General features: G+C 39.8%; 2 protein-coding genes across 9 annotated transcripts; both read right to left on the reverse strand.

The window, feature by feature from the left end:
- Positions 1–4,498: 4,498 nt before the first annotated feature.
- Positions 4,499–60,784, reverse strand: LOC124777015 (thialysine N-epsilon-acetyltransferase-like). Of its 3 annotated transcripts, none has more exons than XM_047252265.1 (6): positions 60,630–60,784; positions 48,852–48,987; positions 44,139–44,190; positions 18,549–18,671; positions 17,763–17,929; positions 4,499–5,233 (listed from the first exon to the last, which is right to left on the reverse strand). In XM_047252265.1, exons 2-6 carry the CDS (start codon positions 48,915–48,917, stop codon positions 5,045–5,047), a joined length of 597 nt encoding a protein of 198 aa, XP_047108221.1. In that variant the 5' UTR covers positions 48,918–48,987; positions 60,630–60,784; the 3' UTR covers positions 4,499–5,044. The 3 variants fall into 3 exon arrangements, with proteins under 3 accessions (XP_047108221.1, XP_047108222.1, XP_047108223.1); XM_047252266.1 differs by lacking the exon at positions 60,630–60,784 and adding an exon at positions 60,025–60,132; XM_047252267.1 differs by lacking the exon at positions 60,630–60,784 and adding an exon at positions 57,559–57,581.
- A 44,081-nt stretch (positions 60,785–104,865) lies between these two features.
- LOC124774975 (thialysine N-epsilon-acetyltransferase-like) lies at positions 104,866–242,202 on the reverse strand. Of its 6 annotated transcripts, none has more exons than XM_047249713.1 (6): positions 242,083–242,202; positions 204,888–205,093; positions 189,864–189,915; positions 174,879–174,983; positions 135,311–135,483; positions 104,866–105,383 (listed from the first exon to the last, which is right to left on the reverse strand). In XM_047249713.1, the coding sequence occupies exons 2-6, from the start codon at positions 204,951–204,953 to the stop codon at positions 105,177–105,179; spliced, it is 603 nt and encodes a 200-aa protein (XP_047105669.1). In that variant the 5' UTR covers positions 204,954–205,093; positions 242,083–242,202; the 3' UTR covers positions 104,866–105,176. The 6 variants fall into 6 exon arrangements, with proteins under 6 accessions (XP_047105669.1, XP_047105671.1, XP_047105668.1 ...); XM_047249715.1 differs by lacking the exon at positions 242,083–242,202 and adding an exon at positions 241,395–241,416; XM_047249712.1 differs by lacking the exon at positions 242,083–242,202 and adding an exon at positions 240,827–241,056.
- Positions 242,203–243,793: the final 1,591 nt, after the last annotated feature.

Here is a 243,793-nt window from a genome sequence, read left to right on the forward strand (position 1 = left end):
GACCAAGATGAGGAAATGCTGTCTAGAATGGCAGGTTTTTACTATATTTGGTTGGCTTCATGATGGTGTGTGCTCTCCACAGATTTGAATAAAATTTAGGTGATCTCTCTGTATAGAAAGTAGTGCATTATTTGAATTGTTCATTTACATAATACTTAAAAGTTAGAGAACCTTAACAAATAAAATCCATAACCTTGATTATAACATTTGGTGCAGCAGAATACAAAATGTGTTAGCAGTTTCCACCCTACACCATATTTTTACCCAGAAACCAACAGTCTCCTGTGAAGAAAATGTTAGATGAGAAAGCAAGCAATTTAAGTTGGGTGAGGATAAAATAAAAAATATAGTCACCTGGTGTATCAAAACTCACTATTAGGCACCAGCAAATGTCTATGAACCACATGCACCTGTTTCAGGAGAAGAAAAATTATCATACTGGATGGGATCACAAACTTTGTCCAAACCTGAGGCCCAAGCTGCCGATATAACATTTTTGCATGTGACTTTTTGCAATTCCACCCCCCACATCTCCGCTTTCCACAGATACTGATGGTGGTACATACATCTGAGACGCATAACTGTTTCTGTGGTTTGATGTGAAACGTCAGAAGCTGTCATGCGTTGAAGTTATTTATGTTGGTAGCTTTCACAACACGCTACACATGGAGTTGAAGACCAATTTACTTGGAACTGTATCACGAGACCTAGGTGTGCTTGTTCACACAAAGGTCATCATAATTGTCTGATTGATTAGTATAAATAACCTACCTGCACACCAGCAGATGGAGGCAGCAGGACTCTGAGGCTCTCCATCCTTTTAGTCAGTTGTCATGAGTTTGAGGCATAACAGTTGACACATTAGTGATTAAAAAGCAATCTAAATAAGTATAGGTATAAATTAATGTAAAAAGATTATATCCTGCATGATATTAAGTAAATCATTAATTTTGCTTTTTCTAGAATTAAAAAAAGAAAAAAATCTGACAGTTCTCTTATGCAAGGTTAGCACATAAGGTCACCCTCAAAAAAGTTCACATTGTAGTTGATCTGCCTCACTGTTAAGACGGTATCACAAAATCCATATAAATATGGCTTTTTCTGATAGTCTCTCTCTCGCTGTGTTCTCATAGGGTTACTTAAATGCCAGAAACCTTGTATGTTGTGCTTTCTGGGTTTGGAAAGTAATGCATTCCATATATCAGTCACAATAAATGTTGTCGTGTGGAACATGTCAACTGTGCAAGCATGGAATACATATTTAAACAAAAAAATTATATAGCTGCATGCTGGCCATTTAAAGATCTTTTTCTATACAAATGACAAATTGTTTCTATTCAAGGAATTCCTTTACAGTACAGGAATTGTTACAGATAAAAACTTCTGTCAAGTATTTTGTTTCCATGGACAGATTGTCAGTGAGTTTTATAGCTCCAAATTTCACCCCTTTACTGTCCCAAATTTAGATTCATTAAAGGGTAATCAGGATATTTTTTTTTCTTCTAGTGTTGTACGAGGGTGGTTTGAAAAGTTCTCAGAACAGAATAGGAAAAAAGTACTTACATCACTGAAACTTTTTGTTTTAATTTTTCAATGTAGTCTCCTTGTAGACTAATGCACTTGGTCCATCGGTCTTCCAAAGCTTTGATCTCATCTCAAAAATGAGTTTCCTCTAGGCCTGCAAAATAGTTGTGAACTCCATCTATCAATTCTTCGTTTGAAGTGAATCTTCATCCAAAAAAAAAAAAAAAAATCAGTTTTGGGAAGAGATGGAAGTCTGACAGAGCCGTATCAGGTGAATAAGGTGGGTGTGGCAACAATTCATACCTTAGTTCGTATAATTCTGCCATGGCGACGGTACATGTGTGTGGGAGTGTATTGTCTTGATGGAAGATAACTTTCTTCCTTGATAAACCTGGCCTTTTTTCGCATATCTTCTGTTGCTATTTGTACAGGAGGTTAGCAAAGGATTCTCCAGTAATTGTTTGCCCAGTGGAGAGATAATCTACAATCAGAATTCCCTTCGCACCCCAGAACACTGGTACTATGACCTTCCCCACCGAAGGAATTGTCTTTGCTTCCTTTAGTGGCGGAGAATCAGCATGTTTCCACTGCTTTCACTGTTGTTTTGTCTCTGGGTATAGTAGTGCACCCAAGTTTCATCTGTGGTCACAAACCAGTGGAAAAAATCTTGTTCATTTCTCCTAAAGTGGAACCAACGTTGTTCTGATACGTCCAGTCTCCAGCGTTTTTGATCCAGTGTCAAAAGTCATGGCACACATCTTGCAGATAATTTTTTCATTTCTAATTCGTCAGTTAAAATGTGATATACCCTTTCAGATGACATCTGGCAAGCGTGAGCAATTTCACGCACTTTCAACTGACGAACCTCAATGACCATTTTGTGCACTTTCGCAATGATTTCTAGAGTAGTGACATATCTTGGCTGACCACTGTGCCGATCATCATCTAAGCTCTCCTGACCAAATTTAAATTCATTTGTCCACTTGGCAACAGTTTAATATGAAGGAGCAGAGACCCCTAGTGTATTCTGGAAATCAGCATGAATGTCCTTTGTTCTCATACCTTTCTTTATGAGGTACTTAATAACTTCTAGAATCTCTATTTATTTATTTATTTTCCATCTTCGCAAGTCACTACTCAGGAACGACAACAGACCCACATCACCGCCACAGCTCTCTTCCAAGAGAACTGATGTGGCACATGTTTACAGGCCATCGAATATCACGTGAAGAACTCATTGCACTAGCACTGACCTCTCGTGGTGATTCTGAGAACTTTTCAAACCACCCTTGTACTTGCAAATAGCTCTGTTACTTTCAAACTCAGATGAGTTGTTGGTAACAAATTTCATAAGTGAACAAATGTACTGAGGTGCTGTGGTTGTTATTCCTAGCTATTTAAAGAGCTGGCCTGCAAAATGTGTATATATGAACACCGCATGCACAATTCTAATTACTTTGTTTTGTACATTGAATACTTTTTGCCTGACTGAGGAGTTATCCTAGCATATTGTCCTCTACGACATATGAAAACTAGCTGAACCTAAATGTTTTAGCAAATCTGCTATCTTTTTGTTTTTCCAGTTTAAGTTTTCATCAGTAATCACACCTAATATCTTCGAATGTTCCTCCTTGATTGTTATTTCTTAGTGGTACACTAGGTTAATTGGGGATGAGATGCTGTTGACAGTACAAAACTGGATGAGTCGTGTATTCTCGAATTCTAAAGATGGACCATTTTGTGCAAAAACAGTAACTTTCGCAAAAACATCATTTCACTGTTTTGTCTGTTGATGCTACTTCGTTCAGCTTCACGACAATGTTTGTATCATTTGCAAACACATTTAATTAAGCCTCCTGATTCAAATAAAATTGTAAAACATTAACAAAGGGTGAGAATAGTAGTGTGCCAGTGATTAAACCCTGTGGGACTCCCATTGTAGTTCCCTCCCCCCACCACCACTATCCTTTTGTATTATTCTAACAGCATAAGGTAAATTTCTGCATTCTGTTTAATAAATAAGGACTAAAATAAGGTATATTCTGAACTACATATTCTGTAAAAAAAACTTGATTTCTTTATAAGAATATTATGATTGACAAAATAAAATGCCTTCAATAATTTGGAGATCCCATTCAGTATATTTCATCATTTAAAGATTGTATTATATGCTCAGTAAATGTTTAATAGCTGTTGCAGTGGAGCGGCCCATTTGGGATCCTGTCTGTGACTGGGTAAGTACCCCTTTACTAAACAGGTTGGTAACAACCCTGGAGTACATCGCCTTCCCAAAAGTTTTTGAAAATGATGCAACAAGTGGCACTGGGCAGTAGTGATTGACGTATCTTAATCTCTGGGAAAACGGCCTAAATTAATGATGCATTACATAAATGACTAAGAATGTTACATGTTATAGTGACAAATTTATTTATTTTGAGATATTCTCTACCCCCTTACAAACTTTTACTTTTTAGAGCAATGATCTTGCTTACTTCAGATGGCAATATGAGATTAATTTTATTTCACTAAATATCCTCTCTGCACTTCTTCAATGTACTGTTATATTTCTCACCTGTTTGTAACAAAACATTTGTAGAAGTGTCAGTTTGATAATCATGTTTAAAGAATAAAAATTCTTTATTCCAGGTAATCTTATTTGTTAAATTTTAATCTCTCCTCTACATAAACCCATTAATGGCAAAGAAAGAAGTTCTGGTTTTTACATCTGGGAAGAAAAAAATATTGTAGTGATCAGGCCTACAAAGTTTTCTGGACATCAAGCAAATACTGTATCATAAAGACATTAGTTTCCTGATATGTTCAGTTACTTCATAAAAAATTTTATGTATGTACTTTGCTTAAAACAAAGACTGCACAATGCTCTCTAAACTGCTTCTTCAGTAACAGCAGATTTTGGCACAAAACAAGACGGGGAACTGTGAGGGCAATGCCTTCAGTATATTAAACATGTAACTTCATTTGTTCCAACTTTTCCTATTTAAAAGAATTTACTTTATTTCACTATTTGTATACATGAATAGTAATATACAAGTGATAAAATAACAAAACATCTTTCAGTATTTCCCATTTCTTGAACCTCCAATTTATGCACTATATTTTGCACACATATCACATGTTGTAGTTATAAGATATTTTCTTAGAACAGCTAATATGTAAAGTATCACAGCAAAACAAATAAGAGCAGTATCAAAAACACACAAGTCTCAAACACTGGTACACTTCACTTCATAGTGACAGTTCTCACGTATGATGAATTATAATATTTTATCATCTACTCACTAGAATCATTACAATCACAGTTTATCTAAAATTCTGACTTACACAGATTTCTATTTGCAATGACTGATAAGGCTACAAGCATAAAACTTGTAAAACAATTTGCCTCTAGTTATAGTGAGTCACTGCAAATGTTCTTAAAAGAAATATACAAAAAATAAAGCTGATTTATCAGCTAGTGCAAACTGCATAGGAAAAACGCAGCATACTGCCACACAAAAAGTTAGTCCTCTGTTTCTCCCTTATCCTTCTTATAAGCTAATTTTTCCATTGAATCTTTGTTGAGCCGGAAATAGTGCCAACCTTGTTCAGAAGTAAGGTCAACTGCACCTTTTCGTTTGTAAAAATCTTGTGCTGGATTCCAATTAAGAACAACGAAGTCCATTCGGCTGCATCCTGTTTCACATGCTTTCTGAAATGTACATCAAAATTTATAAGAATATTAACACTTCCAACAAAATTAAATTTGATGTGGTGATTATTGTTATGGGAAATTAAGAAAAAGATTCAAAGAAATATGATAGCAACAGTAACTTTACACACATGCTGAAAATTATAAAACGGTAGTTGGTGAATGTGAGCAAAAGTAAAAGCACAAAAACATACTTCAAGGGCCTGAGCAAAAAATGTATACAGGGTGTTACAAAAAGGTACGGCCAAACTTTCAGGAAACATTCCTCACACACAAATAAAGAAAGATGTTATGTGGACATGTGTCCAGAAACGCTTAATTTCCATGTTAGAGCTCATTTTAGTTTCGTCCACCTACGCTCAATGGAGCACGTTGTCATGATTTCATACAGGATACTCTACCTGTGCTGCTAGAACATGTGCTTTTACAAGTACGACACAACATGCAGTTCATGCGCCATGGAGCTCCTGCACATTTCAGTCGAAGTGTTTGTACGCTTCTCAACAACAGATTCGGAGACCAATGGATTGGTAGAGGCGGACCAATTCCATGGCCTCCACACGCTCTCCTGACCTCAACCCTCTTGACTTTCATTTATGGGGGCATTTGAAAGCTCTTGTCTACGGTACCAAATGTAGAGACTCTTCGTGCTCGTATTGTGGACGGCTGTGATACAATACGCCATTCTCCAGGGCTGCATCAGCGCATCAGGGATTCCATGCGACGGAGGGTGGATGCATGTATCCTCACTAACGGAGGACATTTTGAACATTTCCTGTAACAAAGTGTTTGAAGTCACGCTGGTATGTTCTGTTGCTGTGTGTTTTCATTCCATGATTAATGTGATTTGAAGAGAAGTAATAAAATGAGCTCTAACATGGAAAGTAAGTGTTTCCGGACACATGTCCACATAACATATTTTCTTTCTTTGTGTGTGAGGAATGTTTCCTGAAAGTTTGGCCGTATCTTTTTGTAACACCCTGTATAAACACACATGTTGATGCCTTTGAATTGTCTGAAACTGTTTTATGGAGCTGTCACCTTCTCTTATTTGTTTGCTTTACACTGATGTGAAACAAAAAATTTTTTCTGGTGACCTAGAAAATAAGTGTTGCACAACACTGTAAAAAGTTTGCTCTTCAAAATGACAAAGTATTTGTACTTTCACTGACTGGCTCTTTAAAAATTTCTTCTTTCTTCCAGTGGCCAGTCCCATGTTTGCTAAACATCCTAAGTAATAAATAATTTAGAAAAGTAGACAACCCACCAAACTGTAGAAGCATTAAATGTCAACAGACACACAAAAAGGAATGAAAATACCTATAGCTTTCAGCTGAATCTCTTAATGAGCTACAGTTTGCACACCTGCCTGCACCCCCCCCCCCCCCCCCCCCTCTCTCTCTCTCTCTCTCTCTCTCTCTCTCTCTCTCTCTCTCTCTCTCTCTCTCTCTCCCCCCCCCCCCCCCTCTCTCTCTCTCTCTCTCTCTCTCTCTCTCTCTCACACACACACACACACACACACACACACACACACACTTGCATTGTGCCAGCTGAGCAAAAAAAAAAAAGTGGATTGCAGTTCAACATGTAGATGGGTGAGGAGTGTGTTGGGTGAGGTGGATACAAGGAGAGAAGAAGTCCTCATAGCTGGATGTCGGTGACTGAGAACACCTGTGAATGAGGGTCTGATATTGGGAATATTTATCAGAGTCTGCTGGCCAATACCTTTTCAATATCAGCAGCCTCACCCCAAAAAAGCAACAGGTCGTAGTAGCTGGGTGTCGCCATTGGCTGGCAAATGACTTCATTTGTTCTGCTCATGTTGCTCAGTCATTTCCTGAAGAAACCTAGCCACAGCTGTAATACTGCCCAGTTTCACTCTTCAGAGATGCTGGCTAGCATCTTCCAATTTGTCAGCTTCCTGAATGAGCACTCTTGAGCTCTAATAGGTCTTCTTGCTTGACAGTATGTGGTCACCACAATGACGGCACCTCTCTCCCTATGATGTCATTTTGTTGCGTTGATGCCCAATGGTTCATTGCCTCAGACTACTAGGGCACTGCTCAATACTCTGCCTTTCTATGGTTTTTTGCATTACCAGGGAAGATGTCTTACTTTTCACACAGCTAATCCAAATATATTATTTTGTGGTGCAACAGCTGTGCAGAAATTGCAATGGAGCTAGTATACGACATGGCTGCTTTCACAGGTGACCCTCCTCCTGATAGGATAAGTCTGTGACAGGACTAGAGTAGTATGTGCAGGGTGGGTGGGTCGGGCAGGTCATGTGTCTTCACCCCTATGGAAAAGGATGTAACTGTATAAGCAATGGAATACCACTTTAGGAGCAGTGGGTGGCTTCACCCCTATGGAAAAGGATGTTACTGGGTAAGCAATGGGATACCACTTTAGAAGTGGTGGGTGGATGTCCCTTATTTTTGGGACTTATGATAGGTAGTCAAAGCCCTGGTGAAGGACTTGGCTCGGTCGCTACAGTCTGGGATGATGATGATGATGATGATGATGATGATGATGATGATGATGGTGTCCCATTGCCCCATTCCAGCTGGTTCTTGGGAGTATTAGGGGTGTATGAGGATACGGCGCATGAAATTTGTTTGCGGAGTAGGTCTGGGGGATAGTGCCTGTCTGTGAAGGCCTCTGTGGAATCTTCAGCGTACTGGGCATGGGAATTCTTGTCACTGTAGATACACCATCCACAAGTGGCCAGGCTATAAGGAAACAATTTTGCTTCCCTTTAATTTTCCCTTTCACCTTACCTCTCACATTACACAATTTTATACAAGTTTGTATTAGCTTTGCTTTCATACACATCTCATTAATGAACTTTTGTGTATTTGATCAAATAAGCAATATACTAAACCAAAAGAAGACAGGCAATTTTTTACATAGCAAGTAGTGGATAAGTTAATACACAAAAACACACGAGCATTCATAATAACTACACATGCACAGTGAATGGAGGACGATAGGAGGAGAAAGAGAGAGAATAATTTATTAGAGAACAGAAAACCAATAAAATGAAAGAAAAAACTTGTCACATTGTCAAACAGAATAGTTGTCTGGTCTAAACCACCCTGCTACAAATTATGTCTTTAATGTTTAAAGAAATTAACAAAATGGAAATGCAAGACAATACAAGCTCAAGTTAGTAAAAAGAAAACACGGAGTACACACACTCAAACTTGCAAGTAGGAAGCATCTGTTTTTACTGAGCATGTGTTTGTAAGTCCCTTACTGATACTAATATACTTGCATACACTGACAGTGAGTGAAAATTGCAACACCAAGAAGGAGTTGTGCAACATAAATGGAAGTTGGCAGACATGTTTCTATATCTGAACAATTATGTCTATTCATATTTCATGGCAGCCGCATATGAGGGTTGCTAGTAGCATCACTATAAGGATGTAAATCAAGTTTGCTTGAAACACACGCTGTAACCATAGTGAGCATTAGTTACCTTTGAGACTGAACGAGGTGAGTTGATGTAATTCATGAATGCCTTTAAGGTGACAAATCAACACCTCACTAAGTTTCAACGAGGTTATGTAATAGGGCTACAAGATGCTGGATGTTCCTTCTGCAATACTGCAAAAAGACTTGGCAGGAATGTAGTCACTGTACATGATTGCTGGCAGCAATGGTCATGAGAATGGATGGCCACAAGAAGACCAGACTCCAGCTGACGATCTACCAAGAGGGAAAATCATTGTGTTTGGTGTATGGCTCTGGTGCATCAATGCATCTGCAGCAGCAATGTGAATCACAGTTGGCCCATACAACAAACCGTTACAAATCGGTTACTTCAAGGACAGCTCTGAGCGAGATGCCATGTAGCGTGCATTCCACTGACTCCAAACCACTGCCATTTGTGACTTCACTGGTATCAAGCGAGAGCTTATTGAAGGGCAGCATGGAGGTCTGTTGTATTTTCTGGTGAAAGCTTATTCTGCCTCAGTGCCAGTGATGGCTGTGTGTTGGTTAGGAGGAGGCCAGTTGAGGGCATGTAAGTAATCTGCTGCGTGATCGACACGCTGGATGGTCTGGGGTGCTATTTCGTATGACAGCAGGAGCACTCTTGTAGTTATCCCATGCACCCTGACAGCAAATTTGTATGTCAGCTTGATGAATCGATCCATGTTGTGCTGCAGTTCATGAACAGCATTCCAGTGGTATTTTCCAAGAGGACAAAACTTGCCCACGCACTGTTGCTGTAACCCAACATCCTGTACAGAGTGTCAACATGTTGCCTCAGCCTGCTCAATCACCAGATCTGTCTCCAACCAAGCACATAAGGGACATCATCAGACTATAGCTCCAGTGTCATCCACAAACAGCATTAACCATCTCTGCATTGACCAACCAAGTACAACACGCATGGAACTCCATCCCACAAACTGACATCCAGAACCTGTACAACACAATGCATGGATGTTACCATGCTTGCACTCAACATTCTGATGGTTAGACTGGTTATTAATGTACCAGTATTTCACATTTGCAATGGCTTATCTCACACTTACATTAACCTTTGAGTTTGACATGTAAATCTCTTAAATATGTTACCTAACAAATGTATTCCTGAAATTTCATTACTCTACATTACTTTTTTTGTGTTGTGAATTTTTTTTTCCATCAGTGTATATACAGTCTTAAAAGTAATAATGCACATGAGGTAGTACTCTTTCATCATCATCATCATCATCATCATCATCATCATCATCATTTAAGACTGATTATGCCTTTCAGCGTTCAGTCTGGAGCATAGCCCCCCTTATACAGTTACTCCATGATCCCCTATTCAGTGCTAACATTGGTGCCTCTTCTGATGTTAAACCTATTACTTCAAAATCATTCTTAACCGAATCCAGGTACCGTCTCCTCGGTCTGCCCTGACTCCTCCTACCCTCTACTGCTGAATCCATGAGTCTCTTGGGTAACCTTGTTTCTCCGATGCGTGTAACATGACCCCACCATCTAAGCCTGTTCGCCCTGACTGCTACATCTATAGAGTTCATTCCCAGTTTTTCTTTGAGTTCCTCATTGTGGACACCCTCCTGCCATTGTTCCCATCTACTAGTACCTGCAATCATCCTAGCTACTTTCATATCTGTAACCTCAACCTTGTTGATAAGGTAACCTGAATCCACCTAGCTTTCGCTCCCATACAACAGAGTTGGTCAAAAGATTGAACGGTGCACAGATAACTTAGTCTTGGTACTGACTTCCTTCTTGCAGAAGAGAGTAGATCGTAGCTGAGTGCTCACTGCATTAGCTTTGCTACACCTCGCTTCCAGTTCTTTCACTATGTTGCCATCCTGTGACAATATGCATCCTAAGTACTTGAAACCTTTCACCTGTTCTAACTTTGTTCCTCCTATTTGGCACTCAATCCATTTATATTTCTTTCCCACTGACATTACTTTCGTTTTGGAGATGCTAATCTTCATACCATAGTCCTTACATTTATGATCTAGCTCTGAAATATTACTTTGCAAACTTTCAATCGAATCTGCCATCACAACTAAGTCATCTGCATATGCAAGACTGCTTATTTTGTGTTCACATATCTTAATCTCACCCAGTCAGTCTATTGTTTTCAACATATGATCCATAAATATTATGAACAACAGTGGAGACAGGTTGCAGTCTTGTCTTACCCCTGAAACTACTCTGAACCATGAACTCAATTTACCGTCAACTCTAACTGCTGCCTGACTATCCATGTAAAGACCTTTAATTGCTTGCAAAAGTTTGCCTCCTATTCCATAATCTTGTAGAACAGACAATAACTTCCTCCTAGGAGCCCGGTCATATGCCTTTTCTAGATCTATAAAGCATAGATACAATTCCCTGTTCCACTCATAACACTTCTCCATTATTTGCCGTAAGCTAAAGATCTGGTCCTGACAACCTCTAAGAGGCCTAAACCCACACTGATTTTCATCCAATTGGTCCTCAACTAATACTCGCATTTTCCTTTCAACAATACCTAAGAAGATTTTACCCACAACGCTGATTAAAGAGATACCTCTGTAGTTGTTACAATCTTTTCTGTTTCCATGTTTAAAGGTTGGTGTGATTACTGCTTTTGTCCAGTCTGATGGAACCTGTCCCAACTCCCAGGCCATTTCAATTACCCTGTGTAGCCATTTAAGACCTGACATTCCACTGTATTTGATGAGTTCCGACTTAATTTCATCCACCCCAGCCGCTTTATTGCACTGCAATCTATTGACCATTTTTTCCACTTCCTCAAATGTGATCCTATTTTCATCATCATTCCTATCCCATTCTACCTCGAAATCTGAAACATTACTGATCGCATTTTCACCTACATTGAGCAACTCTTCAAAATATTCCCTCCATCTGCCCAAGGCATCCACAGGATTCACCAGCAGTTTTCCTGACCTGTCCAAAATACTTGTCATTTCCTTCTTACCTCCCTTTCGAAGACTGCTAATTACACTCCAGAATGGTTTTCCAGCAGCTTGACCCATAGTCTCCAACCTGTTTCCAAAGTCTTCCCACGATTTCTTCTTGGATGCTGCAATTATCTGTTTGGCTTTGTTTCTTTCTTCAACATAACTTTCTCTGTCTACCTGGGTTCTGGTATGTAGCCATTTTTGATACGCCTTCTTTTTCCTTTTACAGGCTGCCTTGACTGTATCATTCCACCAAGCTGTATGCTTCATCCTACTTTTACACACTACTGTTCCAAGACATTCTTTAGCCACTTCTAGTACTGTGTCCCTGTACCTTGTCCATTCCTTTCCCAATGACTGTAATTGACTACATTCAACTAACTGGTACCTTTCTGAGATCGCTGTTATGTACTTGTGCCTGATTTCCTTATCCTGAAGTTTCTCCACTCTTATCCTCCTACATATGGACCTGACCTCCTGCACTTTCGGCCTCACAATCCCAATTTCACTGCAGATTAAATAATGATCAGTGTCATCAAAGAATCCCCTGAATACATGTGTGTCCCTCACAGCCTTCCTGAATTCCTGATCTGTTGTTATATAGTCAATGACAGATCTGGTTCCCCTGCCTTCCCAAGTATACCGGTGAATGTTCTTATGTTTAAAAAAGGAGTTTGTGATTACTAAGCCCATACTGGCACAGAAATCCAAGAGTTGTTTCCCGTACTCTTTCAACAGACTTAAAAAGTTATGCCAACTTCTGACACTGTGTGTGTGGCTGCTGTGGCTATTTTCATTCCCCATGGCGTTGCTCTTACACACACTTTTCCCTGTCTTCAAACACACACATTTCTATTATTCTTTTTTGTGGATGATAATATGGCCACACTGACTGAAACCTTCCTCGTTGGGCATCAGGTCATCTAGTACTCCCAGCCAGTACCTTGTTCTTTATTTCCAACTTCACAGAAGTTCTACTTCTTACTTAGCAAGACAAGTAGGCCTGGAAGAAAGGATATTGTGGAGAAATAGTTTAGCCAAAGTCTAGCGGACTGGTTCCAGTTTGGAAAGGAGGAGATAAGTACCAGCAGAAGCGAAACTATGAGCGCAGGATTTGATTTGCCCTGGGTAGCTCAGGTGTAAGAGCAATGCTTACGAAAGAAAGTTCTGGACCGGTACCCAGTTTTAATCTGCCTAGCTGTTTCCTAATACGAGTATATGAGCTACTAGGGTGACTGGCAATTGTCTGATACATGCAAGTCCACACAGAGCAAGTTAGCTATATGGAAGAGTTAGCAATGTGTCAGATTTACAACTGCAACAGAAATGGGAAACTAACATTTTGACACTGAGCCTTTTTTTCCACTAAGGTGAAAGCAGAAAAGCTACAGTATCTTGAGTGCATTGTTGATGACATGCAAACATTTATATTATTGTGATTTGCCTTTACTGTAGTAGCAGCAATGAAGTTATAGAAAAAAGAAGTACTTTTTGTGTTTGATTGCTAAATGAATTAAAACTGGCTAAAACAGTAAAGAAAAAAAGAGTGAAAAAAGTAATCATCTATGATCTACCCTTTTCATTTACATAAAAACAAATAACTGCCATTAATGAGAAAAGGAAAATTGATGGGGAAAACGTGAAACAGGAATATATTATAATGTAGAGTTACAGAAAAGTTTAGCTCAAATATAAAAGAAGGTAGCCAGGACATGTTAGAATGACTGCATAGCAATTATTTCCATTTGTTAAGACTGGCTGAAATGGACAAATGCGAGGCACCAAGTCTTCCATTACCAAATTTTCCCCCCCAAAAATAGATACTTATGACAAGGTGAGAGAAATACCTACAGTTATAGAGTTGAAGGTTCTTCACAAGCCAATTCAAGAGGAAAAGTATGACTAATAGAATCATCTGGAAAAAACTCCAGTTTTAGAAACTTAATAAGATCAATTCAGCAAAAGTGGCATTAAAGAAGACTTAAAGTGTCATGACAGACAAATGTAAGAGCAACAGAATACCGATTGGAATAGCTGAGAATCTGATAACTGTTATGTTGGAAACTGTAGTTTTCAAGACAGAAATAAAAAGTGAAATAAGGCCAACTATTTAAAACTGACAAGTCAAGACCTCATCAAAATGCATACAGGGGAATCAATTATGATCATGGGATAATTAGTAATATGCAGGCATCAGGTTCCAGAATTATACTTCACACTCTTTTATTTATGTTGAGAGGCTTTGGTAAGATATGTTTAAGGATAATTTAAGAAAATATTAGTGCAAATACTTGATGGTTTGTACATTGTTTGATTAATGACTGAAACAAACTTGCAGGTAGCAAATTATTTAAATTAATCAATTTCTCTGCTCAATAGTCATTGATTAAAGAAAATAATTAAAAGTTCAAACTTTTTTATACATATGAGTAATTTGTTAAGGAAGGTTTTTTTTTTAAAATTAATTTAGTAACCGGTCTTCCAATTGGTTCAATGCACCTCACCATGATCTCCTCTCTTTTGCCAATATTCTTCTCAGAGTAACACCTACACGCAATATCTTCAATTATTTGTTCTATGTATTCTAATATCTGCCTGTCCCTACAATTTTTATACCTTTACCACTCATGTCTTCCTACATATCGTATCACACTATTGCTTCTTCTAGTTAGTGTTTTCTACATATTACTTTTCTCACAGAGTCTATGGAGGACCTCTTTGTTTCACATCTTGTCAATCATTTTGATTCTCTTCATTTCCAGTTCTCCCACAGTCCACGATTCACTTCAATTCTACACTGTACTGCACGAATTCATAATCAGAAGTATCTTTGTCAAATTAAGACCCATGTTTGACACTAGTACACTTCTTTTAGTGAAGAATACCCCCCACCCCCCCCCCCCCCGGCCCTGCCCCCCCCTCTCTTTTCTTCCCCCCCTCTGTGTGTGTGTGTGTGTGTGTGTGTGTGTGTGTGTGTGTGTATACATGAGCAATAGTCTGCTACTTATATCCTCCTTGCTTTGTACATCTTGTGTTATTTTACTTCCAAGCTGGCAGATTTCCTTTACCATGGCATGCTCTTCAATTTTCTCACTTATCTCACTTCTATTGCTCCATAATGCCTTTGTCTTTCTGTGCATCACTCTCAATCCATATTCTGCACAATTCCATTAAATAGATTATATACTGTAAATGGATAGATAAAAAATATACTCACTAAGCACCAGCAGAAGAAGAAACACACAAAAAAAGGTTTTGCATATGCAAGCTTTTGGAGACAGTGGCTATTTCTTCTGGCAGAAGGGCTGAAGGAGAAGGAAGAGGGGTGAAGGAAAAGGACTGGAGAGATTTAGGAAAAGGAGTAGAGTTCCACAGTCACCCAGAATCTTGCGTCAGGGGAGATTTATCAGATGGTATCAGAAGAAAAGACATTGTTGGGGCTGCACCAGACGAGGTTTGAAAGCCTGAGAACTTAAAGGTGGAAGACAGGGTAATATGCAAGACAGATTACTGCTAAAACATCATGCATGAGTTAATGAGAGAGAAAAGCTAAGTGCATTGTATGTATTTGAGGTGGGAGGGGGAAGGCGACAAATAGACAGGTCAAAAAATGAAAGATGCAGAAAGCTAAAAAGGTGTAGTTACTGCGAAGAAATGCTGTGACACAAGAAATTAACATAAATTAAGGTCATGTGGGCAGTGAGAACCAAGGACATGTTGTAGCATTACTTCCCACCTGTGGAGTTCTGAGAAACTGGTGTCTGGGGGAAGAAGTCAGATGGCATGTGTGGTGAAACAGTCACCAAGGTCACAACTGTCATGTTGTACAGTATACTTTGTGCTGCCGGTATACACCACCTCCCTGGCCCATTTATCCTAACTGGTAACTTAGTGGTAGTCATGCTGATGTAAAAGGCCGAACACTCTTTACATAACAGCTGATATATGGCGCGTGTCATTTCACAGGTGGCTCTCCCTTTAATAGTATATGTTTTGCCAGTTACATACCTGGTATAGGTACTGACAGGAAGGTACAAAGGGCAAGTCTTGCAGCAGGGATGGTCACAGGGATAGGAGCCACAGAGTAGGGAGATGGGTGCAGGAGCAGCACACCGTCAGAAAAGGAAATTGCGGAGTTTGGGAGGGCGACAAAATACTATTCCAAGGGTGGTGGACAAAACCTCAGACAGAATGGATGTCTTTTCAGAGCATGATTTTAAGAAGTCATAGCTTTGCCAAAGTAGCTGATTAATACATTCAACACCAGGATAATAATTAATGACAAATAGTGTATTCTGAAGTTGTTTTTTGGAGGGATCAGTAGTACCAGGGTTGGATGTGATAGCCCATGAAATCTGCTTTTGAACTAGGCTGATGAAGTAATTAGACCCAGAGAAGGCTGAGGTGAGAATGGTGGTGCATTGCTGTAAACAGTCTGCAGCCAAACAAATATGTTTGGCTCAAATTCCAAGCTGTATGGGAGGTAATGCTTGATATGGAAAGGATGGTAACTGTCAAAATGTAAATACTGTTGTTTGTTAGTAGATTTAAAGTGAACAGAAGTGTGTAGCTGACCTTCAGTGAGGATGAGATCAACGTCTACGAAAGTAGCATGGGATTTGGAATAGGATCATGCGAAATTTAAAAGGGAGAATGTATTTAGAGATTCCAGGAATTTTAACAGGTCTGCCTCCCATGAGTTCATATGGCACAGAGCCGGCCAGGATGGCCGAGCGGTTCTAGGCGCTTCAGTCTGGAACCACGCAACCGCTACGGTCGCAGGTTCAAATCCTGCCTTGGTCATGGATGTGTGTGATGTCCTTAGGTTAGTCAGGTTTAAGTAGTTCTAAGTTCTAGGGGACTGATGACCTTAGAAGTTAAGTCCCATAGTGCTCAGAGCCATTTGAATCATATGACACAGATGTCAACAAGTGCCAAAAATTGATTATTTTCTATGTTATATGAAATAGATCATGTAGCACTTTTCCATTTTTCTATACAATAGCAATTTCATCTGCAAATCTTATTACTGGATTTTAATGCCACTTCTTGATTTTTTTAATTTCCTTCATTGTTCTTCAATATACAGAATGACTACTAGAGAAGAGAGACAATCATCATTTTATGGCCTAATTATCTGAACACTTCACTCTTGGCCTTTCAAGGTTATGAGTCCCTCTTGATTCTTGTACATGTAGTATATCACCTGTCTTTCTTTGCTACACATACCAACGTTTCTGAGAATTTCAAACACCTTGCACCATTTTAAGTTGTTGAACAAATTTTGTAGGTTGACAGATCCCACAAAAAACTCTTGAATTTTCTTAAGTCTTACATCTATTATCAAGTGTATCATCAGAACTGCCTCTCTGCTGCTTTTATATTTCCTACAGCCCAGCTTATCATTGTCTAAGAGAGCTTCAGTTTTCTTATCCCTTCTTCCGTGTACCATTCAGGTCAACAACCTGAATACATGAGCTGTCAAGCGGAGTGTGCAGTAGTTCTCACTTTTGTCTGCCTTAGCTATCTGTGGGATAGAGCAGATAATTTTTCTCTGAAAACTTGATGGCATATCTCCAGAGTCTTTTTCAGTTACCAGTCCTACAATGATTTTAGAAATTCTGCTAGAAAGTTATCTAACCCTTCTGCCTCCTGACATTTCATCTTCTATCAAGCTATCGGACAGTTCTTCCTCTCTTTGTAGGTACCCCCAATGTACTCTTTCAATCCGTCTACTCTCTCCTCAAACAAAGGTGTCCATTAAATGAAAATACAGACAGTTAAAAAAAATCACACCATTAGATCCCTTCACTGTGTACTATTACTTCTGAAGTGTAGTCACCTCAGAAAAAATACTGTGTGTGTGTGGGGGGGGGGGGGGGGGGGGGGGGGCCAAAATCATTGTCACCATATGCAGTCCCACTGCGGAGTGAGAAATCTCTATTGGTGATCTCACACAACCAACAGAGCCTCTTCTCTAGAGCTATGTTTAAAAAAGTTTAATGAAAAAAATGTTCATCTCAACACAATGTATGTTATAAATAAAATATTATATTCTGAGAACATTAAAAGCTACTCACCGTAACCACTTTATCAAAAAGTGCAGAACCAAGCCCAACACTCCTATAATCTGGTGTTACATAGAGATCTTCTAGGAACATTGATTTACCATTCCAAGTAGAGTATCCATAAAAGTATATTGCATATGCGATCAGTTGGCGAGTTTTGGTTACAGCATCTTCTAATCCTTAAAGCATAAAATGTAGGATATGTTAACAAACATTAAGATGAAAGAGTTACTAGAGTATTTATAATTAACTGCATTTTTCTTTATGTACTTTATACAAGTAACAACTTTTCTGATGTAGAGATTCTTTTCTCATTGATTGCAGTAAGATGACATGTTGCATTGCAGACAAGACACAACAAAAAGAGTTACACATTTAGCTTAGCCTTTTCCTGAAAGGAAACACACACATTCACAGAAGCAAGCATACCTCACGCACACATGACCGCCCAGCGTACCTCATGCACGTGTGACCGCTACGTCTGGCCAGAGACAGCAGTCATGTGTGAAGGAGGTGTGCTTGCTTGTGTGAATGTGTGTGTTCCCTATCCGAAAAATGCTTTGGCTGAAAGCTCAGTTGTAACAGTACTTTTGTTGTGTCTGTCTGCAACTCAATGGATCATCTGTATCACGCATAACAATCTATCCTCTCGTAACAGTCTATCCTTTCCGTAATATTGTTGATATTTCAACCCAGACTTTGAGTTGTTTTGTTATAATAATGGTAAATCTCCAAAATTATTAGCATACAAAAATGAACTATTAAGTCTTTAAAAATTGGCAGTATTATAATACTAACCAAAAGCTCCTCTCTTTTCTTCTTTGTCTGGAACAACAGCATCTTCTTCTGGTCCTGCAGCAACTTCTGCCACATAACAGTGGAAGAACGGGTGTCTGGAATCAAATCCGTCTTCTTCAAGTGCTAAACATTTAAAAAGAAGATCGTTACCAAGATCTTGTAATTGCTTCCAAGTATAGCTCATTTAAAAAAGACCACAAGTTTCATTGTGTAAATATACATCTACATACATACTCTACCTGTACTGAGTATGGTAGAAAATACTTTGTTCTAAGGCTCATCATCCCCTTTCCTGTTCTATTCGCAAATGGAACGAGTGTAAAATGATTGCCTGTATGTGTCTATAAAAGGCCTGATCCCATTATTTTGTTGTTACAGTTCTTACACAAGATGAACATTAGATGCAGCTTAGAATCATTCTGCAGCCTGTTGCAAATACTGGCTCTGTAAACTTCTTCACAAGTGTTTCACAACAAAGACAGTCATCTTTCTGCCAAGGTTTTGAATTTGCGTTCATTTCTGTAAATTCTCATGTGGCTAAACTAACCAGTAACATCAGCAGCACACTTCGATTTGCATCAATGCTTCCCTTTACTCTGACTTGGTAAGCATCCACTACAGCAGTACTCAAGAATGAGTCGCATAAGTAATCTGTATGTAATTCTGCTTTATAGGTGAGCTGCATTTTCTCAGAACTCTTCCAATCCAACCGTACTCAACTATTTGTCTTTCTTACAGCTGACCTAATGTGCTCACTTGATTTCAAGTCATTCTGCAATTTTCCATCTTGATAATTAATGACAGTCAGGCAACATATCATTAACACTGTGTTCACACATTCCAGTAATATTTCCCCTACCTACTTGCATGTCCTTACATTGATATACATTTCAAGCAAGTTGCCATTGATTGCACAAAATATAAATTCTGTCAAGGTCATCCTGCATCCCCTACAGTCACTCAATGACAAGACTTTTCCCTACACAGCAGCTTCGTCAGTGAACAGTCTCAGATCTATGACCACCTTATACAACAGATCATTTATGTACATGGAGAACAGAGGTGGTTCTGTCACATTGCAATGGAGTGCTCCTGTGATTACCTTTGTCGTTGATGAAAACTCACCATCAGAGACAACATACTGTTTGTATTACTGAAAAAGTTTTCATGCCAGTCACATATTTGAGAATCTATTTCCTACACATGGATCTACGTTGACTGTCTGCAGTGTGGTACAGCGTTTTACACTTTCTGGAATCTAAAAATATACAATTTACCCATTGGCCTATATATCCATGATGTGAATGATATTGTAACAGACAAGAAAGAGGTGCATTTTCCATGATTGATGCTTTCTAAGTCCATGCTGATTTATGAACAGAAGCTTTTCTCTCTCTAGGAATTATGGGACACAATGGAAAAAGAAACCTCTCTCAAAAGTAGTTTTAACATTTTTTGGTGTAAATTGATAGATTCAGTAGTGTTTGGCTTCCAGGTCTCACAACTATTTCAGTTATAATGAACTTCTGTTATCTGAAAGCTAGCTGTGATTTTCTAAATGGATAAAGCAATCTTGTGTCTATGGACAGACAAATCTGGAGTTGTGCCGTTTGGGGCTTTATCAATGTAATGACTGCTTGAATGGTTCACAGGCATTGCATCAGATACTCTAGTGTAAGCTGCACAACGGGACAGCTACGTGTCAACTTCTGTCAGTGAGCACCTGAAGATGACGAGCAGCTGTCTTTTGTAAATATTTTGCACTTTACACAAAACTACGACTTCTGCCCTACCCCCCCCCCCCCCCACCCCACCCACTGTCTCATGTATTCATGTACTACAATGCCCTGCATGCTCCCTAACTTTTAGTCAAAACTGTTTGTCTCTAGTACCAGCAGATATTATGTTAACACAGGAGAACTGCTAAGCTTTTTTTTTTTAATATACCTTTCATGGCAGGTAACTACAATGTTCACAACAGGTGAATTTCTAATTAACATCATACAGATGGAAATAATATGCTACTCACAAAAATTGCCTTAATTAGCATTTTTTCTGAAGTATCAAATCTAGTGTCATACAGTGGTATCCAGCATACTCGCTACAACTTGCGAGCACCATAATACACTATTTTACAAAATATTTTTGTGCTCCCATAGTTAGTAATGCTCAACCATGATATTATTGGACTTGGCAGTTATTGGAAACGTGGTGAAGTTACAATGATGAATAAGAAAAGCGCATTGCTGGACTTTCCAATTTGTTGCGCTTATACTATCAACCCTGATTACACATTGACCCAAGATAAGCTGACCAAAGTGCCCTAACTCCCCTATGCAATAATATTGTGGTCGAGTAATTTGTTACTACATAACATAAACCATCTGTTGGAATAATGTGTGTCTTATTTTTGTCCCATATGGTAAGATGTTTTTTGTGATTTTTTCACAGAGATTCAAACTGAGTTGCTTTTATGTTGCCATTTTTTATTTTTGAAGAGGACAGAGAAGTTATTTTTTAATTTGGATCAGATTATGTTAAACCTGCTTGCAAATGATTTTTTAAGTAATGGTACACAAAACTCTGTTCCTTAACAATGAAACTGTTACCTGGAGAGCTGCCGTTTTATGTGCTGATGTAACAGAGTTTCATCTTAACTACAAAATAGATGTGCTTGCTTCTACTAACTTAAATGATGAAATGACAAGTGCAAATATAAATACAAATGAATGCTACACATTTAGTGCACTGCAGGCTGAAAATACTATTTTCTTCTTCACAAATACTGGTTTTTACTTTCATTTTGGTGATTTGGTTACACTCATAGCCAGACGAGGACATGTTCCACCTTCCTGCCTCAAAAGTTAACAGTTTTCTCTTAAGTTAGGAGGAATATGAGGTGGCTGATTTGAGCAGTGCTGTCCTCACTTGGATCAATGGCAGTTTAGTGCTGTGAGATTCATCTCTCATGAAAGTCATAACACTGTGGACATTATAGATTTCACACAGTCTCTCAAGTTCCTTTGCTAATGTGCAGATTTCAGAACAAGTTAATTACTACTCAGAATGTGTGCACAAATTTTTTTCATAAAATAATATTTTGTTAGTCCTTGGATCTCATCATGACGCTCTTTATTCTCTGACCATTGAAGGCCTCTTGTAGCAAAAGTAGAGTGGCTGACAACAGAGGGTGGACACCGACTAACTGTGCAGCCACTGCACCTACCAACAGATGTTGACTGCTGCGCTGCTTTCCACAACCCTCAAAGTTTATAGAATTCATTGTTTTAATACACGGAAACATAACCACCTCTCTTTGGCTTTGTTTCATCCATTTATGCTTGGACTAAGTATTCTTTAAGAACATGCTCTTAAATAAATTGAGAGTTTAAAGCAAGCCAAGTTTTGTCACCTCACTTACACTTAAGTAAGAGAATTCTTGCTGCTGAAAAATTTAACAGAGGTCAATGTGACTGACTTGTTACATCATGTTATGTGAATGTCTCTAAATTAAAGGTAGAACACCAATAATGAATAACATTACAAATTGGGTGGAGAAACAAAACAGCTGCTAAAACAACTAACTGTAAACTTGAGGAGCTTTCCTCATTCAAAAGGAGGTGATTCCATGTCAAGCAGTATCGGGGTCTCCATTCAACCATCTCAAATTTTGTTTAAATCTTCTATGCTGGTTTGCTATGTGAGCAGCAGAGGTATCTAAATTTTTAGACCACATATTTTAAAAATTATTTATGGCAACCTTTTAAGTGAAGGGATGACAAAAATGTTGCAGTGACATTTCAAAACTTTTGGCCAAGTTTGAACTGCTCTATTTCAAAGAAAAATTGTGGCATAGCTGCAAAACTGGGGAAGACAGTTGAACATTTTGCAGTGTACACATTCTGTAAGTTTTATGCCATTTGAGCCATTATTTTTACTCCAAGCAAACTCAAAGTGATCAATAAATTTTACTTTGACAAAATTTCTCCCATGTATAAGTACCTCGTTCTCTTTATGTACATTGTTTAGGAAGCTTTCCTTTTGTGATTTTACTAGCTTGTCAATAAAACCTGTAATTTTTATCACTAATAAATTTTATGCATCCCAAAAGGCTTTTGAGATGTTTCAATGGACAGTTCAAAAAAGTTCATGTTTGATCCCCGATCAACATATCACGAATATACGTATGACTTGTGAAACATCACTGGTTCAGCAGTACTTTTCTCAGATGCAGTCATTATAAAAACTGATAGCTTTGGAAATATAGAAAGACCCAAACATAACCTGGGAGTCTATGCTAAGTATCCAAAAGCCTTGGGAACTTACTGAAGAAACTTATACAAAGCTTGGCAACAGTTATTAAGGACCCATTAGGGAACTTGAAATAAGTCTGTAACCCATGACTTAACTTGACTTGTTATTGGATTTAGCACCTTACAATAAGGATATCAACTTTCTTTACTAACTGGTAGTGTCAATATCCACCATGGACCTAAGCAAGATTTGAATTTCATTATGACTCATAAATACTTAAAAATTCCTATGTTTTATGATACCTCAAAATAATGATCTGCTTGAGAGAGTTACTGGATAATTGTAAGACATTTGAGCAAAAGCAAATATGGAAATTTCAAATTTTGTAGAAAGAAGAATGGTCTTTCAAATAACAATTAACACATGTATGCACCAGGCATACTTTTCACGAAACAAGAGTTTAAAAGTCACTTTTTTTTCCCCTCCAGCAAATTATTGTTTGGTCAACTTCAGCCCAACAATCTCAAAACCTATAAGCCCACAATTAATACTACTTGCAGGTTTTATAACAAGCTACTAGACAACAAAGTCACAAAAGGAGAACTTCCTACTTAAACTTGGGAGAAGCTTTGTAACAACAAAATTTACTGATGTCTTTGGAGTGCCACTTGGAGCAAAAATACAGGATCAAACACTTAAAACTTACAGAATGCACACAAGGCAAACTTTCAACCATTTTACCAAGTTTTCAGCTTTAATCATAATTATCCATAGAAATAAACTACTTCAAACGTGACCAAAACTTTTCGAATATCAGAATGACATTTTATCACCCTTGACAATGTTCCTACTCACAAAATACTAGTTTTGGGGCTACATACCTCCCTTTCACTGGCTGTTTAGTAAACCTACAAACAAACTGTGAACAAAATGTATGAGTCAAGTGGAGAACATCACTAAACCTAGACTACTTGACGTGGAATGACCAGATATAGTTGCAAGCAACAAATCATCAAAACCTTATGTGTGTAGTTACTGCTGCCATGCAATAAATTATAAAGAGAAGGCATGTACTGAATTTTGTCTAGTGACACTAATCTCAATATTAACAATATAAAAATGAAATTGCTTGTTATACTATTCATGAGAGTAACACTGCTAAGTGGGTAAATTAGCAGGTAATAATTATACACTATTGGTGTAGTTAAATGAAAAAAGTGTGAAAAGAACTACTGAAAAATATGTTAGAATAAATATTAAAAGTTCCCACCACGAACCTACTACAGTGTCGTAGCAGGCGGAGAGGTGATACTCCGACGTGGCGCGTCCCAGGTGGCAGATAGGGGGGTCCTCACCGGCTTGCCGGCGGACTTGAGCGAAATAAAATAGCTCTCGCAGACCAAACACACAACATCAAGAAATCCATTAGTGTCTGTTCTGGTATCCAGCGACTAGTGGTCTGCGTCTGTTTACCTAGTTGGTGCGGCAGTGAAATATGGCTTGATCTCAACAATCAAGTCTGCAATTACCGTGATCTTGTTGAAGGTCACCACAACCAACTTCAACTTGAAGTAATCATGATGGAACAAATGGAAAGAAATCCGCTACCCCAGGCCCCAGTCAACGGACTGGACTTTCCTGGTCATCGGATTCTGGGGGACCAGGAACATCATGAGGAGAAGAGTCGGAGCTTCTCAAAACCTATTCGCAAGCACTACCTTGGCACTCTCAATGCAAACACTCTGTTCAAACTTGGAAAACTAAAACAACTGACAGACATGCTAGATAAATTTCACATCAAAATTCTTGCCATCCAAGAGACGCGCTTCGTAGATGAAAACCATTTCGACACAGAACATTACAGGATTTACAAAGGTAAACTTGCTGTCATAAGAGGAACACCATTATTGAGGAACACCATTATTGTTTGGTACAGGGTTTGCAGTACACAAATCAGTCATGGATAACATCATAGACTTCAATTCAATATCAGAACGTATCTCGACACTGTCCTTCAAATCAGGTAATAAAGCATACACAATTATCAACGCACATGCACCTACAAATGACCATAACAGAAAGAAGCCACAAGAAATTGAAGACTTCTGGGAAGACATGGAGGAAGTAACTAACAACGTACCAGAAAGACATGCGAAAATTGTAATGGGTGATTTCAATGGTAAGGAGAGAAAATTCAGAGAAATAACAGGCCCATACTCAGCACATATTCGCACGAACAGAAATGGGGAACACCTCATAAAATATTGTCAAAACTTTAACCTCAAAATCATGTCAACACAATTTCAAAAACCAAGACGAAAACTTACAACATGGAAAGCACCCAACACAGTGTGGGGAGAATTTCAGATTGATCATGTGGCCATATCCAAGAAAAATTCGCGGGAAATTCTAAATGTCAGAACACGTAAAGGAGTCTTTGAGTCTGATCATTATTTGCTACAAGTTAAGATTAGGCCAATCCCAAGACTGAAACATACAGCGCAAAACAAAATAGTCAAACCTGATCCGGAATACTTGAAGATAAACAGGGATAAAATCGTTGAAGAAATTAATAGGCACTCAATAGACACATGGACAGATCTGACGAAGGCAGTTCAGAAGACTATGTGCTGGGGACAACCACCTAGAAAACGCAAACATAGGTGGTGGAACGCAAAGTGTGATGAAGCCATTGAGAGAAGAAAGCAAGCATGGGACAAGTTCAGTAGCTACAGAAATTCAGAAACATGGAAAGAATTTCACGAAGTTCAGAAACTAGCATCGAAGGAAATCAGAAGGGAAAAACGAGCATATGACAATAACAGACTAAAAGAAATTGAGGAAGATTTCAAAAGAAATAACACAAGAAATTTTTACAGAACTTTCAAAGAAAATATTAAGGGCTATCAACCCCCTAGCCTCTGCTTCCGAAGAACAGATGGATCCCTGGAAACAAACACAAAAGAAAACTGTAAAATTCTCAAACATTACTTTGATAAACTTCTTAATTGCAAAAAACCTACAGGAAAATTAACATTCCAAAAGACCACATCTAATGCCGATTCTGATCCACCCACAATAGAAGAGATAGAGGAAATCATAAAACAAATGAAAAATAACAGAGCTGCCGGAGAAGATGGTATTATCGCCGAGATCTGGAAACTCCAAGATGAAAACATCACCAAAAAAATCCATAAGATTATCTCCGAAATTTGGATGACAGAGAAAGTGCCAGAGGAATGGAAATGTGCATTGATCCATCCGTTACATAAAAAGGGTGATAAGTCAGATCCAAACAATTACAGAGGCATTTCGCTAGTACCAGTTACATACAAAATTTTCTCTAAGGTGCTATTAAACAGACTAGAACCACAAGCAGATCTGCAAATTGGGGAATACCAGGCAGGCTTCAGAAAAGGGAGATCATGCATCGAACAGATCTGGAACTTGAGAACACTTTTGAAAGTCAGACAGGCAAGAAACACTGTAGTAACCTTTGTGGACTTTAAAAAAGCATATGATTCCATAGACAGACAGACACTCTTTGACGTACTGGAAGAATATGGTATCGACAGAAAAACCAGGGCACTTATACAACAGACGCTTACAGACACTACCTCCAAGATTAAGTTCATGGGAGAAATTTTGGAACCCTTCCACATACACACAGGTGTCCGACAAGGAGACGGGCTCTCACCAATCCTGTTCAACATGGTGTTAGACAAAATTATCAAGCAGTGGGAGGAACAAGTTAAAGGAATACAGCTGGGAAGAACACGTGAAACCAAAACAATCATAAAATGTCTGGCATTTGCAGATGATATAGCCATACTCAGCAATAATACACAGGAGGCAAAGGAAGCACTGGAATGCTTGCATGAAATAGCTGCCAAAACAGGTCTGCAGGTATCTTACGAGAAGACACAATATATGGAACGACAGACCAACAATGTACACACCATGCATACGGTATATGGATCCGTAGAAAGAGTCGAAAAATTTAAGTATTTAGGGGAGTACATACAAATGGGAGGATCAAACAAGGCGGCTAACATGGAACGAACGAAGAAACTCCAGAAGGCATACAAACTCACATGGTCACATTATAATAAGAAAAGCATATCGAGGCAGGCCAAACTTAGGCACTACAAAACAGTTGTATTACCAGAAGCATTGTACGCGTCAGAAACAACCACAATTGGAGCATCAGGCATCATAGACACAGAAAAAATAGAACGCAAAATTCTCAGAAAAATATTTGGACCAATTCACAGAGATGGCATATGGATGAAGCGACCCACCAAAGAGCTGTACCAGCACACTGACAGACTAACAGACGCGATCAGAAAACGCAGATTAACTTTCTATGGGCACATACAGAGAATGGACAACAACCGACTTACAAAGAAAATTTTTGATGTAGTAAACAGCTCAAGCAAGAAAACAAATTGGTATCATGAAATAGACGAAGACTTAAGGCAGATAGGGATCAACAGGCAAATGATAGGAGACAGAAAATACTTCAGAAACAAAGTTAGGAGTGCAAAATTTATTGTAAAGGAGAGAAAGAAGAAAGGAACATTATGGACAGAGCAAAGGAAACAGGAGCACAGCCAAAGGATGAAGAGATTTTGGGAAGAGAAGAGGAAGAAAGGAAAGAAGTGAAAATTGTGTCATCATGTGATTTTCGAGTTCAAACACTGTCCATAAGGGCAACAATGAAATGAATGAATGAATGAATGAATTAAAAGTTCCCAATTACATCTATGCCATACAAACACAACATTTACACACTGCGTCAGTCTGAAACTACAGTTCATTGAACTATTTCAAAATTCCTTTTTAATCACAAATACACAGAACACCACCAAAATAAATGCAACTGAGAAATGGTGCCAAGATGTGCTTCATAAGTTAGGTTTGGGTTCTCATTTGTCACACCCCATTAGAATCTATATCTGTTTATCATCCACTATTGGAAGTCCTCAATCTTGTTGCAATACATGATTACAATGTTTTGCCTGGGATTTTGTCATCATCTCAGCAATTATCCATTTTGGTGGACAGGTTCTCACGTTATTTCACAGGATTCTATATTTTTTTGTAAAGTTATTCTTAGTGTCTGTCTGTTTCTGTTTTGTGCATTCTTAAATGCCACTTGTTTTAAATAAAGGTTAATGGCACTTTTCTTGGCAAAAAATAGGTGCGTAATCTATGAGTGTGACAGGCTTCAAAGAGTAACCATCTTGCACTGACCTGACTATAGGTTCGTTGTTTCTTTTGACTACACCATTTTGTTCTAGCTCACACAAAACTATTGTCTGATGATTAATCCCTTATCTATTTCGAAAATTTGACACATCTTCATTGAGATATATTTGCCAATTGTCTGTGCGCAGTAACAAATGTTCTACCTCATTTGTCTTTTAACCAAGTTTTTCAAATCTGCGATTTTCTGAGTCATCTGACTTTTACTTTGGGTAGTGTACAAAAACACTTTCCTTGAAAAATTGTCACTTAGGGCAAGGAAAGTCACTAAAGACTGCTATTTAACTGTGGTCATACAACATGCCTGCCATTTTAATTCAGTCACTTAGGGCAAGGAAAGTCACTAAAGACTGCTATTTAGCTGTGGTCATACAACATACCTGCCATTTTAATTCAGTCTGGAGATCTATATATGTCCACACAGTTCTTTTTCACAGGTGGACTGTCATTATTAACCACAACTTGAGAGTTCACCACTGGTGTAACACCATTTTCTTGACATGATAGCTATGTCCTAAATCACTTGAATCTACATATCATTATGCTGCCAGATCAAGTCTGGTGTTATAGTGTTCTGCCAGGCATTTGTATGTATTACAATTATAGCATCTTGGAACTTTTATTTCATGTTATGTTGTTCTTTTGGCTCCTTTTATTGTCTGCACAGATTGTAGATGAATGACAAAGTATTTCATTCTTTACCTCCTGTAGCAGCTCCACATTTCTACTATCAGAATGTTTGAATTTCCTAAAATCATGGTCATCCATCTGCAGTCATCTGAAAGGCCCACCAGCAGGATACAACAACCCTTCTTCTTTCCTTTTAAATTCAACTGCATTTCACTCTTGAGACATAAAGATAATTTTAGATACATAATCTTCTACGGATGAACATATTTCTAGATATGGTGTTAGGAGATTTATTATCCACCCAAAAAATAGATCAGAATCTTCAGGTACCTCTCTCAGTTTGTCTCAGGTCTACTATGCTGTGTTTGTTTCTTGTGAATGCACATAAATTGATAGCTGCACAGATAAGAGTTATTATGGACTTGGCTGTACATGCTTTCATTGCATCTGGAATTGGGACAGACACATATATACATAGCTGCTCATGTTCTAAACATATCTTGATGCCAAATAGGCAAATACAGTAATTTTTTCTGTTCATTATTATCTCTACAGGTGGCAGAAAATTTGAATGTTGGAACGCCACTGTATCAACGTTCTGTGTTTCATGTAACTTCAAAATGTATCACTATTTCGACTTTATAACCTGTTAGCAGAGATGTTTACACACTAGGTTGGTTTTAAAACATGATTTATTAAACCTGTGAAATTTTCATATTTAATAACCTTTACACAGGACAACTAAAATGTGTCTTGTAAAATAGACAAATTTAGACAAAGCATGCTGAAAAGTGTGTGGCATCAATAGATACATTTTAACAACACCCCAAAGGTTGTTATTTGTAGGTTAGGTATGGATTCTCATTTCTTAAGAAAATTATTCTGTACACACTCCACTGCAGGGTGAAATTTCATTCTGGAAACATCCACCAGGTGGCTAAACCATGTCTCAGCAATATCCTTGCTTCCCGGAGTGCTACTCCACAAGTTTTGCAGGAGAACTTCTGTAAAGTTTGGAAGGTATAGGAGATGAAGTACTCATGGAAGTAAAGTTGTGAGGATGGGTCGTGAGTCATGCTAGGGTAGCGCATTTGGTAGAGCACTTGCCTGCAAAAGGCAAAGGTCATGAATTCGAGTCTTGGTCTGACACATAGTTTCAATCTGCCAGGAAGTTTCCTGACATACTATTGAAGGTGGTTGAAATAAACAGAATAACATCATTATGGTGGGATCAGGTCTCTTGGCAGCCCATCACCATATGTTTTAAATGGATGAAAGATGTGGAGAATTTACCATCCCTGCCGTCAGACATTATCGATAGCAGTTTGGAGGTACTAAAGCTGACCACTGTCAAGCACTACTACAGGTGGGGCCAACAGCAGCTCAGTGCTGTCAGTGACCTTGGGCCGGTCTTGTTTGATTATGCTGCCTGAGCTCAGTTAAAACACATCTATCTTCTATTTGTATAGTAACCTGGTTTTGGATATTGACATTCTAGTTTACATTCTTGGTGTTTATGTAGTGTTCCACTCATGACAAACTTGGCTTTGTTCACAGATTACACATTCATGTCAGGTGCGGACACTTCAGTGGTGACAAGTACTATGCTATCGTTTCTGGCGACACGTTCACAACCAGTGCCAGCGTGATGGACCACAAGTTTAAGGAACTTTGGCAGTAACTCCATGAGCAATCATTTACAGATCAGTCAGTGGGCAAGGCAATGCCCCCACTGCCACTCACTCCCTTAACAAGTCTCCGGAGAGCTGTAAAGTCTACCTCCGACATTTTGACTTTCATTGTCTTGTTTATAACATTTCCAGTGAGTAGCAAATCACTCTGTTTCAAGTTAACATTCTTACAAACTGGTGCGGAAATTTCAACCATTCTTGGACGCTAGTGATTTTTCTTTCAGTGATCTTTATGCTCTGTTAACCGAATACTGATCAGCAGATTGACCACATTGCAGCTAGTCTTCTGTTTAATAAGTGTCATAAACAACACGGACAGTTGTACACAGCTTGGACTGCCAACATGCAGTGTCTCACTCACAAATGCAACTTCAAATGTCAGAACTGTAAGTTTTCTACAGAGAACCGTTGATTTGAGATGTGATTGTTTGCCTTGCCCAACAGGGAGGTCACAGATAAAGCTTTGGTGAAGTCCAATCATAGTCTTGGTGATGTGTTTAAAATAGCTAAATCTTTCAAGTTAGTTTTAGCAGCTCAGTGTGCTTTTACAAAGGACATTCAGGTCTACCAAGCTTTTAATCGCTGTCACACGTAACAGTCACCTGATGATTCCAGATCATCATCCTATAAAACCACCTCTAAGTCTCACCCGAGTTCATGGGCATCCGGATTGCCAACGTCTCTACTCCCTCCAGAGTATCAGATGACCCTTCTTGTAAGGTTAATTGGGCAGATCAGAAACACCCTCCCTCCTTGACATCGAGGCATACGTCACTCACATTGAAGAAACTTCATTCCTGCCCTGACTTGGGTAGTGGGCATACCAGAAACCGATGCCTGCACTATGCAGCAAACAGCTGTGGTTGCCTGGCAATCATGTGTCAACAAGTGGTCTGCCGGTTGCATGGTCATCCACGGGATGAAAACAACACAGCAGTCCATACCATCACAGATACAAAGCAGATAGCTTTTCTACCATTACTGAGAAGCTCACACTGCTTTTGACAATGTGCGACCATCTTTTCGAATCCCAGCTGGATAATGGTGCTGCAATGTCTTTAATCAAGGAAGATACATATAGCCCGCTCTGTTCACCTATACTGCAGCAGGCCTGGCGACATGTCCTGTCCTACTGCTGCAGGGCTACTCCTTTCCTGAGAATGCGAAAACTGTCTCTAGTAACTAAGTACAAAAACACTGAACACATCCTAACCTTCTTAGTTGTATGCTCCTCTACCACAGCTAACATCTTTGGCTTACGCACCTTTACCAGTTTTTAATTCACTGTGAAGGATCAAGTTAATTTAGTGCTAGACACAGTGCTGTTTTCTGATCTGGACGCACTGTGCACATCCTTTAATATGACCTTCAAACCTACTCTTGGGTGTATGTGTAATTTTATGGCTCAAATTTTCCTAAGGACTTCTACAGTGTCCAAGATTTGCTGCACTCACTTGCTTCCATTTGTGGTAACTGAAGCTGTTCAGACCAAACTTACATGGCTTCATTTCCCACCAGTCAATTGGTAATGCCAAACACATAGACACAATCATAGAGGCATTAGCCACAACTAATCCTGTTTTTCAAGGAGTTCCTTGCGGAGTGGGGGAGTGGCCATGTATGTAAAAATAATAATAATAATAATAATAATAAAATTTGAATGTTGTGCAGGGGCAGTTGAATTTAGTGAAACTAAACTTCTAATTGTTGCTGTTTATAGGCCCCTTAACTCTGACTTCCGAGCATTTCTGTTCAAGCTAGAAAGGGTTCTTCGTTCATTTTATAGGAAGTACCAGAAATCAGTTTCATGTGGTGACTTCAATATTAATTTTGAATACAATTGTCAAGAAAAAGGGTGTTGGTAGGTCTCCTAAACTAATAAGATCTGATGCAGACTTTGTTTTTTCAAACTAGAGTGCAGGGGAACAGTAGCACAGGCACAGACAATATTTTTATTCATTCTTCATTACCAGATGGGTATTCTGTTAGTAAAAAGGTGAATGGCCTTTCAGACTGTGATGCATAAATTTTAACACTAAATGGCTTTTGCATTGAATCAAATGTCACATATAATTACAAACAATGTAGGAAAGCTAAGCTAATCCAACAGCAATACAGAGTTTTTTAAACGTCGTTAAGGAACAAGATTGGCAGGATGTTTATAGTGCCGACAACATAGATGACAAATATACTGCTTTCCTTAACACATTTATCATGCACTTTGAGAATTGGTTTCTATTAGAATGTTCTAAACAGGGTACTATCAGTAACAGGCAGCCTGGGTGGCTGACTAGTGGGATAAGGATATAATGTAAAACAAAATGGGAATTACATAGAAATGTTAAAGTAGTCACAATCAAGATGCAGTAGCCCATTACAAAGAGTACTGTAAGGTGCTTAAAAATGTTTCAGGAAGGCAAAGAGTAGGTGGTACACAAGCAGAATAGCTAATTCACAGGATTAAATTAAAACCATACGGTCAGTTGTGAAGGAAGTGTCTGGTCAGCAGCACAAGGTCAACAACAAAGTCAGTTTGTAGTAAAAATATTTCTGTTATTGATAAGTCAGATATATGCACAGTATTTAACAATCACTTTCTGAGCATTGCTGGTGAATTAAATAAAAACTTATTTTCTACAGGGAATCATATAACTCTCTTGCAAAATGCCTTTCTAAGACTGATGCCTAAAATACTGCTCTGTGATAATGACAAGGGGCAGACTGAGTCAATAATTAAATCACTGAAGACTAAGGACTCTCACAGATATGATGGAGTGCCTAACAGAATATTAAAGTACTGTGCTGCACTTGTTAGCCCTGTACTTAGCCATAGTTGTAATTTTTCCTGTAAGAATGATCAGTTTCCTGAACGATTAAAGTACTCGGTAGTAAAGGCGCTTTATAAAAAGGGAGAAGGGGATAATGTAGACAATTTTAGACCTATTTCTATACCATCAGTGTTTGCTAAAGTTATTGAAAAAGCTGCGTATGTAAGGTTATCATATTATATCACATAATTTGCTATCAAATATACAGTTTGGCTCTAGAAGATGTTTAAAAACTAAAAATGTTATATTCTCTTTTCTCTGCTAGGTATTGGATGGATTAAACAAAAGGTTTCGAAAGCTAGGCATATTTTTTGATTTAACTAAGGCGTTGATCACAAAATATTGCTCCAGAAGTTGAACCATTACAGAATTCGGGGAGTAGCTCACAATTGGTTCAAATTTTACTTTAGAAACAGACAGCAAAATGTCATTATTCACAGTGTTAAGAATGGCTGTGATGTGGGGTGTGAGTGGGGTACGGTCAAATGGGGGTGCCCCAGGGATCAGTGTTGGGGCTAATCCTGTTCCTTATTTATATAAATGATATGCCCTCTAGTATTATGGGTAATTCTAAAATGTTTCTGTTTGCTGATGGCACTAGCTTGGTAGTGAAGGATGTTGAGTAAAACGTTGGCTCTGTTTCAAATAGTGCAATTCATGACATAAGTTCATGGATTGTAGAAAATAAACTAATGCTAAATCATAGTAAGACTCAGTTTTTACAGTTTCTAACACACAGTTCAACAAAACCCAAAGTTTTAATTTCACAGAATGGGCATATGATTAGTGAAACTGAACAGTTCAAGTTTCTAGGTGTTCATATAGATAGCAAACTGTCATGGAAAGCCCACTTTCAGGATCTTGTTCAGACTTAATGCTGACATTTTTACTATATTAACAGTATCTTAAGTAAGTGATCGTTCAACATGAAAACTATTCTACTTTGCTTATTTTCATTTGCTTATGTAGTATGATATTATATTTTGAGGTAACTCTTCCCATTCTAAAAGCATATTTTTGGCTCAGAAACAAGCAGTTCAGGCAATAAGTGGTGTAAGTTTGCGAACCTCTTGTCTACCCCTGTTCACTAGTATGGGTATTTTGACATTGCCCTCTCAATATATTTGTTTTTCACTGGCATTTCTTGTGAGCAATGTTAGCTTATTTCCAAGAATTAGCAACTTTCACTCAGTTTATCTTCTTCAGTAGCACTACAGCCCTCGGTGAGCCTTGGCTTCTTCAACAATCTTCCTCCATGCTCTTTTCCACCCCCAGACTCCCATACTGGTGATATCCGTTATTACCCTGTCAATCCATCTTCTTCTAAGTCTCCCTTTTCGCCTAGCTGAATGGATCACACCTTCCACTTCTTTTGTTTCTTTGTTTTTTTTGGAATTCTATTCTCTGCCATTCTCTCCAAGTGTCCTAGCCACCGTATTCACTATGACTTCACAAATTTTTCTATGTCCCTGCCTTGTATTAACTCTTGTAATTCGGCATTGTAGCGTATTCTCCAGCCTTCTTCCTCCCTTATTGGCCCATAGATTTTACATAGTATTATCCACTCAATGATTCTTAGTGCATTTTTATTGTGTTCTGTTCCATACCTCTGACCAGTATGTGATAACTGGGTGGACTAGGGAATTATATATTAGCAGCTTTGTTTTTCTTGTAACAAGGCTATTTTTGAAAAGTTGCATACTTGCAAAGTAAGCTCTGTTTCCTGCTCGTATTCTTTCCATTATAGCCTTTCCAATACTGCTATCATTTGTTATTAGGGCTCCCCAAGTAGTTAAAAGAGGACACTCCTTTGAAGCATTTCCCACTGATGTTTAGGTTTTTAGGGGTTCTTCTGGCCTCAGATTGTGACATTACCATATATTTTGTTTTCTTTTCATTTACTATGATGCCAATTTTTAAGGCTTCTGTTTCCATTGCCCGGTATGTTTCTAAGAGTGTATTGGTATTTCTTCCTACTATTGCAATGTCATCAGCGTATGCACATATCTGGCTAGTTTTCATAAATATGGTGCCTCTTTTGTTGATTTTATTTACTACACTATGCAGGGCTATATTGAATAGGACAGTGGAGAGACTATCACCTTGCTTCATACCTTTATTAAAGTCAAAGCTTTCACTTGTTCTGCTAAGGACCTTTACTTTTGCTCTTGTCTCTGTCATTGTCATTCTGATTAGTCTTATTAGTTTAGCACATATACCAACTTATTTCAGTACTCTGTATAGTTCTTGCCGATTTATGCTGTCAAAGGCTTGTTTGAAGTCAATGGATAGGAAATGCAGATCTATATCATATTCATAGAACTTTTCCAACATTTGTCTTAACACACATATTTGATCAGTTGTTCCTCTGTCTGGTCGAAAGCCACACTGATATTCCCCTAGTATGCCTTCTGCACACTTCTGTATCCTTTCGTTTAATATACTTGTGAAAATCTTATAAGTTTTGCTCAGGAGTGTTATACCTCTATAATTTTCACATGCTGTTCTGTCCCCTTTCTTATAAATGGGGATTATTATTCCAATTTTCCAATTATCTGGCATAGTTTCTGTTTCCCATATATATGATATTAATGTGTGCAGTTCCTTTATTACAGCCTCACCACCAGTTTTTATTAATTCAGCAATTATGCTGTCTTCCCCAGGGGCTTGATTGTTTTTGACTTGTGCACAGCTTGGGAGACCTCTTGTAGTGTTGGCTTTCTTGCCTCATTGATTTCATTGTCTACTTCCAGCTCCACTCTTTCCTCCTGTGCGGCTGTCTCTTCATCTTCTAGGACTCAGTTAATATTCAGCAGAAATCCAATCTGCATTTGAATAGAAGTTTCTTAACTCTTGTAAGAAAGGTGTGCAGTATACTGCTGCATCCATTTTCAATAAGCTACCATAAGAATTCGAAAATCTTAATGGTAATCCACGTGCTTTCAAATCAAAACTGAAGAGTTTCCTCATGGGTCACTCCTAGTCTGTTGAGGAGTTCCTTGAAAAATTAAGCTGATTCTTATGTTGTACTGTTGAGTGCCTTTACTTAAACTTATGGCTTGACTTTTTTGGGTTGAAAAACATTTTGTTTTATCTGTTATTACTTTTATGATGTAATTTCACATAATGACACATTCCATTACCTTGGAGATTAGCTCCTCAATTTGGTTGTACAGAACTTGATGTGTAAATAAATAAATAAATAAAACTAAGGAAAGTCGGGCAGTACAGGCAACACGAGTTCTTACATTATCTTGTTGAAAGGTAATGTCACAGAAAACCCCAAAGCCAGGGCACAGTTATTGGTTTTAACACACCAGAAATGGAAGAGCTGCTGTCCAAATTACTAGCTGTATGAATAAGAGGCAATCACTGTATAGCAAATTGTACTCAACACTATCACGCTAAGTGCTGCACTCATGTGATGATGACAAAAGAAATCTGGCAATATTATTTCTCCTCAGAGCCTCCACACATAGATGATAATGTACGCTGCTCAGGGGTGCTTAGATACTGCATGACCCTCATGAACCTATGGATTCCATATTTGCATCACATTTTGGAATTTTGATCAACAAGAGCAGCAATAATGAGAGAAGAGAAACCACAGCTTTGGTAGGCCATGATCTGGTCACTGATGAATTCTGACATGCTTGTACACATTTCTCATTTTCACACAAGGCATAATATCACAAACAAACACTCATTTCTGAATGACAAACCCACTGCACAATTTTTCCCCATATATAGAATGTAGATACGAGTTACTTCTACTTTGTGCAGCTATTGCTGAAATACTGATCATTTGCACATCCAAGTACATAGCACACTACATGTCATTCACCATTCTATACACACAGTCTTTACAGTGTTGCAATTTTAATGACCAGAAGTATACAAAGAGACATAATGGCTGGCTAGACATCTTCAAGAGCAGAAATTCCAGTACTGCGAATTCAGACATATATAGTAAAAATCTACTCCTACTTTTGTACCAACTAGTTTATTTCTTCAGGCTTTGAAGAGTGGGGGGGGGGGGGGGGGAGGCTAGGTTGGGAAGGTTAAAAAGGAGGGTCAACTCACTCAGTAATACTAGTGGACACACAGTGAAGAGGGAGACCGGCCATAGTTTTTCACTTTTATGTGTGTATCAGCACCAGTGGAATTTTGCCTCCTGACCAGTCATTATGACTCATAATTTTATAATTTTGTCAACTAAATTTTCTTTTTGATAAATTACTTCAATACATGTTTGTTAAACATACACCATATTCCATGTCCATTACTTTAAGTAACATGTATGCTGATTGAAATAACTTTCCTTCAAGTTCTATACGCTCCATTTTGAATACAACTATTACATTTCAAATGGGGACTCACTTGATAAATCAATCTTCTATACATTGATGAATGAAAAGATATTTCAGCTTCAACTAAAATGTTTTATTTTATTGATAACTAATTTTATGATCCATGACCATTGTTTCAGGTGACTTTTCTAAGCACAGCCTATCAAATTTTGATCTGTTTACATTCAGTAAAAAGTGTTACTGCCAATCTATAGAGAACATGTCTTAAATGCAAGTAAATTAGCCCATCAAAGTACTGCAAATTCGAATAAAAGTGCTTTTCTGGATGTATATGGAAATTTATTATTCACATTGATACCAAGGAACCAAGTTACAGCAACCACTGTTTAAAGTGAAAAGAGAATTCTCATAAACTTGCATGCACAGTATTTGCTTGGGCAATATCCTTACATTTATCCAGAAAAGACCAAGTTACAACAGAGTCAAGAGTTTCTTGACCTTATGGAGAAGAATAAACTGAAAAGTGGGAAATACATAAAGAGCATGGTAAAAGTTTTTAATTTGGTTCGGAATGGACAGTAGTATCAATAAATTTTACATGTCACAAAATCATGTTTTACACAAGTCACTCTGGTAAAGATTGCAAACTTCAATGTGCATGATTTCTACAAAGTATAGATGAGGAAAAAAAAAAAAAAAAAAAAAGGCATGGACATTAGGATGTAGAGCTTGCTGTAGCTCTTTCGTCTCACAGACAAAAACAAAATGTTTTGATTTCACATTCTCTTGCACTTCCAAACTGTGTGTGTAGACTAAAGAAACACAATTAATGAAGCACATGAGATGTATGTCCTCAATTATATGAGACAAGAAGAGTTAATGATTCAGAAACCTGTTTCAATATAAGTGGCATCACACAAGGATGGCGGAATGTTACAAACTAATTTGTCTAAAGCTCCACTTCTATTGGGAGTTTCAAAATTAAAATCAGAGGTTTTAAGGCTTTTTATCATAGGAATTCTTCCAATCCACTGTGGCATGAGTCAACAAACCAGTGTTTAGTAGTATTAGTTCAAAAACAGTCTTGGTTGCAGTTTTAGCTTTTTTATATATCAGATACACGTTTCACCTTATTTAGGCATCTTCAGGCTGATCTTAATTTGGTATTTCTTAGGATGATCCTTTAGACAGTGTAGCTAAAGGGCATCGTCATGTACATCAGACCAACATCGCCTTCGTTAACCTCAGTAAATACTTTCTAGATGGACGTGAGTGACTCCAATACCCGTGTAACGCGTACATGTTCACAGAAGCAAATTATAGATATTCTATAATTGGCTCTTATGAGCGTGTACACATTATGCAGGTCTTGGAGTCACTCGCGTCCATCTAGAAAATATTTAAGGAGGTTAACGAAGGTGATGTTGGCCTGATGTTCTTATTTCAAGGGTCCTTGTCTTTTACACAGAAATTCCCATGAAACTATTTTGCAGCCCATATTTAAGGGTAACCTCACCTATTGTAGCAAACAAAATCCTCCTTAGATTTACAACTCTTCCACATATCAGTAAGAAACACAAACTGAGGTGACAATGTTTGGCAGAGGATTCTACAAATATCTGAGTATTACTTCGTCAAAACAAGCCTGCCTTTAATGTCATTCTCTACTTTTCAATATGATAAAAAGGCAGTAATAAAATTAATTAATTTGTTAACATCTGGGGCAGGAATAGAGTATAAAATCACAAATTTTTTTCTGTAATAGTATATGTAGCAGCATTCCATTAGAGACAGGTTTAGCTTCCCTGTGTATCTCTCCTTGCAGCTGACACTTACATAACATGATAAAATAAATAAAACATGAAAATCAACAAATATTTTATTACATCTGCCTTTCATAAGTTAATTGGCAGTGTTATGTGTCAAACTGCAGATATTCCATTTTGATGGAGAAATCAAATTTGTCTGAATTGCGCATACAACATAAATAATGAACAAACATAAATAATCAACAGTACACAGACTCTACTTCGTGTTGTTGTACAAAGTACTAAAGAATCCTAAATTCACATTGCACAGTGAAAAGCAAAAGCAGTTTCATACACACATCAAAATTTAAAATGATCAATAGCAATATTTTACATATTTGGCTTCCAAAATCCTGAAACACAATGTTTCAGAATAAAAAATCTTCACAATGTTAATTACAGACTATATGAAAACAATCTGTCATTATCACAATGCAATTCATGCATGTAAGATGACAGCTCAAAATTGACTAGTAAATTAATTATACTGCTGGTTCATGCCCAAAGAAAATCCAAAATGGTTTGGACAGAATTTTCACTTGGTGTAATGAATGGCAGCTTTCTCAAAATTTTGACAAACAGAAGATAATGGCTACAAAAAAGATGAAGAAAAAAGTAACTGCCAATTACACAGATGTAAACTTCTGAAATGTGTCACAATTTTTAAATATTTATGGTTAATACTACAGATCAGTACAAGATAGGACAGATGTGTAAAATCCATAGTAGGAAAGATGAATGGAAGACTTAGATTTATTGAAAGAGTTCTGGGGTAGTGTACTGCATATACAAAGAAAACCACCTACAGGACAAAAATAGGATCTATTCTAGAGTACTGCTTCAGCATTTGAAGTCCTTATCAATCAGACATCAAACAAGTTCAAAAATGGGATGCTAAGATCATGGTGGATCAGACAGCTCATATACAACTATAACATTTTGAATTTAAATGTAAATGTCTGGAAAAAAGGCAATGTTGTTCCACAAAAGACTGATGGTTAAATTTAGAGGACCGGCATTTGAGAAGACTGACAGCTCTGCAGCCTTCATCACATACCTTGCATAGGGATCTTGAAAGTAAGATGAGAGAGATTATGGTGCAGAAAGTAAGATAAAAGAGATTATGGTGCACTGCTATGGATTGCAGTCAGTGACTTTTTCTTCATTCAATATGTAAATGGAATACGAAAGAAAATGGTAATATTAGTATGAAATACTCTCTGCCACACATTGTACCGTGGTTTGTAGAGTAGAAAAAGGAATTCTGCTATTCTGCTTTGAAGTCTCTCAGTTGAGAGACTGTTAATGAAATTAAGACGTAATTCAAGAGCAGAATTGATGGTCATTAACTGCCAGTAACTCTTCTTACCCAGAAAAGTAGGTAATTTCCATTATTGATTAATCTACAAATCAACTATTTTCTCTGTTTTTTATCATTTCTAAATATTTCAAATTACAGCAATAAAATACAACCCAAATACATTTTTCAACAAATTTGCACCATGTATAAGTTAGTCTACAGACTGCTTCTATACCTGTATTTTGTTTTATCAGCAACGGTACCTAATGGTTACTGTCAAGTGCAGTTGCTCTTAAAAATAGCAGTCCATACGAGAAAATCAGTCATATCTTTACCTGTGGTTTTTTGTACTTTAGGTACTGGGGCTATGCACCGCTCTGTTTAAAAAAGAATAGCTTATGTAGTCACAGAATCAAGCAGCATATCTGTTTTTATGCTATGCAGCTAATTTGCTGCAAATAATAAACAGTAGCTGTGATCCTGCAGTCAAATAGTCTATGCACTGGCTAGAATTTTGAATTAATAAAATATACACAAATACAAAATAATTTTCAAATGAATAATTCAATAACAAAGGTTCTATTCCAATATCTGTAATTGATGTAGGTGACAAAGAATTAAGTTGAATAATATTTATTCAAGAAACGACATCTTAAATAAATGGGAAGGGGTCCTACGATAATCAGTTAAAATACAGACTGAAAATACCCTTATCAAATGCAGTAAAGTTACTTTGTGAGCATTAAGAACGGTAGCGAAATACCCAAATTAAATAGTAATCAAACACCCATGAAAACTAATGTCATATCATGATCACAATACATTAAACATTCACCAGCTCAAAACAGTTCAAAGTTCAACATGAAGATTCACAGATTAGCACACACAATACGAAGAGTTACTTATACTCTGTCTATTATCAGTTCCGTAAACCAAGTGGCAAAAATTAGTCTACTCTGGAGCACATTCTGATCCCTTGAAATATAAAGTCCTTTCAAAACTTAGAGTATTGTAGTGGCTCTCACCACCCAGAAACAATCACCTATACGACTCAACCGTGCACGTTACTCTGTTTGGGTCTGCCTTCTTTCAGCACTTGACACAAATTGTCTAGAACCTCTCCCTTGAGCTCTTCACTCATGAAGTCCCAGTCTCCACTTGACTCCCATAGTGTTCCACCACTGTCCAATTCCCATTGGCTGAAGGCCATCCCCACCACAATATATCATTCTTACACACTACAAACATGATCTGACTTATTTTGACCACTTTCTCACACTAAAATAATATATCATAACAACATTTAAACAAAAGAAATATTATAAACATTTGATTATATTCAGATCATTTGCAATAAGTATAAGTAACAGTTGGTTCATAAATAAATAAACCAGCATTCTTGCACAAGTGCTCTTACATTAAATAACGACAGATTGTCGCTAAAAATTGCTTAAACAATTATTTATGCTTGCTTGACAGAATCGTCTTCTGGCACTGTTTTCAACTGTGGTGACCATTAACACATGCAACCGACCACTTTTAAATTAGCATGCTTGACCACTTTTAAATTAGCACGCTTTCTTAAATATCATTTGCAATCAACATTTAAATAAAGTTACTGGCAAAATAGTAACCTGTTTACTAAATAAAAACCCAAGTGTAATAATATTTGAGGTACTGATGCGGTGTTCATTTGTTGTGTAAAGGTGGAGAATATGGTGTTCCGATAAACATTTGCATAATGAAAGAGATATAAAAGACATTGTAAATCAATAAATAAAACAGATACAAATATACAGAATTTAGGAACGATAGCTACAGTGCAATCCTATCATCTGAGATAACGTTTCTTGAAATCACATGAAGTGATTAAAAGTTGTTAAGTCAGAGGGTCATTGTGAAAATGCGTATTCACTGTGAGATATTAACTTCTGTCATTTTCAAGATACTGAGACATTATTGTGTCACTGGATGCGCCTCTTTTTTTTCTGAGATCGCAAATGTACTCAAATTTGCATTAATATTTCATATTGAATTTCAAAGAGTTGTAACTTGGTCATCTTTCAAATTGTCTTACACACCACCATTTCCAAGAGCACATTCTGCACAAAGGCAATGCGAGCATCATCTGTCCAAATTCCTATCTCTGGGATTTACCCGTTTCCGGCAACACACTCACTGTCTCTGCACCGGAGCCCGCCCGGGGCAGTCACCTAACTGGAAGTTGGAACTGCCGCAGCACACCCTGAGCCCAAGAGCCTGCTAGTGTTCAGCCAAACAACAAATTCATCTTACCTTGTACCAATTCTAGGTGGCTGATTAGCTCACATAAATATGCGCAACATTATGTTACATATCCAATGAGCTCTTTCTTTTTTAATCATTATTATGTCTGTCAGGGTAGTAGGAAGAAGCTTTAGAATTTTATGTACCATCAACAAGGTTATGATAGATGAAACAAAAGCCCAGAGTGAACAACAGGGGTGGAGAAGGATATCAGCAGCGTTCTTTTCAAAGGAACTACTTTAGCATTCACCCTTACTGACTTCGAAAACCACCAAAAACTTAAACCTGGATTGCCAAATGGTTGTTTGACCCACACTTGCCCCAAATGCAAATCTAGTGTGCTAACCATTGTGCCACTTTATTCGATCATATTTCTATAAACGGACATACGACGCTCATACTGGTGATAAAACTACAAGTCAAAAATAAGTTCCAAAACCGGTCAATATTCAAAGCAACAAACTTTTCACCAAAACAGTTCTAACTATGAAACTTTCTTACAGATTAAAACTGTGTTTGGACCGAGACTTGAACTCAGGACCTTTGCCTTCTGCGGGCATGTGCTCTACTGAGAGAGCTACCCAAACATGACTCACGACCTGTCCTTACAGCTTACTTCTGCCAGTACCTCATCTCTTAACTTCCACGCGGAACACAGTATTAATCTGCCAGGAAGTTTTATACCGGTGCACTCTGCTGCAAAGTGGAAAATCATTCTGGAGTTATAACTGTAATTAATTTGCACACACTTACTATCTCAGCCAGCACAAACATTCTTTCATTGTAATCCACCACCAAATTGGAGACCAACAATAAAGATACAGAAACACCGACTGTATTAAAAGTCAGTTACCACTGATGGTAACTGCATGTTCAGATACAACCACACACTTTTACCCTGAGAAATGGATTTCCTGCAAAACATCAGCAGACGCTCTCAAATGCTGAAATTGTTCTTAAGCTGTTTGCTTAACTGGAGCATGTTCAAAAATCTATGCAAGGATGACGACAACAATAATAATAATAATAATAATAATAATAATAATAATAATAATAATAACAGTATAGGTTTCTGCTGTCTCATCTCAAATATTCTGTTTCACTTACTTTGTAAACGTACATGTACTGACATAACTCCCTAAAAATGCAAATGTAAATAAAAACAGTTTTGGTATAAAAAGATTATCTTCTGTGCTTTATTGCCAGTATACTAACCATCAACAGTTATGTGTACATTGTCCGGCATCTTTTCAAAATCTGCAAGTTCCTGAAAAAAGAATTGCAACTACTTTATACACAATCTTGACAGACATAACTTTTACCTCATTATGAATACACATGTACATCCAGAATTAAGGAAAATAATACATTTAGTAACACTAAATGAACATCCAGGAGTTACACGGAAACTAAATAAAAGAAAATAAGTCTACTTTACATCTGAATGTAAGTTAGCAGTTTGAAAATTAGCACTGTCATTTTCAATGACTGGGAGTCACTACTTTTTATGGCAATCAATTCTGCTTAGAAGAAACTGTATTCCCACCAGGGAGTTAAAAAATTTGTTTAGTTTTCCTGTGTATAGCAGTTTGGTAAAGGAACTATTGCCAGCAATGTTAATTTGAGCCTCGGAAATAATACCTTCTGAACATTTGCAAAAATCACAATAACAGCAGAAGAATTTGAAAAATACCAATAAGTCACTACAGTAAAACAGAGGACACTGTGAAAAGTGAATGACCACAGAGTGGATGTAAGTTACGTCTCAAAAAGCTAACTAACTGCTGTGTGCCACATGTCAGTAAACTCAGCACACAGAGGAGTGTGATCAGTTGATTGAAAAATTTTAGAGAACTCATCGCTATTGAAATGATGAATTTTCATTAAAACAGCAACCAGCAAGTAATGAGTTTTCAAAACACACATCATCAAAAGGGAAACAGAAATGGAAAGCAAGAATTATTATTTTGAGCCATTTCTTGGTGAGTGCAACTCACTTGTGAACATTCCATTTGAACATGAACATTTACATGAATGAGCAGACTCAGTTCACCTCTTTTGGACAATGTCACAACCTCTACATAGAAGAACCGCCTTGGTGCCTCCATTCATAAATGGATAATAACACAAATTCCCATTCCTGTGCACACAGCTCTACTCCAGTGTATGTTTGTCCTAATCAATGCTGTAGAATACAAATGTAAATGTGTCAAAAGTGTCAACTGAGATGCATTGATAGTTTACACCAAGAATTGATAGAATATGAAGTTGTTGTCCTTATCTTTGCTTGGTTGTCATCTTTGGGACCAATTGTGTACTAGAAAATGGGCTCCTAACCCAAAATCTAGGTACAATAATAATAATGTTTGTGAAACAAGGCAGAAAAGTGTTTCACTTACTCAGTACAGTAATTTTTTGTACTAATTTTAAAAATTTTATAGGCATGCTGCTGCCTTGGGAGAGTACAATGGAAATTATTTATTTGCAAAGAAGCTAATTTACTTAAAATTACTTCATGATACTAATAGCATTACCTCAGTTAATGCGGCCCACTCACAAACAATTTCTACTTCAACTAAGAAGTATTACTAATACATCAAATGAACTACAATGTATTATGATTGTTATAACTAACAACTGCTCATGTTAGTACTTCTGTCTTTTACAGATAAACAAATGGACAAAGAAATATGTAATAACTTAAGCAATAAGAATTATCATGGTAATAAACATCCAATAAAAGCCCAAGAGTTGTTCAGATTAACAGGTGGTGAAGCTCTGTGTGCCACATTTTCCACATAGCTCATTCAGTTTCCACTTATCTTCTGCTAATGACTATATCAAATTTTATTATTCAAATGAGTTCATCTCCTGATTTGTCTGCTACAATCAACTTTTTTTCAAGTGCTTAGTCATTTCCCCATGATGAATTAAAGGGCACAGTACCAATCTTATTTTAAAGTTACATATATTACAAATATAACAATTCTGGTTTTTATCATAAATGGCATGGTATGATGCTGAACTGTATAGAACATTAAGTTGTAAAATTATTCTATGCTGTATAATAAGATAATATCCAAACAATGGAGCATACTGTATCACTATTGTATGTAAATTATGTATTGATTTTTGTTTAGACATTGCATACTGGGCCTACTGATAACCTTGTTCCTGCAAAGCATTTTAATAATCTGGTAATCCATGTAAATATGGCATTTCAGTTACAATATTCCTTAGGTAAGGTGTCTTCTGAATATCCTGTAGTTATATAAGCCCAAAATGCATATTAATAATCAAACAATGTAAATTATTTTTAATGTTCAGAAGTAAATGAACTCTAGTCTGCTCAGCAGAAAGGGAAACACCAGGTGCCTCTACCATCACTACCAACACCAACTACATCTGTACATCAGTATTACTGAATTGTCCCTGTATGCTTGTGACACTGATTTCTTGCTCTACTGGCCATTCATTCCATGTATCTTCACTTGTTCTGGCCACACTTTTATCATCGATATATTGGCTAGCCATTGTTGCTGGCCTATTTTGTGATTCAGATGTGCTTGTGTTACTATGATGGGTACACTGCAATATACACTACTGGCCATTAAAATTGCTACACCAAGAAGAAATGCAGATGATAAAAGGGTATTCATTGGACAAATAACTTATACGAGAACTGACATGTGATTACATTTTCCCGCAATTTGGGTGCATAGATCCTGAGAAATCAGTACCCAGAACAACCACCTCTGGCCGTAATAACAGCCTTGATATGCCTGGGCATTGAGTCAAACAGAGCTTGGATGGCGTGTACAGGTACAGCTGCCCATGCAGCTTCAACACAATACCACAGTTCATCAAGAGTAGTGACTGGCATATTGTGACGAGCCAGTTGTTTGGCCACCATTGACCAGACATTTTCAATTGGTGAGAGATCTGGAGAATGTGCTGGCCAGGGCAGCAGTCAAACATTTTCTGTATACAGAAAGGCCTGTACAGGACCTGCAACATGCGGTCATGCATTATCCTGCTGAAATGTAGGGTTTCGCACGGATCGAATGAAGGGTAGAGCCACGGGTCATAACACATCGTCCACTGTTCAAAGTGCCGTCAATGCGAACAAGAGGTGACCGAGACGTGTAACCAATGGCACCCCATACCATCATCATGCCGGGTGATACGCCAGTATGGCGATGATGAATACACACTTCCAATGTGCGTTCACCACGATGTCGCCAAACACGGATACGACCATCATGATGCTGTTAACAGAACCTGGATTCATCCAAAAAAATGATGTTTTGCCGTTCGTGCACCCAGATACGTCATTGAGTACACCATTGCAGGCGCTCCTGTCTGTGATGCAGCGTCAACGCTAACCGCAGCCATGGTCTCCGAGCTGATAGTCCATGCTGCTGTAAACGTCGTCGAACTGTTCGTGCAGATGGTTGTTGTCTGTTGACTCAGGGATCCAGATGTGGCTGCACGATCCATTACAGCCATGCGGATAAGATGCCTGTCACCTCAACTGCTAGTGATACGAGGCTGTTGGGGTCCAGCACGGCGTTCCGTATTACCCTCCTGAACCCACCGATTCCATATTCTGCTAACAGTCATTGGATCTCGACAAACGCGAGCAGCAATGTCGCGATTCGATAAACCGCAATCGTGATAGGCTACAATTCGACCTTTATCAAAGCCGGAAAATGATGGTACGCATTTCTCCTCCTTACACGAGGCATCACAACAACGTTTCACCAGGCAACACTGGTGAACTGCTGTTTGTGTAAGAGAAATTGGTTGGAAACTTTCCTCCTGTCAGCACGTTGTAGGTGTCGCCAGCAGCACCAACCTTGTGTGAATGCTCTGAAAAGCTAATCATTTAAATATCACAGCATCTTCTTCCGGGCAGTTAAATTTCGCGTCTGTAGCACGTCATCTTCATGGTGTAGCAATATTAAAGGCCAGTAGTGTAACATCTTCTGTGGTTATCAAGATGGACAAATAAAAAATTTATCCATTTGTAATTACAGATATCAGCCATGTTGCAGGTAGATTTCGCAACTGTGACATCACTGTGTGTCAAGCTGCATAAGTTACTAATAGCCCTGACAACAAGTGAAAAATTGTTCCTGTTTGTGCACAGTGGCTCTTCTCAGTTACCTAGGATCAGGAAGTAAGAGGAGAGTCTAAACAGAAGAGACTTTACTTATCTTCCCATATAGTACATGTCAAATGACATGCAGTACAACACCCTCACCCTTCCCAAAAATCATGCTCTGAGGTGATGTGAAATAATTTCCACCCATTTTTTCATAACATGAACTAGAAATGGTGAGAAAACGTAATGTTTTGGTATAGTACCAATGAGACAGGTGAAGATTCATGTTAATCAACATGCACCACATATACAATCAAAATAATATAGATGAAAATAATAAAAATTTTCTTCAGTAAAAACTATTCTAATTTATAACAATTTTTTGTGCTTTTGTAAAGTAATTACATGTTTCTGAAGAGTGATGATGATGATGATGATGATGATAGTAATAATAATAATAATAATAATAATAATTATAATAACAATAACAATAATTCACAGTACTTTATTAATGCTTTTCACTCTAAAAAGAAATAACTGTTATTGTCCTGGGGTCGTAAAGGATTTGAAACATCTTATTAATCACTTAATATTTTCTTTCATTCTGCAGTGGAAAATGCAGTTTTGAAACTCCCTGGCAGATTAAAACTACATGCAGGCAAGATTCCTGGTTTAACTTCAAGTATGGGACATAGCTTTAAACTATTAGAAAGCATCACTTAAAATTTTACTCCATCATGTTTTACAGATTTTGTACGAGAAAATAACACATATTCTCACTAACTGAAACCAGGTAACTATTTAGTTCATTGCATAACTACCTTAATTAGTCGTTTTATTTCACTGCAGTCCTCCTTCCTTGCTTCTCTGATGATTATACCTTCCATGGTGTTTTGTCTGGACGGCCTTGTTGTGCAAATGCTGCTGGTTACATTAAATGGAGTTTCCCCGTATTACCTGCCATGAGTAAGTAGGTTGTTCAGTTTCTACATTTGACTGACAACAAAAAGTTCACCACCAATATTTATCTGCTAGAATTGTAACAACGAAATATAAACTACAGGAAATAAAAAAATTATATAAAGGGAACAGCAACCCAAGTCACTCCATAATGCTATGGACAATGCATCTCAGACAATCAATACACAATTGACAACACATGCACTATGGTCCTTGCAACCCAATCAGCTACTGGATCTTGATATTTCAACAGGATACTACCAATCCTAACTCTCAAGCACAGTACTATCGTCTATGTCATTGTCATCAGTGATACGCCACATTGGAAACTTAATAAACAAGAGCATAAACTTCAAACAAAAGTGAGAATACTTCCATGGTAACAACGGTATTTTAATACTCTGACAGAACTAGGTTTGGCAACAATATATCAGATACAGTTTTTCTCTAGTAACTTCAGATACCAACAAATGGCTAAGGGGCTATATACAAGAGTTATCAAATCCAACTGTGGTGGAACTGTGCACTGTGTCATGTATATATAGTTTTTGATACTTGAACTGCACTGAGTGAAACTATGATATTAGCAAACACTGGACATGCTGAGCAGTGGGAAAAATTCCAGGCTAAGGCACAGAAAGTGTTTGGTGATTTCCAACAATAGGCTCATCAACTAATACCGTTAGTGACATTTTGAGCCCAGGGTGCACACCGTTTTTCTTGGCATCTTGAGTTCATAATTATGAATCAGTATAAGTTATTACACTTCAAATCACTGGCACTTTACGTAAGCTCAGTAGTTCATAGTAGATGATATCTACACTGCCTTAGAAAAGAAAGATATTTATCTACAGTGAGCAGGCCACTTGGGAAACACAAAACACACATATATAACAACTGCACTGCATGAGCAAGAAAGATTGACTTCGTATATACCACTGCTCTCCAGCTACAGTCGGTGCGTGAAACACCGCTAAAACAATAACAAAAAAATGTGTGTGCATACAATACATACCTACATTTAGACCATTTTGAAATTTTTAACTATGCAGCCATAACATGATCAAGGGAAAAAGTAACGAACCATCCAACAGAAACAGTCACAAAATATATGTATCAAGCACTTTAACACCACAGTTACCCATGGCAGCTGACATCATCAAATAATGATCCATCGGAAGAGAGCAGACTGCAAGAAATTTTGGTAAATTTTGAAAGCTGTCGTGATGAGTAGGGCACCTTATATTTGCTTGATTATCCAAGAAGGTGTTTAGGCACCTTCCAAACACCAACTTTAGGGTCACAGCTTAAGATAATATAAGAAACTATCAAGATTGAAGTGAGGCATACTTGGGAAATAATACATTGGGTACATCCATACTCTTTCCTGAATGAACAGAGAGCTGCTGTAGAAATTTAAAAAAATGCTAATGCACTTTATATTACATGTGGTAAACGAAGCTGGAATGTATTTGTGCCATTTACATGTATGTACCCAAGTTAACAGATCTCTAAGATTCCCCCCTCCTAACAAAAATTGCTTTTTGTTGACATCATCCATACTAAACTACACTGGGACAACAGGGAAACCTACATACTTGGTGCCCCAATGTGGTGAATGTACTGGTTTTGACCATATGATATGAGCATTTAAAAAACAGTAATCAAGTTGCTGTAGGCAAGATGGCATAGGAAACATACTTTGACTGCATTATGCATGGCGACATCAGAGACACATTAGAAGCTGAACACAGTCAATGTGATTATGGACTTGGAATTGAATGTTGCCCATAGTGTCACCTCCCAGTTGCAGAACAGATTCCATTAGAGAAAAAACAATCGTTCAGCAACATTACAAGTAGGATCAACTACTTGCTACAATCCAGAGGCAAGATAGTTATCTTGCCTTGCCTCTGAATCACTGTCAGAGTACGTATTTTTTGCTTCAAGAGTTTGCTCTGTTATACTTGGTGACCCACCAGAAGCATTTCCCACTCACAAACATACCAGCAGTCTTGGTACACATGGTGCCTTGCCTAAAGTGAATGGCCAATCATGTTCACGGATTAGTCTTGGTTCAGGCAATATTGGGGTGGTCCTACACGAGTGTTCTTGTCGGTGGGCAGCATCATGTTAGAAGTACATATGCCATTGTTTGTGTTTTTAGTTGCATTATGACCACTGCAGTCTGTAGGGGTAAAATCCTGCAACAATATGTGGCCTTCCTCATGATGCACATGGACCTAGATTCTACGAGCACCTTGAACAAGATGATATCATACATCTACAATCACCAGCTTGCTTGACAGAGTTATTAAACATGTATGGAAAGTTCTTGGCTGAATAACTGCAACAGACTGTTATTGGTCTAAAGCCAACCTTTCAGTGCTCACATTATCGTTGTGTGTCATGTTTTCCTCTTCTCTTCCCTGCATACATAGAATATCCTTTAACAGGAGTTTTTGATACTGGTCTACAATGCCATTAAAAAACCACCACAGTGTTTTCAGATCATCTTCTTAATCTACAAACGTCAGGGGAAAATTACAACACAGCTCATATTCCACAAATGTGAAGCATACAATAATTAAATCACCTAGCAAGAACAGAAGTTGAGAAAATCTTTACAGTTTCACAATGCAAGCTAAGTAGAAGCATCATCACCAACAGGATGAAAAAATCAATACACTACATATCCATGTGATGATCTTATGTGAAGATTTATACTAGTTTAGCCAGCATGGTAACCAGAAAAGCTCTTGAAATGATACTCCAGGTAATGTTTAGTAATACAATGATAGTCCAGTTCTTCTCAGAATAATAAATGTGAGCACTATTTGTCACACACATCATATGAAATTTCACAATGCCATATTTGAGGAGCAGACGAGCACTCAGTGGGCATCAACAGCCTGCAATGGTCTGACAGCAACAGCTGATTAATGATCAATGAACCTAAATACAGAGGACTCAAAAGCATCTTTAAGATCTAGGTGCTGTAACAAGGGACATCATTAGTTTTCTGAGCAAACAGCAACACTATTATTGATGACCATTACTTAACTTTACCACAGTCTTTATGACACTAAGTAATAAAGCAAGCAAAAACGTTCTGTAACACAAAAAAACTACTTGTTCTTTTTACTGTTACCTGCCCCTAATGTTTGAGCACAACAAAGCTCACAAGTGTCAGTAATAACACAAAAATCATTCATATTTACTCAAAATTTCACACTCACATCACAATATTTATTGGATTATATTCTCAGAATGCATTCCTTTTTAGGTTGAATATAGGAACCACCAATGAGAATAAATCTTTGTGCACTGGGAAAGATTGCACATCACTTCATACTTGATATTATCAATGCCAAGTACATCTGACAGAGCTGATCCACTTCCATGAACTTTCAATAAAATGGAAAGCACAAAAAATGTTCAAATAAGCAAGCTGATTTTGGAACTACTTGGCTTCACACCTAGAAAGTACTTAGCATCAGAATAAGGTAATGAGCTGCACCCAAAATTCATTACAACATAGCAACTGGTAGAGGGGGATTACAAATGCTCACAACACCTGTAATTTATATCTGCATCTATGCTCTGCAAAGCACTGTGAGGTGCATGGCAGAGGGCATGCCTCACTGTACCAGTTATTAGGTTTCCTTACTGTTCCATTCATGTACAGTGCTTGGGAACAATGATTGTTTGAATGTGTCTGTACATGCAGTAATTATTCTAATCTTATTCTCACAATCCCTGTGTGAGTAATGATACAACTTCTGATTACATGGCACCACTGCCAAAAGAATAGCTCTGAAAGACAATACGTGATATTCATTTTGTGGGTCGACCGAAGCGTCCGATCCCACCCGTCGGCATTGACCCGTGACGTAAGGCTGTTGTGTGTGACGTCACGACGGCGTGGAATTTAGTTTGTGAGAGTGGCGTGTTTGTAGGTGTCGATTTGATGCGATCGATGGTGCTCTCTGGTGGTGTGTTAGGTGATGTTCTTGGTTTAGTTTGCGAGTGTGGCGTCGTGTGTGAATTTTGGTAAATTGCTTTATTTGTGTCTTTGGTAGGTATGGATATGACTGACAGGGTCAACAGTTTTCGGTTGTCTGCTATGATGGGGGACAGTGCGTTGTCTCTAATAAAGTTTCTTCAACTATTCGGATTTTGGGATGAAGTGAAGTGTTCAGTATGTCGTGAAGAAATGAGGTTTACTTAAAGTTCCGGCGTCTCGGACCAGGGACGGCTGTATGTGGAGATTTAAGGATAACAGGTCAAGGGAAGTGTTCGAGCCCAATTTATGGGATCGGGATCTTCTGTTGAGCTATATAGGTCAAGGGAAGTGTCAGATTCCAGATGATATTGTGTTTGGTGGTATTTGGGGAGTATTGTGATGGTTTTTTTCGTCGTTTTGCGCGATTTTGAATGGGGGTGGGTGTCTAAATTAGTTTATATTTAGTTTGTCCCCACCCAAAAACCCCCTATTTCCCGCGCTTGTCCCGTTAGTGTCATTAGGCTTTTTGTGGAACGTGTGTGTGTTTTTCGCTGTATTTTCGTCCTCATAATGTGTACGTAACGACTTTATATGCGCCATATTGGAATCGTGGTTTATGGTTGTTTCCGCCATATTTGTGACATCATGGGTCAAAGCAGACGGGCGGGATCGGACGCTTCTGTGTTTCCCATTTTGTATGGTGTGACATCACTAAGGAAATAATGTGTAACACTACGCAAATAATTGTAGAACACAAATGTGGAATATTTTGGAAATATATCTCAGAAAACTGGTGAAGAAATTTAACTGTGATCTGCCATGTACTACTTGTCTAGAAATATGACATACACACACAATTACACAATCTTTAGGTTTCAGTTGAACTAAATGTATGCTGTCCTCAACAGAAAAGTAGTTATGAACTATAAAGTGTTCCACTAGATGTGTTTTTAGTGGGGGTGGTACATCCTTGCCTTCAACTGACCCTTTAGCTGACTGTCTCTGCCATTTATGGGGATCTACATTTTTAGATGAACCCTGAAACATACTGAGATTTGAATTTTTGCCACACAGATCAGGGCCAGAGGTGAAAGAAGCTGTAAGTGACTGAAAAAATTCTGTAACTGACTGAGAATTAAATCTCAAATCTTTAGATTTGTAGTCCGACACTCACCAAGCCGTACATCCAATTTAACTGCAAAATAGCAACTGAACAACTGACGTCAACTTTGATTGAATGAAAAATTGTAATACACATGACAGCTTGTAAAAAACTACTTTCAATCCCCCATAAATGAGTTAGACAGGAGCATTAACATAATGTGAGACAGGATGAGATTTCCTATGTAACAGAGGATAGATTATATAAAATACAATGAAAATATGACAATTTAAATTTCATTTATATATACTATATATACATTTATATATACTATTACTTATAATAGTATATATAGTATACTTAGAATAGTATATATATATATATATATAAACAAGAACTTAAACAAGGAAGTATTCCATCTCATGCACTTTTTAATGTTGTGATGGAGGGAATGAGTAGGACAGTTACAGATACAGTAAAAGAAAAAAATGATGATTTTTGCAGATGATATGGTAATATGGGCTGATAAAGAGGTAGCTGTACAGTTACAGCTTGCATGGAAGGAAATAATGAAAACATATGGATTAAAAATAAATAAACATAAGAGTGAAGTAATTGTATTTAGAAGAGACAAAGGGATCAATGGGAATATTACTTTGAAAGGAGAACACCTCAAAGTGATAGACAGTTTCACTTATTTAGGGAGTGAAATATCTTGTTATGGAAGAATAACCAAAGAAATTAATAGGAGGTTACAGAAGGGAGGCAATTTCTACCAAACAATAAAACACCTGATTTTGAATAAGGAAGTTTCATAAAAAGCAAAACTCTTTATGTATAAGAGTTCTTACTTCCCTGTTGTCACCTATGGAGAAGAAACATGGACAATGACAGAATGGGATGGGAGCAGACTGCAAGCAGGGGAAATGAAATTTCTCAGAGCAGTTAACAGAAAAACAAGAATGGGCTGGGTATGGAATGGAGATATGAGAAAGGACATTAAACAGATGAGGTGACTTACCGAACAAAAGCGCTGGCAGGTCGATAGACACACAAACAAACACAAATATACACACAAAATTCAAGCTTTCGCAACAAACTGTTGCCTCATCAGGAAAGAGGGAAGGAGAGGGGAAGACGAAAGGAAGTGGGTTTTAAGGGAGAGGGTAAGGAGTCATTCCAATCCCGGGAGCGGAAAGACTTACCTTAGGGGGAAAAAAGGACAGGTATACACTCGCACACATCCATCCACACATACAGACACAAGCAGACATATTTAAAGTCTTTAAATATGTCTGCTTGTGTCTGTATGTGTGGATGGATATGTGCGTGTGTGCGAGTGTATACCTGTCCTTTTTTCCCCCTAAGGTAAGTCTTTCCGCTCCCGGGATTGGAATGACTCCTTACCCTCTCCCTTAAAACCCACTTCCTTTCGTCTTCCCCTCTCCTTCCCTCTTTCCTGATGAGGCAACAGTTTGTTGCGAAAGCTTGAATTTTGTGTGTATGTTTGTGTTTGTTTGTGTGTCTATCGACCTGCCAGCGCTTTTGTTCGGTAAGTCACCTCATCTTTGTTTTTATATATAATTTTTCCCACGTGGAATGTTTCCTTCCATTATATATATATATATATATATATATATATATATATATATATAAATTTTTTTTAAGATGATACGGGCATGTTAAGAGGATGCGTGGGCAGAGACTTCCCAAAATTATGGAAGAACTAAAGATGGATGGAAAAAGACCTAAAGAGCCCCCAAGAACATGGTGCAAAACGGGAGAGAGAATATCTGTGAAAAGGAGAGGTGCGACCTGGCAGCAAGTGGAGGAAGAAAAGTGGTGGGAGGACTGAGACAAATGGAGAGGACTCGTCAGCACCCAGACCCAGCAGTAGCTGGAGCGGGATCCGGATACATAAATACTATTACTTGCTATAAAACAACAGTAAAATGAGTTGAACTAAATGGTACAAGTTATACGGTGCTTCCCCTCTTCAATTTTTTGTAGTTGATGTATAATATATGTACGTTATATGCACAATAAATACTCATCAGGGATTTGTCTATCATGTATTACAGAATTTCATAATTTAGCTTCAAGTTTTAGATATTTATAATGAAAGTATGTTACCTGTGGAGATAAACAAATTGTCACTTTCCAGATAAACATAGAACTCAGGCTACATAACAGATCAATCTATCGTAACCAAATTTCTTGTACGGAGGGGCAGGCATTATCATGTCTGAACGAAGAAAATATTAAGGGGGAAAAAAGAGGACAGAAAAAAAATCTCTCAAAAACAAAGTATCACAGTACACAAAACTGTGAATTATGGAATCTGCTCGGCTAGAAGTCTTTATCAAACTGTTCTGTTTTGAAACAGTCAATCCTCACCTACAGATATTTTCCTTTGCAATTTAAACACATTATACAGAGGAAAAACAAATTATATAAGCTATTTTCACAATGATCATAACTTATTGTAACTGACTCTGGACCAGGTCAATGATTGTGCTCAGTGTGCAAGTTTTCAGTTCCTCCCTGCAGAAGTCACAAAATGGCTCTGAGCACTATGGGACTCAACCTCTGAGGTCATCAGTCCCCTAGAACTTAGAACTAATTAAAACTAACTAACCCAAGGACATCACACACATCCATGCCCGAGGCAGGATTCAAACCTGCGACCGTAGCGGTCTCGCGGTTCCAGACTGTAGCGCCTAGAACCACTCGGCCACTCCGGCCGGCTGCAGAAGTCATACATACATTCAGTATATGACAAACCCTCATGACCTCACCTGTATATAGGTTAGCCTTCAAGAGCTAAATCTAAACTGAAACAGTTTTCATTTGTAGTGAATTCAGCAAGTATTAAGCCACCCATACAATTAAACTAATGTCACTTATCACGAGTTCACTGTAAACTATTTATTTTGCACTGAATGAGATAGAGATAACTTTATCTGGAAACACTGACATTTGATAGGAATTAATTTGCATTAGATTTTGCCTATGAGTACGTGAATTCATACGCTATGCAAGCACACAGTTGCCAAATGAAATGTTGCATCCAAACTGAACAAATTTATCCACGTGTTAGAATTTAATATTTTTCCATTTGCACAGAGTATGCTAACCGCATTATGTTTCTAGAACATAATAAAATGGTAAATGCAAGAACCGCCTGCAAAGGATACAGTGTCCATTAGGAATAACATACAGATAAACCACCCCAGGTTACATATTAATTGATGTATTACTATTTTAGGTAGTAAGACACTTTGTGTTGATAACTGTGCCTACAGAGTTTTAAACATTTAACATTTTGCCATCATCAAGGCAGTACAGTTACTTATAGTGCATTTTGTACTTTTATGCAGCGTCATGTATTTTGTCCATGTTTTTCATTTTTGCAGTAGTGTTTCTATTTACAAAATTTCTCTTTTAATTATTTACTTACTGTGCATGTTGCTCTCACAATGTGTATGATGTGTTTTGTTACTCCTTTTCCAATCATGTACTGACAAGGTGGCTCCTTCAGTCTTAATTTACTGGAGATGCATTCAGGACTGGAGTGTATTCCTTGTCAGCCACCCTGGCTTGGATTTTCCATGGTTTCCCCTTGTAGCTAAAGTAGATGCTGGGATGGTTCCTCTGTTTAGCCCATGGTCAATTTCCTGCCCTATCCCCACCTTATCCTATCCTATTTTGTAAATGTTTTATATGTATACATTATTTCTGTATGTTTCTGATGTATTCAATATTGTACCAAATGGTCCAAGGACCAATAAATAAATAAAATGAATACCTGAAGATGTTCACGTCTGATGAGCAAAACTGGTAATAAAACAAATACGTCATTTGGGAGTACTGCCATTAAGGTTCAGCTAAATTGATATACCTGAAGAAATCAGCTTGGCTCGTATACTAACAGAAAACAATTGGGAAGCTGGTTTAATTGTTGGTTGGACTGAATTAAAACAAAGTATCTGCAACAGTCAAGCTGGAGGAGGGAGAATGTTTGACACAGTAGGGCAACGACGTTTGTGATGGATGTATTTAATGCTAATTATGTGTTTATTGTGGATCTGTGAACCATGAAGATACCACCCACAAAACTTGTTTAATCTGTGGTTTCTTCTCTCTTTCCGCTGTCATATTTGTATCACGAACAGTTTGCAGCTCATTATTAATAATTATGAATTTGAATCTCACCTGTTACTCTCTAGTGCATTACATGAGATTTTGTACAATCCTGGTTCTCCCCACAACAAATAAATCTTTACACAGTCCACCTCTTCTGTGTTTCCTGCCACTTTTGCAGGTCTCCCAAATTAATGATTCATAACAGTTTGTTTTCTTTCTTCCTTCCTACCTTCAGGTCCTAGCTAATTTTCAATTTTCCACTTCCTGAAGCTGATACCCAAGTAGGCCTATTTGTACTTTTTTCTGAATATTGTAACCATTCTTTATTTTTGACACTTTTATTCTAAACATGCCACAAGCAGGGATACATCATACTATCACTGTTACAACTGTAAGTGAGCTGCATGTAGCAACTGCAGATATGTTTGCATGTTAAAAGTGTAAACTGTTGTGTTAAATTGGTTATAATCCTAAAGTAAACACCAATCAAATGCAGTTCTTGCCCTGATATCAGGTTTTTAATGAATTTCAGTACAGAGATTTTGCAGAAGTACTATAAATGAGTATACAATAAGTATGCTAGTCCCACTGTTGTATATCCATTCTGTCTCACCAGTGAGCCACAGAATATCTATCCACTTAACAGGTCACCTGAATATTAACTATATTTCTTCTTGTGTCTATTTTGGTTTTTGGGATGCTGTAGGTGGTGACAGGCTGATCTGTAGCATACCCCAAGGTCAAAGTTATGTTGGATGGTGACACTTTGGTTATGAATAGATGCAGCTAACAAAAGTGAATATGAAATCTTAAATATGGTGATTTATTAATCTGAAGGTTGTTTGACAACTAGGTTATGCTGAAACGTGACACTTTCATTGAAAGTTAACGAAGTGGTATCTAACACTTCACTTTAAACAATTTGGAAACTACCATACTGAAAAGAGAGAGAGGTCCAACAAAATCTAAAACCAAAGTTATAAAAATGCAAGAAATGTAGAATGAACAGACTCAAAATGGCATAAAACTCAGCTGATAACTAAACAAGCACAAATATAAGGAAAAGGAACAGACAAGATGGAACAATAAACATCACACTCACACACTACAGATTCTGAAATACGATAACAAACGTATTCACAGAATATTACTTGAGTTATAATATCTACAATGCTCCAGCTGACAATACCCAAAACATAAAAATCTACGAAATTGGGCATCTGTCCCCAAAATACTTGCAAATGGCTGCCTCTATGTTTTAATGTACAAATCTCTAGACAGCAGCACTCCCAAAGACCTTTCAGTTTATGATATTTATTTTGCAACCACAGTCATTCAACAAATATATACTGTCTTCCTGTATGAATGGTCCTTAAATTACCACTACTCATTTATGATTCTTGCTTCTAATATGAGGTTTACAAATAATCCTGCATTGTTCTCTAGACAAATAATAACAATTAAAAATTGGTTCTAAATTCTCATGAAGTACAAAACCTGAAGTCGGTTTGAATACTACATTAATTAATTACGCACGATCCTGTAGGAGGTTTTATGTCATTGCCTTCCTCTGAACTGACGTAACCAACCATTTAAGGAATGTGAGGCTTATCGTGGAAGCTGATCCCAGTACAACTCTGCATACCTCATGTCTGCAATAAACTTGAAAAAGTTCCAATCTACGACCATGTACGTCACATTATGCTGTCATTAAGGACTTGTCACGAACGTGATAATTTACTGCCAACTGAAGTGCATATTTTTCAAACAGTCCTTTTACCAGATGTAATCTGCAAATTGGAACATCAATCTTTAAACTCCTGTCAGAAAATAGCAGTCATTAGCGATGGAGGTACTGTTTCTGTGACACCATCCATGTATTGAAAAGATTCCATGCTTGTATACTCCAAAGGGTTTCAATGTCACAACACCCATATTACGAAATTTTCCCGTGGTTTTCACTGTCATCCTCACTGTTAATGGTGAAACGCGTACCCTCATTTAATAATAGTCTATGGTAGGAATTATCATTGCGACGACTTTTTCTTACAAATACATTTTCGTCCCAGGCACATCTCTTAAGGCTGTATAACGGAATGATAATCTAAATATGACACAATGTTTCATACGTATCACAAACGAACGAGAAATTCAACTTTCAGGATATAAGCGGTATATACTCGGCGTTAGAAACTGCTGCTTCTTAAATAGGTAGTCGCTTAAGATTAGGTTGGCTATCAAAACAAGACTTAACAGTGCAGGCATCACACCTCCTATAGTTAATCAGTTTCTTTTTTTTCCCCTCAAGTTTATGAAACAGCAATCTCAGTGCTGAAAAAGTTTAAGAAGGAATTACAAATAAGACTCAAGAAGCATTTAAAGTACCGAATTTTCGCGATGATATATGATACTTTCATTCTGCGTAAAACAGTTGATTTCTTTTCGCCGGGCTGCCACGTTTGGTTGGTTTTGTTTACATACTACATACAAATTTCGGTAGCGACCTATCTCACAAACTATCTTCCGTTCATCAACGATCTTATAGCACATTGGTGACAAAGATATTAGAAACAAATGTAAGATGTTCCAACTTTCTCTAGAGAAAGCTCTTTACTTCAATAAATTCATAACTAAATTTACTTATCAGAAATAACGTGCAGCACTAATAATAATCATTAATGATTAATACGCACTATCAACGTGTATTGCACAGGACTCCAAACTTCAACATTTTCTTTTGTGAAGACCAATCACACTGGCCGTCACGTCACGGCACCATCACGTCAGTATGCATTTTCACTCACTACGCTATGTCACCTTACAAGTTAGATTTTGACTGATATTACCTTGATTAACAGTTCTTTGTCTTCCATTAGCCATGACTGGACAGACAGCGTCAATTTTACAGTAACATTACCACATTAAAATTAATAAAAAGATGTCAGTTTAACGTATAATGCTATAGCCAGATCTATAGAGCATATATTTAAGAACTAGAGAACAATATACTTTACAATAATAAGACACTCACGTAGTAAAATAGCTCCTGTTTTAATTGACACTGAGTTGCAGTTTAGGTAAGAACAGTACTATCACCAGAGAAGTACTCAGGCGATCAGACCAATTCACACTGGCCGTCCCGTCAAAATAGTCTGCAACGCAGTTCAAAAGGTGGCATACACACTGCCCGTCCCGTCACGGCATTATCAAGGTATCTTGAGAAAAAAGTAATGCTGACTGACTTCAACCAAAATATAAATTGTAGGTACCTCTTCCTCAAGCTCCTCGTATAATGTGTGAAATTCCCCTTCTGTGCTATGTAACGACATTTTTTGGCCCACGCGATTTCTTTGTGTTGTTTTGTATTTCTGTTTTCCTTCAGTAATATACAAGTTACGCCTGAAAACCATTTTAGTCCAATAAATGTCATTTTCATACAAATGAGGACACCCGCGCATACAAATTATTGCGTTGTGTCTGTGCATTCCGCGGGTAAAAACAGTTGAAAATAAACTTGCGAAGATCAGACTTCCCGCTAATAGAACAGTATAGAACAGCAATGCGAGTTGAGATCCTGAGACGAACTGACTTGACGTGCCGTGACGTTAGGGACAATGTGGACTGGCGTTTCTTCTATACTGTACAACGGTTGTTCTTTTAGTATACACAAAATTTTAGTCCTAAATTGAAGGATGACTGAATATCGATAGATTATTAAATTATTTTAGAACCACCATTTGGAAGCTGTTTTGCGACTTAGTAAATTGAAATCTTGGCATGTCTATACTGCCTTTACAGGGAGTGCTGTGTTGATGAACTTCATTTCTCTTTCTATAGGTTTCATGATGGTAGTAGAAATCAGCAGTTTCCAGTTCAATTTTTTAAAGAAAACTCCTTCGCTCATTTCTTACGCTCAGCCGTTTCTCATCAAAAAATCTTCATAGAAACTACTAATTTCTACTATTATCGTCCAAATTTCAAGTCTAACTCACTCATTTTTATTAAAAACGCTAATTTTATTATTAAATACATAGAAAATTAAGAGGAATGAATTTTTAACTATGTTCACTAATTATAAAAATCACCTTTTTTTATTAAAAAGTGAAAGTAAGAAATTAGAGCAAAACGATTTTTATATGTTCTACAACTTACCTAAATTTTTCAATCGATTTTAACAATTCAAAATGCAAACATAATCTATCAAAAATTCTCATTTAAAATCCTGTGCTGTGCGTTGTACTTCAAATTATTTTTACCATACATTACTACACTCCTGGAAATTGAAATAAGAACACCGTGAATTCATTGTCCCAGGAAGGGGAAACTTTATTGACACATTCCTGGGGTCAGATACATCACATGATCACACTGACAGAACCACAGGCACATAGACACAGGCAACAGAGCCCGCATCTCGTGGTCGTGCGGTAGCGTTCTCGCTTCCCACGCCCGAGTTCCCGGGTTCGATTCCCGGCGGGGTCAGGGATTTTCTCTGCCTCGTGATGGCTGGGTGTTGTGTGCTGTCCTTAGGTTAGTTAGGTTTAAGTAGTTCTAAGTTCTAGGGGACTGATGACCATAGATGTTAAGTCCCATAGTGCTCGGAGCCATTTGAACAGGCAACAGAGCATGCACAATGTCGGCACTAGTACAGTGTATATCCATCTATCGCAGCAATGCAGGCTGCTATTCTCCCATGGAGACGATTGTAGAGATGCTGGATGTAGTCCTGTGGAACGGCTTGCCATGCCATTTCCACCTGGCGCCTCAATTGGACCAGCGTTCGTGCTGGACGTGCAGACCGCGTGAGACAACGCTTCATCCAGTCCCAAACATGCTCAATGGGGGACAGATCCGGAGATCTTGCTGGCCAGGGTAGTTGACTTACACCTTCTAGAGCACGTTGGGTGGCACGGGATACATGCGGACGTGCACTGTCCTGTTGGAACAGCAAGTTCCCTTGCCGGTCTAGGAATGGTAGAACGATGGGTTCGATGACGGTTTGGATGTACCGTGCACTGTTCAGTGTCCCCTCGACGATCACCAGTGGTGTACGGCCAGTATAGGAGATCGCTCCCCACACCATGATGCCGGGTGTTGGCCCTGTGTGCCTCGGTCGTATGCAGTCCTGATTGTGGCGCTCACCTGCACGGCGCCAAACACGCATACGACCATCATTGGCACCAAGGCAGAAGCGACTCTCATCGCTGAAGACGACACGTCTCCATTCGTCCCTCCATTCACGCCTGTCGCGACACCACTGGAGGCGGGCTGCACGATGTTGGGGCGTGAGCGGAAGACGGCCTAACGGTGTGCGGGACCGTAGCCCAGCTTCATGGAGACGGTTGCGAATGGTCCTCGCCGATACCCCAGGAGCAACAGTGTCCCTAATTTGCTGGGAAGTGGCGGTGCGGTCCCCTACGGCACTGCGTAGGATCCTACGGTCTTGGCGTGCATCCGTGCGTCGCTGCGGTCCGGTCCCAGGTCGACGGGTACGTGCACCTTCCGCCGACCACTGGCGACAACATCGATGTACTGTGGAGACCTCACGCCCCACGTGTTGAGCAATTCGGCGGTACGTCCACCCGGCCTCCCGCATGCCCACTATACGCCCTCGCTCGAAGTCCGTCAACTGCACATACGGTTCACGTCCACGCTGTCGCGGCATGCTACCAGTGTTAAAGACTGCGATGGAGCTCCGTATGCCACGGCAAACTGGCTGACACTGACGGCGGCGGTGCACAAATGCTGCGCAGCTAGCGCCATTCGACGGCCAACACCGCGGTTCCTGGTGTGTCCGCTGTGCCGTGCGTGTGATCATTGCTTGTACAGCCCTCTCGCAGTGTCCGGAGCAAGTATGGTGGGTCTGACACACCGGTGTCAATGTGTTCTTTTTTCCATTTCCAGGAGTGTATATACACAAGTCTTTTATCATTAAAAGTTGCACAAACTTCCATAGTTGTCTTCAGACTTGAAAAAATATTTTTTCTATGAGTCACGTTAATCACATAGATACGATAGTTCGGTATGAAATTATGTGGAGTTTTGTCAATGTCTGCTTTGAGTAGCGTCAATCGTTTAAAAACGAGAAATGCATCGTAAGGTTCAGAAAACTATTTGGAAGGTTAATATTCCTTGTTTGCTCTGAGATAATTTCGTTTCTTAAATTGATCAGATATATAAATACTGTAACTTAACGTGATACAATAATGAACAGGCAGGTAATTAATTATTTTTATGATCTATATGAAATGTAACAAACACTAAATATTTCATATCAAATGCTGTAGAGTTATAGAAATGTGTAATATCTAACTCAGAACTACACTCCTGGAAATTGAAATAAGAACACCGTGAATTCATTGTCCCAGGAAGGGGAAACTTTATTGACACATTCCTGGGGTCAGATACATCACATGATCACACTGACAGAACCACAGGCACATAGACACAGGCAACAGAGCATGCACAATGGCGGCACTAGTACAGTGTATATCCACCTTTCGCAGCAATGCAGGCTGCTATTCTCCCATGGAGACGATTGTAGAGATGCTGGATGTAGTCCTGTGGAACGGCTTGCCATGCCATTTCCACCTGGCGCCCCAGTTGGACCAGCGTTCGTGCTGGACGTGCAGACCACGTGAGACGACGCTTCATCCAGTCCCAAACATGCTCAATGGGGGACAGATCCGGAGATCTTGCTGGCCAGGGTAGTTGACTTACACCTTCTAGAGCACGTTGGGTGGCACGGGATACATGCGGACGTGCATTGTCCTGTTGGAACAGCAAGTTCCCTTGCCGGTCTAGGAATGGTAGAACGATGGGTTCGATGATGGTTTGGATGTACCGTGCACTATTCAGTGCCCCCTCGACGATCACCAGTGGTGTACGGCCAGTGTAGGAAATCGCTCCCCACACCATGATGCCAGGTGTTGGCCCTGTGTGCCTCAGTCGTATGCAGTCCTGATTGTGGCGCTCACCTGCACGGCGCCAAACACGCATACGACCATCGGTGGCACCAAGGCAGAAGCGACTCTCATCGCTGAAGACGACACGTCTCCATTCGTCCCTCCATTCACGCCTGTCGCGACACCACTGGAGGCGGGCTGCACGATGTTGGGGCGTGAGCGGAAGACGGCCTAACGGTGTGCGGGACCGTAGCCCAGCTTCATGGAGACGGTTGCGAATGGTCCTCGCCGATACCCCAGGAGCAACAGTGTCCCTAATTTGCTGGGAAGTGGCGGTGCGGTCCCCTACGGCACTGCGTAGGATCCTACGGTCTTGGCGTGCATCCGTGCGTCGCTGCGGTCCGGTCCCAGGTCGACGGGCACGTGCACCTTCCGCCGACCACTGGCGACAACATCGATGTACTGTGGAGACCTCACGCCCCACGTGTTGAGCAATTCGGTGGTACGTCCACCCGGCCTCCCGCATGCCCACTATACGCCCTCGCTCAAAGTCCGTCAACTGCACATACGGTTCACGTCCACGCTGTCGCGGCATGCTACCAGTGTTAAAGACTGCGATGGAGCTCCGTATGCCACGGCAAACTGGCTGACACTGACGGCGGCGGTGCACAAATGCTGCGCAGCTAGCGCCATTCGACGGCCAACACCGCGGATCCTGGTGTGTCCGCTGTGCCGTGCGTGTAATCATTGCTTGTACAGCCCTCTCACAGTGTCCGGAGCAAGTATGGTGGGTCTGACACACCGGTGTCAATGTGTTCTTTTTTCCATTTCCAGGAGTGTATTTTATACATTGAAGGATTAGTTCGCTAAAACAGAGTGGGAGTGTGGAATAATATGTTATACAAATAAGTAATAATAATAATGATTATAAACTATCCAACAGTCCACATAACATCTTCACTTTATGTTTTTTTCCTTCTTTTTTCCTTTCTAGAAATACTTATCCCCAAGCTATGCATAGCACAATACTAACACCCCTTCCTCTTTCTGAGCTCAACATCTCACTCATTGTGGAGGGATGATAACTCAGCTTTTCAGGATAGCAAATGGGAAGTTGCAGTACAGAAAATGGCCCAGAGATCACCAGTGTGTGTGTGTGTGTGTGTGTTAAATACATGTGTATACGAATTAGCTTATTTTAAATTGATCTAAACTTGTAATTACTTTGACATGTCCTATACCCTTGTAAAATGAGATCTACAGATGAATAAAGCTACTACTACTACTACTACTACTACTACTACTACTACTACTACTACAATCAGAGTTTTATTAGCCACTGCAGCTTCACAAGATATGGAAATTACGCAGTTTGATGTTAAGACTGCATTGCTGAATGGGGATTTGAAAGAAGAAGTTTACTTGGAGCACTCAAAAGGTTTTGTTGTAGAAGGCTCAAATAATGTTTGCATACTGAAGAAGACTCTGTATGGACTCAGACAATCACCACATTGTTGGAATCAAAAATTTGTACAGTTTTTGACAATGTTTGGGTTTGTGCAACTGTATGCAGACAAATGTGTTTTCCATGCCTTAACAGGTGACACTGATGTTTACCTGGCAGTTTATATGGATGATGGTTTGCTTATTTGTAAGTCTCCGAAAACACTGGAAAATGTTTTGATGGCACTGAGGTCAATGTTTGAAATTACTGTGGGCAGTGGAAAATACTTCTGTGAATTGTAAATTGAACATAGCCCTTCCACAAAGGAAACCTGTGTAGGCAATCAAATATACACCAACTGTTTACTTCAGAAGTTCAACATGTATGATCGAAAACCCAACTCCACTCCTTTGATGTTGGGACAATGTTGCACAGTGGACAGTCTCCTGCAAACCAACATGAGGTAAAGGAGATGTAAAGCAAACCTTGGCAGCAGGCAGCTTAATATTTGCAACATCTGTCTCACGGCCAGACATCACGTTTGCTGTGAGCACGGTGAGTAGGTTTTTGTACAATCCAGGTCTCAATCATTCGCATGCTGTTAAAAGGATTACGAAGTTTGACCCCCTGTGTTAATGTATCTGGTCCCCAGTTTGCCCATTATCCTCCTCACATAGTGGATGTCCCATGTAAAATATTGGGAGACTTTGGTGGTATACATATCCGTCTTGGCCTTAGAAATGTGCGTGAAGATTAGTATATAATACAGCCGAGCTATAAGTTGTAAAATTGTAATATCCATAAACTGGAACAATTGCTGCAATCACTGTGAAGTCGAGCGATAATGTTTAAAATAAATAGGTAACCAGTTGTAATCAATCTTTAACATACGTTAAAAATCACAAAGAAGTCAAGTTGAGGGAATTAATTTAAAATAAAATATATAGAATTCAGGGACCCACACATCAGCGTGTGAGCCCTCCAGCCCCTTGCGTAGTATCGTACAGAAAGGGCACGCTCTCTAGGTAGTGCTCTCAAGCTCCCCTCCCCAGGAATCTGTTGCACAATTTTCAAACAGGGCTTGACGACATCTACTTTCATCTGTCGTCCCTAGGCAAGGAGGTTAGATGGGAAGCTTTCACCTGTCGACCCTGCTCGGATAGATTATTTAATCGCCGAATTCTAGGCACTTCTGTAAAATGGCCAGATAAAATAATTATCCTTCTTGTTTCAGGAACTGGTGTAGATTAGCATAATTAATCATTTTATTTTCAGGAACTGTTCTATGTTGCTTTGTTGAAGATTGATCAGCATTGTTTTGCTCATACTCAGCGTTGTCCGAAACGAGTGTGTAGAGATATTCAATACTGTTGATTTTTATTTGTCATTGATTTTGTGAAAGTTGTAGGGGAGATATTGGAGAGGTAGAGCAAGTTTTGGCTGCTAATTTTGTGGTTGCTATAGGGTAATGAGCGTAATAGCTAGGTCACGGCCAAAGAGTAATGCGAACATTGAGGCGGAAAATTTAGTCGAGTTACGTGATGTAGGCGAACAGGAAATGGCTGCCAGTGGCGACTTTCCCTCCCTGAGCGTAGGTCGTTGTCCCAACGCTAGCAGCGATCCAGTTTGTGCTGGGGTGGGTGGACAATGGCCTCAGAGGGGTCGGTCGAGTTTTCCGTTTGGCGAAGCCGCTGCCAAAGAGCACGAGACAGGGGGACGCGCCTCCCCAGGCTCAGAAGCAACAAATCGTGATGTTCCAAGTGAGGCTCATGTCAGTGATGTGCCAGTTTGGATGAGCGTTCTTCTGAAGGAAATAGGACAGAGGTTTGAAGAGACAGATAAGAAGTCTAGCCAGAGGTTTGAAGAAATAGGACAGAGGTCTGAAGAGACATGCAAGTGGTTTGACGATTTGAGGGAATAACATAATAGGCAATTTCAGGAACAAAAAATTAGAATAGATTCACTACAAGAAAGGGTCGAGGGGAATAAAAGGAGAGTTAACGAAAGATTCGAGTGAACGAACGAATAGAAGGCGTGATTGCAGAGGGCGTTGTAACGACGACTAGTGTCGAAAAGAAAATAAACGAATTTGGTAAGCGACTAGATGCGCTACAGGCGCATAATGTAGTAAAAGATAGTGAGGAAGTGCACTCGTTAATGAGTTTCCGTCAGGCACAAGAAGATATAAATCCCCAGAACAGGGAGGCGATAGCAAAACTGTTGAGATACGAGACGGCGCAGCGAAATGAAGAGGGAATTTCGGTGAATGCCGACGATTCAACGGGCGCGCATAGGCGACGCCGCACTGAATCGGAGGAGATAAAAGGATTGGGGGAGAGTCTTTGCCAAATGAGAGAGCCAGCAGCAGGCCCCACCGTGGGAGCCCGTTCACGAGAAGTCGATCAAGATGAGGAGGAATGCCGCAGGCACGTTGTGTCAGTACTAAATTATTCGGTATATCCTGACTCGAATAATCCACAACACCTGCGTGTGTTGTTGGGGAAATTTCAAGATACGATGCCGACTTTGTGGGGTGATAAAATGAAGATACGCTTTGTATGCACTCACCTTCGTGACGAAGAAAGTGCCAAAATGCAAATAGCGATAAGAGACTGTGTGACGTATCAAGATTTTTACAAAGCTTTTCTGCATGAGTTCTGGTCGAAGAGCATACAGGATAGGATAAAATTGAACATTGGACCTGATGGGATACCAGTTCGATTTTACACAAAGTACACGAAGGAACTTGCCCCCATTCTTGCGGCGGTGTACCGTAGGTCTCTAGAAGAGCATAGCGTTCCAAACGATTGGAAAAGGGCACGGGTCATCCCCGTTTTCAAGAAGGGACGTCGAACAGATGTGCAGAACTATAGACCTATATCTCTAACGTCTATCAGTTGTAGAATTTTGGAACACGTATTATGTTCGAGTATAATGACTTTTCTGGAGACCAGAAATCTACTCTGTAGGAATCAGCATGGGTTTCGAAAAAGACAATCGTGTGAAACCCAGCTCGCGCTATTCGTCCACGAGACTCATAGGGCCATAGACAAGGGTTCCCAGGTAGATGCCCTGCTTCTTGACTTCTGCAAGGCGTTCGATACAGTTCCCCACAGTCGTTTAATGAACAAAGTAAGAGCATATGGACTATCAGACCAATTGTGTGATAGGATTGAGTAGTTCCTAGATAACAGAACGCAGCATGTCATTCTCAATGGAGAGAAGTCTTCCGATGTAAGAGTGATTTCAGGTGTGCCGCAGGGGAGTGTCGTAGGACTGTTGCTATTCACAATATACATAAATGACCTTGTGGATGACATCGGAAGTTCACTGAGGCTTTTGCAGGTGATGCTGTGGTATATCGAGAGGTTGTAGCAATGGAAAATTGTACTGAAATGCAGGAGGATCTGCAGCGAACTGACGCATGGTGCAGGGAATGGTATTTGAATCTCAATGTAGACAAGTGTAATGTGCTGCGAATACACAGAAAGAAAGATCCCACATCATTTAGCTACAATATAGCAGGTCAGCAACTGGAAGCAGTTAATTCCATAAATTATCTGGGAGTACGCATTAGGAGTGATTTAAAATGGAATGATCATATAAAGTTGATCATCGGTAAAGCAGATGCCAGACAGATTCATTGGAAGAATCCTAAGGAAATGCAATCCGAAAACAAAGGAAGTAGGTTACAGCACGCTTGTTCGCCCACTGCTTGAATACTGCTCAGAAGTGTGGTATCTGTACCAGACAGGGTTGATAGGAGAGATAGAGAAGATCCAACAGAGAGCAGAGCGCTTCGTTACAGGATCATTTAGTAATCGCGAAAGGATTACAGAGATGATAGATAAACTCCAGTGGAAGACTGTGCAGGAGAGACGCTCAGTAGCTCGGTACGGGAATTTGTTGAAGTTTCGAGAACATACCTTCACTGAGGAGTCAAGTAGTATATTGCTCCCTCCTACGTATATCTCGCGAAGAGACCATGAGGATAAAATCAGAGAGATTAGAGCCCACACAGAGGCATCCCGACAATCTTTTCCACGAACAATACGAGCCTGGAATAGAAGGGAGAACCGATAGAGGTACTGAAGGTACCCTCCGCCACACACCGTCAGGTGGCTTGCGAAGTATGGATGTAGATGTAGATGTAGAAGCAGTTATAGAACCGGGTGTTAGTTCCTGTAACAGCCCGATTTTATGCATCCCCAAGAAGAATGGCTCAGTAAGGCTAGTCCTTGATTCACGCCAAATAGATACTATCATCGACACTGAAATGGATAGGCCTGAGACACTAGATGAGCTGTTGCAGAAGTTTCATGGCGTATCCATTCTCAGCTCCCTTGACACGAAGTCGAGTACTGGCATGTTGAGTTGGACGAATCCTGTAGAAAATATACGGCGTTCTTGTGGTGTGGGAGATGTTATGTTTTGCGGAAACTCCCATTCGGACTCAATGTGTCTTCTGCCGCATTTATCCGGGCGTTAGGTACAGTGTTTCCTGAGTCGTTGCGGCGTAGGATTACACTTTACATGGACGATACACTCATCGCGGAGAAGACGTGGTACGTCCATAATGAATTCCTGAATCAAGTTTTACAGGCTTTCGGACGATGTGGGGTGACAATAAATTTACAGAAATCCGAATTAGGACGACGAGAGATCAATTTTCTTGGACACATAGTAACCACTGACGGGATTTGCCCAGACACGGAAAAACTGCAGGTAATCAAAGAGTATCCAGTCCCTAAGAGTAAGAGACAGGTGTGGGCGTGTCTTGGGATCATTAATTTCTATAAAAGATTTATCAAAATTAAAGGAATCTCGACACCTTGTTTGTGTGCCTTGGCGGGAAAAAACACGGTATGGAAGTGGAGTGATGCTGCGCAACGGGAATTTGAAAGTTTGAAAGATGCGCTGATGTCATCTCCTCTGCTTGTGCATCCGGATTTGTCCAAACCCTTTTGTATGGCCACAGATAGCTCCTGGGCGGGCTTAAGTGTTGTTCTATTCCAGGAATGGGAAGAGAATGATGGTGTGGTGATAAAGCCCGTTGCCTTCTCGAGCCCTGTGCTCAATAAGGCGGAGCAAAACTACGCCGTGACCGAACTAGAGGCGTTAGCGATGGTCTGGGGGTTTCACAAATTCAGTTATTACTTGTTTGGCCGTGTCACAAAGGTATATACAGACCATAGCGCACTACAATTCCTGATGGCAGCAAAACTTACTCACCAGCGATTGATTAGATGGGCGCTATTTCTGCCCGGAATTTAAATTTGAGGTCCACTACGTGCCTGGGATACAGAACATAGTGGCAGATGCACTGCCTCTAGGTCTGATTGGACTCACAGTACAGAGGGATACCGATCATAACGAAAATGTATACGACCTGTTTTACATGAAAGGTGTGCCGTTTGAAGGGTACGTTTGTGATGCTTTGTCTAGAATAGGTAGGGAACAAGACAAGGACGAGAATTGGCGGGTGATCACGGCTAAGTTGAGTGACCCGGCCGAAAATCGGCTTCGACGTTTTTACCTGGTAAGAGGCGGCATCTTGTTCTATCGAAAGAATCCGAATCAGCATCAGTGGTTAGTGTGCATAACGGATGACCTGGTCAACAAGTTAATTTGGTATTGCCACTTGAATTATGGGCATTTTGGAGCGCGCAAGTGCAGTAGGAAGTTGGGAGAGTCGGTATACTTTATTAGTATGGAGCGGAGGGTAGCGAGGGTGCTCCGTACTTGTAAAGTATGTCAGAGGGCCAAATCCTATACTGTATCCCGTCGTGCCCCACTATACCCCATAGTTCCCGCGCCCCTACGAAACCATGTGGACGGGTGGAAAGAAATGTGTCAGGCTTCATAATACGTATTTATATGTGACATGTATTATGCATTTCTTGTACGTGAATGTGAATCTGCACATGAACTTTCCTAAACCTAATCACACCTTTCCGTAAAGTGTGGCCAAATCTTATCTGGGAAGTAGTTCTGTAGAATAGTGTTGCCAACCCCACTCCTGGGTATGGGATCAGAGAGACATCACAGGTAGGTAAGAGTCAAAGACGTTCCAGTGTCACAAGATTTGGGGTGGAGAGGTTGCTCACAGCCAAGTGGTTCGACCATCCCCTCCACCAGGACCCAGGAAGGCCTCTGGGTGCCTGCCATATTCGAGGAGTGTTACAGAAGACGGGTAAGTGAGCAGACGTGCCCTCAGTGGGTCTGTCTCAATGTTCATACATGGAAGATAGGTATTTGAGTATTTGTACTAATTCTTTTATTTCCAGCTTCGGATTGTGTAAGGAAATGAATGTTCTCGTTTAATTTCGGAAATTTGACCCCCTGTGTTAATGTAACTGGTCCCCAGTTTGCCTGTTATCCTCCTCATATAGTGGATGTCCCATGTAAAATATTGGGACACTTTGGTGGTATTCATGTGGCCAACGCAATTCCATCTTGCCCATAGAAATGTGCGTGCAGATTAGTATATAATATACCCAAGCTATAAGTTGCAAAATTGTAATATCTGTAAACTGGAACAGTTGCTGCAATCGCCTTTAAGTCGAGTGATAATGTTTAAAGTAAATAGGTAACCAATTGTCATCAATCTTTAACAAGAATTTTACGAAAACATAATATTAAAAGTGTTTTTACGCCGGTGGCCAAGACTGGAGCCCTTCTTGGCTCAGTTAAAAATAATTTGGGCTTGAGGAGGCCTGGGGTTTATTAAATTCCGTGTCACTGTGGAAAGAAGTATATTGGTCAAACTATTTGAACTATTCAGGACCGGTGCGTGGAACATCATCAAACACTCGGTTGTTCCAGCCTGAGAAGTCGGCGGTGGCGGAAGATTGCCTTAACGAAGGACACAGGATGATGTATGATCTCTCCTGCTTCTCGCTATTGGGAATGTGTTCTTAAAGAATCCATTGAAATTAGATTATCCAGTAATATTATTAACAGGGATAAAGGTTTTCCTCTAAGTAACATATGAAATCCGATTTTGTCCGACATTAAACAACAATGGTCTTGTTTTCGATCATTGGATTCTTCCAACTAGTGCTGTTGCGATTTATCGTTTCTGCCGTCTTCTCCCACCGGCACGCTGCGTGTCTACTTGCCGCCTGGAGATGCTGCCTATCATCTCACGCACGTGCAGTGCTCTCTTCATGGTGTGTAAAGGTTTTCGTCATTGTGGCTGGAATTCAGTTCCGGCGAGGTAATGCACTAGCATTAACTCACCTGGAGATGACGGCCAGCTGGTCCGCCGAAATATTGTGTCAGGACGACGACGTGAGATGGCTGCAAACCCGTGAAGAATATCAGAAGTTATTACGCCGGGAAAGTCTACGAAATCAAGAACAACTTGAGCATGAACTGTGTAACATATACGCTGATGAGAAAAAAATACTTATCTCTAAGAATCCTCTTAAAGTACATTGTCAACAATGATTTAAACTCTGTTTATGAAGGAACAACGAAGTTCCTGCTTTTGATTTTGACCCTACCCGCAATTATCGCAAGCATAGAACGAAGCATGAGTACTCTTACACGAGTGAAGAATTATTTAAGGAATTCAATGTCCAACACCCAGCTGTCGTGTTTGAGCACATTAGCAATAGAAAAGACACTACTTGGAGAGCTATCTAGTGATCAGATCTTTGTAGACCGAGTTATACACTTATTCGTGTAAAGAAAAGACAGGCGCATTGTACTTGTGTACAAGAAAATATAATGCTTCTTCTCTTGCTGCTGGAGTTCTACGAATTTGTCGTCCTTTCTTGAACAAGTTAGTTATTATCATTATTAATATTATTATTATTAGTGGCGGTGGTAGTGGTAGTAGTAGTAGTTGTTGTTTTATTTGATGTATTTTGTTTCATTTGTTTAAATTATTGTTTACCGTACAATTTTGTCTCCCTATAATAGCTGTAGAGTCTCCCCAACCTTTACAACCACGCTACACTACTGACAATAGGCGACACACACACACACACACACACATGACTGCAGGCTGAGGCAACTGAAACCACACTGCGAGTAGTGTGTTTTCAGTTGCCTGAGACTCCAGTCGTGTGTCAGCTGCTTTTGCCTGAGTGTGCGTCGGTGTGTGTGTCTGTCATCTATTATTGATAAAGGCCTTGATGGCCAAAAGCTTTATTTGTGACAGTGTTTTTGTTGTGCCTGCCTGTGACTCAGCACCTCCGATATATGGTGAGTAGCAACTTTCCTATTCATTATATAGTTAAAACAGGCAACTATCTACTCTTAGGACTTTACAGGCCTTTCTGACTGTAATCCACATTTTCTAATTACCAGAAACGAACAAAAATAATTATTGGAGAAGTACTTATTGCTACTTTTAAAAAAGCTGAATCACTTGCCTTATAATAGCATAGAAAAAAGGTGTAATTTACCATACCATCAATTGAGAAACTAGGTCTTCAGTCACAACGAAAATTTACATTCTTACGCTCCTGAAATTTTAAAGTGTATTACAAACCTTTGTCCAAATTCCTCATCACTACAAACTTCTCAGAGTCCTCATCACTACAAACTTCTCAGAGGATGATGTGGCTAATGGTATATGGAAGAAGTGTGATAAAACAAGCTTTACTGCACAAGTAAACAAATACACCATTTACTCAAAACGCCATATAGTTGCCGAATATATAGAAAAATATATTCATCAATTTCAATATTTTTTTTTTAGATTAATGTATTTGTATTTCTACCATGTGCAGGTACAATTCTAAAAAAATATTCAGCAATTGTGTAGCTCTTTGTCTGCCATGCTTCTGCAGTGACATTGTGGTGCCACATAATGACATTGTGGTGCCTCATAATAGGTTCCCATAAATGTATTTCTTGCTGGCAAAGTTTCAATCATTAAAGGATTTGCATGTTTCCTGAGACAGTGTATTTTCAAATATCCATGTGGTTGTACAAGCTCTAAATAAACTTAGGTTCTAAAATGATGACCAAATCAAACAAGATTGGTCGATGTAATGGTATTGCCCATAATGCCATTTGATATTTGGGTTCTCAAACAATGACTAAAGCACACAATATTGGCACAGATGTGTGGTCTATGTAATGGTATTAGCCACAATGTCTTTGGATGTTTGGTCGAATTATAGATGTTTTAAAATATTGTTTCATTTCTCAGCACTTTGCCACACAAAATTAATCAAGAACATATATTTTGAAGTTTGCTTTGGTCATTAATAAACTTTATCATTGTTAGTTCCTTATTTTTGATAGTATACTCTGACTTGTTTATCATATATGTCATCTCTTACCTCACTTTCGCTGCTTGGTAAAGGCTTTTGAACTCTCGTGTTCAAATGTGTGTGAATTCCTAAGGGACCAAACTGCTTAGGTCATCAGTCCCTAGACTTACACACTACTTAAACTGACTTATGCTAAGAACGACACACACATCTATGCCTGAGGGAGGACTCAAACCTCCGGCGGGAGGCGCTGCGCAGTCCGTGACATGACGCCTCAAATCGCGTGGCCACTCCACACGACGAACTCTCATGACATGATGTGCAATGTGAACACACTTTGATGTGAGAGTGCCGTGATGTGATGGTCTGTTGATGTCTAGTGTGAATTTTCCTTCATGTGGTTGTCAGTAGGGATACAGATAGCTCGCTTAATTGTTCAGTTGACGCTACCCAATACGTGTTAAGTAGAAATATCGATAACACAGCAATAAAAGGGGTTTTTGTATTGCTCGTTTCATAAGGTACAATTCATTTTTATTTATGCAGAAGGATTTTTGTTGACAGTACGATACTACATGTCCTTCAGCTAGCATTCGTCGATGGCAATGGTTATTTACATAAGAGGAAAGCCACAAGAACCCCCCCCCCCCCAACTTCTTCCACACGCGATGTGCTCGATCGAGATGTGAAGCGCATTGAAATGAGTTTGCACGCAGGCCACAGAAGTCCTCTTGTCATACCAAGCAACAGTAAATAGACATACCATATATATCTATCTGTTGTGTTTTGCAACAATGATTGTGTTTCAAACTAAACAGGTTTCAGCTGGTACCAGCCCATCATGACTGTGATGAACAACAATTATGGAGTTTTGTGAACTCATCCAGGATTTAAAGGTGGATGATGAAAATTTACTTACACATTTATTATTGAGAGATTAATGTACATTCTCCTTAAATGGAGAAATTAACCACCACAACAAAAGAATATGGGAAACACAGCAGTGACATATTATAGTTGAGCATGTGTGTGGGAGAGAGACTCTTGAAATATTTATATATTTTTACAGTGCTTCCAAAGAAAACATTTTTGGGCGATCTTATTTATTTTTTATTTATTTATTTATATTTTTTGCATGTAGACCATCAAGCTGATGTCTTTTGCAAACGTCATACATAGGTTGAGCAGATTACTATAGATAGCACTTACATGCCTTAATGGTACATACGTCTGTCTTAGTATTCTAATTATATTACATGTTACAAGAGAGGACAAGTAGAATATAAACATTTATTTACTAAGAAGGCTTCCTTTGGAATGGCTTTGGTTCACAAGTTTTCAAAGCTTGTCGTAGCTTGTTGAACTGTATCCGCCCATTAATATAAGGACTATTGTCAATTATTTTTAATTTTGTCCCCTGTCTCAAGAGGTTCCCCTTATTTTATTTGGTACCATAATTATGTGTATCACTGCAATTATTTAGTTTGTTTTTACTACTCAGAAAAATGTAATAGGTTTATACAAATGCAAGGAATATACTGTAAGATATTTATGTTGGGCAAAGTTTTCAAGCAGGACTCTCTGGACTTTATTCCATGCATTAGCCGAATGGCTCTTTTCTGTAACACTAATATTCTGTTCAGGTGCAGGTCTGCTGCACAACCCCACAGTTCAATACCAGAATTAAGAAATGGATAAACTGTTCCATAGTAGACAATTTTTAGTTTTTGTATTGGCATTATTTTTGCCAACTGGCTTATGAGGTACAGGCTACTGTTGATTTCCTCAAACAGAAGTAATGTTGTTTACCCAATGGAGATTTTTGTCAAGGTGGAAACCAAGACATTTAATGTTATCTGTTTCTGCTGATGTAATACCACAAATATTTTTTATTTCGCCGTCATGAGAACCAGTTGTTTTAAATGTTAGTAGCTGAGATTTATTGATGTTGGTGTTACGGCCCTGATGCAGAAAATAGGTCGTTACTTCCGTCACACCCTTAGTTGCAACTGAGTATAATGTCTCCAAGTCTTTTTTTTTATGAAATAAGAGGGGGGTGTCATCAGCAAAGGTTACTAAATGTGAGTTGAAGGGTTGTGTCATGTCATTGACATAAACCAAGAAGAGAAAGGGACCAAGGATCGACCCCTACGGAACCCCCTGGATTACTATATCTCTAGAATATTGGAAATCTATTACCCTGTTATCTATTTTACATGAACGTTTAGTACATTGTTTGCGATTCGTCAAGTATGTGGTCAGTAATTGCACAGACTGATGCTGTAAGCCTTCAATTTCTTAATGAGCAACCCATGGTTGACTGAGATGAAGACTTTGGAAAGATCTATGGAAAGATGATCTACGGAAAGAAGAATATGACAGCAGTCATCATACCACGATGTAGGAGAGTGTACACTTTATGGAGAAATTCAGCAACTGCAGTAGTTGTGCATCGACCTTTCCTAAAGCCATGCTGTGTTTCTGTTAGTAATTCCTCCTTTGTAAAAATAAGCAGAAACTGTGAAAGGATAGCCATGTAAAAAACCTTACTAAAGGTAGGGATCAATGACATTGGACGGTAGTCTGAAACCTCGTTTTTACTCCCCTTTTTATGCACAGGTTTAACAATGCTTATTTTTTAACTACTGGGGTAAGTGCTTTCTGTAATAGTACAGTTTATGAGGTACATTAGTTGTTTAACTATTACTTTTATGCTTTTTTAACTAGTAAACACAACATATCATCCCATCCAGCGGAGTACTTGTTCTCTAATGTGAGAATTATCTTTCTGATTTCATTTTCTTTAACCAAATTTAATCCAAAACTCACTACTTGGGGGGGTTTGCTTTAGTATCTCTTGGTACATTTCTAAAGTGTTTGTAAGATTTCCTTTTGGTGATATGAAATGTTTATGATAAAGGTTACACAGTGTTTTGGGTTTTTGATAATATTACTATCCTGTATAATGCATAAGGGTTTACTGTCCGTAGTTGTGAAGATTTTTCGATAATTATTGATCAGTTTCCATGACGTCTTGCTTAAATTTGTAGATTAACAGATTTCATTACTGTGGACTTGTTTTCTAATGTTTGAAACTTCTCTTTAAAGGTTTTCTCTGCTGTGTTGTATTTTTGTTTGAAAATGTACAGTCTTGTTGACTTGTACAGGACATCCAGCTCATGGATATCAGAAAACTCAACCCATTTGTTATCTGATCCTTCCACATGGTAGATTTGAACACTTCTCTTCAGCTAGTTTAATTTTCAGAGAGTTGATATCACTATTGGTCATAATTGTTTCTTTTAAACTTTTTTGGTATTATTTAAGGAGCTGTTTCTCTAATTTCTATCTGTTGTGCAAGGTGGTCTGAGTAATGAAAGTCTATGTTACTAAACTTAGCAGTGTCTTCAGCAGTTTTTTTTAATTATTGCATAATCTATTCTGGTAGAACCAGAATCTGAGACTCTGGTGTGCATGGTAACTATATTTCTAACATTGTATGAAGTTAATACATATACAAGTTTCATGTTATCAATGCTGTTGGAGTTTGCATCAATGTTAAGATGTCCAAGAATAGTAAGATCATTGGGACTAGTTTGCCTAATTACAGTACTGAAGCTGTTGAAAAAATGGATTGCATCTGCACAAGGTGGTCTGTGTATCCTATTATTTTATGTTTTATTGCACTGACTTCATGCTCTTTTATTCAAATTGAAATACCACTTACTTCTAATATCCCCTTTTCACTGTATTGCTCAATAAATGTAAGTTTCTTACACATAATATGTTCTCTCACAGAGCTTGCCACACCTCCACCCTTATGCTATTTCTTACACTAACTGTTTACCAGTACATAAACATCTAGTTTATAACAGTTAATTTCGTTACATTTTAGGTCATGTTCAGTTAATACTAACACTTGTGGTGAATGTTCATTTACAAATATCTGTGGTACAGTGAGTTTCTTCCTAAGGTACTGCACATTCAGGTGTATCATCCTAAGTGATGCCTGGATTTCTTGTCTGTTCACATCTCTGTGGGTGTTGTTGTTTTCCATGAAAGTGGAACCAAGGTTACCTTCGCTGTTGTACTTATCTTCTACATGTGTGATTACTCTGAGTGCACAGGGTTAACATACCTCTAGTTTGCCTGGTTGATCACTGTTGTAATGGTCCTTTTCTCTAAAAAAGCTTCAGGATTATAACCTAGTGCTATTGGTTCCTTCTTGTTGGTGACTGGGACAAAGAGAACTTTTATTTCATTACCTAACCTTAATATTTCCTTACTGTTCAAGTGTAGTCCATGCTGGGTGTGTTCATCTTGGCTCATTTTGCTAACGTTTATTAATTTCATATTGATAAATTTTTCACAAAGTTTTTGTAACACTGAATTATGAGTTTCTATTTGTATTTTGACACAAGACCACTCTGGAAGGTCATATCGTACTGGTACGTTTGTTACGATAACATTGGTGTGGTGTAATTGTGGCAATAACTTTCTGTAACTTCTCAGAGCTGACTTGCTTTTAATTCTGTTTACATCATTGGCACAGTGCCGGACACATAGGGTACATAGGGGGGGGGGGGGGGGGCGCGCAGCGGCCCCCCCCCCCTCCTTTCCTTGTGGGGTCATCTGCATTGCCACCTGCGCCATCCCCACCAGTCAGCCCGCACGCTATTCGTACTTTTCGTCGGTCGACGACTGAATCGAGTTATCGAGTAGTTGTAGTTTCCAGGTTTGTAGTTTCCTACGTAGCATGCGTGTCCGCGTCATCGTATTTTATCCGTTTCTGTCTGGCACATAGATAGCTAACACATGCCTACGAGAAAAGTGGTGGCCATTCTACTGATCTCGATATGATATTCTGTCTGGCATTTATTCGAGAAGAGTTGCGAATCTTCTACTGTTTTCTTGTACAGAGAACCTTTTTTTTTTTTTGTTTGTTTATTTGGCCTTTGAGGGTGTACTCAATTTAGCCATCGGACAGAGAACCTTCGATATGTCGATATGTAGCCTTAGAAATACGGACTGTTCTCCAAATAAGAAGCTAGTTTACGTTCAGAGGCAGAAATATTAAGACTGGAGAGTGGATAAGTAAAAAATTGTAGTTGTAGCAAGTGCAAGTGTGAAGACCAGTCAAAAGTGAGAGTTATCAGTTGACTGTGAAGTATTAAGAGTTATTCATAGTAATTTCTCAGTAAAAATGTTGTTACAAGACTCATAACAATATCTTTACTAATAACATAACTATAGTTTCCCATAGTAATATGAGTTAGGTATGGGAAGCTATTGATGAGTGTATCTCTGGTAATAGTGGCTTTCGAGTAAATTCTTAAAAACGCATTGTTACTATATAGACCCTCTATCAAAAGCACTAGAAAGGAACGGAATCGACAATAAAAGTTACACACACATAAATTGTCAGATGACATCATCATTGGAAACTCGCCATATTATACGTAGTAAGGTACGTATTGGCTTGTCACTTTCACAGTAGGTGCTTGTTCACACTCCCTAAAAGTCTTTAAGTGAACATTCTGGCAGTGAATGTTCTCGAAACAACCGAGCCTCATAAATTAGGGAAGCTGAGTCGCTGCAAGGTAGTCAGTTTGAAAGCTACAATCGTCATAATAACTTGGAAGTGATGAGAAGTGTACAACTGCCATTATTGGCTATTACCATGAATTTTAGACAGTGCTGTGCTTAATGATATAAGAAATACGTGGAGTGTGACCATGTGTATTTTAGTGTTAAGTGTACTAGTGTTGCATTTTTCAGTGCGTATAAAATGTTTATTCGAGAATAATTGGCTTCTAATTTGCCTATGTCATAACAATATAATAAAATGGATCGTTATGTAATAAGTAAACGAAAAGTAAAACATCTGAAGATACGGGTCACCATTCATTTGCTAAGAGATCACCAGCTGTACAGGCAGAGCCCAGCCAGCACTTCGTCGAAATGTCTACAACAAAGTTCATCGACTGATTCCTTTAATCCCACAGATATTGGCAATTATTTGGATATATTAGCGTCAGGAAATATTAGTGACGATATAAAACACAGGCTTCTTATAGCTCCAAGGAAACATGAAAAAGGTTATATCTTTCCTACTTTGGAGCACAACAAGAGGGGACAGGTTGAATGCAGAAAAGTGCACGATAATCACTTTGAACAGTATCGATAGCTGGTGTTCTCACAAGTTAAAAAGGGACTTCTTTGTATTAACTGTTCAATTTTTGTGAGTAATAAAATGGTTGGAGGAAAGAAATCCATTATCGCCAAGAAACTTGTGACTGAACCATTAACAAAATTTGCCAAAGTTACTGGTAAAGATGCTGACCTTGAGGCCCACTTTCGGCTCAAGTTTTGGCGACACGAGACAACCGCGAACTTGAGATAAGAAATCAATTGTCAAGACAGAGAATGGAAAGCATTAGGGAAAACAGAGACTGTCTTATACCTATAAAAAACAAAACAATCATATTTCATGGAAAGCAAAATATTCCTCCGTGGGGGCGTAGAGATGATGGGAATTTATTAGAAAACGAAAATGAAAGTATAGTGAGTAACGAGGGAAACTTTAGAGCTCTTCTAAGATTTAGAATTGACGCTGGGGACTTGCAGCTAAAACATCAGTTTGAGACCACTGAAGCGAACGTGACTTACCTAAGTAAAACACTGTGTAACGAACTTATTTCGTGCTGTGAAACAGTGATGTTATCGAAAATACTGGAGGAAACAAAGATTCACGTTATTACAGCTTAACCTTCGATGAGACTATGGAAATAGCGCACATCGCCCCGCTGCAAGACATGGTGATGGTGATGGCAAATTACACGAAAGAGTTTTGGGTCTCGTTGACATCCATAAAGACAATGTTGTAGTGGAAACATTGACAACGAACTTCAAGAGAGTCGAGACGAAGTGTGTAGCGTTACTGGTGAAGTATTAGTTACAGAGAACGGAAAGCCTTTCTCTATCCCTGGCGAACTGTGTAGGTATAGGCTGTGATGGTTACTCAGTTAATTTGTCAGAATTGAAAGGAGCTGTGGCTGCAATAGAAAAGAAAGCTATCAACGTGGAAGTAGCACTGTGTCGAAGTCATCAGCTCAACCTCGCTGTCTCTCGCAGTTGCAAAGTTACAAGTGTGACACAAAAACTTGGTACTATTGAAGAAGTAGTGTCGTTCTTTACAGTGTCTAACAAGCGGTCACCTAAAACACTCGCTACAGTCTTATTGTCAAACGAGATGGGTTGAGCGACATGATACTGTAATTCTATTCGCAGCTGATCTCGGAACAGTTTACAAAGTTCTTAAACAAAAACAGAGTTGTAAGAATAGAACAACAGTTGCCAAAGCCAATATTCTCCTTTGAGTCCTCTCTAATTGTGAGTTTATTATCACTCTGTTTACACTGAGTGACATTATGAGCATAATATATCCAGTCAGCAAAATCTTACAAGACCCTGACTTGGACGTCGCGATGACACAAGCAAAATTAGATTCGACACTCAAAGCGTAGGACAGCTTGAGAGCTAACGCCGATAGCACTTTGCTCGTATTGTTGAAGAGGCGAAGGCAGCTATGGAAGAGTTAGAAGTGCAGATGAGTGTTCCTCGTCCAAAGGCATACAAAGACACAGGGAAAACTGCGATCATAATGATTGTGCTATGACATATTGGGAAAGAACTATTTTTATTCCAACACTGGACCATGTTACGACTGACATGAGAGAACGTTTTGCCGATGAAAATATTTATCATTTAAAATTCAACATACTTCCATACTTCTGCCCTCACAACTACTGAAACATGACGGTAATTATCTAGCACATAAATTGAATCAGTACTTAACTGAACTACTGTTCTTTGAAGAAGAATCGCTCTTTGTGATTAAAAAGAGACAAATGGGAGAGATTCATCAACACAAGCAAACGAACATAAACGCACTTAATCACAGTGAATCTGATATGGAAGCATTGTCTGTTTGTCCTAGATCTGATTATCTTATTTTGCACACACGCAGCTAACGCCATCTTTGAATCTCCTTTTTTTTCTGCTTAGCCCCCCCCTCCCCCTCCTGAAAGACTGGTTAATAGAGGTGGGCCAAACGGTTATTCTGGAGTAACCATTATCACAGTTCTAGTTATTCTCTGATAACCGTTATTGTTAACGATTATTAATAACTGCCAAGTTATTTTTCGCTAGCGAATACCGAATACTCCGAGAGTTAAATAACGACATAGTTGGAATCCATCAGTTTAGTTATCAGTATAACTGCGAGTAGTGTGAAATGGCAGGAATATCGTATGAATCGTGTCATAACCTTAGCTTATTAACTCCGGGTACATTTTAGTTGATGTTAGAGCGATTATTAGTGTTTAATATTGTATGTTTGTAGGTTATTGGTCGCTATTAGAAATATTATCTTCGCAGCTGCATCAGAAAGTACGCGGACTTCGCCACAGCACTGTTTAAGTAAAATGTTAACAACGTGCGTTTTTAAGTATGAAGTAATATGTAAACTGAGTACTGTAGGTTAAATTCAAAGCTTAATTCCTTGTGCTGCTCATAATACAATAAAGCGTACAGCCTTGTAATACAACAAAAAATCTATGTAATGTGACAGATTCCTTTACTCCTGTGCTGTAAAAGATAATCCTATTGGGGAAAGTGTGAGTACGCTAATCCAAGTTTTATGTGAGATTTGGAAACTGCTCGATTTCTCCAGCTACAGCATGTTTATAACGTATGAAGACATGCAGATCGAAAAGGTTGACAGTGTTACATTTCTGGGACTACAAATCGATAATAAATTCAGTTGGGAAGGGCATACCACATTTTTTCACTCTATTATTTCATAAGGGAGCATATTCTGTGGTAACTCGTCAAACGTAGCAAAAGTTTTTTGCATGTAAAAGTGTGTAATAAAAATCGTTTGTGGTATAAATTCAAGAACATTATGTAGGAACCTGTGTCAAGGAACTTTGTATTCTAACCACTGCTTCCTAGTATATTTATTCCTTAATGAAATTTGTTACAAGTATTTCCAACCAATAGCTCAATACATAATATCAGTACCATACTAGAAATAGGAACAGCAGTCTACATAAAGAGCTAAAATCACTTACCTTGGTCCAAAAGGGGTCCAATATTCAGGAACATGCATTTCCAATAAACTGCCAGCAAGTCAGCAACCATTAAAAACTTGGCTTCAGATAAAGCACGGTTTACAGTGTGTTTGAAAGACTTTTTGATACAGAAGTATCCGATTCTACCCGTCATCAATATGCCGGAAATGGCTATTTTAAGTGTGTCCGTGACATCACTACACACACACACACATGGCAACAAACACGAAGATACATATAAATAATACAATAACATCAACCACCAAAAATACAATCAAACCAATGGGACAACTGCGGGAAGTTGGGGGTTTTAGGGTGAGGACAAGCTAGTAAAAAAAACACACCATGATCCCAAAACACAAAATGAAGAACAAAAAGAAAAAAAATACAGCATTCTGTTACACCAACAAAAATCTGCAGGAATCCCTTGAACACTATAGGTCAACCATAGGTGACCAGACTAAAACACCAATACCCACAACTAAAAGCGCGAAAATTGGAATCGGACATTTCCCTTGACCTACATAGGTAAACCTCAGATGACGATAGCAAAACATCAACACGTACAACTATGAAAATGGGAATCGGTCATTTCCGGTGACCTATATAGGTACACCACAGCTACTGATGCCAAAAAACCAACACCTACAACTGCAAAAAATAAAACCACAATCCCAAAGTCCACAAATCAATCATCCCTACATAAATTAAATCACATTCAATACTCCATAAATACACAAAACATCACAGCTAAAAAAAAAAAAATAATAATTATCACCAGCAAATTCCGGAACTGCAAACTAGATCGGCCAGCCCCCCCCCCCCCCCACACACACACAAACCAACTCATAAACACCGTGCCGTAATGACATTCACACACAACAACACCTTTTTACGTCGAAGCAGACGGGTGGAATAGGACGCTTCCATTGACCCCTCCTTCTACTCTCTAGATGAATATCGTAACAGAGACTGATAGACCAGCTTAGGTAAAAATTCTGCTATATTTCAGTTTTGACAGCACTTGATTGCAACAGTCAAGATCGGGTATTCTGTGTATGATAAATTTATTAAAAGTGCGTAACTGTGTTTTATTCTGACAGTGTATCAATTCTGTATATATTAGCAGTTACTGTAATATATTCACATATTTTGGCAATCTCCTGACAAATGATGAGGATAATAATTATTATATTCAACTGTATTATGTTATTCTTCCTGACATGTTATTTGTCATTCGCGATGGCCAACGGCTATTTCCGAAGAAGTACGTAAATATTTGTTCGCTCCAGTAACTATCATCTCTGAAATATCACCGGGGTCTAAGCAAGACCACCTACAATACATCAGACTACAACACAGAAACCAAGATGGCGGCAGTCTTAGGCTAAGTATTTCAGCACTACCCTAATACGAATTATTTACAAACTTCATAAATGGAAAGTAGATTCTAAATTGCGTAAGAAATGTTGTATTGTTATGTATTTTTCTATATTCAAATTTAAATAAAAAGTTGTCACTAAAGCCACAAATTACGTAATAAGTACTATGACGAAGTAAAATTTGGAGATGCAACTCAAAATCAAATCCAAGCAACAACTACACAACACATGTAAATGGCATATTTGGACACTAATAATAATTTGCAAAATAGAAGCTACGTAGCAATAATAAATGAAGTGTGTAACTAAAGCTCAAAATTGTATTAAACAATACGCAGTTAATTCTAGTCACTGTAATTACGTAATATCCTAGAAATGGTTTGATTTTGAGTACATGTTGGATTTATTTGCTGCTCAGCTTGGCCACTTTGCGTTTTGTTATTTTTGCTGCAATGACTTCATGAGTTCCTCTTTGTTGTTTGACTAGTGTTCGAGCAATTTCCTTTGAAACACACCTTTCATTCAACATTTTTGTGTAATTATTAATAAAAATATTTGAAAGCACTTTAATACTTTTCTTGATTATTGTCTTTAAAGGAATGCCACATTTGCACACATCACTGAGGTTACTAATGGCATTTTCACACAATTCAGTTCCTAAGGCAAGTACTGAATCTCTTTGATTTTCTAGTTTGAGAAATTCTTGTTCATATGTGCTGCTAATCAGAACTTGAAAAAGTTTATATGTATTATAACACAAGGAAATCATTATAGAAGAATGACACTTCAATCTCCCACGATTCAGTTGGTTGAAATAGGAAAGGAGTTCTTTGGTTTCACACTGCAACAAAATTTCATCCTCTGTCTGTAACATTTCGTCACAGCCTGAACATTTTCCACCTTTTTGCAGCTTTTCAAGCACTGTTTTACTGGTGTAGCTAGCAATACAAACCAAGACCTTCAAATCTTCATCCATCATGGGAATGTTTGCTAGTTCCTCTAGAGCAGGTTCTAATTTATCTAAATTTTCATACGTTTGGTGTTTTATGCTGTAATTTATTTTTGCTGCAAAATCATTTAATGTAAATTCACCATGGTTAGTAGAGCTGAGCTTTAGTAGACTTATTACTTTGAGTTTCCTCTCAGATTACAAGATTTGCTCAACTGAAACATTATATGTGCAGCCACTTAGCCGTCTATAAGCTCCAAATCTTGCTTCTAAAGCATCAGTGTGTAATTTTGCTGTAAGTATGTAGGACCAGTTGTAGGTGTTAAAAATGTATCTGCATAACTGAACTGTTGTTGCAAGTGTGTAAGAGAAAGCAGTATATGTTTCATTGGTTAATTTTCCATGAGTAGGCAATGCATGCCAGATATCAAGATATGTTTTCAAATTTTCAAGAAACACAAGTTTGGAGTCAGTAGGCCCAGTGATTGGGCTAGAATTATCATCTGATGTGTATTTGCCTTTCATGGGATGCTGTACATTAGAAACTGTCCACCATTTATGATTTCTGATGCACTTAAGCAAGTGCACACTGTCAAACAGAAGAAAGAGAAATCTGGATGGAGCGACTGGATTCGTAATACACGGCTGTAAAGTGCCACCACACATAAGCTGATAGATTTTCCTATCAGTGCTATGGTTATCTGTTACCAGGCATATAACATCATACCGAATCTCATGCATTAACTTTAACACATCAATTATCATTTTCAGTAGTGTATCATAATAAACATTTTTTACAGGAAAGAGAGCTATTACTACTTTATAATCAGAACGTAAAGATGATGCCATCAAAACCGCATTGTACTTTCTGTTGTTGTATCTGAAGTATTCTCAGCAACACCAAGTATCTTTCCTGCCTTATAAGACAATTCTGAGTTAACATTAACTTCATCTAAAATCACTGAAATTACCTTGCCACTTTCCTGAAGAAATTTATTTTTTCCCCCTCAAAAAAGCTACCTGTGACGGACCAATACAAGGTTTATTTGGACCCATTTTGCATAGAAACTGCCTTAAATAGACAGGATGAGGTAATGTTAACACATTTGTTTTTCTCAGGTGATGGTAGGCACCAGGAAATGAAAAGCAAATGGTTGCTGCCCACATCAAAAGGTCAGGAGAATATCTACCTACTTTGCTTTGTTATTGCAAGTTGTAATTGCTCCAAAACAAATTCTATTTTAAGTGTTATTTCAGCGTCAAAATCACTACCAGCTTTCGGTGCTTGTTTGAGAACATTGACTAAAATTATAAGCTTCTCAATGGTGCCAGTAGAGTTATCTGTGAAACCATATAGGTGACCCACCAGATTGTCAGATTTCGTCCACTTGTCACATTTCAAGTTCTCTTAATCCCCAGACTTAATATCCATTTCAAGGTTTCTGTAGGCAAACACATATTTTTGTGAAACACTCTTACTTCCAAGGAACTTGATATCTTGAAGCATACTGAAACTAATGGCACATCACTGACTGAATCATCCTTTAATTTAATGAAAGATACGTAGTCATCCTTTACTAAAATTTTAAATGGACAAACATTCCTTTTCTGCACTTCGCTCTGAAAATGCTGAAAGTCAGGTATATTGTCATTTTCGCACCACTTACTGAAACTACATTCATCACATTCCAGTAGCTGTTGAACACGATCTTCAGGATTCTTCCTTTCCTTAGGAACTGGTACTGTGTGATAAGAAGGTTGATTAGGAAAGATGGTTGGAATTGTATCATTTGTTAGTTTTGGTATTTTTCGTGGCACATGTATTGGTTCACTATTTTCCACAGGAAAAATGTCTACCCTAACATCGTTCATTGCAAAATTATCTCGATGAATTAGTTTAATCCATTTGTTCCTCAATGCTGTTTCTTTGGGAAACTTAAATGTTGAGATATCGTCTGTTTTGCCGTAATTGGATTTACATCCTGGTACACAACAGCTACGACCCATCGCAAGAACAGTTTACACTTGAAATTATGCCGAACTTACTACAGAATCTAGAAAATAAATACTAGCGTAGCACTTGTGACGACATTCACAGCATATAGCACAAATAACAGCTAGTAATAAATGCTTCCGCTTCTCTTGAACTTCATGTATACAATGCTATGCTACACACACACGATATGGAAACACAAGCACGCTGGATTGTTTCCCCCACGATTGGCGCCATATTGTCAACTATCGATATCTGCCTTATGGTCTGATTTATTGTAGGTAGTCTGGAGTCACTGTGTCAGGAACACAGACACACAGTTATTCCGTTACCAACTTCCAGGTTACCTGGTAGCCCGATAACTGCCAGAGAGCGAGAACTGCGATCTCATAACGATAACTGCCAGAGGAAAATACGGATCTCTGACAGTTATTTCCATAGTCGCTCGAATTCCTTATGGTACCTCTCTTTATACTACCCGTCCAAGTAAAATTGTCATATGAGGCGGTGGCTTAAGGGAACGATCGTACTTGTTAATGCCTGTATTGCAGCACCTATCAGCCACCGCTCGGACATTAACTTTATTTAATTGTTTGTGCTAATAGTAACGAAGACGCACGATATAGTACACAGTTCTTATCAACAGATGGCGCGCAGTCTCACAGTTATTCCCATGGCCTATAGAACGCCTACCAAATGGTCTACCCTCTCCCGAGTTTCTAGCCAGAACTCCGAAGAGTTGACGGGAAAGCGTAGTACGATCTTCGGTCAACAATGCCGCGAGGCACTGTTGACATTAGACAGTTATTGAAATAACTGCCTGTATGAGAGGAACGGTTATCGCAGTAACCGTTACTTCTCAGTAACCTGTTATTTCTATCAGTTACGTTATTTTTTGCCATCTCTATTGGTATTACACTATCAAATTTCTTTGTCAAAGATTTGATCAAAAATGTGATCCAATATTCCGTCCAATCTATTTAATATTCCGTCCAATACATTTGACAAAGATCTTTGACGTAAGCGCTACAAGGGGTATTACACTGTCATCAAATTTTTCGTCAAAGTTCAAGATGGTTGACAATAACTTGTTATTAACCGCAGCAGTTCTACATACTCCAATTGCATTGTGTACACATGCGGAAAAGAAGTGGGGGGGGGGGGGGAAATGGAACCATACATACGAGGTTGACAGGCTTAAAAGTCTGGGATTACAACTTGATAATAAATTCAGTTGGGAGGTGCACACCACAGAACTGCAGAAAGGCCTTAACAAATCTGTATTTGCAATTCGAGTGTTAGGAGACTTAGGCAACATAAAAATGAAAAAGATTGCATACTTTCATTCCATAATGTCATATGGGATAATATTTTGGGGTAAATCTGGAAGTCAAAGAAAAGTTTTCGAGGTCCAAAAGCGTGTAATACGTATTATTTGTGGAGTAAATTCACGGACCTCCTGCAGAAACCTCTTCAAAGAACTGGGTATACTAACTACTGCCTCTCAGTATATTTACTTCTTAATGAAATTAGTCGTAAATAATATCTCTTTTTCCAACAAACAACTCACTTCATACATACAATACCAGAAACAAAAATGATCTGCACAAGGACTTAAAAGCACTTACTTTAGTTCAAAAAGGGGTCCACTACTCAGGAATACTCATCTTCAATAATTTGACAGGAAACATAAAAAATTTAGTTAGAAATAAAGATCAGTTTAAAAGGAGCCTGAAAGACTTACTTCTGGCCAACTCCTTCTACTCCATTGGCGAAATTTTTAATAGAAACAAATGATGTATTTATTCATACTGTTAGTATTGTTATTTCAGCTTTAAAAAAATCGACATGTTCCACATCCACGAGGATCTCCTCAGCACGGATCTATGGAACGAAAAACTAATATAATCTGGTTGAAGCCGTGGGTTTTACGACGACACGATAAAAGCATTCAACAAAACTTGTTACGTGAGCTTACAGTGGAAGATGTCAAGTCGTACATCAGTTACTTAAGAATGGATGAGCATACATTTCTGTATGTGCTCAATGAAGTGTATCCTCATATCACAAAGCACAATATTCACTTAAGAACTGCTACATCTTCAGAAGACAGGCTCACTATAACACTCCGATTCCTTGCTACAGGAGAGGGTTATGTTAGGTTAGGTTAGGTCTCCAATCTTCTTAATCTATTTTTGTATTCAGGGTGCCTCACGTTGTAAAGCGCCTCATCAGCTTCAGACATCTCTATTAATTTTGTAGTTGTCGGCACACACCAATTGTATTTACCGGCAATGGTTATAAAAACACAACAGACGACAGAACGCTGCAGCGATGCTAGCGCTCCATGCGGTAACATGTCACATTGCAGTGATTGCAGTGAACAGAAGACAAGCGGTTTCTTTGATCAAATGTACAGCGAGGCCCAAGATTTGATCAAATATTGGACGACATTTGACAAAGTCCCTATTGCACTATCAAATATCTTTGACAAAGATTTTGGACAAAGAAATTTGATAGTGTAATACCGGCCTAGACCAGCTCACCCTGGCTGTCACGTCACCTCATGTCCTGTCCTGTCAAAACATTCTGCAATGAATTTCAAATGACAGCATCCGTACTGGCCGTCCTGTCCTGTAACGTCAAGATTCTGAGGAAGAAAGTTTTCCTGTCTGGCGTCTTCTGTCCATTGTTAATCAAGGCACTCCCAAGCTCATTATCTTCTAATGCACGTTTGCCCACAACTCTCCAAATTTCGTTTCATTGTGGTGTTTGTGGTTAATAGAAGTTGTTTCTTGTTAGTTATTTATTATAAATTGTTTCGTTTCATCATATAAAATTTATAAAAAATGACGAAAAAATTATTTAATCAGTGAGCAGCAGTCTGGATTGTGCGAGATGAGCGTACTCAGTTACTACCCTCAACTTAATTTTTATATATATCATGCTGTTATGGTATTTAATATTTTACAATGAAATGCATTGCGGTATGGTTCCAACATGAAGTGAAAAAAGTGCTGTGGGCAGAATCAGATTGATTAGTTGGTGGAATTTATTTGTATGTTGTCGGACATTTGTAGCATTTCATGAAGACGTGGACTGAAACCTTCTAACACTGCAAGTTGTTTCTTTAAATATGAGTTTATGGCATACGGCAGGCTTATTTATTGTTAGGCAGCTCTCTGGCTTGTATGTGCAACAGTTTTGCAAGCGTCGGTGATTAATATTTATGTAGTTTCGCTAGCTAACTCCAGTATAGATAAGGCAACTGAACTCTTAAAAGCCAAACAGAAGACGTAAACAAAACCTATAAATCTTGAAGGGTAAGATATTGAGGGAGATATGACTATCACACAAAAAGTTGTCGTAGATCAGCAACTAAAATTAACCTTAAACATATGAGTTTTGCATGGGATGTGATGGCAGCATATAACACAGTTTCTTTTATTAATTTATCTACACCTATTCTCTGCAACCACCGTAAGACGCATGGCAGAGGATACGTTCCAGTGTACATGTTATTGGTGTTTCTTCCTGTTCCATTCACATATGGAGTGTGAGGATAATGATTGTTTGAATGCCTCCGTGCTTGCAGTAATTGTTGTTGTTGTTGTTGTTGTGGTCTTCAGTCCTGAAACTGGTTTGATGCAGCTCTCCATGCTACTCTATCCTGTGCAAGCTTCTTCATCTCCCAGTACCTACTGCAGCCTACATCCTTCTGAATCTGCTTAGTGTATTCATCTCTTGGTCTCCCTCTACGATTTTTACCCTCCACGCTGCCCTCCAATACTAAATTAGTGATCCCTCGATGTCTCAGAAAATGTCCTACCAACCGATCCCTTCTTCTAGTCAAGTTGTGCCACAAGCTCCTCTTCTCCCCAATTATATTCAAAACCTCCTCATTAGTTATGTGATCTACTCATCTAATCTTCAGCATTCTTCTGTAGCACCACATTTCGAAAGCTTCTATTCTCTTCTTGTCTAAACTATTTATCGTCCATGTTTCACATCCATACATGGCTACACTCCATACAAATACTTTCAGAAACGACTTCCTGACACTTAAATCTATACTCGATGTTAACAAATTTCTCTTCTTCAGAAACGCTTTCCTTGCCATTGCCAGTCTACATTTTATATCCTCTCTACTTCGACCATCATCAGTTATTTTGCTCCCCAAATAGCAAAACTCCTTTACTACTTTAAGTGTCTCATTTCCTAATCTAATACCCTCAGCATCTCCCGACTTAATTCAACTACATTCCATTATCCTCGTTTTGCTTTTGTTGATGTTCATCTTGTACCCTCCTTTCAAGACACTGTCCATTCCGTTTAGCTGCTCTTCCAAGTCCTTTGCTGTCTCTGACAGAATTACAATGTCATTGGCGAACCTCAAAGTTTTTATTTCTTCTCCACGGATTTTAATACCTACTCCGAACTTTTCTTTTGTTTCCTTTATTGCTTGCTCAATATACAGATTGAATAACATCGGGGAGAGGCTACAACCCTGTCTCACTCCCTTCCCAACCACTGCTTCCCTTTCATACCCCGAGACTCTTATAACTGCCATCTGCTTTCTGTACAAATTGTAAATAGCCTTTTGCTCCCTGTATTTTACCCCTGCCACCTTCAGAGTTTGAAAGAGAGTATTCCAATCAACATTGTCAAAAGCTTTCTCTAAGTCTACAAATGCTAGAAATGTAGGTTTGCCTTTCCTTAATCATTCTTCTAATATAAGTCGTAGGGTCAGTATTGCCTCACGTGTTCCAACATTTCTACGGAATCCAAACTGATCTTCCCTGAGGTCGGCTTCTATCAGTTTTTCCAATCGTCTGTAAAGAATTCGCGTTAGTATTTTGCCGCTGTGACTTAGTAAACTTATAGTTCGGTAATTTTCACATCTGTCAACACCTCCTTTCTTAGGGATTGGAATTATTATATTCTTCTTGAAGTCTGAGGGTATTTCGCCTGTCTCATACATCTTGCTCACCAGATGGTAGAGTTTTGTCAAGACTGGCTCTCCCAAGGCTGTCAGTAGTTCTAATGGAATGTTGTCTACTCCTGGGGCCTTGTTTCGACTCAGGTCTTTCAGTGCTCTGTCAAACTCTTCACGCAGTATTGTATCTCCCATTTCATCTTCATCTACATTCTCTTCCATTTCCGTAATATTGTCCTCAAGTACGTCGCCCTTGTATAGACTCTCTGTATACTCCTTCCACCTTTCTGCTTTCCCTTCTTTGCTTAGAACTGGGTTTCCATCAAAGCTCTTGATATTCTTGCAAGTGGTTCTCCTTTCTCTAAAGGTCTCTTTAATTTTCCTGTAAGCAGTATCTATCTTGACAAGCCTCTGCATCCTTCCATTTGTCCTCTAGCCATCCCTGCTTAGCCATTTTGCACTTCCTGTCGATCTCATTTTTGAGACGTTTGTATTCCTTTTTGCCTGCTTCATTTACTGCATTTTTATATTTTCTCCTTTCATCAATTAAATTCAATATTTCTTCTGTTATCCAAGGGTTTCTACTAGCCCCCGTCTTTTTACCTATTTGATCCTCTGCTGCCTTCACTATTGCATCCCTCAAAGCTACCCATTCTTCTTCTACAGTATTTCTTTCCCCCATTCCCGTCAATTGTTCCCTTATGCTCGCCCTACAGTAATTATTCTAATGTTATCCTCATGATCCCTGTGTGAGTGATTCGTAGGGAGCTGTAATATATCTCTAGAGTAATCATTTAAAGCTGGTTCTTGGAACTTTGTTAATAGTCTTTCTTGGAATAATTTATGTCTGCCTTCAAGTGTATTTCAGTTCAGTTCCTTCAGTCTCTCTGTAACACTCTTCCACAGATTAAACAAACCAGTGACCATTTGTGCTGCTCTTCTCCGTGTATGTTCAGTATCCCCTGTTAGTCCTACCTGGTATGGGTCCCACACACTTGAGCAGTATTTCCAACTGGTCGCACAAGTGATTGGGAAGCAATTTCATTTGAAGACTGGTTGAATCTCCCAGTAGTCTGCAGTTAAGCCGAAGTTTATACCTACTTTAAGCACAGGGGAACTTGTGTGATCATTCCATTTCATATCCCTACAAAGTTTTACACCCAGATATTTGTATGAGTTGGCTGATTCCAACAGTGACTCATTGATATTGCAGTCATAGAATACTACCCTTTTTTTCATTTTTTTTTTGTGAAGCGGGTGCTCCCGGTGTATGGGGGAACTTGGACTTTATGTGTCTACTGGTTCTTGTGAAAACAGCTGGTGCAGGCAAGAGTTGTTCCTGCTCTGCGACTGTTGCTTTTGCTTCCTCTTATGGTGCTGAGGGTTCGGCAAAGCTTTCTGCAAAAGCATTGGTTGCCACATTGGGGAATGACGTTGTTGGTTAAGTAAGGAGTCTACCCTGATTGGTGTACAGGTTTGATTTGCCCTTTGAGATTGTCTCTTGCCCATCACCCTTTTCAATTTTGAAATTGTGACTTCCTCTTGTGATTACCCTGTAGTGTCCAGAGTAAGGTCAGATGAGTGGTAGATGCACCATATCATCTCTGGGCCACATGTGGCTCATTTTTCCAGGTCTCTGTGCATGAATACCCCCCCCCCCCCTCCCTCCCTCCCTCCCTCTCCCTCTCTCCCCCCCCAGGGGGTCCACAACTCTTTTGTGGATACGTGCGTGGCGAGCACGGGGCCCCGAGCCATTGCAGCCTTCTTTCTCTCCCGGGCTGCATTTCCTTTCCCTTCCCCTCCTTTCCCCTCCATATCCCTTTCCCCTCGCCCTCTCCTCTCCCTCTATTGGTGTCCTTGCTTATGTTGGCCCCTGCTATCCTCCTGGTTCTGTTGGTTTTACACTCCGGCTTTGTTGCGTAATCATCTCCTCCTTTTGGCATTCCTTGGTCCCCCTCTGGGGTTTGACCTCCATTCCAAAATTTCTCTTCCGTAGTGTGAGCCATTTGGGGAAGAGCACCTTACCTAGTGTCTCCGACGTGTGCCCTCCTAGTACATTCCACCTTTTCTTTTACGTCGTTGTCTGATGCTAGGGTGCATAGCCAGCACGGTAGCCAGCCCGTGTGGTGGGGTCGCTATGTACCCTTTTGGTTGAGCCCCCTGAACACACAGGGATCACACTTCTGATACCTGAGCTGTGACCTCCTCATGCATGCCTTGGAGTGGTTGCTCGTCATCCTGGAGCATCGGAACTCCCGGCAATGGCCGCCGTGCCAGACGGCCCTTGCTGTGGCTGGGTGGCGCCCGTGAGGAGAGCCCCTGATCGGAGTGGGTGGTATCAGGGCGGACGCTATGCAGATGAAACGCATACGGGTCCAAAAATCTGGCCGCTCTTCTGCGGCCGTCTCTCTGCGTGGTACTGATTCCTCAAGTGCTTCTTCTCTTGCCCCTTCGGCCTTCCCTTCCGTGGCTACCCCCTGGGAGGAGGGTCAGGCCCGTCGTCTAGGGGCAAAACCTTTCCCCCGTTATCTAGTTTGCACCAGGACTGATGGAGATACTTTCACCAGTGTCAAACCTTTATTCTTTGTGGAACACATTGAAGACAAGTTCGGCGAAGTGGACTCCCTGAGCAAGATGCGGTCGGGTTCGTTGCTGATAAAAACTGCTTCGGCTGCCCAATCTGCGGCCCTTCGTGCCTGTACCCATCTTGGCACAATTCCCGTGTCCATTACCCCTCACCAGTCTCTAAATATGGTACAAGGTGTGATTTTTCACAGAGACCTCATCCTTCAAACTGATGAGGAACTTCGGGACAATCTCGGACGGCGGGGTGTTCATTTTGTTCGGCGTGTTCAGAAGGGTCCTAAAGATAATCGTATTGATACTGGTGCCTTTATCCTGGCCTTTGAAGGGGATACCCTTCCTGAGAAAGTTAAGATTATGGTCTATCGCTGTGATGTGAAGCCGTACATCCCACCTCCTATGCGGTGTTTTAAGTGCTTGCGTTTTGGCCACATGTCTTCTCGCTGTTCTCAGGACCCTCTCTGTGGTGACTGTGGACGTCCACTCCATGAGGGGAGTCCCTGTGTTCCCCCTCCTGTATGTGTAAATTGTCATGGTAGTCATTCTCCACGTTCAGCAGATTGCCCAGTCTATAAGAAAGAAAAAAAGATACAGGAGTATAAGTCCCTTGATCGTTTAAGCTACACAGAGGCCCGTAAGAAATATGCACGATTGCACCCTGTGTCCATGACATCTAGTTACGCCTTGGTTACATCTTCATCCCTTCCTCCCCCTTCCTTACCCCCATCCCGGACCCGTCTCCTTCCCCCCTCCCCTGCGGCTCCCACACCTTCTCCTCTGGGCGCTGCTCCCCCTCCCCAGCCGGAGAAGTGTCCCACTCCTTCGGCGTCTGCCGGTCAAGGGCGCCTCTCCCGGGATGCCCCTTCCCGGCACCTTCCAGGTCAAAGGTCTGCTGCAGCGCGGCGACCGCGAGAGCCGCGGTCTATCGGCCCCCAGGTCGCCCGGTCTCTTTCTGTTCCTGATCTTGCTGCAGCTGGCTCCATTATGCCACACAGCCCTCCTCGATCTCAGCCTGAAAAGAAGAAGAAACATAAGTCCCGGGACAAAGAGCCTCTGGTGTCATCGGAGGTCCCTTCCCCGACTTCACAACCGGATTCTGACCTGTCGTTTATGGATGTCGCCCCCTCCTTGTCGGTGACGGGTGGGGACCCGGCGGTATGACTGGATTTAGCATTTCTCCAATGGAACTGTAATGGATACTATTGTCACCTTCCAGAATTAAAATCCCTTCTTTCGTCCTACTCTGCAGCTTGTGTGGTTCTCCAGGAATCTCGTTTTACTGATGCTCACTCACCGACCCTCCATGGGTTCCGTGTTTTCTGTCGAAATCGGGTCGGACCCTTGCGGGCTTCTGGTGGCGTTTGTACGTTGGTCCGTACAGACATTGCTAGCACGTGGATTCCTCTCCAAACTACATTGGAAGCGGTTGCTGTTAGGGTCCACTTAGACTCTGCAGTCACAGTTTGCAATCTTTATCTCCCTCCTGACAGGACTCTTACACCTGCTGCCTTAACCACCCTTCTTCAGCAACTTCCTCCTCCCTTCCTCCTCCTTGGGGTTTTTAATGCTCATCATCCTTTGTGGGGCAGTGCCTTTCCATCTAGACGAGGTCTTCTTATAGACCAATTTATTGCAGACCACGACCTGTGCCTTCTTAATGATGGCTCCCCTACTCATTTCAGTGCTGGTCATGGTACCTTTTCTGCCATTGATCTTTCTCTTTCTTCTCCCTCTCTCCTCCCTTCATTACACTGGTCGCCACACGACGACCTTTGTGATAGTGACCATTTCCCGTTGATTATCACGCTCCCTTCCGCTCCCCGATGGAGAGGTTACCTCGTTGGTCTTTCCACCGCGCCGATTGGCCTCTATATACTGCACAGGTCGAGTTTTCTCCCTCTTTGTCGGGTTGTATTGATGACGTCCTACGTGACGTGTCTGACGCGATTGTTCGCGCTGCTAACCTTGCTGTCCCGCGCTCATCTGGACAATTTCGTCGTCGGCAAGTCCCGTGGTGGAGTACGGCCATTGCCATTGCCATCCGTGATCGCCGTCGAGCTTTGCAACACTTTAAGAGGCACCCATCTGTAGCCAGCCTTTCTACCTTTAAGCGCCTTCTCGCTAAAGCCCGTTATTTAATCAAACAGAGCAAGCGGATATGTTGGGAACGATTCGTTTCTTCCCTTGGTTCCACTGTCCCTCTGTCACGGGTATGGGCTACACTTCGCTCTCTCCAAGGTTGCCATCGGCAGTCCACCCTCCCAGGCCTTCACCTCCCAGATGGCATTTGTAGGACCCATTAGTTCTCGCAGAACATCTTGCGACCCATTTTGCAGTGGCATCAGCGTCGGCCTCCTATCCAGCTGCTTTCCTTCATCAAAAACAGCAGGCTGAAGCTGTCACCTTATGTTTCACCACTTGTGAGTCAGAATCTTACAACGAACCTTTCACTGAATGGGAATTTCTTTCTGCTCTATCTTCTTCTCACGATACGGCCCCTGGCCCAGATTCCATTCATAACCAGCTGCTTCAACATCTCAGTGCTCCACAACGGCACCATCTTCTTCGGGTGTTTAACCGTATCTGGCTCCAGGGTGACTTCCCTTCTCAGTGGAGGGATAGCATTGTGGTTCCTGTCCTTAAGCCTGGTCAGAACCCCCTATCTGTTGACAGCTATCGGCCAATTAGTTTGACCAATGTTGGTTGTAAGTTACTTGAACGGCTGGTAGCCCGTCGGCTCACTTGGGTCCTCGAATCTCGGGATCTATTGTCCCCTTACCAGTGTGGCTTTCGAGAGGGACGATCTCCAATCGATCATTTACTTCGCTTGGAATCCGCAGTTCGGCAGGCTTTTTCCCAGCGCCGCCATTTGGTTGCAGTGTTTTTTGACCTTCGCAAGGCCTATGACACGGCCTGGCGCCATCACATTTTACTAACCCTTCATCAGTGGGGTCTTCGGGGCCCACTCCCGATTTTTATCCGCCAGTTCCTGATCCATCGGTCATTCAGAGTTCGAGTTGGTACTGCTTTTAGTTCTCCACGGACCCAGGAGACGGGCATCCCACAGGGTTCTGTCTTGAGTGTCCTTCTTTTCCTCATTGCTATCGATGGACTTGTGGCCTCTGTCGGTCCCTTGGTCGCCCCTGCCCTGTATGTGGATGATTTCTGCATTTGGGTTAGTTCCTCCTCAATGCCATCTGCAGAACGGCAGCTCCAGGTGGCTATACGGCGTGCCTCTGCATGGACCCTCTCACACGGGTTTCAATTCTCTCCTTTAAAATCGCGGGTGGTCCACCTCTGTCGCTGTACTACGGTCCACCCTGATCCAGAGCTCTATCTCGCTGCACAAAGATTGCCTGTGGTTCCACAGTTTCGTTTCCTAGGTCTTCTTTTCGACAACAAGCTCACTTGGCTGCCCCATATCAGACTCCTGAAGGTAGGATGTTTCCGTAAACTCAATGTCCTTCGCTTCCTTGCCCACTCCTCTTGGGGTGCGGACCGTTCCCTCCTCCTCCGTCTTTATCGTGCTTTAGTTCTGTCACGTTTGGACTATGGTTGTCAAGTTTATGGTTCAGCTGCTCCTTCCACGCTGCACGTGCTGGATCCGGTCCACCATTGTGGTATCCGTTTGGCCACCGGTGCCTTCCCTACTAGCCCTGTTGATAGTCTCCTGGTTGAAGCTGGGATCCCCCCCCCTTTCTGTTCGGCGGTCCCAGCTTCTGGTGTCTTATGCCCTTACTATCCGTTCTTCTCCCGTTCATCCTTCCTATTCTATCCTATTCCCAGACCATGGACGTCGCCCGCCTGACTCCCGCCCTCGGGCGGGTTTACCGGTTGGACTGCGCCTTGCGTCTCTTAACCGTGATTTTCGGCTTCCTTCTTTGTCCTGTCTTCCTCGCTCCCTCCCCTCCACCCCTCCTTGGTTAGTTCCTCGGCCTCGAATTCGGATGGATCTCCGCCGCGGTCCGAAAGATTCCATCCCCCCGGTGGTGTTCCGTTCCTTTTTCCGCCAAATTTTATGGGAGTTTCGGGATGCTGTTGTTTTTTACACTGATGGCTCTAAATCTGCTGATCATGTTGGGTATGCCTTCACGTCCTTTGTTGGAACGGAAAATCATCTACTGCCACCCTGATGTGGGGTGTTTACTGCGGAATTGATGGCAATTTCCCGGGCCCTTACCTTTATTAAACAATCCCAACACAACCGCGTTTTGTTATGTACGGACTCGATGAGTGGCCTTCTTGCTATTGACCGGTGTTTTTCGCGCCATCCCTTGGTCTCTGCCATCCATGACCATCTCGCTGATCTTCACCGTGCTGCTTGTTCCATTGACTTCCTATGGGTCCCGGGCCATGTGGGTATCCCGGGTAATGAGCTCGCTGATCGTTTGGCTGGGGGAGCAGTTACTTACCCCCCGTTTTCTGTCACCCCTCCTGCAGCGGATTTACGGCTTCACATCAAATCCCACTTTGCACAGTCATGGGCCAATTCTTGGGAGGCTACTCCACTGTCTAATAAACTTCGTGCCATTAAGGTGAATCCAGGCCCATGGCGTTCTTCCTTTCGCCTCTCCCGCAAGGACTCGACCACACTGTGTCGTCTCCGCATTGGCCATACCAGGCTGACCCATGGTTTCCTTTTGCGTGATGAGCCACCCCCGCTATGTGGTTGTGGAGCCTTCCAGTCAGTGGCCCACATTTTGGTTGAATGCCCCCTTCTTTTGGCTCTGCGTGCTAAGTACAGACTCCCCCACACTTTACCTTTGATGTTGGCTGACGATTCCCGGATGGTCTCTCTGGTTCTAGGTTTCCTCCGGGAGAGTGGTTTTTATTCTCAGTTTTAAAGTTTTTAATCTCCCTCTGGTGTTGGGGCAGGGCGGTGAGTGTTTGGGCGTCTCCCACTGTAGGCAGTGTTCAGAGATTCCCGATTCACCTCCCTGACCGGAATCCTCTTTTCTTTCCCTTTTACTCTGTTTTTACCCCTTCTTTTTAAGGCTTGGTTAGTTTTTCTATTCCCATACGTACTTTCTGCATTATAGCAGTTGTACCTTTTAAGTCACAGGTGGTCTTGGCTATGCTGCTTCAGCATAGTGTTGGGTTCGTTCTCTTGCCAACTTCCCTCATTTGTTTTTACTATTGACAACGTGACTGCCCTTTTACGTTTCCCCTTTTTCCGTTTTATTGTTCTGACTTTTCTGAGATGTCCCGTTAGCAGAATGGAGTCTATTTGAAACAAGGGACTGATGACCTTGCTGTTTGGTCCCTTTAACCTCAAACAACCAACCAACCATCTCTCTCTCTCTCTCTCTCTCTCTCTCTCTCTCTCTCTCTCTAGTTGCCGTCTCTGACAGGATTGGTTGGATGAATGTTCGTCATTCTGAAGCTGAGCTGCTTTGTAAAATGCATGCATAGCTCAGGGAGAACTGGCTGTACAGATGCTGGCATGAGTAGTTCTCCTGGAATTGTGCAGGAATACATTGTATGTCCTCCTTCACTATTGTCCTTAAAGTGAGTAGGACTAGAGGCAGTACTGCAGATGATGTTGATGAGTTTCACTTAAGTCGGTTTAGAGCATACAATGAAACTCTTCTACTGTACCATTGCTGGCTGAATGGTAGCTTGTAGTGTGGAGGTGTTTGGAGTCACACAGTGTAGTAAAAGTTCACTAAAAAGTTGGCTTTCAAATTGCCTGATTGCTGGTTTCTTTCTAGTATGAAATGGAGGACACACATCTTATCCAGAGTAACAAATTCATGGTAAACTCAATTTAATTTTCTTTAAAATTGGCCAAACACTAGTTTTAAAGTCAAAATGAGACAGTGTTGCTGGTTAGTACTTATCTCCAGGGAATGAAATTGTAAGTACTGGCAACAGACACGTTTTCTACTTTTGAATGTGTCTGTTTACAGTACTTGCAAAGTCACCTGCTGAAGGTAAGTATGGCCACCCATTCAGTCTCTCAGTAATTTTGCAGTTTCTTATGTGCATTTTCCTTTTGATAAGAACATTAGTTTTCACATTTGCTTTTGGTCAGGAAGCAACAAATGAGGTGCTCATGTTGCACACAGTCTTCATAAAGTTAATTCTTTATGTGAAACATATTTTACTAATTATTTTGATATGTCTATGGCATATGCTGGTTCATTCACCTTTAACTGTTGACAGTACATTGGTATACTGCACACATTCTCAATATTTTCTGCTGTGCAGTGAGAGCTACACATGAACCATCTTAAAGAGTCATGTAACTGCACTGAACACAGCTGCCTATTTCATTATTATCGTCACTTCCAAACACCAGTTATCCAGGTTGGGTTGGGGTTGGTTTTGGGGGAGGAGACCAGACAGCGAAGTCATCGGTCTCACCAGATTAGGGAAGGACGGGGAAGGAAGTCTGCCGTGCCCTTTCAAAGGAACCATCGCGGCATTTGCCTGGAGGGATTTAGGGAAATCACTGAAAACCTAAATCAGGATGGCCGGATGCGGGATTGAACCGTCGTCCTCCCGAATGCGAGTCCAGTGTGCTAACCACTGCGCCACGTCGCTCGGTCAGTTATCCAGGTGTACTGAAAATATGTTTCTGTCACTACAATTTTTGATCCATGGCATCTTCACAGTTCTAGCTTCCTTTATCTGACTCTAATTTCACTGCCTTTAAATAACATTTCTCTGACTCTTATACAGTGAAGAGCTTTCTTGATGTTATATAAGGGGCATTCAAAAAGAAATGAGCCAGAGTCTGGAAAGCACAAACCGGTGACCGAGGGTAATATTGTGGCATGTGTAACGAGGTGTGGTTCCGACTGGAGTGTGGAAGTTCACAGGCCATTGACAGAGGGCACATGTGCACGTCACATGAATATACGGAGCTAGCAGCAACATGTATCAACCATCCAATGCTGCCAGTCACGTTGCAAACAGTGACATGGAGGCGTCAAAAGAGGAGCAAAGAGGTGTTCATTTTCTGACAGCTGAAGGAGTAGGCGGAACAGACATTCATCAATGAATGTCACAAGTGTACGGCAAACACTGCATGACCCTTGCAAGGGTTAGGCATGGCACAAGCGCTTCAGGGAAGGACAGGTGTCATTAGCTGGTGATGCATGGTCTGGAGCACCACACTGCACTACCGATGACATCGTCCAGCTGGTGGATGCACTCATTACCCAGGACTGTTGAGTGACAGTGAAAGCCAAAGTCCCCTTAGAAAGGTTCTGAGGGGCAAACGATTCACCTCGGACAACAACGTCCAGCTGTATGTGTGGCACTGGTGAACATTGCAGCCCTGGGAATTTTATGAGATAGCCATTCACACCTTGTGTCACAGTGTGACAAGTGTCTCAACAGCCAGGGACAATACTTCTAACATACAGGTACTGGTTTCTGTCATTATGCCTCCAGCTCATTTCTTTTTGAACCCCCTTATACTTTTCTCAGTTCTCTTCAGGTAACCATACAACTTCAGTCTGTCCATCCCTGTAATACCAGTAAAGGGCATTTTGGTGTCAGCTTCATTTTCATTTATTTGACTTTTGACCTTGTCTTTCTTAGACATCTAATTTATGATTCTGATGAATATCATTTTTGTAGCCTGTAGTTGTCTTTTACCCTTACGTAAGAGGGTATGAGTTCCACTTGCTAGATCAGAATTGGTGCAGAGTAAGTATGGAATACAGCTGATTTAGCTTTGTTTGCTCAGTTCTTAGCAGCTGAATATGAAGGAGCAAGACTCTTGCCATGGTCACAGGAAAGTGTGTTTGGATGTCTGCGTGCTGGCATGTGTGCATTTGTGTACTACTGCTGGGAAAAGAGCTAGCTCGAAAGCTAGTGTGAATGCTGTTTTATGTTATGTGTTACTGTGCTCCCTGCATTGATCCACTATGGGTGAGTGGTTACCTTTCCCTTATTTTATGTATTCCTCCATCCAAGAATCTCCACTAATAAATTATTATTTATTACTGTGAATTCTCTGTGGATGCTTGGTCAAACTTTATTATGTGCAAAAAAACTTTTTTTGCCACCAAGTCACATAACTAAATAATTATAGAAACAAAGGGCCAGATAGCTTTTTTACTGATTATTTATTCAATATTTTGATCAAGTAAATTCTTATTTAGCATTGTCGTATAATACCTCAGTGTTAACATTAATAAAAGTACTTTACAACAATCCAACAAGACTAATGGAACACAATTGAACAGACAGAGTATTTCATAAAAATATTTTTTCTTTGTAAGTTACTTTAAGAAAGTAAATAACATGCAGAATTACAAAATACCTTTCTTTACTTTTTAATAACAGTCCTGATTTTCATCCACGCTGAAAATTAATCACTTAAGAAACCAATAAGAACAGCTACTAATAACAGTGACTTCACAAATTAACAGATTTTGTGTCCACTAGTGTATGTTTGTACTTGTAGGCAAGCAGGTGCTCCATAGCATCTCTGTCAATACTGTAGTAATTGAAGTTTTTCTCAGAAGTGATGTCAGTTGCACCTTTTCGTTTGTAAAATATTTGAGCTGGATTCCAATTGAGTACAACAAGGTCCATTTGAACACATCCAGTCTCAATTCCTTTCTGAAAGGGAAAAAATTGTTTCATAACTGGATGACATTTTTCAACTAATTTAGAGATACCTCTCTTCAGGCTTTCCTAGTGTATATTTTCAGTATACATCTCTTGGGCCTGCTGCCAGATCAAGTTTTTTGTATTACACAGTATTCCTTCATGGTAACTGCTCAACATTGTCAGGCGATGTGAAGTAGTAACTGCATACGGTAAAAGAAGACCACCACCTGACAGTGCTGAGAAGAAATATCATGGGATCCATAAAATGTGATGCACTGGCTGATCCAAGAGACATATATTTATTTATAAATCTTGGGATTTTGTAAAACACAAGATAAATAGAAACAGTAAAATGAAAAGGCTATGTGACCATCAGCAGTACTTAGAATTTTGCTGCCTGAATGTACGGAAACAACAGTTTGTGAAAAATAAATGAAAACTTAGTGCACTTTTCTAAGTTAAAAAGAAGAAAGTTCACTCTTAATCCACTCTTAATTCACTCTTAATGTGGAACATTTTATTCATAGTAAATGACAATAAGACATGAATAAGACATAAAAGCAAACTATTTCCTGTATAGAAATAAATAACAGAAATTTGACAGGGTTAATGCGAAAGCTAACTTCAAAAATTTTGGTTGTTGCACATAACAGAAATAAATATCTGTGAAACTACCATGACACAAGAAAAAACTGATGAGAGTATTCTTCTTTAAAATCAGAAGTAATGAAAATATTTTAACGAATTTTCAAAAGATGGAACATTTTTCAGTTAGACATATGCTGAAAGTATGGCACACATTATCAGTCATACTTTAGGTGTGTAATGTAACTTTCTGGAATCTGGAGATTTGATGCTTGTTAGTGTCCTATGTGTAGCTGTATACAATAGAATAAGTCTACAAATGTCTATCAATATAGCTTTATTTCTTTTTCATTGTAGTGAGACACATAGTATATCTGTGTTTATGCTGCAACTTATGCTGCTACATGAGTGGCAGCTGGAAGAATTTCATTACAAAAGCAACATCTTACTTTAAGGCTGAAACTTTTACATCAGTAGAATATGATACTTAACAAACAAAAATGAAAAAGAGTAAACACTCTCCTGAAGACAACTGATCCTCATCAGAAGACAACTCATCTACAAATCTACATCCACAAACATACCACAAAGGCACCATATGGTGCTTGGCAGAGGGTACCCTGTATCACTACTAGTTGTTTCCCTTCCTGTTCCACTTGCAAATAAACTGAATGAAAAATGACTGTTTACATGCCTCTGTATGAACCCTATTCTCTCTACTCTTATCTCCAAGGTCCCAATAGGAAATGCACATTGGTCAGTAGTAGAATAATTTTGCAGTCAGCCTCAAATGCCACTTCTCTAAATTTTCACAATAGTGTTCCTTGAAAAAAATGTCACCTTCCATCCAGTGATTCCCATTTGAGTTCCTGAAGCATAATACTTGCAGGTTGCTCCAACCTAACGATAACAAATCTAGTAGTCTGTCTCTGAATTGCTTCAATGTTTTCCTTTAATCCGACATGGTGTGGATCCAAAATACCCAAACATTAGTCAAAAATGGCTCACACTACTGCCCTATATGTGGTCTCCTTCATAGATAGAGCACACTTCCCTAAAATTGTCCCAGTAAACCAAAGTTGACCATTCAGTTTCATTCTGTTACTGTTGATTCCATCAGTAGATTAGCCTATACCAGGAATGGCCTTTGCCTCAATAGGAAAGGAAAGGAAAAAGTGGCTGGGCTAATATCAGAAAATTTAAGGGGAGGGGGATGGCACTGTCATGAGTATAACAGTGATTACTGGCATCAGAGAAGCATAATTTTTAAGGTAAGACGGACAGAAAGAAACTAAGTTTTTAAGAGAGCTTAGGATTGAAGCAGACTTTCAGCTTGAGAAAGATTCCAAACAACTTAATTCTGGCATAGTGCCATCAGCACAAACAACTGTTGGTTACATATTTTCAGCAATCAGTAGAAATTTCCACCCAGTTTTATCTCAAACAATGTGAAATGCCACCTATCTTCATTGCATCAAAATATTTGATGACTAAGAAGTAAAATCAATGAACTAGTTATCTGCATGTATGATTCTGAGTCATCAAATCCAGTTGACATAAGCTGCATTTCCGAACATCATGTGACCATTGGTAGAGTTGTGTTAAGTGTTACAGGATTTAGGTTAGCATCTTATTTTTGTTGAGCAGAAACAGAGAAAGGAGGAGTTGCCACATTCATAAGGAACTGTCATAAATTTAAGAGTACAGACTGTACAGTTTCATAACAAACCCCTTACAAAGTGTATGCTGAGCACTGTAATCTGTTCATAAATCACCTTGATGCTTTACTGGTCCATTTAATAGCAAAAGAAAAATGAAATAGTTAATATACTTATAGAAGGGTCTAATGAACAAAATTATATTACAAAACCAGTAGTCAATAGTCTCTCAGGCCATGACATGGAGTTCATTTTGTAAAATGTTAGTAATGACCAGGATATAAAATCTACTAAATCTGAATGCAAGAGGATAGCCAGTAAGCCAAACAGTGATTATTTTACGACACTCCTGAAAGACATAAACCGGAGTGATGTATACAGTGCTCATGGCATGAATGAAAAATACAACATATTATTAATAAAGTCATTACCTTATTCGAACACTGTTATCCCCAAATCTAAACCAGATTAGACCAATGTCTACAAAAAAGCTATTACTCAAGGAATATAGATATCTTTAAACTGAAAAGGAAACTGATGTTTATGCTCTAGCTCATTACAAGACACACTGCAAACTATTAAAGCCAATAAAACAGACATGAAATAAAATGCATTACAAAAAAATAGATAATCCATCAGATAACAAAATAAAGACAATATGGGATATAGTGAAGGAGGAGACTGGTACAATCAGAAATATTATGTAAAAATCAACACCTATTTCCTTCAGGCACTGTTTATAATGTATATGTTTTACAGATTTTTTGTTGATATCAGGTAATGCAGCACACTTTCTAAACAAATTAGAAGTATTTTGAATATTTTTAACCAGCTTAGGGTTATTAAAAAAACTACAAAGAAATTGATGCAATTTTTTTCCCAAAATTCTTCCTCAAATTGAGGTACCATTTAATCCAATGTTATACATTTTAAGGATACCAAATTTTTCTCAGATATGCATGACATGATGGCTGAGGTACCAGACCTACGTAATTCCACATATTATGTATATTATAAGGATAAAAAAAATATCATGTCTTAAATTTTAGTTTTTATTATTTTTTTCCTAATGTCAATGTTATTTTTCCTACAGTTAAGTTGATTCTGCAATAAAGCTTGGATCTACTACATAAGTATGGACTATTGCAAGTTACAGAAAAAAATTAGAGCAATGCTTTATAAACTTTAGGAAATATTTGTACCTGAATTCTGAAAAATACAACTTATGGGAAATTGTGAATGAAGATATGAGTCCAATTAAACTGTGCCTCAGAACATTCCTGAAGCATAGTCTTCATCTTCAAGCTTCCTCTTGGCATTCCTTTTAGCACTTCTTGCTTCTTTAGTAGCTTTAAGAGCAAATTTTACGGCTTCATGCACCTGTTGTCTGTCACATGCAAGCAATTGATCTTCCATATTAGAGCCACATTTTATGTCTAAATTTCTCAGGACTTCCAACCTTCCTATCACTCCATCATTGAAACATATCACTGCATCTATTACACCAACTTTCAATGTATTTAGTCCAACAAAAACATTCTTGGGCAATCTTTCCCATATGCAATGGTTGAAACTTTCATTTGTAATCTGAGTGCCCCCATGAAGACATTAACTAAGAAAAACAGGGTCACTCAAGTCTCTAAAAATTGGTTTTATTTCATTCATAACAGACTCAGGAAGAGAATGCTTATGATGGTATATTTGACCACTTCCTTTTGCTTTTTGGTAACCACACCAAGAATCTGCTCCTTTAGGGCAAAGTCAGTGAACAGGGTAATCATCTGTGGAGAACTTATGAAAGTAGGTGGCCCATACAGCTTTTCTCATTGCTGTAACATCATTCAGAGGTGCAGTTCGTCTAATGGCCAGTCCATAATAACTCTGAAGAAGGTCTATTTCAGTTTCTGTCAATCTGCCTTGGCCAGACAGTGATTTTCCATCAGATAGCAACTTTCCTTTCATTTCTCTTCGTAGCTTCCTCAATCTAGCACCCATCCTCTTTTGCACATGTCCACAACACTCCAGTTTTGTTACTAAGGTGTCACCATAAACATTGAACTCATTAATTTTATTGAAAACTTTCAATTCCCCATCGCCTAGGTACCTCTAAAATATGTTTAGATCTCCGTCACACTCCATACCTCCATTGTAACCATCATAATTCTTAGAACACTGATGTTCAGTGTTGCCATGGCAGGTGTGGCAGTACTTTTCCATTCTCCAGAGAAGTAGCACTTACAACACCATTCAAGGAATGATGTCCTCAACGTTGCCATGTCCCATCAAGTGCAACAGCAATGTCCCTGGTTCCGCTAATATTTACAGTTTCTTCTACTGCACGTTTCATAGATGCTTTAGACACAACCATCAAGGTACCTAAAAGTATATTTATGTTCTTGTCGAGCCTACTGGGAGAAGGAGGAAGGTCCATCAAACCACAAAATGTTTGAGCAGCCTTTTCCTATTGCACGCACTGTATCCAATAACTTCAAATTCACATCATATGAATTATGCACAATGTTCAAAGTCATTTTCGAGGTAGATTTATTGCAGGATCTACACAGAACAACAAAATTTGATGGCAAACCCTTCCTGCCACTTTGTTGTTCAGTTACTTCCTGACAGCCTACACCATCACATTGTTTACATTTCGCCACCTCCTTTGTCATAGAAGATAAGATGCCCACATAAACAACAACAAATCCACTACAGACAGGGTAATTTCAAAGAATGTTTGCCTATCAAAGCCGCGGGCTCCAAACGATAGATATCCAACGTGTGAATGTAAATCAATCAGGTGAATGTGGTGGTGGGTGTTACGATAAATTATTTGTGAGTTGCTAGGGAGACCCAGACGATTTACAATGGTAGTGAGTGTCTGGTGTTGTTGACGTTTCTTCGCCCGATTGGCTCATGTGAAAGAATCTAATTCTGTGCTTATGCAATGTAGAAAATTGATTGACTTTTTGTTGCAAATATGACTAATACTGGATGACAAAACGAGGGACTGTGTATAAAACTTCGTAAGAACAGTTCTGATACTGAAATACCATTACAATTTCATTGTGGAAAGCCAGGAAGAATACATAGTTTGACTATTCCAAATTATCCATCCAGACCAGCGTAATTCTTCTATCTAGCTGGATTAGAGACTACACCCTGGAAGCAACAGCATAGGAAACTGACTTATCTACTAATACCATGTGCAACTATTTCGGGTTTTGCAGATAAGTGTGTTATGTAATAGTGACGAATGACAGTGTACCTACCGGTGGACCAAGGAAAGTTGTTCAAGTGGACGAATCACACATAGCAAGAAGGAAAAACCAGAGAGGACAACCTTCAAAGAATGGAATCAAAGTTATTTGTGTATTTTGTGGTATAGAATGAGAGTTCCGGAAGTGTTTTGTTGTGAGAGTGTTGTCCAGAGACAAGATAACTGTAATCAGTTTGACAAAGCACTTTATACTTCCCGGTAGTAATATCATTACAGACGCCTTACAGTCCTACAAGACACTGAAAGCAGAAGGATTCAACCACGAGTTCGTCAACCACTCTGCAGAGTTCGTGTCTTCACACGATCCCAGTGTGCACATACAGAACATCAAGCAGCTGTGGAAATCTGTGAAATCTTCCATTAAAAGAGAAGGGTGTCCAGGAGAAAGAGATGAACTCTACTTGTTTCAGTACCTCTATTTCCATAACTTGCAGTTGCAAGGAAAAGTTAACGCATGTGACACTCTATCCGTATTTTTATTTTGCGTGATATTGGTAGAGTTTACCCAGGTTACGGCAGAAAGGGAATGTTTCCCATACCATAAACATCAAATGAACTTTCTCATGATGACAACATCATCGATGAGTGAGGTAAGTCATTTCATTTGTAATGACAAGTATTTTAGCAATGGTATTCTTTTGTCATTGCTGTAGTGACCACTACGAACATGCTCATAACGCCGACCACCACAGTTGCATGATCGATTTACAATTTCATGTTTGATATCTATTGTTTGGAACCTGCGGCTTTCATAGGCAAACATTCTTAGACATTACCACAAACAGCATCATTGTTAACACAAAAATTTGAATCACCAGGAGGTGCGCCATGTGGGAGTTTCTTCTCTGAAGAACTGGTACATAGGTTACTTTCAACAGTGTGGCTTGCTTTGTTTGTGAGCTGGTTACCATGGAATTTCCTTTTATTGAATTTCTTGATGCATGGAATACCTTGTATTTATTGCACACTAAAGAATATGTACTTTCACAAATATATGTAGCACTTGGGCAACAAACATTCAGTAACATGTGAACAAATTGCTTCAGCGAAACAAAAGTAAATACTAGCAAAGATAATTATTTACAGACACCAGAAACCGGCTCTGTTACCAACATATATGATGTATTGCCTGTATAGTCACTGGAAACAGAAAGTACATAGTTCTTTTTGAAATAATACCGGTTTCTGTAACAGAAATAAAAGGGGGGGGGGTGGCATACATGACCATAACTTTAAAATTTGGTATACATAGGTCATTTTTCATTTGAAACTCTGTAATGTATGTATCAATGTAAGACTGTTGTTGTTGTTGTGGTCTTCAGTCCTGAGACTGGTTTGATGCAGCTCTCCATGCTACTCTATCCTGCGCAAGCTTCTTCATCTCCCAGTACCTACTGCAACCTACATCCTTCTGAATCTGCTTAGTGTATTCATCTCTTGGTCTCCCTCTACAATTTTTACCCTCCACGCTGCCCTCCAATCCTAAATTTGTGATCCCTTGATGCCTCAAAACATGTCCTACCAACCGATCCCTTCTCCTAGTCAAGTTGTGCCACAAACTTCTCCCCAATCCTATTCAACACCTCCTCGTTAGTTATGTGATCTACCCATCTAATCTTCAGCATTCTTCTGTAGCACCACATTTCGAAAGCTTCTATTCTCTTCTTGTTCAAACTAGTTATCGTCCATGTTTCACTTCCATACATGGCTACACTCCATACAAATACTTTCAGAAACGACTTCCTGACACTTAAATCTATACTCGACGTTAACAAATTTCTCTTCTGCAGAAACGATTTCCTTGCCATTGCCAGTCTACATTTTATATCCTCTCTACTTTGACCATCATCAGTTATTTTACTTCCTAAATAGCAAAACTCCTTTACTACTTTAAGTGTCTCGTTTCCTAATTTCATTCCCTCAGCATCACCCGATTTAATTTGACTACATTCCATTATCCTCGTTTTGCTTTTGTTGATGTTCATCTTATATCCTCCTTTCAAGACACTGTCCATTCCGTTCAACTGCTCTTCCAAGTCCTTTGCTGTCTCTGACAGAATTACAATGTCATTGGCGAACCTCAAAGTTTTTACTTCTTCTCCATGAATTTTAATACCTACTCCAAATTTTTCTTTTTGTTTCCTTTACTGCTTGCTCAATATACAGATTGAATAACATCGGGGAGAGGCTACAACCCTGTCTCACTCCTTTCCCAACCACTGCTTCCCTTTCATGCCCCTCGACTCTTATAACTGCCACCTGGTTTCTGTACAAATTGTAAATAGCCTTTCGCTCCCTGTATTTTACCCCTGCCACCTTCAGAATTTGAAAGAGAGTATTCCAGTTAACATTGTCAAAAGCTTTCTCTAAGTCTACAAATGCTAGAAACGTAGGTTTGCCTTTTCTTAATCTTTCTTCTAAGATAAGTCGTAAGGTTAGTATTCGCTCACGTGTTCCAACATTTCTACGGAATCCAAACTGATCTTCCCCGAGGTCCGTTTCTACCAGTTTTTCCATTCGTCTGTAAAGAATTCGCGTTAGTATTTTGCAGCCATGACTTATTAAACTGATAGTTCGGTAATTTTCACATCTGTCAACACCTGCATTCTTTGGGATTGGAATTATTATATTCTTCTTGAAGTCTGAGGGTATTTCGCCTGTCTCATACATCTTGCTCACCAGATGGTAGAGTTTTGTCATAACTGACTCTCCCAAGGCCATCAGTAGTTCTAATGGAATGTTGTCTACTCCTGGGGCCTTGTTTCGACTCAGGTCTTTCAGTGCTCTGTCAAACTCTTCACGCAGTATCTTATCTCCCATTTCGTCTTCATCTACATCCTCTTCCATTTCCATAATATTGTCCTCAAGTACATCGCCCTTGTATAAACCCTCTATATACTCCTTCCACCTTTCTGCCTTCCCTTCTTTGCTTAGAACTGGGTTGCCATCTGAGCTCTTGATATTCATACAAGTGGTTCTCTTCTCTCCAAAGGTCTCTTTAATTTTCCTGTAGGCAGTATCTATAGAGTTTAATAAAGTCATAAAATAATTTCAATTTTTCCACCATTTATACATACCCTGTATCCTTAAGAGTAAATGGCACATTAGTAACTGGTGTGTGCATTGTTGCAAAACTTTTTGGCAAGATTTTCATAGCTGTTATTGAAAGGATGCAGTTGTCAGGTTCAGTGGATGTTGCCATGGAATATTTCAGACCATCCATTATAAATAACTGCAGTAATATGAATATGTTCCTCACTGCGCCAGTAGAGGTAATGTCCACCATAAAATCTTTAAATCAGGAAATTCTTGTGGTTATGATAAAATGTCAATGAGGTTAATTAAAGATTGTGCTAATGAGTTCAGTGACATTTTAATTTATCTGAATAACCAGTCATTTATCAGTGGAACATTTCTTGAGTAGTTGAAATATGCTGAAATTAAGCCATTGTTTATTAAAGGACATTTGTATCATCTGCAAACAAAACAAATTTAGCATCTGGCAATGTAACAGGCAAAAGGTCATTAATGTACACAAGAAAAAGCAACAGACCCAAGATGGAACCTTGAGGAACACCACATGTAATTAATTCTCAATCGGATGAATACTGACTGCTTACTGCACAGGTTTTTTGCAATGACACTCTTTGTTTCCTGCTTGTTAGAAAACACTTGAACCATTTCACCAGTGACACCATAATATTGTAATTTACTTAACAGAATGATGTGATTCACGCAGTCATAGGCTTTTGACAGCTCACAGCAGCCTCTAATTTGTTATCTAATGATTTAAATAAATTCCCACTGTATGTGCAAATAGCTTTCTGTATATCAGAACCCTTAAGGAACTCAAACTGTGACTTGGACAATATAATATTTGCAGTCACTTGCTTGAGCAGATGCTTGAACTCAACCTTTCAAATATTTTTGAAAAAGTTGGCAAAACTGAAATTGATCAATAGTTTGACAGTATCTCTTTACTACTGTTCTTGCAAAGAGGCTTAACTTCAGTATATTTTAGCAGTCTGGAAATGTTTGGCTGATAAGAGACTGATGACAAAAATAAGTTAAGATAGAACTCAACTCGCATTAGCGCTCTTTCATTAAGTTCAGTAAAATGTTATCATAACCACAAGAATACTTAAATTTTAAGTATTTTGGGATGGATGCTACTTCTTTGGGACACATGAGTGTCATTTCCATTTTACTGAAGTTATTTGTAAAGACTGGTCTCAGATACTCCATTGCACTGTTTACTGAATCTGGTAACCCCAAACTGTCACTAACAGAAACATAGTACTTGTTTAAGAGGTTTGAAACACTACATGCACTTGTTACCAATGTCTCATATATTTTTATTGCCATCTATTACTCTTCCTTTGGACCCCATCTGTCTCTGTCTTCACTATAAGCCATACAGTTTTTATTCTGTTGCCTGGTGTTATTATCTTTTTCTTATAATAAGCTGCTTAGACTTCTGTATTACTTGCTTCAATATTTTTCAGTATTCTTTGTAATGCATTACAATGCTAACATCAGTGCTGTTCCTAGACAGTACATGCTCTTGTTACCAATATCTCATTTTTTTTTATTGCTATCTGTTCCTTTTTGGCTCCATTTGCCTCTGTCTTCACTATATCCCACATAGATTTTATTTTGTTGCCTGACGTAATTATCTTTTTCAGATAATAAGGCTGTTTAGATTTCTGGATTACTTGATTCAATGTTTTGCAGCATTCTTTGCAATGCAGTACAATGCTAACATCAGAGCTGTTCCTAGATAGTTGACACAGTCTCCTTTTTATCCCACATGATACCCTTGTTTCTTTTATAATCCATGGTTATTTTCATAGTGAGAGTGAGTCAGCACTGCTCTGCATGTATAAATGCCTGAGTCGGTGGTAGATGGCACAGCGGAGGCCGTGCCAGAAGTGCAAGCTCCCTACAAGCAGCTCTACTGGCTGCCCAGTGCTGATAAGGGCACCCAGGTGACAGATGAGACGCTGGCAGCCTGACGAGACACACATCCATTGGATCCAGAGCAGCAGCAACCAGTGCCAATGGTGGGGGTGGGACGATGTACAGCACAGGCACCAGAGCAAAAGGCCAGAACACACAGAGACACAAGCATGCCCGAGGACATGGAGCCACACAAAAAAACCATTAAATTTCTGAAGAGCATAGACTATGGCAAGAGCCTCTTTTTCCACCCGAGAGTAATGCAGCTGGGCCAGAGTGAGAGATTTAGAGAGAAAAATAATAGGTTGTCCAGAGCCATCGGCATATTGATGAGCTAGGACCAAGCTGAGGCCATACTGTGAGGTGTCAGTCGCCAAAATTATGTACTGATCTGGAGAGAACGTAGCTAAACAAGGGGCTGAGAGTAGTTTGGATTTCAACATTTGAAAGCATTTTTGCAATTTGAGCTCCAGCAAAAAGGTACATTCTTGCGTAACAAGACATGCAACAGGTGGGTGGTGGGTCAATGTGGCCACCCCTGGCAGGAATTTATGGTAGCAGGCTACCTTCCTCAGGAAGGCCTGAAGCTCCTTTGCGGACGAGGGGCAAGGCATAGATGTAACAGTGGAGATGTGATCTGGCAGAGGGTGAACCACATCCTGTGAGATCTTGAATCCCTAATAAACAATAGAAGGTTGGAAAAACTGAGGTTTCGTGAGGTTATACTATAAGCCTGTGGACCGTAAGACAGAAAACAAAGTGCACAAATTTTTCAAGGTCTTGACCATGGAGAAGCCTGTGACAACAATATCATCAAGGTAATTAATACAATGCGGGACAGGCATAGCCAATTGCCCTACAAATTGTTGGAAAATTGTAGGGGAGGGGTGATAGCATCATCAAAAGGAAGATGTAAATATTGATTGAGACCAAAAGGAGTATTCAGAACCAGAACTCACTGAGACTCTTCACCCACATGAACCTGCTGTTATGCTTCAGACAAGTCAAGTTTAGAAAAGCACTGGCCGCCCAATATTTTCACCAACAGTTCTTTCTGGGATGGGAGAACGCATCCATGACTGGCTGCGCATTAACAGCAGTACTGAAGTTGCCACAGAGGTGGAGTTTCCCTGATGGATTCCAAACTACAACCACCAGAGATGACCATTCACTAGCCATAACAGGTATCACTCTTAGAGATTGTAGTCTATTTGATTCTTTCACTTGATCTTTTAGGATGCACACGAAAAAAATGAGGTTGAGCATGGATTTCAAAGAAGTATGAGCAGGAAAACTTGTAGTACACACTATACCTTCCAGAAACAAGTCCAAAAACTCCTCACACAATGTTTCCAATTGAGGATATGATACCTGATTGGACCCAAGGTGAACTGCGTCAATGACAGAAAATCCAAATGCCTGAAATGCATGCATCCCAAACAAGTTCTCAGTGTTGGCATCAGCAACCACAAAAGATGTAATGGAATGAACCACTGACTTGTAAGAGGCAGATGCTGTAAACTGCCCCGACAGTACACTGTTCTGTTTGTTATAATTGACCAGCTTCTGCATCACTTGTCAACAGCAGTGAGCCTAAACTCACAGAGGTTTGAGAATTTGATAACATCACTGCAGCATATGTGTTGACCTATGGCCAGAGCATTTGGAAAAAACCACTTAACTTGATAAACAGCTGGGAGAAGTCACACGCGCTGGAGTCATACAGTTTACGTCCATGTGCACGGGATTGCATTCACAATTCACACCTCTCTCTCATTAGTTGACTTACATGATGGGTCTAGCCAATCCTCTTCTCTGGTTAATCAGCTATGTTAATGTCCCAAAAGCTTTTTCTCCGAAGACTATCGCTGCTTATAGGAATTTAAAAGACTCTATTTTTGAAATAATTGGGTACATGTAGAAAACTTTCAGTTCCATCATGGTATATTTTCACTTCAACAGGAAACCACTTTACAATTTCTTGCATAAAATTTAAACTCTGTTAAGCCAACTGAGTCATCAAACATTAGACTCTATTAATGTACATTTATATTATGGTTGGTTTAATAACCACCACAAATTATTAACATGTCTCGCCTCTAGCGAGTCCCATATATGAAATAAGTAAAAGTTTCTATTCAATCCATGCTTCATCTGTCTCTTTAACAATTATCACAGTACCATAAACCACGGAATATTACACAAACACTCCTTGTCCTTTTAATACAGCTTCCAAGGCGCGGCCAGCAAACAATTGTCGGTACCGCTCGTCTGACACAGCTCCTGTCCTCCCATGACAAACGTCAATCCTGCACACACAGACATGTGTTGTGCAGTAAATACGCTCTCTCACACTTATCTTTAAAACATGCGTGTTCGAGGTGGCAGAAGGTTGAGTGGTTCCAGAAATACGTGGAAATTCTTGAATCATTACATATCCCCCTCCTTAGATCGAATACGCAATATTTTATACATAATCAGTATGTACATTAATATCATACCTAATGACAATCTACGTTTTAAAAGTATTCATCTACTACATAAGTTTATACACATAATTTTTTGTTTAAAATCCTTGTACTCCATAGAGCAGGCTTCCAATTTTTGTCTTTCCACTGATTCTTTACTCTACTTTGTTTTTTAGAATGTAAACCTCTACTTATGATATCATTCCACATTACTCTTACTTATGAACAATGAGGACTCTCTCTTCAGCTCCAATTATAAATTCCAGGTGCCATGGACACTTAAATATTTCATCCTTTATTCTAATTTTTGTACTATTTTTTTATCAGTACTGACTAGTATCATTATTTATCGCCGTCGGCAATCTGGAGGGACTCTGGGAAAAATGAACGTGTCCTTTCCGACATTCATAAAACCTAATAACGCTAGTGGTACCTATACCTTACATATGGGTTGACCCTGAGTGCACTTCCTCCTTCTGTTTTGTTAGGCATGCCCCTTTTAATTCCTATTCTCCTATGGTACAGGTCAATCCCCTTCTTGGTGCCCCTGTCAGCACAGTATAGGTCAGCCTTTCTTAGGTCTGCCTATCTGCCTTTTATATGCGATAAATGCTCGGTGGACACCCCCCTCCCCCCCTCCCCCTTATTCTTCCAACTGGTTCATCTTTATGTACACTCACTTAGTAATACTTCATTTCACACACTAGAGTCCTCCTTTACTCATCGACTTCTATGTTGTCCGCCCCCGGTAGCTGAGTGGTCAGCGTGACAGAATGTCAGTCCTAAGGGTCCGGGTTTGATTCCCGGCTGTGTCGGAGATTTTCTCTGCACAGGGACTGGGTGTTGTGTTGTCCTGATCATCATCATTTCATCCCCATTGACGCGCAAGTTGCCGAAGTGGCGTCAAATCGAAAGACTTGCACCAGGCGAACGGTCTACCCGATGGGAGGCCCTAGTCACATGACATTATTATTATTATCAACTTCTACGTTTCTAGCATGCACCATGCCTACATACATTATTCAATATACTTTACTTACGCTATAAGAGTCCCACTATCCTACCAGTCCTTGTTAGGCTAACCTTCTTTGACGCTTTCTTCTCTGGCTTATGTCGCCTTTCCTTGCTCACACATCCTTCTTATGCATACTTGATGTGAAATCATTCTAGTCTTATATACTTATGCAATTATCATAGTTCTTATACAATTATGCACATATGTGATGTGGAATCACCATTGTCCATATATGTTTTGTAAATAGGCAATGTAGAACCATTACAGTGTATGACAATGTGTGCATATTTCCCTAAAGTGTTCCTATATAACCATGTGCGCAATGTAGAACCATCACAGTAAATGACAATGTGTGCATCCATTCCTGATGTACACATTCCTTTCCCCCTACAATGCTTGACGGTTCTCTCCTTTTTGATGTGTAACTTCATTGTCTGTGTACTCATTTTTCTTCGTGTGTGTGTGTGTGTGTAAGTGCGTTTCTGTAGCCTGTTTCTTCAGCCTACTTATATGAAATAAGTTGTAGGTTATTGGAAACCATGGAAATTAGGAAGGACTTCCACGATAGAAGTAGCTGAATATGGAAAGAGGGAAAGATAGATAGGTACTCAAATGAGAATTAAGAAAGGAAAAAGTAGAAATGGTTGCTAAGATCGAAGAAGTGAAAGAAGATAGCCCCAAAGACAGGAAATCCTTCCCACCCCCTTCCCCAAGATCCCTACCTCGCCGGTACTTGAGTGAGAAGCCGGAGTAGGTACGGCGTTAAATTGTCTCCTACAGAATGGACATTCTCACCTTCACCCTTGAGATCCCTGAAGAAAATCTTAGCAACCCCCTATGGAGTGGCAAATGGTGAAGAATCAGTTACACTTGTTTGTGAGGGTTGTTTGAAAGGTGTGGTGTGTGTTCTGTGTTGGCCATGATTTATATGTTGGTGTAAATCATGTTTTAATCTACAACACCCACCCCTTCCAAAATTGATACAAATCCTCCCATCTACATTACATCTCATAAAAGGTAAAAAATATTCTGTATTAAATATCAAATTATGTATCATATTATCATCGGCATTTAATTATTTGCACAGTATTATATCTCGTGTTAACTTAATATTTTTTTCATTTTATCAAAATGAATATGCTCCAAAAAGTATAAATTTTAACTTGCACTTGAACATATTACCATCAGTATGAAACTAGTAATCTCATGAATTCTGGAATTATTTTAAAAGTTATGTGCTAGCTATGGTTCTTCCTATCTACCCAGAAACATGTGGCAAAATAAGGGTTTACCAGACAGCTTTCAAGAAATTTATTGTTAGAGTCCTTATAACGACATCTCATATTGATAGAACATACTCAGTTAATGACATTGATTCCATTTCGACCTCTACACACCAGTTTGCAAGGCAACCTGGAGAAGAGATTACCTTCAAAGAACAGCTTAGGCAAAAATAAGACCTAACTATATGTGGATGGCAGGAGAGACTGGCTGGCAAGGCAAAAATAAGACCTAACTATATGTGGAGAGTGGGAGAGACTGGCTGGCTGGGCAAAAATAAGACCTAACTATATGTGGAGAGCAGGAGAGACTGGCTGGCTAGGCAGATTTAATCTATCTTACCTCAGGGGTAATGTGCACACCCATCTCCATCTCATGTCACCACCTAACAAGTCAAAATAAGTTGGGAGAACATGGGACGAGTCATGAAGACAAGCAGGGGCACCCCTGGAATAACCGAGGACAATGCTATAAAATTTCCTAGTGGGCACAACTCTCTACTCTCTAACCCTGAAGATGACTTAATCCAAATACTTAGCGGGCACAATCCTCTAACAACTGAGGACGACTCATTCACATACCAGGGGCAGTTTTGGGTGACTTAATCACAGTTCCTTGCTAGTATGTTTCTCTATTAAACTGTAATTGGGGGATAATAGGATAGTGTAAGAAGTAGGGGGAATTCAATGGAGGAAAATTTTATGACAGAAGAAACACCGAAAACAACTAGGGATCCAACTGTAACGACGACGACGTTGTACTAATGTGCATATAAATAATATTTTTTTTCCATCTGATTTTCGTTAAACTTGAGTAATTGATGTTCTGATTTCATTTGTTTTCTTGTTTTATGTCGTGTTAGGAAAAACTGTAAACGAGTTTCAATGTGAATATTAATGTTTATGTCAAATGTCAAGCAATATTGTAACAGAATTGAAATTGTTGAAACTGTTGTAAGATGTTTAAAATTGTAACTGTGCATCTGGTCCATACGTAGGCAATGTATTAGGATATGTAGAATGCAAAACCTCGGGTGAATACCCTGTCTGTAAGGGAGTGGTAAAAGGTGGATGGCAGGCGAGCGCGGGAAAATGCGCACGGGCGCTGCACGGCACAACGGGCTCAGCAGTAGTAGTTGGAGTTTGGCATTGGTCTGAGCAACATGTTCTGGAGCGAGGAGGCTCTCCTGAAGACGTAGTTTTCATTGAGCCTCGGGTATGCCGTTCCAGCGCCTATACAGCATGGCAAAATTCCATAGGCACTAAATGGAAAAGTATTGCGACGCTATGAAGAAATAAAGTGCCGATACGTAAAGAGCCATAGCTGTGGTTTTATGTGTGCTTTGTGCCTCGCCATCTCGCCGCCTGGCAACCGCCGCATTGATACAAACGGGTTGAAACTTTTAGTACTGTATTCGTATGGACCAGTGTTACTTTTGTTCCATACTGTTCAATAACAACTTAAATTTTATCAGAACTTTCCTATCATTTAATTATCCTCACAACTAACCTAGACAGGGTCCTTTCCAAATGTTGTGCAAGCCGAGTGTCCCGAGATGAAAAATTAAAGTTTGTGTTAATAATAATTACCTGCAGACCTAGCTATGTTAGAATGGTGTTTAAAGAACTGTTTTGTTAATGAACCAGTAAATGAATAACGAAGGTCTGACAAAGTTGGAAGATAGCTTTAATATTGAATTAGTAATGAAGTTTAATTATTTCGAGACAGATAAAAAGGTATTTAAATAAGCAGGTAATAAGATAAAAAGAGTAGTAACTCATATACTGGAAATCTTGAGCGCATTATGAATTCAGTAATCAAATTTTTTTTATTACAGTGATCATAACAGTTTCAGGGTCCACCCCCCCCCCCCCCCCTTTTTATTCATTTGAATTCTGAAGTGTTTTAAACTGATTTGACCAGCAAAGTTAAAGTCAATATAAAAGCCAAGATTTATCAGTGTTTTATCTTTATCAAAATTGACATTGTATGTGTGACTCGAAAGTGCTATTTCTAGGGTAACCTATGCCCGATTTTAATCAGATCAATAGGCAGTACGAAGTTTTGTAGTATACATTATAGTGTAGTGTTATGTATTTATGGTTTTTTCCATATCAGTACAGAACGTGAAACTATCAGTTCAGTAGATTTTCTGGTTCTAAAATTCTACTATATTATGCAGTGTTACTACTTGTTGCTTTGCATGAATATCTGCCAACTAGTACAGGGAAGAAACTCAGTTAATGCCTAATTAGGCTGGCGACCGTATTGTTAACAACTGGTAGCTCTTCTGTGTTGCTTTTTGTCCGTCCTGACATGTAGTTGTATTTCAGACTTATTTGACGTATCATTGTTATTACAGAGTGGGTGTAAGTCTGATTTGCCTCCATTCAGGTACACGCGGTCAATATCTATACAAAAATCCTGTCTCGTAAGGTAAACCCCCCTCACTTACCATCATACAGGCTTTAAAGAGTATTGTTTTTTTTTTTTTTTTTTAGGGCGCAAAACGTCTATGGTCATTAGCGCCCAGTAAAGAGTATTGTGTGCCCCACGCCCGCGTTACACAACGGTCATCACTCCGCCCGTTAACACAGAATGTTAACGACCCTGGGAGAACAGACGACTCCATCCGGATTCCATGGATCAGATATTAACTTCACTTGAGCAAGCACAGACCAAAACTTCTCATTAAACTTCTTCTGGAAGTCTGCCCAAGACGAACAGTTTTCAATGTTTACTGTACCCCACTCTGAGGCTTCTCCTAAAAGATACCCAGTCACAAATTCAATCTTTTTTTTAATCTTCCCAAATCTCGGGCAAGGCTTAATTGAACCTTTTCAAAAAATGAGTAGGGTGTACTTCCCCATCTGGCTTAAACTTAGGAAACTGCCTAGATAACCCTGAATTTGATCGCCATTGTAAATCTGTCATTACTTCAAGACTTAATACTATGTTAGGAGAAATCACCCTATTTTCCACTTTGTCCTGTATAAGTTTGAATTCTTTCCATAGTTCATCCACATTTCTCTTAGTGTTACTAAGTTCGGAAGACAAAATCGGAGACACGCTGTCGGAGGTTACTGTAGCGGCAACTTTTCTGTCTACCATCTCTTCTACCTGTTCCTCCAGATAACTGATATTTATTATGTCTGAAGTGGCTAGTTTCTCTTTAAATTTCTTTCCACATTATTAACTCAAGTGTTAACACCTGCAATTTGTGATTGGACTAGAGGAATTAGTTGCCCTGCTTCTCAACACTTTCCTTTAAAGTGTGTAATCTTTGTTTTACAGCATCAAATGTAACATCATATACACTCTGAAATGATCCTAATTTTTCGCTAAATTCAGACTCTACACAATTACATTTATCTTCAGCATCGAATTCTAACTTCTTTGTTAAATCTTGGAATTGGTTACTTTGTGTCTGATTAAAGTCAGTGAACAGCTGATTGACGTGACTATTTAAAGAACTAGTTAATTCACTTTTCAAATCTATTTTAAAATTTTCCGTTTTAGTGGTTAAAATGTCATATTCAGTTTTTAAATTTCCCATGCCTTCACACAACTGGCTAAATTCCTTATTTTGTTTATCTACTTTTGCACTTAACAATCCTAAAGTTTTGTTCTGAACGTCCAATTTATTATTTATTTGAGTATTCACTGTGTCTATTTCTCTACTTAAATTAGCACTCTGTGCATCAAGCTTTTCACTTAGAGATGCTGAATCTGCCTTCTGGTCATCCAACTTAGCATTCAACTGAGTATTTACTGACGTTTCCCTACTCACTTTAATAGCCGTGGCTGGTTCTGAAGTTTCTGCTAGTTGCTGTTCTTGATCCATAACTTTACACATTTTAGATCTTGTGAGCATTTAAAAAAATTCTACTCTACTTATAATAACTACAATATTACAGTCTAATTCAACAGTTCCTTCAACTTTATTCTCAAACAATTACTGTTTTACGCTCACCCAGCGTAGAGTTCTAGCTGCGTTGGTGAGCAGATATGTATTCAGCACCGGTGAACAGCACTGGTGACGGCGGCATTGAACGTTGCTTTCAGTGTCATTGTCGGTGAGTGGATGTGGAGTCAACACCAGTGAGCTGCACTGGCGCCGGCGTCGTCAGATGTAAGGCTGGTTACTGCTTCGGCATCAGTTGCGATGTGTGTGAGAGCTGTGTATTCTCCACACCGAATCTTCTTAGTCGAAGTGTTCTTAGTGTAACTGTGCTTAGTCTAAAATGTTGAGGTCTATTCTCCATTTCTTTGATGTTATTACTTTCTTAAGTCTCTTACTGTGATGCACCCACAAATTTCTTCCATTTGGTTTCTTGGAGTCAATACAATTACTCGAAACAGTTCTCTTATCTTCTTATGCCTGGTTGCTATGGCAACTTGAAAAATCTTCTTCCCGTTTCCATCTTAAAATTCCCATTTTCTTATAGTCCTGTCACGGTCACCACGTTCTAATGTTTTGACAACAGGAGGAGCGGTGTGAAACTGGACTGAATTCACAATTCACACCTCTCTCTCATCAGCTGACTTAAGTGATGTGCCTAGTTGATCCCCTTCTCTGGATAGTCAGCTACAGCGATCTCCCAGAAGCTTCTTCTCCAAAGACTATCGCTTCTTATAAGAATTTAAAAGACTCTACTTTTGTAATAATTGGGTACACGTAGAAAACTTTCAGTTCAATCAGTGTATATTTTCACTTCAACAGGAAACCACTTTACCATTTCTTGTATGAGCATTTAAACTCTGTTAAGCCAACTGAGTCATCAATCATTAGACTCTATTAATGTACATTTATATCATGGTTGGTTTAATAACCACCACAAATTATTAACATGTCTCACCTCTAGCGAGTCCCATACACGAAATAAATAAAAGTCTCTATTCAGTCCATGCTTCATCTGTCTCTTTAACAATTATTACAGTACCATAAACCACAGAATATTACACAAACACTCCTTGTCCTTTTAATACAGCTTCCAAGGTGCGACCGGCAAACACTTGTCGGTGCCGCTCGTCTGATGCAGCTCCTCTCCTCCCATGACAAACGTCAATCCTGCACACACAGACATGTGTTGTGCAGTAAATAGGCTCTCTCACCCACCAGTATATGCCAACAATACTGTGACAAACAAATAGAAGTGTTAAATTATTGTGATTACAGCTCTATATACACTCAACTGGGAACAGGATACCACAGAACTACCAAAGCACCTAAACAATTCTCTATTTGCACAATGAATGTTGGCAGACATAAGTGATATAAAAATAAAAAGATTAGCATATTATGCTTACTTTCATTCCATAATGTCACACAGTATTATTTTTTGGGGGTAACACATCAAGACCAGCTAAAGTTTTCTGGGTTCAAAAATGTACGATAAGAATTATACAATGGAAACTCCAGGTTGGAATATCCAAAATTTAAGGAAAAGATAGATTGCTACTTACTGTAAAGATGACACATTAAGATGCAGAGACACAAAACTAAAAGACATTTACACATTAGCTTCTGTCCACAGCCATTGTCAGAAAAAGAAACACACACACACATTCATTAACACAAACAAGTACATCCCCCCCCCCCCCCGCCACACACACACACAACTCCCATCTCCTGCAGCTTGGACGAGAATGCAACTGTCACGTAGAATGGAAGCGGCAATCTGGAGGGGGCAGGAAAAGGGAAGTGATAGCAGTGTATGGGTGGGAGCAGAGAAGAGCACTGTCTGGTGGAATGTGGAGGGACTAGACTGCCAATAGGTGCAAATGTTGGGAGGCTGTAGGCCAGGAAGGTGGGGAGGGTGGGGGGGGGGGGGGGGCGGAGGTGCCGAAAAAGGAGAGGAGCAGAGAGTCGACCTAATCCCTACCTCTCCCAGTTCATACCACTAGCCAACTGTGATCCTCCTCCTCTGCCACCTAACCACCCACTGGTCAACTTCCAGGAATTCCTTACCTCCAACCAGGCCTCCTTCCCTAGGTCCCTTCCTCAGAACACCAAACTTTCAGCAGAGGAAAGAGAAGTCATTCACAACCTCAAAACAAATCCTGACCTAATCACATTACCTGCAGGCAAAAGGTACAGCACTGTTTTTATTAATTGCAGTAACTACTTGGTGGAGGGCCTCTGCCAAATATCTGACTCCTCCACTGATAAACTCTGCCAGAGTGATCCCATCTCACAAATCCAACATGAATGCCAGTCCCTGCTGAAAGCCTTAGGCCTTTCCCAGATCCTCTCCCCTGAATCCATTTCCCTCCACATCCCTATGACATCCCACACACCCACCTACATGCTTCACACAATCCACAAACCGAGCAATTCTGGATGCCCAATTGTGCCTGATTATTTTACCCCAAAGAAAGAATTCTGACCCTCACTGATCTACATCTCCAACTAATTGCCCATAATCTAGGCTTCCACATCAAAGGTACCAACCACTACTTTCACCAACTCTGCACCATTCCCACCCTTTTACCCCCTGGATCCCTACTCATCATTGTTGATGCCACCTCCCTATAGAAGAACATTCCTCATGCCCACAGTCTTACTGCCATAGTACACTACCTTTCCTAATGTCATTCAGACTCCAAATCTGCTACCTCATTCCTCATGCACCTTAATTACTTCATCTTAACTCACAACTACTTCCACTCTGAAGGAAGGATATGCAAGCAAGTCTGCAACACAGGGGGGAAAAAGAAACAGGACATTCGCATGGCACCCTCCTATACCAACCTGTTTATGGGTCACCTAAATGAGACTTTAATTGTTTCCCAAAATGCCAAACCATTAGTCTGGTTTGGATTCATTGATGATATCTTCAAGATCTCCACCACACTGTCAGGTGGCTTGAGGAGTATGGATGTAGATGTAGATCTAGACTCAGGGGCAAGACACCATTCTTCATTACTTCATTACCTCAACACCTTCTCTCCCTCAGTCCAATGTGCCACATCCTGGACATAGACCTCCTCCTCCCTGATGGCTCCAACCACACCTCTGTCCACATTAAACCCACCAACCACCAATAGTAGCTGCATTTCAACAACTGTACACCCTTCCACACAAGAAAATCCTTCCCATGCAGCCTGGTCACCTGCAGATGGCATATCTGCAGTGACAAGAACTCCCTTGCCCAGTATGTTGAGGATTTCACCAATGTCTTCACAGACAAGCATTATCCCCCAGACATAGTCTGCAAACAGATCTCCTGTGCCATTTCTCTTCACACCCCCAATCCTCTCACCATGCCCAAGAACCAGCCACAAAGGAGTGCCCTTTCATACCACTCCAGATTGGAACAACTGATCCACATCCTTTTCAAGGGCTCTGATTAGCTATCATAATGCCCTGAAATGATGGACATCCTACCCAATATCATTTCCACCCCTCCCAATGTGGTGTTCCATCTCCCACCCAACCCCCACAATATCCTAGTCCATCCCTGTCACTCCCAATACCAAATCCTTGCCACAAGAATCACATCCCTGTGGCAAACCCAGGTTGACGACCTGCCCAGTCCACCCACTCAGCACTTCTTATTCCATTCCTGTCAAGGCTTAACTTGCCCCATCAGTGGCTGGTCCACCTGTGAAAGCAGCTGTGTCACGTAACAGCTCTGCTCCTATCATTGCACAGCTTTTTATATTGATATGACTACCAACCAGCTGTCCAACAGGATGAATGGCCACTGACAAATTGTGGCCAAGAGCAAGGAAGACCACCCTATGGCACAACTTGCAGCTGAACATGACATGTTTGATTTCAATGGTTGTTTTACTAGCTGAGCCATCTGGATACTCCCCACCACCAGCTTTTCTGAAATGCCCAAATGGCACTTATCCTTACAATGCATTCTCCAATCCCGAAATTATTCTGGCCTGAACTTAACAATAACATACTGTCCCCACACCCTCCACACAACATTTTCCATCCCCTCTGTCCTACCATCTCCTCCCTCTTCTTGTCTCCCACCCTCTTTGTGTGCCACCCTCTGCCAAAGCACCCACCCATCTTACTCTCTCCTCTCCTTTTTCACTCCTTGCTGCCTTGCCACCCTTCCCCACCTCCCTGTCCCACAACAGCACTTTTCACTCTCCCCAATTATACATTGATATCCCTTATCCTTCACTGCCCCCTCCAGATTGTTGCTTCCAATCTATGTGACAGTTTCATTCTGGTTTGAGCTGCCAGAGATGGCAGTCATATGTGCACGAGTTGTGCTTGCTTGTGTGAATGAATGTGCGGGGGGGGGGGGGGGGGGGGGGGGGGTATATGTGTGTGTGTGTGTTGTTAAAAAGAATTACCTGTGGTGAGAACTCGATAACATCCTGAAGAGGGCTGTTTAGGGAAATGGTGATACGAAATACTGATTCCCAATACATTTTTTTTCTTAATGAAATTTGTCATTGAAATGTATCTCATTTTCAAATCAAGAGTTCAGTTCATGGAAAAAATACTAAAAAACAAGAATTATCGGCACAAAACTTTAAAGTCACATATCCATTATTCAGGAAAGCACATTTTCCATAACTTGCCAGCAGCCATAAAAACCTTCTACTAATAAAGTTCAGTTTATAAGGAGCCAAATTCTAGTCCAGTGATTAATTTCTTAGTTGAACCAACTGATGTGTATATGTTACTAATAATACAAAACAAATTGAGTATTAGTTCAACGCCACTTCTGTACAATTTCAGTGCAGTAATGCATCCCTGTAAATAAGTGTTGTACAATGATTCTTCTATTTTAAGATGTGTGCCTACAACAGCCTATAATTTTCACTATGCCCCAGTGTACTGAAAATCTGCATGTACAGTGACAAGCTATTCATTACCTTTTAAATAAAATATCTTTTAAGATTTTTTTGACTTATTTCATATCCACAAGGATAATTTCTCTTTGTATCTGTGGAAGGTACAGCGTGCAAATAAATATGAAGAGATCAAAAATAAATTACAGCAATGTGGTGTACATTTGTACATAATTAAGCATAAATTTGTCAAATTCACTAACAGCTGGAGGACAATCAACAGCAAGAGACTGAAAGAAGATCGAGACTTAGTACCAAATTAGTGAAGTTACATATTTTATACATTTCTCTAGAATCTTCATATTAAAGCAGAGGTTCCAGTTACCTAAAGCACATTTGAGAGAAATATAACAAAATTCTTCACTGTTTCATCAAAAAAACTTTGCACAAAAAATTCAATATTAAAATAATTTTGCAAGGACGAATTGAAGCATTAATAGACTCAAAACAAATACACTCAGTAAGGTAAATAATAATAGCACTAGTAAGACAGTTGATGGTAAATTCAAATCACTGACCACTAAATTTAATGAGCTCTTGCTAATGTTAGCTGAAAGCATGAGAACAAAAAATGGTCTGTTGAGTTACAAAGAAAAGCTTTACTTACTCCACCAGAAACATCTGTTTTTCCTAATCAATTGTAAAAGAGATCACAAATGCACATAGGCCACTTAAAAGCAGTAATTCTGGTTATGATGGCATTTCAACGGTAGTACTAATATTTCGTGCTGATTTGGTAACATCGTCCTTGTTTTACTCTTGTAATTGGTCAATGAGTCAAGATGAATTTTCTGAAAGATATAAATGTGCAAGAAACGGTATATAATTATAACGTACTCCAAGGTTCAATGGCTGACCCACACCTATTCTTGATTTACGTAAATTATACCTCGGAAACTTAAGGACTCTTCAAAAATTGTGATGTTTGCTGAGGACACTAGTATTCTGACAGGGACTGCAAACACATTCCAACCAGACAAAGACATGAGAATAATTTTAACAAGCTTACAACTGCCCCACAGCAAACAGGTTAATCTTTAATCTTATAAAGACTCATAGTATCAGTATCAAATTTCAGGCAAATAAAAATTACTTACAGGGCCCAAACACAGAGATAAACAGACACACATAAGATCAAAGTCCTTGTGTGATGTTTCAAGGCATCCAGATGGATAACTAGCTGAAGTGGCACCAGAATGTTAATAAGCTACCCAAAAAACTAAGTTATGCTTGATTTTGTACTTAGAATTCTGTCTCTTTGTGTTGCCCTGCAGACAGGAGTGCTAGCATACTTTTTTCACTCAGTACTGTTCTATGGAATTATGTTCTGAAGGAATGCAAAAAATAATTAATTGTGTAGAAGTGCGCAGAAAGATTATTACTTAAAGTTGACAACTGAACACCTTGCAGTAGCCTCTCCAGGGACTTTGGGATCCATACACTTACATGACGCAAGTTTTATCTCATACTTAACAGTAAGAGTGAATATAGGATGAATTCTGAAATTCATAATGACAGCACTAGAAGTAAAGTAATTTCCATAGGGGCTGTGTCTTTTAATATAACATATCAGTTTGGGGAAAGTGACGTTTTACTCAACATCTGCCTTACAGACAAATGATGATTGCGACATTGGAAAGTATTTGTTTGATTAGTTAAGTAATTTAGAATCACATACTGTTCAGAAATTTGTTTCATATTGTGCATATACACTGGCCCAGATGGATGCAAAGCATCTTCAAGGTGGGATGATGACTGCAGTTTTACTATGTGTTCCTGTACTTGCTGGTTGAGCAGTTGCTCTGTGCTATGACATCCTCACATAGAGAAGCAAGGTGCACCACGGAACAGCACATACAGTGACAATGGGAGTGACGTCACAGAGGGGAGATGACGCTTAATATTTAGAGGGTAATTTATGCATATCATACAGATTCAAAACAATGGCAGATTGATGTATTCCTGTGAATTGCATATGCTGTGTTAATATATTGTAACTGATGGATCAATATAATCATATTTGAAAAAGGACTTACTATTATTGGAGAAACTGAAGGTATATTAATAGTTTACAGTTTTCAGTTCAGGAGAAGTTGAAAAAGTGAAGAAGTGCACATTAAAGAAGAACTACACAGTTTGTCTGAACAAAATTTCAGACCAACGGTGATCATAATCTAAACACACTGCTGCCTCACACAAGTTAAAAGCACTTTATTGACACTACTTATGGTTTACAATGGAGTTAGACAGTCTGGTGTAAAGCTCTGTAGCAGGCTGCCTGTACACATTGAGATGGAAGTCCCCAGTATTACAAAACAAAGTAAAAGAGTATCTTGTTAGCTGTTCCTACAGTTTATCAGAATATTTGGACTCCTAGGCATAAATTTGTTTGAATAATAATGTTCATATTAAATAGGTTTTTAATTTTTCCTGTATATAAACAGTTGATAGTAGTCTCTAGAAGTAATTACCTTAATTATCAGTGTTAGTAAATCAGCAATACCTATAATATCTTTTTACTACACTTCAGAGAAGCAGTCTATAGTGGCCACTTCTGCCTGCTAACATATACCTTGATTTTTTCAACATACATGCATGTCTACTTCATGATGAGATTCACTGAACACACTGTATGGATGACTGAATCTAATGCTTTCAATAACATCTTGCCTATTTTTACAGTTATTTTGCATACTGTGAAGCAGAATTTTAAACAAACACACAATTATTTCATATCTCATTACTAAATCATTATGTCAAGGCAATGTGACACTCAAGAAGTACTCAACAACAGTAAAACAACCAATTCAATCCAATTTATTGCCTGTAACACCTAATTTTACATGCATGTGCATTTTCAACTAAGCATAAAGTTTTAAAATTACATTTTTTTTTTAGTTTACATTATTTCTTATTACATTTTAGTTCATGATAAATTCCAGTTATATGGGTATTTTTGGATAAGCCACTGCTTGACTCTCTTTTTAAAAGTATCCCCTGTCAATATATTTACTTCATTTGGTAACAAGTTATTAAAAACAGCTCCTTTGACATAGGGGCTTTTTGCTGTTAAATTTAATCTTCTGTTAGCCATATAAAAATCTTTTCTATGCCTTGTTTCATAGTTGTGAATATCCATGTTTCTTTTTGTGATCTTACTGTCTTGTTTTGCTAGCATTATAGTTTCTAGTATATACATAGCATAAACTGTGAGAATAGTGTGTCTAATGAATAGGGGTTTGCAAAAAGTTCCTGGTTTTACTTTGGCTATGATCCTCAAGGCTCACTTCTGGAGTATGAAAACACTTTTCATATTAGTTTGGCATGTCCCACCCCACAGTACTATTACATAAGAAAAGAAAGGATACACTAATCCATAATATACAGTCCTTAGGGTTTAAGAATTAAGATATGGTGATAATCTTCTTACTACATATAGACTGGGTGTTATTTGTTTACAGAGATAATCAGCTTGCTGCTTCCATTAAAGTCGATCATCTGTGCATAAACCCAAGAATTTACAATCTGTAAATGTTTTTGGTAGAATTTCATCAATCACAGTATTTTGTCTGTTTGGACCACTGGATTTAAAATCAATAATATTAGTTTTTCTATGTTTACATTTGGGTTCTCTCTTTCAAAGTGAGCTCTTGCTTTTTCAATAAAGTTATGTATCTCTTCCACTAGGCTGGGCTCACTGTCTGCATAGCAGACACCAGATGTATCACCTGCATACATATAGATCAACTGCTTATTGTCAAGAGAACTTGGGAAATCATTTACATAGTATACAAATAGGACTGGACCTAAAATAGAGCTCTGAGGAACACCAAAATGCATATTTCTTATACTTGACCTTCTCCTCGCCAGTATTTCTCCATTAGAGTATATAATCTCCGTGCACTGTTGTCTACCCTTTAAATATGTTTCTAGCAGTTGCATGAGTTTTCCAGTGACACCACTCTTCACAATTTTTGATAAGAGCACATCATGATGTACTCTATCAAAAGCCCTTGAGAGGTCAAGGAATGCACCTGCTGCTTGGGATTTTTCATTTATTTTTTCAAGCACATTATGGACAAATTGTACAGCTGCTGATGTGGTACTTCAACCTCTTCTGAAACCATGCTGGAAATCACTTAATATGTCAGCATTGTTGTAATTTTCCAAACTGTTTTTTAATATTATTTTCTCTATCAGTTTGCTGAAGGTTTTTGTGTATTGGTTTCACTACAGATAGATTCAGCTCGTCAGGGAACACACTGTCTTTGAGAACACAGTTTATTAGATGAACTAGTGGTTTCATTAGTTCATGTTTACATTTTTTCAACAGATAAGGAGAAATTTCATCTAATCCTGTTGATTTTTTGTTTCTGAGGTTACCAATAAGCTGCAGAATGTCATATGTGCTTACTGCAGGTAGTGTTCTGTAGTTCTATTTGTTACAGGACTCAAATAAGTGCCGTATATCCTGTTTCATAGAGACATCTTTTCAGTGGCATCTATGAAGCAATTATTAACAATATTGCTGACTAGAAGAGGACCAGAGATATCTTCATTATTCACAGTTAATTGTACATTATTAACTTTAGTTTCTGTTTCATTGCTTCTGATTTTATTTACAAACGACCAGTAAGTCTTTGAAATGTTATCTGAATCTTGTATCAGTTGGCTGATTCTTTCTTATTTGATTCTCCTGACTTCCTTGCGGTACTTATATTTGTACTACTTGTAGAGTTCTTTAATTAACTCTGAGTTAGTCAGTCTGTGTAAGCTATACATGTTTTCCATTTTTTCTTTCAGATCTTTTGTTTTAAAATCTAGTGGCGCAGGTTATGATTTTGAAGGCTGATTTTTCTGGATACTCACTTTTCTTAATGGCATGGCTCTATTTAAGTGCTCAGTAATAATTTCTGTGAACATGTTACATTTGTTGTTGACCCAAATGGTAGTTATAACTGATTCTCATGTTTCCTGGCTTAAACTGTTTCTTAGTGTAGCAATGGTGTTTGCAGATATATATTTGCCTCTGCATGTACTTTTTTTTGTTTGAATTTGGTATTCCTTTTTAACACTAGTGTTTGGCCTAAATGATCTGAGAGGTGACTATTTATTATGTCTGTTGCGATGATGTGGTCATAATTTGTGTTAACATGATCAATTGAACTACTATGTGTGTTAGCTATTTTGGTGGGTACTGGTCCAAGAAGATTTTTAGCCCCATAAGACAGGATACAATCTGTCAAATGTTTGCTTTCGTGACCTTCATGTAAAGTGTTGATGTTCAGATCTCCCAGTATGACAGGATTTACACTTCTACAGCCTGACATTAATTTACTTAAGACTCCATCAAGTGATTTCAGAAAAGCATCAGAGTTTCCACAGGGGGATCTATATACACCTATGACATAGAAAGGAAAAGTGCAAAATGTAATTTTAAGATTTGCAATTTCGAAATCTTTGTCAACACAGCATGTTGTCTTATACAGAAACCACATGGCACAAGGTGTCAACAACAGTAAAGCATGTTGCATTAAATTGAAGTCAAATAAAACAAGGTATATGTAAGTTATGACAAAGACCTGGTAGTTGTCTATTATGCCAACTTGTCTTGTTCACATGGAATATGAAAGTTTTGATATTCTTTTGGAATTAATCTTAAGCTTCTTGTGGTGTAACCAACTGCATTTTATGGTAAATTTTTCACATAAAGCAATAATATTAAATTAAACATTAATATTAAAAATTCATTAAGTCCAATGTATATAGTATACTTATTTACTTGGGCTGCTGAAACAATGGTTTGTTTTTCCAGGCTGATTTAATACCCAAGCACACAAATAACAGTATGGATAAAACCTTACCTTTGCCACCTTATCAAAAAGAGCTGAACCAAGCTTTGATCCCCTGTACTCAGGTGTAACATAAATATCCTCTAAGTAAATTGTACGTCCCCTTTGAGAGGAATAGGAAAAGAAATACAAAGCATGTCCAATAAGCTTTGCACAGCTGTCTCCCATTTTCAATACATCTGAAACTGTTAAAACATTGCAATCTTCTTTATGTTACATCCCACTAAATTAAGTGAACATAATTATTTCCTTAATGAGTTCAAGATGCATAAATCATAATTACTGATAACATTAAATCAGCATCAGGGTGCCTACACTAAATACAAACATCATCTGCTGAAATAAGTAGATTCTTATATTACCTTACAACAGCAGACATACTAAATTAAGTCTGAAGATGAGATAAAAAAAAACACAATTCTTATTACCATGAACATCAGGACTGGTTAGAGAAGAGAAAATAAGGTGATCTTCACTGTAAAATAACTTATACCTGTGTTTCGACCCCACATAATCTGGAAGAGGTATACTACACTTACAGAAATTTCTCTACTGATGTCCCCATCCAACAAGAGACTGAAGATCGGTAAAAGAATGCATTATTCTGTTACCTTTTCTCAAAATTGGTGACAGATGTTTAAATAATGATGAGCAATATACTTACATATATTATCCTAGTACGTAATATCTCAGAGCATTCCCAGCATAAACAATTTGTTCATATCGTAGTCTTAGCAACAGTTTATGGCATGTCTGTCCCTTATGCGAATCTCTTACTGTTATGTATTCTACAGATATATTTGGAGATGTGAATATGTAGCAGAATTAATCACAACACAGACTGAACAATCTGAAAATGTGTCCTGGATATGTAAAAGCTACCTGTGATGGGGTAACTGAACTAATCTTGTAATATAGCATTATGTTTGGTCAGGCAGATGTACAGGAAAGTAGCAGAAACAAGAGATGATGCAAATAATATTACAATTATCATGAAGAAAAGACATGACAGAATGTTTCCTCCATTTATTAGTATCACATTTATAACTAATATCAACAACGTTATCCAGAGTTAAAGATACACCTTGCGAGTAGTCTACAGAAGATTATAAAATTTAAAAAAAAATTATTAAATAATGGATTGTTACAACAGGAGCAGGAGAGTTATTCTGGATAATATGAGTAGATAAAAAAATAATGTTTCCTTTTCTTTAATGGAAAACATACTCCAAAGTTCCACAGTCGATAATATGAACACCTTATCCTCTTTCTGAGCTCATCATTGGCCTCATTATGGAGGGATACTGACTCAATTCTTCAGGCAAGCAAATAGGAAGCTGCAGTACACAAAGTGGAAACCAAACATTGCTGCCATGGTCTTGATGCCAAACGTTAGTGGGCGTAATGGTACATCATGACATAAAGCATGTATACTGTGTGCAGTGATAAATATTGATAAAGATAGCACCAGGGTCTTACAGTCTTAAGTACCTTCTTTGAAAAACAGTATTGCACACTAGGGATAAACTGAATTAGGTTGCACTGTTTTTAAACAGAGAAGCCTTGTATTCAGAAAGACGGAAATTTAAATCTCCATCTGGCCAACAAGATTTATGTTTTCTTTGATTTCCTTAAATTACTTCAGGCAAATGGCTCCTACCATAATGCCACAGGCAACTATTTGATCCATCTTTGTCAAAGAAGATCAGTAATAATGTAAAGCCTGTATGTTTCTTTTTTTTCTTCCTTAAACTGTAATATCATGACATGTCCAATATTGTTGAACTTTGGTCAACAGACGAATGAAAATACTACCACTAATGAAAGAGAAATGTTTTATTTGGGTTTCAGTGAAGTATATATAGTGAAAAATAACAGTGGAAATGTAACAGACTGAGATCATATCATAAGGTGGATATGTCAGTATTTACACTTGGTGCGTAGATATTTACTTTCTGAACTGGAATATACACTCACAGTTTATTGAGGATCCAGTTATTATGCCACTGGAAAAGAAGCTGTGGCGGAACTTAGTCAAATTGTGGAAGAGATGTGAAAATATGTAATTAGAAACTGGAAAAAGAAAGTTGATAGGAAAGCAGTGTCAGTGTGTTACTCCTTCTACAAATTCTAGATCAGGGCCGGCCAAATGCTGCACAGTGTGCAGACGTGCGAAAGTGCTGCACATGTGCGCATGTGTGCGACAGCGACATCTGTTATTCGACATGTGTCCTAAATGAACGGCAGCGGCTCCACTTCCCTGTTTATGTGGTACAAGCAAGAGCGCAACATATCCAGTCTCATTTACCCCTGGTGACCGTAACATTAACAGAGCAATACTGATAAATGGCAAGTACTGTGAAAAAGCAAAGGATGGGAGATCTATGTTCTCAGTCATTTAAAAATGACTGGGAACTGCAATTCTTTTTTGTAGCCATTGGTGAAAACTCACAGTGTTTGCTGTACCGCCGAATAATAGGCGTCCAGCTTAAGTTTTCAATTGAAAGACATTACAATACATATCACAAAGACGAGTGTAGTGTACTCAACAGTGAAGAACGGCAAGCAAAATTAAATGTCCTTCAGAAAATGGATGAGACACATCAACTCGATTTTACTGTACGTCAAAGTAACTGATACTTCTTGAACTCTTAGTTTCTTGCGTTACATTTATGTCTATTTTACTGTACGCTGTACAATGTACTGTTTTCAATTTTCCAGAATGACAACCGCACTAAATCTTCACTGCGAGCAAGTTTTAAAATCGCATTAAGAATTGCACAATCTGGGAAACCCATTTCCGAAGGGGAGTTTGTGAAAGGGTGTCTGATTGATGCTGCAGAACTTGTGTGTCCCATGAACATTAGCAGGTTCCAAGAAATCAGTCGATCCAAACAAACAGTGACAAGACGTATCAGTGCTATGGGTGGCGATCTGCACAGGCAGCTAATAAATAAGGCTAAATACTTTGTCGCTTTCTCTGTTGCGCTCGATGAAGCAACAGATCTTACAGTTACAGCCCAGGTTGTGATATACATACGAGGTGTCGATAACGCATTTTGTGTAACAGAGGAGTGACATCTGTGAGTAGAAACATGCACTACATGAACGCTGATGGCTGCGGCGTGCACGCTGTGACCCGGAAGTTGCACATGTGCAAGAGCACCGCACGCGTGCAGAATTTCTGGCCGGCCCTGTTCTAGATTAACCAAAAGCACTACATGAAATGAAATGCCATGAATCATGACTTTAACATTTCATTTATATATGACCATTAACTTTTAGTAATTTCTATTATTTAAATCTGGTAGCCATAGTTCATTCCACAAACAGCATTCTATGATAATGATTTACTGACTATTAGACTTTGTGCTCTGAATTTTTTCCCCTTGAATATTTTCTTTAATAAGTTGTGTGAATTTTTAGTGTTCAGCAATTGCAGACATTTTTATTCAATAATGTTAAGTAGCATTATTTTTTAGCTGATTTCCTATTAATATTGCCCATTATATTTTGTACCTATTCAGGATGGTATATTACTCTTCTCAAACTCTTCACTGCCATTACATTCTAACTTTTTCATCATAGCTTCTTAACATTTTTCACATCCACAGTTGAAACTGGATCATACAAATAACAAATGTAGTTACTTTCTTACATCTGTGCTGTTATTACTTCTGAAGTGGATGGTGTCAGAATGTGGCATGTTAGAACTCGGCGAGAACTTTCCGAATGATTTATTTGTTTCCACTACAGTGCTTCGTTCACCTCGGTCGACATCACAAGGCCCTGCATTGATGAGGTAGCACCCCGGCAGTCTGTGAACACAATGCTGTGTTGAGCCGGCCTTGTACACCAGCTGCAGAGTTCCGATTATGTAAGGATGGCTGCACCAGCAGCCGACTCAGCGACCTCTGTCCTCGTTTCCGCACTGCTCCGCCGGGAGCTGTAGGCTGGCCCTGCTGCTGCTTCTTCCTTGGCTGGCATAGCTGGGAATGTGGCGGCAATGACTGCCCATGATCCAGCATCCGAATCTGTGGCCCTCGCCACAAAAGTCTCCGGCGTGTGTCGGGAGCCGAGATGACTGCCCGCGGTAGCAAGCCAAAGTAGCCTGTCCTTGCTGGCTGCAGACCCCGCGTCGGCCTCAGAGGGGTGAACCAACGACCCGCTGTAGACTGGGACACTGTCGCCCCATCTGTTCTGCCGGTGGTGCGACACGCCCCGCCGTCCAGGAGAGCTACCACACTTGAATGAATCTCATCAGAAAACAACACCTATTTATACTCGGCTGCACGGCTCTGTTTCGCTAACACATTGCTTTGAGTCACATATGCCCCACACCCCGGTTGCACCAGTGGGCCCCTTCTGCCTATAGCTCGTGCCTTGTGAACTGCTGCGTTTACTTTTTTCAGTGGTTCGACAGCCCTGTGGCCCCCATTCCACTTCGCAATCGCTGGTCAGCGTAACTTACTGCAATCTGGCCCACACCTGGCTTTAACTTGTGCTCAGAATATCACACACAACTAACTTTCCGTGGTGCCACTACATTATGACCCTCTTCGGAAAGACACGGTCCCCGGGTCATCCTTTAACTAACTCTTAAACTTGTTTGGATTGGCACTTATGACATACTTACTTACTAGTAGAAAACTTAAATGTGGTCTAGTGCCCTCTTAAAACCATGACATGAAACAAAGTGTAAAAATTCTTAACTGGATGACCACTGCTTGATCAACCACTTACGTACTCGTCTCGCACCCTCGGTATCCAATCCACTGGGACTTCGACTATTCTTGGTTCCCTCTTGGAATTAGTCTCTGCCTGATCATAAAGAAAACAACACATAACAAAGTTAAGGCTGTGATGGCACCTGGCACAGAGGTGCTCAAAATGATCATGCTCCCTGTGCTCCCTGCTGCCGTTGGAAAAGCAGCTGCCAGCAGAAAGTCGTATACTCCTAGCTCACTTATTTGTTACATAGTTTAATTCTTAATTTCTTTGCGTGTTTTTGGTACTTACATTGTTTAATTCATAAATTTCAGGCGTATTATAGTATTTGAGAGTTGTAGCATCGCATTTTAGTACCTGAATAGTGTAAAATCATGTAGTCTCCTTCCGCCACCGAGCAGTGTGTCAGCAGTGCGCAAGTAGCAGCATTACTGCATTTTCTAGGCAATCTTGTATTTTAATAACCATTTAAATTTTGTATCGATTTGTTTGTGCTCTCTGTAGATTAGTTCAGACGTTCTTTGCACAACAGTTTTTAGCATGGATAGGGACTGCAACTGCTGTGTTCGGATGCAGGCTGAGTTGGCATCCCTTCGCTCCCAGCTTCAGGCAGTGTTGGCTTCGGTCACACAGCTTGAGCCTGTTGCCAATGGGCATCACTGTGAGGGTCCGGATGGGGGTTTGTCGGGGATGGCCAGCTCGTCCCACGCATCCCCCGATCGGACTACGACTGTGGCTGCCCGGGATACTGCCCACATTGAGGCTGATCCCTCACCTGTGGTAGAGTGGGAGGTCGTCTCGAGGAGTGGCAGGGGGCGAAAGACATTCCAGAGGGCTGAACGGAAGGCCTCTCCAGTTTGTCTGATGAACCGGTTTCAGGCTCTGTCTCAGGCTGATACTGATCTTCGGCCGGACATGGCTGCTTGTCCTGTTCCAGAGGTTGCCCCTCAGTCTGCAAGATCCGGGCGGTCGCAGAGGGTGGACTTACTGGTAGTTGGGAGCTCCAACGTCAGGCGCGTAATGGGGCCCCTTAGGGATATGGCAGCAAGAGAGGAGAAGAAAACCAATGTGCACTCCGTGTGCATACCGGGGGGAGTCATTCCAGATGTGGAAAGGGTCCTTCCAGATGCCATGAAGGGTACAGGGTGCACCCATCTGCAGGTGGTCACTCACGTCGGCACCAATGATGTGTGTTACTACGGATCGGAGGAAATCCTCTCTGGCTTCCAGCGGCTATCTGATTTGGTGAAGACTGCCAGTCTCGCTAGCGGGATCAAAGCAGAGCTCACCATCTGCAGCATCGTCGACAGGACTGACTGCGGACCTTTGGTACAGAGCCGAGTGGAGGGTCTGAATCAGAGGCTGAGACGGTTCTGCGACCGTGTGGGCTGCAGATTCCTCGACTTGCGTCATAGGGTGGTGGGGTTTTGGGTTCCGCTGTATAGGTCAGGAGTCCATTACCCGCAGCAAGTGGCTACACGGGTAGCAGAGGTTATGTGGCGTGGACTGGGCGGTTTTTTAGGTTAGATGGCCTCAGGCAAGTACAGAAAGGGCAACAGCCTCAAAGGTGCGAGGCAAAGTCAGGACATGCAGGGACCAAGCAGCAATTGGTATTGTAATTGTAAACTGTTGAAGCTGCATTTGTAAAGTACTGGAACTTCAAGCGCTGATAGAAAGCACGGAAGCTGAAATTGTTATAGGTACAGAAAGCTGGCTGAAGCCAGAGATAAATTCTGCCGAAATTTTTACAAAGGCACAGACGGTGTTTAGAAAGGATAGATTGCATGCAACTGGTGGTGGAGTGTTTGTCGCTGCTAGTAGTAGTTTATCCTGTAGTGAAGTAGAAGTGGATAGTTCCTGTGAAGTATTATGGGTGGAGGTTACACTCAACAACCGAGCTAGGTTAATAATTGGCTCCTTTTACCGACCTCCTGACTCAGCAGCATTAGTGGCAGAACAACTGAGAGAAAATTTGGAATACATTTCACATAAATTTTCTCAGCTTGTTATAGTCCTAGGTGGAGATTTCAATTTACCACATATAGACTGGGACACTCAGATGTTTAGGACGGGTGGTAGGGACAGAGCATCGAGTGACATTATACTGAGTGCACTATCTGAAAATTACCTTGAGCAATTAAACAGAGAACCGACTCGTGGAGATAACATCTTGGACCTACTGATAACAAACAGACCCGAACTTTTCGACTCTGTAAGTGCAGAACAGGGAATCAGTGATCATAAGGCCGTTGCAGCAGCCCTGAATATGGAAGTAAATAGGAATATAAAAAAAGGGAGGAAGGTTTATCTGTTTAGCAAGTGTAATAGAAGGCAGATTTCAGACTACCTAACAGATCAAAACAAAAATTTCTGTTCCGACACTGACAATGTTGAGTGTTTATGGAAAAATTTCAAGGCAATCGTAAAATGTGTTTTAGACAGGTATGTGTCGAGTAAAACTGTGAGGGACGGGAAAAACCCACCGTGGTTCAACAACAAAGTTAGGAAACTACTGCAAAAGCAAAGAGAGCTTCACACCAAGTTTAAACGCAGCCAAAACCTCTCAGACAAACAGAAGCTAAACGAAGTCAAAGTTAGCGTAAGGAGGGGTATGCGTGAAGCGTTCAGTGAATTCGAAAGTAAAATTCTATGTACCAACTTGACAGAAAATCCTAGGAAGTTCTGGTCTTATGTTAAATCAGTAAGTGGCTCGAAACAGCATATCCAGACACTCCAGGATGATGATGGCATTGAAACAGAGGATGACACGCGTAAAGCTGAAATACTAAACACCTTTTTCCAAAGCTGTTTCACAGAGGAATACCGCACTGCAGTTCCTTTTCTAAATCCTCGCACAAACGAAAAAATGGCTGACATCAAAATAAGTGTCCAAGGAATAGAAAAGCAACTGGAATCACTCAACAGAGGAAAGTCCACTGGACCTGACGGGATACCAATTCGATTCTACACAGAGTATGCGAAAGAACTTGTCCCCCCTCTAACAGTCGTGTACCGCAAGTCTCTAGAGGAACGGAAGGTTCCAAATGATTGGAAAAGAGCACAGGTAGTCCCAGTCTTCAAGAAGGGTCGTCGAGCAGATGCGCAAAACTATAGACCTATATCTCTGACGTCGATGTGTTGTAGAATTTTAGAACATGTTTTTTGCTCTAGTATCATGTTGTTTTTGGAAAGAATCTACTCTGCAGGAATCTGCTCTGTAGGAATCAACATGGATTCCGGAAACAGCAATCGTGTGAGACCCAACTCGCTTTATTTGTTCATGAGACCCAGAAAATATTAGATACAGGCTCCCAGGTAGATGCTATTTTCCTTGACTTCCGGAAGGCATTCGATACAGTTCTGCACTGTCGCCTGATAAACAAAGTAAGAGCCTACGGAATATCAGACCAGCTGTGTGGCTGGATTGAAGAGTTTTTAGCAAACAGAACACAACATGTTGTTATCAATGGAGAGACGTCTACAGACGTTAAAGTAACCTCTGGTATGCCACAGGGGAGTGTTATGGGACCATTGCTTTTCACAATATATATAAATGACCTAGTAGATAGTGTTGGAAGTTCCATGCAGCTTTTCACAGATGATGCTGTAGTATACAGAGAAGTTGCAGCATTAGAAAATTGTAGCATAATGCAGGAAGATCTGCAGCGGATAGGCACTTGGTGAAGGGAGTGGCAACTGACTCTTAACATAGACAAATGTAATATATTGCGAATACATAGAAAGAAGGATCCCTTATTGTATGATTATATGATAGCGGAACAAACACTGGTAGCAGTTACTTCTGTAAAATATCTGGGAGTATGCTTGTGGAATGATTTGAAGTGGAATGATCATATAAAATTAATTGTTGTTGGTAAGGCGGATACCAGGTTGAGATTCATTGGGAGAGTCCTTAGAAAATGTAGTCCATCAACAAAGGAGGTGGCTTACGAGACACTCGTTCAACCTATACTTGAGTATTGCTCATCAGTGTGGGATCCATACCAGATCGGGTTGACGGAGGAGATAGAGAGCGGCGTGTTTCGTCACAGGGTTATTTGGTAGCCGTGATAGCGTTACGGAGATGTTTAGCAAACTCAAGTGGCAGACTCTGCAAGAGAGGCGCTCTGCATCACGGTGTAGCTTGCTCACCAGGTTTCGAGAGAGTGCATTTCTGGATGAGGTATCGAATATATTGCTTCCCCCTACTTATACCTCCTGAGGAGATCTCAAATGTAAAATTAGAGAGATTCAAGCGCGCATGGAGGCTTTCAGACAGCCGTTCTTCCCGCGAACCATACGTGACTGGAACAGGAAAGGGAGGTAATGACAGTGGCACGTAAAGTGCCCTCTGCCACACACCGTTGGGTGGCTTGCGGAGTATAAATGTAGATGTAGATGTAGATCATTATTTGCCGTTGCCTTTCCCTATACTGCGCGTCATGTTGAACAAGCTGTTCACCTGATATGCGCCGCTCTTGCTCTAAAATGAACTGGTTTACGGATCTCAACAGACCTGGCTCCAGAGTTTGAGTTAACAAGGTCAGATTCTGCCTTGGCAAAAACTCTAAAGTGGTTTCTGGCCAGTACAGCTGTAGCTGTGTAACATTCAATTGCGTGACTCCTGAAATTGATGCTGGCAGATGGAAGGTTGGTCCCATTATGTTACACTTGGTTCTACTTCGAGTTCTACACATTTTTACTTCCGTAAACACTCCTTACTCAAAATAACTTGCTACTACTACCAAATTCTCGTTTGTGGAGAAGATTCAATGCATCCCGACCTGTTGCAAGCTCAATATTGGCTCCATGATGTCCCATGGACAGTCTGTTCCCTTCCCCCTAGCTAAAAATAACAGCACCATGCATGTGTCTCATATTCGTAGTTTCACAAATTTCCCTCCGGCATTCACTATTTTTGATCAAAACACAACACCGATTGTGTGACTACTTTCATCCTTAAATTTACATTATATGAACTGGTGCAATAAACACAACTTTCCTGACCCAGAAATGTCGATAATAAAAATTTAAACAAGAAATTGTATGACTCTGACATTGTTCAACATGTATTTATTACGGCTTTGGTGCAAAATTCACTCCGACGCCTGCTGCCCCAACAGGCTCACAATACTCGAAAACACATATAAAATACAATACTTAATTAACCTATGCAATACCCATGATACATAACAAGAAACAAAAAAAACTACAAATACTCTACTACTTTCTAGACCGCAAAGCATATGGTACTTCATGCTGTACTCTATCTTCTTGTCTTTCTCTGTGCTTAGCACCTCTCTTCACTCTCTCTTTCTTCCTCTTTCCTCCTGTGACACACCTCGAATCACATCTGGGCAACCCTTAAATGGCCGTAACCTTCCAACGTGTACTATCATCATTCTAGTTGGCAGCTGAAGCTTAACATTAATGGGAGATGTGGTTTCAACAACTTGGTATTGCCCTTGATACCTCGTGAGGAACTTCTTTGTTTTCTCTTTTTGCGTATAAGGGCTGGACAGCATTTCCCATTGCCCCACTTTATACTGCGGTAAACTTCCCTTCTGCTTTACTGCATCTTCCTGCCTTTTCAAAGCCTTTGTATTCACCTTTTGTATCCGTTTCCAAACATCCCGAATTGTTCTTGCGAATTGCTGTACAGATTTGCCAGTCCTTCCTTTCTGTAGCTTCACTAAATCTAATGGTGGTGGCATTTTTTGCCCATACACTACCACATATGGAGACAAACCGGTATTTGTATGGACTTTTGCATTGTATGCACATACAAAATCCTTCAGATACTTGCCCCACTGATGGTGATGAGAATCCACATAAAAACTCAGCATCTTCCCGATTGTTCTGTGTACTCGTTCCGTCCTTCCATTCGCCTGTGGGTGCAATGTGTTCATCCTCAACTTTTTTACGTTCAACAATTTACACAGCTCCTTCGTTAAATCCGACATGAAGTTGGTCCTTTGGTCAGTAATTATTGTCTCTGGTACACCATACTTCAAAATCCAGTTGTTTACTAATTCTTGCGCGACCATTGGTGCCTGTTGATTTGGCATAGCCACCACCTCCACATACCTTGAAAAATGGTCTATTATTGTCAGAATGAATCTGTTGCCTGATGGTGTTCACCTAAAAGGACCTAAGATATCAATCCCCAGAAAAGAGAATGGACATGTTGCTTCCGGTAATTGTTGTAGCTGTATCTCTTTCTGGTTCAAATCTGCTATCTGTGCACATGGTATACAATTCTTGACATACTGACCCACATCTCCTTTCCTACCTCTCCACCTCTCCGCCACGCTCCTATTCGTTGCTCTACATCCTCCATGACCGGATAACATGTGATCATGTGCTTCCTTTAAAACCTCATCCCTCAACTTCACTGGCACTACTACCCTTGCCATTAACTTAGTTTCCCTGCATAGAACACCATTGTACATATTAAATTGTAGCTGTGTCTGATACAATTTACAATAATTGTCCACATCCTGTAATTTTTGTCATACCGCTAGGTCATAACCTATGACTTCTACTTTCGTCATCTTCCTACTTAGTGCATCGACATTACTGTGCTTCTTCCCAGGCTTGTGCACCACCTCGTAGTCAAATTCACTAAGCCTCACAGCCCATCTAGTGAGTCTAGTGGATGTATCCTCCAACCCCAACAACCACTTCAACGCAGCATAATCTGTCAGTACCCGAAATCTTCTCCCATATAAATAACATTTAAAATATGTGATTCCATAGATTACGCTAAGCATCTCTCTCTCTGTCATTGAGTAATTCTTCTTGACTGCATTCAACTGCCTAGACACATAGGCTACAGGATGTTCCTTCCCATCAATTTCCTGACTAAGTACACACCCTAATGCTTGATTCGATGCATCACATGCTAGTATAAACTCCTTTTCAAAATCTGGAAACACAAGAACTGGACTTGATGTTAACACTTCTTTCAGTTTGTCAAGCACTTTCTGACATTCTTCTGTCCACTCAAATTTCACACCCTTCCATAACAATCGCGTAAACGGCTGTGCTAAATCTGCAAAACCCTTCACGAGCTTTTGATAGAAATTGCAAATTCCGATGAATGACTGCACTTCCTTAACTGTTTTTGGTTCCCGAAAATCCCTTACAGCCTGTACCAACCTCGGATCTGTTCGCACTCTGTTCTTACTAATAATATGAACCAAATATTTTACTTCTTCTAATGCAAAATGACACTTCTCCAGGCTCAATGCCAAAGGGGCTGCTGTTAATCTCATAAAGACTTCCCTCAACCACTGTCTATGTTGGCCCATACTACTTGAAAACACTATAATGTCATCCAAATAGACAAGACACTGCTGTGGTTTCGAAACCCTCAAGACATTGTCTAGTAACCTCTGAAACATTGCCGGAGTGTTTTTCAAATCGAATGGCACTCTGCTGTACTGGTTATGGCCTCCAGGAGTAGAGAAAGCAGTTTTTCGATGATGCTCTGGAGCCACCTCTAACTGATGATAACCACTTGTCAAATCCATTGTAGAAAAGCACTGGCATGGTCCTAAGTGATCCAAAGTCTCTGATATGTTTGGAATGGGGTATGTATCTGTTACTGTCTTATTATTGAGGTATTGGTAGTCACAACAGAACCGGTATTTCTCAGTTTCATTCACAGATTTTTTAGGCACAACGACAATGCCCGCTCCCCAGCAACTATTACTATGCTCTATAATACCATCCGCAAGCTGCTGATCAATGAAATCCTCCACAATCAGCTGCAAATACCTTGGTATTCTGTATGGTTTATGGTAAACCAGTGCTTCATTCCCTGTTGGTATTCTATGTTGAACTAATGGAGTTGCTGGTAACGGCCCTTGTGGAAAAAACAAATCCTTAAATTCCCACAAAAATTCTTCCACATGCTTTCTTACTCCTCCTTCCAAATGCTTAATTTTGTCACACAATGCAGTTCTATCGCAGTGTTAATAATATGTTTTAGTGTTAATAATATGAATATTTACCAGAATAAAACTGAGCTGCAATGGAAGGTAGTCAGGAAAATAATGATGACCTGATAAGATCTTTAAATTATTCCTCCAAAACGTAAGTAGGTGTCATATATTCTGACACAGATGTCAATTTCAATTTAATCTGTTAGTAATGAAATTGCATCAATATTTGAAGTCTCATTTCCAGAAGAAGTTTACAAGAATTATCTAAAAAAATCAGGAAAACCTAACCAAATAAATAATCAAGTACCAAACTGTCAAAAAGTTTATATTTTAGCTCCAAAATGCTGCAATAAAGTCAAAACAATCTGGCAGTGAGACAGATGTCAATTGTGCCAATGAAACTGTAGACATTGTTTTAAATACTGATTATAAACATATAAACAATTGAGAGATAATTGCAGAAATCTTCAATGACCATTTTGTAACTGCTGCTGAACAAATAGGCTGCAATGGCTCCTATAAGAGAGATGAATTTATCCCCTATAAAACTGAAATGAGATAACAAAAAGTGTTGCCTTGCAAAAAAGCCAAGGATCATCAGGTCTAGATAATATTTCCAATAAACTACTAAAAGCCGCTTTGATCAGGTAAGCAAAGTTTTACTCCACATAGTTAATGCTTCCATGTATCAGGATGTCTTCCTAGATGGAATGAAGATTGCTATATTCAAGCCACTAAACAAAAGGGAAAAACAACACCAACTATTATACTCTCTCTCTCCTGACCACATTCACAAAAGTCCTTGAGAAAGTACTGCATTCCAAAATTGTGAAGCATTCTGAAAACTGTGGCAATCATTAGTGATGCACATTTTGGTTTCCAAAAGGTACAAGGTTGGTATGAAAAGTTCTCGGACTCACGATGAGAGGTCACATGATATTCATTGGACTGTCGCCTGTAAACACATGCCAAGTCACTGCTCTTGGAAGAGAGTTGTGGCAGTGATGTGGCTCTGTTGTTGTTCCTGCATAGTGATTTGCAAAGATGGAAAAAAATCAAGATTCAAGAGTGATTAAATACTTCGTAAAGAAAGGTATGAAAGAAAAGAACATTCATGCCGATTTCCAGAATACACTGGGGGACTCTGCTCCTTCATATTCAGCTGTTGCCAAGTGGACAAATGAATTGAAATTTGGTTGGGAGAGCTTAGATGATTATCTGCGAAGTGGTTGGTCAAGATGTCACTACTCCAGAAAGCATTGCAAAAGTGCACAAAATGGTCATGGAGGACTGCCAATTGAAAGTGCGTGAAATTGCTCACACTTGCCAGATGTCATCTGAAAAGGTATATCACACTTTAAATGAAGAATTAGAAATGAAAAATTATCTGCAAGATGGGTGTCGCGACTCCTGATGCTGCTGGATCAAAAACGCATAAGAATGGACATATCGGAGCAATGTTTGGGCCATTTTAGGAGAAACAAACAAGATTTTTTGCACTGGTTTGTGACCACAGATGAAACTTGGGAGCACTACTATAACCCAGAGACAAAACAATAGTCAAAGTAGTGGAAACATGCTGATTCTCCACCACCAAAGAAAGCAAAGGCAATTCCTTCTGTGGGAAAGGTCATGGCAACAGTGTTTTGGGTTGCGAAGGGGATTCAATTTGTAGATTATCTCCCCACTGGGCAAACAATTACTGGAGATTATTATGCTAACCTCCTGGGCATATTCCAACAAAAGATACGTGAGAAAGGCAGGTTTAGCTAGGAAGAAAGTCATCTTCCATCAAGACAATGCGCACCACACACATGTGCTGTTGCTATAGCAAAATTACATGAGATATGGTACAAATTGTTGCCACACCTGCCTTATTCACCTGATATGGCTCCATCAGATTTCTATCTCTTCCCAGAACTGAAAATTTTTCTTGGTGGATGAAGATTCACTTCTTTTTTTCTATTCCGTTCTGAGAACTTCTCAAACCACCCTCGTATGCCCATAACTCAAGCCATATCTTTATTCATGAATGATGTTCTGGAACTCGTAGATCAAAAAATTAAGCCAGTTCCAATATTTTGTGATCCTTCTATGGATCTGGACTGTGTGGACCACAAAATACTTCTCAACATTTCAAGCCACTATGGCATCAGAGTGGCAGTGGGAAACTGGCTAAAATACTACTGTCACAGAAGAAGCTGAGTAGCACAGTCACCATGGTGTAGTAGTTATGATACTAGACTGTTTCATGGAGGGTCATGAGTTCAAAACTCACCTGGACTGTACATGTTTAATTTCTATATTTGGTTCAAGTACATTCTAGAAGCATCCACAAATGTTGAGAACCATTGTACTGGAATGTTCTGTAACTTTATATATACCTGACTGTAGGCTTTCCCAGCGTAAACTATTGATGAAGGTTTCTCGGGTCTCCAGCCGGGTGGTAGTGTTGATATCTCGTGACGTTTCGGGAAGTGTCATACTACCCATCTTCTTGCGAAGTGTCGAGATTCACGGAGAGCAGGCTATTTACACTCCTGGAAATGGAAAAAAGAACACATTGACACCGGTGTGTCAGACCCACCATACTTGCTCCGGACACTGCGAGAGGGCTGTACAAGCAATGATCACACGCACGGCACAGCGGACACACCAGGAACCGCGGTGTTGGCCGTCGAATGGCGCTAGCTGCGCAGCATTTGTGCACCGACGCCGTCAGTGTCAGCCAGTTTGCCGTGGCATACGGAGCTCCATCGCAGTCTTTAACACTGGTAGCATGCCGCGACAGCGTGGACGTGAACCGTATGTGCAGTTGACGGACTTTGAGCGAGGGCGTATAGTGGGCATGCAGGAGGCCGGGTGGACGTACCGCCGAATTGCTCAACACGTGGGGTGTGAGGTCTCCACAGTACATCAATGTTGTCGCCAGTGGTCGGCGGAAGGTGCACGTGCCCGTCGACCTGGGACCGGACCGCAGCGACGCACGGATGCACGCCAAGACCGTAGGATCCTACGCAGTGCCGTAGGGGACCGCACCGCCACTTCCCAGCAAATTAGGGACACTGTTGCTCCTGGGGTATCGGCGAGGACCATTCGCAACCATCTCCATGAAGCTGGGCTACGGTCCCGCACACCGTTAGGCCGTCTTCCGCTCACGCCCCAACATCGTGCAGCCCGCCTCCAGTGGTGTCGCGACAGGCGTGAATGGAGGGACGAATGGAGACGTGTCGTCTTCAGCGATGAGAGTCGCTTGTGCCTTGGTGCCAATGATGGTCGTATGCGTGTTTGGCGCCGTGCAGGTGAGCGCCACAATCAGGACTGCATACGACCGAGGCACACAGGGCCAACACCCGGCATCATGGTGTGGGGAGCGATCTCCTACACTGGCCGTACACCACTGGTGATCGTCGAGGGGACACTGATAGTGCACGGTACATCCAAACCGTCATCGAACCCATCGTTCTACCATTCCTAGACCGGCAAGGGAACTTGCTGTTCCAACAGGACAATGCACGTCCACATGTATCCCGTGCCACCCAACGTGCTCTAGAAGGTGTAAGTCAACTACCCTGGCCAGCAAGATCTCCGGATCTGTCCCCCATTGAGCATGTTTGGGACTGGATGAAGCGTCGTCTCACGCGGTCTGCAGGTCCAGCACGAACGCTGGTCCAACTGAGGCGCCAGATGGAAATGGCATGGCAAGCCGTTCCACAGGACTACATCCAGCATCTCTATGATCGTCTCCATGGGAGAATAGCAGCCTGCATTGCTGCGAAAGGTGGATATACACTGTACTAGTGCCGACATTGTGCATGCTCTGTTGCCTGTGTCTATGTGCCTGTGGTTCTGTCAGTGTGATCATGTGATGTATCTGACCCCAGGAATCTGTCAATAAAGTTTCCCCTTCCTGGGACAATGAATTCACGGTGTTCTTATTTCAATTTCCAGGAGTGTATATGCGCGGTCACCCCCCTCCACTAGACCTTGGGTGGCTGCGGTGGACCAGCGGCGTGTGCGCGGTGGTGGGGATGGCGGTCGCCCCCGGCGGCCGTGTTCAGTTCTCGGTGTAAGCATTCTGTTTGCGCCCGCAGCGGAGGACATTGACGGGGGCGCTCCCAATGGATTGCCACTATCGCCGGGTTCCATGCTGCGCTGAGTTGGTATCCCTTGTCTCTGTTGACCAGATTCTCATGAATCCTTATTTCTATGGATTCTTTGATCACGCTTTCCCAAGAGCCAGATGCTCGGCACAGTACCTTTGTGTTCTCAAAGTTGAAGGTGTGTTCTTCATTGATGCTGTGTTCTGCTATGGCTTATTTTTCTGTGTGGCCTAGTCGCACACCTCTGATATATTCTTTGCAGTGTTTAGATATGCAGCGCTGTGTTTGCCCAATGTATTGCTTTCCACATTCGCATGGTATACTGTATACTCCTGGTGTGTTAAGGTTCAGCGCGTCTTTGGCAGAACCTAGGAGCTCCCTCGTCTTCGGTGGTGGTCGGAGAACGGTTTTGATCTTGTATTTTCCCAGAAGTCGTGCAATTTTGGCCGAGAGCGGACCCACGTATGGAAGGAAAGCGAGTCGTTTATCTTGTTCTTCTCCTTCATTATTTTCTTCTGGGGTTCTCACTGCTTCTTTCTTCCTTTTAAGCGCCCTGTTAATCTGCGTTCTACTGTAGCCATTTTGTTGGAAGACTTCTCTCAGGTGTTGGGATGGTAGGCTGTCTTTGTCGCAGACGGCGCACACCCTATGTACCAGGGTGGTCAGTACTGTTTGTCTTTGTGCTGGATGGTGGCAGCTTGTTGCATGAAGGTATAGATCCATATGTGTCTTCTTCCTATGTACTGCATGGCCTAGTGATCCATCTGCCTTCCTCTTAATTAAAACATCAAGGAAGGGGAGGCATCCATTTTCTTCCATTTCCATTGCAAATTTTATGTTCAGATGGATGCTGTTGAGGTGTTCAAGAAACTCATCTAGTGCCTGTTTGCCATGTCCCCACACGACAAAAGTGTCGTCGACATAGCGGAAGAAGTGCTTCGGTTTCTGTCTGGCGGTTTGAAGGGCCACCTCCTCGAAATGTTCCATATAGAGGTTTGCAATCGCAGGAGCCAATGGGGAGCCACTCGCCACACCGTCAATCTGCTCGAAGAATTCCCCATTGCACTGAAAGTACGTGGTTGTTAGTGCGTGTGCGAAGAGGCTGACTGTTTGTGGTTCAAAGTGCTGGGTTAAAAGTGCCAAGGAGTCTTGAAGAGGCACTTTCGTGAAAAGAGACGTCATGTCGAAGATCACGAGTAGGTCCTCCCTTTGCAGTCGCATGTCCCTGAGTATTTTTACGAATTCGGCTGAGTTTCTCACATGGTGGCTGCAGTGTCCCACAAGGGGTTTGAGCAGTGTCGCTAGGTATTTAGCAAGTTCGTAACTGTGAGAGTTGATGGAGTCCACAATCGGTCTGAGGTACCCCTTCCTTATGGATCTTGGGGAGTCCATAGAGACGTGGTGTCGCTGGAGCCAGTCGCTTCTTCATTTGCTCTGGTAAGTCCAATTTCTTCAGCAGAGCTATCGTCTTTCTACTCATCGTCAGGGTTGGATCCTTCTTCAGCCTCTTGTAGGCCTTGTCTGGGTAGCAGAAGGTTTATTTTCTGTCGGTACTCGGCAGTACTTAACAGCACTGTAGCATTCCCTTTGTCCGCTGGTAGGATCGTTATATCAGGGTCATTTCTTGCCGTTTACGTGGCGAGAAACCTGAGTTCGAGTCATATTCAACAGTTTGCAATCCATCGGAGACAGAAGAAGAAGAGGACATTATGATAACAGCAACTGTGTGCCACCACATGAGACATCTTCCCGGGTTCTCTGGTGATGATGACCAAGACCCAAACAAGTGGCTGAAGGTTTATGAGTGTATAGCCAAATTTAAAAAAATGGGATGACACAGTGTGTTTGGCTAACGAATTTTTCTACTTGGAAGGCATTATCAAGCAATGGTATGAGAACCATGAGGAGAAGTTTACTAGCTGGGAAGTATTCCAGGCAGAACTGCACAAGTATTTCGGTGATACACAATGACAGAATTGCAAGGCTGAACATAAACTGAAGTGCAGGGCACAGCACCCAAGAGAAACTACAGCATCTTAAATTCAAGATGTCTTGGAGCTGTGTAAAATAGTGGATCCTAGAATGAAGGACGAAGATAAGGTTCCACATCTCATGAAGGGTGTTGCTGAGGACATGTATCAAGCCCTACTCCTGAAGGAGGTTTCGACAGCAGATAACTTCATAAAATGGTGCCAGTACATCGAGAAAATGCATCAAAAAAGGATTACACGCAAGAAGTTTGAACAGCTTCCAAACGTCATATCGATGTCTGTGATGGAGGAAGAAACTGATTTCAGAAGTGCTCTTCGTCAGATAGTGAGAGAGGAAGTTCTGAAGGCACTTGGATTGCACAGTGAGCAAAAAACCGAGACGCTTCAAGAGGTCATAAGGGAGGAAGTTGAACAGACATTGAACCCAATCTCTCATCCTTCATTTCCCTTTAAAAAGGTGAAAAAGTCGAGACCCAGGTGAAGTTATGTTCCTACAATGCCGCATTAGGAACCTGTTTGGGCACAAAGGAAGACTGACGTCTGGAGGACCCAGGATAACCAACCAGTATATTTCCACTGTGGATGATCGGGATATATGGTGCACTATTGTCGAGAAAGGCAGCGGTTATTTCATGACGCCCATGCCAGAAGACAGCAGGTCGATCTCAACCATCGCCAACTCTGTGATGATGAAGATGAACAAGAACATATGGGTGCAGGACGACGTAGGTCACCATTGCCGCAAGATAGCCACTGGAGAGGACGCTCCCCAACACGCTGATCAAGGTTTCCATCACCATTTAGAAGCTCTAGCCGATCACCTAGCCGTCGGAACCTGGAAAACTAAAGGGTGCGACTTTCCTTGGAGGTGAGGCCGCCAAAGAGAAAAGTCCTCAGCCGTCAATCACTACAAAAATGATACGAAAGTACATCGATATCCTCATGGATGGTCAACCAGCCCAAGCTCTTGTGGACTCTGGAGCATCATATTCAGTCATTTCAGAGAAGTACCATCGGCAGTCGCAGGAAACCATATTCGTCGACAACAAAACATCTCTGCTGAAGGTGGCTAATGGGAAATATGTGGAACCTACAGGAAGATGTGTCATTCATGTGGGTGTAAGTGGCCATACACCGCCCTTAGAATTCATCATCTTACATGAGTGTAGTCATGACGTCATTCTCAGACGGGACCTTTTGAAAGCTTCTCAAGCAATTATAAATTGTGGTCACTTGAAGATTATGCTAGACGAGATGAGATACTGTGGACAGGAAGATGTACATCTGAGTGTGTGGAGATTATGTGTGCTGGATAAAGTGATGATTCCTGCAGTCAGCACTAGAAAGGTAACTGTCATGTGTCACGCCATGCATCAACCCACGAATCTTGTAGGGGAATGTAAGAGAAGCATACCATTGAAGAATAACTTGATCATCCCAGCCTCTGTCGTCTCGTTTAAGAACAGATTCGGTGAATTGTGGATAGTTAACTGTCACTGAGAACCGCAGATCCTTTCAAGACGGATGTGCATAGCAAACGCTGAGCTGTAAATTGCAGAAGAGCTGAGCCTCATAGAAACCTCCCATGTCGAGTCTGTGGGTGAAATTAGTGCTACCACTACAAGATGAGATCTGCTAGCTCGATTATCACCAGATCTCACTAAGGAACAACAGAAGAAGCTACTTGCCGTTCTTCAAGAGTTCTCTGAATGCTTCGATCCACAGGTGAAGAACAAATTAGACAAACTGATGGTGAAGCACCAGATTAGCACTGGAGACCATCAACCAATAAGCCAGAGAGCATACCATGTGTCAGCAACGTAACGTTGAATAATTCATGACAAGGTAGAGAAAATGATGAAGAATGACATCATTCAGGCTTTGCAGAGCCCATGGTCGTCACCAGCGGTTCTCGTCAGGAAGAAGGATGGCAGTTGGCGCTTTTGTGTTGATTACAGGAAGCTTAATAAGATAACTAAAATGGACATTTACTCTCTTCCATGAATTGACTATTACACTAGATTGTCTCAAGGGGGCTAAGTTTTTCTCAACCATGGACATGTACTTGGGATACTGGCAAAATGAAGTAGATTAGGCTGATCATGAGAAAACTGTCTTGTAATTTAGATGTCATTATAGAGTTCTCAGAGACATCTGATGAACACATAAAAAGACTGAGGGCTATTCTTAAGTGTCTCCAACAAGGCTGACTGAAATTTAATGCAAGAAAGTGTCTCTTTGCAGCAAAAGAAATAAAAATACTTGGACACCTTGTATCAAACAAAGGTGTGCGGCTAGACCCAGAAAAGGTGAGATATATAACGGAATTTCCTATTCCTAAAAGTATTAGAGATGTGTGAAGCTTCCTTGGATTATGTTCTTATTACCGTCATTTTATCAAAGACTGTTGTATTAAAGCCCGGCCACTCCAAGAGCTGTTAAAAGCTTATGCTAAATTTATCTGGGGTGGTGCTCAACAAGATTCTTTTGATGTGCTGCGAAAAGCTCTGATGACTGGCCCTGTACTTGGTTTGTATGATGAGAGAGCACCTACAGAGCTACACACAGATGCCAGTGGGTATGGGTTCGGTGCTGTTCTGGTGCAAATTTCAGATGGGAAAGAGAAGATTGTAGCGTATGCTTCTAGGACACTTACAGAAGCCGAGAGAAACTACTCAGCTACAGAAGGAGAAAGTCTTGCTGTGATCTGGGCCATGTGCAAATTTTGATAGTATTTCTATGGAAGGCCATTTACAGTTGTTACAGACCATCATTCACTTTGTTGGTTGACAGGTCTTAAGGATCCAACAGGACAACTCGCCAGGTGGGCACTACGTCTTTCAAGAGTATGACATTACCATAGTGTACAAAAGTGTAAGAAAACACCAAGATGCCAACTGTTTCTTAAGAAACCCTGTGTGCAAGACCATCAAGACTTTGATGAAGACAGTGACTATCTCACTGCACTCCAGGATCTCTCTGCTGAGAAGAAGAAGGATTCCAAGATATCTCAAATTACGTTTGCCTTAAATCAGTCAGGCAATGTGAAAGGACAATTTAGGGTAGTTAATGCATTACTTTCCTAGAAAAGTTTGATACATTTGGAGCGAGGTGGCTGCCAGTGATTTCTAAACACTTGCGCTTAGATGTTCTACAGAAATTCCATGACACACTTGAAGCTGGACATTTAGGATTTATTAAGACATATGACAGGATCCGCAAGAGACTTTTCTGGCCAGGTTTATTTAGAACTGTCTGTCACTATGTGATGCACTGTCAAGAGTGCCAGAGGAGAAAGGCAGTTCCTCAGAAACTACCTGGCCGACTCATTTCAGTTCCACCAGCCAAAATGCCTTTCCAGCATGTTGGGATTGACCTCCTCAGATGATTACCAACATCTGCTAGTGGCAATAGATGGATTATTGTTTGCACTGATTATCTGACATGCTATGCCATTACAAAAGCCAAGAAAACAGCCGAAGCATTTGAGGTAGCCAAATTCATCGTGGAAGACATTGTTTTAAAATACGGTGCCTCAAGGTAATTACGGATCGAGGGAAAGTTTTTCAATCAAATCTTGTGACACAGATAAACTGTCAGTGCAGCATTACTCATCACTTGACAACTGCCTACCATCTAATGGTCTTACTGAACACCTTAATAAGACCTTGGCCTACGTACTATCAATGTTCGTCATTGTTGAGCAGAGCAACTGGGATGAGTTGCTACCTTTCGTGACATTTTTCTACAACACCGCCAAACAAGAAACCACAGGATTTACATCATTTTTCCTGGTGCATGGGCATGAGGCGACTACGGCGATGGACACTGTGTTTCCGTTACATCCTGATGACATGAACAATGACTACATCAGCCAAGTGTTACCTGAGCTGAGGAAGCTCAGCAGTTAGCTCGCCTCCACACACTACAGGCTCAAGAAAACAATCGCCTGGTGACCTTGTCTGGATCTTCACTCCTGTTTGGAAGGTTGGTCTCTCTGAGAAGCACCTCAGGAGCTACTCTGGACCTTATAATGTTGTAAGACAGTTGTCTGGTGTTACTTATGACGTTGAAGATTTTGACCCCGACACAAGATGAAGAAAGATCAGAGAGATGGTCCACATCCTTTGAAAGAAGCCCTATAAGGATCCTGCAACCCAGGGTAAATTCAAAGATCCAGTGACAGGCAACAAGAGAAAAGGTGACAAAGAGTGAAATGGCAAAGAAAGTTCTAAGAAGATCACCGCCAGGGTGAACATCAGTCATTGGGAGTCAGAGTATACAGGACCCATGACTCATTCCCGGACTAGGAGGACGTAACACCAAGGCACTGTTCTTTTAAGGAGGGAGCAACATTGCTGAAGAAGCTGAGTAGTACAGTCACCATGTTGTATTGGCTATGATACTAGACTGTTGTATGAAGGGTCATGAGTTCAAAACTCACCTGGACTGTACATGTTTAATTTCTATATTTGGCTCGAGTACATTCTAGAAGTATCCACAAATGTCGAGAACCATTGTACTGGAATGTTCTGTAACTGTATATATATCGTATGTGTTCTGGCCGGAGGCAGTTCGCTCTGTGCTCTTGTATGTGCAAGTGCTGAATAAACCTATATTAAGTGAAGTTAGTGTTTGTCATTCATCTAATTACACCTTCTTCTACAAGACACTACGTCCAAGACAGGAGGCAGAAGGTAGTTGTTGAAAGCAGCAAAGCAGATGAGGGGGTAGAGTCAGACTGGAACACTGTGCTCCATAGAGTCCCTGTTTCTCATATACATAAATGATCTATCTTTGTCATACAAAACATACAACTTCATTATGTTTGATGATGATACTAGCATTGTGATAAAAAAACAAACAGTCTAATGATTTAGATAATGATTCCAGCAAAATACTTTCAGATTTCTTAACTTGGTTCAAAGTAAGCTCACTGACAGTAAAACATAATAGAAAACAATTAATACTAGCTTTTGAGTTCTTGCCCTTTCTCTAGTGAGCGTACATACATTCACACATACAACCAAACAGACATCCAAATGTACATGCAGTAGCTGTGAGACTAATTATTGGAGCAGTTGCCTGGGTGGATGATGGGCCGGTGGGGAGTGGGAGGGGGCAGAGGAGGAGGGGGGGGGGCAGGATTAAAGCAAGCACAAGGCAAAGAGAGGTAGCAAGGTACTGTGAGGCATGTATGTCGCCAGATGAGTCAATGCTGGCACAACATGACAAAAGTATTTCAGAGGGTAGAGCATATAAAGAACAGAGAGACAGACAAGGAGGAGAGGAAGATGGTACTGAAGAGGAAGACAGTGAGGGGAGAGAATACGGGAGAGGGGAGGAAAAAAAGGGGGGAGAGGGGAGGAAAAAAAGGGGGGAGAGGGGTGGAAAAAACCAGGGACAAGGTGGAAATAATGGCTGAGTGGGGGTGGAAAAAAGGAGGGACATGTGGAAAAGATGGGAGGGGATGGAGAAAGTGGAGGGGGGGAAAGGGGGGGAAGGGAAGAGGCATGGAAAAAGGGAGAGAGACGGGAAAAGGTAGTAGGGGGATGGTAAAAGGGGGAGAGGGGTTGGAAAGAGTGTAGAGGGGTGGAAAGAGGCAGTAGAGGGGAGGAAGAAGGGAGATGGGAGGAAGAAGGGAGATGGGAGGAAGAAGGGAGAGGGGAGGAAGAAGGGAGAGGGGAGGAAGAAGGGAGAGGGGAGGAAGAAGGGAGAGTGGAGGAAAGGAGGAGAGGGGAGGAAAAGGGAAGAGTGGTGAAAAAGAGGAAGAGGGGAGGGAAAGGGGGACAAGGGAGGAAAGGGCAGAGGGGAGGAAAATGGGGAGAAGTAGGAGAAGGGGCAGAGGAGAGGAAAAGGGGGTGAGGGGAGGAAAGAAGGAGAGGGGAGGAAAAGGCGGAAAGGTAAGGAAAAGGACAGGAGAGGAAAATGGGGAGAGGGAAAGAAAAGGGGGAAAGGGAAAGAAAAAGGGGAAAGGGAAGGAAAAGGGGGGAGGAAAGGAAAAGGATGAGAGGGAAGGGAAAGGGAAAGAAAAGGGGGATAGGGGAGGAAAAGGAGGAAAGTGGGAAAGTGGAGGGAAAGGGGGAAAGTGAAGGGAAAGTGGGAGATGAGCAAAAACAAGGGAGAGGGGGAAAAATGGCGAGAAGGGGAGGAAAGGAATGGGGATAAGTGGCAAAGAGGGGGGGAGGAAAGTGGACAAGTGCAGGAGAAGGGGGAGAGGGCAAAAAATTGGGGAGAAGGCCAGAAAAATGGGGTAGAGGGATGCATAAAAGAGGATGTGGGCGAAAAAAATGTGAGCGGGGCAAAAAAAATGGGGGAGAGGAGCAGAAAAAAAGGGTGGAGTGGTGGAGGTGGAGGTGTGTTGAAAAAAGAGCTGAGATGGGTGGAAAAAGCTGAAGAGGGGTAGAAAAAAGGTGAAGAGGGGTGGAGCAAGAGTGGAGGAAAGAGGGGAGTGGGGTGAAAAAAGAGGGGGGAGGGGAGGTTGGTTGGTTGGTTGGTTGGTTGGTTGGTTTGGGGGAAGAGACCAAACAGCGAGGTCATCGGTCTCATCGGGTTAGGGAAGGACGGAGAAGGAAGTCAGCTGTGCCCTTTCAAAGGAGCCGTCCTGGCATTTGCCTGGAGTGAGTTAGGGAAATCACAGAAAACCTGGTCCAAGTACTGAAGCAGCTGCTGAAGTCATTAGTGTTGTGTGCAGCATGTTTGGCAACTGGATGGTCATGTTAGCACTTCTCCATAGGCCATTCATGTGAGTGGCTGATTGCTTACTTGTCATGCCCACATAGAATGCTGTACAGAAGTTGTAGCACAGCTGATATATAATGTGACTGCTTGCACACATGATCCTGCCTTTTATTGGGTAGGAGATGCCTGTGACTGTACTGTGGTAGAAGGTGGGGTGGAAGTATGGGACAGGCCTTGCACCTGAGTCAACCACAAGGGAATGATCCATGGAGTGCAGGATTGGAGTGGGGATAGTCAAGGATATTCTGTAGGACAGGTGGAAGAATATTATTTTCGGTAATGTGAGTAGGATTTGGGGTAGGGTATCCCTCATCTCAGGCCACAACGGGAAGTAATTCAAGCTCTGGGGAATGATGTGGTTGAGTTTCCCATTCCAAGACTGGATTATTCGAGGAGTGCTAGTCACTGGATGGTTATTGGGGCTCTGGTGTCAAAGGAGATGGTATGGGAGCTCTGTTAATGAAACAGCTGGATAGAATATTGTCTGTCAATAAAGGCTCTGGTAATATTATTTGAATATTTCAATAACTCTTGCTTTCCACTGCAGATGTGACATACAGGGATGGCAAGGCTGTATGGAAGAGACTTTTTGACAGGGAACAAGTGACAGCTGTCAAAGTGGATGTACTGTTGGTGGTTGGTGCACTTGATGTGAATGGACATATTTATGAAGTCATCTGAAATGTGGAGATCCCCTTCTACAAAGGTGGCTCATGGAGTTAAGAAGACCAAGTGAAGCAGATTGGGGTGATTCCATCTACCCAGGAAACTCTTTCAATAACTGATATTCAATAATCAATCTTGCAGCTAGTGTGGGCATGTTCATTTGGATGTCTATATGGTTATATATTATGTGAATGTGTGTACTCTTACTAAAAAAAAAGCAATGACTTAAAAGCTAGTACTAACTGTTTTCTATTACGCATTTCTGTGTGCCTTGTACCAGTCGTCCATAGGTAACTGGTTGCCTTTCCCTTATTTTATGTATTTTTTTATCCAGAAATTTCTATTATTGTTATTCACTAACAGCACCCCTGAGTAAAACTAATTACATCCAATTCAGTTTTTACCACATGTTCACACAGGAGATATCTATTGCTCACGGGAGTCGGAAATACCGAGGGAACACTGCTCCAAATTCGTAGGCCTCTACATAGGCAGTTGTGTTAGCTGACTACATCATGTCATCCAAATTGTGAAAAGATTGTCCTCAGCTACTTTTGCCATTAGGACAATCTCAAATGTGGAGACATCAGTGTCACAAAGTCTACTTACTTTGGGTACTTTCACTCAATGATGTGCCACGGAATTATCTTCCGGGCCAATTCAGCCTCGTCAAAGAAAATTTTCTTTCTTCCAGATAAGGTTGTCCAAACTCCCAAGAACCTCATGTTGTAATCTCTTGAAAAAACTTGGGATACTTTCTATAACTCCCACTATATTTACGAGTTTCATTTTTGAGAAGGAAGGCTGATCTCCGTTGTGATTTCCAAAATCTAACTCTAAATCTAAAATGTACAGTATGCCAGTGTTAAAATGTTTATATCCCTGTCAAACCATATCAAAGGCCTATGTAGTAACAGTGAGCGCTTCATTTAAAAATAAATCAAAGATGTATTCAATTGAAAAAAACTGTTTGTCCATTAGATGATTTTCTAAACAGAAAAGTACTGCATGCAGATATATTCTTTAATTTGTTGCACATCCTAGTGTCTAGTTCATGCTGTATGTATTACAGGTAATTTAGAGGAAATATTTTAACACCAGAAAAGATAAATGATTTTGTTTCATAATAATAACATAGTTCTCAGCAAACTGTCTCATTAATCTTGGAGTGCATTCAATTCTGTTCTGCCCCTGAATGCCAATACACAAGGGAATATAAATAAAAATAGGAATTCTAAAATTATACGTATTGATAGAAGCTCTAAGGGTAAGTCAGAAGTGTCTATAAGCATCTTCTTTGATAAACATAAAGGTATACACATGAAAATTCCAAAAAGTTAACTTATATTTCTACTTTTCTTTCACTAATATCTTACATTAAAATACTCAGAATCAAATCTTCATTAAGGTTTAGTATTCATTTCACTGAAAGATCTAGTGTGACATTCATCCTGAGAGCTCAACTACTCACTTTACAAATAGCTGAAAAACTTTCATAAATTTAATATTAGAAGAAAAAACAATCTATACCATAATCTGCATAGTGCAGAAATCAATGAATCTTGTAGCTGTAAAATATTTACTTTATCATCTGAAGGATCTAATATGCAATAATGAAAGTAAATGTAAAAAGCAAACATGTTTGAAAAGTTTGCTTATCATAATTACAAGATACATAAGTTTAGGTGCAAATATGCAAATATCAGCCATGTAGCTATTAATATTCTTAAAATATATACTATGTACTGATCTTGTAACATGTTAATATCTTCCTTACCATAAAAATTGTTGTGCATATGATCCAAGACTGCAAAGTAATTATGACCAAATACAGTCTACTATTATTACGAAGCAAATAGAAAAAGTGAATGAAGAGTATACATGTATGTGACTCACAGAAAAGACATGAAGGTGCTAAATCATACGTAGATTTTTTTGTGTAGTTCATGAGTGTAATGCTTTTGGTGTGTAAGAAGCATTAAATTTTTTGTAGTTGATAGAGTGGTATTCTATAGTGTTAAAGAGACATACTGAACTGATAAATGCTATGACCCTGTACATAATACTTGGATACGTGCCACAGTACCAGCCCCCTGGCGAGCTATGCTTTCAGTATTCTGCAAATGGCATCTGTGTGGGGCAGCCACCAGAGGCTGCTAGTTGTGAGCCACATGACTTGTGAACATGGCATAGCATCTGCCATGCCATTTACCAGAATCCTCCTATTTATAAGCGCGCTGCAGCTGGTGCTTGCCATTGTATTGGGTTCAAACTTATTGTCAGCAACTGCTTGTTTCAGTACCTGGATTGTTTCTATGTTTGCATCTATGTTCTCAAATACTGTTCACTTGCATGTGGAAGACGAATAAACTTTGGTTTTACATCTACATGGTTACTCTGCAATTCACACTTAAGTGCTTGGCAGAGGGTTCATCGAACCATTTTCATACTACTTCTCTACCATTCCACTGTCGAATGGTGTGTGGGAGAAAGGAACACCTAAATCTTTCCATTTGAGCTCTGATTTCTCTTATTTTATTACGATGATAATTTCTCCTTACGTAGGTGGGTGTCAACAAAATATTTTCGCATTTGGAAGAGAAAGTTGGTGATTAAAATTTCATTAATAGATATCGCCACAAAGAAAACCGCCTTTGTTTCAGTGACTGCCACCCCATCTCACGTATCATATCAGTGACACTCTCACCCCTACTGCACAATAACATGAAAACGGGCTGCCATTCTTTGCACTTTTTCGATGTCCTCCGTCAATCCTACCTGGCAAGGATCCCACACCGCACAGCAATATTTCAGCAGAGGACGGATAAGTGTAATGTAGGCTTCTCTTTAGTGGGTTTGTTGCATCTTCTAAGTGTTCTGCCAACAAAGTGCAGTCTTTGTTTCACCTTCCCTACAATATTATCTATGTGGTCTTTCCAATTTAAATTGCTTGTAATTGTAATTCCTAGGTACTTAGTCGAATTGACAGCCCTTAGATTTGTGCGATTTATCGTATACCCAAAACTTATCAGATTTCTTCTAGTACTCATGTGGACGACCTTGCACTTTTCTTTGTTTAGTGCCAATTGCCACTTTTCGCACCACACAGAAATTCTCTCTAGATCATTTTGTAATTAGGATTGATCGTCTGTTGATTTTACTAGATGGTAAATTACAGCATCATCTGCAAACAATCTAAGGGAGCTGCTCAGATTATCACCTAGATCATGTATGAAAACCAGGAACAGCAGAGGACCTATGACACTACCTTACAGAACGCCAGATATCACTTCTGTTCTACTCGATGATTTACCGTCTATCACTATGAACTGTGACCTCTCTGAGAGGAAATCACGAATCCAGTCACACAACTGAGATGATACTTCACATGCAAGCAATTTGATTAAAAGTCACTTGTGAGGAACGGTATCAAAAGCCTTCTGGAAATCTAGGAATATGGAATAGATCTGAGATGGGGCCATGCTGTTATATGTGTCATTAGTATGATACAATCGTCAATGAGTGCAGTGTTCAGTTCCTTGTGCTCAGTCTATTTGGTTGATCCTTCAGTTCTGTCCATAGAAACAGTGCTCCAGTCTGACATCGAGAAGCTCCAGGCTCTTACAGTTGCTATCATGAGATTGTCAGCCACACTGACTATGCAGGTTTCCACGCTGTCGGTATCCTCCTAATGACGATGTGGCCGAAGACTATGAGGCTTACGGGATGAGGCTTCAGCAACAGTTCCCTACTTCTGGTGTCACTGGTGCAAACATGTGTAAGGCTTTGCTCCTTTCTTTGACTTTTTCCTTGGGTCTACCAGCTGTTGTGCCAGTTAGACCCACTCCAGGAACCAGTGTTGCTTTTGTTCAATGAAATATGTATGTGTATCACATCAAATGCACACATGTCACTGCAGCACATGTAGAGTTCTATTTTTGTCATAAACAGCCCCATCAATCTCATTGCACTTGAGCGTTTTGAATCCTCATAATGATTCCTACACTGATTCTTTGGTCCATGGCGCCATTATCCGACTGGCTTCTGATGGAGTGGTGCACTACAGCGTGAGAATCCATCTTTGGTTGAAGTGTTAAATATTTCTCAATCTTTCAAGGTATCTCATGCTGCTGCTGATCAGATTGAGGCGTGGTATGACACTGCTGCAGTGACTCCTGTTCCTGGTCATTGGGCTTCTGTCAATTCTCAGAGGGAACAATCACAGCAACATTAGTGCTTTGCACTCCCATCTTGCCCATACTGTTTTGTGTGACATGATAGAGTCATATGCCCTAAGCGCTGGGCAACTTGCAACAACTGTACACAAAAGGACAAAATAGTGTCTGTGTTTCATTCCCAGATCCCTCCTGCAGACAAGGACATGGACATTAATTGTGTGTCTCCAGTGCTTACAAAATCATAACAAATTGTTTATCAATGTGTGAGTGATGGACAAAGTTCTCAGACTGCAAGCAGACATGGGTGCAGCTGTGACTTTACAGAGCTCACAAACTGCTGTGGATTTAGGATCTCCTGCATTGTCTCTGGTTACTCTAATTTTGGTGAGTCACAACAAGCATCCCTTGATGTTTTTGGCAGTAGATGATGCTGGACTGCAACTTTGTTTGTTCTGGATGCTTTCAATGCTTCTGATTTTTCCACTTCAGACACGGTGCACTTGTTTCCAACCAGGTTCCTTACCAGCCGTTATATTCTCTGTGTACTTGGCTCTTTCCACAGATTGGTTAGTTTGTACCACTAATTTTGCAGCCCACATTACCCTGAAACCTAAAGTGTGGCTACATTTTTTCAGTGTATGTCCTATTTCTGTGGTTTTATGCGATAAAGTGAAATCAGAAACAGACAGGATGATATCATTGGGTGTCATACAACCTATTACATGGAATGAGTGATCTACCTCTCCCCCTTGTGACTGTTAACACGTTCCACATCATAATGGTTTTTCTGTGCTATTGATCAATGGAACACTTAACTTACTAACTAACTTAAAAAACTGATTGGGTAACTTTGACTCTGCGGTGACTTTCAAGTTCAAGTTAACACTCAACCTATCATTGACACCTACCCTTGCCCTGTCTACTTGAGTTATTGGCTAAAATCGCCAGGGGCCAGTTTTTCTCCAAAACTGAGTTATCTGAAGCCTACCTTTAGGTTTCATTGAATGAGGATTCTAAACTGCTCCTTGTGATTAACATGCCATTTGGGGTGTACCAATATCAGCATCTCCCACTCAGTGTGTCTACTGCCGCAGCGAATTTTCAGTGTTTCTTTGGGACAACTGACATTGTCCATTCCGGGATGCATCAACTATCTTGATGACATCATTATGACGGGTGCATCCATAGAAGAGCATTTATGTAATTTACGCACATCGTTCACAGTCTTACATGCTGCAGTATTGAAATGCAACTTGGCCAAATCACACTTTTTTCAGCCATAAATTGTGTATTTGAGGTTTGAAATTTCTTGAGATGGTGTTAGGTCTTTATGTCATCATGTCACTGTAGTCACAGCTCTGCCTCACCCTACAAATGTCAAAGAACTCCAAACATTTTCAGGTAAAATTGCTTACAGTCACAAATTTACTCTGGGTGTGCCCATGTTTGACCATCCTCTCCATGAGTTGCTCCACAATAACATTTCTTTTCAGTGGATGCAGATCTGTGAGCGAGTGTTCACGCTTTTGAAATCTAAATGACATTTTGTTTCTTGTTTGGCTACTTCCATCCTGGTCACCATCTGGTTTTGGCTATGGACACTTCTCAGTGTGACCTTGGGGTCATTCTCACACAATGATATTTGCATGGTCCCAAATTTCCAGTAACTTATGCATCAAAAACACTCAACTCTCTTCAGCAGCAGTACTCCCAAGTTGAAAAGCAAGTGTTTGCTATATCCTCAAAAAGTTTCGTGTGCTCTTCTACGAGTCTAAGTTCCACCACACTACTGACCATAAGCCCTTGGTTTCAGTGTTAATTTTTCTGCTTCATTGTCCAACAAAAGTTCACATTGCCTCCAACATTGGGCCTTGTTTCTGCCTCACAACAACTACAAAATACATTTTCAGTTTACTGGCAGCATGTCAGTGCTGATGTACTGTCTCGGCCTTCAATGGGGCCAGATCCAACTTTTATCATGATGGATTTCTTTGTTTACACTTAGATGTTGAAGTGCAATGTATAGTGGAAGAGTTTCCTATTATTGGCTCCAGACTACATTGGCTGTGGTTGCTGATACAGTTTTGCATCAAGTTGTTCACCTCATTCAGAATGGTTGGCTGGCCAGGCCTCTGGCCAGGGTTTCTGATCCTTCGTATAACTATTTTGCCCTTCATCATCTTCTTTTGGTATTTGATGGTATTGTTGTCTTAGTTATAGCTATGGTGTTGCCTAGGGTTGTGATCCTAGCCACACTATGGTGAGAACTGTTCCAGCTCCTACATAAGGGATGTTGGGGGGGGGGGGGGGTGTCTCATATACCAAGTTACTGACACATCAACATGTGTTTTGGCCCATCATTGATGATGATGTTGTACATATTTTCATGGTCTACTATCAGTGTGTACCCAACAAGCAGCACCACCACTCCATGGCCCACACCATAGCACAAGTGGGCACGCATCCACATTGATTTTGCAGGATCTTTCCTTAATTCTTACTGGTTATGGTTGTCAATGCTTTTTCTATGTTTCCATGTGTGATCCTTAGATCTTTGATGACAGCTGCAGCTACAATTCAGGCCATCTCCAAAATTTTTTCTATTGAAGGATTGCATCATACACTTGTGATGGACAATGGTCCACAGTTTGTGTCTCAACCCTTCCACGATATCTTCAATCATCAAGGCATTTGTCATGTGGCTCCTTCTCCTTTTCACCTCCACTCTTATGATGATGTGAAAAGTCTCATCAATTCAATTCAATTCAATTTTTATTATCACATAACATATCTTATACAATCAAAGATTGTGACATAGGTGACTTGTCAATTTTACACTATATATATTAATACTAAAAATAGACAATAAACTAATAATATATATGGTGTAACATCTTCAGAGAGGTATTTTAATTACAATTATAATGCATTGCTGCCATTCATCAAATCTTCTACACTATAGTAACATTTATCTTTCAGATATTTTTCCAGCTCTCTTTTGGTACCTTTTACATTTGGGTCATCCATATCTTTCCATATTTTATTTACAAATTTCATGCCCATATAGTATGGGGTTTTTTCATATGATTTTAAACGGTGGGTAGGTCACATGTAGCTCGTTCTATATCTAGTATCATATTGATGCAAGAAGAAGTTGCCCTCAAAAAGTTGTGGGTTTCTTTTCGTGAAAGTGAGAGTTTCATAGATGTATATGCTTGGAATGTTCATTAGATCTAGTTTTACAAATAAAGGTTTGCAATGTTGCTTTGGTTTTGCTCCCACCAATGCTCGGATAATTCTTTTTTGTAGTCTAAAAGCTCTAAGTAAATTTGTTTTTTCAGACCCCCAGAAAATTATACTATACCTAATGACTGAAACAAAATATGCATTATATACAGTTTTTCTTACAGCTAAATCAGTAATACTATACAAGATATTCATAATATATACAAGGCTATTCAGTCGACCCAGTATGTTGTCCACATGGTGACTTCATAACAGGTTTTTATTGACTAACACGCCAAGGAATTTGACACAGTCTGCAGTCTCTAATTTTTTGTCCATATACCTTATTTCACTTATAGACTGTGCAGATTGTTTTGTGGGAAAATGAACAATTTTTGTTTTTGTAAAATTTAATGTCAAGTTATTGTTTTTGACCCATGCCTCCACTTCCCCAAGTGTTTGTTCAATATGACGAATTAGGCCTACCTCACTTTTACAACAGACTACAGCTGTTGAGTCATCTGCACAGAGGATAGTATCAGACTGGACCTGACATGGCATATCATTAATATAATACAGAAAAAGCAGTGGCCCTAATATTGAAACTTGTGGAACACCTAATTGAGTGTTTTTCCAGCCAGAGAGAAATTTCTTGCCGTTGATGTTAATAAGTACTCTTTATTTTCTGTTTGCCAAGTATGATGACATCCAGCTAAGAGATTTGCCTTGAAAACCATAGCGTGCCAATTTTTGGAGAAGCAGGTCATGATTTACTGTGTCGAAGGCTTTAGACAGGTCACAAAAGATGCCTGACACACATATTCTATCATCAAGACATCTGCTGACTTTTGTGACTAATTCATTTATTACATAGATTGTGTTGTGGCCTTTTCTGAAACCATATTGATTGCCTAAGATAATGCTGTTAGATGAATTGTGATTTTCAATCTGATCACATGCATCTCTTTCAAATATTTTTGACAAAATTGGTAACAGTGAGACTGGCCTATAGTTGCCCAATTCATCTTGTTTGACTTTTTTATGTATGGTCCGAACTTCTGCATATTTTAATCGATCTGGGAAACATCCCTCATCAAAAGATTTGTTGATTATGAAAGAGAGTGGATATGCAATACTGTGGCGGACTATTTTTATTATTTCAGACCTCATCCCACCCCACAGATTTTGAATTTTTTAGGGACATTATGATTTTGATGACATCTGAGATGGAAACATGAGAAAACTTAAAACATGGCCAATTGCTATTTGTCATATTGGGCTTTGTTTTTGGTGGTGAATGGTCACCAAATTTGTTACAGTTTATGAAAAAGTCATTGAATGATTCACAAATGGCACTGGGTTCTGTAACAGCTCTACCATTTATCACTATTTTAGAAGGGCATTTTCTCTCTGCCTCACTGCCAACTTCACTTCTTATAACAGACCAAACAGCTTTTGATTCGTTTTTGGCATTTGAAATGAAGTTATTTTCACAGTACGTTTTGCTAGTTTAACTATTTTGTCAAATGTTTTTTTGTATGTGCTTACATACTGAAGAAATTGAGGGCTTCGATTTACTTTTGCCTCCATATGCAGTCTCCTCTTAGTAGCACTAGACACTCTAATTCCTTTTGTTACCCAGGATCTACTTTTTTGGGACCTGGTCCTCACTGTTACAAAAGGGAAGCATTCATTGAATATACCCAAGAATTCAGTTAAAAAGTTATTGTAATGTGGAAGTGTGTTTGCTGACTGTCCACTTGGTTTGGCTTAGTTTTTTGCAAAATACTTCCACATTTTCTTGACTGAAATTCCTACATCTTTTTGTTGAGCAGACTGAATTTTGCTTCGGTAGTGATATAAATAGTGCTTTATGGTCTGATACTCTTAAATCTACAAGAAACTTTTCTTTTACATAATAATTATAACTACTTACAATATTGACAATACATGTTGCAGAGGTTGCTGTAATTCTTGTATACTGATCAAAATTGAGATTTAGCCCATTTGTGGCTACCAGGTTCTTTAAGTGTGAAGAAAATTTGTCATCAGTCCATACATCTATGTTGAAGTCAGCACATATAACCACTTTCTTGTACAGTTTCTCGCATTTTAATTTATGTACCAATGTATCAAACTTATCTAAAAATACAGAGCTTATATGGTACCGAGGGGTGCGATATATGCTGATAATTAGTATGTTATACTCTTTAAGTTCTATACAACAACTTTCAAATGTACCTTCTTCATTCAGATGGCTAAAATTCTGTCTGATATCGTAGTCTAGCGTGGAATGAACTAGTATGCAAGAGCCTCCATACCCATTGGTCCTACAAAAGCTGGTAGCCAGTTTATAACCTGTAAGTTTATTTAGGAGACTGATATTTTCAGAGTTTAGCCAATTTTCATTAAGGCATATTACTTTCACAGATTGTTTCACACTTTCTAGCAAAATTTCTATATCATAAAGCTTCCTGATCATTTCTTCAGACAGACCTCTGATGTTTAAGTGCATAATGAAATTACTACACTGCATATATTATTTGGTAGAGGGTCTTTAAAACTAATTTGACTATAAAGTAATGGAACGTCCACCTGAGTGTTGACTGCTTGTTCTGGATTCGTTGTATTGGGCCAAATTCGGAAATAACTGGCCCCATTCATCAGTTTCCCTGTGTGTGAGCATCTGGATGATGAGTAGGTACAGTTTTCTTGACGATAATTTCAGTCTCTGCTGTATGTTCTGAGGCTGGTTCTGGCACCATCTCATCTTCTGGACGTGATGTTCCTGTTTGAGCTGGCGCTATGGCTGTGATTTTGTAATTATTTTCCCGTTTATCCATTTCCTTGGTCGAAACTGGTTGCATAGCAATTGGTTTTCTTGCAACGTCGTCGTCTTTTTGTATTATTTTCGCTAGCATTTTGCCAACGTATGACTTGCCAGCGTTATTATAATGTAGTCCATGTTTCGTAAACAAATCTCTTGTATTTGGAAGATCAAAAAATGTTACATTTTGTTGGGAGTTGCATATTTTGTAGAACTGTCTGTTTACTTTTGCAAGCTCCAGATTTACGATGGAATTGTCTTGCAGGTCGTATCTGTGAGGCAAGCTAGTAACTATGATGTTCGGAACTTTCAGATCAAGTACTGTAGGTTTTAAACACTGGATCGCATGTTTGCTCTCATTTCTGTATACATCATTACTTCCACCCATGATTATGATGGCATCATTCTTAGATAGCTCATTAAGTGAGTTGCTGCTCTTAATTATCTCAGTCAAAGGTGCACTGGGTTTCGTCATACCTGTTGCCTTGAATAACGTACTGTATTCATTTATTTTTTCGGCAATTTTCTTGGCGTGGCTATCACCAAGTACAACAACTCGATGTTTGATGTTCACTGGTTTATTTTTTGTATTAGATGTTTTCTTGACAGTGCACTTGATTGGAAGTTTCGTCACTGATTTTTGTTCGCCATTGTTCGTTGTCTTATGACAGTCTTCGTCTAGTGCTGTGAATTTGTCTGATAGCGGTATTGCCAGAGCTGTACTCACTGTCTGTTTATTTGTTTTTTTCGGCGCACGCCACGTTTTTTGCGCAGAACGATGGTTAACAACACTGTCTTGTGGTAGACGATGATCTCGCTCTATCTCTTTGTATTTCATTTCCAGTTCTTGATATTTCTGCCGAAGTTCTTCATATTTCATATTTATAGTCATTAAATCATCTGTAAGCACACTTATTACTTTTTCTATTGATTTTATCGTGTCCATTACATCGTTTTTCGTGACACTCACAACGCACTGACGGCATGTCCTGTCATGTTCGTCTTTTATATATTTTAGATTCACTTTAACACATTTGTCGTGATACCACGACCTGCACTGGATGCATAGGATACCTCTCTTTACCTTTTTTACGCAGATTTTACACACATCACTATCACTTTTTAAGGAAACTGAGACATTGTTACAGAACAAAGTTTCATTTGGCGCCATCTTTCATCCATATGTTAAAGGTTCAAAGGTGCAAATGGAGAAGTGTGTCGTGGGCTCCTCCACAAAAGATGCCTTGACGTGCTTCTTGAGTTCTTATTGATTTTTGCCGGTGGGGGATTGAAGCCCAATGAGTTGCTGTATGGTTGCCAGCCACATACTCTACTGCATCTGCTCATGTCAACATGTCAATGGCCCTCTCCCCCCCCCCCCCCCCCCCCCCCCCTCCTCCTTCCAGCACCTGACCTGTCATTGTGGCCCTCGTTGCAGTGTTCTTCCACATACAAGCAAACAACATTTGAGAGCATGGACACAAACACAGAAACAATCCAGGTATTGTTACAAGCAGCTGCTGACAATAAGTATGAACACAATATGAGACTGAGTGCAGCTGCACTGCACTTATAAAGAGGAGGACTCCAGTAGACATTGTGTCAGATATTATGCTGTGTGCACAAATGATGTGGCCCACTGCAGGTAGCCCCTGATGGCTGTCCCATACAAATGCTGTTTGCAGAGCATTCAAAGTGTATTGCACCAATAGCCTGGTGCCACATGACATATCCGGGTATCATGCACAAGGTTATAGCACCCCTTCCCCCTGCCTTGTGGAAAGGGTGCTCTGTAGTCTGGGCTCAGATGTTTGGCCGACAATCATAGAGGATTCCAGTCCTGGTCCACAGTTGCCAAGGAAGCTGCTCCGTATAGTACACATCATGGCCAGCTGTGTCCTCATGCCACAGCAAAGGCCGTGAATCCACTGCCACCAACTCCGCTTCCTCCGTAAGTGCCTGTCCCAGCCTCGTGGGGCATCCCTGGTGCAGTGGTGGTCCCAAGCTCCTTGTGAATGTCACCTCCTCCTGCCTCTCCACATGGGTCCAGCCTCCCTGCGCCTGTTGCCAGGTCTTCCCGTGATGCTCTGCTACCACCAGTGATTCTACTATTGGATGGGCCATCACCTTTGGGTCCTTCAATGTCAGTGTCTCCAGCATCCCTGACCTAGTGGCCATTGCCTTCATTGTTGTCGCATTTCCACCATATCAAGGGACTGGATGTCAAAATGCTGCCAGTGCTGTTGTCATTAGTACTCTCCTATGGTACTTTGCAAGAGAGTGGGCACTGCATGGGTCCACAGCATGCCACTTCCACTCCCACTCACTGGTTCCAGCCAGGAATCTCCCTTTGCTGCCACTGTAATCGCCTGCCACAGAGGCCATGGATGTTTCAGCTGTCACCCTGACTCCCACATTGGAGGAGCACCCTTTCCACAAGGCAGGGGGAAGGGGTGCTATAACCCTGTGCATGATACCCGGATATGTCATGTGGCACCAGGCTATTGGTGCAATACACTTTGAATGCTCTGGAAACAGCATTTGTATGGGACAGCCATCAGGGGCTACCTGCAGCGGGCCACATCATTTGTGCACACAGCATAATATCTGACACAATGTCTACTGGAGTTCTCCTCTTTATAAGTGCAGTGCAGCTAGCACTCAGTCTCATATTGTGTTCATACTTATTGTCAGCAGCTGCTTGTAACAATACCTGAATTGTTTCTGTGTTTGTGTCCATGCTCTCAAATGTTGTTTGCTTGTATGTGGAAGAACAATAAACTTTGGTTCACTGGGGCATGCTGTTGTTTGTCTAAAGTACTATACAATAAAACACTCAGTTTTTATGTTGGCTGATCTAAAAACTGGCAATATGTATCAGTGAAGGCCACTTAGAAAGATAATTTCATATATTTATTGTCATGGGTTAAAATAAAAAGACTCGACACATTTACTTTATATTTGATAAACCTCCAGTTCACCCTTGGTGTCCAAGGGAACATGCCACTTAACAGAGTTTGAAGATGCTTAGCAGCATTTCTTCAACACCAAAAAACAAAAGTTGTAGAGAAACAGGAGGTGAGATGTCAAAAACCACATTGTGTAAGGAATATATACAAAATTTACAAAATCCTAAGCTTCATAATATTACTTATCAAACCAGGGGACTGACCATTTTCTTCCTTGGTTGCACTGATATCCTTCATGTGTGTATTGACTTCTGCAACATAACAATGAAACAGTGGTGGCACTGCATCAAAGCCATCACGTTCCAGTCCTGAAAACGAAAATGGTAATAATTAAGGGACCTGTATTGCTAGTGAAGGATAAATAGACATATAGTTACTGAATGAGAGCAGATTGCCAGTATTTTTGTTTTAATTTACACAACTAACGTTACTAGAAAATTCTGACCAGTATTTCAAATAGCTGTAATTACTAGCTGATCCTTATTCAAGAACGGTAGCAGCCTACATCTTCCAGTACCATTCTGTGAAGGTCTAATGGCCATTGCTGAAAATCACATCAGCATATCATTAGAACATACTATATTTGTCCCCCCCCCCCCCCCCCCCCCCTCAATGAACCATGGACCTTGCCTTTGTGGGGAGACTTGCATTCTTCAGCGATACAGATGATTGTACTGTAGGTGCAACCACAAATGGGGGGGTTATCTGTTGAGAGGCCAGACAAATGTGTGGTTCCTAAAGAAGGGCAGCAGCCTTTTCAGTAGTTGCACAGGCAACAGTCTGGATAATTGAGTGATCTGGCCTTGTAACATCAACCAAAAATGGCATTGCTGTGCTGGTACTGCAAATGGCTGAAAGCAAGGGGAAACTGCAGTCATAATTTTTCCCGAGGGCATGCAGCTCTACTGTATGGTTAAATGATGATGGTATCCTTTTGGGTAAAATATTCTGGAGGTAAAATAGTCCCCCCATTCAGATCTCTGGGTAGGGACTATTCAGTAGGACATTGTTATCAGGAGAAACAAAACTGGTGTTCTCTGGATCAAAGCATGGAATGTCAGATCCCATAATCGGGAAGATAGGTTAGAAAATTTAAAAAGGGAAATGAATAGGTTAGATATAGTGGGATTTAGTGAAGTTCAGTGGCAGGACGAACAGGATTTCTAGTCTGGTGAATACAGGGTTATAAATACAAAATCAAATAGGGCTGTAGCCAAGATAGACATGACATGCACACTCACCACAGCTGTACAAGTTTATGTACCAACTAGCTCCACAGATGAGGAGGAGACTGAGTAAATGTATTATGGGATAAAAGAAATTATTCAGATAGTTAAGAGAGATGAAAATTTAATAGTGGTAGGGGACTGGAATTTGATAGTAGGAAAAGGAGGAGAAGAAAAAGTAGCAGGTGAATATGGAAAAATGAAGGTTGTGTATGTGGGAGAGACCTGGAGACACCGAAGGTTTCAGATAGACTACATAATGGTAAGACAGAGATTTTGAAACCAGGTTTTAAATTGTAAGACATTTCCAAGGGCAAATGTGGACTCTGACCACAATTTATTGATTATGAACTGCAAATTAAAACTGAAGAAACTGTAAAAAGGCAGGAATTTAATAGATGGTACCTGAATAAACTGAAAGAACCAGAGGTTGTAGAGAATTTCAGCAGGAGCATTAGGTAATGATTGACGAGAACAAGGGAAAGGAATACAGTAGAAAAAGAATGGATAGCTTTGAGAGATGAAATAGTGAGAGCAGCGGAGGACCAGGAGGCATAAAGACTAGTGATAGTATAAATCTTTGGGTACCACTATTGAATTTAATCAATGAAAGGAGAAAATATAATAACAAAACAAATTAAGCAGGTGAAAGGGAATACAAACATCTAAAAAAAAAAGAGACTGACAGGAAGTGCAAAATGGCTAAGTAGGCAGGTGCTGTCTACAGAGACCTTATGAGAAATGAGAACCACCTGTATGAATATCAAGAGCTCAGATGGAAAACCAGTCCTAAGCAAAGAAGGGAAAGCAGAAAGGTGGAAGGAGTATATGGAGGGTCTATACTAGGGAGATATACTTCAGGGAAATATTATGGAAATGGAAGAGGATGTAGGTGAAGATGAGAAGGGAGATATGATACTGCATGAAAAAATTGACAAAGCACGAAAGAATTAAGTCGAAACAAGGCCCTGAGAGTAGACAACATTCTGTTAGAGCTACTGATAGCCTTGGGAGAGCCAGCCATGACAAAACTCTTCCATCTGGTGAGCATTATGCATGAAACAGATTAAATACCCTCAGACTTCAAGGAGGATATAATAATACCAATTCCAAAGAAAGTAGATGTTTACAGGTGTGAAAATTACTGAACTATCGGTTAAACAAGTCACAGTTGCAAAATATTGATGTGAATCCTTTACAGAAGAATAGAAAAACTGGTTGAAGTTGATCTCAGGGAAGGTCAGTTTGGAATCTGGAGAAATGTAGGAAGATGCAAGGCAACAAAGACCCCATGTTTACAGCATTTGTAGACTTAGAGAAAGCTTCTGTCAATGTTGACTGGAATACTTGCTTTCAAATTTTGAAGGTGGCAGGGATAAAATACAGGGAGCAAAAGGCTATTTACAATATGTACAAAACCAGATGGCAGTTATAAGAGTCGAGGGGCACGAAAGGGAACAGTGGTTGAGAAGGAAGTGATACTGGGTTGCAGCCTCTCCCTGATGTTATTCAATCTGTATATTGAGCAAGCAGTAAAAGAAACAGAAGAAAAATTTGGGGTAGGAATTAAAGTCCAGGGAGAAGAAATAAAGACTCTGAGGTTTGCTGATGACATTGTAATTTTGTCAGAGACAGGAAAGGACCTGGAAGAGCATTTGAATGGAAGGGACAGTTTCTTGAAAGGAGGATATAAGATGAACATCAACAAAAGCAAAACAAGGATAATGGAATGTATTCGAATTAAATCAGGTGACACTGAGGGAATTAAATTAGGGAATGAGACACTTAAAGTAGTAAATGAGTTTTGCTATTTGGGAAGAGAAATAACTGATGATGGTCAAAGTAGGGAGGATATAATATGCAGACCGGCAATGGAAAGAAAAGCATTTCTGAAGAAGAGAAATTTGTTAAGATCAAGTATAGATTTAAGTGTCAAGAAGTCCTTTCTGAAAGTATTTGTAAGGAGTGTAGCCATGTATGGAAGTGAAATATGGACGATAAACAGTTTAAGTAAGAAGAGAATAGAACCTTTTGGAATGTGCTGCTATGGAAGAATGCTGAAGATTAGGTAGGTAGATCATGTAACTAATGGGGAGGTACTGAACGGAACTGAGGAGAAATTTGAGGGACAACTTGACTAGAAGAAGAGACTGGGTGGTAGGGCACATTCTGAGGCATCGAGGGATCACCAATTTAGTACTGTGGGGAAGTGTGAGGGGTAAAAATCATAGAGGGAGACCAAGAGATGAATACATTAAACAGATTCAGGAGGACGTAGGTTGCATTAGTTATTCGGAGGTGAAGAGGCTTGCACAGGATAGAGTAGCATGGAGAGCCGCATTGAACCAGTCTTTGGATGAAGATCACAACAACAACAACATACTATTTGTGCAGAGAATGAAGTTTATGTTACTGTTCTCTTTATTTGAATGTTCATTGAAACTAGCATTCATTATCAGCCCTGTTTCTGTGATAAACCAACATGCCAGAAGAGGACACAAATAAGCAACATCCCAGAAATAACAGTCTGAGCCACTGGGACCACTGTATTGCACAAACAGTCACAATGAGCCACAGACAGATCCATATTGTTGTTGCCCAGTGTGTGTGTGTGTGTGTGTGTGTGTGTGTGTGTCAGCTGGAATGATGCAAAACAGGGTGGGTTACAGTCATGAGTGTAATTATTACAAGGGCTAACACAAATGAATCACTACTTTGCCATTATGAGATTTTCTGTAAAACAACACTTAAAGGAACTAACAACAACCTATTCTATTCAGCAATGAGACAAGGTTTGGTTTTACAAAAAAACTAAATGAATATACATCTGGTGTTTATAGTATGAAGTATAACAGCTTTAGTACATACAGTATTGATATAGATTTTGTTGGAAACTAGGTAGAGAGAACCACAGCCTTCAATGCAGATTTTCGGTGGTGTTCATTAAGGTCACAAATCAAAAAAGGAATGATGGTGAGAAGGACAGACTCAGAGAAAGGTCAAAACAACATTTCATGAAATTAAAAGCAAGGGTGGTAACATGAAGAGTGTGATGGGAATTCTACAGTTAAATGCAGAGGAGAGAGCGGATATGTGTAAAGAGTTCACTGACGGTCTCTATGGCAGTGAAGACTTGTCTAATGATGTGATAGAAGAAGAAACAGGAGTTGATATATAAAAGATACGGGATCCAGCATTAGACTCAGAATTTAAAAGAGCTTTGGAAGACTTAAGATCAAATAGCACAATAGGGATGGATAACATTCCATCAAAACTTCTAAAATCATTCGGGTATCTACATCTACATCTACATGGATACTCTACAAATCACATTTAAGTGCCTGACAGAGGGTTCATCGAACCACCTTCACAATTCTCTATTATTCCTATCTCATATAGTGCGCAGAAAGAATGAACACCTATATTTTTCCGTACGAGCTCAGATTTTCCTTATTTTATTGTGGTGATTGTTCCGCCCTATGTAGGTTGGTGTCAACAAAATATTTCGCATTCAGAGGAGAAAGTTGGTGATTGGAATTTCGTGAGAAGGTTCAGTTGCAACAAAAAACGCATTTCTTTTAATGATTTACAGCCCAAATGCTGTAATCATTTCTGTGACACTCTCTCCCATATTTGGCGGTAATACAAAACCTGCTGCCTTTCTTTGAACTTTTTCGATGTACTCCGTCAGTCCTACTGGGTAAGGATCCCACACCATGCAGCAGTACTCTAAAAGAGGATGGACAAGCGTAGTGTAGGCAGTCTCCTTAGTAGGTCTGTTACATTTTCTAAGTGTCCAGCCAATAAAACACAGCCTTTGGTTAGTCTTCCCAACAACATTTTCTATGTATTCTTTCCAATTTAAGTTGTTTGTAATTGTAATACCTAGGTATTTAGATGAATTTACGGTTTTTAGATTAGACTGATTTATCACGCAGCTGAAGTTTAACGAGTTCCTTCTAGCACTCATGTGGATGACCTCACACTTTTCATTATTTAGGGTCAACTGCCACTTTTTGCACCATTCAGATATTTTTTTCTAAATCATTTTGCAGTTTGTTTTCATCTTATGATGACTTTATTAGTTGATAAATGACAGTGTCATCTGCAAACAACTGAAGACGGCTGCTCAGATTGTCTCCCAAATCGTTTATATAGATAAGGAACAGCAAAGGGCCTGTAACACTACCTTGGGGAATGCCTGAAATCACTTCTGTTTTAGTCGATGACTTTCCGTCAATTACCATGAACTGTGACCTCTCTGACAGGAAATTGCAAATCCAGTCACATACCTGAGACAATATTCCATAAGCACACAATTTCACTATGAGCCACTTGTGTGGTAAGTGACAACAAAATGATTATTCACATTGGTGTGTAGAATGTATGAGTCTGGTTTGGAAAAATGTAATTCATGCAGTAACTTAACAGCTCATGCATCCAAGTTTCTGACAAGAATAATATACAGAAGAATGGAAAATAAAATTGAGTATATGCTAAATGTGATCAGTTTGGCTTCAGGAAAGAGAAAGGCACCAGAGAGGCAATTCTGATGTTGCGGTTGTTAATGGCATCAAGACTAAAGAAAAACCAAGGCAGGGTCGGAGGATTTGTCAGCCTGTAAAAAGCATTCAATAGTGTCAAATGGTGCAAGACGTTCGAAATTCTGAGAAAAATAGGAATACGTACAAGGAAAGAAGGATAATCAGGGTTGCCACAAGTTCTGAAAATCAGGGAATTTCAAATGTGTCAGGGAAATCACAGAAATATCAGGGAAATTTGAGAAAAACACTGGAAAAATCTCATTTATGTCTCAGTAGACGAAATGGTTTGTTTACTGAAATGTCATACAACATCACTAGCTAGGCACAGCTGAGTATGTGAGCCATTCCCATCAACTTGCATTCAATGCTGCCTCACTTCTTGCTGCTAGCCTAGCAGCTGTGACAAGAGGCAGGGAGGCATGAGGAGTGGTTTGTTTGGATCTGATTCTCAGCAACGGTTGATGCAGTGGCTAGAGACAGTGGTTACGTGTGCATGAGTTGTACATGTGTGATTGTGTGAATGTGCTTGTGCTCTTGTTTTCTATCAAACGCTATGGCCAAAAATTTAGTTGTGAGAATATGGTTGTCTTTTCTATGTGCTTGTCTGCAGCTCAGCGATCATCTTTATGGTGAGTTGCATTAGTATTGATTCTCAGAGTATTCATGCAAGTTGCATGGACTGATCACCACAGTCTCGTTTCACCAACATGGTGACTGTGACACATGAACAGCTAGCTACACCAGTGGACTTTCACGACAGGCCAAAACCACAGGCCATTTTTGTGGGTATCTCTAACGATCAGGCATGCCAATCTGTAGCCCTTCTTTTGCCTTTAATGTGCAAGCTTGCCCGTTGGATGTAGTTTTGCTGCTCTGGAGTCAGAGGCCATGGGTGAGGATTTCAGGAAATGTGATTGTCTCACCACAAGTACACTGTACAGCGCGCCACTTTATAGACATTTTGTTTCTTGTAGTACATTTTGGCACTTTTAAAAGTAGTTTATATATTATATAGGATGGATGATAAGATGAAGAAAATCGTGGCAGTTGTTGGTGGTTTGTATGGTGTATACTCATGTATTTCAAGAAAGAAAAATCACACAATATCTGTAAAATAATAGACATAACACAGTCGGTAATAACCAACAATAAAGAATACAGCAGAATCAACATTTTATTGGCAGTCACCTATAGTGTTGGTTTACACAACTCTTCCCTGGCTTATACCCTTTTTTCAAAAGGTCTTCTTTATCTGAGGTTATTTTTGAAATCAAAGCAACTCCAACAAAATGCATATTTTTGTCTCAAATACTTTTCATTTTGTGGAAATAAAATAAAATCATTGGTCTTGTTTTCTCCATCTAAAAACAGTTCATTGCAAAAGATGTTGATGTTAGTAGTTAAAATTTTTGCTCACACATTTAGAAACACAGAAGTCATATTTTTTGTCAACTTATGTCTTTACTTACCCTTGAGATCTCAATATTTGTTAGAGAACAATGCTAAAACATGTCTGGAAATCAGGGAAATATCAGGGAATTTCAGGTCAGGGAACCTGTGGCAATCCTGCTAATATACAAACTGTACAAGAACCAGGAGGGAACAACAGGAGTGGAAGAACATGAACGAAGTGCTAGGATTAAAAACAGTGTAAGACAAGGATGCACTCTTTCACTCCAATGTTCAAACTATAAATCGAAGAAGCGATGACAGAAATAAAAGAAAGGCTCAAGAGTGGAATTCAATGTGAAACGATTTCAGTGACAAATTTGCTGATGACATTGCTATCCTCAGTGAAAGTAAAGAAGAAATGCAGGATTTTATGAAAGGAATGAACAATCTCGTGAATACAGAATACGGTTTGAGAGTAAATTGAAGAAAGATGAAAGTAATGAGAAGTAGCAGAAACAAGAACTTAACTTCAGGATAGGTGGTCACAACGTAGATGAAGTTAATGAGGTTTGCTACACTGATAGCAATAATCCATGACAGACAGATCAGGGAGGACATAAAAAGTGGACTAATACTGGCAAAAGGGCAATTCTGGTCAAGAGAAATTTGCTACTATCAAACATAGGTGTTATTTTGAGGAAGAAATTTCTGAGAGTGCAAATTTGGAGTAGATTGTAGTATGGTAGTGAAACATGAACTGTGAGAAGACCGGAACAGAAGAGAATCAAAGCTTTTGAGATGGGGTGCTACAGAAAAATATTGAAAATTAGATGGACTGTTAAGGTAAGGAATACTCTGGAGAATTGGCAAGGAAAGGAATACATGGTGTATACCCTACCCTTGTCACTAACTTCTCAACAGTTAGCCCTGCCATTGCAACAGTACAGTATCCAAGCATTTTCTACTGTCATACCCCAGGGTGTATACACAGATAAGAAAAAAAAAAATCCCCATTTTTCCGGGTTAAAAATACACTTTCTCCCAGGAGAAAATACACTTTTTTCTGGGTAAAATACATGTTTTCTTGGGTGAAAATGAACTATACCTCCAGTGAAAGTACATTTTTTGCATTTTACATGATGATATCCTTTTCTTCTGAGCTGTAAAACTTACCAGCCCTTTGAATGGTAAAGGTTTTAGACATCAATGTAGAACTTCCCAGCACTTTAGGAAATGAAACCCACCAAAAAACAATGTACTTCGAAAAGATCCTTGATACGCAGCAGCTCATACACAGTGTATTTTCATATTACAAAAGTGTAAATACAAATTCAACCAAACACAGCATGGGAGTTTCCAAAGCACTGAAATAAGACTGTGATGTCCCTTTGTCAGCAAATCATAGTTCATATCACGTGATCTCACCAGTCAATGACAGCAGATATTCAGAGCACAGAGTATGTGACGCAGTCAGCCAGCAGTAACATCACTGTTAAGTAGGGCGAACACACAAATAGGAAAATTCAATAGTTTCACTTACTACACATACAGTACAGCTTCAAGAAAAGCTAAGCTTTCACATATAAGACTGGGTGTCAAAAATGTTTTGTGTTTTTTTCTGGGGATGTGGATGGGCAGGATCCAAAGAACACAGCTTAAATGGCAGGTGAGTACTTCTGACAAGCGTGATTATAAATTTCACTGCTAGGCACCGAACATTTTGTGGGTTACCTCACCGAATAAATTTTCCATCACACACTTTGCCAATAACATGTGAAATTGCTCAAAAACTCACCTCACACTTTTTTTTGAAGGATAATTATACCTTTTGCCATCATTATTGTGTGATTCGGAATCTGTGAAAGAACTAAAATAAAAATGAAAAACTAACCTTGAACCTTGGACTTTTTTACATGTGTTAATCTTTAAGATATATCTAACATAAATGTGCCAGTAAAATTTTAAATAATGGCATACATGGCTGGCCTTCTGGGCCTGAAACTTTTCTAAATGGCCGGTCCTCATTATACATTTTCACATGTGACACTACTCATCTTCCTTAAAAGGAAATTTACTTTGAAAGTAATATTTTCCTGTGACCTATTAGAAATGCAAACATTTGTTATGTCATGCTCATTGAAGTTCAAAAGCAGTTTGTTGTTACAATGTATTTCACAATCTTCATTCTGAAATCTTTGACACATTTTGCTATCAGCAGAGGCTTTTGTGTGCACGTTGTTTTGTTGTTGTAAAAGGCGCACTTTCTTTGGAACGAAAGTTTTATTTTGGTGTTATTGTCTTGTTTATGTTTTACTGCTACAGATTTATTCAGCAGTAGGAGGCCAAAAGTGAAATTCTTTGTTAGGCTATCAGTTCTTACCAGTCAAAATTACAAAAATTTAACTGAAAACTAAAACAATGAAACATTCCCAGAATTGAAAAAAATTCCCGTATTTTTCCCAGATGAAGAAATTCCTGGGTTTTCCCAGTTGTTCTAGGGCATATACACCCTGCATACCCCACCCTGTATGAAGTTTTGACGGGTTGTCATTTGTAATGTTTCACATTTTCTCTGCACAATATTTATGGTGTGGCCTTGGTTCTCAGCCACCCTCCTGGTCTCTACCTTCATTAGTTGCTGTCCTCGCCCATCCAGTCCCTTTCCTGCTTCCATTCCAGTACTACACAGCCATCATTCCACCACTGCACCCAGTCTTTTTTCTCTTTTTCTATTTATTTTATTTTTTATTTATTTCTCTCTATTTATCTCTGTGTCTCTCCTTTTCCACTACTTCCCCCCCCCCCCCCTCCACCACCACCACCACCACCTCTCCCCTCCCTGCTGTCCAACCTGCAGCACTTCACTGTCTGCCATCCGCACCATACTATCCCTCCCCCTCCCCGCCACAACCTCCTGCTTTCCCCACCCAGTTGCCTCTCGCACTCTGAACTGGTGCTGCTGCTCACAGTGTGTTTTCAGTTGCCTGAGACTGCAGTCGTGTGTGTGAGTTGCGTTTATGTGAGTGTGTGTCTATTGTTGACAAAGGCCATTAGCCAAAAGGTTTAAGTGTGAAAATCTTTTTGCTGTGACTATCTGCGACTCAGCATCTCCACTATATGGTGAGTGGCAACTTTCCTTCTCATAACATTGTTACATTCCATCCTAGATTTTCCATTGTTTGATTTGGTTTTAGCAAATCCTGATATATGCACTCTTGGAGTTAAAGCAAAAGTCAACAAATGCAATAAAATTAGTCTCAAGTGTCTTAGCTCACTTTCCACAGCAAGCAGTTGGCAATAATGGAGTAGACTGGTGTGACAGGTTGCTGTACACTATATTATACATTACTGTAACAATATATACTAGAGGGAATAGTGTTGCAACCAGACTTTATTTTGGTCACAACACTTACAGCACACTTTTAGACAAATATTCACTTTATGCTCTCATATTAGTGTACAAAGAGGTAGTGCAAGCTATATGAGAATAGATGATTATTCTTGTTATTCTGAAAATGGCATACAGGTCAAAGAATGCTCCAGTGAGAAAATCCCAGTTTAGGAAGAAAATGAAACAATGGAAACTGCTGGTTGGAATACCAACGATATAAGGAAAAGATAGGTTGCTGCCACACACACACACACACACACACACACACACACACACACACACAAAGGAATCAGCAGTATTTGCTCCCACTTTCCAAGGAGTTTCTGGCATATCGTAGGATAAGTTATCTTATCTAGTATGCAGGTTCTACGAAGGAAGCAGAGTGCCACAGCAAACAAAAGGAATTGACAGAACAGGAAAGGATCATAAAGATATAACTATTCCCATTACGAATGATATGAGGAAATTTGAATGCAGAGTGAGCCACCATGGTAGTCTGGCAAGAGGCTATTTGCCTTCATATCTCACAGTCAATAAAATTTTAATAGATTCTATGAAGAAAGAAAAAGTCAATGATTGAAACATAAGATTAGTCCAATGGAAAGAAAAGCAGATGCATGAACTGTGAACCAGACACAGATTACATAAAATTCGTGCACTGCAGTTTTGTGATGTAATACCTATCAATAAGATTTGCTTTGACATGCAGCAAAACAAGCCTACTCCAAAACTATCAACCAAAGAGATTTTCTATGATAGACAAGTATGGATATACAGTCTGTGCATCATGAACCATACTAAGGAGCAAAAAAGGAAAGTATCATGTATCTACACCTGCTTGGAGACAGAGACTTCAAGAGGATGCAACCATGGGTTGCTTCAATTTTACTGGACTTTTTTTCTGACTTCGATAAGAAAAAACCAAAGGATGGTGCCAGTACCACACAACTTTTCTCAAATTCTTCCAGCAACCAAAATTAAAATAGTTGTATGATGGTGATGCTTATGGCGTTCTTGGGAAAAGAGTGCAAAATTCTATAATATTCATCACTTCTTTCCTGTTTATCTCCTGGACAGAATGTTTGGTAGAATTGAGAAGTCTAAAGAGCATGGAACTCTCAAAGTTCGAAACACAGGCTGGTTGCTAAAAATCTAAAAGACAGAGTACAGAAAGTACTAAATACCAGCCCCATTCAAAACAAGCAGCCAGTGTGTCTTTTCACACAAGAAAATGAAGACATTTGTTAATATGTCAGTAAGTAATACATACTTTAAAGATCCAGCACAAGTTGACATCCTCAGAGGAAAGAAACCATGCCATCCAACAGTATTAACACCCACACTTTTACCGAAACAAAATATGGTTAGCAAAGAAAAGAAGGAAGACATCCCTGCCTTGCTAAAGTGCTATGAAATTCCAAATGATGCAAAAGAGTATTACAAAGATGTCCTAGATGAATAATGAATAGCTGTAACTATGACATGTAATGTAACTACTACCGGCAATACTTTTCATGGCACAGCTATTTATTTGTTACTTTATGTGGTATTGATAACAATGAAATTAGCTAATCAATTACATTAAAACAGCTATTAAAATTATTATTATTATTATTATTATTATTATTATTATTATTGTGTTACACTACTGTATTTATATTATTATTGATTGTATTCTCAATAAAGTTAAAAACAATAAATTAAAAAAAAATGCAATTTATAACAATGTATACAAAAATACATGTTGTGGAACAATGAAGGCGCTTAATAAATACTAAAGTCAATTTAAAAAATAGTTGTAAAAAATTAAAAAGTTATGCAGAACTTAAAAAGGCAAAATAACAGATACCAGCAATAATTACATACATTTATCAACTTTTGAAAAAAACACTGGAAAAATGATAACCTAACATATTTTTACAAAAATTAAATTTTATTGTATTTCATTACAATGTTTTATTTATATCTGAGCAATCTGGTAATCATGTAAAATTTAAAATGTTCAAACATAGACATCCAGGAAAAAAATAGAAAACCTTATTTTAAGAAAAACAGTGTCTGTTGCATTTATCGAGTTTTGAAAAAATGCTCCTAAATTTCAATAATCTCTACAATGATTCCTTTTTAACAGTTGCAGATGAGATAACAAGAAAAACTAATAAATTAGCTTTTCAGTGGTTTCCATGGGAATATGCATGTCATTATTTGATTATACACATGACTCTGTACTTTATACCTGTGGGGGTAACATTTTGATAAATTTTAGTAAGGATACCATTTTTAATTTCCTGTAATGTTTTTATGCTGCTCTTGATATTCAGGCTGGAGGCTTTGCCAAATAAAGTGAGTTAATGAGATTCTGAACAGATTAAAAAAGTATGCCTATTTGGTGTTCAAACTGAATGCTTTCCTTTCACATGCTGTAGTCTACCAATTAATCTAATCAAGCATGCCTGAAGGTGATTATGTCGGCAAGGACTACTGATGTGCAGAAGTTCTTACCTAAAAATCAGTCTTAGACTTAACATTGTCATACACTCATTCGTTTCTTCGCAGAGATGCTAATGCTTGTACAAGAGGCTCCACAGTTTGGAGCTTTACAAGCAGGAACATGAATCACAAGTGTTAGCCACGAAATTCAAAGCTTGAAATTCAAGCTGCATCCAACAAACAGTTTTACTCTGGTAGAATTCTCAATACCAGTGAGCACTCTGCTGAAAAGTGAAATATTCAATCGACAAAGCGAGTTATTTGCTGAGGCAACTGCACCACATAATCCCAATAAATGTACTGAGATGTTAGAATTCCTTTTCCTGTGATGGAATCATATATAAGTATATTACAATAGTGTAATAATTTAAAAAACAAAGTTTAATGCTGTAATATGTGCCATTTTAGTTCACAGTGCATATATAGTGGCAATATTGGCATGACATGAACATAACTACATAAAAGTTCTGTGTACTAAATGAAACTGAAACAAAAGGCACAGAAAACAATGTATTTTACAAAAATTGGCAATAAGCTCCAAACCTTAAACATTTGTGAATATTGTTTTGAATAGGTATTTGTATGTCAAGCCATGACTGTGGATTTAAAAGCACACAAGTCATAAATACTGACAATTTAACAGCCGCCAGCAAGATGTAACTTATATTTCACCTGGTAACTGCAGAGAATATTAATAACACTGTATATCCTTAACTGGAGACTGCTTATTTGTGATGAGTGTTGTATTATTCCCTGTTTGACAGTCCAAATCACTGGTAATGCCAAGAGATTTTGATGCCCATCTTTGTGGTATTATTTCCCATAATAGAGTGGCCAACAAGGACTGGAGACCATAGTGATACAGCCTTTGGCTGTTAGTGTGTGTACACGAGTACTTTCAGTGATTTAGATGTAAAAGCAACTTTTTTTCCACATTGTTAAATATTTACAGTAAAACAAACGGGTCAGTTAGTTTCTGATCATTAAAAATATTGTATGACAGAAATCTAAACAATGACTTGGCCATGGCATTTGGATAAAACATATGGAAAGAATATTAGAATCAAATGTACGAAGTAAATAGTGTGATGAAAAATTAATTATTTGTTAAGCACATTCCCTCCCATTTTCATTCCTATTTTATTGTAAAACAAATAAGAACAGAAATAAACAAAAGCACAGACAAAGGAAGGAAAAATCCTTATGATAAGAGGAGAAACCTTTAAAACACCACAGATAATCTAACAGTGACATGCAACTCAGTTACCACAAGCATTGTAAAACAGTGAGATACAACTCAGTTACCACAAGCACTGTAAAATCCTCCAAACGTATATCACTAGAGAATGACACAAAGTGTAACACTCTAAATAAAGCAAAAATAATTTTGAGCATTGCCAAAAATCAAACAAACAGAAAAATGTCTTAGGACACGGCCTAATGTCAGTGTAAAAAAAAAAAATCAACCAGGATACAAATACTGCCAAGAAAGCCTTCCCTGTATAGTCAAATGAAACTGAATTTGCAAATAATAGCTGGGATGGAAATGATAACACAGTGCAATCATTGTCCACCAGTTTCTAGGATTTCTTTCCCACAATAGTAGCAAACTCTGTACCTGCTCCCAGAACAAATCTCTTACTCTGCAGCAGTGTGTGCACTGTTTAGAAACCTCCTAAAAGATAAAAACTCTGTGCCAGAGAGGGACTCAAACCATGAACCTTGCCTTTCATAGGGAATACTCTTACAATTTGGAAATTATGCCCCCTCCCAACCGCCCCCCCCCCCCTCTTTGCCCGGGTGTGTCTAAGACATGTCTCCACTGTTCCCTTTCTTCTAGGAATGCTAATCCTACAAATTACTCAGCAGATCTTCTGTGAAGTTTGGATGGTAGGAAATGAGTACTGGTGGGCCAGCAAAGCTGTGAGATTGTGTCATGAGTCATGCCTGGATGTTCAGTCAGTAACAGCATTGCCTATGAAACGTAAGTTTTCATTTGCCATAAGTTACTGAACCTGCTAATAAATAACTAAATACAGAAGCATTAGAGCAATTTCAACAACATTCACTGCAATATCCACAGAAATTAATTTAAAAAAAATAAAAGCTCTAAATAGATTACAAAAACAGTGGTAATATACGAACCCTCTACTGTCAGCTTGCAGTCATCTGGCATCTCTTCAAAGTCAGCAAGCTCCTAGAAAAAAATGAAACGTTGTAATACAGAGTTTTCACAAATATTTCTATATCTACACTCCTGGAATTGTACAAGCAATGATCACACGCACGGCACAGCGAACACACCAGGAACCGCGGTGTTGGCCGTCGAATGGCGCTAGCTGCGCAGCATTTGTACACCGCCGCCGTCAGTGTCAGCCAGTTTGCTGTGGCATACGGAGCTCCATCGCAGTCTTTAACACTGGTAGCATGCCGCGACAGCGTGGACGTGAACCGTATGTGCAGTTGACGGACTTTGAGCGAGGGCGTATAGTGGGCATGCGGGAGGCTAGGTGGACGTACCGCCGAATTGCTCAACACGTGGGGCGTGAGGTGCACGTGCCCGTCGACCTGGGACCGGACTACAGCGACGCACGGATGAACGCCAAGACCGTAGGATCCTACGCAGTGCCGTAGGGGACCGCACCGCCACTTCCCAGCAAATTAGGGACACTGTTGCTCCTGGGGTATCGGCGAGGACCATTCGCAACCGTCTCCATGAAGCTGGGCTACGGTCCCGCACACCGTTAGGCCGTCTTCCGCTCACGTCCCAACATCGTGCAGCCCGCCTCCAGTGGTGTCGCGACAGGCGTGAATGGAGGGACGAATGGAGACGTGTCGTCTTCAGCGATGAGAGTCGCTTCTGCCTTGGTGCCAATGATGGTCGTTTGCGTGTTTGGCGCCGTGCAGGTGAGCGCCACAATCAGGACTGCGTACGACCGAGGCACACAGGGCCAACACCCGGCATCATGGTGTGGGGAGCAATCTCCTACACTGGCCGTACATCATTGGTGATCGTCGAGGGGACACTGAATAGTGCACGGTACATCCAAACCGTCATCGAACCCATCGTTCTACCATTCCTAGACCGGCAAGGGAACTTGCTGTTCCAACAGGACAATGCACGTCCGCATGTATCCCGTGCCACCCAACGTGCTCTAGAAGGTGTAAGTCAACTACCCTGGCCAGCAAGATCTCCGGATCTGTCCCCCATTGAGCATGTTTGGGACTGGATGAAGCGTCGTCTCACGCGGTCTGCACGTCCAGCACGAACGCTGGTCCCACTGAGGCGCCAGGTGGAAATGGCATGGCAAGCCGTTCCACAGGACTACATCCAGCATCTCTACGATCGTCTCCATGGGAGAATAGCAGCCTGCATTGCTGCGAAAGGTGGATATACACTGTACTAGTGCCGACATTGTGCATGCTCTGTTGCCTGTGTCTATGTGCCTGTGGTTCTGTCAGTGTGATCATGTGATGTATCTGACCCCAGGAATGTGTCAATAAAGTTTCCCCTTCCTGGGACAATGAATTCACGGTGTTCTTATTTCAATTTCCAGGAGTGTATATTCAGTAAGTCACAGTGTGTGCAGGGCAATTTATCAAAGACACAAGAAAGCTACATCTTTATAAATTAGTTAAACTGAATACTAGTCATGTACGAGGGTGGTTTGTTAAGTCTGGTAAATTTTCACGAAAGAATGGAACATTTTTGCTGTGCCTTCATAGTTGGTAAGCTTAATTATTCCCAGAATTTCAACAATGTACAATGTAAAGTTCATTGTTGACAGCCATCTGAATCGGTCAGTGTGTCAAATGTGACAGAAAATGGAGAAAACCAAATTTTGTGATGTTCTTAAACATTTTCATTTGAAAAGTTGGACCACCACACAAACCAAATCAGAATTGGCTGAAGTTTACATGGACTTTGCATCATCACCGAAGACCATTTAATTTTGGATTGATGAATTTAAACTGGTTGGACATGCACAGAAGGTGAAACACATTCTGGTCATTCAACTGATGTCATAACGAAGGAAACCACTGACAGAATCTATGATGTGGTAATGCAAGACAGCCGAATAAAACTTTGTGAGATTGCTGAGACTGTAGGATCTCAACTAAGTGAGTGCATAATACCCTACTCAGAGAACTGGTTATGATTGTCGACCAAAAGTGCATCCTGCACAACATTTCAACACAATGTCTGGCAATGTTTAATAGCAATTTGCAAGACTTTTCGCCCTGATTTGTAACTGTTGATGAGACATGGATCCATTGTTACACACCACAGTCAAAACAGCAGTAAAAAAAATGAACAAACACTGGTGAAATTGACTGATAAAGGCAAAGATGATTTTGTCAGGTGGTAAGGTGATGGCCACTGGTTTTTGAGATTCCAAAGGAATAATATTCATAGTTTACTTGGAAACAGCAGAACCATAACTGGACTATTATGCTTCATTGCTGGATTGTCTGAAACTTGCATTGGCTGAAAAAAGATCAAAGTTGGCATGCAAAAAAGTGCTCTGTCACTAGGATAATGCATCATCCCACGTATCAACAATAATAATGGCAAAAGTGTATGAATTGGGTTTTGAATTGGTTACTAATCCAGCCCATTCACTTGAATTACCCCAAGGGTCTTCTTGGTTTGCTGGGAAGAAATTTTCATCAAGTGAGGAAGTGATAGCTGCAATAAATGAATATTTTGTAGAGTTTGACAGAACCTATTTTTCTGATGGGATCAAAAAACTTGAAGATCACTGGACCAAGTGTATATCCATCAAAGGAGGCTAGGTCCAAAAGTAAGGTGAGTTATTTATGAAACAAACATTTTTTCTTGCTTCTTTATGAGACTTATCAAACCACCTTCATAGATGTAGATGTAATAACTATGAGGGGCATTTGAAAAGTCCATGCAAAAATAAAAACTACTTACATGTTTGGAGTAAACCTTTTTTATTTTTTGACATAGTCTCCTTTTAGACTTATACACTCCATCCAACATTGTTCTAATTTGTTGATCCCTTCTGAATAATAGGAATTGTCCAAGTCTGCAAAATAGCTATTAGTTGCTGCAATCACCTCCTCGTATGAATAAAATCTTTGTCCTGCCAGCCATTTCTTCAAATTGGGGAACAAATAGTAGTCCAAGGGAGCCAAGTCTGGAGAATAGGGGGGATGTGAAATGATTTGGAATCCTATTTCCATTAATTTTGTGAGCACAACTGCTGAGGAAAGTGCTGTTACATCGTTGTGATGGAAAAGGACTTTTTTGCGGTCCAATTGCTGGCGTTTTTCTTGCAGCTCAGTTTTCAAACGATCCAATAATAATGAATAATATTCACCTGTAATAGTTTTGCACTTTTCTGGACAGTCGATGAGGATTATCCCTTGCAAATCCCAAAAGACAGACGCCATAACCTTTCCAGCTGAAGGAATGGTCTTCGCCTTTTTGGTGCAGATTCTCCCTTGGAAACCCAATGTTTAGATTGTTGTTTGGTCTCAGGAAGATAGTATTGTATCCATGTTTGATCCACAGTGACGTGACGATGCTTAAAGTCCTGCAGATTCTTCCTGAACAGTTGCAAACCAGCCTTGCAACACTTCACATGATTCCGTTTTTGGTCAAGCGTGAGCAATAGCGGAACCCATCTTGCAGATAGCTTTCTCATGTCCAAATTTTTATGCAAAATATTATGTACCCATTCATTCGAGATGCCCACGGCACTAGCAATCTCATGCACCTTAACTCTTGTGTCATCTATCACCAAATCGTGGAATGTATCAATGATTTCTGGAGTCATAACCTCCACAGGGCGTCCAGAATGTTCAGCATCACTTGTGCCCATATGGCCACTCCGAAAATTTTGAAACCACTTATGAACTGTTCTAATCGAAGGTGCAGAGTCACCGTAATGTTTATCAAGCTTCTCTTTAGTCTCCTCAGGCATTTTGTCTTTCATAATGTTTAATCACCACACGAAATTCTTATTCCTCCATTTTTTGACAATCACTCAACTTCCTTGATTCACACGAATGCCAAACACAAAGAAATAGACCAATATAGCTGAAACGTGGTGAGTGTGCTTTCCAAAGATGCTACTAACTAAACATGACCTCAATATGCGCCGGTGGTGCCATCTCTCGGACTTTGCATGGAATTGTCAAATGCCCCTCGTATGAAAAGGAAGATGCAACAATCAGTTGTAGCAAAATAAAAGTACTATTCACATACAAAACAGAATTTTTTCTTGATGAGTGCTTGAGACTATAATTACTTCTTATGTTAGCAAATTAAGTGTATTAGTATTCACAATTTACAGGAATTAATGTGCTATATTCATATGATTAACGTAAGCCATGCCCACTTTTTTTTCAAAAATGGTTTATTAATAGTAACTGTACAATTTATGAACAAATACAGACATATTTACATGAAGCAGCACACAAAAAGTGTCTTTGCTATTAGGCACATAAAAAAGTTTCAGGTTTTTTTGACAGCAGGTAGCATTTCTTTCTTTTAAAGAGTCAGTGCAACTAGGTATTAGCCACCCAAACAACTACAACTGCATGTTTAATGTACTCAGTCAGTTATACGAAGTATGAACTCCAGTGTACCAGGAATGAACTACATTTATTAACCAATAAACAAAGTAGAATCACTTGACACTACTTGAGGCTAGTTAGTACTAGAGACAACTTTGGAAAGAACTGTCAACTATAGCCAAGAAATTATCATCCTATAAAATATTCATGGAATGTCACACTACACACAGAGAACAAAACAAAACACAGCACCTCTAGAAGCTAGTGTTGAACTCTATGATAGTTGAACTCTATGACAGCTCATATAAACATAGCAACTGATGATCTTGATTGCTACAACATCCCCTCAGGAGAAACAGAGTGTCATCCAAAAATCTTGCTGGGAAATGCACTAGATGTCCAGACCATGTTCTACATTCAGGTAGCAGGTCTGCTTTGGGTGGATGCAGTTGTGCTTGAGGATGAGGCTTAGGCTGGTTCTGTGATACGTGTTTTGGTGGTACTTCTGGGAATATGTAAGTTGGTCTCACTATGTCAGTTGAGACTGCAGAAGTTCTGCCATTCAGTACAATGCTCAGAGTTCATACTCCAGTTTCAACAACACAATGCAGGAATGTGTAAGGCAGTTGTAGCATTGGTTTACAATGTTTCTGTGTAGCATTAAATCTATGCACATAGGTTGGTCTTGTTCCATGTCTGAATACTTGCTATGGGCAAATTTGACCAACATGTTCCTTCAGAGGACAAATTAGTTTGTTTGGTCATGGTCAGGTAACTGCATGGAGTTTGGGTTGATGAATTTGCCAGGGAGTCATAGTGCTTCACCATACATGAACTCCAATGATGAAGAATCCATATCCTATTAGGATGTGTTCCAAAGATCAAGCAGGACCAAGGGGAAGGCTGTTGTCCAATTAGTATCGTGACACATCAGTGCAGCTTTCAAGGAAAGGTGCCAACATCCAATCTTTCCATTGCTCACTGGGTGGTAGCTTGTTGTCTTTAAATGAATAGCACTTCAGAACTTGCTAAGTTAGATATGTAGCTCCAATTCAAATTGTTGGCCATGGTCTGTGGTGATGTGGAGTGGACAACTGGAGAACAAAATCCAGCTTGATACAGAATAAAAGGTTAGGATTTCTGCTGAAATATTGTCAGATGGTATTGCTTCCAGCCAAAGAGTGAAGCAATCAATAACAAATAGTGCTGACCATTTGACAGAGGTAGTGAACCTACTACATTGCTGTGCACATGTGCAAATCATGTTGTCATATGTGGAAAATCTCCTACAGGTGCATTCACATGATGAGATATCTTGCTGTGCTGACACTGAATGCACATTCGAGCACACTTGTGACAATCTTTTTGCAAGCCAGGCCATACAAAACATGTTGAAACCAGGTGAGTTAATGATTGAAGCCAGGGTGGTGCGAGCTGTCAGAAAAACCACATCTGTGGAATGCGCACAGCAGATGTGGCCCTTCACTACAAATATCACATAATAGTTTCATATCTGCACCAGGAATATCAACCAATTACATCTGCAGGATGGATGATGCATCTTTCAATAGATTCTGCATTTCTGTGTAAGATTATTGTACCTCTGCAAGCTGTGCAAAATCAATAGCATACGTTACACTGCTAACTTGAAACAGACATTCGACTACATCATTGTCACTGCCTGAAATATGACAGGTGTCAGTGTTGAACTGAGAAGTGAACTCTAAATTATGAGCATTTGTTGTTGTTCTGCCTAAAAGTGTAGATAAGCAGCCTGTGGTCAGTAAAAACTGTGATTCTCTGGCTTGCAAATGGGGGGGAAAAAGTACTTGATCAGTTCATAAACAACAAGAAGCTCATGATCATAAGCACTCCATTTTTGCTGGGAAGGTGAGAGCTAGTGTGAAAGGAAGATGAGTAGTTGCCGAGCACCATCAACTAACCAATGTAATGGTGCACTGATAGCAATCTGGCAAGTGTCTACCAGCAACACAACAGATTCATCCAATGTGGGGCGCACTAGGAGTGCAGAATTTGCTATGATTTGCTTTGCAGCTTCAAAGCCATAAATCATTCCATCTGTACATTGGATCAGAGAATTTCCTTTAGTTTTATGTCTAGAAAGTGCTGCAGTCAGTGGTTCTTTCAATTCAGCTGAGTGAGGCAGAGTATGCCGGTATAAATCTAGCATTCCTACGAAGCAACGTAGTTTCCTGACAGTTTCAGGCTATGTAATTAACATGATGGCTTCTACTTTCCACGACGTGTATAGTGAATCATCCTCCTCTAACATTACCTTTTTTTATATAGAGATAACCAATACCATGTATACTATCAATTCTTGCATAGGTTAAAATTATCTCAGCTGTTTCATTAAAAGAATTTATATGATTTTGTATACAGTGTATTATATTTTAGGCTAAAATGTATAAAAAAGAAATTTATGTGTTACATACAAGCTACAAGCTTTTGAAAATAGTGAAGACACTAAGACAGCGAATTTAATAGTGATATGTGGGAGGGTAAGATTACAAGTGGGGGCATCAGCTAGGATCTGTTGACTGATAACAAAGTCAGCCTGTTGCAGAAGAAGAAAGAAAAGTGATTTATTTCCAGCTTTTATATATACATATGGAAATTCCAGTCAATCGAAGAAAGAAGACCAGAGGACTGCCCAACAAAGTTGTATCAACAATGATGAGAATTTCATATGATATCAACAATGACGGACCAGATGAATTGAAAGAGGACTTTACAACTACGACCTAGGACATCAGAAAAGATAAGCACAAGCCATTTGTGAAATTAACTCTTCTTGGTGGACTCGTGTGATTGCTACCAAAATTAATTTAGATAAGGATAGTGGTGATGAAGTGAAAGCTGTAGGATGTAGCCTGGACATGTTTGAACCAAGTGAAAGTGTAGAAAGCAGACATATAGTGAAAACCAATATTGTGGAGTTGATTTTGGCAAAATTGAGTGCAGTTAATGATAGGTTACCAGAAATAAAAATGGATAACTATAGTAAATTTAGTTCAGTCAATGATCAGTTAACGGAAATATGATCTGAAAACAATAATAAAACGGACAGGGTACAATACCAAATAGACCAACTGAGTAATTAGGTTTTGGAGCTAAAAAATGGGTTGTCAGATAGATTAAAAAGTGTGAATGAAAAAGTCAATGTATTAGAAAATAAATTTATTGTTTTGGAAAATGAGTTAGTTGCACAATCTTCCCAGCAGGAGAAGAATGTTAATGATGTCAGAGTTCAACAGAAGGTCATAGAGGAAAAAAAAATTTAACAGAACTTCAGTAGTTTAACTGTTGAAAACAGTATGCTAAACAGTGCTGTTTTTCTGGTGGAACGCTGGTGGATGCGTACCCCTAAACTTTTTCGTTGACAAAGTAATTTTTTTAAGATGTCGAGAACTTGGAAATGTGCCAAAGATTTATTTCACAGACGTAAATTTTTTATTTCATTTTTTTTTATGTTGGTGATTGCAATAGGAACGATACCAGTGCATTTTTTGGTGGGAAAATCGATGTCATTGACTGTTTCAAGCGTTTCGAAGCTGTGGCAGCTGTTCTCGACAAATGAATCACTGGCACCAAGTTCGACAAGCATGTAGTGCCTTCGCCCGCTAATAGTGGGCAATGGTAGTGCTAAACGGATATGTGTACGCTCAAATCGCATGCTTCAGTTGAGGTGATGTAAACTGAAGTGTTCGATACCAACCACTTTCTCTTGTATGTTTGTGTGTTCCTCAGTATCACCTGCTTCATATGAGCTGTAAAGTCAACTGAAGAGTCTGATATTTTTTTTTTTTTGGGGGGGCGGGGGGGGGGGGGGGGGGGAGGGGTAGGTCGGGCGACATGTTGATAACGTCATGACTAAAAGCAGATGGGTGGTATCACATGCTTCAGTTATAACTAATTTTTGTTGCATGATATCCCATGTCAGAGTACCCTCAAACTTTTTTTTTTTTAGAAAAAAAGCACTGATGCTAAATAATGTAAAAGTTCTACATCAAAACATTTCAGTAGTTCAGGAAAATTTCACTCACAATAATCTGTATTCAAACAATGGTATTGTGTTGTCCAACACTCCAATCAAAAGTTTTCCATCAGACAATTTACATCCAGTGGATTTTCTGCACCACTGTGGACGTAGTTTTGTGTCAGGTATGAGTGACAACCAAAAGATTAAATTTGTTAAAAGATGTCTTTCATGGGTAAATAAAAATTTAAGTCAATGGGAAACATACCAAAGTTTCAAAAAAAGTTTTTTCAAATAAATTTTGGTCAGAAGCTGAACAAGGGAGAATTAAAAGTGAATTTCTGAATGGTTCAAATTATAGGAATAGGGACGGTGCACTGAAAGAGTTCTATAAGAATCAACTTAAGAAATTAGCACACCTTGACAGGCCATTTGACGAAATGACATTAATTGATGCACTAAAAAAGAGATTACTAGAAAGGTTGCAGCAGGATTTAGTACATGGACCTGACAATTGTCTAGAACAATTTTTATGATATGTAGACAGGCTGGATAAGGCAGTAGAAAGAAACATGTATCATAATAACTGAAATGATAGAGATCACGATGGTAACAACTAAAGAAACAGAGATAGTGATAAAGTTAATCAAAGTCAACATGGTAATACAGACAGAAACTTTGAACATCAGTAGAATAGGTACAATGGAGATAACTATGGGCAATATAATAGGAGAAACAATCATAGAGGCAAATATTTAGGAAATGGTGGTCCGCCTCAATGAAGGTCCACAGTTTCGGAGCAAGGAGACACAACAAGTACAGCACCCCCAATTTACAAGTACATTTGGATGACAATAATAGTATTAATAATGTGGCACAGGTATTTGAAGTTGAATGGAAGGAACATCAGATTTCTCATTTATGCTTTGATCAAAAGTTTTGGAATACTACATTTAATTATAATGATGTAGGTATTAATCACAAACCAAAATGTCAGAGTAATGAGAATTTTGATGTAGTGTGTACTAATGATTTCTTATCTTGGTCAGTGTTACTGATATATGTAAAACAAGTGATGACTGTATTGGATCTGAATTAGATGCTATTTTTTTATGTAAGAGTGAATGAGAGCTGTGAATTGACTCAGGTTGATAAGTCTGAGACCGATATCTTATTGCAAATGAATGTAAGTGAGATGTGTAACTTCGATAGTGATGAGAATTGTGATGTTAATGATGTTGTTGATGAAGTAATTTTGGAGGAATATGGTGATGATGATGATGATGATGAGCATCAGGTTTTTGTGGAGTTAAAGAATAATGAAGTTTCAGAGTTAATTGTGAATACAGGTAAGATAAGTGATGTTTGTGATGATGTAAGTGAGAGTCATGGAATACCAGTCTAGTCAAAGCAGTTTTTCATTAATGTCATGCAGAGTAATGATCTAAACAGCAAAATTGAGTTAGCTGTACGCCTAGAGAATAAAGGTGAAAATTGTTGGAAATTTGTTCAAGACCAGATTGATGACAGCAGAGATAAATTTGCATTCTGGAATGAGCTAGCTGCAGTTAGTCAAAATTTGTATCCAAATTGGTGGAATGGAGTGAAAGAAGATCTACGTAAAATGTGTAATTTTGACAGTAAGGTATTTTGTGCTCCTTCTGTAATAAGTAATGTTAATTGTTCTATGGAACCCTTTCAGTGTGTTTGATCTTTACCTGACAACACGTGTAACCAAAGTAATGCTATGATATTGGTGAAGTTGATAAAGCCCTGCAAAAACAGTGTGGATGTAGTAGCACATGATGAAACTGAAAGTGATCTTTCACATGAAGTGTCTAATAACTGAGATGATAATCCAGATTTTGGATGTCCTTACATTAAGATTAAGATTGATTAGTGGGAAGGGAACTGTTTGACCGATACAAGTAGCCTGATTTGTGGTATATCTGAACAATTTAGAGACAAAATCCAGTATAGTAAGAATTTTGGGGAAATGTCCGTTGTAGGTGTAAAAATAAGAGGAGCTATAGGTAAGCAAAGCAAATTGGTAAAATCTTATGTACTTTTAATGTTTAGCATGAAAGGCAAGACCTTTGAATATGGATACTTAGTGATCTCTAGTCTGGAAGAAAATATAATTCTCAGTACGGATTGGATAGTGAAAGTTGAGGCTTGTTTTGGATGGAATGCTAAAGAATTATTTATTTTGAAACCTAAAAGTAATACTTTAAGTGAAAACTAATTTCTGTATCTTAAACTGTGGGAGAAGTTGTAACTACACACATCAAAAAAAGTTTTGCATCACCCCAGTTCCCAGAATTCTTGAAGATAGATGTTGACTGTGGATGTCGTATCACAGGCACAGTTCCTCTGACTTTTCAGAGACGTCACTAAACCCACCCAAAGACGTAAACAACAGTGGACAAGCAGTGCCTATTAGACAGAGAGGGTCGACAGCTGATGAGTTCCAGTCATTCCACCAGGAAGGAGGTACAGAGCTCAGGTTGCCTGTAGTTCAACCATGCCTAGACAGTCAATACCACACTTTGATCATGTCCGCATTGTTACTCTGTGCCAGGAAGGGCTCTCAACAAGGGAAGTGTCCAGGTGTCTCGGAGTGAACCAAAGCAATGTTGTTTGGACATGGAGGAGATACAGAGAGACAGGAACTGTCATGACATGCCTCGCTCAGTCCACCCAAAGGCTACTACTACAGTGGACGACCGTTACAGATTATGGCTCAGAGGAATCCTGACAGCAACACCACCACGTTGAATAATGCTTTTCGTGCAGCCACAGGATGTCGTGTTACAACTCAAACTGTGCGCAATAGGCTGCATGATGTGCAGCTTCACTCCCGACGTCCATGGCAAGGTCCATCTTTGCAACCACAACACCATGCAGCATGATACAGATGGGCACAACAACATGCCAAGTGGACTGCTCAGAATTGGCATCATGTTCTTTTCACTGATAAGTGTCACATATGCCTTCAAACAGACAATCATCGAAGATGTGTTTGGAGGCAACTCGATCAGAATGAACGTCTTAGACCAGGGGCGGGCAGGAATCCTGCACGTGTGCGGTGCACTTGCACGCATGCAGTTAACAGGTGTTCTGCGTGCACACAGGGGCAAGCTGGCCACCCGCTTATCTCCCCTCCCCACCATACCTTCTGTCCGCTCCTTCCTATGCAACGCGTTTTGTTTCGTAGCTTGCTTTATTGAATGAAGGAATAAGATTAGTAGGAGTGCTTGAAAGATATCGTGGTTTGAAAGAGTACCTATTACCTATGATACGTTTTATTTAATTATCACAGGTGGAGTGGAACAAAATTTCTACATACAGACAAACACAAACAGTTACTTAAATTTTCATCACTGATGTTTGCTCTTAACTGACACTTACTAACTCAGGAAATGGTTTTCCAGCTCTCGGTATATTAAGCGCAATCTTATAACTTCCACGTACCGCTGGGCTATTATTGTTGTCGCCCTGAAAAATTGAAAACAGTGCTCCATAAAATGTTAAATCAGTTAGATGAGAGATATGATGAAAGGAAGTCGCAGATCTCTCGTGACCACAGCAACTACGACAGATTCATCTAGAATCATCAGATCGCTCTTCTTAAGCTCAATTTCCCCATCCGCTCAGAATCCGACAATAAATTGTACTCGTCCTTGTGAAATTTGTTATAATGGCCTTCAATACTATACTTTTGCTGACCAGCGAGAATACTGCCACATATTAAACATTTCGAATTTTCACGTTTTTGCACAAAGAAAAAACGATTCTCCCATTACTTTTTAAAAGATAGCAAATCTACACTTCTCCGTTTCCTTGTTTCACTCTGCATTTTCCGGTTCTTGAAATACAATGTTCACTACGTAGTGGTCGCTACGCATCAACATCCGCAGCTTAGCCTGGCACTACACTGCCGCAACCTGCCGGCTGTCGCCTGTGCCCCAGTCGACGATTGCACGCGAGCAGCACACGTGCAGCGCTGTGCGCTCATGAGCCGCGTGCAACGTTTGCCCGCCCCTGCCTTAAACACACTCTCCAGTGAGTGCAACAAGGTGGAGGTTCCCTGCTGTTTTGGGGTGGCATTATGTGGGGCTGACGTATGCTGCTGGTGGTCAAGGAAGGCACCGTAACAGCTGTACAATAAGTGAACTCATCCTCCGACCGATAGTGCAACCATATTGGCAGCATATTGACAAGGCATTCATCTTCATGGATGATAATTCTCACCCCCATCATGCACATCTTGTGAATGACTTCCTTCAGGATAACGACATCGCTCAACTAGAGTGGCCAGCATGTTCTCCAGACATGAACCATATCGTACATGCCTGGGATGGATTGAAAAGGGCTGTTGATAGACAACCTGACCCTCCAACCACTCTGAGGGATCCCCACCAAATCACTGTTAAGGAGTGGGACAATGTGGACTAACGGTGCCTTGATGAACTTGCGGAAAGTATACCACGACGAATATTGGCATGCATCAATGCAAGAGGATGTGCTACTGGGTATTAGAGGTACTGGTGTGTACAGCAACCTAGACCACCAACTCTGAAGGCCTCACTGTATGATGGTACAACACACAATGTGTGGTTTTCATGAGCATTGAAAAGGGCAGAAATGATGTTTACGTTGATCTCTATTCCGATTTTCTGTACAGGTTCAAGAACTCTCGGAACCGAGGTGATGCAAAACTTTTTTTGATGTGTGTATTTGCAAAACATTGTGAACCAAGGTGAGTACCAGGTGTATGAGGATGATATAGATTTTGATGAGACTGAAGATCAGGATTCTAAAGTAAGGGAAGTTATGACTCTTAATGACATACAAAGGAAACAACTTAGAAATATGTTATTGGAGTTTAAAAATGTGTTTAGTGAAAAACCTGGGAGAGTGAAAGGCTATCAGTGCATGCTTTACCTTAGAGATCATCAACCTTTCTTTATCAAGCCATTTTCAAAAAGGAATGAGGTAGAGAAAGAAATTCAGAAAATAGAAACATGGGGTGTAATAGTGAGAAGTAGGAGTGGTTACAATAATCCTTTAGTTGTGCTAAGTAAGAGAAATGGTGGAGTGAGAAGTGTTTTGGACTCGACAGATTTGTCTCTTACCTTTTGTATTATGACAGACAGTAGTGATGTTGGATTGGGTGCTCATTTATTTCAGAAGGTTGAAGTTGATGGTGTTATTGAACATAGATCTCTTGCATTTGCGTGTAGAGAATTGCAGAAACATGAAAAGACATACACTGTTACTAAGAAAGTACATTAGACTATAGATTGGGCATTCAACAAATTTAAAAATTATTTACTAGGTCACAAAGTCATCTTCTATACCAATCACAAAGCACTATGTTATCTTGAGGTGTGTAAGCTGTAACATAACATAATTACTTGTTGGGCCTTGTTTTTACGACAGTTTAATTATGAAATCATATACATTAAGGGCACAGACAATGTAGTTGCTGATGCTTTGTCTAGGCTACCTTTAGGAAGTTAATTATCTAACAACTTTGGAGAAGGAGAAAAAGAGTTTAACAGGTTGAAAGGTGTGAAAGAGGAGCACGTTGGGTAAGAAAGGAGGAAAAAAGAGAAAACAGTATTATAAGGTACACAAAGGTATTTTATTCAGGAAACATACGACTGACTCAGAGGACTGGAAACTAAGTTGGCTGGAACAATGTATTGATGCTTTAATTACTTAAACACATGAAAGTTTTGGTTATTGTGGATCAACCAAATGCACACAAAAGATTCAGAAAAACATCTATTTTTATAACATAGGAAGAAGAGTCAAGAAGAAGACTGCCAGCTGTAAAAGAGTGAAGGTAAGTAATCAAACAAGTAGAGGACAAATGCAAAACATACTGCCTAATAGTAACCTAGATCTTGTATTTGTGGATGTTTATGGGCCTTTACCTAAGTCTAAGAATGGATTTTAATATGTTTTTGTGGTGATTGATGTATTTTCGAAGTTCATAAAGTTGTTTCCTCTCAAGAAAACTACCAGTAAGCAAATAATCTCTAAGTTCAAAAACAGATATTTTCATCATATGGGTATCCCTAATATGATAATGGTTCTCAGTTTACATCACAAGCTTGGAAAGATTTTGTTGATCATATTTGTTAATTAAATTTTCCATAAATAATCCATAACAATTTGAGAAAAACAGTGATGGCTCTATCTACAACACTAGAGGGAACAATGACCTATATTACCCATTATTAAAGCTGTCAGGGCCTCAGAAAGGAGTTCAATATGCAGCAACAAAAAGTTTGGATGGTTTGTCCAGCATCATAAAATATCTGACATGTAGCAAAGCAAATTCTAAATCTAACCTAAAATTTTTAAATCATTTCTCCTGTACAACACCTTCAATTGAATGGACAAATTTCTGTTTAAATGTGGTAGGCTGTAAGACAACCTTGACTTTCAGTGTAGTTGCATGACTAGGACTATAATGTAATGTTTTCACTACTAGAAACACTTATCAGCTACACACATCCTGTAAATTGACTTGTTCCACATAATTTTGATAAAGGAATCATTCAAATGATCTAAGTAACATGTGACTAACTAACTAACTAACACACCTGTATCAATCTTCTCAGTTCCTTGCAGTCTTCTCTCCTTGCCTCCCTTATTATCACATTTTCCATTGTGATCTTTATTTATACAGAGAGGTCTTGGTGATAAAAGTATAAATGTAATAATGAAATGAAGAACAAGACTGGGAGTGGCAACTTCAACACTGTTTATTGTAGATGTGAACAACTCAGCTCGCTGCCTTTGATGATGGCTGCAAAGACACAAAGTTCATGAAAAACAACTATGAAACACACACTTAAATGTTATGGTATAAGATCTCAGTTACCAAAAACTGTTTTCATTTCACCAGTGTGAGTGGATGGTTATTTACTTACACATCACCAGCTTTCAGAGAAGTCTTTTATCCCTTATGCTTCAGAGTTTCTGCACTAATGTTCTGTACAAAAGGAATAGCCCAAGTAAATCCAAACTTTTATGATGGATGCAATTTTGTGTGATGAAATTAAGTAGTGATTTCATATTATGATGCTGTGTTGCAAGCTTATACCACTGCAATTGAGTAAGAAAGCTTCATGTTTTTTTTTTTTTTTTTTTTTTGTCATTTCAACCATCTATCCTTTTTCTTTTCCTTGTGCCTGGACTTTAACTTGAGCCTCGTACTTCCACTTGACATTCCTAAGCTGTTCCTTCCACACTTCAGTCCATGTTTTGCCAGTTTTTAGTTATGTGTTTTCTTGGAAACTAAGGTTCTCTTGGAGTTTCTTCTTGAATGAAATACATTTCAGGATATCCTGTGTTATCCCCACTTCTTGCAGGTATATTTATGCACTGGTGAACCACACCTCTTGGGTTGTATTGTTCAGGAAATTGTGGAACATACAATTGTTCTACCCAGTAGGATACACATGATCAGTGTTATCATAGAAAATAAACCTCCCCTAGAAATGGTATCTGTCAGTTTACATGTGTGTAGAGTAATAGTTTTGTTGTTTACATGTGTGTATAGTAATAGTTTTGTTGTCGTCTGAATTCACTGTTTTCTTTGGATGGACCTAAAGTTTTTCTCAAAAGCTGCCATTATATTGTTTGTAATTCCTCATTCAGATCTTTTCTATCTATAACAAAGGAAACAAAAGAAAAATTCGGAGTAGGTATTAAAATCCATGGAGAAGAAATAAAAACTTTGAGGTTCGCCAATGACATTGTAATTCTGTCAGAGACAGCAAAGGACTTGGAAAAGCAGTTGAATGGAATGGACAGTGTCTTGAAAGGAGGATATAAGATGGACATCAACAAAAGCAAAACGAGGATAATGGAATGTAATCGAATTAAGTCGGGTGATGCTGAGGGAATTAGATTAGGAAATGAGACACTTAAAGTAGTAAAGGGATTTTGCTATTTGGGGAGCAAAATAACTGATGATGGTCGAAGTAGAGAGGATATAAAATGTAGACTGGCAATGGAAAGGAAAGTGTTTCTGAAGAAGAGAGATTTGTTAAGATCGAGTATAGATTTAAGTGTCAGAAAGTCGTTTCTGAAAGTATTTGTATGGAGTGTAGCCATGTATGGAAGTGAAACATGGACAATAAATAGTTTGGACAAGAAGAGAATAGAAGCTTTCGAAATGTGGTGCTACAGAAGAATGTTGAAGATTAGGTGGGTAGACCACGTAGCTAATGAGGAGGTATTGAATAGGATTGGGGAGAAGAGAAGTTTGTGGCACAACTTGACTAGAAGAAGGGATCAGTTGGTAGGACATGTACTGAGGCATCAAGGAATCACAAATTTAGCATTGGAGGGCAGTGTGGAGGGTAAAAATCGTAGAGGGAGGCCAAGAGATGAATACACTAAGCAGATTCAGAAGGATGTAGGTTGCAGTAGGTACTGGGAGATGAAGGAGCTTGCACAGGATAGATTAGCATGGAGAGCTGCATCAAACCAGTCTCAGGACTGAAGACCACAACAACAACAACAACAAAGAAATTTACAGGATACATCATCCAGTTATATAACAGTGTAGTAATGCCATATCTTGGCCTTAATGGATATTAATTTTTTCTTATAGACATTTGGTTAGTTGATATATCACTTCCATTTTTCTGATCCACAATGCATAGACTTCTTTCTGGAGGTGTTTGAACCTATCCACTCTCCTAGATATTTAAATTTCTCCATCTACTCTTGGTTTTCTTCCTTCTACCCTAGTAGTTTGGGTACTAATTTTTATGCATGTTATAAACCCAGTTTCTGAAACCAGATCTCTAGCTCCACTTTTGCTGCTTGAGTCTTCAATTCATTGATTTGCACTGCAGGTGTGTCCAGCAACCCAGAAAAAAGAAAATGTGACACCATCTGCAAAGGTTTGGCAACCAACTGTGAAATTTAGATTTCTACAGCCAGGCTTGGCCCAGTTTTCAACACTTTTAAACAATAGAAAATCCAGGATGGAATGTAACAATATTATATACTCACCATGTAGCAGAGTGCTGCTGCTAGCAGTGGTTTTTGTGTGTGTGTGTGTGTGTGTGTGTGTGTGTGTGTGTGTGTGTGTGTGTGTGTGAGACTCAGCATCTCCATTATATGGTGAGTAGCAACTTTCCTTTTCATAATATGTTTTCAACACCTTTGTTATTCATTCCTTTCCATCACTTGGAGACTACTTTCTCAAGTACACACTAAACAGCAGAAGTGAGAGTCCATATCCTTGCCTGACTTCTGTCCTGATTTCAAAATTATCTGTAATCTCTCCCACGAATTTCACTTTGGAAATGTGGTCAGTAAGAGTTTGTTGGATAATAGCCCTCATTTTGTTCTTTAAGCTCAACTGTTTCAGGATTTTGAGAAGGGGTGTTCAATCAATGAACTTGTAAACCATTTTGAAAACTATTAGGGTCACTACAAATTTCTGACATTTATGTTTCTGCTGAAAGACAACACATTCAAGATGCATGTTCTGTTGGGTACATGAACAACTTTTCATGACCTCTCTTTGATATTCATTTAGTCACGAGTCCAACTGTTTTTCTGCCCTGCAGTGAAACACTTGTGAAAGAATCTGCTATATAATTAACAGAGCTGTCACATATTACACACTTTACTAATTTAGTGGGTGTATCATTGTGAAGGACCGGCCATACAGAATTGACTCAGTTTCCCAGATGTTGTGGTTTATCTCAATTAGGTTATTAATCATACTGCTTCCTACGTTCAACCACATTTCAAAAATAACTGTGTCTTTCCCTGGTGACTTGTTTTTTAGTGAATATATTAGCTGTCTAAAAGTGGATAGGTCTGTTATTTTCGAATTCAAAATAATTCGCCAGCATGTGACAGTTACTCTTACTATTGTAACAACAAAAACGGTCAATTACTGACAAAGTTATTTAAAATTAAGGCCCCATATTCTGTTTCTTGAAACCTGCTTGTCCCTTCGAGCTACTCCAAAAGGCCTAACATAGAAAGTCCCTGTTTCTGGATGTAATCCTAATCTAGACCAGGCTCTTTCACAGCTTCAAATACAGCAATCTCTTGCTCTTACCTGACGGCTAATTTGTGACCTGTACACCTCATCAGCCAATTTCCACTCTACCAGACTTCTCTCCTTCAATAAAATCCTGCAGTTATCTGCTCCTCTTGCCAACTTCAAACTGCAACAACATGCCAGATTTCACCACAAAAAGCTATTCCACCTTCTCCTAAACTACCTGAACAGTGACATTCCCCTTCCTGTCCCTCTGCAGTTCCCTAAACATCCTCACCATCAACCACCACTTCTCTCCTACAAACCAAGGTTAACCAACCTCCTTAATATCCCACAGGCTTCACCATTGCCTCCCAGACCAAGAATAACCCATAATTCCAAGAACCAGTCACAACAGTACAGTGTCCTAAACCTCTCATCTAAAGCACTCTCCCCTCCTGAATTATTGTATTATCTAAGGGTCTCACTTTCAGCCCTAAACCTACATTTGATCATGCTGCTTTGGTGAAGGGCCTACTTTCTTTCACACATAATATCCTTGGAACAGCAAACCTGACACTGAACCCTGCCTTTAACAGTTCAGACCATGATCCCAACTTTATCTACCACCACTGCCTCAAATCATCCCTTACAAGCCTTTCAAGAATTTCTCACATCCAGCAGTGCTTCACAGCCCTTCTTCAGGTCACTACAACCCCCTAACGTGTGCTCTGCAGAACTCCAGGCTCTATGTTCCCTAAAAGCTGATGATTCCATCATTATTCTCCCAGCAGACAAAGGATCTATCACTGCAGTACTTGACCAAAAGGAATACATTAGTGAAGGTCTATGCCAGCTGTCTGACACCTCTACATACAGTGTCTGCCATCAAGATCCCATCCCTGTGATTCAAACTGACCTGCAGTCCCCCCTTAAAACCTCAGGCCCCTCACAAGGACTAACACCTCAAAATGGTTCAAATGGCTCTGAGCACTATGGGACTCAACTGCTGAGGTCATTAGTCCCCTAGAACTTAGAACTAGTTAAACCTAACTAACCTAAGGACATCACACACATCCACGCCCAAGGCAGGATTCGAACCTGCGACCGTAGCGGTCTCGCGGTTCCAGACTGCAGCGCCAGAACTGCGTGGCCACTTCGGCCGGCACTAACACCTCAACCCATAGAATTTCTCACCCCACCCAAACCACACACCCCCACCCTTTACCTTCTTCCATGAAACCAATCACTCTGGCCGTCCTATTGTTGCTGGCTTCAAAGCACCCAGTGAACGTATATCTACCTTAGTTGATCAACACCTGCAACCCATAGCACAAAGACTCCCCTCCTACATAAAAGATACTAACCATTTCCTAGATTGTCTGAAATCCACACCCGTCCCACTTCCACCACAAACTTTGCTTGTCACCATTGATGCCACCTCCCTCTACACCAACATCCCCCATGGACATGGTCTGTCTGCTGCTGAAACTTAGTCAGTACTCACCTGATTCCAAACCTGTGACATCCTTCCTACTTAGCTTAATCAACTTTATACTTACCAACAACTACTTTGCCTTTGAGAGGCAGACATACAAACAGATCAGGGGTACAGCCATGCGAACCAGGATGGCTCCTTCCTGTGCCAGTCTTTTTATGTGTTGCTTGAAGGGGGCTTTCCTGAGATCCATAAGTCTTCAGACCCTGGTTTGGTTTAGAGACATTGATGACATGTTTACCATATAAACTCATAGTGAGGCTAACTTGCTAAAATTCCTGGAATCTCTGAATACCTTCTCCCATTCAAATTTCACATGGTCCTATTCTGAATCCATGCCACTTTCCTTAATGTTGATCTTGTCCTCACCAAAGGCCAGATACACACTTCCGTCCACATTAAACATACCAGCAATCAACAGTACTTACATTTTGACAGTTGTCATCCTTTCGATGTCAAACATTCTCTCCCACACAGCCTTGGCATCCGAGGTAAACGTATTTATTCAGATGCAGACTCTTTACAGCAATACACCACCATTCTCACCTCAGGCTTCACTGCATATAACTACCCCACCGGCCTAGTCGAAAAGCAGATTTCCCAGGCCATCACGTCCAATCCTGGTACTCCTGATCCCTCCAGAAAACAACTTCAAAGTACACTGTTGATGACTCAGTATTATCCTGGTCTGGAAGGTGTTAATCAGTTTCGACAAGGCCATGAAATTCTAAAATCATGCCCTGAAGTGAGATCCATTCTGTCAAAATTTTGCCCACCACACCTACAATAGCTTTCCATCGCCATTCTAATTTCTGCAATATTCCTGTCAGACCCTATGCTCCTTCTGCACCCATCTCCCTACACTATGGTTCCTATCCCTGTGACTGTTCCTGCTGCAAGACTTGCCCTATGCACCCTCTTACCACCACCCTTTGACAGCCCTGTAACTGCCAAAACACATACTATCAAAGGGAGAGCCACCTGTGAAACAACACATGTCATATATCAGCTGTTATATAAACACTGTTCGGTTTTCTACATCAGTGTGACTACCACCAAATTATCAGTTAGGATGAATGCGCATAGGCCAAGGTTTACTGGCAACTCACAATATCCTGTTGCAGAGCATGCTCTACAACATGACAATCATGACGTCAGTGCCCGTTTCACCACATGCGCCATCTGGATTCTTCTCCCAGACACCAGTTTCTCAGAACTCCCCAAGTGGGAACTAGCACTACTTTGTCCTTGGTTCTTGCCACCCCCTGGCCTTAATTTACATTAATTTCTCCCGTCTCAGCATTTCTTCACTGTAACTACTCTTTGCCTCACTCAATTTTAGTTTTCTATATCTTTCATTGTCTTACCAGTCTATTTTTCACTGCTCCCCCCCCTCCCACCTTTGTTACATATAATGCTCTTAGCTTTTCAGTCTTATTAACTCATGCATGATGTTTAAGCAGTAACCTCTGTCTGCATATTATCCTGTCTTTCACCATTAAGCTCTCAGGTTTTCTAATCTTGTCCAATGCAGACCCCAACAATCAGTCTTTCCTTCTTATTTCATATGATAAGTCTCCCCTGACCTGCAGTTCTGGGTGATTTTACTGAAATCTACCACTTTTTCTATACCTCTCCAGTCCTTTTCCTTCACCCCTCTTCCTCCCCCATCAACCCTTCTGCCTGAAGAAGGAGCCATTGGCTTCGAAAGCTTGCCAATTACAACTGTCTTTTATGTTTATGTTCTGTTGCCACTTGGTGAGTAGATTTCATATCTATCTTATTATTGTAAGCAGCTTTACCAATGGGCCTGCTGAGAATTAGACTTGGGGGAACATACTTTTGAGAATTTGTTTAAAAGTATTAATAGACACCTTGGATGTTGTTGTTCTTGCAGTCTTCATTAATTTGTACTAAGTGGTTCTTGTTGAAATCATGTTTTAAGTCATAGATTGTTTTTGCAGTGTGTTTTCTTGCTTCCCCAAATTTTTTTCCTATTATCTTTGTCCTTCTAGGAGTTCCTTTTTTGACAAGCAAGCTCAAAACCACATCATATTCATGGGTTCAACATGGATGTTTTTGGTTTCGTTAGCAGGGTCATTTTTTTTTAGCTATCTTGACTAGTGCTAATTTCAGTTGCCCCGTATTATTTGACTTTTGGGACTGAGGGTTCTGGGTTAACTCATTGCTAAAGCCGAGCTTCTCTGTATTGAGCTACGATTTTTCTCCATTGGGCCATCCTAGTATTCCTTTTAAGGAGCTTAACTTTAACCTTTGAGAGATAATGACTGAACTGAGATTTGATCTTCACAGAACTCTGATGTTTTGGATCTCCTTTTGAGTTTGTGTAATGTTGACCTGTACCTACGATATTTCATGGAATTACTTCTTGAATCATCCTTCTACTATTAGTGGACTTGATGAACATTTGTTCAGAGTAACCGACATGGTACTGTAGGAGCTCACCAGATGCGGCCTCCTATGTATGCGAAGGATTGTCAAGCAGAAGTGCACAAGTGTGATCCTATGGTGCACTAGGAACTAATAAGACACCATTCAATTAAGAGTCATTTTATTTCCAAGAGTTTCACAATCACTCTGTCTTCTTCCCAGTGCGGCCTAGCAGTGAACATGCTGAGTCTGTGTCGCACAGAGGTGCAGGGTAATGCGTCAGCTTGTGGTGAGGAATCTGCTTGTGTGACCATCATTTTGGCTGGGTTCAGTGCCATGGCCCCATCGTAGAAGGGTAAGGCAGCCGGTGCATCGCTGCAGCCTGGCATGGTGGTGGATGTCTGTTGGAGTCTCAGTGCTCTCACTGAATGAAGCTGCAATCAGGCTTGGCCCCAAAAAATCTGCATGCCTATGTTGTCAGTTGTTGAGATTGCAAGCAGGTGGAACACTCAAGAGTGACACAAAGGACAGTCCACGAGACAGTCCAGCATACAGCTAATAAGGCAATACTTTTATTGATGAGAAATGGCAGCACAGAGGCCCTGCTCCAAAGGTGAACAGCTTCTAGATGGGCTGATCAGTTCTTCATTCACAATAGACTGGTTTGACCCTCATCTTTGGGTAGCACAGGTGTGACTGGCAGGTATTCAGCTTGCAAGGTTGAAGTTCCTTCCACAACTGATTGGCTGTAGACTCATAGCAGTAGACTCCAAGCTGGTGGTAGCTGGTGACACTATGTCATATTCAACAGGTCAGCCTGCAACTATTTCTGCTGGCCTCCCATCAATATCAATTATGCAGATGGTGTGGCCACACTCTTGAGAGTGAGTGAAAGGAAGGTGAAGGTTTTATAGTCGTCAACAAAGTGATGCCCCCTTACAGCTCACTGAATGTGAACTCACTTTCTGAGCCAGTCAGTGCTCTTGGCTACCCTAAAGTTTAACTTCAAAGATTCAGAGCATTCCTTTATGCAAAGTTTGCTGCCTAAAAGACATTTTTGTGTCGTGCCTAGGTGAAGTCACTACATATAGCCCCATTACAAAAGACTTTTGTCTGCTCTGCACTGTTGTCTTAGAGCTGAATCAGGTGTTCCGGACATTCTCTCTCACACAGCCTGAATCAATGAGCTCCGTGCTTGTTTGTACTCCAGTTTTTCTGAGTGTTGACACTGGTTATGCCATTGTTGCATACTCAATGGATATGTTACACTTAGTGTCATCCCAGGTGGTTCCAACAAAATTTTATTCTGCAGTTTACTAAATAGTATTCATGTTCTACTACTTCACATTTCTTTGGCATATATTTGTTCTTAAAATGAAGCTAATTTCTTAAGTTACATCCCCATCAACCTATTACACTAAGTGCTTAGATCTATGATTTTTTGATTACTCCAGAGTATTTTCTGTCATATTGCAAAACTAGGCAACAAGTAGCTGATACACATGTAATTCTGGGCATTGTGAAGTTCTTTGTTTGTAATAAACATAAATTATACAAATGGTGACCAGAATCATTACAGTGCTGGTAGCTGAAATGCTTATGTTCATAATCTGGTCACACTGCTTCTAGTTGTATTGTTGGTTGTGTTGCAACATTTATGCTGTGGAAATCCACCTCTTCTGTGATGCTATTAGTTCATCCAAGGAGTGAAAGGCATTTGGGTTTAAGGCACCATTTATAAATGTTTGATTTTGGACTGCCAGTGACTCTAATGACTTCTCTGGCCAAAACAGCAAAGGGTGTGTCAGCTCAGTCACTGTTGTACCCATAATTGTGGCTGGTAGGTGAAATGTTGTCCCCATTATGTCACAAACTGTACCATTTATTAGGATTCCAATGTCTTTCAGCTTCATCTTGGACATACCCCGTGGCCTTCCTTTTCTGTAACAATTTAGAATTATAACCTGTGGAGTACATGCCGAATAGATCCAATGCATGCACGTTCTTTGAAAATTGTATAAGGGATTAGTACTTCCCTCCGACACTTTGTGGTAAAGATTTTGCAGCAAGGAACACTTATATCTCACATGCCTTGTGTAAGTCCGAACCATCCTGGTTGGCCAGACAGTGATACTCTCCTGTTAGCAGAACTGTAACTCTTCCAAGGACATCAGAGCATAAGTTTCCCTGATTTCTGATATTATTAGTACTTTTCTAGTGCACACTTGTACCCATTTTCCTCCTGTGCCACCTCCTGATAGAAAGGAATTTTTTGTCACTACACTTCCCTCCTTCTAAAAGCATTGTAAAAAAAAATAAAAATAAAAAAAATAAAAAGGATACTACTGAATGCTTCAATAATATGAAGCCCTTAAACTATGTACTGCAAACATGAAACAACCCCCCTCCCACCGCCCCCCCCCCAAAAAAAAAAAAAAAAAAAAAAAAAAAAAAAAAAAAAAAAAATTATATATATGAACCTCAGTGGTTCAGAAATAACAAGTAAAAATATACATAACAAACAAAAGCAAACAAAACAGGCGGTCTTACTGCATATGATATGCTGCATGAATTCAGATCATTTTTAACTACTGACTTCCTTGATTCTTAGATGCTTTATTCCAGATAACCTGAGATATTGGAATCTGTGGCAAAGCCTCTAATGCTCCAATGAAGTGTTTGACATGGCTCACATGAATAATCGAAATCTCCATTGAAAGCTGCATCGATACGTTTGGCAGTGATGTCATCTCTATTGCTTGGTATGGACCCGGTACTTAGTTAAAACTTCCTTTTATTTCTTTTGGTGTATAAGGGTTTGTTACTAAAACCCACTGACCCACTCAATATTGCACATTTTCCCCATATGTTGCCCCATCTGATCCTGATGTTTGAGTGCCTTTGTATATGCCCATTTGCCATTCTGCCAAATTTCTCCTAATTTTTTTTTCAAATTTTTTCACTGTCTCCTTATTATAGCACATAATTTAGATTTCAGAGCCTCAAAAAGAGATGGCATCTTTCTATAATATACTACCTGGGTTTTCTGCACTGAGACAACACACTGAAGATACAAGTCCCAGTAATCATGCTGACTATTTACATAATGTCTCGCCCTTCTCAGTACATCCATTTGCTTGTGGGTGGAAAGGGCTTGTGTGAAGTTTTTGGATATGAAGCAGGCAACATAATTCCTCGGAAAGTCTGACATGAAATTTGTATCCTAATTCTTAATTATAGTATCAGAAATGCCAAATGTCAGTACCCAATTATTAACCATTCTGTCTGTAAACTGTGCTCACTTGTAGGTAGTGAATTGATATCATTCCTATGAACTGGGAAAAGTAGTCTATATAACTGTAAGAATATACTTATTTCCAACTACTGTCTTATTAAATGGTCCAAGAATATCCAAACCAAGCATTGCAAAATGTTTTGTTGTTTATGGCAACCTTTGCAACGACATACACTGGTGATTAAAATTTGCTCTTTGCAAATTTGTACACAATCCTTCATGCACTGTTCTACATCTTGCTTTGTGGTTCTGCAATAAAGCTTTCTGGCTACATATCTATGTGTCATTTTAGGTTCCCCCATGAACCAACAACAGGTGGTCATGTATCTTTTGCAATACTTCATTTCTGAATGATGTGGGAACCACAAAATGTGGTCCACACTTCACACTTCTGCACAGCAAGACATTGTGTGTCACAAACTATGGCTGAGACCTAGAAGCCTGACAGTCTATATTACTGGCCATTGCCTTTTGCCACTCTGACAAGCTTTTGCCAAGGGCTTGCAGAGCTCCAGTTTTCCTGCTTAGCACATCTGTGTTAGTACCCATCTCCCCAGATTTATGCACCACTTCATAATTAAACTTGTTTGGCTCCATTGCCATTGAGTTAATCTACTGGAAAGGTATTTCAGTCCCAACAGCTACTTAAGGGAACCTTCATCAGTAACTACTTTGAATTTTGTCCTTATAAATAACAGTGAAAGTAGGTAACACCATGAATAACTGCTAGCATTTCTTTTGCTGTTATTGAACAGCTGCATTCCCCCATGTTCAATTGTCTTGAAGCATAAGCCACTGGATGATCCCTATTATCCATGATTTGGCTCAAAACACAACCAACAGTTATACTGCTCGCATCATATCATAGGATGAACTCTTGATCGAAGTTAGGAAGTACCAACACAGGGCTCAAAACCAAATCAAGTTGTAATTTTTTGAACATGGATTAACACTTTATTGACCACCCAGATTTCACTCCTTTTTTTAATAGACAATTCAAGGACTCAGCAAGTTGTGCAAAATCCCTCATGAACTTCCTACAATCATTACAGAGGCCTAAAAATACTGTAATTGCTTTGTAGTCAGTGGCAGTACAATATAATAAACAACTCATATCAGCCACGGATCACTTTTTACTCCTTCATGACTGATTACCTGACCCTGATAGTTTACTTCTGTTTGAATGAAATGGCACATATCATCACAGACTGTCAGTTGTGCTGCCTGTAGCATTTAATAACTCCTTCCAATTGTTTCACGGCTCTGCCATATCCTTTGAAATACAATTACGTCACTGAGATAAACCATGAATTTTTTTAGGTTTCAGTGCCTGAAACACTGCATCCAAGCGTCTCTAGTGTATTTTTCAGTCCAAACGGCATCCTACAGTACTGGTAATGTCACCATGGTGTGGAAAAAGCTGTCTTCAGCCAGTCTTTTAGAACTACTTCTAGATGGTTGTAGCCACTCTTCAAAATCCATGGTCAAGAAGTATCTACATTGACCCAGATTGTCGAGTGTTTCCATAATGTTTGAGATGGGGTGTGTATCAGTGACAGCATTTGCATTCAAGAAGCGGTAACTGCAACAGAGCCTGTATTTCTTGATCCCACCTTTTTGGGCACGGTGGCAACTTTCATACTTCAAGTCTACCACTACCCTTATGATTCCATCAGTCAACTGCTGGTCAAAGAATTCCTCCATCAAAGGTTGTAAATGCTTTGGGACCCTGTATGGTTTTGTATATGCCAGAACTTTGCTTTCTGTTGGTGTCATGTACTGTGTTACAGGCATCACTGGTAACAGACCCACCAGACTGAATGTATCTGTGAATCTAAGCATTAAAGCTTTCATGTCTTCTCTGTCTTTTCCTTGCAAGTGTTTAGCTTTGTCACATTATGCAGAACTGCTAACAGTATGCCTCTGGCTGAGGTCATTACCTGACCTATCAATATCATCTTCTTCTAAGACACTCAAACTAGCAAACATTAGGCCCTCTGGCAGATTAACTACACTCATGCCAAAATTGTACAAACTCATGAGAACCCAAATTTTCCATCTATGTCTGTAATGCATATTACCCTCTTGTGCACCATACAGTGTGACTTATTTAACTTCACCTTGAAGGTCAGTGGTTCTACCACTCAAAACGATTCCCTTGATAAGTCTTATCTACACTAAATCTGATAAATTTTCCTGCATCTGCCAGTACATTATCCCATGAATTAACCTTCAGTATACATGAATACAGTTTACCTGGTACTATCCTCACGATAGGTGCACCTTGCAACATTGTTTCAATGCAACTTTCTTCCCTAGCAGAAACAAAGTTCCACCAAGTTCCATTGTATGCTGTGAAAGATTAATTATAGTGTGACGTGTATTCAGAAATTCTAGCTTGAGAATTATGCAGTATAACCCTCATCAATGTGTGGGAACACTTCCATATACTCCTTAAAGCTTTCAGCCCCAATGCTAAAAGTGAGCAGTGTTGTTCCCAATGATTCCATCTCATTGTTACCCACTCCACATAAACTACACCGTGTAGACTGAAGTCTCTTCCTACCTAAGAAGTCTAGACCAACAACTGACACATGAGCACCTGTGTCTACCTAAGAAGTCTAGACCAACAACTGACACATGAGCACCTGTGTCTAACAAGAATTTATGTTCTTTATTATTTATTGCACCAATCAAACAACAATCCATCTCTTCAAACGTCCTTGCAGTGGAACATTCTATTGAGAATGATCTTCATTGGTTAAGGCACTCCTGTTTGCATTTAATGTATACTTCCTTTTATTACACTTGCAAATCTTGCAATCACTACAGTCAAAGCACAGTGGTTGGCAACATTGCTTCTTCATATGCCCTCCTCTTCCACATCTGTAGCATTTGATGTCAAAGGAGAACACACCAGGGATACCCCACTTCTGACTCACAATATCTATCTCCTCTAGTTGTGCAGCAATCCTGCTAGCTGAGGACAAATCACTAGGATTTTCCACCCCCACCCATCATTACATATCCGCTGCAATACCACTCATGAATATGTCTAACGCCCTATTCTCTGCATCCCACAAGAGGAGTCCATCTGCCTCTGCACAGTGCATCAATTCTTAAGTCTGCAAGTTCACTTTACGAATTCTGTCAGAGAATGCCTCTACTGACACACTGTGTTTCTTTGATAATCTGATGAGCTTTCTCCCAAAAAATCTGGTGCTATCTTGCTTTGGGCGATAGTGCTGGGTAAGCCCTTCAGCCAGCCGATCAAATGTCTGTGTTTTACTAATAGTTTCATTGTATATGACATATGTTTTAGCATCACTCATTACCTGTAACTTAGCCACAGATAGACATGTCATATCAGACCAATTCCCTAACTGAGCTACTTCCCTAACATCACCCAAAAAGGCTGATACAACCTTGGCTGCTATCTCAGAAAAAGGTGTAATGAGACTAACTGCCATAGGATCAATGGATTGGACAGGTACGTTCACTACCATCTTGCTATCCCCTCTCTGTGATTGTATCAACCCAGTCATGGCACGTAACGCTTTTTGTTCCCTCTGTATCTCTTTGCCAGTCTGGCTTAATTCTGTTTTACACTGGAGTAACACAGCAACCTGATATTTTAAAATGTCAATGATACGTAAAGTTGCTGCAGATATTTCTGGTCATTGTGTAACCTCCATTTTGAATTATATTACAGAACAAATGGGAACCTAGTACACCAACACAATATCAATATGCAAAAACAACTACATTAAGTTTTCTATATGTCATGGACCAATGGGATGCACTACACTGCTGTTCTTCATGGCCAAACCTCCTACCATTTTCACACATTACTAAAACTGCCTTAGTACATGGTGATTCATGCCATGATAAATTACAATACTGGCACTTAGTCAAACATAAGTACTCTTCCCTACAGTTACCCCCAAAACTGTGAGAGGTCTGCAGGCTCTTGTGGTCTACACAATGTCAAGATCCTATGCAGATCCTTCTAATGCAACATGCCACCAAAATAAAAGAAAATAGAAAACATGCCAACAAAAACTGGTTACCCATCACACTGCACAATGACAGATGTCAATGAATGCTAATGCAGGTGCGGCTCCTTGACAGTGGTAACAGACAACATCAACACCCTTCACATCAAATCAGTACAGTGTCAGAAGTCACAGCTTCCAGCGCCAAATTTGTAGAAGCTTGCCAGATGCACCCTCCTATGTGAGTGTAGGATAGTCGAGTGGAGGTCCAGAGGTGTGGCCCTGTTGTGCACCAGGGCACTTCAGTGACATCACTCAATTAACAGTAATTTATTTCCAGGAGTCTTACAACACTGTCTTCTTGCCACTGTGGCCTAGCAATGGCCACGCTAAGCCTGCACAGCACAGAGGTGAAGGGTAGCATGTCAGTGTGCAGCGAGGAATCTGCTGGTGCTGCCGTGGTATTGTCTGGGGCCAGTGCCATGGCCCTGTTGTAGGAAAGTATGGTGGCCAGTGCATCTCTACAGCCTGGTATGGCTTTAGACATCTGCCAGAGCCTCAGTGCTCTCACTGAGGGAAGCTGTCCTCAGGCTCAGACCCAGAAATATGCATGCCCCTGCTGTTGATTGTCAAGATGGAGTACAGGCAGAAAACCCAATGGCGACACAAAGGACAGCCCCAGAGGCGGTACCGGCACACAGCCGCTAAGGCAGCACTTGTACGGCTCATTAGTGGTGGTACAGGCACCCTGCTCCCTAGCTGAACAGCTCACACATGGGCAGATTGGCTCTTCACTCACAGAAGACTGGCCTGGCTCTCATCTTTGGGTAGCCACAGGTGTGACCAGCAGGAACGCAGCTTGCAGGGTTGAAGTTTTTTCCACAACCTGATGGCTGTAGACTCACAGCGGTAGACTCCAAGCTGGTGGTGGCCAGTTACACTTTTTTGTATTCATCAGGTTGCCCTGCAACTAGCAGAGCTGGCCCTCTATCAGTATCAGTTATGCAGATGGAGTTGCCAGTCTCTGAGAGTGAGTGGGAGGAAGGTGAAGGTTTTATAGCAGTCAATGATGTGATGCCCCTGTATGAGTAACCGAATGTGTTTCCATTTGCTGAGCATGTCAGCCCTCTTGTCTAGCCTAATGTTTAACTTCAGAATGTTGCTTTACACAAAGTTTGCATTCTGAAACGCATTCTTGCATCATCCGTAGGTGAAGTTACTGCATGTAGCCCCATTATAGAAGAGCATTATATCTGCTTTGCACTATTGTCTAAGTGCTGAATCAGGTGTTCCTAATGTCTATATCACACAATCTCATACAACAAGCTCCCTGCTTGTTTGTATTCCAGTTTTTCTGATTGTTGACAATGGTTATGCCACCACTGCATACATGACAGGTGTGGTCCACTTGGCACTTTCCCCAAACATAATTTTATTCCTGCACTTAATTATCATTCTGCTGTGCAACAATACTTTAAATTGTGATTACCAAATGCTGACTGAAGAAAACATAGGTTGTGCACTTTGACATTACTGATCATCAGCTCATTTTGATGGTTACATTACCAAACACTAACTGAAGCTTTGTGCATGATACTATTTATAGATGCACATATTACAGAAAATTAGAAACTGACAAAACACCAGGTTAATACATTTCAGTTATTCATAAAAAAGAATGCAAAATTGGAGGACAAAAAGATACAACGCACAAAGTGCTGCACAGTTACCAAATAGTAAAATTATCAATACCATTTTACGGGAGAGCAGCTCACTGTGAAAGGGATTCCCAAAGTTCACTAAAAAGTTTTGAGAAAGTAATATTCTCTAATCTGAATAATTACCATATGAACAAGTTACTTTAGTGAAAGTATTATTTAATTGGAGAGATAAAAAAATCTACTCACCAGGCGGCGGCAGAACACACACATAAAAGACAGTTGTAATTGGCAAGCTTCCATAGCCAGTGGCTCCTTCAGGCAGAAAGGTTGAAAGGGAAGGAAGAGGGGTGAAGGAAAAAGACTGAAGAGGTCTAGGAAAAGGGGTAGATTTTGGGAAAGTCACCCAGAACCACAGGTCAGGGGAGACTTTTCGTACAGGATGAGAAGGAAAGACTTGTTGTTACTGAAAGTTTAATATAATCGGATAGATAAAAGCTCTGCTCACCAAGAAGTGGTAGGAGAAAACACATATAAAAGATATGGAAATACGCAAGCTTTTTGAGCCAGTTGCTCTGTCTTCTGGAACACGGGTTGAAGGGAAAGGAAGAGAGATGAAGGAAAAGAATTGGCAAGGTTTAAGAAATGGGGAGAGTTATGAAAGTTGCCCAGAACCCCAAGTCAGGGTAGACTTACCAAATGGAATGATTGAAATAATTAGTCTTTTTTGGAAATAATTACGTTTTAAGATTGGAACATTCTATAGCATGAAAATTTTGAATATGAATAAATTTTGAAATACAAAGTTTTTGGAAAAAGTAACACATTCATTGAAATGAGGATAATGAGAGCTTTTAAATGAACTATAACACTTTAGAAACAACAACTTTAGCTCAGCAAAAATTTCCCATTCACATTGTTTGCATCTATAGTGAAACTATGAACATTACTCTAGGAAAAATATTTGCAGGTGAACTAATTATATCAGTGTCATCAATAATATGGAAATAACATAGTGGTTAATAAAGTTTTATGATGTCTTGCTTGAATAAAAAAATAGTTATTTTACATAACTATTGTACAAGTCATCATCATTTTCTTTTCAAGTGCTAGGCCTACTGATCTGTAACAGTCCTGTTGGTAAGTTCTGCTGCCATTTTTTCTTTCGTCAGCCTATTAATGTTACAGCACTAGAGTAGTAGCATGGCATGGATTTCAGGATCCTGTTTGAGCTCTTTCATTTCAGATGTTTTCTCCAGCTGTTTTGGTAGTTCTGAATATAAAGTGTGATGGGTTCCACTTTAAGATTCTTCAACACGTTTTCATTCTTTTTCCGATCCCATTTGATGCAACCAGCTGTTTGTTTCACAATGTTAGTCTTTTCACACCTTTTGCCTTTATTTTCCGTTTCACTGCCATACCATAGCAGGTCCTGTTAAGACCTTCTAAAGGTGTATTCTGGTGTGCTCTGGACAAGGGAAAGTTTCCTTACATTATTAATGACTCCCATTGTTTATGTATACATGATGCCTATGTCTGCTAGGTCTGTTTCTTCCAGAAAATATTGTTTACAGCCTGTCTATCTGAATATGTTTTCTCTTCCTGGAATTTTGTTTTTCAAACTGGATATTTTCTGTTGAAGGTCACAATTTTTGTTATTTCAATATTGATATCAGAAAGGAAAAAATAACATTGGCATCAGAATAACTGAGATAGTCCCATCTACAACTGATATCAGGATTACTTTAAATGCCTTACTAAGTTCTATGAATCACTCCCCATTTTGATCTGTTCTGTAGTTAGTCAGATACTGAACAACAATGCTCTGAAATTTTATTGTTTATTAAAATCACTGAACAGGGCAACAGTACACTTCTTGGAACCCTAACAGATAATGTCTTCCAGTTGCTCCTTGGGTTTTTCTTGTTTGCCTGATTAATAGGAGACTACACATTTGTGATGGTGTAGATCTTGTTAATATTTCAAAATGTGAGGGGTGAAACTCAGCTGCTGCACAAGGGAAAGTTTCAGACATAATCAGGATGAGAGACTACGTACTTGCTAAGTTTACCTTTGAGAGTACTTGAGATGAAAGACATCTTGATCAGTAAATCTTATTTCTGGAGTTGCTGTGATTAGCATTAAATGTTGTGAAAGGACACTGGTGAGGTATTTCATTTCTCCAAATGTTGAAAACAAGTTCACATTGGAGATAGCATAGAAGTTCTGCTGTCTGTGGCAGAGACAGTCCCATCTACAGCTGATATCAGGATTACTTTAAATGCCTTACTAAGTTCTATGAATCACTCCCCATTTCGATTTGTTCTGCAGTGAGCCAGATACTGAACAACAATGTCTTGAAATTTTATTGTGCATTAAAATCACTGAACAGGGTGACAGTACACTCCTTGGTAGAAGTCTCTGATCTGCCCTACTATGTCAGTGCAGATTCCCCTGTAACTCAAAGCCACTATTCATAAAGTTATTCACTGAACTTTCCTATAAGCTTTTAAGGCTTGGGCTATTGACTTGAGTCAATGATGTTTCACAATGGCTAACAAACTGTGAAGTCTGTGAATACTGGAGCCACCAGTACTGACTGGCCGGCTGTCCCCACTTCCCATAGAGATGCTTGGCTTAACAAGGGATGTCTTCTTCTTCTTTTATTTACAGAAGGTTACTGGAAGCTGGAAATTGGTGGCATACAGTGTGGAGAAGGTGGCAATCAAATAGATGAAATGGGAGGCAGGCAGCATTGTTGTTCATAGTCTTCCATATTCCTGAAGAACCAGTAATACTTGCCAAAGGAGAACATAAATAAACAGTATTGTATACAAAGAGTTTATAATACGATAGATTGTGAGATGAAACTTCCGGCCATTACGTACCTTCAGGAGACAAAATATGTAGTACTACCACTACAAAAATACACACACACACACACACACACACACACACACACACACACACACACACACACACACCACACATGCTCTTAAAAGTAAAAGTGATACACCATCTAGCTTTCAGCTTGTTCCTTTGGCAGGGAGGGGAGAGGTATAGGTTATGGAAAGCTAAAAAAATTAATTATAGGATTTCCAGTGGTGGGGTTGGAGCATGTCATAGTGGCTGGATGCACAGGATGGATTTTATAGTAGACATGATTGCAATGGTAGGAACCATGGGGTAGGCTAATAGTTGGTATCGTTATAAGGTTTCAGTAGCATGCAACAAATGTTAAGGGCGTGATGGAAGGTGACAATGAGCGGCATGGGGAGGTAATGATGGAGAGAGGATTTCATTTCAGGGCTTGACTTGAGAAAGCTGTAGCCTTTGCGGTTTTTTATTTTGGAAGTGATAACTTTATTAGTCAGTGGACAAGAAGAAGATAATACCCAGGAGATTTGTTTGTCATTAAGATATGTGGAGTAGTTGTGGGACAGCAAAGCCTGGGAGAGATTGTTGTTGTAGGTATAGAGGGATTTGGTGGCTGAGCAGATATGTTTCCCATGGATGCCTAGGTTGCGGGTAAGGATGCATTTGGTGTGAAAGGTGGGGCAGCTGTCAAAGTGTAGGCATGTTGATAAGTGGTTGGTTTTATTTGGTCTGAGGTTTGGATGTGGGCTTCAGTGAGATGAAGATCAATTGCAAGGAAGGTGGCTGTGGATTTGGAAAAGAACTAGGTGAACTTCAGTTGGGAAAAGGAGTTAAGTTGCTGCAGCAAGTGGAGTAGTTCTTCTTCAATATGACCACAAAGATGTTATCAGTAAATCTGTACCAGGCCAGAGCTAGGTTCTTTCTTGGGACCCATTAAAAGGTTGGCAAAGGACTGAGTATCTTTGTTCTCATAGTGGCCCCTTGATAATTTCACAAGTTTGGTCATCACAAGCAATGAAGTTATGGCCAAGGATGAAGTTGACTAGGGTAACAATAAGCAAGGTTTTAGGAAGACTTCCAGGTGACCAGTCAAGAGGTAGTGTTCTAGGTCTAAGAGCACATGTGAATGTGGAGTGTTGGTGTTAAGTGCAGTCTAATCTCTGTACCATGACAAAGAAACTACTGGTTCTGAAAATTAGGTAGTGTATCCTTTCACGTTTATTTTATGTAAATGGATAGATAAAAAATCTACTCACCATACAGCCTACTGCCACCTGGTGAGGAGATTTTTTATCTATCCATTTACATTATATTATCAATATTTCACTTTTAATTGCATTAATTGGCAGTACTACGCATTTGGAACCCTGATGGTAAGAACAAGATTCAAAAAACTTGCAATGATATCTGGGTTCGGAACTCTTCCTTCCTGAAATGCAAAAGTTGTACATAGTGCAGTGCAGAGAACTGAACACCAAAACAGTGTGTCAGTTCAATGAACACAAACAATAATGTCAACTACACACTGCCACGTATTTGATGCTTCTGTTAAATTAAGAGACAATGTTAAACCACAGTTGAAAATTTTGACTGTTATGATGAATTCTTCCACATTGTAACTGCACTGAGGAGCAATGAACTGCCCATAAGTCAGTTCCAGCAGTTCTTCTGCACCGTATTTACAGTTGTGGAGCCAGTCATTTATGCCCAACCAACCGCCAATTTGGTTTGTGGTCAATGAAAATATCCATGCTCTGATGAGTTACCATTTACCATGAAAAATGTATGATGGTTATTAACAATTTAGACCAGAGGGCAACATCATTGGTTCAGGCTTTATTGTGTACCCACCACATCATCAAGTTTAGCTCACTTTAAAAGCTGAATAAACTGCTCACTGAACTAAATTACCAAACTAAAGGCTCACACAGGGGCTTTATCAAGAAACAAGTGGTGACAAAACCCCTTCAGAATTTTGGCAGCAGCTATGAGGACTGATTAACATGATTACAGTTTTGGACATTTTGTTGTAGCATTTTTGGCAACTGCAGGTACCATCGCAAGTGAAGATAGCAGTGGCAGTACACGAAGATCAACCAATAAATAAGTTGCTAAAAATGGCTGATAAAATATTCACAACTTTGGAAATGCCAGAAAAGTGGTCATGATATCATTGGCAGACGATGTGCCAGTCGACTCCATCCGACAGATGCTATACTCACTTCAAGAAGCGACACCAGACTGTATTGCCACTGTGCCCCACCACCCACTGAGAGTTTCTGAAGAGCTTCAGAGTTTACACACCACAGTTGAAATGCTGGCCAGAGAGGCTCAAGCACAGCAGCAATGAGGAGGACCTAGTAAACATCAACAGTCCTGACAAACTAAAGTGCTGCAACATCAAATTACCAATAATATGGGGACAACACTATTAATGAAACTTGAAACTTCCTGGCAGATTAAAACTGTGTGCTGGACTGAGACTCGAACTTGGGACCTTTGCCTTTTGCGGGCAATTGCTCTACCACTGAGCTACCCAAGCACGACTCATGCCCTGTCCTCACAACTTTACTTCTGCCAGTACCTCGTCTCCTACCTTCCAAACTTTACACAAGCTCTCCTGTGAACTTTGCATAACTAGCACTCCTGAAAGAAAGCATATTGCAGAGACATGGCTTAGCCACAGCTTGGGAAAACACTATTAATGTTTGCTGGTACCACAGGTACAACAAGTGTGGCTCCATCAACAAAATCAAACATCCTACACTGATGGCATCAAAAAACTGGTCTCTCATTGGGAGCATTGTGTTCATCACAAAGGTGAATATGTTGAGAAATAAATATGTAGACAAGAAGAACAGAGATGTAGAATGTCAATAATGTTTGCTTTATTCAGAGGGCTTTAAATGTTTTCACATGACAAATTTGGAGGCATTACTTTTCAGAATGGTCTTGTATCAGATAGGTGTATGTTTTCACATGACAAATTTGGAGGCATTACTTTTCAGAATGGTCTTGTATCAGATAGGTGTACAGATGTGACCTTCCTGACTGACACCGACTCCAAAGTTAGCATACCCCCAGCACGGTGCACACCTGACAATAAGCCAAATAAAAAATCGCACCTGAAGGTGGCAAACAATTTGGCAATCACCACCTATGGCCATACGCTACTGACTATCAACATAAGCCTCGTCACCCCCTTTATATGGAGATCTGTAGTTGATTATGTCACTGAGACTATATTAGGTGCAGTTTTCTTTGTGCATTATACATTAAAAATGGATTTGAAGAAAGCACGATTACAGAAAATAGCAACAGGTACTGCTCTACACTGACAGATTGGCCAACAATGGCAATCATTAATTTTTTTGTTCAGAAAGTTACAACCAGCATAGCAATGGTGAAGCACATGTGACAGGGAACTCCTTGTAATTTATGAGGGTTTTAAATATTTCCACCCACAAACTGTATTATGTCCTGAGACAATTTACACTGAGCACAAACCAATAGTCTCCACTTCCCAGAATACCAGTGACAAGTGCTCTTCATTGCTGTTCAGACATATAAAGTTTGTCACCAGTTTACAATAGATGTGTGCCACATAAAATTTATAGAAGACAATGTGACCAATTACTTTTTGTGCATCTGTGGTTTGGCAAACATTATGGACTAGGAAGAATTTGCTGCCACTACAGCATTTCTTGGCAACCCTGCCATACGACTTCAACTCGCCCAAATCCCACAGCCAGGCACCAAGTTAACACTACGGCATGATGTCTCTTGGCAGAAGCCAAGTGTTACAAATTATTTAGGAATAAAGGAGATGACTCACTGAAAGCCAGAAGCACTGCATCGTCGTTAGGTACACAAAGAAAAGATACAGAGCTTTGCTAGCTTTCAGAATGAATTTCGTTTTTCAACCTTGAAAATAATTCATAATTCTCAACCAGAACATTCCATAAATTATTTTTTGGTGACTGAACATTTATAAATATTTTTTTTACTTTAAATTTTTCATTTTTTGTCAGATGTTTAATAACAAAGACTTTTCACTCTTTATGTTTCTTTAATCTTATTTGCAGCTACCTGATAATGGCAGCAGTAGGAATGGCATCATAACTAAATAAATTTATTAAAGAACCCATATGGTTTTATTCCCAAATATTCAAAATGACAGTGGACTCGCACACTAAATTTACTTCCTTTATTAATAAATACCTGTCACGTGTCATCGCAAAAAATGGACAAAAGCCTTTCCCTTGGTATTTTTATGCATTTGTGCAGTGTACAAGCCAGAGATTAGTGCATCATAAGGAGAAATGGTGTATCAGCATGCTACCTCACATGTGCGCCACTACTAACCACAGCAAAACCGCCACTGTTGGTACAATGGCTCTGAGACCAGATAGCCAAAATCCGACGCCCACCTGCTACATGCTATGGTGAACATCTTGTTTTCATCTGGATGACTGTGCTCACATCATGCTTTGCATAGATCTCATCAAACTGCTGCTCCAACCACTGTTCACTGGTCCCTTCCTGGTGGTGAGATGAAGAGACCACACCAAGGATGTCACAAAAAACAGTAAAACCACAAGACAGTCAAGCTAGTGAGGGTCCTACAAGATCACACCAATGCCACAAGCCTCACTATACCCAGAGACACCCATGTGTACTTGACCTGTGGTTACCAGCCCCTCCATCAGCCTGCATTAAGCAATCGGCTGATGTGTGTGTTAGTTTGGTACAAGTGTTATCCTTGAAGTTGCTCTAAGTCATCAAGTTAAGTGGTTTTGTTTTTGAATATGTATATATATTGAGATAAAAAATTATTCTGTACACTTCAATTCCGTGTATTTTATTTTGTCTGGAGTATAAGCCTTCCCACAAGCCACTCAATACAATCATCGTTTACATAAAGAGCCTGGGATTTAACTCTACATTCTGAATAGCCCATTTTCTTCTATCTGGTTCTACATCTACATCTATATTCCGTGAACTGTTATGAAGTGCATGGAAAAGGGTATGTCCCGCTGTACGAGTTATTAGGCCTTTTCCCCATTCCATTCATGTATGTAACTTGACAAAAATGATTGTTTAAATCCCTCCATGTGTGCTGTAATTAATATAATCTTATCCTCACAATCCCAAGGGGAGCGATATGTAGGGGGATGCAATATGTTCCTAGAGTCATCATTTAAGTTCTTGAAACTTTGTCTGTAAATGTTATCTTCAAGGGTCTACCAGTTCAGTTCTTTCAACATTTCAGTGACACTCTTGCACAAGTCAAACAAAAATCTGACCATTCGTGCTGCCCTTCTCTGTATCATTCAATATCCCCTGCTAGTCCTACTTGGTATGTGTACCACACACGTCAGTAACATTCTAGGATGGGTTACACGAGTGATTTGTAAACAGTCTCCCTTGTAGACTGATTTCAGTTCCTAGTATTCTACCAATAAACCAAAGTCTGCTACCTGTTTCACCCACAATGTGATTGCTCCACTTCCTGTCCCTACTAAGTGTTACATCCAAGAATTTGATTGAGTTTACAGATTACAGCTGTGACTCACTAATGTCATATTCATACAATGCTATGTTTTTTGTTTTTCTTTTCGTGAAGTGCACAAGTTAGCATTTTTGAACATATAATGCAAGTTGCCAATCACTGTACCACTTTGAAATCTTATCAAGGTCTGACTGAATATTTCTACAGCTTCGTTCAGACTCTACTTTGTTCTAGATAACTGCATCATCTGCAAAATGTATAAGGTTGTTAACAATATTATTCACAGGATCATTAATATACAACATGAACAGCAAGGAACCCAAAACACTTCCATGGGGTACACCCAAAGTTACTTCGACATCTGTTGATAGCTCTCCATCCAAGAAAACATGCTGCGTCCTCCCTATCAAGAAATTCTCTGTCCAGTCATATATTTCATCTGATACCCTTAGGATCAGAGTATTGATGATAGGATATGTGTGGTACTGGGTCAAACACTTTACAGAAATTGAGAAATACTGTGGCTGCCTGACGGCCTTGATCCAAAGCTTTCAGTATGTCGTGAAAAATTGCAAATTGGATTTCACATCAGTTTTTCATTTGAGAGATCTATGACAGACTATCTCAGCCGTAAATGTGTATAATATCTGATAGAGATACTATCGGGACCTGGGGCTCAGTTTAGTTTCAATGATTTCAGCTGTTTCTCAATGCCCTGACACTAACACTTATCTCACTCAACTTTTCAGTGGTATGAGAATTAAATTGGAGCAATACTCCTAGGTTCTTCTTTATAAAGGAACATTTGAAAACTGAGTTAACCATTTCAGCCTTTACTTTGTTACTCTCAATTTCAGTTCCTGTCTCATCCGTGAGTGATGGTCACTGACTTTGGTATCACCAACAAGCTTTACATATAACCGGAATTTCTTTGGGTTTAGTGGAAGATCACTTGACAACATTCTGCTGCAGTAGTCATTAAAGGCAACACAAATTGCTCTCTTAACTGCCAAACATATTTCATTCAGCATCTCTCTATCTATAACTTGTGATTTGTTTTATACCTATTATTCAACAGTCTCTGTTTCTTTAGAAGTTTCTTTACACTTGTTCTATGGTGTGGAGGATCTCTTCCACCAAGAACCGTCCTACTGGGTAGATATCTACCCATTGCATGGTCAACTACTCTTTTAAACCAGAGCCATAGTTCCTCTATGTGCTCCTATTCTGAGCTAAAAAACTTCAGATTCCCCATTGAGGTGTTACACTATTGTTTCTCTGTCTAAGTAGCTGAACAGATAAATCTTTCTGCTTGTTTTATTTCGCCTTTGTGTTTTGGTACTGTAGTGCTTCAAGAATTTCCATGTAAATTCTAGAACCACTCGTCCTTCTACCACATCAAACACAAAATATTTTACAAATAAGTATGAGAGAATGTACATGACGAGTGACACATGTTCGTGTGTGCAGGCTGGAAAGGAGTCATGAGCACAAGATAGAAGCAACGGTCAAACAGCATCGACAAGTGTTCGCTGCTCACGCCACGCAAGTTGTATTGGAAGAACAAGGAGTATTTATGTATCTGATGCTGTTTTATATCGTCAATTATTGTAATGAGAAAAAAGAAGAACAGTTGAAGCATTGATAATTGTACTTCATGTGTTGGACTTGCTAGAAGCAAGATATAGTCATAAATTATGTGGTTGTAAAAACTACATTATTGCCGATGTATTTCATCGAGTCTAACGTGAGACGAATCGGTTGACTTATGAACATTTGAATATTGATGTGAGAAATATTGAATTAGTTCTCTGTGGAAGTTGAAATATACCATGTCTGAGTTAAAAGTATTCTTTGAGTACTAAATTATTTCAAAAATAGAGACAGAGTCTTATAAATTCCCGTAACCCGCATTGTTCTTCAGAGAAGAAGGTTTTGGAGATCAATGGAGTTGGCAATCCAGAGAAGAAGATCGGCTGTGCGGATCAAGTAAGTCAACCGATGGGGGAGAGGTATGAATTTTGCTTGCAATCCAACATCACACCACTTCTTATCATCACACATCGTTTGATCATGGCAAGCGTGACAGGACTATTCCAAGGAGAGTGGAATATAGATAATGTAAATCACAGATCTATAACTTTGCTAATCGTAGTCTTAATAAACATGAATTAAACTACACAGCTACCAAAAAGGAACTGTTAGCAGTACTATGGAGTATTCAAAAATTCTAAACACTAGTACGGGAGTCCGAAATCCATATCTACACAGATCATCAAGCTCTATCTTTTTTTATGAATAGACGTTTGTTACATAGCAGATTAATGTGGTGGATGTTGTCCCTACAAGAATATGACATTAGAATACAGTATGTAAAAGGTTATCACTGTTAGCATTCAGCCACGATTCTTATACACACATTTTAACAACGCATTTCAAGCGACAATGCTCTCATCATCAGGTTGTAAAGTCTATGTCATGAAATTAAACGGACTAAAAAGACAAAATACCATCACAAACAGTTGGGAAGTCCATATAGTAAAACAGAATTAAAAGTATATTGGACTGTGAGTCCTCGTCATACATTGAAGTTGTTGACACAAGTCGATGTCCGTCCAATAGCTACCAAGTATGCTGTCGCACTGTGCCGGCTCGGGAGCTGTTGTGGACTGACGTGCCTAGGTGTTGTGGTGTGGTTACAGCCGTGTGCTTGACAGTAACGCTATGCTATTGGGCGTCTTATTACCTTATTGCATTGGTCTGCCATCGTTAGCTTCTAGCAACTCTGTCAGTGACATGCTACCAACTTAAAGTAGCATACCTACCCTAAAATAATTCTAAAAACCCACTAAAACATCTCATTTATTTACAATTATCTTGTGCATTTAGAATATTGCTTTGTTTCTTTTCATGGATAGCTATCTCGAATTCCTCTAGTAAATCAAGTTTCCTCCCTTTCTTTTCTACATGCAATATTTACACGTTATCTTCTATGCTATTAAGGGGATGGCCTGTTTCATATATATGGTTCACAACAGCTGATTTGTCATAATTTCCTAACCTGAACGCATCTTTATGTTCTTTATACTGGATCGCGAATGATCTTCCTGTCTGCCCTATATATTTTGCATCACAAGTTCTGCACTGAATCTTATAAACTCCCAATCTTTCAAACTTATTTCTCTTCTCGCCAATATCGTGCTTAAGGCTATACCTTACTAGGTTATTAGTCTGAAAAGCTATTTTAACATCGTATGGCTTAAAAATATTTGCTATCTTTTGTGAGACTGTTCCGTAGTATGGCATTGTGATAATTTTCTCTTTCTCTCCATCAGTTTGAAAGATCGGGAGTTTATAAGATTCAGTGCAGAACTTGTGATGCAAAATATATAGGGCAGACAGGAAGATCATTCGTGATCCGGTATAAAGAACATAAAGATGCATTCAGGTTAGGAAATTATGACAAATCAGCTGTTGCGAACCATATATATGAAACAGGCCATCCCCTTAATAGCATAGAAGATAACGTGGAAATATTGCATGTAGAAAAGAAAGGGAGGAAACTTGATTTACTAGAGGAATTCAAGATAGCTATCCATGAAAAGAAACAAAGCAATATTCTAAATGCACAAGATAATTTTAAAGAAATGAGATTTTTTAGTGGGTTTTTAGAATTATTTTAGGGTAGGTATGCGACTTTAAGTTGGTAGCATGTCACTGACGGAGTTGCTAGAGGCTAACGATGGCAGACCAATGCAATAACGAAATAAGGTGCCCAATAGCATAGCGTTACTGTCAAGCACACGGCTGTAACCACGCCACAACACCTAGGCACGTCAGTCCACAACAGCTCCCGAGCCGGCACAGTGCGACAGCATACTTGGTAGCTATGGGACGGCCATCGACTTGTGTCAACAACTTCAATGTAAGATGAGGACCCACAGTCCAATATACTTTTAATTCTGTTTTACTATATGGACTTCCCAACTGTTTGTGATGGTATTTTGTCTTTTTAGTCCGTTTAATTTCATGACATAGACTTTACAACCTGATGATGAGAGCATTGTCTCTTGAAATGCATTGTTAAAATATGTGTATAAGAATCGCGCTTGAATGCTAACAGTGGTAACCAGTATAACGACAACTGCTACCTCGACTCCATAATGGATTATATTAAAAGTATGTAAAAGGTTCTGAGGATATTGTACCAGACGCTTTGTCTAGGTTACCTATAGGTATGGAAGAATTAAAACGGATGGAAGGACCTGGCGTAATTTTTGCAATCAATTTTCTGACAGGAGGGTATCCACACACCAGGCTACAAAAGATGGCACAAAGAGTAACAGAGAACATCCATCATGATCCATATTTTACCAAGACGTTTGCTATGTGTATTAGGAATTCCTTGTCACATAATCAAGCAGGGAAGTGGAAAATTATGGGACATAATTTATTTTGGAGACATAGTATAACATCGCAATGGTGGCATTTATGCATTCTGAAGTTAATTGAAGACGAAATTGTTTGGTATGATCATACAGGGTATGGACACTTCAGAATAAAGAAATGTATAGCTCATATGAATAGGTTCAATTACTTTAAAAGGCTAGTAGATAAAATAGTATCTTTAATTAGGACTTGTGAAATATGTCAGAAGGTGAAAGAGAATAACACTCATATTAAATACAAATTGTATCCAATCATTCCTAAGTTTATACACGATCTTACAGCAGTGGATTTCTTTGGACCAATTCTGAAAGGAAAGGGAGAAGTGTTGTATATTTTAGTCCTCATAGAGTGTTGGTCAAAGTATGTTAAGTTATATCCCACGAAAAAGGAAATACACCAGACGTGATACATTGTTTACAACATTTTCTGGAGGAAGGCAAACCGAAATGGTTTCTCTCCAATAATGGACCACAGGTTGCTAGTAATGATTTTAAAGAATTTTTAGCATTTGAAGGTATTCATCAAGTGTTAATATCCAACTATAACACGTCCTCGAATCCATGTGAATGGGTAATGAAAGAGATTGGGAAATTATGCCGCACCTGCTGCCATGAAAAACATACTTTATGGGCAATGAAGATCAAAGACTTTGAGCTTATTTTAAATGAATTAGTGCATTTATCAACTGGATTAACACCTTTAGAAGGAATAGGCAAACCTTTTGTAGGAGAACCTCCAATTAAATGTTTTAATTGGCCTGAACAACCTAACATCATCTTCAGAGCTCTGACTTGAAGAAAGAGACACCCAAGTTTTTTCAGAAATATGAAGGACCTTACCGAAGACAAATGGTATTACATCCCAAAACATTATTTTTAGTGGATCCTATAAAGGGATCAGAGAAAGGAAAGTGCAAAGTAAAGGACATAAAGTTTTATACCTCCCATGGATGTTAACGTTCTGTGTTAACGAGTGGACTGAAGACTGTCGGATCCTGAGTTGTTTTCGGTGTTCTTACCAAAATAGTTTTCCTGTACCGAATTCCCTTCAAATCTTAAACTATTCTGTAATCTATTCTTGAATTCTTAAACTATCCTATAATTTTAGTACGGAGAAAACTGGATATGCCAGTCAAGTAGAAAACAACCCAAGAGACTCACAGAATAAGAAAGAAAGTAGTCACTAGACATGAAATGAAACGAACAGAATATTATATTTATGGATAATGTAATATAATGCGAAGAACAGAACAACTATTTTATCGTAGTGTATAATTTTCTATTTTGTATAGAATATTTTATACCTCTTAGGAAATGTGATGTAAATGGGAGGGTTTGTATAATTTTTGGAAGGGGTGGGTAGTGCAGAAAGCACAATTTACACCAACAGATATGTCATGGCTAATACTGAACACACGTTGCACCTTTCAAAAAACCCTCGCAAACAAGTGTGACTGATTCTTCACCATTTGCCGTTCCATAGGGGTTGCTAAGATTTTCTTCGGGGACCTCAAGGGTGAAGGTGAGAATGTCCGTTCTGTAAGAGACAATTTAACACCATACCTCCTCTGGTTTCTCACTCAAGTACCAGCGAGGTAGGTGTTCTAACGGCGACTGGAACAGTCGTGGGGTTGTAGTGACGGAAACGCGGCGGGACCCACGGAGCAGCCCGCGAACAACAACGCAACGGGAGAGGATGGACATGACCAACAAAGGACCTTACGACTCAACAAGAACAGACAACAGAGTCATGAACCAAACAAGACAACCACATTCACTTGTAAAGAAAACATGAAAGTCAATACGCTGTCTAATGCGAGGCGATATGTCCTGAGACGCACGGGAGGTTAGACTGGCAGGCTGTGCGACAGGCAGGCACTTAAGTACTTGATCGGGGACACCGCTATTGGCCACTGCAACCACGTATTCCACTGTGGCACCCTCACTCTAAATGCGGGCCAGGAGGCGCGCGCCGCCACTGCTTACGGTGTGATGGTATAGGGACCTCTATGGGTCTTCGACGTCCATGACGTCTGGCGGGGATTCAAATTCCGCGGCGCGCGGTACCAGAATAGGGATCATGGGGAAGGGGGATGGGAAGGGTTTCCTGTCTTTGGGGCTTTGATCTTAGCAACCATTTCTATTTTTTTTTTTTTCCTTTCTTACTTCTCTTTTGAGTACCTGCCTATTTTTTCCCTCCTTCCATATTCATCTACTTCTATCGCACAACTTCTTCATATTCTCCATGGTTTCCAATAACCTACAGCTTATCTCCAGATAAGAAGACCGAAGAATCAGGCTGCACAAACACACATCATCATACACACAACGATACACGAGTACACAATCACTGAAACTACTAACTAGAAACCTGTTGAGAGGTAAGAACCATCAAGTGTTGTAGGGGGAAGGTATGTGTACATCTGGAAATATGCACACATTGTTATTTATTGAAGAACTATGACAATTCAGTATCGCATATGTACATAAGTATAGAAAAACTACGATGATTTTTGAATGAGAATACATAAGAAGGAGGCATGAGTAAGGAAAGAGAACATAAGCCAGGGAGGAATTGATTGTGATAATTATTAAGGAATGTCAGTCTAACAAACATTCAGATGATTTGTAGGATAGTGGGACTCTTATAACCTAAGTAAACATATTATATATTGAATAGTGTTTTGAGACATAGTATATACTAAGTATGTAGAAGTTGAAAAGTAGGGGAGGACTCTAGGGACCAAAGGAAGTATTAAGAAGGATATACGAAGTGTATAATAGATTTATATATTTCCCAGGAAATATTTAATTTTAGTGTACATAAAACCATGAGGCCAGCTCATAAAGGATAAGGGAGACGTACCCGACATTTGCTAAGGATATAAGGCAGGCGTACCTACATAGAGGAATAGGGTTTTGTTATAAAGGGGCATACCTACCGGAACAGAATGAGGAAGTGTACTCATAGGGTCAACCCACATGTAAGGTATAGGTACTGATCCTAGGAGAAAAGGACAGTATCGTGACAAAAGTCATACATTTTGTAGGAATTGTTCTGGTGAGTTTGAAGTCTATATTTCACTAGCACTATTATGATTCATGTGAGTTTACAAGTGTCGAGAAGAACACTTTCATATGCCCAGAGTTCATCCAGACTACAAACAGTCTATAATTAATGAGGCTATTACATTCTAAAGAAGCAGTACAAAGAATTAGAATAAAGAGTAAAATATTCAAGTGTCATGAACACCTGGAGCTTGCAATTGGAAACCAAAGGTTTAGGCCCCACGACTCCTAGATATAAAAGAATTGAGTCCAACACTGAGTGAAATACTCCCGTTTTATAATCAAAGTAAAATGAAAAAAGAAAAGCTAAACAGTAAAAAAAGGGTAATGCACAGTTAATAAAAGAATGTGGAGGGTATATTGTGGAATTATGAGTTGTTATTATATGTAATACTAATGTACATAATGAGTATGTATAAAATATCACATGCTCGAGCTGAGGGGAGGGATATGTAGTGCTTCGAGAATTTCCGCGTACATTCTAGAACCACTCGTCCTTCTACCGTCTTGAACACACGATATTTTAAAAATAAGAGTGGGAGAACATACATACTGCGCAACACATGTTTGTGCGTGCAGGCTGGAAAGGAGTCACGAGCACAAGGTAGACACGACGATCAAACGGCATCGTCAAGTGTTTGCCACTCGTGCCACGGGAGTCATATTAGAAGAACAAGAATGTTTATGTATCTTATGGGGTTTTATATCATTGATTATTGTAACGAGAAAAAAGAACAGCTGAAACATTGTTAATTATACTTCATGTGTTGGACTTGCTAGAAGCAAGACATGTTCATAAATTATGTGGTTGTAAAAAGTACATTATTGCAGATGTATTTCATCGAGTCAAGCGCAAGACAAATCAGTTGACTTATAAAAATTCGAATACTGATGTGAGAAATATTGAATTTGTTCTCTATGGAAGTTGAAATATACTATTTCTGAGTTTAAAGTATTCTTTGAGTACTAATTTATTTCAAAAATAGAGACAGAGTCTTATAAATTCCTGTAACCAGCATTATTCTTCGGAGAAGAAGGTTTTGGAGATCGACGGAGCCGGCAATCCAGATAAGAAGATAGGCTGTGCAGATCAAGTAAGTCAACTGCTGTGAGAGGTGTGAATTTTGCTTGCAATCCAATGTCACACCGCTTCTTATCATCAGAGTACTCATTGTTGCTACAACTGCCTCAGGGTCATTGATACCAGTTTTGATGTGGACTTCCTCAAAGAAGCCAGGTCTGTTCATTGTCATTAAATTTGTTTCCATTCTAAGTGGGGTTCTTAAGTATCTGTGCTACATTGTTTCCAAAGAAGGTAGTCAGTAATGCAACACAGGATGTATTGTTACACCCACCACCAACAAAACTATAATTATCCATGTTGATTGTTGGATTATTAAGTCCTCCTTCAGTGATCACAGTATGATCAGGGAACTTATGTACAAGCATACTGAGGTTTTCTCTAAAGTTTTTGGTTAACTGAGGAGAAGAATCTGGTAGTCGATAGGACCCCACTATAATTTTATGTCTGTCCTTGATACTGTCTTGCCCAAACAATCTTATGTCCAGCTTCAACTTCTATCTAAATGGATCTGTGATTCTCATCTACTGCAAAACATACACTACCTCCATTTCCTGTTTCCCTATACTTCCGGTACATGCTTACATTTTGCCCAAAGATCATACAACTGTCAACTTCAGGTTCTAACCAGCTTTCCTGCTTAATATTATGCGAGATCCAGTGCTTTTTAGAAGCACTTCTTTCCCTGGGACTTTGTTGCGAATGCTTCAGCAGTTAACCACTAGGATCTGTGGGAGGCATTTGAATTGGATGGCGAGACACATATAAACCGTTGTGGTGCACCCTACACACGGTCAGCTACATGGGTAACTTACCACTGATGTGCAGTGCACACCTGACCTATTTACGGAGACCCTACAACTCTCAGCTCTATGGTGCAAGCCTAGGAAGTCACACCCTAGCTTGTCACAGAACCCTCAGAGTCTCTAAAAGAAGAAAGAGTGCTAGGATTTAATGTCCTGTCGACATTGAGGTCATTAGAAACGGAACACAAGCTCGGACTGGATCAATGATAGGGAAGGAAATAGGCAGTGCCCTTTCAAAGAAACCATCCTGGCATGTGCCTGGAGCAATTTCGGGCAATTACAAAAAACTACACCTGGATGGCCAGATGTGGATTTGAACCATCATTCTCACAGATGTGGGTCCAGTGGGATAACCATTGTGCCACCTCACTCAGTCATGGTGTCTATGGTTCACGCTTTCCATTCAACTCAGAACTGGAGGGGTGGGGGGCATGATCTGTTCTGGAGGCAATGCTGCAGGTTGTGAACTTCATTGAAACTCTGTTAGCAAGGCTGGTATTCTCAACCAAGTATGACCTCAGAGTTCAGATGCCAAGCATCATCTGTCCAATGTGCACCACAATCTGTAGTTGGTTGCACCCTGTTCCTTCAACAGCTGAGAGCATACCTCTTCAACGTGTCGAATGAGGCCTCAGACATACAAACCGAGTGTACCTGGTGTTCCTTCCTATCCCTTTTTGACATTTACATAAGGGGTACTATTATTTTCCATCCATTTTAACTGCTGACAATTAATAGACTCCTACTCTTTCATGTTTATTTCCTCTAAACACAGGACAAAGTGGGTTTCCCCAAAAGTGGTGATGTGAGTCCACCTGGCTTAATGTCAGCTTCAGTGAAAGACAGCACCTGGAACTTGTTTATTAGAGGGATCGGTATTACACCTTGAGTCCTCCCTGGTCCCTGTCTACCCCTTATAGGATACCTAGACCCACCACTGACACACCAATCATAGTCAAGTGAATGGGTACTGATTAGACTTCTATTTCCTGCAAGAGAGACAGTAATCACAAGAGAGGATAATACTATGGCACACAACCCTTGGCAGCCTTCCCAACACACCCATTTCCGGCAGCTTTCAATCACTTGACAGTAGTCAGGGTTATTTCCATCTGCTTACAAACTGCAACCAACTCAACCCCTTGTGGAGAACAGCAAACAGCAGCATTATATTAACTTGTATCCATAGTGTTCTCTTCAATACAAATGATTTTCATGTGATATTCTGACACACAACAATTCCAGACATTCTATGCATCCTTTCCTGTTTGGTTATGCAATTTTTTTGATGATTCACTCATGAAACAAATCTATCTTAAACCTCAAGATGCCATGTGGGGATGGGGTGGTACTTTGTGTCTGCCTTTAACCAATATTTCAATCCAGTCAGGTACATTCTTTAAACTTTTGAAAAAATATTTACTGTTTTTAATCCAATCAGTAGCCAAAAGATATTCTTAAGTTCTGGTTCATAATTACACTTCAGTTCCTCTTTAAAAAAAATATGTTGTTAATGCAGATCAACAACAATTATGAAATTATTTTTTTAAAATGTTTTATGCGGTCGGCTTAAAGTACCCCCCTCCACCCTTGGTAATACATGTTTCTGAAAATACGTTGGTATTACTAGGAATTATATCCATGTCTTGTCTAAGCTGCAGATTTTGTTTTGTTAGTACCGGTAGCTCTTCCAACCATTAACTATATTTGCTCTGCAGCTACGTCTTTCCTATTAATTTGCCACAAGCAACGAAAAAATAAATATCTCACAGATATGTTTAAACAATTTTCTGTTAATTTTTTTACCTATTTACGTTCTTATCTATGAGCTGTGTGCTTATTTTCTTTGTTCAGGAACTATTATACTTAAAATCGTTTTGTGCTTTCACATACCTACTGGGTTTCTTTTCGTCGAACCTTCCAAAGGAGAAATTAATTGGCATTCAGCAGAAATAAAGAAATCTAACGAGGCGGCCAATATTTCAGTGTGGTGCTTTCTAGACTTGGTCGTCCAAGCGTTTACTTTTCGATTCCATCAAATGTGGACACCTCATTGATGAGACGTTGCTGTGATGCTGCGGCGTAACGTTGACAACCAAAGTGAAGCTACTCTTTAAGTGACGGAACGACCTTCAAGGTCGGTTCGCCGTGGACGTCAAAAAAATTACACAATTCATTTCAAATAGCAGTATTCACACAGGATAGGGACGAAAGGTTTGGCGCTGGCGTCGTGGCCTAACAACGGAAGTACCGCTGCACTAACATGTGTTGATTTTGCGGCTTCGTAATATTTATGTCATTTCTTGCTCTGTCAGTCAGTCGTGACATTTGAGACCGCAGCATGCGGGCTTGATATTAAAAACATTCCTTTTGTATTTTCTCCCGCAGTAGACCCAATGGTTGGTGGCAAACTTTTTTTTTAGGTTTTGCAATACTTGAACAAATAAATAAGTCTACATACCGGTAGGTTGTAAATAAGGATATTAATACAGCCTTAAATGAATAAGGTCCTTTGAAGTGTCTACATTGATAACTTATCAACTGTGTTAATTTTACGTTATCTGCACTAAACAAGTGTCTCAAACTGCTGTTACTCTTATCTGAAGACTTCGCCATTGAGAAGTTCAAATCAAACGTGTCTGCACAGTCTGTTTTTCTCTGTTTTATATTTCCAACATTTCGTAATCATTTTTCGTGTTTGAGGCAAAATGTGATCGGAGGGTGACGAAAGCCGTCATGGGTATTGTAGCGCCGGTCACAAGTATTCCGAAACTGCACTACGTAGAGTGGCGACCTAACATAATCATGTTTTTACACTGTCGACCTTGCACGTTTAACAAATGCCGAGGCGCCCGTTAAGTCATATGGGCCATAAGTATTGCTTATATTTCAGGCTACACTCTTAGAAAAATTTTTTTCGAACCACAAGGTTCCATTTCTGTTAAAAATATTTCGTTTTTACTAATCACACCAGGCAAACATGCTTCGTGTTCTGTACGGGATGTTCATTTTTTATTATCGTAACCGTAGAAAATGCGCAAATACATCAAGAGTTACTGTACCCCATCTTAAAATTCATTCGCCGTGTGAGCAAGACTTAACTACACACGAAAACAGCTGCTACAGGTAATAAATGAAAACATATTTACCTGTACAAATCGCGTCACCTAATTGGTCATCTGTCTACTTCATTACACGTATGCCAACAGTCCAAATTAATATTGTAACTGTGCAATAAGGTCTGTTCGCGAGGACTTTGTGTGAAGACTGATTCAAGTCAGTCGAGGTTACCGTATAATACGGTTTGCAGATGCGTAAAACGTTTTCGGTCAGATAAATTAGGTAGAAAGAAAATATGTAGAGGTGAAAGACTTGTTAGCGGTTGGAAGAACTGAAGACAATTTAATGGAGTTACTATAAATACATACTTCGCAAGTATATGGCAATTCTACAGCCAACCCAACCCTGTACACATGGGGCAGAGGGGTGAAATTACAATAAGTGAAAAAACAGTGTATGGCCATTGGTAGTAATAATTAAAGCCAAAGTATAATATGGGGGGGGGGGGGGGTGTTAGAATCTTCAACGTCCACTTACTAACTTCTTGTTAAATGTTATACTTGAGTATTTTGGGGCGGGTTATTTAGTGAGGTGCTTTATAATCTTTTAAAATTAAAATTTTGCTGTATAAATGAACCATCAGAAATATATAAATATACTATCAGTATAGGGGCTTTATATTAAACAAAAAGCTTACCTTTCCATTTGTTGCACATTTTAGTGTTTTCAAAGAAACTAGAGAATTCGGTCGTTGTTACTCCCCATTAGAAATGGAAGACAACAGCAAAGCAAATTTTCGTAACTGTAGTAAAACTGTGTACATGATATGGATTTTTGAGTTCAGTATTCCATGCACCTGGGATACGCAGGGCACAGTTTTACTTATTTCTACAGAATATAGCAAAAAAGCTTTACAAGGGCAGCAGGCTACATCCAGAGTATCAATAGATACATAATGTGTTTTCAAGTCATTAAGTCCTTAGATATGACCACCTGCCATTTTGATCAGAATATTGAAAAGTCGAACACCCCCCCCCCCCCCCACGCCAACCATGTGTATAATCTTGTTGTAACAGTGATCGTTTGAAATTATATGTAATATTGGTCCAGTAAAATACATGCCTAGAACTTATCCACAGCAAAAACAGTTTAAGATTAAGATATTTCCTGTCAGATTAAAACTGTATCCAGGACCAAGACTCAAACTCCAGGACCTTTGCCTTTCGCAGTTAAGTGCTTTTTTCCTGGCAGATTAAAACTGTGTGCCGGACCAAGACTAGAACTCAGGTGAGGTGCAAGCACTTGCCCACAAAAGGCATACAGTTTTAATCTAGCAGCAAGTTTCACATCAGTGCACACTTCCCTGCAGAGTGAACCTCTCATTCATACAGTTTAAGATGTTGTTAAAAAATTAAGTTGAACTGTGATTCACGCAACCACAACACACAGCAGAGAAATAATTGCCTCCTTGTCTAAGAGTCAACAGGTTGCATTAGACATAAAACAAGAATTAATGTATAGAACATAGCCACAAGTCACATATTGTTTAATATAATAGGCATCTCTCATCCAGTGAAGTGGAAAAATCACAGTTTCAAATAAGTCAAGAAAAATATGATCCTGAGAGTCCTCCTCCACTTTTGTTTTCAACTCAGATCTATGTCTGCTGGATGACAAACAATCATATATCAGGACTAGTTATTGAATATCATTACCTGTGAGCTTACAGTGTTGCAAATATTGCAGTTACACTGATTTCTTTCATACCTGAATGATGTCAGGTAAATGTTAATAAATTTG

Source organism: Schistocerca piceifrons, chromosome 2 (genome assembly GCF_021461385.2).
Source record: "Schistocerca piceifrons isolate TAMUIC-IGC-003096 chromosome 2, iqSchPice1.1, whole genome shotgun sequence".
Lineage (NCBI taxonomy): Eukaryota > Metazoa > Arthropoda > Insecta > Orthoptera > Acrididae > Schistocerca > Schistocerca piceifrons.

Coding starts and splice junctions, on each gene's coding strand:
- LOC124774975 (XM_047249713.1), bottom strand. CDS start 204,953: ATGGAAAATGTGATAATAAGGGAGGCAAGGAGAGAAGACTGCAAGGAA. Junction 189,916..204,887: donor AACTGAGAAGATTGATACAG/GTGTGTTAGTTA, acceptor ATTTTTTTCTAG/GAGCTTGCTGACTTTGAAGA. Junction 135,484..174,878: donor TGCAACCAAGGAAGAAAATG/GTCAGTCCCCTG, acceptor ATGTTTTAACAG/TTTCAGATGTATTGAAAATG.
- LOC124777015 (XM_047252265.1), bottom strand. CDS start 48,917: ATGGAAGGTATAATCATCAGAGAAGCAAGGAAGGAGGACTGCAGTGAA. Junction 18,672..44,138: donor TGTACACATAACTGTTGATG/GTTAGTATACTG, acceptor TTAAATGTTTAG/CACTTGAAGAAGACGGATTT. Junction 17,930..18,548: donor AGAAAAGAGAGGAGCTTTTG/GTTAGTATTATA, acceptor TTATGCTTTAAG/GATTAGAAGATGCTGTAACC.